At 38.8% G+C, this 288,358-nt stretch overlaps 1 protein-coding gene across 1 annotated transcript; it reads right to left on the reverse strand.

Moving 5' to 3' along the window:
* Window positions 1–2,289: 2,289 nt before the first annotated feature.
* LOC150086020 (N-acetylglucosamine transporter UNC93A-like) lies at window positions 2,290–189,285 on the reverse strand. The gene is made up of 4 exons (XM_090373651.1): window positions 189,188–189,285; window positions 31,643–33,029; window positions 17,368–17,635; window positions 2,290–2,879 (listed from the first exon to the last, which is right to left on the reverse strand). Exons 2-4 carry the CDS (start codon window positions 32,768–32,770, stop codon window positions 2,653–2,655), a joined length of 1,623 nt encoding a protein of 540 aa, XP_090229777.1. The 5' UTR covers window positions 32,771–33,029; window positions 189,188–189,285; the 3' UTR covers window positions 2,290–2,652.
* Between the last annotated feature and the right edge of the window lie 99,073 nt (window positions 189,286–288,358).

A 288,358-nucleotide genomic window follows, 5' to 3' on the forward strand; every position in this document is an offset into this window, starting at 1 on the left:
TAAATATAACAGTAATACAAGAATAGATAAACAGTTTTGTAAAAAGTGGAATGTAAATTATAGTTAAAATATCGATTATGATATGTACATATCATGATTTGAACATAAAATTTGAACAAAAGTATACACAGAAATCAATTCCCGTTGACACAACTGCCAAAGCGTGCAATTACGCAGTTCACCAGTTGGTCTGTAGATTATTTTGTGGGGTAACAGTTTAGGCTTCATCACTAGGAACCGAAGGCAGCCACCCCACACAAGTCGAGCGTCATCAGATTCATCAGATTGGGTAAAGCGGGGATTTGCTCTTCGATACGGCATCCATATGCGGAATGGGTGGCAAATTTATTCATATCTACTCCACCTGATTCCAATATTTGAATTGCCAGTAGTGCCTGCGCCGTTCTGAATCTGTCACTCAGTTTGAGTCTGCGTAATTTTGTCAATAAAGTCGGTTTGAATTGTTTATTTCTTGCAATTGCAAGAAATTGTTTTATTTATTTGTTTTATTTTCTATAGTGGCTAAACTTTCCGGAGAAATAAAAATGTTGACTATAACCAGACTCATATTCACACATTAAATTAAAAATATCTCGCAGAACTTTTGGAAGCTGGATCTAAAACTGCAATTACGTAATAAAACTATAATCTGCGAATATTATTTTTCTTTGAATAAATTTTGTAGCATGAAGTTGTCCATCTATAAAATTATTTTACTTTTCAATATTTAAAATCAGGAGTAAATTTAGTGAATTAACCAATACAGATCTAGTTTTATAAAGAGGTTGATGGGTTTGAGTATATCCGAGCAATCTCCTATAATCTTTTGGCGGTTAAGGCGAAAGTCCTCTTTTCTAGTGATGAACGAGCAGTTGCCACCTAGCGGTAAAATTCATGTATTTATCTCTGGGATCTGTTGAAGATAGATCTCAATCAAACAAACATTTTATATCTAAAACAGCTAAGTAAATGCGTTTGAGAATGTGGAATAGTAGTTGTAGCATGATAAATGTGGCACTTAGTTTCGTATTAAATGTGTTGCACAGGGTGCTGCGCTGTTCTCAGTCAAGATTTCGTGAATAATAACATGCACTGTAGTTGAAGTCGGCCATATGGAGTGCCTCGCCTGGAAGTACTGTATTCCATATTTTTATGACACTTAAATATAATGGTAGGAAGTGTTTCATCCTTGATCACGTCACAAATACGTGAAGGAAACTTTATGGTCAGTTCGTTGAATACACATAAAATGTAAGTTTTGGAATTATATCTTACCTTGGCTGTTTTTCTGAATACCAGTTACAAAACTGCTTTACTCAGAAACCACTGATCCTATATAAAATATGCTTCGGAGAGAAAATTTCTGCGTGATTGAGATCTACAGCATTGCAATTTGGTGCACTATAGCCATAAATGCTGATGCGCCTAAAAAATCCCCAAACAAACAACAGCTTTGATTTTATACTATCTCTGCAGATCCCTACATAGGTTGAAATTATGATTCATCATTAGTAGGTGTTGACTGTCCATCGTTGGAAGGAGCATCCACAATTGTACAAGAATTCATAATTCTTTTACAAAATTATTATTTTCTTTTTAATTTCTGAACTGCGTGGGCGAAATCATATTAGTAAGTTTAACAGGTAATTAAAAGATCTTAATTATAAGATGCATGTTTATGTAAAGTTAAGTGAAAAATATTTAATTTTAGATTAGATAAAAGATTAATTGTATGTTTATATATCGCGTGAAGACTGCCAAAAAGTTTGTTTAATGAAGAAAACTTAAAGCGATTTGAGTATAATTAATAATAAAAAAAAATGTTTCATGTTTATTAATTAAAGAATACAATTTAAATATTTATATATTTTTTCGATATTTATTTATCTTAAACAATGTTCGGACCAGCAGTATGAAAACAAACAATTTTATTGGCTTATTTGGGATGGGTATTACACAAGTTATACGATAGAAAGGATAGCAATATTTTATGATGTGAAGTTAAATGAAACATTTGACTATTTATTTAAAAACACTCTAGAAACATGCATCACAATAAAATTGAAGGTATTTTCAATACACCAAATTTCTTAAAATATGTATATTTTTAAAGAAACTATATTTAGATTTTTTTTTCCCCCTATCATCACAGCTAGTCTAGAGTTGTAGTAATCAAAGTTTCTATCTTGGCACATCACAGTTGCTTGTTCCTGTACATCATTCCATCGCAATTCATCTTGCGAGTGGTCCTCTGTTTTGTAAATTAGAAATGCTTCGAATATTCCACGAACATTTTTTTTTTTTTTATAAAATGTTTTCCCACTGTTGTGTACGCTGCAAGCTCATCGTCGAAAAATCATATCATATCCTGGAAGTTTTGTTTTCAGTAAATGAAAGCAGCAATTCAAATGAAATGGTTGTTTAGTCAACCACTTGGACTTCGAGATTTCGTAAACACAAACACAGGGAGAATTATTCTTCGTATTATTAATCATCGAACCTAAAATTATTTCTGTCAGAAGAGCATCTTTGACTTTCCTATTAGTGAAATGATATTATCCTTTTCCTGACTAGGATGGTGCTTTTTTTTTTTTTTTTACGCTCACATAAACGGGAAGGATGGCAGAAGTGGACGATGTTGGATTTAGCGAATTATAAAATTGCTGTTCTGTCTCTTATAGCATGCTGTTGGTGAAATTTAAACTCTGCTATGGTATATGGAATGATCGCAGCCACAAGCACTCCAGCGAGTATGTAAACTTTGACTTCAGTACACAGATAAAAGCTGTAGCCAAATGATATGGCGAGACCGCAGGATTGAGTTATAAAATATGCAGAGAAAGGAGCCAACCAGTCATCAGCGCATGTTGCTAGAAGAGCTGAAAAAAAGAAAAAAAAAAGCGAATAAGAAAGTGAGAAATAATTAAAGGATAATTTCATGTTTTTGATAGCATATATGAATTAGTATAATGTAAGAATATTCTATTTTATATCAAAAATTCCCGTTCACAATGAGATGCCGTCACAATTATTGGAAGAATTAAATAACGCAAGCTCGAGCTTGTTTGTTTTAAACAGTAACATTTTAATAGCAATTGAAAACCAGTTATTGATTGTTGTTTTAAATAAATAAAATGCAATCACGAAGTAGGAACTTAACCAGAGTTAAATTTATAATAAGAAACTTGAATCACCTCTTCCCTTTAACGACAAATAATGTAGGAAATGTTTCTTAGGCATAAAACTTACATCAAATTAAGAAGAAGAATCTTTATTGAAACACTTAGAATGATAATTTACATAATAGTAGTTGCAACAACCCGTCACGGCACAGTGGCCAGGGATTAACAATGCACTACAAAGACATTAATGCCTCAAAATACATAAATGAATAATAGAATAATAAATACGTGAAATAGAGTACAGGAAAATGGATAAATGACACTAAGTGCTTGTACAACCATTTGTTTCAAAATGCATACAATAGGATATACATTTAAGTGCATTAAGAATATACATTGCCATTAAGAATATTACTTAATGGCAATGTACATTAAGAATAAGGATTAAGAATGTACATTGCCAAGGCTCAGATTATAATAGTGGCCATCCCATTGCTTGAGACTGCAGTACAGAAATATTAATTTATATTACTGTACTGCAATGTTTAATGCAGACTGAGACATAAAAACTCGAAGAACAATAGCTTAGTTTTGTACTACAATAGTTACAGCGCTCTCCCGTTATAATATCCTATTCAGATCCGCATTCATTTCTCTAACAATCCTATCTGTCGCTTTCTTAATATCATGCATGATAACATAGTGTCATTAGTAATGTTCTTCCATTATTTACTTTATTTAATTAAAGCGACACAATATAATCAGCAGGAAAGTTTAAAAATGGTGTTTAAAATGTCTGAGATAAATTTGAGTTTCCGACTTTTGCTTTTCACCTTGGATGAAAATCTTGACAAAATTTCAATGTCTTTCACCAGGTGGCAGCACTGGTTACTCTATTGCTGTTATTTAAACCTTATTAGTATATCCTTGTCAGCTTTATTGTTAAAACTGAACGAATGTGCCACTTTCGACAAATTTAAGCAGGTTTACAGGAATAAATGCTAAGATCACGTGTTTTTGAGATGGCGAGGGTTTGTAGAAGTGAGCTGAACACGGGTTACTTATATTAGTAAAATATTTCAAGTACACATAATGGGAGATGACATGTGGTCGAGATATCCAACTTCCTAAACGGACGAGAATGTTTTTATTCGATATCAAACGGATTAGTTACAAGTTTGTTCCTCCAGAATAAACAACCAAGGAATAATTTTTACCTGGAAATGTTGAAACATTCGAGAAAATATGTTTCACACGTTAGTCTAGGGCAGCGTTTCTCAAACTGTGGTTTAACGGCTCACCAGAAGGTCCGTAGGCGGTTTCAAGGGAAAAATATTAAAAGGATGTTTATCAGGCGCTGAGTGAATGAAAATTATATCAATAGCCAGTCTCTGTTAAAACTGGCATTGTTGTATTCATAGTGGGATCGGAATGTTTCCCCACTTGCCTGCTTTCATGGTTGCACTTCTCTACTAGTTGCTGTTAGGCTGTGTTTGCATCTAGTTCTTGTTTACTAATGTGTTTGCTTCTTATTTTCACGTTATTTGCTTGCTGTTAAATATTCAGTTTTCATTGTTACTGTCGTGTTTCAAATAAAGCACACCCATCACTCTGGAAAACCAATTGAATTTTTCTAGAACAAGCGCAAAATAATATTTTACAACCAGAAATCAATGACTTTTGTCGTTAAGGGCATAGGATACGCCGAACTATAGAAGCATCATTCAAAGTCGGGCTCCTTGTAGTAAAAACAAGTAGAAGTTTCACTGTTGCTGAAGGGGCTTGTAAAGCCAGTCGTAGTTAATGACAAATAGTGTGCCCAGCAGAACGATCTATCGACAAAATTCATTTGTCAAATGACACCGTGAAACGTCGCTTAGAATCAGTAGCATACAGTGTGGAAGAGCAATTATCGCGTATGCATGCTAGAAAATACTTCGTGCTAAAATTGGACGAAGACGCCGATGTTGCAGAGTACAAATCACCTCTTTGTCTATTGTGCGGTACAGCTCGACGACATTTTGTTCTGCTTATTACGGAAAACGACGCTGCAGAGAAGAGATTTTCCATTTAGTTAACGATTATTTTGTGAGGCGTGATGTTGACTAGAAGGGTCGTTGGGGATCAGTTCTGATTTGGCACCGGCTATGTATACATTTAACATTGCAAGTATTAACTGCAATGTATACATTGCAAGCAGCAACACCCCTCCTTACTTCGTAAGAGGTGTTGCTGCTTGCGTAAAAGGAGTTGCACCTGATTGCAAGTCCATACGCTGCTCTCTTCAGAGCAACTTTAGAAAAAACAAAAAAAAAAAAAAAAAAAAAAACTACACTGGATGCCAGTAAAGACCTTTTCCATGATAAGTGTTTCTACTCAGCGATATATTCAGTAACTTGAATAGTTTAAACTTTTCACTTTAGAGCTGATATATCAATGCATTTAATGTACAGGATAAAATATCGGGATTTCTGAAGGGACTGTGGTGCAAATAGCTCGATCGATGAGATTGACTCTTTCCCAACACCTTTCGATTCCCAACATCACTCCTCGGAAGAAGAAATTGATGACGTATTATTTGGACACAATTAAAAAAAAAACACATCCAAATTCTGCAATATAACAAGAAGCAATACTGCTTACTGCTGGATGTAACCAATGAGTGTAAAGTGTGTTTGGGGTCAAACAGCACCAGGGATTTCTCCCATCGCGTAGTTTTCATTGTGATTGATACAGTTCGCTGTAAAGGCCAGAGATTTAAAAGTGTATGGATCTTGAGATGTGTGCCGTTGTTCTTCTGGCTGTTTAGCAGCCAGACCCCTGCTGAGGCCCGACGTTGCCCACACTCCGCCCCGTGGAGGCTGTTATTTGTTATTTAGGAGCATTAGCAACTAAGGCCATATTGCTCCGGGATATGCAGTGGTCATTCCTGACCTTTCCATATTTGGTGGTGACGGGCTCGAACCCCGGTCGAATCAAGAAGCGTGTGTTATGCACTGCTGCTGCTTCCCACCTGGCTACGGAGGCGCCGCCCCGTGGAGGCAGACCAGGTACTCAGTTGTTTGAATTTTACTCTGGCAGGTCCTGCCACTTAGTTTCTTGGGATTTCGGTGGATAGACCAAAGAACACACACACACACACACACACACACACACACACACACACACACACACACACACACACACACACACACACACACACACACACAATTTGTTGATCGATTGCATGGGGAGGAGCGTCTCTTGGATTTGAAAGGTCGAAAGAGTGGGCGAAATCATAATTTGAAAATTTAGATTTAGATGTGTGGGGCATGGGGACTGAAAGACAGGGGAGACCGTCTCCTTCTCCCCCGCAAGGGAGAGTGAAAGAAAAGTGAACCAGGCAAGGTCGCCAATCAGGCTAGTGCAGAAAACTCTGCTGTCACTTTGTCATGTGGAGGTCAATCTTGGGACAGTGTCCCGACCGTAGATTCAAGAAGTTCAGTTTGTTGTGTGGTCGAAAGTAATTCATGGGATAAGTACCGTCCGTGGAATATTCTTGTTTTGCTCCCTTTGCTCTCTCTGTAGTCGGATGGCCTATGTGGCTGCCGTTCAGAGGTTCTGAGTGGCAGATGATGCCATTTTCTGAGAGTCATTTTGTGTGATGGTCATGGCACAGGTCTCATCCGTGGGGTGTACTTGTCTACATTCCTTTATTCTTCCTTGAGTCGAGTAGTCCTCCATAGTCTAACCATGATCTGGGCCTGATGGGTTTTCAGTAGGTGCTGTTGTGGGTGCAGGAAATGTCCGTCTTCTCACGAAGAGGTCTTGTGCGAAATGGGTGAAGGCATTGTAGGTGTCTTTTTTAAATTAGTATTAGGCGCTCCTGGTCATGTAATGTTATTTCTGGGTCGGAAAACTGCTAGCTTGGGGGGAGACAAAGACTAATAGATTAACAGTAGCCACTGGCAGAGGTGAAAGAGATTCTTGCACTGCTTCTATTGGAATGAGCAGAAGCCTGAAAAACAAGAAGCAGGATATTTCAGAGACTGCTGGAAGTCATTGCGGTACAAGTAAACACATGGGTTGTGTTAGGGTAGCTAAGAATAGAAACAGGTGCATGTACACTTGCGTGTACACCAATGCTAGGAGTTTAGTAAATAAATTTGATGAATTTGAGGTATTGCTCAAAACATCAAAAGCAGATATTGTTGGGATTTCAGAGACGTGGTGTCACACAGATATAAGGAATGCAGAACTGGAATTTGGTGAGTACAACGTCTATAGGAAGGGAGGAGGGGTTATGCTATTAGTTAAGAAACACATAAAATCCAAGGAAGTGAAGCCAGTCGACATCGATGGACAGGGCAGTGTCGAGTCAGTTGGTGTGACATAAGCATAGGTAAATCAAAATTGAGAGTAGGAGTGTGCTATAGGCCTAATGACTCTGATGAGTATAATAAGATACTGTACAGGGAAATAGAGTGGGCCAGTAAATCAGAGTCTTATAATGGGGGATTTTAATTTCCCAGATATTGACTGGAATTTGTGGGTTGGTCACTCGCACACTAGCAAGGCTTTTGTGGATTTATTGGATGATTGTTTTCTACACCAGCATGTTCGGGAGGCAACTAGAGGGAGTAATACTCTTGATCTGATTATCAGTAGTGATTCTTCATGCATTAAGAATCTGCAGATAAAGGAACCACTAGGTTGCAGTGATCACAGTGTGCTGAAGTAGGATTTACTCAAGGAGGTAACTACCATCAGAGGTAAAGGGAAGGGTTTTTGCTTTCGTAAAGGCGACTATGATGGTCTGAGACAGTATTTAAATTCTATACAGGGGGACCAACTGATGATGTTACCAACAGCAAATTCAAAATGGGAAGCATTCAAGGAACTAATCTTGGAAGCTACCAGGCTTTACATACCAACCAAGAAATATTGTTCAAGGTTCAGGCCTAAATGGTTGTCAGATGAACTAATGAGATATATGGCAGAGAAGAAAAATGCATGGGATAGATACAAATTAATCGGTGACATGGAAGCCTATGATAGATATAAGTTGGTCTGTAACCAAGTCACAAAGGAGATGAGGCAGGCAAAGGCAGATTATGAGAAATCCTTGGCAAAGAATGCAAAGAAAAACAGAAAAGAGTTCTTTACCTATTTAAACTCAAGAAGGAAAGGGATGAATCAGATTGGTCCACTGGATGTTGATGGTTCAACAGTTGAGGATCCTGCTCAGGTGGCTAACAATCTAAACAAGTATTTTGCATTTACATTCACACATGAGGAGTTATTCAGGAAGGGGAATGTCGTAGGTGACGTAAACATTGGCAGTGAGCTAGATGATTTTCTAATAACTGAGAGGAAAGTGGAGGAGAAATTGTTGAGGATAAACATAAAAAGGCACCCGGGGTGGATGGGATCTATCCAGTTATATTAAAGGAGGCAGCAAAGGAAATAAGCAAACCCCTAGCCATAATTATGAGAGCTTCTTTGGACTCAGGGGAGGTACCCATAGACTGGAGATGTGCAAATGTAACCCCAATTCACAAAGGAGGATCAAAGGCTGACACAAGTAATTATAGACCTGTTAGTTTAACTTCTGTTCCAGGAAAATTAATGGAGGCACTGGTTAAAGACGCACTGTAGGATCATCTAGACAAGAATTCAGTTATAGCTCAGACACAGCATGGTTTTGTTAAGGGCAGGTCTTGTCTGACCAATTTGATTGGATACTATGATGTAGTCACAAAAGAACTGGATGAAGGGAATAACTTTGATATTATATATTTGGATCTTAGAAAGGCTTTTGATACTGCTGCGCATGGAAGACTGCTGCACAAATTGGAGTAGTGTGGCATTGGAGGCAAATTGCTGCTATGGATAAAGGGGTGGTTGAGGGGGAGAAGACAGAGAGTGGTATTCAATGGACACTGCTCATCGTGGACTGATGTTATTAGTGGAGTCCCTCAGGGTTCAGTGTTGGGTCCATTGTTGTTTTCTGTATTTATAAATGATATTGATGAGGGTATATCAAGCTTAATGTCCAAGTTTGCAGACGATACAAAGGTTGGCAGGGTTGTTAAGGACACTACTGATGCTATGCTGCTGCAACAGGATCTGGAAAGGTTGAGCAGATGGGCTGAGAGGTGGCAAATGAAGTTTAACATTGACAAATGTAAAGTACTACATATGGGAAACAGTAACCCCAGATCAAGGCATCAACTCTGTGGTACTACGCTGACAGTGGTAGAGAATGAAAGGGACCTGGGGGTAATTGTGCAGGCAGACATGAAGTTCTCTGAGCAGTGCAGACGAGCTGCAAGAGTAGCTCATGGTGTCTTTTCAATGATATACAGGAATTTTTCTAGCAGGGATAGGGATGTGATTATTCCCTTGTATAAGGCATTGGTCAGGCCACACCTTGAGTACTGTATACAGGTCTGGAGGCCTCATTTCAAGAAGGATGTAGAGCTGCTGGAACGAGTACAGAGAAGGGCAACAAGATTAGTGAATGGAACAAAGGGTTGCTCTTACGAAGAAAGGCTTAAGTTTTGCAAATTACTGAGTCTGGAGACTAGGCATCGGCAAGGTGATCTGATAGAGGTGTATAAGGCTTTGAATGGCTTGAGCATGCTCAGTGCCGATGGGATTCTTCCTCTTGCTCAGAATAATCGCCTGAGAGGGCATAAATTCAAATTGAGGAAGGACGGATGTCGGATAGATGTGTGGAAATTTGCCTTTAGCCAGCGGGCAGTTGGTTTGTGGAATAGACTTCCATCACTTGTTGTTGAAGTTGATAGCCTAAACAAATTTAAGGCTCAGCTGGACAGGTATTTCGAACGAACGGAGGGGTGAAATGGGAGTAGTGGTGGTGTTTTTTTTTTTTTTTTTTTTTTTGGCTGATGCTGAATAAGCTTGCTATCTTGCATCATATGCCTCTACAAATGCTAATGCTAATTTGGGTGGCGGTTATAAATCGACAGCGGAGATCCTCGTACAATTGGGAGTCTTACATCAGATGCCTCCACGTTTCCCGCTGGCCGCACTGACACAAGGAGGTGTCACTTAGTCTAAATCCATGGAGCTTATCTCTTATGGCGCAGTGTCCGGCCAACAGATAGGTGACGAGAAATCCAGGGGAAAGCCAAGATGAGTAGTTTGGGAATACCAGTTTCATGTTAGGAATGAATTTTTTGGTGATTTCACCCTTGCTAGAAGTCTGCCAGCGGTTTTGCCAAATCTGATTGAGATGTGCGGAGAGACGCTAATGAGTGAATTATGAATCTGTCGATTCTTATTTTCCAAGTTAAAACATTCGATCACTGAAAGTAATCTATCCAGAATTATCTAACAGAGTCGCCACACTTGCGACCATTCCCGACTACCTAAAATTCAATAGAAATCAAGGGTAAGAAAGAAACTGACTGGATGTAGAACCTCGCCTACTGCTCAAGATCACCATCGAGCTGGATATAGTTGTTCTACTACAAGGTATCAAACAATATCATTACTCTAATTGATATGAAAAATCACTATTAGATTAACTTTACATCAATTGTATTATATATGAAGGATTATATGACGTGTAATAAATCAGTGTTATGAGTCGACGTGACATGTTTATACTGTACACCGATATATAGAGATCGTGCTAAACTACCGGATTCATTTTGATAGTGTTCTCGCAATCACGGCAATCTGCTGAGGCAATTTTTGGCAGAAAAAGAAATTACTGTTTTGGACCTCTCTCTCTCTCTCTCTCTCTCTCTCTCTCTCTCTCTCTCTCTCTCTCTCTCTCTCTCTCTCTCTCTCTCTCTCTCTCTCTCTCCCCTCTTCGCGAATTTTGATTCATTCCAAAAGGCGTTATTGAAAGCTTCTTCAGTCAAGACTGTAATTAGCTGATAGGAACTTATTTTACATCAGTAACAGCGATATAGAGAGTTTGACTAAGGAGTTGAATGGTCTTTCCGAAAATAGGTTTCAAGGGAACAAATGGCACCAATTTTGGCATGCTCCTTTAGATTACTATATTACTTTGAATGAGACCACGAAATATAGGTTTAATCATTTATCGGCCAACTTGTTGGTCAATGCTAAGTACCGAAATAATCATGGCAACAGAGCACTTAATCTCATCGAATATGGAGATAATATTTTTATACAGAAGGCAGTTTATTTGCAGCAGCTGTGGTATTTGAGGAACAGTTCATTTATTGGAACAATATATACATTAAGACATCCGTAGCCGAATGGTCATGAGCGGGAGTGCAGTAGCACACGCTCATTGAGTAGACCGGGGTTCAACCCATGACTGCTAAATACGGTCGATCTGCCAACCCGCACTGGACCAGCATGGCAGATTATGGTCCATTTCCCCTCATCATGAATTGTTGAGGAGGCTTCCATCCTGCAGTGGGTTGATAATGGCTGCAGCTTACCTTTTGTTTTTGTTGAAAAGAATGTGTTCATTTTGGAAGATGATTATCTTGTATCCAAATCATTTTTGTAATGCTATGAAACATTTGATAATAAATATCTAACCAGGCCTGTACTGAACAAGACTGAAGATAAACGTTCTGAGCTGTAATTCGCGTCATGAATATATTTTTGGAAGAGTTACACCAAACACACTGAAAGAGTGAACTGGCGACCACACAAGCTAGGTGGACACTTCTTTACAATTTTAATCATAATTTTTTGGGTTGTCAACTGGACAACATTGTACTAATGAATAAATAAGTTTATATTGATTTAATCTTTGTTTTTTTTTTTTTTTTTTTTTTTTTTTTTGTGTCAAACGTCGTATGCGTTGAACGATGTCAAACGCTGATAATATCAACTGATCCAGATAATTTCTGATGTGGTGTTTTGTTGATTAAGAACCCGGCATTTATCTTCTGTTTTGTAACAGAAAATCGTGCGGACTGTTACTTCTTATATTAAATGGCCAGTTATTTTTAACAACACCAGTTTCATTCTCTTCATTAACTGGTACTATCCTGAGCAGCAAAACAAAAGAAATCTGCCTGCTTCTTTGGGAAAGCTAGTGATGCCTCTGGTGATTTATACCGAAAAGGTTTATAAAATGCAGCAGGGTTTTCTGCACGCGGCACTCAACCTTATGCAAAAAAATAAAATAAATAAATAAATGCCAATAACGCAGCTACATTGTCAACGTCCACTCTTTCAATAATCCGTCACTGCAATGTGAAGCCCACAGGACTTACACAAGATGGGTTTGGCAGAAAGAGGATTTTATAGAGGTTATAAAATATTCAACCACCTACTTCATTCACCTGCAGCATTTCCTTATAGACATGCGCTTCGCTTGCTATACTCAGTCAACACTGAGGTTCTCTGGACCGTGAACACTGCTTACGGAATGCGCATAAGATAAGCACTGAGTTCCACATCCTCTACTAACAATGATTACACGAGAGACAAAATGAAATATTCATGCTACAGGATTGCTCCACGGTAACCTAACAGCATACTGATTACCCAAGCTCTGTAAGTGAAATCGAGATGGTAGAGGGAAAGGGTTCTTAAGTAGTTTTTGGCATTAAAGAAGACTTCACAGTCCACGTTCTTATTTTCTTCCAATTATTTTCACTGAAATGCTAAGGAGTCTTTATGTAAGCTTTCTGCGTAAACAGCCCTTTATAAATTTGTGAACAATACATTGTGTGTACTAGTTTTCCTCAACCGCTGGGCGTGTCGTCATTTCAGGTATGAGTGGGGAAATTTTGAGATTTGTAAAATGTATAGATTAATATTTCCAACTGTATATGTGCATGCTATTTACAGGTGGAGCCCTAGAAAATTCTATTAGTTTAAATGAGCAGTCTTATTAAAAAGGTTGAGAAACACTTGTCTGCATTATCCACTCAAAAGTATTCTAACACCGATAATGCCTAAGAAAACTGCTATTTTATTTTCTGTATATGTTTATATACAGAAATGCATCGTTTACTTTTAAGAGGATAGTATATAATCTACGCAATCAGCAATTGCAGGAAACGCTTTGAAATGCTGGGAATGGGAAAAATTGGACTCATTCTCATAAATTCTCCAGCAAGGAGTACTGATGAGTCCTGTCACTGATAGAACCAGAGTTAGTTTGTTTTGTTTTGGTTTTTAGGAGCATTAGAAACTAAGGCCATATTGCTCCGGGATATGCGGTGGTCATTCCCTGACCTTTCCGCATCCTCCGTATTTGGTGGTGACTGGCTCGAACCCCGGTCTAATCAAGAAGCGTGTTCTACATACTGCTGCTCCTTCCCACCTGGCTACTGAGGCGCCTACCAGAGTTAGTTCAACATTGGTTTCCTGTATAAAGTCACAGTAGTGTTAATCTTGACACATATGTAATAAATGAGTAAAGCGATATGAAACTCTTAAGCCATTTTTTTCATGTTACACTTGTGGGAACGGGGTTTTCTTATCCCGGCTATGGCTCGACAATTGTGGGGGGAGGAGAATAATATTGATAATTATTCTCTCTCATCTATATATTTATTATATATTTCTTTCCCCCGTTACCTTTGAACCACAAAGGCTGTTGTTTTTATTTCTTTATTCCTTTTAACAGGGGGGGTCCTCACTTCCCTTCCAAGGCCCACATGCTACCTGCTGCATAATATATTATTTCCATTAATTTTATCTTGTGTGTTAATCAGAAGAAGATCCAAGTACTGAGGACTTTATTTTATTATTTTTTCTCTTTATACTAGCTTCCCCAGCTTGGATAGTTCGTACTACTAATTATAGCTCTGAGGTGTCAGTCTATTAAGACGAAACAAGGGGTATAACATAACAAGGATTTATTTACCATTTGTACAATTATTTTTACTTTTAACACATTTCTGTAAGTTTCTACCAATACCACTAATCACTGATGAGCAACACTCACTCACTCTTTTTTTCTCTCTTTCTCTCTCTCTCTCTCTCTCTATATATATATATATATATATATATTTCTATTATATCCTATTCCTATCCTTACAATATAGTAGTCATCACATTACAATACTTCTCAAACTGTCCTGTCCATTTTTTTCTCCCATGGATTTCTTTATAACACAGTTCTCGTTAGTAAAATTCTCTAAACTGACTTACTTGGTCACTTCCCACTCTACCTGGAAGAGTAATGGATTTCTGATCCTTCACAGGTGCTTCCTCTCCGGCTTGGGCTCCAGCTGATCCGCTAGGCTTATGGCTCTTTTCTGCCTCCACGTCGATCTTCCCACGCTCAGGACTTTCTACAGGCGATACTGTTTCGTTTTAGCCTTCCGTTAAAAGCTCGAACTGGCTTTCCTTACGCTGATCATACTGCCTTTCGCTATTACCTTTACCTACTAAACTATCATAGTCGGACTTTCCGTACGCGTTTCCCGCACTCACGCGCCTCTCCCCGCGATTCTCCTCCGGATCCTTTCCTTTCAGGTTTCGGGACTCTGACTCTTGGGGCTCTCGGCATCACCTTTTTGTTTTCCTCACTCCCTTATTTTCGTCCAATCATTTGGTAGTCCTCCATCACTCTTCTTTTTCAATCGTTCTCTACTTATTCCATTGTTTTTAACCGATTCTGGTAGGGCAAACTCCTTTCTTTGTGATGAGAGCATCCAGGCGCTACATCATCACTAGAATTTTATCTGGGATGACGCTACCACTTACCTTTCAGTTACGCTTCCTTTCGAGACACCGCCCCTGAAATTGTTGAGAGTGCCTTCCGTGTCGGCCCGTTTGTACTTTGTTTATCACTTGAACACGGTGTGCTCTCTGATCTGGGGTCTTTCCTTTGGATGGAGTCCGAAACCGTTCTAGGATGTGGGCGTTCTTTTGTCCCTTACTACTGTAAGTTTTTGTCCCTTTTTCTGTAAACAAGAACCGCATCAAAACTGGCCTACCCATTGTATTACCGTTCGGTCAGCCCCCCCTCCTGCTGCTATGCTAATCCGGTCCCTATTGAAATGTACACAGCGCAAGCAAATCTGCTGAGTGCTTGTCTGTTTTTAAACATTAGTTATTTTTAAAAAAATGATAAATTTTAATATCCTAATATATATTTGTAAGAATGGTTCTTACACACTTCTTGGTATTGAAACTAAAGAAATGAAATGCGATTTTTGTATTAACTCAGATCACTCAGAGGCACTGGAATTTGGTGTCTAAGATATAATGTATGGATAGCAGAACTACCGTTCTCTGGATTTTACCAACAAGGTAATTGAGCCTTTGAGGTGCCTCCCTCCAGTGTGATCAGAAGTGCACAGCTGCTATATAGGTTTAAACTTCCCAAATCATGACTTTCACTGTTGACAAGGAGCTCTCTCCCCAAAAGTGTCCAGATACGAATCCATCCATCACTAACTTCTTCGACAGAATGGGAATCATAATGGAATACTATGCAAAACAAACCATTCATCATTTCACTCGTCTCTTTAGACACAACCCAACTCTCTCAACCCAAGGGTGATGACAACGATGCTGCGGCACGAGAGCATACGGAGCAATAGCCCTCACCAAGGTTTTTCAGTTACTTGTTAATGGGACAGGCTGATTACTCGTTGATACAGGATGTTCGGAGTCTGGCTGCACGATATTTGAAATATAGCCCTGAATCTATGCAGTAGCTAATCGATCATCATATTCCATCGTTTGTTTCGTGGATCGGCTCCAGAACTTAGGCGACCGATACGTGAATCCACTTCATGTAATCACTAGTTCCGACATTTTACAGTTTTTGCATTATAGCCCACACGAACATTAATTTTTCATTAGAATCACTGAGATTCAGACAATTCAAAGATGATAAGCGGTCGTATTTTTCTAATTTTATTGAACCAGTTGTCTTGAAAAGACATCTACATGGAACAAATCCATGTAGATTTATTCAAATTTCCGAACAAATCATTCTATTTCTTCTAGTTGGAATGGAATCATTCCTTCTTTCAGAATGACTCTTTTTTGTTTATTGAATTTTCATCTGACCCAACAAGGGGCCCTAATATGAACTCAGCTGAGATACTACGAGACGTGACAACGGCATGTGAAAACTAAAAAATAACCTTTTGTTTGAAACACGTCACGAGGAATGACTGAATGTTAATGTTATATTGTGATTAAAGCAAATAGCTCTAGTATTAATTTGATTAAGGGTTAGTATAAATAACATTAGTTAGTATAAATATTCTATTTATTTAAATTAAAACTAGGTGGTTTACTTAATTTATTTATTTAAATTAAAACCTAGTTTTAATTTAAATAAATAGGATATTTTTAACTTCAGTTTTAAAAATTAATAAAATGTTGAAACAGTAAACAAAGATGGCTTAAGCAAATATTAAATCACTTAAGTTCGTATATCCAGCAGATGCATTTATTTTAAATGTAAGTTATAAAAAATAAGTGAATTGGAGATCTAAAAAAATAATAGAATGTTTTGATGGGAGGGATTTATATTCAATTAGAAATATCGCGTTCTGTTATTATAAGGAAATAAATCTCTTCATAGTTCATAATGGCAAAGTTCTAACGTCCTCCTCTTAATCGGTTATATTATTTCTTTCCAACTGTAACTGCAGTCTTTGAGTTTCATGAAATAGTTAAAACTTGAGACAATAAGCTTAAAAAGAAATACCAACTGCGATTGGAAGGCTTTTTGTTATAGTTTATGAAAAGGCTTTGTATCCAGATAAACATCTTTTCAATGTGAACTGAACTTAATTATAAATCTGCAGAGAACAAATCACGAGAGGGAAAAATGATTGTGGGTACTTGTGATTGAGCGAACGGAGATAAAGGAATAAAAATGCAATTCTTCCGATACAAACACTGAGATTAACATTGGGAAACTTGTTTAACGATTCCGAAAACTTTCATATTTTTGTGAACAAAAATTTTAATTAATTTTTTTCTTCTATTATTTAAAGTTATTCGTTGTCGGTTCTTGAAATCTGTCTGCGTATATATATTTTTTTCTTACTTTCTTCTTTCGCTGCTTCAATTTCCTGTAAATTTGCATGACGATAATAGAATTTTTCTTTAACCATCTTTTCTTACCCTTCTCAACCCCGTTATCATATTTGAGTTTCGGAAATGCATTTTTATTTAACTGTATTACTTGTAATGGGCTCTATTATTTACTTTTTTTTTTTTTTTTTTTTTTTGCCTTCTGGGATTTATATCTTCCCGACTTTACATTGTGAATGTAACCTAAATAAATTTGTTTATTGTTTTAGAAATTACTTACTCATAGTTAGAGTCTCCCATATGGCGTTGCACAATCCCCAGCCGGCAGCAATCACATAAAATACAGCAACGTCATCTTTGACTGGTGTCCACAGCCACAGTACCATGAGCAGTCCTGCGTGGAATATCAATCCTGCGGCCATAATGATTGGTCGTTTGATGTGTTTGGAAAACTGGTGAACTGCTAGCGCCCCCACTGTGTTCATAGCACCCATGCACATCATGGTGTAGCCAACAGACTCCAGTCCCAGGACGCAACTGACATACGACTAAAAGAGACAGTTGGGATTAGTGAAAAGCGAATATTAATAATTTAATAAAATCCAGGCATGTATAGCAAATAAACAATAACCTAGCAGTATAAATTGTTAACTACAGCAGTTAATGTCTCGTAACTATAACTCTAAGTTAGCCCTTATAATCTGAGTAGAACCACAAAGCCACTGATTGTGTCATTCAGGAAACCTGTTACATATATTGTGTGTGTGACGAACCTTATATTTAGCACCACATTTCCCAGTTCCGACATTTTTTTTTTCTGTGAAGAATGCACTCACCTACAAAAGGTGGCTTCAGGCGGTTGTCATGTTTTGTCGCGACTCTGGCCATGTAGTGACCTGAACAGATAGTCGATAACACTTGGACATTTAAATGCACACTCGACAGAGAATATTTAGCAAAAGCAGTTTTTTTTCTGCCGCAAAATGAGATGTATATCAGCTTGGTTTGAGCTAAAGCCTTCTCAGAATCCCGATCTCTTGATTTTTTTTCCCTCTTCATTTTTTTTTCTCTGTAGCCAGATACTGCTAACTTGTAACATATATGCTCAGCATTGATGATTAACACTTGAGCTGTGGCATACTACGTTGCTGTACAAAGGACGGGTGTTTTTATTTGCCCATCTCTTATATGTGTAGTTCGATATTTCATGTTACTGATGGAACAGGCTGTTGGAATTGTGAAATATTTTGTTTATGAATCCCACTTTCCTGTCTTTTAAAGTTTTTCATCTATATAGTAACTTGTCGAGCGATCCATTAGGACGAGCTTATGCCAGCTTTTGAACTCAGCGAGAAAGTAAATCGCTCTCGCAGCAAACCTTTTAACATATATACTCAAGTGTCGCTACAAATCGTTGTAAAAGGCCGGACAGATTTGATGGTATTGGCCTGGCGTTAGGCACTCATCACTAAAGCGCTATGTATGCCGAAGTCCAGTAGGAGTTCCATCCTTATTATTTGTCCATTCGCACGTTGTCTTTTGTGAAAGTGCCAGCGAGGAAGTCGTACATCATCTCTCCTTTTGTTATTACCTTCAAAGGAATTCCAAGGATCGTAGTTAAAATTCTGCGGCCTTCTCGCCGACATTTTAAATCAATCCATCAATAATACAGCCTCATGCGACACATACATGCCTGTTTGTGATTGAATATGTTTACAATAATGACTTCTCCGGAGATGGGAGCAGTGATGGATAATGCTTATCCATTGTATTTTGTTCACGGTGCCATCTAACGATGAATTATCTTCTTAAAAGGATGCGTACGAATGTCCATTTTCTTATTGCTTCTTGTTTCCTATAAATAGAAATTATTTTCTCCAATAAATAGAAATTATTTTCATGATCTCCCTGGATCCGCGCTAGCATAGTGCAGTGCTAGAGTAGGATATACGAGCTGTATTCAACAAGCAAGGAATTAAATGTTAATGACGCTACGGTGTTTGAATAAAGCAGTTGGACTATATTAGAACATTACTTTTTTCTCCGCAAGTTTAATAAATTGGAGTTAATAATGATTGGCGTATAAAACTACATACTATACTGTACCGTTATTTTACAAAAATAAGTACACGCGCAGAATTACTAATCTCAGTGTAATGTTCAGCACATGACTCCTATATGTGGAGTCAAATGGGCTACAAATTTTTACCATAAAGGAGGAAAATTGGTCAGTCCCGATGACTAGCTTGGAAGGCATTTATTTAATTATGATAAACCAGTTGCTCCTAGAGATGACAATAAATAACAGGAAGTTTTGGTATACCGAAAGGAGTACGAACTTAAGCGAATTGTTTAAAGGTCCCCTCGAGCCATCCGTGAAAGGCTTCTTCACCAAGGACTATATTGTGCATCTAGCTGTGATGAATTCTGCCTCTTTTCAGTCTTCCAACAACAGATGCACAGTATGATGTTTTTTTTCCGGCTTGGTTACTCGATCTTTTTTTAAAGGTGTAATAGGGTCTGTAAAGGATTGTGACTGTCACCTTCGAAAGAATTTCTGATTTTTTTTTTTCACGATAGCTTTAGGTCTTGATTGAAGCAATGCGTTTCCTCGATGATAGTTGGATTTTTTTTTATTTGAATGAACAACACTATGAAATCTGATGTTCCATGCCTATATTCAGTTTCTGACCCGTTATGTGGACCATGCGCAAATAAGCAAAGCAAAGATTTGCAAAATACATTTAAGAAGCTTCACCTTAAAATTAAAGTAGACACGTTTGATTATCTTTTTCTCAACTTTCGTTACTGAAAGTAGCCATCGTGGGTAGCACAGTTGATATAATCACCGCCCCCCTCATACCGGGTGGAAAGGACCTGAGTTTGAATTCCATCAATTAAGCAAGGAATTATGGACCTATTTCACAACATGGCTGAATTAGTGGGTAGCTTGTTTTTTTTTTTTTTTTTCCCTCTCCTGGAAACACGAGTTTTTAGTCCAGCAAATCGACCAAGAATATACGCAATATACAGAATGCACCGACGCCTCATATTCTTAGTTTCTTAGGCGCTTAACACACATTACGTTACATTTACAGTTAATTAAAAATAATTACACTGATATTCAAAAGTTGTGGAACAAACACGAACATAAATCAGAATTATTTTATTATATTTTGACAAAATGTTAGTGAGATACTCAATTTAATTTGTGTTTAAAAATACATACAGACTAAAAAAGATGAGGTTTGGAAATGTAATTTTTCAGTCTCATAGAGCAAAAGGCCATTCCATAGAGGCTGTTTTCTCTCTCTCTCTGAAAGTTCACTAAGGGAGGGTTTGTGAAGATACGCATTATAGTCAATTAAACTAAACGAAAGCCTTAGACCAGTTGCTACTGCAAAAGGACGACTACTCCATACTGAGTGGAAAAGATCTGTATTCGAATACCGTCAATGGTGCGAGGAATTTTTATGGGTCTTTTTCACAACGTGGCTGAGTTAGTCGGGTTCAGGGGAGAGTAGTATAGTTTTTTCTCCCGGAAACACGGATTTTTCGTCCAGCAAACAGCAAATCGACCACAGAACACACGGAATTTACAGACATACGGACGAAATATGGTCTAAGCTGCTGATACGCTTAAAATCCTACGACAACAAACAAAAGGATGAGAGTAAGAATATAGGATCTCATCTCGATACCTTACAGCTTTGAGACTTCTTCCTCTCGGTAACATATGGAGGTTATATTCCTCGTTAACTCCAAACGAAAGTACTCTCAGATTAACGACTATCTGTACTCATCAGTGAGGAAAATTATGGCCCTTTTCTCCTGGGTCCAGTCGACCTGCTGTTGGTTCCAATTCAAACGGGTTCTTTTTTATCTATAGAAATCTAGGGAACATAGATGGCTGGAGAATTTTTGTGAAGTCTGGCGCTTCGTAGTCAGGGCCAGTAGTCATCTTGCTTGGTGATAACACGAGAATCGCCTCAGATAGGTTCCTTGTGAGACTGCTGTTTTGGAAGTTGTCCCACAGCGAGTCATAATCAGGCACTTTGTCACTTTTGTGTGACTGCCAGTGGAAGATCTTAGTGTGAAATCGAATGAATGGAATTTCCCGCACTGTCTCCCTCCCGTAGTCTTGTTCTCTGCTCCCGTTGTTTTTCCACCTTCCTTGGCCGAGACACATACAACATGCCATACCTGCCGCAACTAGAAACAGTTTAGTGAACACAGCCAAAAGTACAAACTATTGAGCTTCATTAAAAGGTAAACTTTCCTCTCATATGCAATGCTCAGAGTAATGACAAAAAAAAAAAAAAGAAAAAAAAGAATAAAGGAAAACAGACTTAAAAAAACAAAAGAACCATATTAAAACGTAGTGAGCATAGCCATCCTATGTCCAACAGGGTGGCAAGGATTAACATAATCAGCTACCCGAACTTGGCTCGGGCCCAGTGGTGGAATGAGCTTGACCCTACGTACACTACACCCGCACTCGACTTTAATACCTGTTCAGCAGCGGTTACAAAACACGCGTGTACCGTCAAATATGTGACGCCAAAGAGTAGTGTGCAATACTCAAGCATTGGATTTGTCCTACTTTCGCCTGCCAAGCAAGGGGGGGGGGGTTGTTTTACAGTATTCGAAGGTTGCCAAAATGCTGACCTAATCCCAGTTGTAACTCTCTTTCAGTCAACCCATCGCCCTCCTACGCGGATAGCACAGTGTTTTAATCACTGTCCTGCCGCACCGGGTGTAAATCTTCGGTTGGAATCTGATCTATGACGCGAGGAACTTTTATTGGCTTTTTTCCCCCTTCGTGACTGAATTAGTTCGTCTCATGGGTCGATAGATAGGTTTTACCTCCACTGAAACTGGATTTTTCGTCCAGAAAAACTGTAAAATTGATCGGAGAACACGCAATTTATGAAAATAATACACATGTGCAGAGAGCTCTTGGGTGGCCCTAATATGAGTTAAAAAAAAAAAAATCCATCACTCTTGCGCAGAGATTATTTTATTATTAATATTATTCAAATCCACGGTCCTCTCGGAAGACCAGGTATAGACCTTAAACGCATAGAGTAGATGGCCTACCTCCACGTGCCATGGAACAGGAGCTGGCTAGCGAATTTCCAGGCGATTTTCTGTTGGCAGTGTGCCAAGACGCCGGACACACAACTCAATTCAATACTAAACACAAAATCGCACATTGGAGTGTCGTGTAGTTTAGCGTTTTGTGTGTTTCCTATTGGCTATGCAGAAATACTGCTATACAAATGACATCGGCGAGTCGTAAGAAAATCCTTGACCTAGACAGTGAATGCAAGTCGTATGCCTTCTCCCTGTTGTTCTTTACTAAAAAAAAAAAATCGTTCAGACGATGTCTTTGTGGAATTTTCACAATGATAATCTTGAAATCGATATTGTGGGCGATTAACGCTAGGTACAGAGTTTCCGAATACACTGTTTTTATCTGGTTACCCGATTGGCATGTTGTGAACGACTTTTTAACGACATTAAACAGATTGTTTAGTTTAATAAATGACGAATATTTTTTTTATTTCCGTTTCATTTAAAAATGTATTCGCGTTTTTGTGTTTGTTCCTTAGCGTTCGAGCACCATTGAAATCATTTCGCATACTTTGGGTTGCTAACCCTTCCGATGCAGTATATTATTGACGTACTAACTGCAGGTAGTGATTGCCTAATTTGACTATTGTGACGTATAGCAACCTGCCCGTAAGGACTTCAAGGAGTATCGATGCTTCTAGTTTCTTAGAGTAGGGAATTAAGTTTGTGATAGTTTTGCAATTTTTGCCAATTCGCATTTTTCCTTGATATCGTTTTAACTAGAAACAACCAACATAACACGTCTCTTGGGGACTTGCTGTTGGTGACTCACCTGTGAGTTACGGTCTGTTTCTTGCACAACTATCGTGTGTATGATGAACTGTTGCTAGCTGACGGTGATATATTTCTCTGTTCAAGATGCAGGGCATTCGATTATCTTAAGTCAGAAGTTTATTTACTTAATGGACGAAAACTCTCTGAGACAACGAGTAGTTTTCCTGAAGAATAACAAATCTGAAGGCTTGGAAGTTACTCAAGTGTCCAGTACTAAGCAAAGGAACACTCTACCGAAGGATCGGATGGATCATCGGATGGAGAATACTCTACTTCCAAGCGAGATAATGTTAGTGGGCATTTCGGTTGTTAGGTAAATTGGGAATGTATTCTGTAATCGAGATCGACAGAACAAAATCATGGTACAGAACCGTGGTAACTAACGACTTAAAAAAAAACGAACTGGCGATTTGGTCAAGATTATATAAGGTCATAATGCGGCAGTATAGATCAAGATGTTACTGTCCGCAGTTGTACCCAAACATGATGGGTGGGGCTGTATAATGAAAGCTTTGCGGATTAACTCGAGCCTTGAGAGACTCTGAATGCCTTATGGGAGAGGTTTTTCTCGGCTTGGTCTGCCCTAATTAATAGATAGATTTATTTTGTAAGGATGGAATTCACTTGAACAGGAGAGGCATAAGAGTATTTGCTGTTGCCGCAGAGGAGGCCTTAAGGGGGTCAGAGGAAGTTCTAGTTTGGAAGATAGATAAGTTTCTGGTAAGAGTGGATTAAGGGTTTTGATCAAAGTTACACCTTCCTTAATAGTAATTAAGGGATACTTCGTAATTCTGTATACATGGAAAGACTCGATGAATTAGAACAACCTCTATCAGTTGTATGCCACAAAGAAAGACTTGGTTGAATAATTACAAAAGACATATTAGGGTAGTAACAACCAAAATTATACAAATCGTATCCTCTTTGTATAATAATGCTAGGAGTGTTGTGAATAAAATGAGTGAATTTGAACTCCTAATGAGATCAACTAACGCTGATGATGTAGGGATAATTGAACGTGATACCATCCCGAAATAGGGCATGACGAATTTCATTGCAATGAGTAAAGCTCCTCAAGAGAGGCAGAAATTAGCGATGGGGTGGAGAAATTATGCTGCCTATAAAACTCTGCTTGAAAGCATCAAGACGAATCGCAGAGCTTAATTAAATGCGTGCAGATGTTGAGTCGTTGTAGTGCGAAATTGACTGGTAGTAAAGGAAGGATGATGGCGGTGGCATGTTACAAGCCAAACGATTCCTAAGAGTACAATAACCATAATAGAAAACCAAAATGTGCATAAGGAATCAAAAATGGGAAAAAAAAAAAAAACTGTAGCCATCCATAGCCTACCTACTACGAATGTGATGTTCTCCATTCTTTGGAAAAATAGAAAAAATCTTCAGTAAAAAAAAAATCATCTCCAAAACTGGAGATGACCGCTCTAGACTTCTCTACATGTGCATTTGTAATGTCTTAAAAATTAGTTACTGACTACAGTTTCTTTCGCCGCCAGACATTAGAATTTTGACGCCATTAGTTTACTTGCTTTCCATTGAAAAGCTCAATTTCACTCATTAATTAAATGGGCGGACATTCATTATGTTTCTGGGAACAAAATTAGTCTGTCAGTTAGTCATGGAGTAAAGCGAGTGGGTTTTCAATAATAGTTTACTTGATAGAGTCAGGCATCCGCTTAACATATTCTGTGAGCATATTGTGCTTCTATATTAAGGCTAATTGCATATATTTAAATAAATTATGGAATTTTTCATAACATAGTACAGTTTTAAATCGTTTTGGAGGCTTTTTTATATTATAAACAGAAACTTTTTATTTTATAAACTGAAATGAACTAGATAGTAGAAAATCCTAAAAATATGACGTCCTTTTCAAGATCGAACAGACATCTTTCGATCTTGAAGAAAATTCTTGAGAGACTTCTTTCTACTTGTACTTTTTCCCCCCTGTATTTAATTTGAATTCTGGTTGATGTTGGTCAGGCAAATAGGCCAGTCCAATTTCAGATGTGAAATTAGACACGCGATGCGTATTTTAGATATGATGACAGAGTCCGGGTCTAGAAAAAAGCTTAGTTCTCTACGATTGGATCGATAACGTCTGGATGATAATCTTTGTTTGATCATAATTCGCTTTCAGAATTAAGCTGCAGTATTGTGAACGGACCAAACAAGAAAGAACATTGCCCGTAATCATGTCGGGTTCAACAGAAGATTCGAGTGGCTGTATTCCTGTAGCCAATCAGTATCGGTTTCCTACGGAATTCCCTATAGTGGAACATAAAATCTGCGAGCGATGTGATTCGTTCAAAATTTCTTTCTCTTCCATGTTTTCTAATTTAACCTTTATAGCAATCTTTCACATCCTCTTTTCGAACTCTTCAATCTCTTGATTTTTTTGCTTTCAATTTTCTTTTTTGCGACGTCTTCTCTAAAGATTAAACTAATCCACTGCATGCACATGGTAAGATAAAACTCATTTAGATTCTTAATGTTTCTTTAGCCCTTAGTGATATTTCCCTTCGTTTCGTCCATGATCGGTTAGTTAAGCCAGGTAAACAGTGATGGAGCGAATTCTAATTAATTATCAGGCAGGAAAGTTGTCAAGGTTCGAACAATAAGTTTTATTTATTGAACTAATCTTCGGGACAGCGACTGGACGCGCGTGTTCGATAAAGGATGTGTATTTAAAAGGAATTAGTGGCTTCCTGTGTGTGTGGAAATATGAATCGCTTTGTTGGAGACTGCCACAAACTCGTTGTTTGCGGACTTAAATTAATGAGCTGACTAAAGAGGGTGCTGCTGCAAGAGATAATGAAGAGGGCACAATCACAAAAGGATGTTCGCAGAAAAGGAACTCCATCAATTTCAACAGTTTCTCTTCGTCTGTATCATCTTTCTTCACTTTATTCAGTGGTCTGTTTTCCTTGAAGGACATCCATTATCAGGACCCACTAATTCCACAGCACTCTGACAGGAGAACACATCAGAGAGATCCACGCTTTATTTGCCGGCCTATCAGACGGGGGTAATTCGACGGAGAAATAACACCAAACGAACACGTTATTGCTCTGTCTAGTGGTTGGAGAGAAAGAATAGGACGACAGTATTGGGGAGTAATTTTAACGCTTTTTATATGTGTATGTTGCCATGGTAAAGTTGGAAGACGACTATGATTAATGAGGCGCTTTGTTGTTTATACCGATATTCCCTTAATTCGTTGTCTGCTAAACTCCCCTGTTGGCCAAAGGAGACGGCATTAGTCAAGCAAGGAACCACAAATTGATACATAAAGGGGAACGTATGACGATAATGAGAAACTGAGCGAAAAGGAAGAAGAAAAGGAAATAGAAGAATGAGCAAGAAAACCATTGAAGTTAGTAAAGAGCGGAAAAGAACATTGATATAAATGATCTTTATTTATTTTTTGGCCGCTACTGTACTTGACTTGGTTAATTTCCCTTGATATCGATACATTTTCTGTGAATGTCTGGCCGAATGTCAAGTCTGTCTACTTGACTACATCGTTATTGTTGTGGCCTTGAGCTAAGGAAGATCTAGAAAATTTTAAAAAAAAGATTCATTTTGAAAGAACTTTTCAATATGAACACACACGCACATCTGATGTTGACACATACAGAAAATTAACGCGTCAAGTTGTGGATGCAATTTGAAAAAAAAGAGCACCTTCAATTGAAAGAATAACAGTAACGTGAGTAAATACTTGAATCCGTCTGTGCAATAATTTTTAAACAATAATTTTGAGCTTATTCCGTACACAGGATACAAAACAGCTGACAGATAGTGATTCTGAAAATATTAAAGCCCTTTGGTGGTTTGCCTACGTTTATACTTGCATGGCCATACTTTTATTGCATGAGGAGTATAAACACCGATGCATCGAATACCTTGGCTCACTCTTAGGTCCATTTAAAATAATTTCTCGGATGGAGTGGATAGGTTAATATAAATTTGTCCGTCATCTAGTGATTACTATGGCTATGATTGTTATCAAAATGACTAGCATATGAATAGCTGATCAATTACTTTACGTTGTTAAGTTTGCATGCCATGAATTTTCTTGGAATTGCTGCAGCCCCACAAGTCTTTGATAATCAAAACAGATGCACGCCGTTGATTGGCATGGTGCAAAGACAACATTTGGTATGATTGGGTGTTGATAAAAATTGCAAAACTTTTAAGCTATCTGTACAATCGGAATTTCCTAGCAGGAAGTATATAGGAGCTACAGTATCTTAGCCTGTACGTTTTAGGTGAGACATGATTTGAGTGTAGATCTGTGTCGGCATTTCATTCCTTGTTTTTTTCCCCTCCCTCTCCCCTGAAAAATAGAATTTAAGTGCAAAGCAAGAGCTTCGTGGAAGTTACATGCGAATATTAAGAAATATTCAGAAAAAAAGTGCCCTACATTTCTTCTATTAATTTATTATAAAATTTATTTGAAACAATATTTTTTTTTAGTTTTAATAACTTCTGAAATAACATTGGATTTTAAGAAGAAAATCTTTAAAAATTTGGTGCATACTTTCAGTAGTTAAAACACGTACCAACTTCTTACGTGAACCTATACTGGCTCATCCTCTTATCTCTAGTATTTTCTGAATATTTTCTTACTCCAGGCAGTGTTTCTTATTGTTTGCTGTCATCAAAGGAGGGTCCACATACTTTTGAGAAGATAGCGTAGGTGTAACATCTCGCCACTAAAATTATTTTATCATGAAACAAACAGTTACACTTAATATTAAAAAAATTGTTTTAAAACATTTTTAAGCAACTAAACGTATAGTTGATGGAACAATCCAGATATAATCTTGACTATATTCTCTATTTCACAAAATTAAACTCTAACGTAATAACTCTTTGGTTTTTCAAAGAGTGCCTAATATCTATAAGGCAGAAATGTCGACTTAATTTGGTTTAGAAAGCATCTCATAAAACTCATTGAGTTTAGCCATATTTCTTATAATTATTCTATTAGAGACAGAAGATTGGATGTAGGCAGGGATTGGCATTCTTGCTGCTAGTGTTAGAGGAATTTATTTAAAGCGGAATTAGACCTATATTTTTTGTTTTTAAAATCAGGCGCCTTCATAATTAGGAATTTCCTATCTAAATTCTCCACTATTCTGTGCTTTCTAAATGCTGCAATGCCGAATGAGCTCATTTCTGCGAGCCGAATTACAATTAACCACCATATATTGTGATAATTGCATCTGCCAGGACAATTACAGTCTGTTACTGGAATTAACTAGTTTATTATCAGACTTAAAGCAAACTGCAGCTCTTTGAGATAATTACACTTAACTGTAGCCTACCCTGTGTATAGGGAGGATGAGAAATTGAGATGTCTTATCTTTCCTCTGGCCATGCATTAGAAACGTGTAGCTTTACGGCATCATTGCTCTTGGAAATCAAGATAAGAGTGACCTACCGCCAAGGGGGAAGCTCTACACGGTAGAAATGTTTACTTTGTGAACTTTCCCCAACCCCTGTTTCATAAGAACACCCAGCCTTGTTTTCTTACTTTATTACACCTCAGCAATTCTGTTCTTGTGTGCGACAGAGCGTAGACACTGACCGGAATCATTGGAGAGCCGTAGAACGTCCCTGCTTCTTGGATACCGTGTGTGGACTCTAATAAATTACTTGCCGCTTTTGGCTGTGTGTAATGAGTTAGGGCACCATCATGTAGAGTGGGTGCAGTTCAAACAAGGTTCCTCCATACGGAACTGAATAGCATCCGGTCAAGCATAACGGACAGTACGGAAAAGTAAATATTTGTCTTCTGTGGAAAGCCACACATGGTAGGTGTTCGCCGAGCTCAAGGTTAGCAATAACTGTTCAGGTGTGTGAAACAACGTCCTGCAGATTGTTAAATGAACTATTTACTATAATATCCGAGGTGAAATGGAAGGGATAGTCCCCGACAAGAACTACGAATGCCCGATTTTCAGAGCAAGTGTTTTTAGCAAAATCTTTCAAGTTTTCGATTCATATTGCCACAATACTACAGAGAACCAAATTTTCTAGTCACAAAATTAATAAAGGGGTTCCCAAAAGTGACTATGCTGTTGAATTTCGAAATCAAGGGAAATTAAATGTCTAATGCGTTTAATGGTCTTTTATGACTTGTTTAAAAAAATATTTCCATTAATTCAAAACACTGCTGAACGTGCTTTTCCATATTGTATAAGATCCAATAAATTAATTCATATTTTATGCTGATTATTAATTTGCTGTGATTTAATATTTACGATTAATTATCTAATGATATTTAAATACTCCTTTGAACATTTCAGGATAAATTTATTTTTTGTGTATGTTTTATTCATGGAACAAGAAAGTTTTAGGAATATTTTTATTCTGTCAGAGCAGTATAATTATTCATGAGAATATGCACAGGTCGATCAATGGAAGTTTTATTTTGGGATGATATCGGACCTCTGTTTATAGACTGGAATACAGTTAATTTCTTGCACTTGTGCAATATCCACATCCACGCAATAATGCTTCTGCAACTTTACCGACTTCAGTTATTTCTTTCTCTGTCACAAACAGCTAAATTTAAAATCCGCATCCTTCCGTCCTTCACCGTCCTATTCTTCATTGGTTACTACACTGGATTGGACATTGACTGTTATTATCAAGATTCTAACTTTCTGTTGGTGTGAGCCATAACTATCTTCCTGGTATATTTGACAGGATTTTTATTAACGTTTAGCCGTCTAATAAGCTTTTTATGTAGTATCTGGTGTCTGAAACACCGAATATGGAACCCATTCCTCTCATAAAATTTAAAAAGAATACTCGAAAAGAAAATTTCAAAAGAAACACTTCACGCCTCAGTCTTCAGACATCATTCTAAGAGCATCCTCTACCATTTCAAGCAAAACTCTCAGATATGTCGTGTTTTTGTTCCGTGAAAAAGATCTAGCATCAATATTTAAAACTTTGCAACTCCTAAACCTAACTCCATCCCAATTATTTCATGTTCCAACTGACTTATACAACAGTTAGCGAACTTCAGGCGGAGGTATTAAGTTTTCCCCTTGAGATATTTCGATTTTTCAGCTGCACGAATTGCAAATCCGCTTGCTAAACCAGCTAAGGCCATGAGGTGTCAGTGCATTTTTATTTGTAATTGCATATATTCTGTGGTCGGGTTGCCTGCTGAGCTCGATGAAAATTCCTAATTTCCAGAAAGAAACCCGCACGATATCAGCTAACGCAAGCAAGGTATAAAAGAGCGCATCAAAATTCCTCTCGCCTTGCTAGAACTCCAACATGGATGGACGGTGATCGTAATCAGCGTGCTACCGCTATTATCACATTTGTGCAAACATAATAAATCACACGAACTGGTACACTACGACCAAATTAGTCGGTGCGTAAAAAATTTACAAGGAAATAAATACTATACAGGTATTGCCTTGCTGAAGAGTGTTATCCTCTATAGCATTACTCCGAAGGATAAGAACATTCTTGAAGGCTCCCATAAGCATTTCCCCCCCCCTCCTCGATAAATAAATAAATAAATCTTTATTGTGAAGTAAAGTTACAGCACAATATCCCATCACGGCGACGAGCGCCAGGGGTTCACATATAAGGTGGCTATAGCTAGTTGGTGGCGCTCAGTTTCATTCTTCTCCGGTAATCTTGGAGTTCCAAAGGCCTTATTCCTGGGCCCTGTTGAATCATAATCCTTATTGAAGCTAAGAGGGGGTGGCGAATTAAATTGAGGGAGAATCCCTAAACAGAACAGCGTTACGTTTCACTTCCAAATAGTAACGAATGCAGTTAGAAGAAATTTTTAATAGCATTGATTACAACCACTAGGATTCAGGTGACCATATAGGTTCTCGATTTGATTCGAATCCAGAAATTGAGGAGACCAAAGAAGATGCTGCACATATTCGCAGTGCTCTTAAAACTATCTTCCCACACGCAATCCTTGCCCTGTGTGCAGTGGCTCTGTTATAAAACATCCTATCGTCTTCTGGATATAGTGTCAAATAGTGAACAAAGAAGCTGGCCTGCAACAGTAGTTAAGGATGATGAGAAGATCGGTACTATGTCAATGCATCATCACCAGCGGCCTGTACTGTGTGGATAGGATCTATAAAAGAATACTCTTGTTTTGCTCAAATACGAATGGCTTATGGGATTACTATAGCTGCATGGGACTTATTGCCGTTAACTCCCAACGTGTAATACTAGTACTAGTTTCGAGTGTTCGTGGTTATAAACAGCACTATCTTTCGATTTTTGCTTATCAGGGAAAAGAAGGCATCGTCCCCTATTGTAGAGTTCCTTCTTCTAGTCTACCTTGTTGCTTGTCGCTGCGAATTTTTCCAGTCAGTAGTCACTACTATAAAGCTTTGCCACAAGAACTTGAAAGTGAATTTAACCTGTTGCGGTGTTCTTCCTAGTTACAAAATCTCAATCCAGTTGAGCATCTGTTGGTATGAGGCGGAATGATTGGTGGACGGTAGTTAATTCACCCTTTGTGTGTAATACTTTACAAGAGCGTAATGAGCAATAAATAACGCAGCTTGGCTATTTTCCTAGTAAGACTCTTTGAATAAGATAAATATTGAGAGAATTACCCTGGTGAAGTCTCCCAATGCAAAGCCTTGCTCCATGCCAATGAAGAGGACGATTGGGAAGATGAGGCGCATGTGCGAGTCTACAAACGCCAATCCAATGCTTCTTGCGGACTGCAAACAGAGGGGGCGTTCCAGCGGATCCTGATGAACGAACATGTCGAATTTGTCCAGTAAGATTGTGACCATGGCTACTCCAAGGAACACTAGGCCTAAGTAAACGCACAACACCACGACAGAGATGTTAGCAGGAAGGGCGAAACTGAACGACGAAGAGTTCCTGCCGAAAAACCCATCTTTGTTTTGAACCTCGCTACAGATGGCGGGAGACGGAACGGTCTTGTAATGTACGGACGGAGGTGCCGTAACTCCCCCGGAAATGAGAGAGTTCCCTTTTACGGCGTGGGATCTAGGTGGGGAAACGGAGATGTCGCCACTGTAGTGCAGCAAGAGGGCAGTCACCAAGTTGCCCCATATGCGGCTGGAGTTGAAGAACAAATAGAAAAGACGGAGATACCTCAGCTGAACCTTCTCTCGTATTCCCTCCGTTAGGTAAGTCATACGAGACACCAGATGCATGAGAAACGTGATCTTGGCACAGAAAAGAGGCCCCAGAGAAAATCCTAGCAGAACGGCACCGGGTATGAGAGTGTAGGGTCGAGGGTAGAAGAAGGCTGAGGTGAAAATGGCTACGACAACGAATGCCAAAACGATGGTCCAGTTTGGAGTGAGTTTTTGAACTACCACGGGACCATAAACACATGACGACACAAGCAAGGCGTATGTCACCGTGAGGATCTGCAGCCCTAGCCCACTTTCTGGAAAGAGGGAGCTCTGGAGACTTTGCAAAGCGAAGAAGGCGCTGAACACAAACATAAACGCCATCCCCATGATGACCATATTCTTTAACAGTTGCCTTTCCGTGTATACCGCACTCGCTGGGTCGTGTTCCTCCTCCACTTCCTTCGTACTTGACGGACGGCGTTTTTCTTTCACTGCTTTCAGTTTCGCATCTCCTTCTGTTTTTAGATTTTCGTACGTGACCTCTACTTTCATTTCTTCTGAGGTTACCGGAGGTAGCTGTTCTAGAAGATTTTCTTCGGAGTTTCGCCTTTCTAAAGCAGCTGCCATAATTGTAGGAAACTGTGGATAAAATGTGTTAATTTCTGAATGGCACTAGATGGCGCTGATTGCTTTAGCAGAAGAATCGTACATGACACAAAATGAAATCACTTAAATCGACATAAAGGATATGTTGATGGGATGGATAGTTAACCAGTCTCCAGACAGTGTACTGCATTTGTCTGAACGACATAAGATTGTTTCCTTGGCCACATACTGCTGATTTCTGGTTTTCTTCGTAGCAACTCCAACAAGACTTCGTTGCTATCTGAAAGAAAAGAAAAGCCGATTAGGCCTGAGTACTAAGTTTCTTTATTAACATAATATGTGAAGTTGAGAAAATTGTTGTATTGTGTTAATATTACATATTGTGATAGGTCTACAAATAACATCGTTAAACTACTTGTTATAAGGAAGAGAGAAACCAGAACCTCTACCTCTAGAATCAAAGTACTAATTTGAGATATTAGTGTTTCTTTCCCAAATAAACATGAATATTGCTCTTTCGAGAATGTCCCGACATTCTCGAAATACCATAGTACATAGCAAACGCGTATGATGGTATGAAGTTCTGCCGCTAGGTGGGGAATAGTATATACTTCCATGTGCAATTTGGAGCTGACTCCATTCTCTAACTTTCTTCAGTGTTATTTTTAAGTTACACAGCTTAAAGTCATTTTGAATTTTCCAAGCAACAGAATCTGCGTGAAGTTTATTTACTTGGAAAAAGAGCTACTGAAGCACACGAAATGATAAAGACAACTCTTGTGGAGAGAGAGAGAGAGAGAGAGAGAGAGTGGATAGAATTCAAAACTTTGAGTGGTTTCTGAAATTAAAAAATGGACGGACATTTATTGAAGATGTAGTACGTTTGGAGATGAAAATATTAGAAGAGTTAGTGCACTAATTCATCAAAACAACTGTGTTACCGTCCGTGACTTGGAACAACCGAGACCCTCCTGTGAAATTTTCCAGTGCATTTTGGTGGGAAAACTAAACATCTAGCAGGTCGTGGCGATATTCAGGCCATGTTTTCCGGCTGACCACAAGCAATGATTTTTGCCCAAGAAGAACATTACCCTTCTCCATCCTCCCTTGCTCTTTAGATGGTATTCACCTATGTGTTCTTCGAAAACTGAAATTTAAACAGACTGGTAGGCGATTCGGTGAAATTTTGGAAGCCCAACAAGAATCAGAAGAGGCAGTGGACAAGATAAGTAAAGAGGTTGCAGAAGTATTTCCAATAATGGCTGAATCGCTGGATAAAGTGTACTACCATTTTTTTTTCAAAATTACAATCTTGAAACTTTCACCGTCTTATATTGGTGAAGCACGCTTAAACACAATAGGGATTAAGTTAGTGTTAAGTGAGCTTCCGTTTAAGTGTGAATATTATCTGATAATTAAATGAATTATCATCCAATTAAAGGTTTACAATCAGTGAAGAGTGTCGCGTCATGGGTATTGTAAAATGGAGCGATAATTATTTAATCAGAGCTCATTCTGTTTCATTAGCTTAGTAGACGATTTTCTCCAATATTAATGGAATCGATTTAGAAAACTAATAGCTAAAACAAAAAAATATATAGATTTAACATTTACATTAGTTTTCTTTCCTTCCAAATGTACAGGGTAAGCCAAAAGTTAGGATTGGGTTTCAGTTCTCTGGAAGAGCATAGAAATATTATGATAGAAACTGAACTTCTGTTATTTAAAAACACCAAAAAGTATGGCGTATGGAAATGTATATTACACTTTAAAATATATGAAAGCTTGGAGGCTAAAGTTTTCACTTATGGTATGACGGTTTTTGAAATAGATATGGTCTTTTAAATAGCCCAATTAGAAAAATACCTGCCATTGTTAAATCCGGTGACCACTCGACAGAATTCCTTAGCCCGATCCGATTTTTATGAAATTCCTAAATGTAAAATGACTAAACTTCAAAGGAATAAAATGTAGGCAGAACCACACTGAAAAAGATGTCTTTTTCTTCAATTTTAGGATAAACAAAATCTTGTACACTGAAAAATAGCTGTCTGAAATAACAAAGTAGATAAATCCCCTTCAAACAAATTAATTCCTTTACATTTTGCATATTAGGGTTCATAGTAGTCCAGTAAACACAGCAGTTTTGTCTCATAAAATATCCATTGACCTTAAATTGCCTCATCAGACTACAAGATTTCATTGGGCAAATTTTCATTATTTTCGTACATCTGCAGAAACTTTTCTGCAAATTCAAATTACATCTTCATCAAGTGTGTGAAGCAATTTTGGAATTAAAATCATGCAATACATTTTTATCAATTGCTCTTACCGCAGTATTTTTTGCTCACTTGAATTCTATTCAGAGCTCGCTCAGCATTATCTTCTGTTCGAGTTCAACGATCATTTTCTTCTTGGAAGATTAGCAGTACTTCCCTCTCCTCAAACGCCAAATTATTTGATAGACAACATATTTTGAGGGAGTGGTTAGTCAGAAGGCTTAAGCATTCTCTTCGGATGATCGTAACATTTGGGTTATTATTTCAGCCATGATGCATAAAAAACTTTACGTCTCCCTGAAAAAAAAAGTGCTTCCTAAATATAATATTTTCATATTTATTATTATTTTGTTTTAAATGTGTACCCTGATTTTGGCTGACCCCATGTATAATGGGATTTGTCAGGTCGAGAGGGAGAGATGGATAAGAATACCATCTAAACCTTTTCTATATCCAAGTACTGCATGCAGACCAATAATTATCGGAAACCCTAATTACTTCATGATTACGCAGTGTCCATTGTTTCTATTGCATCCCTTTCATTTCAGTATATATCAGTTCCTTAATTTATGGAGATGTGATGCAACCAAACATTCCATTCTATTCCGTAGTGGCTGGCAAAGATAATACCAAAGGCTTATAATTCTGTTAATTCAGTGTGGACCCAACAACCATCTTTCTAAACGTCAGCATATTTTCGGAAATTATAAACTCGCAAATGAAATTTCCTATTCAACTCACTTGGAATCAGTGTGCTAATATGTGCTAAACAAAGCGTATGAGCCTTGCTTCATTTCCATCGATGGGGAAATTTGCCGATAGGCGGCTCTGGTGTATCACTCATTAAATTTGTCGTTTTGTAGTCCCGAGATAATTGTAGCAGCACGTTGCCATAAATATATTACTACGGAAGTGGAGTCCTCAGGGCTAAAGCTGTTTTATCCTTCGGTTTTGCGGTTTTTCTGGAATGATTGTAATTATTCGCTCTTTTACTGCGAAGTTTATGGCCTCACGGCGACTATTATGGGATTTTAATGTCGCTATGGGCACCTAGTATTGAACACGCTTGGGTGATGACGTGAGCGAAATCCCTTGTTAGGAGGTTATTTCCTTCTAGACCCGTTTCTTCAACGTTCTGCTTGGAAAGCAATTAAAATGGTGGTGATGTTACAAACATACGCTTTGGAAAGCTCCAAAAGATGAAATTATCAATAGAAGAGTAAGAACTTTAAAAATAAACAACGACGAAATATTTGCTACTAAAATGACTTGGCTTCGACCAATAGTCTTTAATATAGACGAACACTTGGGGAAATAGTTGATGAAATATGCCACAGATGTTTAAAAATCAACTGCTTAATCCTGTAATTTCTGCCTCTCTATAAGCAGTAATATTTTTGCTACTAGAAAATGCTTCTCCATACTTAGTGTAATAAAACTAATTGAAGTAAGCACGACAAACTAACACTACCCATTCGAACATCAGCTTTACTCTCACCCAGCATCTGGCCAGGTTTACTTAAGTAGGATTTGAAAGACGAGTGCTTTTATCTGGCGGAATTGAACAACTACTTTTCTTCTCTGCGATTGTCCATTTAGTGGGATTTTTTTCTTAACGTTGCGTTCATTTCCTTTCTTCTAAGACTCATTATTGGATTAGTTGTGTTAAAAGCTTTCTCATTAAGTTCAAGCTGTCCTACTTGTTTGTTATTGGAATTATAGTAGATAAAGGATTGTGGCCCCTTTAGAAAGACTAAGGTAATTATGAAGGCAACGGCAAAAAGGAGATTATCGGACCACGTCTATATTTTTTGTTTTTTCACTCTAAAACTATAGTTTTTTTTTAATCTCTCGGAACTAAAATGAAAAAAAAAAAAAAAAAAAAAAAAAAAAAAACTACCATAGGACCCACTCAATTTACAAACGAACTCAAAGAAATGAGAATTAGATACATTATTAGTATTAGGCAAATGGTCCAAGAAACCCCAAGGCTTTTGCTGCACCATCCAAAAAATATATTAAGTAAAAAAATAATTAATTAAAATACATAAAATAACTGTCTACAAGTTCTCCCCCCTCATGCAGGTAATCATGCCACAGACCTTCGAATTTCCCCCAAGCTGTCGGTCTCAACAATCCACGGAGACGACGTATTCTAGTAATTAACAATTCTCTGGCTAAAATAACTTCCTACAATCCAGTCTAAACCCTTTCCCCCGTAATTTGAATTTGACCCTTAGTTCTGGAATCATAACTGGAAATTTTGCCGTCATTCATTTTACTTTTCCTTCGTAGAGCGTTTATAGACCTCAGTCCAGGTCCTTTTTAACGTGCTTGATTGCGAAGAACACACATATTCTGTCTTTCCTCATACCGGCGTCCTTGTGCAGATCTCAACAAGAGGTGTGTCGTCTTTGGACCCTTCCAAGAAGCCCGATGTCTTTATGCTTTAGGTGCGGTTTCCATACTTGGATGCAGTATTCCCCTCTTGGAGTACTTAGGATTGTGACCTCCCTAGCTCTACAAGAAAATGTTCAATAAAGCATCAGCAGTTCATCATGGCCTTCCTTGCTGCCTTTCTAAACTCATCTGAGAATTTCAAATCCTACCTTATCGTAAATCCCGAATTCCTCTCTTCCTCTACTGTTTTTAATTCAGATTCACCAAGGGTATAAATTATTTTGGGATTGCTATTCCAAAAGTGTCGGACCTCGCATTTTGTTGCATTGAAACAGTTGCTGCTTGACCATCTTTGAAGCTTATCCAAATCATTCTGAAACAACGTTGATAGCGCTCTTTCAGAAAGATTTGGATGAGCTTCAAGGATCATCAGGTAACCGCCTTGCAAATTTTGATACCATTCCCTGTGGTGCATTATGGCCAAAGCTGCCAATGCGCCAAACAAAATAAAATAACCAACCGACCAACCCCGTCTCTTCGTCGATGTCATTGAGAAAATCGGGAACAGTGGTCCCAGTACATAATTCAAAGTAAATATTTACCAACATATAAAGTTAATATTCGTAAATGTAAACTGGAACAGTAAAATTTATATATTTTTTTGTATCTCTTGAAATGAAAGATCATAAAAATAGTTTCATTTTATTAGGACGTAAGGAAATTTTTTTTTAGTCATATCTGTCCACATACGTGTGCACTTAAATTAAAGGGTAGGATGGGGCTGAAAATGGAGGAAAAAATGCCATCTCAGCCGAGAGGCAGCAATTAGAAGCATCAGATGAAACGGGGGAACATAGATAACCTATCGAAGCGAAGCGCAATTTTTCATGAAGTAATGAAAAAGTTGCCTCGTAATTCGACTTTTATCACACGATTTGAAGATTTAACGTTACTTCCACGACGTTGAAAGATAAAAAAAAAAGCTGAAAAAATAGTCCTTTGTGATAAATGAAGTAACGGAAAGTTCATCCGCCACAGAAATCTCTTTCACATTCGGATGTCATTTTGGCCTTCATTCCACTTTACTTCGGGGATAAAAAAAAAAAAAATAAATAAAAAAAAAAAGATCCCCGAGGGTTGAACAACACTAATCTTGCGTCACACTTCTTGGAGTTCTTTTATCGTAGTTGAGTTAGGGCACTGTGATTAGTCCTCACGCTGAAATAATTAAAGTACCAATGCCTTTTGATTAAATCAGAAGTCGTGCGATAGACAGAAAGGCGTGAATTCCAAATATCCCTAACAAGTGGGATCGATTCGGTTTCCACTGATAGTTCCGATAGGATTAATGCGCTCATTTTGTTTGAAGTTAGAATACGTTCATGAACTATTACAAAGGTTATTCAAAGTTTTGACATTTCTTGGCCATGTCTTGTTTTGTTCTTCACGGGATTTTTACTGCATGTGTTTATAAAAATTGTTGTGAACTCCCCCCATTGCTTCTTCTGCCAGCTGTCTAGTTATCTAATGACGAGAAAAGTTTGGAGTTATATAAGAAGAGCGATTTTTTTTCGTAATTTTTTTCTTTAATTTTGCTGAAGCTGCAGTTTCATTTAAAAAAAAAAACAACAAACCTCACTCCTTAACAAAAATCGATTTTTACTTACTAATACTGGGGGGATACAAGGACTAACAGATTAACAGTAGCCACTGGCAGAGGAGAAAGTGATTCTTACACTGCTTCTATTGGAATGAGCAGCAGCCTGGAAAATAAGATGCAGGATATTTCAGAGATTGCTGGGAATCATGGGGGGTACAAGTAAACACATGGGTTGTGTTAAGGTGGCTAAGAGAAAGAGCAGGTGCATGTATACTTGCGTGTACACCAATGCTAGGAGTTTAGTAAATAAATTTGAGGTATTGCTCAAAACATCAAAGGCAGATATTGTTGGGATTTCAGAGACGTGGTGTCACACAGATATAAGGAATGCAGAACTGAAATTTGGGGAGTACAATATCTACAGAAAGGATAGGAAGGGAGGAGGGGTTATGCTATTAGTTAAGAAACACATAAAATCCAAGGAAGTGAAGCCAGTCGACATCGCTGGACAGTGCAGTGTCGAGTCAGTTTGGTGTGATATAAGCATTGGGAGATCAAAATTGAGAGTAGGAGTGTGGTATAGGCCTAATGACTCTGATGAGTATAATAAGGATCTGTACAGAGAAATAGAGTGGGCCAGTAAATCAGAGAGTCTTATAATGGGGGATTTTAATTTCTCAGATATTGACTGGAATTTGGGGGCTGGTCACTCACACACTAGCAAGGCTTTTGTGGATTTATTGGATGATTGTTTTCTACATCAGCATGTTCGGGAGGCAACTAGAGGGAGTAATACTCTTGATTTGACTATCAGTAGTGATTCTTCCTGCATTAAGAATCTGCAGATAAATGAACCACTAGGTGGCAGTGATCACAGTGTGCTGAAGTGGGATTTACTCAAAGAGGTAACTACCATTAGGGGTAAAGGGAAGGGGTATTGCTTTCGTAAAGGCGACTACGATGGACTGAGACAGTATTTAAATTCTATACAGTGGGATCAACTGATGATGTTACCAACAGCAAATTCAAAATGGGAAGCATTCAAAGAACTTATCTTGGAAGCTACTAGGCTTTACATACCAACCAAGAAATATTGTTCAAGGTTCAGGCCTAAATGGATGTCAGATGAACTAATGAGGCATATGGCAGAGAAGAAAAATGCATGGGATACATACAAATTAACACGTGACGCAGAAGCCTATGATAGATACAAGTTGATCTGTAACCAAGTTACAAAGGAGGTTAGGCAGGCGAAGGCAGATTACGAGAAATCCTTGGCAAAGGATGCGAAGAAAAACAGCAAAGAGTTCTTTACTTATGTAAACTCTAGAAGGAAGGGGATGAATCAGATTGGTCCACTTGATATCGATGGGTCAACTGTTGATGATCCTGCTTAGGTAGCTAACAAACTAAATGAATATTTTGCATCGACATTCACACATGAGGAGTTATTCAGCGAGGGGAATGCCAGAGGTGTATTCAACTCTGGCAGTAAGCTAGAGAATCTTATAATAACTGAGAGTAAAGTGGAGGAGAAATTGGTGAAGATAAACACAAGAAAGGCACCCGGGGTGGATGGGATCTATCCAGTTATATTAAAGGAGGCAGCAAAGGAAGTAAGCAAACCCTTTGCCATAATTATGAGAGCTTCCTTGGACTCAGGGGAGGTACCCATGGACTGGAGATGTGCAAATGTGACCCCAATTCACAAAGGAGGATCAAAGGCTGACACAAGTAATTATAGACCTGTGAGTTTAACTTCTGTTCCCGGAAAATTAATGGAGGCACTGGTTAAAGAAGCACTGGAAGATCATCTAGACAAGACTTCAGTTATAGCTCGGACACAGCATGGTTTTGTTAAGGGGAAGTCTTGCCTGACCAGTTTGATTGGATACTATGATGCAGTCACAAAAGAACTGGATGCAGGGAATAACTTTGATATTATATACTTGGATCTTAGAAAGGCTTTTGATACTGTTGCACATGGAAGACTGCTGCACAAATTGGAGTAGTGTGGCATTGGAGGCAAATTGCTGCTATGGATAAAGGGGTGGTTGAGGGGGAGAAGACAGAGAGTGGTATTCAATGGACACTGCTCATCGTGGACTGATGTTATTAGTGGAGTCCCTCAGGGTTCAGTATTGGGTCCTTTATTGTTTTCTGTATTTATAAATGATATTGATGATGGTATATCAAGCTTAATGTCCAAGTTTGCAGACGATTCGAAGGTTGGCAGGGTTGTCAAGGACACTACTGACACTGTGCTCTGCAACAGGATCTGGAAAGGTTGAGCAGGTGGGCTGAGAGGTGGCAAATGAAGTTTAACATTGAAAATGTAAAGTACTACATATGGGAAACAGCAACCCCAGAGCAACGTATCAACTCTGTTGTACTACACTGACAGTGGTAGAGAATGAAAGGGACCTGGGGGTGGTTGTGCAGGCAGATATGAAGTTCTCTGAGCAGTGCAGACGGGCTGCAAAAGTAGCTCATGGTGTATTGTCAATGATATATAGGAATTTTTCTAGCAGGGATAAAGAGGTGATTATTCCCTTATATAAGGCAATGGTCAGGCCACACCTAGAGTACTGTATACAGGCCTGGAGGCCTCATTTCAAGAAGGATGTAGAGCTGCTGGAACGAGTACAGAGAAGGGCAACAAGATTAGTGAATGGAACAAAGGGGTGCTCTTACGAAGAAAGGCTTAAATTTTGCGAATTACAGTGTCTGGAGACTAAGCACCAGCGAGGTGATCTGATAGAGGTGTACAAAGCCTTGAATGGTTTGAACATGCTCAATGCTGATGGGATTCTTCCTCTTGCTCAGAATAATCACCTGAGAGGGCATAAATTCAAATTGAGGAAAGACAGACGTAGGATAGATGTATGGAAATTTGCCTTTAGCCAGCGGGTGGTTGGTAGGTGGAACAGACTTCCATCCCTTGTCGTAGAAGTTGATAGCCTAAATAAGTTTAAAGCTCAGCTGGGCGGGTATTTCGAACGAACAGAGGCGTGAAGTGGAAGTGGTTATTTTTTATTTATTTATTTTACTTTTTTTTTTTTGGCTGATGCTGCATAAGCTTGCTTTCTTGCATCAAATGACTCTACTAATGCTAATGCTTCTATTGTGTAACGACATTCTTACCTTGTTTATAATTTAGGGAACCAAAGTTTCTTGGTCCTTCGGACCAAGAAACAAGATCAGCATTCTTCGATAAGGATTTTAGTGCACTGGGACAAAATACAAAGGGATGTTTTCGTGGTTTGCAGAAAATATGTGGGAACTGTGCTTTGCCCTGTAGTTCTATGGTTGAATGGATCTTGTTCGACATGGATGTCCAAAACGTACTGTAAAACATCACGTGTTGTACATCTACCCATTGATTAGCAGAAGAGGCACCTCATTCCCTTTTATTGGACGTCACTAGGCGGTGGATAGTCTGCGTTCATGAGTCCTGTGACTGATTTTTTCCAAAAGATGGAGCCACTTGGCTAATACTGTACTTGTAAATATACTCGTTTTTTTTTCCCGTGTTGTCACTACTCTTTGAACAACCATAGTATATAAAATGTCCTGTACAAACAAAATAGAATAGTTTCTCCTGTTTTTGAACAAAACCGGAATAAATTCGTAGTCTGTTTAAGATTATAATTAAGCAAGTATTTTCTTAATCTTTTTATTAATCAGGCAGGAATTCCATCACAAAATTCAAGGAATCTATCTTTATTTTTGATTAATTTTCATACAGATTATTGCAAGTACAGCCCGCTTATTACCTTTTCCAGTTGTTAAACGAATAGAAATTGGATTCCTATACAGTAAACTCTTTAAAATCCGGCACCTTTTGAAGATTGAGAGGTATAGCACCGCGACAGCATCGTGAGTCAACGTTAGCTTCTATGGGAGAGATGAAGTTCGATTGTGTTGCTACGTAAGACAATATGGTTATAAGAGTTTTTGTATTTACATCTGCAAACATTTACAATGACTGAAAGGTAGTGCTAGTGGTCGAAATGTAAATAACCGTTCAATTTGTTAAATGTAAAGAAATAAATAGGCATATCAATTGTGTATTGTAATGCCAATTTAACTGCACTCACTCATAAGGAGAGTTTCGGGTGTGAGTTTCGCCACAGACTGGAGGAATTTCAAAACGTTTTCAATTAGAGTTGTAGTTAGCCAATCTTAGGTAGAAGGAGTAGGGGTTTCCTTTAAATTTTTCTGGGTTTTCAGCCGGCACAATGTGCAAATATTTCTCCCCCCCCCCGAACACGCACTTGTACAGCCAATCAGTAATTCGCTGTGTGTGGAATAGATTAACCACTTATTTAATCAAGCATAAAATTTTCCATCTGTGCTCACACTGGGCATTTTTTTTTTTTTTTTTTATCTCTCTTCGTCCTCGTCAAGCTGGCCACCAACTTACACAATCGCGATATCAGCTGTATAGCTGTAATTTGCAGGAGCAGTTCGGGTTCAATTACGAATTTTACTGAATAAACAATAATATTAAAAGCGAGAAATGTCAACCTTCTCTACGGGATTCTAAAAGATAAATGCGAGCGTTAATACATGTGCCGTTTTAAAGAATTCCGAATTGCAAAGTGCCGGATTTTTACAGACGTTCTTGTATTAATTAAAAAAAAAAAAAAAAAAAAACTTATAAAGATATATACTTTTTTTTTTTAAAGATCTTTAATAAGCTTACATCTGCTAACCTCGTCACCGTTTGCAAAATTGAAACAAAACAACGATTGAAACAAAACAAAAACAAATGCATATTGCGAGATAAATTTCTTCAAATATATCAGAATTACCACAAAAGTTCTGAATTATTCAAATATTAATCTTCCATCATCTGATCTGTGTGTTTTCCTAAGAAAATATTCGCTTTTCATTTCCCATACTTTCCATGTGGCATGTTCATCGAATTCTTTGAACACTCATCTTCGCCTGAGGCATGCTTTATAAGTCCTCATACGTTTGACGCTTTTGTATTTCAATATCTGGTTGCTACAGCAACGGATAGGACACTCCAGGCATTTAACTTAATGTTTTCCCAGTGGAACATAGAACACAGTACATACATCAGTACTTTGGTGCGTTCATCCCATGACTGCTGATTCGTATAGACTGAGGTATCACACGCACATTCTGATGGAGTAGAATCTCTCTGGTGTCTTAAACTTGTTTAATAAATGCTAGATATAAACATAGCGGAAAGTCTATGAGACCAGAAAGAAATTGGACTTGGTAGGTATGCAAATTAAAGTATTTCGCATGCAATGTCATTCATTGCAGCTTCATAAACGCGGAAGATACATTCCTGATACAGGGTTGCCTTAGTACGGAATACTTTTCTCTATTAGTCACAGCAAATACTACTTCACTTTTAATATCAAACATCCAATTAAATTGACTGTCTGTGTTGATTATCGAGGGGAAGAGAATTCTGTTTCAGATAAACGCCCTCCTTTCTCATGTACCCCAGAACAATATATATAATAACAACATTTGTGTCCTCAGTTTTGCTTAACGAAATATAGAAGTCTTTCATTTACAAAGACTGTTGCTGATACAGCCAACCGGGAAAGGAAAAATATAGCCGAATCCAGGTCTACTTCTCTATCAGTTACCCCGCTCTCTGGCGTCTCCGTAGCCAGGTGGGAAGGAGCAGCAGTGCGTAGCACACGCTTCTTGATTAGACCGGGGTTCGAGCCCGTCACCACCAAATACGGAGGATGTGGAAAGGTCAGAGAATGACCACCGCATATTCCAGAGCAATATGGCCTTAGTTGCTAATGCTCCTAAAAAAAAAAAAAAAAAAAAAAAAAACCCGCTCTCTAAATCCTTAAATAAAACTCGCCTTATGCTACCTCATTTGCAGGGACTTACGTTTCGCTGGCGATACGACGGCCTGTTCTGTTTTCGCGTTTAAACATGGCTTTCTCATATATTTGCACATAATTACCATTAATTAGTTCAAGCAAGAATTTCTTTTGCATAAAGAAAAATAACGTGTATATTATTATTAATTTATACCCCTTTATAAGTTATATATAACGTATCGTTTTTGATCAAATAACTCAAAGCATAGTACAGCTGGGTGTTTTCTCCATACAGCAGCTCTTCGCTGTAATTCTCCTCTGAAAGGCTGCTGTTATAGAAGAGGTGTTGTAGGTTTATATGTATTCGGACTTCATTAGTGTGTATTCTCTTGTTTATTCTAAATCAAACTTTAAATTATTGCTAAAACGAGGCTAAGACTCTGTGGCAGGGATGCATGGGTGAACCCGGTACTATCCATAACGATGCGCCAGCAGCACGTGTAAACATGATCACGCCTTTCGTTAGGTCTGTGATGTCACATGCCTTTTCCTAGGTACACCTTTAATACCCTCAGAAAAACTGCAGTTCTTATAGGTTGGTCGTTCCACGTGACCTAGAAATTCACGGGCTGTTTCGTTTCAGTAGGTTTAAAAAAAACTAAAATAAACACAACTGTAAAAATTTTCTTACGATAATAATTCAGGCTGATCTCAAAAATAAACAGAAAATAATTCACTAATTTCAACTGAAGTCTTACTGCGCAGTTCACGTATAGGCCATCATCCTCCATGACTTAATCGTGGAAGCTACTAAATGTTTCATACCTATTAAGAAATATTGTTCAAGGTTTAGGCCTAAATGGTTATCTAATGAACTAATGAAACTCGTAATAGAGAAGAAAACTGCATGGGATGCATATAAATTATCAAGCGATTCAGAAGCCTATGGCAGATATAAGCTAGTCTGTAATCAGGTGACAAAGGAGGTTAGGCAGGCGAAGGCAGATTACGAGAAATCCTTGGCAAAAGATGCTAAGAAAAACAGCAAGGATTTCTTTACTTATATAAACACTAAAAGGAAGGGGATGAATCTGATTGGTCCACTTGACATCGATGGTTCGACTGTTGATGATCCTGCTCAGATAGCAAACAAACTGAATGAGTATTTTGCATCTACATTCACACGTGAGGAATTATTAAGGTTTGAAAATGGCAGAAGGCTATCAAATTGTAGCAGGATACTTAATGATTTTGTAATAACTGAAACCAAAGTGGAGGAGAAATTGTTGAAGTTAAACATAAGAAAAGCACCTGGGGGTGGATGGGATCTATCCATTTATATTAAAGGAGGCGGCAAAGCAACTAAGTAAACCCTTAGCCATAATTATGAGAGCGTCCTTGGACTCAGGGGAGGATCCCACGGACTGGAGATGTGCAAATGTATCCCCAATTCATAAAGGGGGATCGAAGGGTGAAACGTGTAATTACAGACCAGTTAGTTTAACTTCTGTTCCGGGTAAAATAATGGAGTCACTGGTTAAAGATGCATTGCAGGATCATATAGACAAGACTGCAGCAATAATTCAGACACAGCATGGGTTTGTTAAGGGAAAGTCTTGTCTGACAAATTTGATGGGATATTATGATGTGGTTACAAAGGAACTGGATGCAAAAAATAATTTTGATATCATATATTTGGATTTCAGGAAAGCCTTTGACACTGTTGCGCATGGAAGACTTGTACTGGAGCAGAATGGTATTAAGGGTAAGTTGCTACAATGGATAAAAGGATGGTTAAGTGGGAGAAGACAGAGGGTGGTAATCAATGGGTGCTGCTCTTCTTGGACTAATGTTATTAGTGGAGTCCCACAGGGTTCGGTGTTAGGTCCACTGTTGTTTTGTATATTTATCAATGATATTGATGAAGGTATATCAGGCTTAATGTCGAAGTTTGCAGATGATACAAAGGTTGGCAGGGTTGTTAATGACAGTAATGGCAGTGTGCTACTGCAACAGGATCTAGATAATTTGGGCAGATGGGCTAAGAAGTGGCAACTGAAGTTTAACCTTGACAAATGCAAAGTACTGCATATGGGTAGAAGTAACCCCAGAGAAACGTACCAGCTGTGTGGTACTACACTTAAGGTGGTAGAAAATGAAAAAGACCTGGGAGTAATTCTGCAGTCAGATATGAAATTTTCTGAGCAATGCTGCCAGGGCAGGTCATGGGGTTTTGTCAATGATATATAGGAATTTTTCTAGCAGGGAAAAGGAGGTGATTATCCCTCTGTATAAGGCAATGGTCAGGCCACGCCTTGAGTACTGCGTACAGGTCTTGAGGCCTCATTTTAGGAAGGATGTAGATTTACTTGAGAAGGGCAACAAGATTTACAGAGAAGGGCAACAAGATTGGTGAGGGGAATGAAGGGATCCTCTTACCAAGAGAGGCTTAAGTTCTGCAAATTGCAGTGGCTGGAGACTAGGCACCTGCGCGGTGATCTGATTGAGGTATATAAGGCCTTGAATGGGTTGAGCACGCTGAATTCTGATGGGATCTTTCCACTTGTTCAGATTACGAACCTCAGGGGGCATAAATTCAAATTAAGAAAAGACAGATGTAGAATAGATGTGCGGAAATTTGCCTTTAGCCAGCGGGTGGTTAATTGCTGGAACAAACTTCCATCTGTCGTTGTGGAAGTTGATAGGTTGAATAAATTTAAGGAGGAACTGGACAGGCATTTGGAGGGAATGGTGTGATTTTTTTTTTATTTTTTATATATGTTTATATATGTTTTTTTTTTTTTGACTGAGCTGCATAAGCTCATACACTTGCTTTCTTGCATGACATGTCACTACTGCTACTACTACTTCAACCTCCACTGCTGGCTGCAAAAAACTCCCCGACACATTTTCCTTCAAAATGTCGGATATGAGCATTGGTAGTATTCATGCCCCTCCCTCACATGGCTACTCAACCCAGTAACGCATCTTCTCGAATTGTTCAGTAATAAAAATAATAAATAAATAAAATTACAATAAACCCTCGATTTAACGGACTAATAGGGGAGAAGAATTGTCCGTTAATGCCGAAAGTATGTTAAATCGAATGTAACCTGGGGGACGACATTTTTTATTGTTCTTAATGTAAAAAAATGCTTTAATACAATATACAATACTGTACAATATAAAATTATTTTAAAGAATATGCAATATTCTGTTGTAAATATAAAATGTTGCAATTTGGCCTTTGATTTACGGATATCAGAAACAGTTTTTTTTTTTTTTTACGCCGTAAATTTCACAAATACGTGCTATTGAGACGCCTTGTTCAAATTTCTGTGCCACATTTAAGTTCACACGCTATATTTTAACTCCTCTATCACGTGATGCCATTTTAAATTGTACTCATTGCAAAATTATTTAATAAATAAAGTCACATTTCAGAAATCACAGAAACACTCTGTATACAACCTGACCGCACGATAAGTGCAAAGTGTGTTTAGGGTCAAACGGCACCAGGGGTTTCCCCATTTCCGCGTTGCTTTCATTGTGGGTGAACAAGTTCGCTGGGAAATGCCAGAGATTTAAAAGTGTATGGATATTGTATATGTGTAGTGCCATGTACCGTTGTTCATCTGGTCGTTTAGCCACTGGACCCCTACTGAGGCCCAACGTTGCCCCACTTTTGCCCCGTGGAGGCAGACCAGGAAACGCCAGTGGACTAAGATCTGGCAGGTCCTGCCGCTTAGTTTCCTGAGATTTCGGCGGCTAGGACCTAAAAAAAAAAAAAAAAAAAAAAAAAAAAGAGAGAGAGAGAAAAAAAAGAGAGGAAAAAAATATATATATATACAGGGTGTTTCAGTTAAACGTTTCAGAACTTCTAAGAGGGGTAGGGTACATCCTGACAACTCGAAATCATATAGCAATGTGGGGTCGGAAATGCTTTCCTGAAGCGGTGTTGTACACAGAAGCACCATAAAGAAAAGAGACCGTAAGTGAGAAATCGTTTTAATAATACATGAAAAGAAGCAAAAGGTACATGGATTAAAGTAAGTGTTCGAAGTTTCTTCCACGGGCTACAATGCACGCCTCACATCTCCGACGCATGGACATCCGAACATTCTGGAATACTCCAGGCGAATTTCGAATTTCTTCGGCAGCTACTGCGATTCTTGCAACCAGCTCCTCAGCATTGTCAACAGGGGTGTCATAAACTAGCGATTTCATATGACCCCAGAAATAAAAATCAAGACATGATAGGTCGGGTGACCGAGCAGGCCAACGCACGGGACCACCACGTCCGATCCACTGTTGACCAAATGTGACATCCAGGTAGTTACGAACATCTCCGCTATAATGGGCAGGGGCTCCATCGTGTTGGAACCACATTGTCTGTTGCGTCGATGCAGAAATCTGTTCATCTCTCAAAAGTTGTGGCAATACTTGCTGCACAAAGATCAAGTAGATAGGTCCGGTTAGACGACACGGTAACAGGTAAGGTCCGATGAGGTGATCTTGCAGGTCAACGCACGGGACGTGGTGGTCCCGTGCGTTGGCCTGCTCGGTCACCCGACCTATCATGTCTTGATTTTTATTTCTGGGGTCATATGAAATCGCTAGTTTATGACACCCCTGTTGACAATGCTGAGGAGCTGGTTGCAAGAATCGCAGTAGCTGCCGAAGAAATTCGAAATTCGCCTGGAGTATTCCAGAATGTTCGGATGTCCATGCGTCGGAGATGTGAGGCGTGCATTGTAGCCCGTGGAAGAAACTTCGAACACTTACTTTAATCCATGTACCTTTTGCTTCTTTTCATGTATTATTAAAACGATTTCTCACTTACGGTCTCTTTTCTTTATGGTGCTTCTGTGTACAACACCGCTTCAGGAAAGCATTTCCGACCCCACATTGCTATATGATTTCGAGTTGTCAGGATGTACCCTATCCCTCTTAGAAGTTCTGAAACGTTTAACTGAAACACCCTGTATATATATTTATTTATTTATTTTTGGTAAATTCGATGAGGAATAACGCTAATTTTTGAAAGGCCGAGTGTATGGGCGAAAAAACGTAATTTTGAGATGATTATCAATTCCGATGTGTAGGGCATTAGCTTGCGTACGTGCAGGTAGAGTGGGTGGGGAGACTGAAGTCTGGGGGGAAAAGACAGAAGTATGGAGTCGAGAGAGGAGGCAACACCAAGTCACAGTGGAGCATGCCCATGCCCCACCAGAAGGGAAAGTGCGAACGGCGAGAAGGGGGAGACAGTAAGACCATTACCCCCACCGGGAATATGGGCATTAAAGATGAAGGTGGCTGGGGTGCCCTCTTCAAGTCGCCAAATGGCGTTTGGCAGCTGTGCTGCGTTAAGTCTCTTTTCTTCAATGTTGAGTGGATTTCAGTCCAGTCGCTCATGGGGTAAGCCCCGTCCTTGTGTTTTTCACTTACTTGTCTCAAGGTTTTTCTCTGTAGTAACTCCATTGGATAGTATTTTATGGTCTTGTACAGTTTAACTTGTGGTGGTCTTTCGTCAGACACGATTTATGGTAATTAGCAGTTTTCTCCTCTCGAAGAGGTCCTGCGCATATTGAGAAAGTGCTCTGTATTCCTCTTCTGTGTCAATGAAGTGGGATTCCATCCTTTCGGAAGGTAGTGTATCTTTGTGATCAGGATGCCTCTGAGATCTTCGTATTCTGGGCAGTCGTAGACCAAGTGATTCCAGTTTTCGATCTCCCCACACGTGCAGTCGGGGTCCTCAACAAGGCCGAACCCAAGCAGCTTCTCCTTAAAGGGACCATGACCAGTAAGGAGCAAGTCAAGTGCTTCCCCGGAAAGTACCAGGCCGGTTGCTTGGAGTAAATTTTGCTGAAGTCGGGGAGGAATTTTCTTGTGATTTCTCCTTTTGTTGTATCGGTCCATCTTTGTTGCCACTCCCGAAGTAGGTAGGCCTGTAATCGGACTTTTTCTGTTTTTGTACTACTCGCTGGGTCAATTATGAAATCCGTGAAGGTGGCAGCAACCACCCTGGCGTGCAGGAAGAGCAAACCAGCTTTTACAGTCTCCAAATCGAGGGGGAGCCCTCCAGCAAGCACCTGCAACGCCGGTGTGCTTACTGTTCTGCATGCTCGTGTGGTTGTTAATAAAATGGTCCTTTGTATCATATCCAGAGTTCTCCTATTGACTGCAAGCGTCGTTTTGCTGTACCACACTGCAGCAGCATAAGTTACCCAGGGATGATGGTTGCCTTATAATACAACATTAGTGTTGTTTTTTTTAATCCCCAATCTTTTCTCGTAACCCTCGCCACCAGTGCCGAGTAACGTCTTATCTTCTTCTGACCGCACGATAGTGTGAGGCAGACTGAGACCGAAACAAAGCGAGTCGGTAGACCTGCAGTTTAGCGTCTAGAGTGACGTTCAGCTCGCAAGTCACCGCCTGCTCTTATCTGTAATTTGGGAAAACAGCTATTTAAACACGTTTTCAGAAAGAATAAAAAGCAATTTCCTGAATTTGATTATAAAAATAAAAGTAGGTAATTATTAAAACAATAATGGGAATAGGTAATTATTATTAATTTTTAATTAATAATAACACTGAAGTTTTGTATAACCTAAAAAAAATAATATGGTCGAGATTAATATGTACATTACTGTAATATTATTTGTCCGGTTCGTTATATCAAGGTCCATTTAAATCGAGGGTTTACTGTACTGTTATATTAGGGACATCCTAGAATTACCTCATCTACCTGTGCGTGTTAAGTCCATAAATTGTGTGTGTTCTGTGTTTCGTTTATAATTTCGTGTCCTGTTTCGCTGGAAGATAAAGCTGTTCCGGGTAGAGGACCTTACTATCCTCACCTGAAATTGCCTAACTCAACCACGGAGTGAAAAAAGCCCATGAAAATTCCTTGCGTCCCAAGCCTTTCCCATCCAGTGTGGGGCAGTATGGTGATTAACCACTGTACCACCCACGAAGACAAAGCTGTATCACATCTGACAACTTCCTGTCGGAAGTGTCTGCACCTAAAATGTACGTTTGCCAGTTCAAGCTGCAAACACTGTTAGGAGAATATACAATCCTAAATACATCAACAAGATTAGTGCCCTAGTTCAGTGGAACATATTCGATAAGCTCAGCATCAGCGAAGCTGCCAAGATGGGTGGACTTCATTGCCATGCCTACAGTATCCAAAGCATGCGTCAATTACTTCACATTTGAAACCGTTGTAGAATGATGTCATGACAGCGGCTTTCAAGAAAAAGCAGACAGCACCTCCTACAAGAAGTTTTCCTCGGAAGACTTGCATGCCGAATTTTCCAAAGCAAGTAGAAATTTTCAGTTTAAACAGCTGTTGACTATTTCATGAACGGACGACGACTCTCCAAGCGTAAACGTCTGTGGTCCACAAGTCATACTGGCAGCCCCTTGTCGATACATGCACAGGAATGGAGTGAGCTTGCGTTTAAAAGAGATGACTTATCCAAGTGGTCAGAAGCGAGAGTGCTGTAGCACACCCCTTTTAGTGGACCGTAGTTCAAGCCCGTGACTGCTAAATACGATTAACAATTGAATTCATGATTTGTTGTAAACTCTTCTGACCCGGAGTATAAACAAGATTTTTTTTTTTTTTTTTATAATTTCGTGTCTGAAATATATCCTTAGTATAAGCACTTAACGGTTCTTCTCCTACTAGTAATATTCGAATAACAACTAATTATAATAACAAATTTCCTACCAAAAAATTCGCCTTGGGAATTGATGCAGTACCTCTTTTCACTCTCAAAATGGCTTCTTATTTCATCAGCAGAGAGCTCGCTCATCTCTACAACAAATTAATCCAGCGTGCACATGGGACTTCAAGCTGGTTGACTTAAAGTAGTGTCAGTTGCAAAAAAGCTTAATCCGAAAACATCTACGGACGCTAAGCCAATATTAATTGCCTCTGCCTTCCTGAAATGCCTCGAAAAGCGCATCTATAATGATATTGTGCTCGAAATTTTTGCGCACAGGCCCGAGCACGCCCATTATATCATGCCAAGTAGATCTACAATAACCTGTCTGCCATATTTATCACAGAAAATACTTCACGCTTGAATGCCAGTGAAGATCTTGCCTTACTCAAGAGTTTCTGTGGGTTTTCGGACAAGCTACTGCAGATCCTCAAAAATCTTTTATCTAGGAGATAAAAGATTTACAGTCTCTAAAATGGTGGATGTGAGAATTCCATAAGGTGGTTCGCTCTGAGCGCTGCTCTTCGCTGCAATGTTTGTTCCACTAAAGGATCAAAATCCCAGCGTTCTTATCGTATGCTGATTACATGTATATTACATGCCATGCAAGGGCTACGTGGGCGATGCAGGCTAGACAGACCTCCTCAGAAATTTTCAACTCTTATTTAAACACTTTCTCTGTTTATGTAAACATTTTCTGTCTCAATAAATTGTCATCTTTACTCCGAGTCGGATGAATTCTGCCGATAATTGCATCATCCCTACATACGGCATTACCAGGAAGAGTGCTTGCTGCACTAACTCTCAAGATTCCTAGGAGTAATTAATCCTCGATGCGAACCTGACCTAGAAACATGTCATATCAAGCCATGTCGAACCTCAATATTCCAAAGCCTTAAAGAGATTTCTGGGATATTAAAATAATTTATGTAAAACTTCAATGAATAAATCATTAGGAAGCGCCTCACAACTTCAGTAGTGTGCTGTCCTATGCCAGTTAAATTTGATCTGCCTTCCGCCTAGCATCCTCAAGAATGCATAGTGTGCATAGCGTTAGGGTCGGGCGCCACCAGTGGTTTGCCACATCTGCGCCATATGTACGCTGTGAAGAAATACAGAACACTGTAAATGCCAGAAAAGTGTGTGTGTGTGTGTGTGTGTGTGTTGAATGCGTAGTATTATGTTGGGTTCTGTTGTGTGTCCTGTTGTGTGTGTGTGGGGGGGGGTTTGGATGTTATTTCATTTTATTATTTTATTAGCTTATTTACCTGCAGTTCTCTTATCTTATTAACTTAACTAAGAATTTGCAATTGTCTTATTAATTTATCTAAATTTGAAATTCGCTGAACACCCGATTGCTGTCTTTATCACCCCCCCGCATACGCAAATCTGACTATAATTTTCAGAAAATTCCAATTTCTAGGGTGTGTAAAGCGGTTGTTAGCGGAACATTAAAGCCACATATTTTGTTTACAAAAATTAACAAACTTTTAATGAGCGTACAACATTTACATAACTACAGCATTTACATAAAAGAAACAAATAATTACATACAAGCATCGCAATTCCCATATACATATGTAAACCATGCTACAATACACTACATTGTCTCTCTATCTCCTCAATTATTCTCGATATACGAATTATTAACATCAGTTTGTATTTTATATAAAATTGACTCCACAATGATTACTCAATCATTCTCTTACCTTACCAATTTTTTCCCTTTCTCTTACATCAATAATATTTACTTCAGCTCTTATTACTCCTTTAGAATATTTGTTCCAGCCTCTTACACCTAAAACGTATTACATTTGGTACCCTCTTATCTCAATAACATTCCTTATAGGTCACCCATTCTACCTTAATTAATATCTTAGACACCCTAGTTATCACCTTAGTCATCCCTCTTTACTCATGAAGTTTTTCTATTAATAAAATTTATTTCTCTTTGCACCTCATCTGATATGTTACCTTGTTTGGCACTTGGCCTAATTTAATAATATAGGTTAATCTTTCCTTACAGTACTACCATTATAAATATAATTTCTTTGCTAATTCTTTTATATTATTACTTTGATTTTACTACTCCTGAACCACCCTTACATTTATTCATAATCATTAACAACAGGAATGTTCCTTTCTGTTACAAGGACTAACACTCAATGGCTTACAGAGCTAGATTATGAGTCCTTGAGTTCAGGATTCAATAGACAAACAAGGAACAGACTTACATTCCGACTTCGCCGCTACTTCCAAAGTCCTTGCTTTCAGGTTTCTTACGTGGCTGACAGGCTTACTTCAGTTTCTTGGGCTCTCCGGTTTTCCTTTGAGGCTGCCAGGCTTACTTCAGATCCTTGGGTAGTCCGGTTTTCTTTCGAGACTGACAGGCATGCTTTCTCTTCTGGGGCACTCTTGACATAGTGCATAGTGTTAAGGTCCGGCGCCACCTGTGGTTTCCCACATCTGCGCCATATGTACACTGCAAAGTCTGCAAAGTAATTTTGTATGTTACTGGCGGTATCCAGGGTTTCCCCTATGTCCGCCGTGTGTTAAGCGTTATCGTTGCCAGCAGTATTTTGAAATTCCTCTAAAGTAGTAAAAAAAAAAAAAAAAAAAAAAAAAAAAAAAGATTAATTTGAATTTAAATTTAAGTGTAGGCTAGTCTTTAATTAATTTAATTTAGTGCTACTTAATTGTGTAGTTTAGTGTGAGTTATGTGTTGTTAATGTTGTTGTGGCTGGCGTCTGGCGTTTAGCAGCGGGGGGCCGAGGGCAAATGTGTCCCAACCCCCCGCTCCCATCCCTAGCCGCGTGGAGGCAGCCAGATCCTACTATTCCCTTTTCTCTCCCCAGCCCAGAGTCCCCCCCCGTCTCGCAGGGCTCAATCCTGTCCAAGAACAGGGGGGTGGGTGCAGTCCACGCAATCCCACCCCAGCGGGGCCCAACCCACCAGGGCAGGCGTGCGGGGAGCAAAGAACAATTAACTTAGCACCAGGCACTATCAGGGATCGTGCGTCTGGTCGCACAGCAAGGGGCCAGGTGAATGCCCAGACATCCAACCTGTCCCCGCCATGCTGTTCTAACAGGGGGATTGTGTATTCCGTATCAAACATACTAAAAATTTACTTTGCCCATACATGTGGGGCAACAGTTTTCAGTCTGGCTGCTCGGCTATGAGCTTACATGCGACTGCCCATGTCTCTGGGAGTTGTTCAATCTGAGGTACATTTAAACATTTAATCTTATGATAACCTATACATATATGTATACCCATTGACCCTATAAATACAGGTACTATTTACCCATTATTATTGTTCAGGTAAGATCCTGTTAGTTTTGTGATGGTTAACATATATAGTAGGTACCATTAACCTTTATAATGATTTGGCCTGTATCATGTTTCAGGTAACCTTGTAATACCTTAGATCCTACTATTCCTTTTCCTCTCCCCAGCCCAGAGTCCCCCTCCCCCCGTCTCGCAGGGCTCATCCTGTCCGAGAACAGGGGGCGTGGGTGCAGTCCACGCAATCCCACCCCCGGCGGGGCCCAACCCACCAGGGCGGGCGTGCGGGGAGCAATGTACAAATTATATGTAACCAGGTACTATCAAGGATCGTGCGTCTGGTCCCACAGCATGGGGCCAGGGGAATGTTCAGACATCCAGCCTGTCCCCGCCATACCATTCTGACAGGGGAATTTTGTATTCCGTATCAATCATGCTATGTATTTTACCATCTCCTTAATACTGCTATTTCTATATTAAATTCAGTACTATTAGTTATTCAATACTATTACAATGTTACAAGATTAATTCTGCATGCTATTGTTAGCATTCTACCGTTTCAATCATGACGTATACTCTCTATATTTTCTAAGTATAGTCTTTATACACACTTTGCCCGTACATGTGGGGCAGCAGTTTCCAATCTGGCTGCTCGGCTATGAGCTTACATGCGACTGCCCATGTCTCTGGGAGTTGTTCAATCTGTGGTACATTTAAACCTTTTGGTCTTATAATTATCAATGCAGTTTTACTCCCCTTAGTCCTGGGGTGCAGGACTATTTATCTGTTGGCTTTGTACAAGTAGCCATTTTATACATTTTCCTAAATAGCCTGCTTGTATCAAGAAATTGGTATTGGCTTACACAGTGGGGTTTCCTGCTTCCCTCTTTTTAGTTACATTACATTTTAGTCTTATGATAATCTAGTCAAATATGTATACACATTGACCCTAAAATTCAGGATCATTTAACCATTATTATTGCTCAGGTAAGATCCTTTTGGTTTTATGGTGGTTAACCATAAAACCAAAAGGATCTTACCTGAGCAATAATAATGGTTAAATGATCCTGTATTTTAGGGTCCTTGAGTTCAGGATTCAATAGACAAACAAGGAACAGACTTACATTCCGACTTCGCCGCTACTTCCAAAGTCCTTGCTTTCAGGTTTCTTACGTGGCTGACAGGCTTACTTCAGTTTCTTGGGCTCTCCGGTTTTCCTTTGAGGCTGCCAGGCTTACTTCAGATCCTTGGGTAGTCCGGTTTTCTTTCGAGACTGACAGGCATGCTTTCTCTTCTGGGGCACTCTTGACATAGTGCATAGTGTTAAGGTCCGGCGCCACCTGTGGTTTCCCACATCTGCGCCATATGTACACTGTGAAGAAATACAGAACACTGTAAATGCCAGAAAATGTGTAGTGTGTTGAATGTGTACTATTGTGTTGTGTTGTGTCCTGGCATTTGGCCGCGGGATCCCTGATGGGACCCCACGTTGCCCGTACACACCACTAGGAGGTAGCCAGGTTGCCCATTATTCTCTGGCAGGTCTCCGTCAGAGTCGCCTGAGCTTCCTGAACGGAGACCAATTAAAAAAAAATAATAATAAAAACAAAAATAATAACAATAGAAAAAAAAATATATAATAATAACAGAAAAAAATATATATAATAATAATAGAAAAAAATATATAATGAAATAAATAAAAAAAGATTAAAATTAAATAAAATTAAATAATAAAATAAAAATATATTAAATAATAAAAAAATAATAAATAATGAAATAAAGAACAATAAAAAATAAATAAAATTAAAAATAAAAACAATAATAATAAAAAAATAAATAAAATTAAATTAAAAATAAAAATAATAATAATAAAAAAATAAAATAAAATAAAATAAAAAATAAGGTAGATGCGGCAGTACAGGGTGTACGGAAGATGATGGGGGATGAAAGTAAGGGTAAGGGGATGTAGGTGAGCGCATCCCCTAAATTGATAGTGGAGCGTATGCCCCACCAGGAGAAAAGGGGGATAACTCCCTTAAGGAGTTATCCTCCCCCCTGAGTGACATAGAAAACCCACTCAGCGAGAGTGCTGAGTGTGACTTATATTTTGCGGTGGAGTGGGCAAGACCACTGGAGCCTACCCAACCATGTGGAAAGTTAGCAGGTAATCCTATCCTGGGTTGTTCCAGGGTTAGCAAGTCGATGCTTGTAAAACGGTCAAGTACAGATTTTTTATTTCAAGTTTGAGCAAGTCCCTTACAGATTTGTATCCCTAGCTTGAGTTAGTTGTAGAGTCCTGCGCCTAGAAAAGAAGTTCTGTGCGTACTCCGTTAATAATTTGTAGTATTGTTCATCAGAACTTGAGGTATGTGTTGGAGTCTGGTGTACAGTGTTCCTCGAAGATCGTCATAAATTGGGCAGTTATAAAGAAGATGGTCCCAATGTTTAATTTCTCCACATGTACAGTAGGGGTTATTGATGATTCCCAAGGTAGTCAACTTATGATTTATAGAGCCGTGTGCAGTTATAATATATGTACAGTAGAAGCCAGGAGAGAACCAAGGCGGCGACTTTGGATAAACAAGTTTGAATTCCGGGATGAATTTCTTAGTTATTATGCCTTTGTCCGTCTCCTCCCATCTTATCTGCCAGATTTGTAGTAGCATGGCAGCTAGTTTCTTCTTTTCTTGCTTACAGTCAGTGCGGGTGTCGATGGTATGTCCAACGATGGTAGCTGGGATTCCCCGCGACAAGCAGTAGTGCAATCCTCGACGGATAACCTCTAAGTCAAGAGGGAGGACTCCCGCAATAACCTGGAGGGCCGGAAAGCTTACTGTGCAGCAAGCTCTGGTAATGGCGAGCAATATACTCCGCTGAATTGTTTCAAGTTTGCGTTTATTGCGAACAATTATTGCTCTATGGTACCAAATCCCGGATCCATATGTAATAACAGGGAGGAATATAGTTTTATACAGGAGTTTGAGTGTTCTCCGGTTCAGTCCCGAGTCACACCTGTTACTCAGACGATTAGGGCTGCATAATTTCTGATTTTTACTTGAAGGTATGAGAAGTGCGGGAAGAAGGAGAGCTTTGAATCCAGGATAATACCCAGGTGTTTTAGGGAGGTTACCAGCTTGATGGTTTTTCATTGTACCTTGATCTGAGGAAGCTTTGATATTTGCAGGGTGCCTTTGAGAACTATGGATTGTGTCTTCTGTGGGGAAATCCGGAGTTTGTGTAGAGTCGCTCAGTCCTGTAAGTTCTCTAGTGCTTGATTGCCAGTGGCCTCGAGAGCTGCTCTGGTGTCCGCTGCGATGGTGATGGTAATCTCATCCGTGAATGCTTGGATAGTAACAGGACCCAGATCCAGGCCAAGTAACTCATCGAGGACGATGTTCCAGTGGAACGGGCCGAGGACCGATCCCTGTGGGCAGCCTCTGTAGATAGACTTGGTGAGCTTCTGGTATGGTGAGGAGATGGTGATTTTCCTGTTAGAAAGGTAACTTTGTATACACTTGTATAAGTTGCCTTGTATGCGTGCCAGTCTTAGCCTGCGAAAAATGCTTGGCCACCAGAGCATGTCAAAGGCCCGGCAAAGTCAATGGTTTTGAGGAGAATTGTACTTGTAATTAGTGTTGACTGCAGCTTGTGTTATTTGGTAGAGAGCGCCCTGGGCGAAATCCATACTGTGAATTGCTTTGTAGGCCAGTTTCTGTATAGTGTGTTAGGAGTCTGGTATGGAGGAGGCGTTCAAGTAACTTGCTCAATGTGGACAGGAGGGTAATGGACCGATACGAGTTAGGCTGTTGTGGAGGCTTCGATGGGTTTTTGAGTATTGACTTTAGTTCAGCTATTTTCCACCCTTCTGGGAGGAACTCTGAGTTAGGCAATTATTGAACAGGTTAAGCAGAAATTGTGGATTTACCTGGGCGGCCTTTTTTAGTATTTCTGGTTCAATGCGATCGGGTCCTGGGGAATTTTTTATCCTTCATTTTGCCAAGAGTTTGCTACAATTCTTCAGTGTTAAATTCTTCCTCCACAGTATCAATGTGGTAATTGTCATTATCTAGACAAATTTGCTGCTGTTGTGATCGGCGTCGCTGATAACTTGATCATAGAAGTTTTTTGGTTCCTCGTCATCTTGTAGTCTTCACGAAGGGTTTCTACTTTATTAGCTGGCCAAGAAGTACGAGCTCTCTGAAAAGCTTTCCTTTTGTTATGAACAGTCCAGCGTAGGCGTTCGAGTTCATGAGACCACCATGGAACAGCACTTAGAAGAGGTTTTTTTTCCTTGGGCATAGATTGATTACAGGAGAGGGTGATTAAGTCAGTGACAAGCTTCTGATGCTGCTGGGATTCAGGGAGAAGATATCAGAAGGGTTACGATCCATGATTGTTGATTGGAGAGAGGAGGTGAACAGCTCCCAATTGGCTTCGCTGATGGCATAACGGTTGATATCGTAGTGCGGACTAGGAGTTGATTCTATATGTCTTGTGAAGCTGTTTGTGATTGCTCTATGGTCAAAGGTGGTCCACGCTTCATTGACCTCACACCTTACTTGAGATTGATCTTGTGGTAATTATTGTCTATTGTAGTCTCCCATATAATACTGGAGAATGTTGGAAGGTTATTGGGTCTGTTTATTATATTAAATGGTCAGGTGACCAGAGAGTCTTCCAAATGCCGCCCCTTATGGCAACCAGGTTTGTCAGCTGCGAGGCTGTACCAAGCAGGTGAACGGTAGTGAACATCCACCCCAGGATGATTTGAGCGTTAGGTAGGGTAGTGGTAACTGTCCTTGGGTAGCTAATAGCTGGGCTGATGTCTTGACCGGGTCTACAATAGAGTGATATTAAATAGAAGGCACCTAAAGGGCCAATTGCATGGGCACACACTGCCCAACGTGCAGAGAGAAGAGATTTCGGTGACCATTATGTTTGGGTTCTGGACGACTATGGCAGCCCAGGGAGTATCTTCATCTGCTTGAATTATTTTATATGTGAAAGGATAACCTCTGACTTTCTTGGAGTGGCTGTATGGTTCTTGCAGTAGTAATATATCAATGTTTTCTTCATCTGCCTTTTTCCTTATTTCCTCCGCTACTGCACGTGTTCGCTGAGCATAAAGTTGTATAAATTTAATAACACTGTTGTTGAATGGTTTAGGACTCGCTGCCATAGTCGATCTTAAGTTGTTGGTTTCGCTTTGCCTTGATGTACATAGGACATTTGCTGTCCCTGATTGAGTGGGATGCATCCATTTTTGCTGCTTTGCAGTTTGCGCACACCGCAGCGGACCCGTAGCCAGGTGGGAAGGAGCAGCAGTGCGTAGCACACGTTTCTTGATTAGACCCAGGTTCGAGCCCGTCACAACCAAATAAGGAGGATTCGGAAAGGTCAGGGAATGACCACCGCATATTCCCGGAGCAATATGGCATTAGTTGCTAATGCTCCTAAAAACTAAACAACAACAACAACACCGCAGCGCTTGATTTGTTCAGGAAACTGCTAAAATGATGCCCTTTTGGGGATTAATGCCCACAGTTGGTTCCATCTGTGTGGACGTGTGGGTGGTGTGCCCAAAACGACAGTATCTGAAGCATTTAGGAACAGCTACATGTTCCTTGAAGCAGGGGCTGCTCCAACCAATAAAAATCCTGTCTTTCAGTTTTAGCTGGCTCCATGCTTGTGGAGAGAGTTCCACTACCCCATTGCAAAGGCTAGGAGACTTGGTGCGGTATTTTGGTTTTATGTGATCCTTGTCTCTGTTTTTTCTTGGGTCGAGTTCTGGTTGTTCCTGTGTAAAACTTTTTCAACGATGCTGTCTGGGGTAATTTGTGGTAGGCTGGGTGCAGAGCAGATAGTCTCACCAGAGCAACACCATATCCAAGACTACATTCTGCTCCAACCGTGGGTACACGCCAACGTACCACCGAGCCCATGTCCAGAAAATAAAGGCATTCCTACAGCTGTGTCCGTCCAAATATGATTACATAAACATTTGGAACACGATGAGGTGGAGGTTACCAGGAAAGTACCTCCACAGTCCACTTCTTTGTGCTCAAAGCCCCATAGGTTATATAGCTTCAATAGACACTTGCCAAATGTGACCCTGGTTGTCAGGGTTGTCAAGGGTCACATCTGGCCCTTGAGGTTGTCACAGACATTCTCTCAGATAAGCCAGACAAGCTGTACTTGCTACCTGGGAGTCTAAAACGCTGATGGAACTGATATTCGGGTGACACTGAAGTCAAGTGAACCCAATTTCGGCGAGGTCCGGACGGTCTGTGACAGTCAAATCCTCTGCTTGCACCTTCACGATGGTGGGACTGTTAGTAATCCTGGGTATAACCTCCATGCACAAGTACATGGTGGGTGACCACCCAGGTGTGAACCAACGTAAGCAGGGGTCGAGTTGTGGCGCCCACGCCACATGGAGGAATGCCGCCCATCTATGTTACCAGGCAGTACTAGATGGTAGATTACTCTCATCAATCGGTGCAATATACGTGGTAGATGACTCTCATCAACCGGTGCAATACCACCACTTTGCTTATTGGAGGATTGAAGTGGTGGAACCCATGTTTAGTCTCTAGAGTTAAGTTCGTTCAACCCTGCCCTATCTCTTCCATCATGCAGTGTGATTGTTAACTTTTGAGGTTATGATGAACATCGTGGCGGGATCCAATATTCTTTACATTTTGAGGGTACAGCTCTAAAACGGTATTCGCAGGCCGGCTGCTAGTTAGTACACCGAACAGAATCTATTGGTAACTCTCTAGGAGGCTTCCGGATCAACTCTGCCAGATAGTGACTGGAGAGAGTCCGAGTAGTGTGCATGCGGGGAGCATTGTCGAGGCCACGTTATGTCAAGGATCTGGGTATATTCTTACCACGTGTACGCCATATCCAAAAATTTCATTACTTCATACAGCATGTCCCACCCACTTTTTCTTACTATTGAATACACCATGAATTGTCAAATTAATAGAGCAAGCTTATCTGCGAAAAGATCTAAACCTCCCAAGCACTTCCTAATTCATTTCACAAATATACGTAGTCTCAATTCTAATCTCAACGATGTCCATTTCTACTTGCAGTCTACCAAACCCCATGTACATTTTCTGACAGAATCTCAGTTATCGGTTGATTCAACTACTGCTCATCTCAGATGCCCAAATTATTCGCTATATGATTCCTTTCGCCTCAAAGCACGGACAAATCACTTGTACATATGTCCGTTCTAATATTCCCTGTCAGAGACTTGGCAATTTGGAATCTCCTCTCTTTGATCTTCTCTGGCTTAAAATCTCTCTACCTCATTGTGTCAAATTCATCTGTTGTCTCTACCGTTCTCCCAACTCCACTAATCACTTGAATCTCTTTGACGTCCTCTCTTTGCAACTTGACTTTCTCCAGTCCAACTTTCCTAAGAGTGAGATAATTTTCCTTGGTGATTTTAATGTTCACAACTCCAGCTGGCTTCCGTTTTCTAGTCACACCGACCCAGCTGGTCGAGAGGCTGAGGCTTTTGCAATTACCAATCACCTTGCACAGATTGTTCATTTACCTACAAGAATACCGGACAATCCTAATCATACAGCCAATACGCTTGATCTTTTTCTCACAAACAAACCTAAGTATACGGTCGAAGTGAGAGGTCCTTTAGGCACCTCAGATCACAACTTGGTGATTGTCTCTTCTCCAATTGAGCCTTTATCTCATGGCTATTCCCAACCTCGTATTGTTTGGCATTACAAGAATGCAAAATGGGATGACCTGAGAGATTTCTTTTCCTTGGTCGGATTACTGTTTCAAAACTTCTGATGTCAACGTTTGCTCAGATCGTGTCAGTGAAATTATTCTTGCAGGAATGGAATCCTTTATCCCACACTCCACTTTAAAATCTCATCCTTTATCTAAACCTTGGTTTTCCAATAAATGTACTAAGGTGTAAGGTGTCTTTAGTGTCAGACGGCACCAGGGGTTTCCCCCATCTCCGCGTAGTTTTCATTGTGGGTGTACCAGTTCACTGGAAATGCCAGAGATTTAAAAGTGTATGGATATTGTATATGTGTAGTGCCGTGTACCGTTGTTCATCTGGTCGTTTAGCCGCTGGACCCCTGCTGAGGCCCAACGTTGCCCCACCTTTACCCCGTGGAGGCAGACCAGGAACCCAGTAGGCTTAAGTTATTCTGGCAGGTTCTGCCACCTAATTTCCTAAGATTTCAGTGGCTAGGATCTAAAAAAAAAAAAAAAAAAAAAAAAATTTATTTCATTTTTATTGCATGCATATATGCGTGCATACAAGCACATATATACACACATGCACATATGTACATCATACATGTGCCAACGTCAATCGTGGGGTTGACGTCACTTGAGTTGGGAGCATATACGTGTGCATACACATACCAACGTCAATCGTGGGGTTGACGTCGCTTGAGTTGGGCCAGAACGTGGGTGAAGATATTTTGGATGTATTAAATTTAGGTGTGTGGGGCTTCGCTAGCGTGAAGATAGAGAGGGGGGGAGGCTGAAGACTGGGGGGAGAAAGACAGAAGTATGGAGCCAATAGGGAAGACAGCCCCAAGTTTCAATGTGGCATACCAATGCCCCACCAGAGTAGAAATGGGGGGGGCGACGAGAGAATCGTCTTCCCGGGGGAGTAGGGTTTAAAGTTGAAGGGGGCTAGGGTGTCCTCTTCAGGCTGCCGTGAGGCTTTGGGAGCTAGGCTGCAGTTTGTTGTCTCTGTCTTGTCCACTTGATTCAGATTGGGACAACAAACTGCAGCCTAGCTCCCAAAGGCAATCCCTGTCTTTTTTTTTTTTCCCGTTGATTCTCTTTTCTTCTTCTTTTTCCATTCTTCTTTTCTTTATTCCTTTCTTTTCCATTCATTTTCTTTTCTTCCACAGTTTTCTTTTCCAGGAGTTGTCTCTGTCTTATGTGATTTATGTTACTGTACTATCAGTCTCGGTGTATGGCAATTAACACCCTTCTCCTTGTGAAGAGGTCCTGTGCATACTGGGAGAGCGCGCGGTACTCCTCTTCCTTGTCAATGAAATGATGTTCAAGTCCTTTGGGGAGGTAATGGATTTTCGTGATTAGAGTGCATCTGAGGTCTTCGTATTGTGGACAGTCGTAAAGTAGGTGGTCCCAGCTTTCGACCTCCCCGCACGTGCAATTTGAGTCATCGACGAGACAGAAGCTGAACAGTTTCTGGTTGAAGGGTCCATCTCCTGTGAGTAACGAGGTCAGGTGCAAGCCCGGGAAGAACCAGCCCGGTTGCCTTGGGTATATTTCGTTCAGTTCTGGAAAAAATTTACGAGTGATCTCGCCCTTTGTCGTCTCTGTCCATCTTTGTTGCCACTCCTGAAGGAGGTATGTCTGTAGCCGTGCTCTTTCCGTTTTTTGACTGCTTGCTGGGTTGATTGTGAAGTCCTGATGATTTGCGGCCACTCCCTTTGAGTGCAAGTAGAGCAGTCCTGCTTTCAGAGCTTCTAAATCCAGGAGTAGCGCTCCAGCAAGCACCTGCAGTGCAGTTGTGCTTACCGTGCGGCAAGCTCGTGTAGTTGTCAATAGGATGGTCCTATGTGTCATATCCAGGATTTTCTTGTTGGTTTCCAGTGATGTTTTGGTGTACCATACTGCAGCTGCGTAGATTATTGCTGGGATGAAGGTTGACTTATAATATAGCATTACGGTTCGTTTTTTCAGTCCCCAATCCTTCCTCGTAATCCTAGCCACTAGGGCTGAGTATCTTCTTATTTTCATTCTTATGTGTTTCAGGTGAGGTATGAAGGATAGGTTATTATCTAAGATAACTCCTAAGTACTTCATTTGCTTGGTGAGTTTGATGGTCAGGCCATTTATTTTTATTTGGGGCGGACGCTGTACCTGAAGAGTTCCTTTCAGGAAGATGGATATGGTTTTCGTCGGTGCAATTTTTAGCTGTTTTTTTGTGGCCCAGTATTGTAATTTCTGCATTGCCTGATTACCGATGTTTTCCAGTTGGACTCTGGAATCTGCCTCAATAGTAACAATGAGATCGTCCGCAAAGGCCTGGGCCTCAGCCAGCCCCAAGTCCTGGCACAGGAAATCGTCCAAGACCATGTTCCAAATGAGAGGACCCAAGACAGACCCCTGCGGACATCCCCTATGTATGTTTCTTATGATTTTTTGATAATTTGTATTTATTTCCACTCTTCTGTCTGAAAGGTAGTCTTCCATTGCTTTGTATAAGTTGATTGGTACTACAGCTTCTCTCAGTCTGTTCAGGACGCTCGGCCACCAAAGTGAGACGAACGCCCCGGCAAAATCGACTGAAATGACCAATAGATATTTTTTCCTGCACTCTTGTGCTTTCCTAAGCAGATCTCCAAGGGCATCCACCGTAGAGGACCCTGGCTTAAAGCCAAACTGATTTTTAGCTGCCAGGCCTGCCCTTTCGTAGTGGTTCTGTATCCGCATTTGGAGCAGCCTCTCGTATAATTTACTGACTACTGAGAGCAGCGCGATGGGTCTGTATGATGATGGACATTCTGAGTTCTTAGTAGGGTTTTTCAGAATCAGCTTGGTGTTTGCAGTTTTCCATGCCGCAGGGAATTTCCCTATTTCCAAACATCTGTTGTAGAGGGTGAGTAGGATTTGCGGGGCAATTTCTACTATTTTTTTCAGTATCTCCGGTTCGATCATATCAAGTCCCAGGCATTTGCGGTTTTTGATCCTGGTAGCAGCCGCGCTGAGTTCCTCATGGGTGAAGGGGGGCTCGAGCGCAGGGGTGATATATTTTTCATTTTCTTCGCAGATCCTATGTTGTTCTTGCAGAGTTAGGGTCGCGGGTTCCTTGAAAATTGTGTCAAGTATATTATCCATTGATTGCACCCAAGTGGTTGTGTAGTCTCCTTGTGAGGTCCTGGTGGTGCTGATCACCTCCCCCCTGGGCAGTTTGTTTGTAGTCACCTTGTAAACTACACCCCAGGGGTCAGTTCTTCCTGTCGTGGACACTAGACGCTCCCAGGAACGCTTCTTGCTTTTCTGTATCGTGTCCGTATAGTGATTTCTGGCTTCTCGATAGCGCTGTCTTAAAGCCTCCACTTCATGTGCGGGCCAGGTCCTACGGGCTCTCTGGAAATCTTTCCTAGCTTTTTGCATCTGGCGTCGAAGCACGGCTATTTCTGGGGTCTACCAAGGAACAGCACCAGGTTTTGGGTTTTTTCTTTTGATTGTTCGATCGCTAATGGTTTGTATTAGGTCTGTGGTCCCCCTCAGCTGGTCATTCTGTGGGTTTATACTGGCTGGGTTGCTTTCTATGGCTGTGATGAGCAGGTTTTTGAATGACATCCAGTCTGCTTTGGCAACTGCATATCTGTTTTTCTGTTGGTTTGTTAGTGTTACTGTTGTCAGTTGTCTGATTATTTTAAAGGTGATTGCACGGTGGTCTGAGGTAGTCCATGCCTCCTCCACCTTCCAGTCAGTCACAGATCCCACCAAGTTCCTAGTGGCTAGGGATACATCAATCATAGCCTCCCAGAGGGTGTTGCAAAAGGTTGGCAAGTGGTGAGGTTGATTTAGCACTGTCAGCTGTGATCCTGCCAATAAATGTACTAGGGCTGTTGAAGAGAAGAACGTTGCATATCGTAATTGGCTTGTTTCGAATTCTTCAGTTTCATTTTCTGCCTACACCAAAGCTCGCAACAATTGTAAAGCAGTTATTAATCAGTACAAACTAGAGTTTGAACAGGCTAAGAGTAGAAAACTTGCTTCTTGCCCTAATGGTAGCCGAGCATTCTGGTCTCTTGCCAAAGCTATTGGCTGCAAATTTTGCCCATCTCTGTTCCCGCCTCTGTCCAAACCATGGTTCTGTTGTCACTTCAGCCAAGGATAAAGCTGACTGGCTAGCATCCCATTTTTGTTCCAACTCGTGTATTAATGATCTTGGTGAAACACCTCCCACCATTCCCAACACGCTCCATTCAATGTCTCCTGTAGTCTTCCGTCAAAAGGATGTCAGAAGGATTTTGACGAATCTTGATGCTAAGAAAGCTCCAGGTCCTGATGGTATTTCTCCACTTGTTCTCAAAACCTGTGCTCCTGAACTTACTCCTATTCACTTGCACCTTTTTTCACTTTCTTATTTCAAAGGTGTTTTTACTTCTGCTTTGAAATTTGCTCACATCTAGCCAGTTCTTAAAAACGGTGACAAATCCCTCCCATCCAATTATCGTCCCATTGCAATTACTTCTACTGTTGGCGCCTCCGTAGCCAGGTGGGCAAGAGCTGCTGTGCTGTGCGTAGCACACGCTTCTTGATTAGACCGGGATTCGAGCATATGAGACACCAAATAGGGAGGATGCGGAAAGGTCAGGGAATGACCACCGCATATCCCCGGAGCAATATGGCCTTATTTTCTAATGCTCCTTAAAACCAAATAACAACAACAACTTCTACTCTTTCTAACGTAATGGAGAAATCAATTAACCGCAAACTCTTAAACTACCTAGAAATCTTCCGTCTGATCAACGATCGCCAGTATTGGTTCCGTCAGTGTCAATCCACTGGTGATATTCTGGCTTATGTTACCCATTTATGGACTAATTCAATGGAAAAGTTCGGTGAAACACAAGTAGTTGCTCTTGACATCTTAAAGGCTATCGTTCGTGTTTGGCATAAATGTCTTCTAAACAAGCTTCCAACTGTTTTTAGTAATTGGTCCAGTTTTCTCTCTGATCGTTCACTGAGGGTAATGGTGGATGGCTCTCTGTCTTCTAACTTCTCCACTAATGCCGGTGTCCTCCAAGGTTCAATTCTTTCCCTCCACTCTTTTCCTATTGTATATTAATGACCTTCTTCCATTGACGAAATCCTATCCATAGTTTTGCTGATGATAGCACATTGCATTCTACTTTCCAATTTTAGATACCTTGCTCTGCTCAATCAGCTTCAACTTCTCGAAAATCTGCTACCAATTCCTTAAATGCCGATCTTCAGGTAATTCTCCAGTGGGGCAAAGACAACTTAGTATCAACTAAGTTGTCTTTGCCCCACTGGAGAATTACCTAGAATTACCTTCTAAAAGTCAGTCTTGTCTTATATCTCGCAAAAAGGATTCTTCTGCTCCTATGCTTATCTTTAGTGACACTCCGATTTCTATGCAAAACGATCTCTCTCTTTTGGGGATTACCCTGACTTCTAATCTCTCTTGGCACAAGCACGTTACAAATATTGCTTCCTCTTCATCTAAAAAACTTGGTTTTCTCTTTCGCTCTCGGCGTTACTTTTCTTCCAAACAACTGCTCACTATGTATAAATCGCAAATCCGCACTGCCATAGAATATTGTTCCCACATCTGGGGTGGTGTCCCCCAAAACCTCCCTGAGGCTTCTTGATTACATTCAGAAGAGGGCAGTTAGGTTAATTAAATTATTCATCTCTAACAGAGTCTCTCCACTTGCTGTCTCATAGACGTACTGTTTCTGCTGCATGCCTCTTCTACAGATACTTCCATGGGCACTGTTCTTCTGAATTGGCTTCTATAATTCCCGCTCTCTCTTTCAAAACAGTCCGAACACGTGCTGCAACTAGCCAACATCCATTTACTGTCCAACTTCAGACCCACAGAACCAACTTTTCATCTTCCTAGTTTATTCATTGAACTGCCATTTTCCGGAACAACCTTCCTTCATACGTATTTCCTGAAAATTACAGTCTGCAGAAGTTCAAGTCCACTGTCAACAAATATCTTCTTTTGTCTTCTCAACCTCGAACCCAAGCACGGTACTAAGTACTATAGGTTCTAATACCTCTCGTGTTTGGGGTTTACATAAAAAAAAAAAAAAAAAAAAAAAAATTGAACTCGCTGAACATTGACCCTGATCTGTGGTCAATTGATGAGTCCTATCACGATGTCATCTCGGACTCTTTCTATATGTAAAGAGCGGCAAAGAAACACAAATAAAATAACGTCAGTCCTAGCCTGACGTTGTTATTTTATTTGTTTGTTTTGAATTTTTATTGTTTTTTGTTTCTGGTTTTGCCTTCAGTTGTTAATTTTATTTTATTATCATTACTTTGACAAATGAATGTAACTGGACGCCTTCCGACTATATTGTTTGATGGGTAGTGGTTAACGTAGCTTACCGTTGTATTTCAAAAACTGTACTAAAATAAGGAGGTATAAAAAGAAAAATAGAAATTAAAGTGGCCATGAACTGATAAATATATTTCCATATTTTAGAGACTGAAACGTGTGTATATTCACATACCGAATATTGAGCTAATAAGCTTCGGGCTTATTAGCTTAACAATATGAGATGTTTGTGGCAAACTTAATCCTAAATTTTTTTTTTCACGTAGAAAAGTGAAAAAAATTTGCAGGATTTATTTTGTCAACTTGAATGAAACTTCCAAGATTTTAACATAAAATTTTTTTTGTCACCATCTTCCCACTGTTTCTGACTGTAACCCGTGCGTCAGACGAAGTGTCAAATGCCAAATCAACTTGACCATAGGAAGTTTAACAGCATTCCCAACTGTCCGAACTTTCAAGCGGACTCTGGCCAGATGGGATTATTTTCAGTGACGCTCGCAAAGAACAGGCGTCTTATTGGTGACAGTGACATCCGCAGTTGTCATGACAACGGGACTGTCTACGTTAGTTTGACAACTTTTGTAGTGAAGATTTCCAGTTGACAGTGAAACAACCTACGTCTAGGGATTTTCTTTCACCCACTCATTATCTTCCCCGTTTTGTTTCAAATTGCATTTAAGGCATTCCTGAAATCCCTTTAGAGATTTAATACACGTTTCAGAAAGCAATTACAACTACGATAGAGCTGCTGGAATATCATCACAGCCGTTCTAGTGAGCAACTGCGACTGAAGACTAAGAAATCTAGAAAATACGTTATACTTGGATCGTTTATAATAATGCTTGATAGCTGTAATCAATTTCTATGGATAATCTTAAATACTTTTATTATTTTTAGTTTTCCAATTGTATTGGAAAATAAAAATGGTGGTCATAAAGTCCTGCACCGGTTTTAAATTTTAATAACTAATGTTATGCAAATGATAGAACCATTTAGTAAAAAATATATGAAAGTTCAAGTCTTAAAAGTGTAATAATTTAATCCATGTAAATCTGATTTTTCTTTTGTTGTATTTATATTTTATCAATTTCTCTTTTATTTGCAGATATTGAATGACCCCAAACGGCGTCAATTGAAGAAAAAGTTAACTGCGTGCTTTGGCTTGCAGAGTTTAAATCAATAACAGCTGTGAAAAGAAAGTTCACTACTCATTATAAAAAAAGATGCACCCCATAAAAAGTAAATAAGTAGATGGATGAAAAAATTTAAAAAAACTGGATCGGTTAATGACAAACCACGATCTGGGAGACCCTGAATCAGTCAACAATGATGGCCGTCATGTTGAAGCGATAATTAAAAACTGCATTAAGAATAAAACTTTTAAGACTTGAACTTTCATATAATTTTTACTAAATAGTTCCATTATTTGTATATCTTTAGTTATTAAAATTTAAAACCGATGCAAGACTTTGATCACCCTGTATAAGGAAAGCGTGTGGACCACGCAAATCAAATGTTCTGATCATAGCGCAGCAGAGCTAACCGATTTCTACAGGAATATTATTGTCGAACATCACATTTCTGGCTTATCTATTCGTGCAATTGCACGAATCGACAAGTCAATCGTCTGGATGACCAGAAAGTTGTCCAGAGCTGGCTCTGATATTATCAGGAAATGGATGCGCGACTACAACTAACACACGGGAAGATCACAGTAGCCCACTGCAGGTGACCACAGGGTAGTACAGAAATCTCGTCAGAAATCACTACAACGCAGCAGCCAGGAGTTTAAGGCATCAACAGGGATTGACGCTGTAAACGCCAAAATGTGCCACAGAGGCCGAGGGCTTAAACACCTAATTCTGGTTTTGTACATATGTTCAGTATGAACATAATGTGTGGACATGTGTGTCTTATGTAAGGCGGCCCCTAAATGTTAGTTCATGCCACGGTTCTCTATGATGATATACAAAACTCTGTACAATGGCCAGAAATGAGTGTAGTGCTATGTTTGCGTAGTGTGCGTTGTTTAGTGTGTAAGTGTTTCTGGTCATTTAGTTACCAGGAAGGCTGCTTCCCAGTACCCGTCCAGACACCAATTCCGTATATATTGTGTATGAACACAATATACAGGAACTTCCCGACTTACGTAAGGGTTGCGTTCCGCGGAACGCTACGTAAGTCAGAATTTTCCCCGTGCTTGTGCAACACTTGCGACTGTGCTCGCTGAATTGATTGAATCAAGAAATGTTCGACAAACATGTAAATAGAATTATTTATAGTATTTATTTAATTTTTTTTATCTCATATGCAGGAAAAATCTCAAACTCTAAAATTAAAAAAATTACAAAAAAAGAGAGAGGACATAGGTATAACGTCAGTCAATTTTACCTGTCCAGCATCGTTGCCAGAATCGACGTCTTCAGCTGATAAGTACTCCGCTGCGGAGGTTGAGGGCTGTGGAGATTTAGAAGGGGTCGGCCGCTCAACCTTAACGAAAGAACATATTAATGCATGACTGGACCGTGGTTTTTTCTTTTCATTGTAGATTTCTTTGTAGCAAGCAAGCAAGCATATCATTCACCCTTCTGTTAACTTTTAATAATCGTTCGCTGTCAGGAACCCTTGCCGATGCAATTTCACGAAATGCTATTGCCATCTGTCTGGTGATGAAGCGTCTCGGCTCCTCATTTGGTTCATCTTGAGCTTCGTCAGCATTTTCTTCCACTATCGCTGCCTGGAAATCAATAAGTTCTTCGTTAGATAATTCCTTCTCTTCTTCCTCTATTAACTCCTCCACGTCTTTGGCATCAACCTCCAACTGAAGTAGCTCTGCAACAATGACAATCTTATCTTCACCTTTGTTTCTGTTCTATGGTGGCCCCAAGACTCTCGTCCAAATTCACCTAGAACTATAATCAAACATGCACTCTATGAATATTACAAGTGGCCTGAACATTATATTCAGGCCACCTCACCACCAGGAAGCAGTCACCCCTGGGCAGCTGCTTCCTGGTGCCCGTCCCAGGCACGTTTTCCATCCTGGGTCTACTAAAACTCTCATTCTGCGAATTGGCACCAATCCCGCACCCACCTGTGGTATTGCTATATAGGTGGGTGCCAACACCCCGCATCCAGGCCGCCCAATCCGAGTGCCAGCAAAAAAAAAAAAAAAAAAAAATATATATATATATATATATATATAAATAAAATAAAAATAAATAAAAATGAATAAAAAATAAAAAAAATAAATAAAAATAATAAAAATAAAAAATAAATAAAAATAATAAAAAAGAATAAAAAAATAATAAATAAATAATTATAAATAAAATAAGAAATAAAAAAAATTAAAATTAAATAAAAATAATTAAACAAACAAAAATCAATTAAAATTTCTCTCCACATAGCCAAAGTAAGCCAGGAAAAAAAAAATAAAATAAACAAACAACCATTTGTGGAAAAACACATTGCAATCCCCCACCAAGTAGTCAATACTAATTATCCTGGTGCCAGCATCCCGCATTCTAGTAAATCACTAGATTGCCAGCAAAAAAAAAAAAAAAAAAAAAAAATATATATATATATATATATTTATAAAATAAGTAAATAACAATAATAAATAAATAAAATAAAATAAAATAAAAATCCTCCCTCTCCACAAGGCCAAATTAAGCCAGGGAGTAAAAAAAAATAAAATAAAATAAGTAAGGATTTATGAACTGTAAGCAACAGAAAAGAGAGTTCTCTTCTTAAAAACTAATCTTGCAAAATTTTGTAAGGCCTGAAAGACTTCTTTATTATCTAAACATACGTACTCTTGTCTTCTGACAAGATCTGGCCCAACAAGCATTAACTCCCTCCTGTAGTCCTCATATATGGGTAAATCAAATAAAATATGATCCCACGATTCTGGCAGTGTGCATGTACAATTAGGATGAGTTTTTAACCCAAAATAAAACAACTTTTGGTTCGAAGACCCATGCCCCGTAATTAAATATGACGTTTCCATATTTGTATAAAACCATTTATTATTTTTGCCATTGTGATTAAACCGCATATTGGGAATAAATAATCTGGTAACTTCTCCCGTTAAACTCTGCTCCCAACGATATTGCCACATCTCTACTAATATACTTCTAATCACTTCCTTTTCTTTTTTAAGTAACATTTATCCCCCAAAAGCTTGTCCTTACCCTTTTTGTCAAAAAATAACAAAACGCTCTATAAATAGCATATACATCTAAAGGCGCATTGCCTTTAGATCAGGAGTGAGCAATAGCCGGCCCGCGGGCCACATCCGGCTCGCGACGATGTTGAATCCGGCCCCCCTCGGTAAATGCATAAATATAGAAAATCCATACCTGACTACACTCGCCGTAAACGTTCGGCTTAATTCGGTTCAATCGGGAATCGCGGCCAGTACAACAGTAACCAAGTGATTCTACGCAGCGTCAAAGAGTTATTTCCTAATTATTATTGTAGCATCGATGGAACGAAGTTCCTTTGGGTTTGACTTCTTATTGAAAAAAATAATATTGGTGCGAGATATTTTATGTTTTATGCCTTTTCTAATTATTACAATTTTTAATTTAATATAATTTATAACCCATAAAATGAGCCAATTAAAAAAAAAAAGAAAAATTGATGCCGAATGCCGCATTTTCAATGATAATTGGACATTCAGATTTTTTTTTTAAAATACATTAATAATTTGGTAATTCAAGTAATATAACATTTTTTAGGTTCTGATTTTTTTTATTAAATCGTTCAATCTATTCCGGCCCGCATCATGATGCAAAAATTTCATTCGGCCCGCTGACGAAAAAAGTTGCCCACCCCTGCTTTAGATGTATATGCTATTTATAGCATATACATCTAAAAATATCCCTCCAATTACCTGTAAAGCATTTGTTGAAACGGTCTTACATTCTCTTATAAAAGCCAATATTATTACTCTCTGTAGGGATAATAACTTTTGTCTAAACTTAACAATATTTACACGCCTAAACCATACAGAGACAGCGTATACTACGATTGGGAGAAATACCGCCTTATGATATAAACTCACGACCCTTTTCCCAAGTCCCCAATCAGTTTTTGTTACTCTAATAATTGCTGATGTAATTTTTTTAAATCTTATTACTTAAATAATCAAGATGCTTTGACAAGATCTCAAAGGCATTATCTTTCCATTAATTATTAATTTCGGTGGCCTTCCGTAATCTTACGTTGCCTTTCAGCAACATCATTACTGTCTTACTATCTGTGATCTTAAGTTTATTTACACCTGTCTACATACTCAGATCTTTTACTACAACTCCCATCGTCTACTCTAATACTAACCTGGATTTACCCTCAGTATATATTACTAAATCACATGCATACATAACCAACTTATAATGCGGAAATTTTTTCTCCAGCCACTGATTTAACACCAAATTCCAAAACACCAGACCGAGCACCGATCCTTGCGGACAGCCTCTATTAATAGATCTACCAAATTTCAAGTGTTGTGAATATACTTGAACTCTCCTACCACTTAAATAACTTCTTAATGTTTGAATCAATATTTGAGGACAATTTAGTTTTCTTAATGAGCATAAAATGCTCTCGTACCACACCTTGTCAAACGCATCTTTAAAATCTACAAATAATGCTACAAAAAATCTGCAACAAGTAAATAAACATATTTACTTGTTGATTGTGAACTATAACTCACTAATGTATTTATAGCATCTTCAGTTGAAAGACCTTTTCTAAATCCAAACTGACCTATAAACTCCATTTTAGACTTAATAAACACATGTTCTAATCTTAAAAGTAACAACTTCTCAAAATTTTTTTCCAAATTTGCCAACAGTGAAATAGGTATATATCCTCTAGGATCACTGACAGGTTTACCAGGTTTATGTATAAACTTTAGAAGGGCAATTTTCCAGAACCCTGGAAAACTACCCTCCAACAAAACTTATTATACATAACTACCAATATCCAGGATAATATTCATTCATCTTAGTTATACAATTATTTTCTATCATATCCATGCCTGGAGTTTTATTTTCATTTAATTTAGAACATATCATTAATAACTCCAGAGCAGTGAACAATTGTATCTCATTATTTCCTCAATAACTAAAATTATCAACTCTAATTTTCCTTTGTTCCTCAGTACCATCATCCATAATATCATACACAAACAGCTCATCTGTAATAGTTTTAATAGTTGAAAGCCAATTACAAGTTTATATATTATTTGAGTTAACCGTATTAATAGCATTATTAATATACAGTTTGTCTCTTGAAAATTTAAACAAAAGTCCCCAGGGATCTGTATTCCCTGTTGTTAGTACAAAATCCCTCCATACAGCTAACTTATGTTCATATATTTCTTTGTGATATTTTTTCATTTTAATTCTGTACAGTTCTTTAAACACTAATGCATCAGCAGAATCTCTACTTCTACACCTTTGATATTTCTTCCTAAGGGTAAATATCTTGAAATTTCTTCCAATAGTTTGATGGTTTTACCTTCGAAAAACCATCAAACTATTGAACCGCCAAGACACATATCTCTTATTTTCTTTTTTCCTTTTAGCAGCTAACAGTAAAGCTCTATACAGAGCATTTTGCATATAAATTGCATATCGAACAGCATTCAAACTGTTTAATTGACTCAAAATATTATCATCAAAAGATATTTCTAAAGAATACTTAATTTTTTTCCAGTTAATCCTTTTATACCCACATCTTACATGATCAAATGCCAAATTACTATCTAAATGGAGATCAGTCAGTAATACATGAAACAATATGGCCCTGTGGTCACTGTTGACGACACCAAGCACCACATCCCAATGACAAACTCTCCTGCTAAGTTGCTGATTTGCAATGGTAACATTAATATTGGAACTTCCATGTAAATTTTAAAATGTGGAGGGTTCACCCTCCACATTGAGAACACTTAAATTATGGTTTAGAATAAATTCTTCCAGAGGTTACAGATACAATCTTATCTGTAACCTCTAATCTTATCATATGATTTGTCATTTTCAAATCCTTCGAAGCCTTTCACGTGCCGTGAGCATATTTTCTTACATTCGCCATTTAAACAACTTTTAGTAATTTCCGCCCAGTCCTTATTAATGTTTAAGATGGCGTGGTAAATATTGTAAGATTTCCAAAAATCTCTTACTGTAAAATTTTTCTCATCGTCTACTGCAGACAATGCCTGAGCAAATGTTGTGCGTAAATAGTATGCTTTTAAATTCGAAATAACACCGAGATCCACATGTTGGATGAGTGAAGTCTTGTTTGGCGGTAGAAATATGACTCTCTCGTTCGAATTGAAATCATCTATATGCGTTGTCTTTACAATATTTTTTAACATCGGGAATGAAGCAGCATTTAAACCAATCCTCAAAGAGAGATATTTGTTATCCGTGCTATCTGATTCGATCTGAAATGCACGGGTAGGGCGGCTTTATTGATGCCCTTAAATGCATGAGGATTTCCAGAATGGTACACAAGCAGTGATTTTAATCTGTAATCTCCCCTGCATTAGCCCCAAGCAAGAGCGTTGCCCTATCTTTTGATGCCTTGAAACCTGGCATTGTCTTTTCCTCTTTGGCAATGTATGTTCGATCCGGCATTTTTTTCCAATACAGACAGTCTCATGAACGTTAAAAATTTGTTGCGTTGAATAGCCGCATTCATCAATTTTTTTCAACACATCACAAAATTTCTTTGCAGCTGCAGAATCGGCACTGGCGACTTCACCGCATACTTTAACTTGTGGAAACCAGCGCGATGCTTGAACCAATTAAACCACCCGTTGCTTACCACGAACTTGGCTTGGGGTTCGCCGTACTTAACCTTAATATCTTCATAAATACTTTTTGCTTTTGCTTGAATGGCCATTGGATTCAGGGACACTTGCTTCTGAATCTGATTTTCCATCCAAATTATTAACAGCTGTTCCATCTTCGATATAGCACATGAATGCTGTTTTGTGATCACTGTTCATCTTAAGTGCGTTGATCCTTTGACATGTTCTTTTATACGCGCAGTGTCCTATAAAATAGCATTCACTGTTCAAGCAGCGAGACCTAATTCCCTTGCAATAGATGAAAAACGTTTTCCCGCTCCATACTCCTTAATCACTTTCATCTTCATTTCTAAATCAGTTTCGTTTCGTTTCGTTTCGTTTCGTGGCACTACCACCACTTGCATTTTTCGTTGTTCGCTTTCCCTTCATCATTGTAATACGTAAATAGGAATGAAGAGAAGTTTATGAAAATTTGTTTTTTATATAATTGAAGATTTCAGTGAAGGGGAACACATTTCATCATAATACCGTAACGTAAAAACCCACACAATTCCAGTTATCGGTATTATCGCAAATGCAATAAAATCGAGTGATAACAGGAAAGCCCAATAAACCGGAAAGTGCAAATTGTTTTTATTGTTTGCTGGTAGTGACCTCCAAAAATGCGTTTTCGAAAAATATCGCAAAGGCGTTCAAAATTGATTCTTATAACGGAACATATGATAACGATGAAAGTGTAGTGCAATTTCCATTATAAAATTGACCTTTTAGAGAGAGAAATAGCTTAGTAATACTATATAGCGAAAATTTCAACTTCCGAGGTCTTGGAACGAATTAACAAAAAAAAAAAAAAAAAAAACACAATGTGTTATTGGGTTCACATTACGATATTTTCACGATACCTCCACTTATTCCTACGGGATGTAAAATACGTTTCCACGATTTTTTTAAGTTTGCACCGGCCGGCAAAAACTTACGTAAAGTCGTATTTCCGTAAGTCGAGTATTACGTAAGTCTGGGTGTTCCTGTATACGGAACTCCACAACGTTGATTTTCAGTGGAGAACGGCGTCTCATAAGTCCGAAATCACCCACCCGCAATTAGAAGTCTCGCCTTGCATGGTGCAACTGATGTCTTTGGTCCATAGGGCAGTGCAAATCGGTTCTATGGAAAGACGAATTTCGTTACACCCTATTCCGATCAGATGCGTGAGTGTGGAGAATGCCTGGAGAGTTTCTGCTGTTGAATGCATTTTGCCATGAATGAAGTTACGAGGAGATTGGGTTATGGAGTGGCGTAGGACCTTCAGTTGTTGTACAGGGGAACCCTGAATGCAGATGGCAACTGTAACCCCTGGCATCACCATGCCGTGACGGGACTAATTGTATGTCTATCATGCTGCAATTAAAGATTCTATGCTGCAATTTTGGACAATTCCGTGTTCCCTACCATGGAGCCGTTCTTTGGTACAGACTGACGTTTATTTCAACAGGGTAATACCCAGTGCCATACCTGTTTGAGAATGGTTCATGGATATGAATGTACAAAATTTGGAATGACTGGTGCAGTGTCTGGTTTGAACCACATGGAACGTGTACGGGATGAACTGACTGAACATTGGGTGGGGACTCTGGCCAGCACGTCACGCATCGGTAGCTCAAGTTTTCACTGTTCTGCAGTAGGAATGGGGAACTATTCCCGCTGCGGTCTGTCGTTCGTGGGTGGAAAGCGTAACCAGGAGGCCGCAGTGTATCGTAGAGGCCAAAGGAACCACCGACACGCAGTGAGTGGCAGTGATATAAATGTGAAATTAGTATCTGTCCGGATACTTTTTGGAGGGTAGCGTGCATAATAATACAACATAATTAAAATTCATAAATTATAATTAAAAATAAGTATCCAAATCACCAAGTGTGTTTTAACTTATTTGAAAAATCACGAATCAAATAATATATAAGTTCTTACCAGTATAAAACGAATTTATTTTATGACATAATTTGCATTAAAACCTTCAGCAAGTCTCCTTCGCGCTTTCTGTTTCCCAACATTCTTGTAATTTTTGAATGTCGTTTAACTGTGCTGAAGTTAAGCTGTCTTATGCGTTGTGTTAACACGTCTGAAGACAGAAATATTTGTCCACGGAACGGCTTCTTAAGCTTTGGGAACAAATCGTAATCTCAAGGACTCATCAGGTTATGGGGGTAGTAGTGCTTCCCACTTGTAATCCGTGAAAGCAAGCTGTACAGACTGATATGAGGGGTTACTTTGTCATGGGGCACGAGCACACTCAGTTTCCAACATTTGTACCTCCCTCTGAGTAATTTTCTGGCGTAATTTCTGACAAAGAAATGCTGCATAGTAGACTCCAGTCACCGATCTTCCAAATGGAACATGATCAGCAGCAATAATGTTCTCATAGCTGTAGGCAGTGATGACCATCTGAGAGGCGTGTTAAAGTTGGATGCTTCCACCGAACTGATTGTCACTTCAGTTCAGGTTCAAATTTGCGGGTCCATGCCTGATCAATGGCAAGAATACATTTTAAAAACTCGCCTTCCTATCGGAAGCGTGCGAGTAATTGCTTTGCCATTTCTTTACGCTTTGCTCGTTATTTGTATGACAGCAAATCGGTGGCGAACTATCGTTTTTGTAACACAATTAAAATTCGGTGAACAGATTATTTCGGTATTCCAGATTCGTTGGTTATTTTTTCACACGTCATAAGTTTGTCTTTCTCCAAAATGGTGGTGATAATGACCCTCCGATGTGTTATCATAAATGTTCTCGATCAACTTGAGTGTTACTTGTCTTTAACGCTGGTCTGACCTTGACGAAACCTTTGATATCAACGTGAAATCGTGCTACGATCTACTATTGACTCTTGCACTTCCGCAACAACTCAGAAATTTGTGTCAGCGTTCGACCACGAAAAGTTTCAATTTTGATAAAAGATCTTTGATCTGAAACTGTATTGAGGTGAGCACCTGTTTCCAAACTAATTAAATAATAATTTAATGTATATATGTGATTATATTTTCCACTTTCAGCTCTAATAATGACTAAATTTTAATAAATAAGGTTGCTTTATATGAAAGGTCAAAGAGTAATACAATATTATATTTAAATTAAACATTTTGCTTCACTTTTTTTAATTCGAAGAAAAGTATCATGGAAGGTTGTATATTAAATCTTTTTCAGCTACCAAAACATTCTGTAATGAAGACTTAATTATTTTGTTATGCACTTATTAATACTGTTTCCTTTTATTTGGTAAAAGCATACTGAATAGCCAAACTCAAGGGTAGGAAGAATGACGTGTAACAAAAAAAAATAAAATAAAAAATTCAATTCGAGAGTCGTTAATCCTTCTAAATCTGCTCACGGGAGGAAAGTTTGTTGTTATTTGGTTTTTAGGATCATTAGCAACTAAGGCCATATTGTTCCGGGGATATGCAGTGGTTATTCCCTGACCTTTCCGCATCCTCCGTATTTGGTGGTCACGGGCTCGAACCCCGGTCTAATCAAGAAGCCTATGCTACGCACTGCTGCTCCAGCCCACCTGGCTATGGAGGCGCCTACGGGAGGAAAGGTAGTTAGTAAGCGTTTGCTGTAACGCGTACCGCAAACGGTTACTACTAAAAATGTGTATCATAAGCTATGCTTTACCTCGATACCACTTTACTCTGTATCTTGTATCTCTTAACACTTCGTGCCTTTTTGTACGAATAGTAGCAGCAACGTGGCCTATCGATCTATCTGAACGGTATTTATTTTATCTGATGTGGTCAAGTTTAATGCAGCTGCTCAGCACAGCTACCAACCCTTCAGTCGCTGCTGCTGTTGTTAATATCATTATGATGGAGTACATGGAAAGGGAATAGGTTTGAAAGCAACTAAAGCCATGAAAGTTTAACATATATCCGTAAATCTTTAATCTGTTGCCAGTTTTGTCTGTTTTATGGGTGATCTTGGCTAGCGAAACATTTGTGGACTTTTTCGTATCGTGGCTGAGTTAGTCAGTCTCGGAAAAGCGTTGCATATCTTCGGAAATTCTGGGATTAGTTTACCACAAAACAGGCAAACGATCAACGAATGCCCCGATGCCTCATAGCCTCAGTTGTTTTGGCGCGAAATCAACCACCATTAACGACTAAACCAAGGCTTGAAAAAATCCAAGACAGTTCTGTTCGCGTTAATGCAGGAAAATTTCTCGAACATATAAAATATATCGAAAAATATTTCAAACACTTTTGTCATACGTGTTGAATGTGGATTATTTATTGGGTTCTTGGGACCCCTATTCTTCTGGGAACGTACTTATTGTAACTTTCCAAACGTTCGCTGCTTTTATTTTTGAATCTCTAGTTACCATAGCAACTATAAAGATATTCCAGGCATTTAGTTCAATATTTTCGGAATTTTCGCAAAAAATATGGCAAACATCGCACCTTGATGCATTTATCTATTGACAGATGATTCATTGAGATTTATCGCGCGCGCGTGTACTCACACACGAAAGTGAAAGAATATTTATAATGTCGGCCTCAGTCTTGCTGTTCGCACACTTTTTTAAAATTTTATTTTATTTCGTCAGAAGTTATTGAGAAAACCGGAAACTTCCCTGAAGAATTATCAGCTGTTTTGGTTACGTGCGTATTATTTTCATGAAAATCCCTTTGTCTCAATGGCTTTATTTTATGGAAACCAACTGTATAGTTTTCTGTTAGTAAAAATGTTATCTTTTCTCTCGAAGGGACTTTTTAACCTCTACAATGAACCATTCCAATCCCTAACTTTCGACAGTGAATAGCAAATTGATGTGATGTGTTCAAACAGTTGGTAATCGGATGGAGCTTTTTTTTTTTTTTCTCGTGCTATATTTCAGTAGAGGAACACTACGCTATAGACTTGCGACTGCTTCTCCGTTCTTCAGACTTGTTTGAGGAAGTACGCTGTCACGTCATCTTTAGGATTTCTCGTTATGGTCGGATTTTCTTTTGTGTGCACTATTGTCAATCTTTTGTGGACGTTTCCCACTTACTCGTTTGCCGGGGTCATAATTACAATTACAGCCCTTTGTCTGGACACTCATTCTCAGTAATTTCTTCACTTCATTGCTGTTGTGATATCTGTTGGAATGTTTCGACTCTCTGCAACTACTGTATAAGCGGCAATTCTACAACGCTTACAAGAAAAAAAAAAGGGCCAGTCTAACCCACATGCAGACCGCTTAAAACTAGATCTGTCTGCCGAAACTATCCTCTGAAAATAAATTGCGACTATATCACGCTCAGTGACTACATAACTGAACACCGAACCACATTTCTATCTGAGAATTTGACATAAAAATGGCGATATGGATTCATTTAATCATTCGACCTCAGCTATTATCATGATTGTGTGTGAGCATCTTGGTTGATTGTCATTATCATGATTGTGTGTGAGCATCTTTCACACACAATCATGATAATGATTGTGTGAAATTCGTACCGTGTTGTTGCATCTCTTATATTGTGTGGATGGCCAGTTGCCTTCAGATCACAGTATACGGCAGCTAAACAGCAACTGTCGCAGTCATGTGTGATGTGTGCTAGAGTCTTCAGAGATTTAACCTTCATCCTTCTGCTTTCAGAGATTTAACAATATCCCATAGGTAAGAATTAAAGAATAGCCGAAAATTTTAATCGGAGTTCATGATATAAAATTGTTCTCGACCATGGCTGATAATCAAGACTGTTTGGTCTACAAAGCGCCGAAGAAAATCTTGCAGAACTGTGGATGCCCAACTTAAGTCTTCAAAAATGCTTTGTTGTGACATGTCTGCAGATATAAGCACAAGCTCGACTACTTCTCTTTCTAGGAGAAAATTTTTCGATTAATGAGCCATTTCATAACACGCCTTAACATTACCGGCTCATCGTGCACAATGATAGGCCTCATTATAGGGACATTCAACACCAAGGAAGGCACCTTTTTTGTACCGTGCTCGTAATTACTAGCCTCCTCACATCGAGTGGAAAAAATCTAAGTTCGAATTCTTCAATGATGCAAGGAACTTTTATGGGCTTTTTTCACAACGCGTCCAAGTTAGTCAGTCTCAGGCGATGGTTGCATGGTGTTTACTTCCGGAAACTTAAGTTTCGTGCAGCTGATATGCAAATCGACCACAGAATACACGCAGTATACAGATACAATATATTAACGTTTCATACTCATAGTTGCTTTAGGAATTAACGACAAAATAAGTGTACTCTTCAGTCACTATAAACATTTTTCTTTCTTGAGGTTTATTTGTTAACCAACATCCTAAAATTTTTCGAAAAATCAAGTTTTCTTCCTTGTAAAACATACAAAATTATATTTTTGTGCCACAAGTACAATCAAATTGTTGGCATATGTAACTATTTACATATTGTGTATATTTTTAAAAATATTATTCTGTTACATATATATTCTCGATTCAGGCGCATACATATATTTGACTCACCGTAGTAATAATAAGTTGACACATCGGAACATGTACATGATCCACGCGAATTCCCTGTCATTGTCATCGCAGTATGGTCGTAATTACTGTATTTAATATTAATAACTAATCATTGAAACAAAGGCCGATGTCAAAGCAAATTGTCGAATATACATATTAAGAAATAAATAGGTTTATGCTTTCTACGATGTCTTTGCTCCTTGTCTGAGATAGTTACCATGTAAAACATGGTGAGTAGTTATTCAATTTTAATATTTTTTTGTTTATACTCTGAACGACCGCACGGTCAGTTAAGTTGATTACAAATATTTTTACCATAATTTATGATTATATGCAGAATGATACTCACTGCTCCGCTCCGATCATGCTTTTTTTGTTTTTTTTAGCTACACTGTAAAAATGTTAGAGGACGTACCTAATACCACACAGGTCTATTTTTAGCAGTGATCTCAGTCGCAGTTCTGCTTGACATAGATTAAGCCATGTTAATCCATAAAGTATTCACAGATGTACTTATGATGTTATTTCATTCCTGTTCGTGAATCACCTTTGGACTCCTTCAGATTCGTTGGTTGTCGAGGCCTATCTGGGATAGGCCTCGACAACCAACATTTGAGATGATTTCACCTTTAGTGACACCGCCAAGGTATTGTAGCTCTTATAGAACTGTCATATTTCATGGGAAATATGACAGTTCGTCACGGACTGTTTAATTTGCCTATTACAGGAGGCGCGAGGACATGAGAATGCTAGATTCTATAATAAATTTGTAATGCAGTGTATATTAGCTTGTGAATGCTATTGCCTAGTACTTGTGAGAATTACAAGGGGAGAAAGCGAGAAAATTAATAAAAATAAATAACAGAAAGGTGGGAATTAATATAAATAAAATTTTCTTGCAATTTGTCATTTAAAAAAAAAAAAAAAAGAAAGAAAGAGGGGGGGGGCGAAAGACTCCTTTTAATGAAACCAAATGAAAGGCTAGCCAGCTTCTGGATGTGAAATAAAAACGAAAATGTGAATTGAATATTATTACAAGAATTTTAATAGTATTCATTTTATACTGTACTTATAAAGTTCTTTCCCACTTTTAAAAATTAACTCGAAAACTATAGATCGTATCAAAAAACGATTATTCTGCATTATAAATCAATATGTGTTGGAGTTTTGTAAAACAATAAAAATAGTTCAAAATTTATCACCAGGAGCTAAGCGCTCTATTCACTCCAATAAAGAAATTAGCTTTTTCGTTCGTTATAAAAAGGAACGACTTCGGAATCGGAGAATTCGGGTGTTTGCTGGTTGTGGTTTTATTCTTCACTGTCAAGATAAAAAAAAATCTTGAAGCTGTAGCCCTAACTTAAGTAACGGAGTATCAACTTTGTGTTAAAATGTTGAGTAAAGATAAAGCACTTTTAATTAAACTTTATTGCAGCCCCTCAGAGCGTATCAAAAACAGAAAAATTTCTCAAGGCCTCTTTGTTCTAGAGGAACCGTATTAAACATTGTAAGGCGTTTCGAAGTAGGCTGCCTAACTCCTAATCCTAGAAGTGGGCGTCTGTCAGCATCAGAAGTGATTTAGAGAATTGATGAATGCAACAACTTTGATTTTTAAGGCAGATGTGGAGAAACAATTACCCGTCTTGATTGCTTATTAGAAAATATTGGTGGATACGTGGAAATTTGATCGCCAAAGATTTATAAAAAAGTTACCTTTGTGCAATTTTTCAAAATTAATCAATTTGCGCCGTCCCCTAGTGGACATTTGAACTATTTTTGTTTAAAAGGTTTCCACATATACCGATTACAATGCAGAAAGCAGCTTTTCAATACGACTATACTTTATGAGTTGTTAATTTTTGAAAGTAGGGAAGGACTTCTTAACTACCTGTATATTTTGATTGATATTAGTGTCGACTTCATTATTTGACTCAACGCATAAGAATACGCAGTATAAAAGCACGGTGTACTTTTTCACTTCCATCAGATGTCTACTTCAATCAGCTGTTGCCTTAAATTTTTTTTATATTATTTTATTTCTCTCTTTATTTTATTATTATTAATAATAATAATAATTCTTATTATTTTATTTTTATTTTTTGGAAGAGACTACTTAAATAAAGAAATTTTAAATTTCATCATTCTTACCTACAGGTTATTTAGAAGCTGTTCGAAAGAGACTTACATGCAATTTGTCTTAATACAGAAGTTTTCAAACTGTCGGCCGTGACCCCTTTTCCGATGGGAAAAACTTAGAGGGTCGCAATTTTTTCTTTTAAATTTTGCATCAGGTTTTAAAGTTGATTGCCTTTTTATTTCCAGTGAAATGGTCTTATTTTTTAAACTTGTTAGGTTCTGTAGTTTGATTTGATAATATAAATTAAAATTTAATTTATTAAAAGTAAGTTACATATTTATTTCTTGTCGAACTCTAACCCAAATGAAATCATTAGTTTGTTTTATTCGTGTGAGAGTCTCAAAGATTCATTTGATAATTTTAGAGAGTTGCACAAATTCATTATCAATTTTAGGGGTTTGCTATATCGCCAAGGTTGAGAACCCTGCCTTAATCGGATAGACGTGAACGTTTTGTTTTATTACTAGATTTCCTAAAAAATAACTTAGGTGCATATATCCTGGATTTTTATTATTATTATTTTTTTTGTGTTTTCTGGGTATATGAGCATGCGATTCAAAATACAAATTTTGAATCGCGTGCTTTATACATCGAGAATAGATATTTAAAATGTTTTTTTAAATATTTAAATAGATATAATAAATTAATATCAATTGCATAAAATATAAATAAAATAATTAATGTATAAAATAAAAATGTGTATTACGATCTATGAATATTTCTGTGGTTATTTAGAATTTAGAAGCTTAAACGTTAATGACCAAGCTGGCGTGATGAAAGTTGCATTTGATAATAGAGATGGAACGTCGTGCGAAAGATCTGATGTAACCCTAACCTCTGATAACGGATGCTGATTTGCCCAATTAAGAGGAACACAGACGGTGCATTCTAGGTAGCCAGAAAATTAAATTAACTATTAAAAAAATAAGCAGTTTCTTTGAACCTAGGTGATACGTAACAAATAGAGAGAGAGGATAAATTAAAATGGTGCGGGGAGGGGAAACATCGGCATCACGAAGTTCTAGTGAGATAGTAGAAGGATAATTACATTAAAGCTCAGTCGTGCCCTTTGCGCTACTTCGAGCTTGTTAAAATCAACAGAACTTGTTGAAAATGAAAAGCACAATTTATCCGAATGTTAGAGTTTGTCCTCATTCCTTCCAGTTGGCTTTTGCTCTTTACTAGCGTTATTTTCCAAGAAGTCACTTACTTGGCGGAAAATTAAAAATTCAAATTTACGAGTAAAAATGCCACTACCATTTCGAATTACTTTAAATAAAAAAATTAATAGAATGAATCTCTGTTCAGTTCAATTTAACTTATTGCATGAGCCAAATTTTAATATGGCATGTTAACCTCTACAGCCAGTACCGACGAATTATTAAAATATCGTGCAATATTTATTTTCAATGGAGTGATATCTGGTGGATAAAAAATAGCTTCTGATATAGTGGGGGGGGGGAAATATATATATATATACACACACACACACACACACACAGGGTGATTCACTACCAGTGCGACAAACTTGCAGGAGGTGTAGGGGCCACAAAGACGAATCGGAATCACATAGCATTGCAGGGTCCGAAATGCCTTTTTTTCGCGCGAACAGCGGAGGTTGCGTGAACAGCGATCCCGCTGAAAGTCGGCATTTGCGAACCGTTTCTGTTAAGAAACCAAGTAGCAAAAGTCCGCCGGAGCGGATAATCCGCAGGCTCCAATGATTGGACGCTGTTTTTTGTAATTTTAGGAGCATTAGCAACTAAGGCCATATTGCTCCGGGATATGAGGTGGTCATTCCCTGACCTTTCCGCATCCTCCGTATTTGGTGGTGACGGGCTCGAACTCTAGTCTAATCAAGAAGCGTGTGCTACGCACTACTGCTCCTTCCCACCTGGCTACGGAGGCGCCTGATTGGACGCGTTGCAGATGGTATGAACTCATTTGGTTTGTTGACAGTATCTTCCATACAGTGGATTGGGAAATACCCAATCGTTGGCCTATCGCTCGAGTACTCGTACTCGGATTGCCTTCTGCAAGACGTAGGACATTCTCCTCATTGTCTGGCGTCCTCGTCGTTCGCTCTCGATTCATGGTACCTCTCGTGAAACAACCAGTTTCACGTAACCTTCTGTGCACACATGCGAAAATCGTATGATGAGGAGCACGCCTTTGCGGTAAACGTTATGGTACAAACGCAGAGCGGCGCGCCCGTTACAGTCCGCATCTCCATACGCGAGGTGCATGTCGGCCAGTTCAACGTTTGAATACTCGTCCATCCTACTGCCTCGGGATCCGGTTCGCAAATACTGACTTCCAGCGGGATTGCTGTTCACGCGACCTCCCGTTCAACGTCCTCTATCGCATGACGAAGGCATTTCGGACCCTACAATGCTATGTGATTCCGATTCGTCTTTGTGCCCCCTACACCTCCTGCAAGTTTGTCGCACTGGTAGTGAATCACCCTGTACACACACACACACACACACACACACACACACACACACACACACACACACAAGTACATACATTTCAGGTGTCAGTGGCTCGTAGTGCAACTTGCGTAACTGTTGAATATGCTTAACGGTTGTATTAACTGTCGAAATGATTAATTGTAAACTGCTCTGACCTACTCTTCGTGCCGGGGTATTAATAGAACAATATACAGTTACTGACCAAATATTCTATTGACTTGCAATCGGCGTCCATAAATAATTGTTGTTGTAGGGTTTTTTAGGTGCATCACCCACTTCGACCATAATACGCCTTATGTATATTATGTCTGTCAATCGTATGTGTTCTGCGGTCGTTTTCCCTGTTTTGCCGGACGAAAACCCAGAGTTCATGGTGGAAAAACCATGCTACTTTCGCCTGAGACCAACTAGCATTTGTAGAGGCATATGATGCAAAAAAAATTCACACATCCATTCCCTCTAAACCTTTGTCCAGTTCCTCCTTGAACTTATTTTAGCTATCAATTTCCACAATGACAGATGGAAGTTTGTTCCAGAAATTAACAACCCGCTGACTAAAGGCAAATTCCCGCACATCTATAACTCTTTCCTCAATTTGAATTTATTCTCTCTCAGGTTCGTAATTTGAGCAAGAGGAAGAATCCCATCAAAATTGCGCCTGCTCAACCCATTCAATGCCTTATACACCCCAATTAGATCACCTCGCAGGTGCCAAGTCTCCAGACGCTGCAATTTGCAGAACTAAAGCCTGTTTTTTGGTAAGACCACCCTTTCGTTTCCCTCATCAATCTTGTTGCCTTTCTCTGTACTCGCTCAAGCAACTCTATATTCTTCATAAAATGTGGCCTCCAGGCATGTACGCAGCACTCAAGGCTTGACCTGACCATTGCCATATACAAAGGGATAATTACCTCCTTTATCTATGCAAATGTGTCCAAGCAAGGGAGAACAGTGCAATAGATGTTAAATGTACGGTATGAGAATGTAAATTATCAAATGGTGTGTAAATTGTCGAATGTAAATTATCAATCGTCAAATAAATACTGTACGCTTTTCTAAGCCTTCTTAGCCGATCTGATCATGCGAAAAGGTGATCTTTCCGATTTTCAGAAAGTTGTTATTGTTGGAGCACTTTTATCAGGAGCTTCAATTGTGGAAATAAAGGAAATTGCTGACGTATCGAAAGCAGCCATCTAAAAAGTATACAGTGGGTGTAAGACAAAAGGAGATTCTGCAGCTCTAAAAGTAAGAAATGCGGCAGAAATTCGGTACTATAAGAACGGAACCGCAGGAATTTAAAGCAAATTGTGCGTCATAATAAAAGGTTCAGTGTGTAGCTGTAGCAGATGACTGAAAAATTCAATTTAGGCAAAGAAGACCCATTTCCAGTGATATATAGGGACATGTGTAAAGGGCGGCACTTGGAATGGCTGTTCAACTCCGCCTCGTGTCGTTGTGAAGAATAGAATCAACTGTAAAAGGGTCAGAAATGTGATTGGTGTAGGTTTGTGTGAGTAGTGTGCATGTTCTGTTTTGTGTACCATAAGTATCAGTCACCTGGAGAGATGATTCTGAGTACTCGTCTACACCATGGGAATGTGGGCCAGTCCCGCTAGATCACGTACTGTCTCAAAAGAGACTGGCCCACATAGTGTTGCCAGAAGATGGGCCAGGATGCCCTGGGGCACCCATTCCAGAGGGGGGAAAAACACTCGTGGTTTAGGTTATGAGAAGAAAAAAGCGCCGAGAGTTGAAGAATCTGGTTTAGTAGTCGTGTGCCTGTACAAAAACTACTTCTTTCTGTAAAAAATAGGAAAATTGGGCTGTGTAATGCCGTCAACGCCAAGACTGGATTGTGGAACAGTGGAAAAAGATCATGTGGCCTGACAAGTCTCGATTTACACTTTTAACTCGAATGGTACGGTGAAAGTGTAGCGTGAACCTCAAGAACCCCTGCATACAGCGGACTATCTCGTGTCCAGTACTCAAGCTGCTGGAAGTGGTATCTTTTGGTAAGGAGTGGTCCGCTCATACCATTAGAAGGTTGTGTTACCTCCACCGCATATCTTTCTGTCGTAACCGAGAAGGTTGTATTACCTCCACTGAATATCTCTCTGTCATAATCGAGCAGTTTCACTCTGCAGTGCTTTATTTTTATCCGGATTGCGATGGATTATTTCAAGATGACAGTGCAACTACCCACCGTAAAAAAATTGACTCTCTCAAACACTTATCGAGATCCATACCACGACGTGTACAGGCTTTAATTCAGGCAAAAGGCGTTCCTGCTAGATGTTGAATAAAAGTTTATAATTTTTTTTGGTCAGTGAGTTTATATATCAACACCGCAGGGAGCATTTGTAGGCTCTTTTTCAGAATAATATAGGATGATCATTTTAAATAAGACAATCATTTTACTTGAAATTATTTTACGCGAATAACTTCAGGTAAAAGAGTGCTAGAGATATGAATGGTGATCAGTTTCAACATTTTTGTAACCAGACGAAGATTAAAGAATGTTACTGTTAACTTTCCTATCTCAAGCACTGTTTAAGTCGCATCGTCTTTGATATAGACCCACAAAAAGAAGTCTAATAGTGACAAATTTAATGAGCGTGGTGGCCATATTCCTTTTGAAATTATGCGATCCCGAAGAAGAAGACACAATCGAAATGCGGTTTGTTGCGCTATCTTGCTGAAACTAGGCTTTAACGATCTTCTCGGTAAAGGATCCCAGCAATTCGTGGACTATATGTACTGATTAGACGCTGTAATTTCTGTGAAGAAGATGGGCCCAACAATCCTATGGTAGGTCATTGCACATCACACTACAGGCATTACAGAATGTAGGGAAATTTCATATGCCGCGTTGGTATTTTCCATATGCCATATAGACGAGCATTCTGAGCAAACTAGATTACAGTTTATGTAATCCAGTCAGATAAAATTAGGACTCGTCGGAGAAGCAGTCTGTCTGACTTCTGGATCATTCTCTTTTTCCAATAACCATCCGAAGTAATCGCTTTGTTTTACACAGTCTGGTGGCAAAATTTGCTACGTGACATGCACTTTGTACGGTTTGTTTGTTTGGTTGGTTGGGGATTTGTTAGGCGAATCGGCATCTGTGGCCATAGTGAGCAACCCCTTTGTACGGGTTTTAATGTTCTCAACGCTGTTCCTCACCTTTTCGAATAGCATAGTAGTTATGACGATGTCCTGCACAGGTGAAAAAAGGCCGAGGGCGAATCCCATCAAAAACACGACGAAATTTTATGGGTTTTTTTTTTTCACAATGTGTTAAGTGAGTTGATCTGAGGTGGGAATTACTAGTTTTTTTTTTTTCCCCCTTCCGGAAATCCGGGTTCAGAAAACCTACCGAAGGATACGCGCAATTGCAGACACAATATACTGACCCTCATAGTCTCAGGTATTTGCTTTGGTGTTTATCATATCAAGCCTAACCTCTACATGATACTTTTGTTGTGCAAGCCTCCGTAGTGACTTATGTGGACCATGGTTTGCCTTATCTCTGCTTAACGCTTAGTCACAATAGTCGATATGCGAATACGATTCACAACGTTCATATTTCTCAGTTTCCATATAGAAAATTTTGGTGGCACTTTACAACACCTGAATTGCCTACAGAACTCATGCTTAGTAGATTTAGACGACTAAGTGTTGAGGTAATGTTTCACTTTACACACACTTCTGTTCTAAATACCGTATTCATTTACTGTTTGTACTTAGCATGCGAATTCGTAGTTTTACAGGTTGTCGACAGATAGGCACACTGTGCACGTAATGAAGAATGTTGCTTGTAAATGTCACGTCTGCAGTCCTGTTTTTTACGTAGTTCACATTTTCATGGGTTCTTTTTATAGTGATCATCCTGTACTAAAATATATATATTTTAGATATAATGTAAATAAAGTACTTCTTCATTGACATAACATTACTATTTGTAACGTAAGTCATAATCGCGTGTTTCGAAAGAATGTAAGTGATCTGAGGACGAGAAAGATAAATATTAAGTGGTTTGACAAATAGAAACCAATAAAGTATGTTCCAGAAATGTGGGTGGCCACGACTCATGCTCCCTTCTAGGATATTTCTTTTGATTAATCATATGCTTCTAGGTGCATATTTTTGAGGTTTTTCCCCCCTTTATATTTTCTCCTTGCTCCCATGTTGCTAAAGTCTGGAAATAACATGAATATTTCTTGAATTTTTAAATTGAAGTTCCTTGTACTTTCTTTAGCTGCAGCTGTGAATATTTCCCTTGATAGCTAACGTGAGGAACAGAAATAGTGTATTGCTTGCTTCGTGAGCGTGATGAAAGCCGACAATATCACTTGTCTCAGTGAATAAATGTTGACCTTATAAGGCATCAGCAATGCCTAAATTTCGAGTTTGAAATCATGATTTTACCCCTATAAGGCGCATTTCTTTTACCTTGTTCTAACATACCGAGCATCGTTAGTTGCAGTGATTTATATGGAAGGGAGAAAAGGATTACGATTAAATTAGAATGGGACAATGCCGGATTGACTCGTGGTTATTATGATTACTACTTTCACGTAGGTCACAACGGCTCTGTAGGTTTTCGCGTGGCACAGCGAACGCCATCATTTTGAAATAGGCAAATAAAAGAATAAAAGTCCATTTGGAAATCTCCAAACCGTAATTTGCAGAAGTCGTACAGCACGTGCACGGCTGCTTCACTTTGCAGAAATTAGCTACCATGCATCAGACCTACGCAACCTTTTCCTTGGTGCTCAGTTTAATTGACGACGTGCATTTTACTTCCGGCACGATTTCAGGCATGTGTGTGGGCAACGGTCATGAAGCTTGTCTTCAATGAAAGTCATTAAGAGGGTTGTCTAATCTTCTTCCTCGTTCAGAGAGAATGGGGTGTTGATAAACACCGTGTTCGGTCCGTTGGTGAGTCTGTCATCAGAGATGATTACGAAAGGACATTTGGGAATATCAGTCTCACTGGGGTTCCGGTAAAAGCAACTTCTCATTTAGCATGAGAGAACTCACTTCCTTCTATAGGGAAAAAAATCCACCTTTTATTTTTTGTTATTAAAGAGCTGAAGAAATTTCCCACTAAAGCCGTCCTTTAGAATTAGTAACCTTGTTATAGCTTCAGCTCTTTTTATTGGATAGGAATCGGTAACGGCCTAATCACCCAACGTTTGTTGGTCTCGTGTGAGTGGTTACGTTCCTTACATTTCTTCCTTCTTGCAATTCCAGATGGACATAACTGTTCTAACTGTTGATCTGGTTTTTCCTATTTTGTCTGACCGGATTGTTTCTGTAGAATCCATAAAGAACCATTTAATTTAGAAAGAATTCTTTCGGTATGCCGTTCATTAATAAATTCGTTTTGGAATTATTATTTCATTTTATTATTATTATTTATTTATTATTATTTTTTTTTTGCCCGATGTAACATGAGTAGTTATCAGATCTACGAAAATCAATTATTCTACACTAACATACAAATTCTACAATTACTTATCCTAAACTACATATCCTGCTACTTATTTCAGATTTTGGAGATATTAACGTCTTTACCATAGCGGAAGGGATGTGTGCGTTAAGCGCTAAAGATGCTAATGCTGTGAGGCGTCAGTGTATTTTTCCTATTAAATTTCACATCCGATTAAAACTCACAATGCACAAATTTAAATTCTATCAGGATTTATAGAACTCTTTATTGTATACAGAACTCTGTTATATTCATAAAGAAAGAGCATCAACGTTATCTAGTAACCATTCTTCCATAATTTTTTCAGCATGGTAGTGTGATCATCTTGACAGTATGAAATCACAGTATAAAAATGAAAAGCGACATAAATTAAATCTTCTTTTTTTGGATATATAATTACAGTATAAGCTTTGTTATTTTACTCCATAAAAAGTACATTGGCTAGATTTCTTCGCCAGGCAAAAAGATGTGTACAAAAAAAAAGACCTAAAAATGAATGATTTTTCTAGAATGAAGAATTAATATTTCATGAAGTGTAGAAAACTTGCTAGTTGGATAATTCAGATGTTAAGTTGGTGAGGATGAGGTTAATTTGTTTTTTTTTTTAACCTCAACGGTATGTTTTTTTCAGAATTCGCCCTTCAATTAGCCACTTCAAAGTTTCTAAATAATAAGCCTAATTAGCAAACAGTTATTAGGCTTATTATGTAGAAAATTTGAATTGCTTAATAAATTTCCGTCTCATATTGTAAACACACAGTTATTTATTTATTTTTTGTGTTAAGCGACCAGTAAAAGATCGTTGATCAATTAAATTGGTTACTATGACGCCGTAGTCTCCGAAAAACAGTCCCATAATGTGCTGTCACTAACTTTTTATGCTGCTGTGCATGTTCCCTTTCAAAACCGAGCCCACTGTGTTACAGAAATGCATGCTATCTATTGCTAACAATGAAGTGTGAGTTTTTTCCCCATCTTTTCAGGTTTCAGTTGTGAATTGCTGATGTTATCAGCAATAAAAAAAAAACTCATTAAGAATTTTCCATCGATGTATTTTTTTAGAACGATACATTTAAAGGATCTCCGTTCTCTTTTTTTGGTTGAACAAGCGATCAACGAACCGAAGCTCGAGATTAAAGAAACCTTATCTGTCTTGTTTATCATTTTAAATGTAGTTTTCCCAGGGGTTGGTGTTAACACAGATTTCCAAAAAAAAAAAGAAAAAAAAGTGCAGTGGAATTCGATTAAAGTACGGCCTTGTAGCACGTAATTCTGCATTCTAACAAGATTTCCGATTAATAATTCACGAAGGTATTCGCTAGTATGAACTTTTCGAGGGAGGAACGGAAGGTTACAGGATGGATATGGGAGATACGAAGGCTGTAGAAGAATGATTTACAAGCGACATACAAAAAACGGACGCGAAATAAATCCAGTGCGAACTAAAACAGCTACTAGTCACATTTAAGTCTCCTGTAATAACTGAGAGGCGGGGAGAATATGATAAAATTAAACCTCCTTACCCACCCAGAACCTATATTTGAGTTAGAAAAAAAAGGATACATCTGCCGGCGAAATATTGTAAACAAAATTCTGTTGAACTGGCTCACACTCACAGCTGGTCTGTTTGCTGTGCGTCCCGCTAGGTGAACGCCGTTTCAGTAAATGACAGCCATGATCTCCTACTAAGTATCGCTCTAATGCAACTTCCATCGATCTTCTCTTTTCGACCTTGATTCCTTCAAGATTGTTTGCCTTCTTCACAAAGTCTCGAGGCTTTGCAATAAACCTCAAGTGATTTAAATATCAATATACGATGGCTGTAGTCCATTCTGTGTTCCGTAATGTGAACACGACAAATCAATATTAGGAAGTTGTGTAGATGAAGTCGTTAAGTGACTCTCTTCGACTTCCCATTTGCAGTTTTCATGAAACATTTATGGCCCGCTTTGATTTTTAATCTATACGAACACATGAATCGATAATGGAGAGTGATATCTCAGTAAAATTCGCATTATCGGCTGGGGAGAATTTGAATCCTATTAGATTTTCAGATGAGACATGCACCGAGAGGAGAATGTTCGATTGGAAATTTTTTGACCTCTGAACTCTGTCTTGATGGTTCTTGTATTTATAAATGGGAGCATTTTTCTTGCAGCTAGATCATAGCTAGAATTTTGGAGTGGTACCGCAATCTCAATACAATACCTTGTTGTAAATGCCATCTAGTTTATATTAATTTATTTTTAGTAAAAGCTGAAATTGAATAATAACGCATTTAAGTAGCATAACGAGACCTTGTATCATAAATACGTCGTATGAGTTAAATATGGGGACATTGATCAAATGTGCCTCCTGTTTGTTTCCATGGTAACGCGCTCTGATTACTGCGCCATAGCGAAATTATCATTGTCTTATCAAAATAAAAGAGAAAATATTGATTTTTTTATCATCTTATCGAGATATATTCAAATGTATCGTGGCAGGAAAACATTGATACGTCTCCTTAAAAATATTTTCAGATGATCTCCCTTAGATACTTCCGGTAAAAAAAAAAGCTATGCAAATATTGAAATGCAGGCGCTACAATGTTGCAAATTAACTTTAGCGTGAAAGAAGGTATGTACAGAATCTTATGTCTAAGAAGAAGAGTGAGACCCCAGCTGGCCTAAGATGGCAAGTTAATGTTCATAGATGATCTGCTTTTGTTATGCGCATATTTATTTTCTCAGGTGCTTGCGCCGTTCTGTTTAAGACTTAGGGGATCTTCCGCCCAACTGCTTTCGTGATCGGCTACAATGTCAGAGACGGAGCTCCGAGTTCTGAAGTAATTTAAATATCAATACGGTCCGATTGTTACGGTAAACACAGGCAGCAGTTGTTGATTGTGTACAGACCGCAAATCAATACACGCTGCTTTTCACGCAGAGTCGTCAGCTGAATCTAATGTCCCTGTTACGCTCAATGCACGAACCTCTAACGTGTTTGACCAACACATAATCAACGTCTTGTTCGAGGTAGGGAGGGCTGCCAACCCACCCTCCATGCAGCTGTGCTGGTAAATGAATGCCGAAGGCAGGGTATTTGATCCCTTGTCTGTTATACCTGGCAAAATGTTTTAATCATGAAGAAGCCAAGGAAATCCAGAATGTTCGAATATTCTTTAATTAGTAGAGAAAAGTATTAACATTCTTTAACTAACACTTTACCTTCTCATCTCAAGTTTGTTCCATATGAGTAGGACCATAAAAGTCCTGGCAGGTAATACATTGATTAAGATCACTGTCCTTTGGCAGCAAGTGGAAAATCCTAAGTTCAAGGTATAAGACATTGTTTTACAGGCGCTATTTTTGTATAGGAGGAAGAAAGTGAAAGATTTATTATTATTATGTACATATACTTCTATAATGAATTTTACATTAAGGATAATTATACAGGAAGGATTTAGAAGGGAAAAAAAAACGACCGAACAGAAGCCGCTAGTTAAACTTTAAAATATCAACATATAGAATTGTGTAGAGAACAGAAAAGAATGCTCTAGAATCACTTTAAAATTCTATTAGGACAGCTAGATACAGCCCTCCTAAGTAATACGTGTAAGCCGACAAGTGAAAAATCTAGAACATAGGATATCGCAACAGTGTTCTAATAGGCTTTAGTGCGATGAATGAAGACCCCAGTCCAGAGTCAGGTAGCTGACATGACATTGTTCAGCTAGAGGAATTGGAACCGTAGGTGAATAAGGAGTATTCTAATGACAGGTCTAGATGTAGCAGAAAGAATCATTCATAAAATAATCTTAAATAATTTTAAGATTATTAAATCTTGAAATCATAAACTAAAATAATAAACATTTTCACATTATTAAAATATCTCAGCAGCTGATATATATAATTAGAGAAGGTAGAAGAAGTTGATTGAATGAGAGATGCCATCATGAATCATAGATATTATGAATGACAGGTTTATGAATTTGTAGGTATTGTGTAAGATAGATGAATTATGATTGATTGTACAGTATGATGTTAGGTTGCGTCCTTAAATCTTGCCAATATAAAACGCTTTTTATTGACAGAAAGCATTTTATATTGGCAAGATTTTACAGTATGGTTTTTTAGGAATACCACAAACTCGAAAAGTATTAGAGCCGTTAGTACCGTGCATGGGTAAAAGGCCCAGAAGACGAGGATACTTTTTCACATAATTTATATAGACTGCAATTTTTAGGAAATGCATGTGAAGGAAGGATTGTTTCTGAGATTAGAAGGGGTGAATGAGGAAAAGTTGGTTCTATGGATTTGAGATTAGACATTGAATGGATGCTGACTGGCTGGGAAGAAATTGGTGGAATTACAGATGCCAATTCAGAAGAAGAGTGCCAATGGCAATACCTATAGAAACGGCATGCAACTGTAACTGAACGTCTATAAGACAGAGAGCGGAGAGACGCTATAAGAGATGGGTCATAAATACCTTGACTGCCCTCTTTTGACTAGAATCTAGATGCCTGAGAGAGGTTTGGGGTTACCAACCCAGATGTGGGAACAATATTCCACACTAAGGTGGATTTGTGTTAGAAAAACAAAAGTAACGCAGTGAGCGACAAAGAAACTCCTGTTTTTTGATGCAGAGAAAGCAATATTTGTGATGTGTTTATGCCAAGAGGGATTAGAGGTTGGGGTAACCCCAAATATAGATATAAGATCTTGTCAAGAAATCTGTGTCATTGAAGGTGAGCACAGGAGCAGTAGACTCTTTCTTGCTGGAAATAAGACGGGACTGTAAGTACGCGCTTTAAGATTTCTTAAACTAAAAGTGAAATGTAGCGTGCTATCATCAGTAAAATTGGATAGGATTTCCAGTTAGAGGAAGAATTTTATTAATATACAAAAGAAGAAAAGGGTAAAAGAAAGAACTGAACCTTGAGCATTAGTGGAGAAGTTAGAAGACAGAGAGCCATCTACCGTCAGACGCAATGAGCGGTCAGAGAGAAAAATGGATATACAATTGCAAAAATTTGTTAGAAATTCTTAAGGTTTGGAGTCTGCTTAGAAGACTTATGTTAATTACAAACAAAATGAAAGTGGGAGCTGAATATTATTTCTCTCAGCGTTTTAGATCCCCAAGTAGCAATTGTTAACTGTCATACCTGGAATAATGTCTGTGGACTCATGGACCGTGTTATACTGTTAAATTTGAAATATATCGATTGTAATGATAATTGTGTTCATTAAGAATTATACGTATTGTGACGTGCCAGTCCATGAAAGCTTGAATGATAGGTATTAATGCTATAGATATGGTTGAATTCAGCATCTTTGATTAAGAGGTAATTTGTGTATTGAATTTAAGGTAAGACAAGCGAATTTTGAGAATACTAACTGTGGTTTTCATGTAATCAATGGACATTGCACTTTTTTGTTGATAAAGAGAATTTTAAATGAATAAAAAAAGAAAGTGAAAAAATAACAGATTGGAAATATAAATGGAGGAAAGTGATAAAGTTGTAATACTTATACGAAGGTAAAGGCTGTAGAACAAATGAAAATAACAAATATAGAGAGGTATAACGAAATTTCATACTTCAACCTATACCCCACCCCATAGAACCCCGTTTTGAGGGAAGAATCTTTTATGCACTTGTTTCACTCTGTGACCGAATTAGTTAGTCTTGGGAAATACTGTGTTCAATGGAAAATGAGTATATTTTCATTGGAAATACGAGTGCTGTTTGTAAAGTAAGCTGAGAACGACGAAACCACACATAAATGATAGCACATTCGTGCATTACTATTTGACATAATCACCCACCATAATGAGGCACTCAATGCATCGTGTCACAAGTGCAGCCATACTTCTTTCGTAAATTCAGGGACATTTCTCTTCATCCATTTTTCAACTCACCACTTAAATTCGTCACCAAATTGGTTTCCTCCAAGATGACTTTTCTATGATCTGAAAGATGAAAATCAGAACTGAAGAGGTCAGAACCTTGTGTGTTGGGTGAAAAGCGCGCGCCTTTTGATTTATCCTCATTTCAAATAGGGCAGACATTTTGGTTTTGCCACTTAATGTCAACGGTAGTGTACAGCGTCCTCTAACAAGAAAAAAAAGAAGGGTTACATAAGAGTACGTGACTTTGTTCATGCGATGATTCCCTGTTAAGGAAGTAACACTTTCTCCCTCAAAACATTTTACCTTATATTTCAAACATCCCGTCCATACCTTTAAATATACCCACTTAATAGGTATCAACAAATGAACAAGCATCTACTAAAACAACTAGAGATAAATATCACAGCTTCTCTGAAACTAAAGGGTATTAACTTCTTTAATTACTTCACTGCACAAGCATAGTTTGCATTAGTTGTATTAATGATTAAAACGTGTATTTGCAGATCAGGTTTTAAAAATTACTGCAATTGTTGAATTAAAATGGAAAAAATCCTAGTTACAACTAGTTAATTTTTTTTCAGAGTTAAGAAATGATGTGTTTTTTTTTTATAAGTGATTTCTCAAGGATACTTAAGAGCTCACTATATGACGGTTGTTATGGTTAATATCTGCTAACGGGAATGACATATGGCCCCCATTGGTGATCAGCTAGTTCTGTGAACGGGAGGTATCAGTATTATGAGGCAAGGGTGATTATTTGCGTTTAAGTAGTTCATAGGAGTTCTGTAACTATTTTTTTATTCTGAATCATGGAGGCCTTAAGTGCCTTGGTAAATTCATGGGTTCAATAAAATCTATTGGCTCTGTTCATATGAACGCAAGGAATCGAGAAGCCAATGGGGAACAGTAACGCCTTAAACTACTCCTCCCATCGAAGTGTAAAGCTGAAGTTAGCCAGAGAGACGGACCAATAAATTTACTCATCTTCTCGAAAGTTTGAGCTGTACGCTAGGCGGATAAGAATAATATTCTTCATACTTTTGTCTCCAGCTGTGGATTGAATCATTGCGTTTCTATGGCAACATTGGACTCAGAAACCCGGAAACAAGCCAGCGTCTCTCACTTGACGACATCTACTGAACCGCGATCGTACATCACTCGAAAGATATTGTGCCCTGAACATTTGGTAGAGGGAAAGAAAAAATAAAGTATTTTATAAAAACTCTGTCCCAGTATCGTCGGTTTGGTATAAAGCAAAGCGGATGCTACCCAAAAAATGTTCATTTTCTTTGTTTCGCGTGGGAACATATTCCAATATTATTTTAATTTTGAGGTGGAAAACATGGTAGAACTATAAACGTTTTTTTTTATATATTAGGCTGTATTCTCGAGTAAATTGATGAAATTATCAATTGTGAGCCGCTTGGATACTATCGAGCTAATAGACAAAGTGAATATTTGTACGCATGCTTGCATCAATGTTATTTTCATTTAACATTTTTTCCTAAAAATAAAATAATTTTTAGTTATAATTATTTTCATTTATAATAATATATTATAAATGAGAAACGAGGAAAATCTTTTTTGTGTTTAATTTAAATGGCAGTGCGAACATTTGATCGATTTTAATTCTACTAAAATTCTTTGCCATCCACCTATTTGATTAATACAGTTTTCTGGTAATTTCAGACTATTCTTCAGTAGTTCTCTTGAGATTACTTAGCGAATGCGTCTGGTCCAGCAGTTGCTCTTACTCCCATTTTTTGAATTAAACTTCAGTAATTAAAATTTCATTGCAGTGGAAATAACTTAAGACGATTTCACAGTTACAGCCATGTATGAACCCACAAAAGCCCACAAAGGTCTTGAGAAAAACCAACCTATAATTTCCCGTTGAACAGGTATGCTCACTTTCTGGTTTTGTCATTAAAGGTCATAAATGATAAATATCGATGATTAAAGATATTTATCGATATTATTTTTATAAATGACTTCAACGAAAGGATAGAGACTAATGTAGAAATTTGCAGACACTAAGAGTCGTTAACGATCACTGCCAAGCAGTACTCCTTCAGGATGACTTGAACAGATTTCAAGAATGGTAAGAAAAGCTATGTTTTAATGCAGAAAAATGTTGGTGTTATAGTAGGATTTTAGGAGCATTAGCAACTAAGGCCATGTTGCTCCTTATATATTATCTGTAAATTGCATGTGTTCCGAGATCAATTTATGTTTGTTGGGCGAAAAACCAAAGTTTCCCGTAGGAAAACCATTCTACCCTCGCCTGAGACCGACTAACTCAGCCACGTTGTGAAAAAGGCCCGTAAAATTCCTCATGTTATCGACAGGACTCGAACTCAGGTCTTTCCTACCAGTTGTGAGGAGGATGGCGAGCCTACTGACTGTGCTACCCATGAGGGCGCAGAAGAATGAAGGTCTTACACATTTGGAACAGCAACTCCAAAATAACTTAAACACTAATGGAGTTTAATTAAAAACAGTAGAGGAAGAAAGGCATCTGGGAGTTACGATACACTATGCTAATTTATCGAACAGTAGCCTGTAGAGATATGGAGATACCTCCATATCTCTACACCTTATACAGTGGAGGTGTCCACTGTACTGTAGAAGGCAATTTTAAGACCGCATTTGGAATATTCTCTCCAAGCATGGGACATCAGAAAAAAAGAGATGAGCTTCTTGACAGGGTCTGAAGCCTGGCAACTCGCATGGTGAGATTGGCGAAGGAAAGACTGTGGGTTACAGAGCTTGGCAACCAGGCACTTTAGGAGGACCTGGTTCAGGTTTATAAGGCTTTGAGGTGGGTTAGTAAAATGAATGAAGGCGAAATTTTCACTGTTATAAAGAATTCTAAATTTAAATAGCACGGGAAGAGATTGACTAGATTGTAGGAAGCTTTCTTTCAACCAGCGAGTTGTTGATTACTGGAACACGTTGTGTCCCCAGTTACTTGACACTGACAGTTTGAAGAAATTCACAGATCAACTGAATAGTTACCTACGCGAGGAGAGAAACTCTTAATTTGTATTTTCTTAATTACTTTTTTTGGCCGGTGCATCCTGTGGCTTCCTTGCATTGTATGCTAATACACACACACACTGGCCAAAATATATACTAATCTTTGTATTGACAGTCACAAACACAAGATATGCAAATAGATGCAAAGAAAATTATGATGGGGATGATGATGTATTGCCTCGTCGAGTATAAAGATTGCACAGGCTGCTTAACTGCAGTAATGTGAAGCCAGAATAGAGAAAACGCATGATCTATCAGACTCTGAAAAAGTTCTTATCGTGGGTGTGGGTGCACGTTTAGCACGAGCCACGATTCGAGAAACGAAAGACATAACTGGTTTCTCAAAATAATCCATATCAAAGATTTTTAATGACTGGAAAGCAAGCTCTTCTTCCACATCTCAAATGCGTAAATGTAGCAGAAAAACAATATTTAAAGAGCGAAGGCGTCGCACTCTAAGGAGAACTGTACGGAAAAATAGAACATCCACTGTGCAGCAAATAACATCTGAATTCAACCAAGTCGAGAACTTCCCTATTTAAACCCGTACCATGCGCAGGGAATTGAGGAAATTGGATATTGGCGATCGCCTGCCTATTCGGAAGCCACTAGTTTCAGAGGAAAATCAGAAAAATCCGTTTTCACTAGTGGCGAGAACGTCGTGATTGAACAGTGGAAGAAAGTCATATGGTCTGGCGAATCGCGATACACTTTGTTTTGCACTGAGTATGCAGAGAGTGTGGTGAGAATCTCACGAAGCGATGGATCCCGCTTGTCTTGTTAAGGCAACCCAATCATCTGGAGGGGGGTATCATGGTATGGGGGAATGTTTTGTTGGTACGTAATGGGTTCATTGATACCAGTCGAAGGTCGTCTAGGGGGCATCTGAATTTTGTATCAGATGTACTGCATCCTGCAGTATTATACTTTAGTCCCGAAGGTGATGGCCACTTTATGGATGACAGTACAACAGCCCATCACCAGAACCGTGCCAGAATGATTCGGAGAAAATGACACAGATTTCTACCATCTTTCCTGGCCCCCAATATTAATCTGATCTCAATCCAGTTGAGATTATGCGGGATATGCTGGAGAGAGCTATTCGGTAACGAAGTCCTCTTCCTTCAGATTTGTTGCAGCTACGCGATAATTTGCTTGAACAATGATTGCAGTTCGAGGGTTTACTGTCAGACAACGATAACTGCAAAATCACTTTGTTTTTGTAATTAACCAAGAAAAAGTCATTTGACATTTTCTTGGTTTAGCGGAAATGTGCTTATAGCCCAAGCTAACTTGTCAACTAGAGAAATACATTTCTATACATGGTATGCATTGTTTATTTGTATAAAGTTAAACTAAAGTTGTCTCAAAACAAAAATGCAATTTTGTAGTTAACGATGTTTGACCCATTATGACGACTGAGATTGTTACCAGCAATCTCAGGTTTTGTAGGTAGATGTAAAAATAAAAAAATAAATAAATTATTATTATTATTATCTGTTTATTTATCTTTCGAGACACCCATAGACAGCACGTGGCTAGATGGTGTGGTTACATTATATCAGTATTTACAAGCATATTTACATGAACTTATTTACAATATTTGGAGATGAAAAAACAGAGTATGTGGTTAATGAAGTAATTGTTAAGTTGGTTTAATTAATTGCGAATGGTTGTTAAATGCTAAATATTATTATATAAATTATTAAATTAGTCTTCTTATTAAATTTGTACCTGCCGGTACACATTACCAAAGATCTGTGTCTTATACATTTTGTCTGTACATAGTTTCTCTGGATCTATATTTAAATTATTAAAATAATTTACAGTATTTGCTGGGAAAAATCTCCCCAGAGAGTCCAACTGAGTCATTTGGCACTTGAGACTTGGTTCTTCCCTGTTTATTCTCGGTCTTATCATCCGAGGGCGATTTTCTGTTTATACTCCGGGACGACCACACGGTTAGAGAAGTTTACAAGAAACAGACCACTCGACTACGGCGACCTCTACATACAAGCTTTCGTTTTAAAATGTACTTGTGCCGAATATCAGAATTCATATTAAAAAGACAATAAATAAATAAAAATGAAATATCACTTGACAGAATCAAAAATATGAAGTAACCGTGTTTTCCAGTGAAGAAATGAATAAGTGTCGGTGAAGGATTTTTCTTCCAGTAGCTCGAATTTTTATTCCCTATATGCATTACCAACTTAATCCTGTTTGCTGACATCTGTTAAAAACCCCAGTTTCTGGGGGAAAACCTTGCTATCTACGCCTGGGATCGACTAATTCTGCCACGGAATGAAAAAAGCCCATTAAAGTTCCTCGCATCATCGACGGGATTCGACCCGGGCCTTTTCCACCCGGTGTGGAGAGGACGGTGACGATACCACTGTGCTACCCGCGCAGACTAAACCTGGTATGTATTGTGGAATGCAAAGTTCAGGAGTTGAGAGGAAGGTGATTTAGATCAGACATCCCTGGTGATGTGTTCAGTTAGAAGCTTCTTGAACCAGTTTAGTGAAATGGCATTTTTGATATTTTCAGGAAGATTATTCCAAATTTTTGCGCCTCTGTATTTTATCTCAGGTATGTAGGTCTAGGACCATGTGGCCAGAGTAGTCGATAGGCCAAGAAGCTTCCAACAACAACAGCACCTGTAGTTTGATTTGTATTGGGTTCTTTGTTCAGAGGAAATGGGCATTTAAAGGTTTTAAGCAACTTTTGGAGCACCTTATGCATTATTCGGGTATAGAGTATACACTGATACCTTAAAATATTTATTTTAAGGTATCAGTGTATACTCATAATATTTATGAGTATACACTGGTATCAGTGTGTAATATTTATTTGGAAATCCTCCCAGACGTATATAAAATCTGTCTGAAATATTAATAAGAGACAAGCAAACAAATATTTCTTGTAGCTTAGGTAAGCTTATTGGTATTTTAACGCAGCAAAACGTAAGGCTTATTTATTTTGGCCATGTGCCAACAGAAAAGTCTTTTTAACACCCTGTAAATCCGCTTTCCCCGGAGAACATTGCACCAAACCATTAGAAATACATTTACAGGGGAAGCCTACATTTCGTTCTCTAAAACTACAATAGCAGTAAAGATATAGAATGGCGTTAGTCGAACTTCGGAGCCTTATAAAGAGCCATCAATCTCAGTGCTAGAGAGGGTGGGAAATAAAAGCGAGGATATGAGTAAGGATATAAGAGGTATTATGGGAATTTCGTGTACTAAATTTATATTTCCTAAATCTATACGTGAAGGGAATTGCTTTATGGCCAATAAATATTTTCACGTTTTATGTATCGTTAGTTTCCGTCACCATTAGATACTAAAAGTTCTAACTAAATGTAAGTCGAGTTTAAGAACAATATTCCTGCTTATTGATGATGATAAAATAAAGCGCACAATGAAATCTTTGTGGTCACTAGAAACTATTTTGTAACTGCTTAATTTTAAAATAAATGTTCTTATTAATATAATTTATATTTTAAATCAAATACACCCAACAATAGGCGTTATATATCATATATAAATTGCAACTAGCCGTTTTTTCAGTTTACGTGCTGTAAGAGAGCATCTCTTGGTTATCTTCAGTGTTCTATCTCTGCTCAGAAATTTTGCCGTTGCTTGAGTAGGTTTTTCCGAAAAAGATTACAATTTATCACCGGGATGGACATGACAGATTGACAGTCGCCTGTGCAGCGAAGTACGTTTTCCTCTCTGTAGTTGATTACAATATGTGTTCGTGTTTCATTTTTCCGTGCAGGTAACTTAGTTTGTAAGATCTTATCTAACGTAGCTAAGACACATACTTTGCGTGTGGGTGTTTGCCAAGTGTCGTAGTTATCAAACTTTCTGCACTATACTATAGTTACACTTCTGACGTACATCGTGAAGAAGGGATTACCAATCTCACCTGGAGAAAATCTTCACTTCTGTTTTTAAGTAATTGGAAATAACGGCCTTGTACGTTATCAGAAAATATTCTGAGAACTCAGTTTTTTTCCTCAAGAATAAGCAACCCGACCATAGAATACATGCGGATTATCTAAATATACACCGATGACCCAAAACATTGACCACTTACCTAATATGATGTTGGTCCTCCACGTGTAGCCAAAACAGCTCGTACCCAACGAGGCATGGACACAAGATTTCTAAATGTGTCTTGTGGTATCTGGTACCAACACGTAACCAGCAGATCCTTTTAACTCCTGTAAGGTCCGTGGTTGAGACGCCGCAAATCGGAGTGGCTGTTCCAACACAAATCACAGATGCTCGATGGGACTGGTGTCTGGGGAATTTGCAGGCCAGGGCAATACCTGGAAGTCTTCCTCATGTTCCGCGAACCAGTCTAACAATCCGGGCGGTGTGGCATGGCGCATTATCCTTCTGAAAGACGGCATGGCCAGAGGGGAAGACCATTGCCATGAAAGGGTGTACCTTGTGTGCAATGATGTTTAGGTAAAGTATTTAGGGTCAAACGGCACCAGGGATTTCCCCCATCTCCGTAGTTTACATTGTGTGGTGATACAGTTCACTGTAAAGACTAGAGATTTAAAAGTGTATCGATATTGGGGTGTGTGGTGTCGTGTACCATTGTTGTTCTGGCCATTTAGCCGCCAGACCCCTGCTGAGGCCCGACGTTGCCCCACTTTCTCCCCGTGGAGGCAGGCCAGATATCTAGTAGTTTGCATTTACCCTGGCAGGTCCTGCCACCTAATTTCCTGAGATTTAAGTGGCGAGGACCTATAAAAAAAAGAAAAGTTTATATATCACCCCCGTTGGTACGTTGAACACATACATATTGTATTTTACCGGTTAGATGGGGGTGCATTGCAGATTTAGTGGCCGTAGAGTTGGCGAAAATAGTTTAGAGAAGTTAAAATTTTGGTGTAGGTCGTGTGCTGGCGTGCAGTTGGAGGGGGAAGACTGAAGACTCGGGGGAGAAAGGTAGGAAGAACTGGGGTCAATAGAGAAGACGACCCAGGCAAATTGTCAGTGGGGTATGCCCATGCCCCACCAGAAGGAAAAGAGGAGGTGGCGAAGGAGAGACAGGAAGGCCGTTGTCCCCCTCGCCCGCCAAGGGAGCCGGCTCAGATTGCCAGTAAGGCTCTGCAGCAGTGATGTATAGGTATATTTGGGTCTAACGGCTCCTGGGATTTCTCCCATCATCGCGTACGTACACTGTATCTGATAAGCCAGGGATTTAAAAGTATATGGGTCATGTGGTATGCAGCACGTTGTGCTCTTGTTCATCCGGCCTGGGACCCGACGTTACCATACCTTGCCACGGGGAGGCCGGCTGGGTGTTACCTATATAGTACTCTGGCGGGCCCTGCCATCTACTTTCCTGGGATTTTAGTGGCTAGAACCTTAAAAACAAAACAAAAAAACGTGCTCGCGGTTAGTTATTAGCTTTGTTAGAATAATTTAGAAGCTTGCGAGGGGCTATACGTTGAAATAATATTTTCTATATGCCTAAATGGGTCGAGCAAGAAATTGATGCAGTTAAATTTGGACGCGTAGGCCTGAAAATGCTGCGAAAGTCAACAGTAAAGGGGGTTGGGAGACTAAAGACTGGAGGGAAGAAAAGGAAGTAAGGAGCCGATAGAGAGGATGGCCCGCGATTGCAGAGGAGCAGGCTCGTTCCCCACGAGAGGGAAGAGATTTGGGGAAGGGGAGGAGTTGGGGGGCAAAGCCTCCTCTCCCCCACGGGAAGGGAAAGAAAGCACTGTTCAAGAGAGAAACAGTGTATGATGAGTCATATGACCACCCTGGATGTCATTTAGTCCAGGTGCCCAACAAGGCAAGATGAAGTTCTTCTGTGGTATCTCTGACCTAGTTGAGTCACAGTTACTGTCAAAGTGGAGGATACTGATATGTCCTACCTCCAGTCTTTATTAGTGGGTTTTCTTTGTCTGTGGAAAGAAAGTCTCTTCCATGTTTTGGTCCAGTCATGTCTTAGCAGTTTGTTGTCGCTTATAAGGTCAACCATAATGCATCCAGTTGCCTCTCAGTTTGGGTATCCATTCATGTTGTCATTCGCTTACGAGGTCAAGAGGGAGACCAACTGCCTGATCTTTATCAATGAGTTTATTTTCAAAATTAGTGCACTAGTCTCATCCCTGTTTTGTACCATGTAGGTCGTATAAGATTTGTTGTTAACAAGATGGACCAACCAGTTCCTGGTTGCCTCACAAGTTGGGGGGTCCGTTCCAGTGATCCTGTGAGGTGTGTAGTTTTTCCTGGGTCAGTTCTTGATCCCGTGCGAAATATCCGGAGTATATTTCGGGCATTATTTCTGTTGTTCCTTAGAAAGGGGTTCTATGAATTTAGTCAAGTCTTAGTTGTGTTTCCATTACTCTGGGCCATTGAGGGATGGCTGCTGTCTCGTGATTGATATTGTCCTATTCGTGTATTTGTGAACTTTTGGGATATCTCCACTCAAGGGGAGGGTAGGGTCCCTTGTCTTGTGAACACACTTTTTTCGCAAAAAGTGTGAAGACTTTGCAGGTCTCTTCCTCTTGCAGAACGATGTCCTCCTGGTTTTGAAGAAGCGAAGTGAATCTTGGTGTATAGTTGACATCAGAGATCCTCGTAGTGGTTACACTCGTAGACCAAGTGCTCCCAGGACCCCTCCTGTTCACAGGAGCACCGGGAAGTAGCTGAGATTCCAAAGTAATATAGCTTCTTTCTAAATGAGCCATGTCCAGTCAGTAGGTAGGTGATTTGGAGTCCGGGCGAAAACGAGGCCGGGAAGTGTGGATAAACTTGTCCGACATCCGGTATAAACCTCTTAGTAATGGAGTTTTGTGTTAGTGAGGTTCCAGCGATTTTGCCATAGTGATTTCACGTGTTGTAAAATCCGTCTGTTCTCCACGGTTTTGGAGTTTGCTGGGTCTGTGGTGAATCCTATATGGGAGACTATTTTACCTCTGGAACGTTGGTACAGCAACCCCCCAGCATGTAATCTCCAAATCCAGGGAAGGCATGCCGCCAGCACCTGGAGCGCGTGGATGCTCACAGTGCAGCAAACTCTTATCGCTGTGTCATCTCCAGTTTTTTCTTGTTGACAGCTGTGCTAGTCTTTGCGTACCAGGCCCCATCTGCATAGGTTAGTGCTGGGATAAAGAATGCCTTATAGAGGACGCCAAGGGCCCTCTTCTTCAGACCCCAGTCTTTCCTAGTGACTCGGGCAATTAGGCTCGCATATCTTTTTATTTTTGTTCTCAGGTAGCAGAGATGTGGCGTGAAGCTAAAGTTTCTGTCAAGTATCACTCCGAGGTATTTTATTTCTGTTAGCAACTATGGTTTTCCCGTTTATCTGCGGAGGTCTTCTAGGGTCAAGAATTCTTTGAGAAGTATTGAACTTGTTTTATCTGAGGAGATAGTAAGGAGATTTGCACTAGCCCAATTTTGCAAGTCGCTAGTGGCCCGGTTTGCTATGGTCTCCAGTGGTGCCCGGCTGTCAGCCTGCAGCATCAGAACTAGGTCATCTGCATATGACTGTGTTTTAACATTTGGAATGTCCAAATTAAGGAAATCGTCAAGGACCAGTTTGCACAAGAGCAGCCCCAGGACAGAACCCCGAGGGCAGCCCCTGTGGACCAGCCTAGAAACAGAGACGTATGTAGTGGTAACAGTGATTTGCCTGTTTTCAAGATAGGATTTGAGGCATCGATATGTCTCCCTTCTGGAGCCTGGCCAGAACAGCAGGCCACCAGAGAGAATCAAAGGCTCCTGCGAAGTCAATCGATATTAGGAGGAAGTGTTTTGTGTTGCAGTTTTTAGCTGTTTCAATAATATTTTTAAGAGCCTCTACAGCCGAGCGCCCCTTCCTAAAGCCATATTTATTAGGCGACATGAGGTTTGATTCTTGGAAGTGGTTCTCGATTCTCTGGTAGAGAAGGCGCTCGAAGAGCTTGCTGAAGATTGACAGCAAGGCGATTGGCCTATACGACCATGACATTCCTTGTGGTTTCGTCGGATTTTTTAAGATCGGTTTTATTCGTGCCGTTTTCCACGAGTCTGGGAAGTGGCCCACCGAGAGACATCGGTTGAGGAGGTCCCAATATTGTGTTCGGTATAGTTTCTACCACCATCTTGATCATCTCGGGCTCAATTTGATCTATACCAGGGGTCTTTCTATTTTTCATCCCCGCTGCCGCTGTGCTGAGCTCCATTGCTGAGAAGGCAGGTTCAACAGCTGTGGTTGTGTATGAGTTATTGTCCTCACATTGTTTTCTTTGTTCGTGGGTTTGAGGCTCGGTTGCAGGAAGGGAGATATGGTCCAAGATATTGTCTATAAAGGATTTCCATGTTCTGGTATAGATTTCCTGAGCTGTCTCGGTTGCCATTACGACTTCCTCTCTGGGTAGTTTCTTTGTGGTGACCCGATACACCACTCCCCAGGGGTCAGCATTTCTTTCTATATTTACTAGGTTTTCCCATGAGGCTTTATTTCTTTTCTCTACTTTAGCTGTGTAGTGATTTCTGACCTCACGGTACTGTTGATGTAGTACATCGACCTCTGTCTGTGGCCTGAATCTAAGCGCTCTCTGAAATGCTTACGGGCACTATTTACCCTTTTCCGGAGATTTTTGAGCTCTGGCGCCCACCAAGGAACGGCTGTGAAGGAAGGCATCTTCTTCTTGATGGTCCTTGAGGTTGTCTCAGATATGCCAGACAAGTTGTACTTGCTACCAGGGAATCCAAAACGCTGATGGAACTGATATTCAGGTGACACTCAAGTCAAATGGACCCAATTTCGGCGAAGTCCGGACGGTCTGTGACAGCCAAATCCTCTGCTTGCACGTTCACGATGGCGGGACTGTTAGTAATCCTCGGTATAACTTCCATGCACAAGCACATGGTGGGTGACCACCCACGTGTGAACCAACGTAAGCAAGGGTCGAGGTGTGGCGCCCAAACCACATGGAGGAATGCCGTTCCTCTGTGTTACCAGAGGAACGGCATTCCTCTGGTAACGCAGATGAGAGTCATCTACTAGGTGGTAGATGACTCTCATCAACCGGTGCAATACCACCACTTTGCCTATTGGAGGCTTGAAGGGGTGGAACCCATGTTTAGTCTCCAGAGCTAAGTTCCAGTCAAACCTCCCCCAAACCTTCCAGTCAAACCTCCCCCAAACCTTCCAGTCAAACCTCTTCCATCATGCAGTATAATTGATGACTGTTGAGGTTACGATGAACAACGTGGCGAGATCCAATCTTCCTTACATTTCGAGGGTACAGCTCTAAAACGGTGTACTAACTAGCGGCCTCCTAGATTCGGACCGAATCTAGGAGGCTTCCGGATCAGCTAGTGTATCATCTTGCTACCTCTACTCTGCCAGATAGTGGTTGGTTGGTTGTTGGGTTTTATTGGCGCATTAGCAACTAAGGCTATAATGCGCCAAAACCAGGTGCCCAGATAGTAACTGCAGGGAGTCCGAGTAGTGTGTATGCGGGGGGGGGGGGCAATGTCGAGGCCACGTTATGTCAAGGATATGAGTATATTGTTACCATGTGTACGCCATATCCAAAAATTTCATTACTTCATACAGCATGTCCCACCAACATTTTCTTACTATTGAATACACCATGATTTGTCAAACTAATAGAGTAAGCTTATCTGCGGAAAGATCTAAACCTCCCAAGCACTTCCTAATTCATTTCACAAATATACGTGGTTTCAATTCTAATCTCAATGATGTCCATTTCCACTTGCAGTCTGCCAAACCCCATGTAATATTTCTGACAGAATCTCACTTTTCGTTTGATTCAACTACTGCTCATAGCAGATGCCCAAATTATTCGCTGTATGATTCCTTTCGCCTCAAAGGTGGTACTTGTACATATGTCCGTTCTGATATTCCCTGTCAGAGACTTGGTAATTTGGAATCTCCTCTCTTTGATCTTCTCTGGCTTAAAATCTCTCTACCTCATTGTTTCAAATATATCTGTTGTCTCTACCGTTCTCAAAACTCCATTGATCGCTTCCTCTCTTTGCAACTTCACTTTCTCCAGTCCAACTTTCCTAACAGTGAGGTAATTTTCCTTGGTGATTTTAATGTTCACAACTCCAGCTGGATTCCGTTTTCTAGTCACACCGACCCGGCTGGTCGAGATGCTGAGGCTTTTGCAATTACTAACGACCTTGCACAGATTGTTCATTTACCTTCAAGAATACCGGACAATCTTAACCATACAGCCAACACACTTGATCTTTTTTTCACAAACAATCCTTCTAAGTACACGGTAGAAGTTAGAGGTCCTTTAGGCACCTCAGATCACAACTTGGTGATTGTCTCTTCTTCAATTGAGCTTTTATCTCATGGCTATTCCGAACCTCGTATTTGGCATTACAGGAATGCAAAATGGGATGACTTCCGAGATTTCTTTTCTCCTTTTCCTTTGAAGAAAAATGGGATGCTAGCAGGTCAGCTTTATCCTTGGCTGAAGTGACAACAGAACCATCTGGTTTGGACAAAGATAGGAACATAGATGGGCAAAAGTAGCGGTCCATAACTTTGGCACAAAACTTCTGATGTCAACGTTTGCTCAGATCGTGTCGGTGAAATTATTCTTGCAGGAATGGAATCCTTTATCCCAAACTCCACTTTAAAATCTCGTCCTTTATCTAAACTTTGGTTTTCCAATAAATGTGCTAAGGCTGTTAAAGACAAGAACGTTGCATATCGTAATTGGCTTGTTTCTAATTCTTCAGTGTCATTTTCTGCCTGCACGAAAGCTCGCAACAATTGTAAAGCAGTTATTAATCAGTCCAAACTAGAGTTTGAACAGGCTAAGAGTAGAAAACTTGCTTCTTGGGCTAATGGTGGCCGAGAATTCAGGTTTCTTGCCAAAGTTATTGACCGCAACTTTTTCCCATCTCAGCCCCCACCTTTGTCCAAACCAGATGGTTCTGTTGTCACTTCAGCCAAGTATAAAGCTGACCTGCTAGCATCCCATTTTTCTTCCAACTCATGTATTAATGATCTTGGTAAAACACCTCCCACCATTCCCAACACACTCTATTCAATGCCCCCTGTGGTCTTCCGTCGAAAGGATGTCAGAAGGATTTTAACGAATCTTGATGCTGAGAAAGCTCCAGGTCCCGTTGGTATTTCTCCACTTGTTCTCAAAATCTTTGCTCCTGAACTTACTCTTGTTCTTTGCCGCCTTTTTTCACTTTCTTATTCCAAAGGTGTTTTTCCTTCTGCTTGGAAATTTGCTCATATCCAGCCAGTTCCTAAAAAGGGGAACAAATCCCTCCCATCCAATAATCGTCCCATTGCAATTCCTTCTACTCTTTCTAAATTGATGGAGAAATCAATTAATCGCCAACTCATAAACTGCCTAGAAACCTTCCATCTGATCAAAGATCGCTAGTATGTATTTCGTCAGTGTCGATCCACTGGTGATATTCTGGCTTATGTTACCCATTTATGGACTAATTCAATGGAAAAGTTTGGTGAAACACAAGTAGTTGCTCTTGACATCTCAAAGGCTTTTGATCGTGTTTGGCATAAAGGTCTTCTAAACAAGCTTCCATCTTATGGTTTGCCAACTGTTTTTAGTAATTGGTTATCCAGTTTTCTCTCCGCTCACTGAGGGTGATGGTAGATGGCTTTCTGTCTTCTAACTTCTACACTAATGCCGGTGTCCCACAAGGTTCAGTTCTTTCCCCCACTCTCTTCCTCTTGTATATTAATGACCTTCTTCCATTGACTGGAAATCCCATCCGTAGTTTTGGCGATGATAGCACATTGCATTCCACTTTCCATTTTGAGAAACCTTGCCCTGCTCAATCAGCTTGAATTTTTCGAAAATCTGCTACCAATTCCTTAAATGCCGATCTTCAGGTAATTCTCCAGTGGGGCAAAGACAACTTAGTTCATTTCAACCCTTCTAAAACTCAGTCTTGTCTTATATCTCACAAAAAGGATTCTTCTGCTCCTATGCTTATCTTTAGTGACACTCCGATTTCTAGGCAAAATTATATATTTCTTTTGGCGATTTCTCTGACTTCTAATCTCTCTTGGCACAAGCACATTACAAATATTGCTTCCTCTGCATCTAAAAAACTTGGTTTTCTCTTTCACTCTCGGCGTTACGTTTCTTCCAAACAGATTTTCACTCTGTACAATTTGCAAGTCCGCCCTACCGTGGAATATTGTTCCCACCTCTGGGGTGTTGCCCCCAAAACCTCTCTGTCTTCTTGATTCCGTTCAGAAGAGGGTATTTAGGTTAATTAATGATTCATCTCTAACAGAGTCTCTCCACTCGCTGTCTCATAGATGTACTGTTTCTGCTGCATGCGTTTTCTGCAGATATTTCCATGGGCACTGTTCTTCTGAATTAGCTTCTATAATTCCCGCTCCCTCTTTCAAAACAGCCTGAACACGTGCCGCCACCAGCCAACATCCATTTCCTGTCCAACTTCAAATCACAGAACCAACTTCTCATCTTCTTCGTTTATTCGTTCAACTGCCGTTTTCTTGACCAAACTTCCTTCATACGTATTTCCTGAAAATTACGGTCTACAGAAGTTGAAGTCCAATGTCAACAAATATCTTATTTCATCTTCTCAACCTCCAACCCAAGCACGGTACTAAGTACTATAGGTTCTAATACCTCTCGTGTTTGGGGTTTACATAAAAAAAAAAAAAAAAAAAAAAGGTTGAATTCAATGGAGTGAAAGTTTTCTGCTTTCTCCGTCAGCAGTTGCTTCAAATGTTTTCAATCCGCCTTTGATATGGCGTATCTTGGTAATAGAAGTCTTGTGACATGTTGCGTTTGAAGTGATCTGCGGAGGTTGTAAGTTAACACTCTGTGATCTGAAGTGATCCAGTGTTGTTGTACCGCCCAAGGAGAGAGGTGTCCTGCTATGGAATGACTTGCACGGGTTAGGTCGATATTCGCTTCCCACATAGTGCTTGAGAAGGTGTGGGGCAGGTTTAGTCTGTTTAGAATGGATAGGTCGCTGCTTGATATGTACTGTAGATGCTGACCGTTGTTTGGTCCTCTCCATTCTGGTGTCTCACTGTGCCAGGCAGGTGATCTGCAGTTTGCATCAAGGCCTAATGTCAGAGTTCCCGGCACATGGATGACTGGACCCAGGGTATCCCAGAAGAACATTGCCCAAAGCACGACACCGCTGCCCCCGACTTGTTTTCGTCCCACGGTGCATCCAGAGGCCATCACTTCCCCAGGTAAACGACGTACACGTACCCGGCGGTCCACATGTTGAAACAGGAAACGTGATTCTTCGGACCAGACGACCTTTTTCTAATCAATCATGGTCCAGTTTTGATGCTCTCGTGCCCATTGTTAGACGCTATCGCCGGTGAACCGTGGTTAGCATGGGTTCTCTCGGAACGGCCTGCGGTTACGCAGCCTAATTTTCAGCAGGGTTCGATGTACTGTGTGTTGTGACACATTGTTTTACTCCCGTCAGTAGCATTACCATTACCGGCGAGCTGCGCCACATGGTAATGGAAGGGAGTTCAGTATCAGGTGTTTTTTTTACCGTGTCCCCGCACGCGTCGTAGTTCACTGCAGTTGCTTCAATTTACATAACTACTCGCTGGTCATAATGTTTTGGCTCATTGGTGTATACTGGTGTGCATTATTTCCTTAGTTATTTATGCTCAGGTTCAAAACAACAGTATGTTTTAACACGACAAACTGCAGGGTATTTTTACACTACAGTTGAAAGCATTTGTTACCAGCAATATCAGGTTTTGTAGGTAGATGTAAAAATGAAATATCACTCTTCACAATTAAAAAAAATATATGGCCGGCAGCAACATATGAAGTAACTGCGTTCTCCAGTGGAGAAATGAATTAGTGTAGGAGTTCGGAAATACTGAAAAATAAAAAGTTTGTATCCTGTTTTTGGTTTGTCTGAGGATAATTGGAGTACCTAGATAAAACTGATCACCGACTTTTCTTTCCATTTTGAAACCTGAGTATGTTTCACTAATTATGTCACGTGACTCCACGCAGTAATTATCATTAGGCAGCGGTGATCGTACAACGCTCTTAATTGTTCTAACTCTTGTAACATCACCTCTTACGTGTCCTAACTTCTCCCAAAAGCTTCATCGTGATGCGCTAATTAACCTTCACTTTAATATGTACTTCACATACATTCATGTGACCTTTGGAAAACAACAGAATCCCCCTCCCCCCACACACACACAAGTATTAAATGAAGCCAAAAGTTAGCAAAGAATTCAGTTGACCTTAAAAAATAACTTTCTACCTTAAAATTCCCTGATTCTGATTTAAAAAAAAAAAAAACCTAGTCACGTACAGGGGTTCTTCATCTCCACATGTATTTTTAAACATAATAAAAGTTGTATAGCAGAGTAATTCGGTTTTTTTAAAAGGTAAAATTTCTTTTGGTCATTAAGACGGACCGAGAGATTTTTGTACCGTTTCTATGGTAACGGAGAACAGATTCAAAGCATTCTAGGTTAGATAAAGAATTTAGAAATATTCCAGTAGTCGGGGAATGCCAACAGTCATTTGGAGAGAGAGAGAGAGAGAGAGAGAGAATAATGACGTAAAAGCAAGAGACACGTGGCTCTTTTGATATCGCATCTCCTCAGTAATGTAAGTACTGGCTTAAAAGCTACCGGACTACAAAGAAAGAAGGTTGAGGGGAAAAGGAGATGATTGAGAGCTGGTCCCAGCAGGTAACTCAATAAGATAAGATTAAAGGAAAATATGAATTGTCGGGAACTTAAGAAGAAAAATTTTCATCTGAAGAAAACATCTGTATTTTAATCAGATGAGTTTTAATGGCTTTCTGTATCTTCAGAAAAAATCAAACGACTTTCGTTTCGAGGATGAGAGCGATGCCGCTTGGAAGGGCGTTTTGTTTTTCTGATATTCCCTGATAGGACACACGAAGATCTTATCCGAAACCAAAGGGACTCACCTGAGAAATAAACTTCCTTCCTCGAAGGAAAATATCCTGATTAAGAAGAGTTTTATCTTCTGCTTTCAGGCGGCCTTTTCTGTTTTGATTTTTATTTCATCTGACGTTATTGATGCACAGGAAAATCGCTAGTCACACCTTTTAGTACTGAGGGTACAATTTATTGAGGTAGAAGTATAAAAGTAGGTGGTGACAGTAAAAATTGCATTAAGACACGACACACACACAGCCGGTTTCTTTCTCAAATTACCGAAAAAAAATTGTAATTATCTTAACCTCGTTGCTAAGCAACGGATGGCCGAAGGAAATTATTGGGATCTGATGGAAAGGTCATATTGTTTAAAGCTTTATTCCTGCTTGTGTTATGAATCTGGGTTACAATTTGGGTTTTTTTTTCAGAGAGAGAGAGAGAGAATAAATCGAGGTGAAAAATTGGCATAAAAATATTAATATATAAAAATAAAGTGAGTCAATCATATTTCGAATTACAGTATTCAAACAAAGATGCCAAAACTGAAAGGATTAAAGGTCTTGAGCATTCAATTTTCACAATAAAAGTAGCCAGTTTTTATGGTAATGAAAACATAGATAATGAGGATGGGAGTAACCATTATTACAGAGGTAGCTGCTACTTTTTACTGCAGGTAATTACTCTCGTATCCGCCATTGATTATGTAATTATCTTTTGTTTATAACATTTTCTGCTTTTTCCTGCTTGCTAAGTTATTCTACTGGATAGTACTCATGTAATCCGAGCGCAAGGCCACTAACACATACTTCGCTAAAATATTAAATACAATGGCAAAGAGCACTCAGTGGTATTAAGAACTGTGTTCCGGTAGAATATAATGGAAGGAAGCTGTTCGTTGCATCATCAATTATCAGCCTTCGGTCACTGTAGAAACGCCCAGTAAAAGCACTCCAATTTGAACAAGTTGGGATAGAATACTCTGTTCTGTAATTCTAATGCGGTTTGTTTCGTATTCGTTATTATAACTACAACAGAATGTCGCTGATACATAGACTGATTATTTAATTGGCTGAATGGCAGCGCCACATTACAGCAACTGAAATTTCTGCGAATTGCCGGTAGATGGCAGAATAGTATGTATAAGAATATGATGCACAATTTAAAGTTCTGACATGTTGTGTCTGGTAGCTGCAAAGTGATCTTAAGTTACGTGCTATAAGTGTGGACCGTTGTTGTGAGCTGCATAATGGAAGATTTGAAGACTAACCAACATTTTGTTATACGCTGTTGTGTTCGGCGTGGTATGAGCGTCCACTCTTCAGATATTCTATTATGCAATTAACGAAACGGTTCAAACTCGCAGCACGTAACTTAGGGTCACGTAACTTTGTAACTACCAGACATGTCAGATACTCTCCTGTCATCTACCAAACAAACTAACCAAACTATTATATTTAGGCCACCCGAATAATTAAATTCATCTGCCGGGCTGTGTCTTATGTTTGTTAATTGCGTGTGTTATATGGTCGATTTGTCTGTTTGCTGGACGAAAGGTTTTTTCCCCAGTTTCTGGGGAAAAAACCTTGATATCTACGCTTGAGACCGACTAACTCTGCCACGGATTGAAAAAAACCCCTTAAAGTTCCTCACGTCATTGACGGGATTCGAACCCGGGCCTTTTCCACCCGGTGTGGGGAGGACGGTGACGATACCACTGTGCTACCGGCAAACCGCCGGTAGATGACAGGAGAGTGGTTCTACAATGACTCTCTCATTGTATTGTAGATTATATACTAGATTGACTATTAACTTATTGATATAGAAGAAATAATTGAAAGAAAAAAGAAATTATCTTATAGAAAGAGGGATTGAAATTCTGTGGAAGAATATGGATTCGGGAGAAACTGGTTGAATTTTCAGGAGAAATAAACTGGGGTGACGAATATATATATGGTTTAAGAATCATAAATGGAGGTGTTAGAGTTGGGAAAGGTCGTGGTGGGTGTGGAAAGATACCAACTGGATTATTGAAAACAAATGCATATCCAGAACCTGGCAGTGATAGCGAACACAACACAGTAATTACAATATAAAAGGGCGTCTCCCTAGCCAGGTGGAAAGGAGCAGTAGTGCGTAGCACACGCTTCTTGATTAGACCGGGGTTCGAGCCCGTCACCACCAAATACGGAGGATGCGGAAAGATCACGGAATGACCACCGCATATCCCCGGAGCAATATGGCCTTAGTTGCTAATGATCCTAAAAACCAAATAACAAACAAACAATATAAAGGTTAATTTCGAGAGAATTGTAGGGGAGGTAAAGATAGGTACGTATGGTATAAGGAAAGGATAAGGGCGTAAGTAAAAATTCGTGAGGAAGACTTGAAGAGAGATTGAGAGATAAAATGAATATGTGGATAAGAACTGGATTGAAATAAGTAATAAGTTATAAATAGAGCTTAACCAATGGAAAATAATAAGAGAAATAGATGAAAAAAGATGATTTAAGAACGTGTAACCCCAGCGGAGAAAAAAGGAAATGTAGGCAGTGTGATCATAGGTAGAGAAAAAGAACAGATCGAGGGAGAGAAGAATGGCTGAAGGAGCAGTGTAGGGAAATAGGGTGGAAAATAAGGGAAAGTGTGATTTTATGCTTGAAATAGCGAAGATTTTAAATTATGAATTTAAGAATGGTACGAGGCCGCGTGAATGGAAAGTAAGGGAAAGGCGTTTGTGATCTAAAAGCTGCCGATGAAAGCACTTTAAATGATGGGAAATGAGAGATAAGGAAAGTAACAAAAATATGTTGACAGGTATACGAGAAGAGAAAATGGTCAGGGGATTTATGACTACTGTTATGTGATTCCAACAGAGAACAAAAGGAATGCAATAAAATGTAAGGATTTCAGAACCATTACTTTGATATCGCATGCAGTAAAGATGATGCAGAGGATAATGAACAGAAGGTTGAAGGAAGAATAGAGGAAACGATAGAAGAGAAACAATATGGGTTCCAGAAAGGAAGAAAAACGAGGAGCGTGATAGTAATAATGAGAATTTTGATGGAAAGAAATATAGCGATGAATAAGAATGTTTGTTTAGTGGATTTGGAGAAGGCATTTCACAGAAAGAATTGTAAAATGCAGGTGATACTGAAGGATGCGGGAATTGATTGGAGATAGAGGAGCTATACTGGGAAGACCAAAGGGTTACTTTGGGAACGGGTGTGAATAATACGTGAAAAATATAAATAGACAGAGGGGCTAGACAAGTTCTCTACCCTATATTATCCAGTGTATAGGGTGCTTTTGAAAGGTTCTTAAAACTTGGGAAGCGTGTTCTACTGAGCATAGGAACCGAAAAAAAGTTCTTATGGACAGGGTCTGGTAACGCTTCCCTTCTGAGTTATATCCTGGTTTTTTTTTTTTTTTTTTTTTTTTTTTTGTCTCTCCCATAGAGTAAAGGTCAGGATATCCGGTGGCGTTAATTGATTTTTTTTTTTTTTTTGTCTCTCCCATAGAGTAAAGGTAAGGATATCCGGTGGCGTTAATTGTTTTTTTTTTTTTTTTTTGTCTCTCCCATAGAGTAAAGGTAAGGATATCCGGTGGCGTTAATTGTTTTTTTTTTTTTTTTTTTTTTTTTCGTATTGAAGTAATTAATGCATACTGTAAGTGGATCGATGAGAACTTTCGTCTATGTATACATTAGGGCAAGTGTTCGAAATGGTCTCTTTGAATGGCAATACACTGTTCAAAGAATCGTCTCGTAAATTTTTGAGCACGTTCAAAAATCCCCGGAGTGTTCCCAATCGTTTCATAACAATCATCTATGAACCATATTTGATTGCATGTTTCCAATGGAACTTCTTCCAATAATGCAGGCAGTTCCTCTTCCAAGAAATGCCTTTAAATTTGGCCATTCATTGCAGAAAATATGGACCAGTCAGGCAGTGTTCGGAAAGTTTAAGTTCTTGTTCTTCCGCAATCAGCGATAACACGCAAAAAGGTTCTTGTTCCTTGCAGTTGCCGAATGATAGCTTCAAAAGTATCCTTGGCTGGACATCTTCGTTGCAGAAAAGCTTCCTACTAGAGACGCTGGGATTCATTGCTATTCCAGTTCTCTCGTCCATAAATGAAACTAATGTCTGCTGTTTTAGCGTTCTAGCTTTATTTATTCACGGTCAAGTTAAAAGATAACACGTGAATTGAAAATAATGACAGGAATACTAATTTATTTACTGGCAATTTCAGGAAAGCTGATTAACAGAACGACCGACGACTCAATTCATCTACTTCTGGTTGAGGCAACCAGGAGTAGATGAATTCGTTCCAAAATTTGTATGCATGTACAGTGATCTCTCTCTCCCTCTATATATATATATATATATATATATATATATATATATATATATAAAGAGAGAGAGAGAGAGCGATGAGGATGGAAGTAAAGTATTATGTGATTTGCGTGGGGGCGATAAAATATAAAATTGTATGGCCAGTGAGGTTATTGGATGGCATGGCTTTGGTATCTGATATAATAGAGGTTACAGATTTTCTGTTTAAACTCCGGGACGACCAAATAAGGTCAGAGGAGTTCACGAGATAAAGAGAATACAAGAATACCACCGGATTTAGTGAGCCCACGAGTTTTAACCACAGTAATTCGAAGCGTGTCTACTTCTGTACCCGCGTACTTGACTACTCAGCTACGGCTGAAGAATATGAGATGAGAAAAGGTTGTGATAAAACTGAAGTTGCGATGGTTTTTTTTTTTTTTTTTTTATGAACGCCCCAAACACGAAAGGTATAAACCTCTAGTTCTTAGTACCGTGCATGTATTGAAGGAGAAGGGGGGGGGAGGAAGGGGGGGGATGCCGTAAACGTAGCTCTGGTGACTAAACATGGGTGGGGGAAGGGTTGAAAAAGAAATAACTGTTAAAGTGAATGATAAGAAGATATTACAAATGGATAAATAGATGTATTGGCAGTCTGTTAACGTGTGGTGGGAGGAGTGTTCAGGAAATTAGAACAAGAACTACAGCGGATAAATTATATATACACGATAAGTGCCAAAGCAGCTGCCATGAGGCGTCAGTGTATTGTCTGTAAATTGCATGTATTACCAGTCAATTTTGCTTGTTTGCCGGACAGAAACCCGAGCTTCCAGTAGATAAAGCAATGCATCCCTCGCCTGAGACCGACCAACTCGGCTACGTTGTGGGGGAAAAAAATAGCCTGTAAAAATTTCACTCGTCATTGACGGAATTTGAACCCAGGCCCATTTTCACCCGGCGTGGGCAGGACAATGATTTCATCCACTTTGCTTACCGCGAAGACTATTGAAAATATCGCCTTAATGTATCACTTTTTGTTTCGTCTTAGAGGATCTTTATCAACCTGTGATTGGGCAAAAACAAGGGAGAAAATATATTAGAACAAAAGATGTAAATTATCTATAGAAATAACAGCGGCATTGCCCAATTTTGGTATGAATGCTTAAAAACAGTAAATAAATAATAAAAAATTTAGATGGGAACTGTATTGTACTATGATAAAGGCTGTCAGGAAAAGCAAGAAAAACTGGAGCATGAGGAGCTTTTTAAAACGTAACAGAAAGAAAAGTGACGGGAATGAGACCTAGAGGCTGGTTGATGTCATGAGCTAAAGAAGAAGGTAGTGACAGGGAGAAATGGAGATTGAATTCTGCTTTTCAAGGACCTGCCATGTAGCGGAGAATAGATGATGGGTGTCATATGCTGCTATTTAGTGGTGGTCATATGTTGTATATAATGTCCTTCCAAGTTGTACAGAAAAAACATTAGTTTCTACAGCTTCTCATGCTAACTAATTTAAAAATCTTAATAGTATTCAAAAGCACAAGTCGAGGAAGCAATTAAAAGGACAGAAATATGTCGAAAACCAATATAAATAGTTATAAAAATGTAAAAGGTCCTAGTGCATTTTACGACGTTCAAAGTTCGTTACTTATAGCGAACCATAAGGTTAACGCTCTCTATTTATTACGTATAAATGATCAAATTTCTGTGGCCTACATTCGGTACTTTAGCCTGTTTTTAAAGTAGCCATTGAAATGTTTAATTAATTTATGTGTTAATGATTTCATTTATAAAAATATTCACGAAAAGAAATAGAAAATTACTTTTAAAACTGTTTCGAACACATTACACGAAACCCTCGAGTTCAACTTCCCTCAGCATCAAGCAAAAATAGAAAATAACTTATAACAGCTGGCGTCATTTACTCAGTTTGCACAATTCTGGTGGGAACATTATTTTGCGAATTTATCTGAACCGCACCTACTTCTTACGACCTTCCTCAAATAATAAAAAAATAAATCTTAGTTAACTGTCATGAACTTCACGATGTTAGGTGAAACTCAGTCCTTGTTTCGCCCATACATATCTTCAGTGATATTTTGATACGAAAACTGGACATGATTTCTGTATTTAGAAATCTGATCTCACATCTTTAGTGGTTTTTCTAATATCGGCAGTTAGGTTAACCAGCAATACCCCTCTCACAAATTCACTTCATATCCTGCCACACAAACATTAAATTTTTACCGCACGACTTTCTACAGGTCTTCTACAAGTGCTGACTTCTCTTCTTCACGAGCAGTAGCCAGGCGATATTCTTTTGTTGTTGAGATTTAAATTCGCCTAATTTTTCTTCGTTTTTTCCATCTGCTTTCTATTCTTTGGAACAATCTTCCTTCGTACATATTCCCAGAAAATTACAACCAACAGAAATTCAATTTTAAAGTTAATAGCATAGTTTTTTTCTCGGACCCCTTCCTATCCATGGTGCCGAAACTACTACGGGATCATTAAGTTTCGTGTTTGTGAACACGATAAAAAATAATAGAGTTTCTTCCATCGTACTTAATGTTTTTTAACACACGTTTCAACCATAAACTTTTTTCTGTTATACATAAGTTAGTATTTTTTCTTGTTACGTGCATTAACTTTGCACATTTTCAACGACTAACTCAGTTTTTTTTTTTTTTTTTTTGGTGCATTGAAAACAAATTAAAAGCTACTTTCACACGACTACAGTATCGGCATGAAAGTATTGGTGGTGTGATTGAATGAAATACAACAATGTACGGACATCATAATCGTTCTGGAACACCAGGGCCTATATATCAGATAGATTTTCGATCACGTATGTGTATCTATTTGAGAATGGTCCATTAAAGCGAGGTAGAAAACCCGTGTCACATTTGCATTCGAATTCATGTTACGTGAATTTCAAATTGTTTATAGGGATTCATTTATTCGTTTTGACATCACCTCGGAGGTGTCCTTTCGTCATCTGTCATTGCTTTGGTTTTCCTTTTTGCCACTTTCTCTGGACGTAAGAAACTCAAGTCAGCAGGGCACTTATAGAACCTTCATTAGCGATGTCAGAAATGATTTTGGTGTTTCGAACATCCACGTTGGTGAGTAGTACGGTCATTAGACGTCGTGTTGCGCCATAGCAACTGACGGCTTCATTTGTAAGTGCCCTTTGGCAGTCAGGGAAACTTGCGGATTTCAAACTTTTTTTGTCTATTCTCGAGCTGCTCTTCGACAATAGTTTTCTGATGTACCCAGAGCAACATGGCTTTAGTTGTTAATGCTCCTAAAAACCAAATAACAAACAAACATCTTATGTACCGAGTAGACCTAATTGCACTTTTTATGAGAATCGGGACATTTGGTTTAACACATCGGTAAACCTGTCTTACAAACAGCAGCTACGTTAATATTTTGTCCAAAAATATAAATATAAACGGTAAATGACTTTCTGTGGAACAATTGTGGCATTGGGAACAAATTACTGCTACGGATAAAGAGATGGTTGAGTGGTAGCAGACAGAAAGTAGTTATAAAAGGCTACTGCTATTCATGGATTGATGTTATTATTGGAGTACCACAGGTTTCGGTGTCGGGCCCCCTACGGTTTTTAATATTTATTAACGATATTGATGCATATAAAATTTGGTAATGATACAAAGGATGGCAGAGTGTCTAATGACGGTGATCAGCATGCTACTTCAAGAAGGCCTAGACAAATTAGACTGATGGACAACGTTGATAAATGCAAAGTACAAACATTTGTACTACATTTGGATAATAGATAGTAATCCCAGAATAACATTCTGGGATTTAGGTAGCACCAAACTATGTAGCTAATAAAAAATATCTGAGTGCGGAGGTAATTGTATAGTCCGACTTGGTGTTCTCTGAGCTGGCAGGCAGTTATTCCTTCTTGCTCTGCTTGCCAGCAGAGCAAGAAGGAATATCCTGTTTTATAATGGAATAGTTAGGCCACATTTTGAACATTGCATACAGATTTGGAAACTCCATTTTAATTTGAGTAAAGAAGAACGAATCCAGATAATTCTTCTCGTAGGAAACCGAAGTCCGAGGGAGAGGTCGCCACAGAATTCAACAGATTGCATCCAGACCGTGAGCCAGTAACACACGTGTTAGCAAATTTGTTGAAAAGTTTAGGGAAACAGGATTTACGGAGGATAAACCACGTAGTGGACCTTCGAGAAGGGCCACCAACGATGACACAGCCACTGCCATTCTCGCTCATTTATGCAAAAGTTCGAAGATTGTCTGTTCTCTGAGACAGGATATCGAAAAGTATCATTCACCGCATCCTTCCTTAAGTCTCACAAATGGCATCCATACAAACTTCAGATCTTTCAGAAATTAAGCGAAAATAATCCAGGGTGACGGATGGAATTTTGTGAATGGGCTAGAGAACAGTATGCTCAAAACGAAAATTTCCTGTCCATAATTCTGTTTCAAATGATGAGGCTGTGTTTTATGGAAACGGTGAGGTAAATCGATAGAACACTCGCTACTGATCTCAAAACAACCCTCACTGGTATCCTCCTTCGAGGGAACAAGGTGCTATCGAAAAGCATCATTCACCTTGTAATTATATGGTGGACATGTGGAAAAACCACATTATAAGCCCCTTCTTTTTTCAAGGAAATGTCACTGAACACGTCTATTTACATATGCTCACCAAGGAAGCATTCCACAGTGTCTTGAACGAGGATGGAGATTTTCCAACATGGTTCCAGCAAGATGATGATCCTGCACATTACAGCATCTACGTAAGAGAGTTTCTACACCAACAGTTTCATGGTAATTGGATAAGACGTCGAGGGCCTGTGGAATGGCCAGTGAGAAGTCTAGATCTCACAGCGTTAGATTTTTTTTCTCCAGGGTCACTTGAACCCTGGTCTACGCGGAGAAAATTCAGTGTTGAACATTTGCGGTTGAAAATTGACACATGCAACACCCTTTGCCGTGTACTTTCTGACTGGGTATCTCATCTGGAGTTGGCGATCAGGAACAATGGTAGGAACATTGAGCACGTTCTGTGACTAAAAGTGTTGTTTGTATTGCAATTTTTTCCCCTATGATTCTAGACTTATGGAGCCCAGACAAGCGTAAATGCACAATTACACAGCTCGTCAATAATGCTGTAAACAAGGCTATCAAAAAGAAGAGATTCACATCTGGTGCTGACCCCGGGTGGTCTCATGAACTCCAGGCTTTTAGACGCGGTCATTTACCGACGAAAACGCTATCAACGTGCAAGGAGAACATGGCCTCCAGAAGAAACAGAGGCTTTACTGCAGCAATATCGAGTGACCAGGAACCAGTACACCACAACAATTAAACAGCGCAAAAGGCGCTCATGGGAAGGCCTGGTAACCATTGAAGGGAATGCCGATCCCTGGGGGGGTGTCATGTACAAGGTGACCACTAACAATCTCACCAGAGGCGAGGTCGTATCAACCACAAAATTACCGAACGGACTTTACACCAGATCGTGGCAAGACACAATCAGCAATATTCTAGACGCTACATTCCAGCAGCCTGTTGACCTACACACAACGGAACAGCTACAGCTCTGCACGGAGAATGAAACATCTGACAACTGCAATTTAAGAACCCTTCACTCCAACCGAGCTCAACCTAGCTACATCTAGAATCAGAAAGAAGGCTGCTCCGGGCAGAGATATGCTCGATCCAGAAATCGTCCAGAAAGACATTGAACCTATTCTCACTATCATACTCAGCCTGTTAAACCAGTCTCCACCATGGGCCCCGGTACCATTTTGGCGGTCTGGGTGCACAACAGTGTTCTTATTGCTTTGATCTAGCGTTTATTATAGTGATCTTAGTGTTTCCAATAAGTGACTTCTTATTACTGTGCCCTGGCAACCTCAACATTAACTGTACTAAACTTACCCAACAATCTGCCTACATTCTGCAACACATTATGGGAGGCCACTATAGACGTCACCATGGCAACGAGGAATGCTGCCAACAACATTTCCAATTGGACCGTCCGTGAGGCCTGGACAACATCTGATCATCGCGCCATTACGTTCAGTCTAAACAAATCACTGGCCACAGTACCTGTGAACAGACAAACCGCCCATAGATATGCCATAGCAAAGGCAGACTGGGAACTCTTCCAGACCACCCTACGGAATAGCATACAACAACGACAGAGAGAACTCCAACGTATCGAGGACCCAAGAATCCTCCAAATTAAAACTACTGAAATCATAAAACAAGCCAGCGACACAGCCATCAGGAAGAAAAATCCAACACCAGGGAAAGTGCCCTGGTGGAATCAAAACCTCCAGCGACTCAGGAAGGAGGCACAGGAAAGAAGAAAGGCCTTCCAGCGAGCCAGACGCTCCTGGCCGATGGCAGAAATTGAAACCCTACGACAGAGCTACAAAGAGGCGAGAAACGCCTATACAGCACAAATTAGAGAAAGCAAAAACCAATCCTGGGAGCGCCTGGTCTCCACCACTGGAAACAAGGACCCTTGGGGACTTGTATACAAGCTCATCACCAACAAACTTCCCAGAGGGGAAGTAGTTGAAGCCACTAAAACACCTGAAGGATACTTGACTATCACTTGGGAACGCACCATCAACAATATCCTTGACGCTGCCTTTCATCCAGAGATACAAACAATGACAACAGAACAGAGCCGAGTTTGCCAGGCCAACGAGACTCATCAAACGGCAACAAAAGAGCACCCTTTAACCATGGAAGAGATCAGCAATGCATCAGACCAAATAAAGGGAAATAGATGCCCTGGACTGGACCTTCTGGAACCCGAAATTATCAAAAAAAAAAACGGTAGAGTACGCTCCGAACTTACTACTAAACCTATATAACCTCTGTCTCAGAGAAGGTACCTTCCCGAATTCCTGGAAGATAGCAAACGTTAAACTCATCCTAAAGAATCCAACAAAGCCACCACACCTTCCAGACTCCTACCGGCCCATTGCACTTTTGACAGTTATCAGTAAGCTATTTGAACGACTACTTTACACACGGATCCAACATTACTATGATGAGGCAGGCCTGGCCTCAGCAAACCAATTCGGCTTCAGACGGGGAACCTCCGCCGTGGACGCCTTAACTCACTTCCTGACCAAAGTAAACAGATATAATACAAAGTACTTCGTAGTGATAGCCGTGGACTTCGCTGGGGCGTTCGACTCACTTTGGTGGCCAAGCGTCCTGGCGAAGCTGGGCGAAGCCAACATGCCGGAAAACCTCTAACACCATCAAAAGTTACCTAAGCAACAGAACCATCAAAGTCACCGCCCCCTATAGCACACTCTCCAGGCATGTCCATCGGGGCTGCCCTCAAGGTTCGGTCCTTGGCCCACTACTGTGGAATATTGTCTTGGACACCTTTCTTACATCGATCTCAATGAAGTACAATCTCAGACATTCGCGGACGACCTCATTCTGACGATACAGGCAAACTCAAGAGCCGCGTTAGAGGTCCTCGCAAATCGGGCCCTGACCACTCTCCAAGAATGGGCAAACCGAAATCAACTCAAAATATCCCCCACAAAAACAAACTCCATCCTACTAAAGGGACGCCTTGATCTTAGGCGGCCTCCGCAAATAAAAATTGGACAGGAAACAATCAAATTCTCCAACCAACTGAAATACCTAGGCGTGATACTGGACCAAAACCTGTCATTTCAGGACCATCTGAAATATCTCCGTAAAAAAATAAGACGCTAAGCAGCCATGGAATGGCTGCATAGCGTAAAGAATGGGGCTTGAAAAAGCGAGTCCTCAAACTGTTCTACAAAGCTACCTTCACTGCGATCATCACCTACGCATCCGGCGCATGGTTTCAAAAAACTACAGCAGCAGTAAACAGACGTATCACGGACCAAATTCACAGATCCATCCTCCTAACCATCACTCGCGCTTGCCGTACGGTGAGCACCCACGCCCTGCAAGTGCTCGCAGGCACTCTCCCGCTGGACTTAGAAATCATACAACGCTTCCTATTATACTACCTAGACAAAGGCACCCCACAGACTTTTCTGTGGTTCACTATTGACCTAACCAGCAACAGAAATGTGGAAAAGAAGAGGATACAAACTCACTTGCAGCAGGCATGGCAGGAAACGTGGTGCAACTCTCAAAAGGGAGAGATCACAAAGAAATTTCTACCAATATTGAACAAAACTACCCAACCTCACCCAACTGGTTCTCCCCAGGTCTACAAGCAACGTACCTCTTAACTGGACACGGAGCGATTAATGCCAAACTGTCTCTACTTGGGATTCAGGTTGATCCAACTTGCACTTGCGGGGGGCTGGAGAGCTGGCAGCACCTAATGTATGACTGCAGGCTCTATGAAGACCTACGTGGTGTTTTACTCACCAGAATCCACTACTTACAACAGGGACAAGAACATCACCTCCTAGACACGAAGGAGGAGTATCAAGTCTTCTCGGTTTACGCACAGGCACTGTTCACGAGGAGGTTTGTCTGTTTGTTTGTATGTCTTGTTTTTTTAGGAGCATTAGCAACTAAGGCCATATTGCTCCAGGATATGCGGTGGTCATTCCCTGACCTTTCCACTTCCTCCGTATTTGGTGGTGACGGGCTCGAACCCCGGTCTAATCAAGAAGCGTGTGCTACGCACTGCTGCTCCTTCCCACCTCGCTACTGAGGCGCCTGTTCACGAGGAGGAGGACGAGGAGAAACCAAATGGCCACAACCCACTACCATTATAACCAAAGAACATCTGTTCTTCAGCTCACTGGGCTCCCTTGCCTGGTGCCTTTCCACCCCCTCCCCTGCGCCGGTGGTGGGACGGTCCCCCCTGGCGCCCCCTACTTTCTCCTGGTGAGGCATGGGCATGCCTCACTGACTTCTGAGGTTACCTACTCTATCATCCCCATATTTCTGCCTTAACCCCCCCAGCCTTCAGTCTCCCACCCACTCTATCTTTATGCTAGCGAATGTTCCACACACAAAAACTTAATTATGTCAAAATTCCCGTTCGCCCATTCTTTCGGCCTTTATTATGCAAGCATTATCACCCACACCTAACGATCATCAAACCGACGATGATGGATATATGTATCTGTCTGTACGTACGTGCATATAAGAGCGCGCGCGTTTTTTTTTTTTTTTTTTTTTTTTTTAGATCCTAGCCTCTGAAATCTCAGGAAATTAGGTGGCAGGACCTGCCAGAGTGAAACTAAAACTACTGGGTTCCTGGTCTGCCTCCACCGGGCGAAGGTGGGGCAACGTTGGGCCTCAGCAGGGGTCCAGCGGCTAAACGACCAGATGAACAACGGTACACGACATCATACAGATACAAAGCCCACACACTTTTAAATCTCTGGCATTTCCCAATGAACTGGTACACCCACAATGAAAGCAATACGCAGATGGGGGAAACCCCTGGTGCCGTCTGACACTAAATACACCTTACACCTTACTGTGCAGTGACTACTGCTGACTGGTTTGGCCTCACTTCCACGCAGTCCGGGGTGGGCGACCAGGGGACTCCTGGTCGGCTCAGTAGGTCTTGATCGACGGACTGTTGTCGGTCAAAAGTGTTGTGTAGTGTGTGACTATCTTGGATTCGAACATTGTGTTTCCATATAAGCCATATAAATCAATAAAAAGTGTTGTTGCAAAATTGTCTGTATTATACAACCATGTCCACAAAGAATAAGTTGTCTTTGAAGACATGACATTGGACAATGAGGCTATGGACGTTGCTAGTCCTGGCGGTTCTAGCTCTGCGGACGGTAGGGCTGGTACTGTTCCGTCAGACTCAGCACAAGTTATGCTTGAGAGACTGGCCACTGACCTGGTGGATACTATGGATGGAGATACCTCCAGTGACTCGACGGTTGTTGAGTCAGTTCAGAGAACTGCCTATCTGTTCAGATAGGACTCCGACGAAGACGAAGGAGATCCGCAAGAAAACTTCAAAGACATGAAAGTTGTGCGCCAGATACTCCATGACTTTATGTTTAATGACTCAAATAAGGTCAACAGAGCGGATATGTACGCCATTCTTGGAATGTGGGATCAGCTGGAAGCAAAGGCTATCAGATAATGGAGTAGTGCTGGAGGTTTCCAGTCAAGAAGATGCCCAAAAGGTACTTATCATCTATGATGTAGATGCTGATGTCGAAAAAGATTTTCTTTATGATCTCTTTGAGCGAAATCTTAGTTCTCACAGTAAGAGTAGATCTGTGTTCCAGACGAGTACCATAGTTAGGTCAGTGGCTAAAGTCACGAATAAGGACACTAAGAACTGGATCATCGAGGTTCCCACAGAGTTGCGGAATATCTTGATCAGCAAGGCAGAGTGTTCCTGCACTGATCGTCTTACAAAGTCCGAGATATATATTTCACAGTGAAGCGTTTCAAATGTCTAGCCTTCGGGCACCAAGCAAAGAACTGTAAATTCAGGGCTGTGTGTGGCCATTGTGCTGGGGAGGGCCACTTTCTTAAGGAGTGCCCAAAGCAGGCCGAGAAGCCTACCTGTGTGTACTGCTTGAAGCGCGGTAGTGCCTCTGACCATTCTGTTTGTAGTAGGGATTGCCATATCTACAAGAACTATCTTAAGCAGATAAAAAGTAAAGTTGTTTATGGATAGTTTTCCATGGCAACTGCTCAATAAGTTCAGCTTCCTTTTGGTCAGTGCTCTTCCTGCTGCTCAGCAGACAGGGTGGTGCTCTTTTCGAGTGTTAGTTTCTCCTTTGTGCTGGCCGTTCATGGTGGTTGAAAGGCTCAAGTTATCATATATGGTTGTATAAATGTATAGAAATGTAAATATGTGTGTTGTGCTTGGCACACTTTTGTAAGTTTATTAGCGGATGTTAGCATTGTTTTGCAACTGCTTGTCGTTGCTTTTAATATATTGATGTGTAAATATGGTGCAAATAACTTAATCGATGTACATAGTAGTTGACTTCTAAACTGATTATAAATTTCTGATTGTGGGTTTGATCAAAGCAATCCGATCTTTATTTAAATTGTGTATAAAGTGTGAAATTTAAAGGGGTAGTAGCGACCTGCCTCCACGGGGCTAGGGATGGTAAACTTCCCTGCTGGTTTCCAGCAAGGAAGGCTTAAATAGGTCGATGTAAATAGCTAAATTGCGTTGTTGAGCTTACTGCTCGGGAAACGCCCAAATGAGTGTACATATGGTGATGTCTCCACCAAGGATTTTTCCCACACAGTGGAGGACTGCAGCCGTTAGACTTATATTGAAGAATGCAACTGAGCCACGTGATCTACCACAATCTTACCGGCCCATTGCACTGTTTCCAGTCTTTAGCAAACTTCTCGAACGGATCATCTCCCATAGAATAGAAACCCACTACAATGACGCTGGTCTCTGCTCGCTTAACCAGTACGGTTTCGGGAAAGGACAATCCACGGTAGATGCACTGGAAACAATCATTGAAGCTGGTACCAACTGCAACTCCAAATACTTTTTACTAATCTCCCATCGACTTCGCTGGTGCCCAGCTTTCTGAGCAGGCTCCGGAGGGTGCAAGTCCCAGAAAACCTATATATGTGCATCCAGACCTACCTCCAGGACCGGCGAGTTGTGTCTGCCTCCCGCTGCAATCTCTCCAAACCAGTCTTCAGGGGTTTGTCCTGGGGCCTCTCCTCTGGAATCTGGTGCTGGACGATTTCTTGAACACCAATCTCAACAACGTACAGATCCAGGCCTATGCGAATGACCTGGTCATGCTTTTTTTTTTCTGCCGATAACAGAGCCCAACTGGAAGCGACTGCCAACCAGGCCATCTCTACCCTTCAAACTTGGGTAGAGCATAACAACCTAAAGATCTCTCCGGAGAAAACCAATTTGATCCTACTAAAAGGTACCCTTGATCCAAGAAGACCACCCCAAATCAAGGTCAACGGTGTTACAGTCAAACTATAAACAGAGCTTAGATATCTAGGTTTGATCTTAGATAAAAACCTTTCCTTCACCCCTCATCTAGACCAACTCAGGATTAAGATCAGGAAGTATGCTGCCCAAGTCTCAAAAGTTGGCCGGAAGGACTGAGGCTTGAAGAAGAGAACGCTCTCCCTCTTCTATAAGGCAGTTTTCAACCCAATTATCGCCTATGCTTCTGGAATCTGGTACAAGAAGGCCAATACAGTTATAAACAGAACGCGCCTAGGAACTATCCAGCGCTCTCTTCGCCTCCTGTCCTCGCGTGCCTGTCGCACTGTCAGCACCCATGCGCTCCAAGTCGTCACTGGATCCCTTCCCCTGGACCCGGAGATTGTACTTCATGGGTTCCTCTATCAATTGGTCAAAGGAAGAGCAGTTACCTGCCCCGGTTTCACCACTGACCCAGCAAATAATAGAAACACTGAAATGAAGAGACTTAATGAACACCTAACAGACACTTGGCAAGAAATATGGCAGACCTCAACTAAAGGCGCTGTTACCAAAAGATTCCTCCCGGATGTTAGGGCCTCTTACCCCCTCACACATGGATGGTTTTGACCGAGACTATGCTACCTATCTCCTCACTGGACATGGCTCCTTCCAGAAAAAACTACATGACTTCGGAACTACAGACTCACCCCGCTGCCACTGTGGAGAGGATCAGACGTGGGAGCACCTTGCCCACAGCTGTAAAATCTACGAGGACTTGAGGATCCTAATGACGAAACTACACTTCAACTACCAAAACTAAGAACACCTCACCTTACAGAATGAAGAAACTTACCGAGCCCTCACTCAATTTGCACTGGACCTATTCACCAGGCAGAAAGCGCTACCACCACCGTAGTATTCGAATCAATAGATCAAAACAACTATGGTTGCCAGTTTTTGCTGCGCATCGCTGAGCTTTGGATGCTAACGCCTTGGACCAAACTTACACAAGACTTGACCAACAAACCATCCGGAGCACAGAACTCAACTTGATCCCTCACATTTCGAGCAGTCGAAATGTGAGGGATCAAGTTCTCCCCCACTGGACGTGATACATCTCATCAAGAATAGACCTAACATCGGTTCCTGGCGCCTCCGTGGCCAGGTGGGAAGGAGCAGCAGTGCGCAGCACACGCTTCTTGATTAGACCGGCGTTCGAGCCCGTCACCACCAAATACGGAGGATGCGGAAAGGTCATTCTGGGAATGACTACCGCATATCCCGGAGCAATATGGCCTTAGTTGCTAATGCTCCTAAAAAAACCAAACAACAACATCGGTTCCTGGACTTGAGCATCCTATCTTGGACTCCCAGTTTTTACCTCTCCACTATTCATTATCATGGACTACTGGACAAGCCTTCAGTCTGGATGAGACACAGACTCACCGAATGGAGTCCCAATCACGACACCTGGACTAGACCTTCCAGAACATGGCTCATCCACTATAGCAGCACTCGTGCCACTGTGGCCTCCACTGTGATTTCCACTAAGCTGTCGGCTCCTATTTACTGGCCGTGCTAGTCGTACCTACCCTGCACTTGCAAGGTGTCTCTTTTTTTTTTTGCATGAGGTGGTGTTTTTTTGTCCCCCGCCACCCCCCACTCTTCCCTCTGGCGAGAAATTGGGCATGCCACACTGTTTGTGGGGGCCATCTTCCCAGTCGTCCTCTTCCTTCTGTTTCCTACCCTCCAGTCTTCTGCCTCCCCCCCTTACTTTTCTCTTACACAGCGCTTTTTTTTTTTTTTCATGCCCCATAGGTCTAAATCTGAATACATCAAAATTATTGCCCGACCTTATTTGGCCATAGAACAAGTTATCAGTGAACAACCCTACGCTCTGTTAAAATTACAACCGTTGCTCAAGAAACAGCGATCATCTCATTCTAAAATCTGGTTCTAGCCACTGAAATCCCAGGAAAGTAGATCTCAGGACCCGCCAGAGTATTCTAGCATCAGTGGTACACCCAATCAGCCTCCCCGTGGCACGGTGTGGTAACGTCTTGTCTCACTAGGGGCTTGGCGGCTAATAGACCGGAAGGACAAAGAGCACAACACAATATACTGCACAAGACCCCACACACACCTTCAAATCTCTGGCCCGATACAATGTACACCCTCGGAGATGGGAAAAATCCCAGGAGCCGTTAGACACTATACCTTACTTATAGGACACTCTGCAGATCTATTGAAACAGGTGCAGAGAAGAGAAGAGAAACAAGATTACTCGAAAACAAAAGAGTACTCTCACCAAGAAAAGCTTGAGTTCTGTAATTACAGCATCTGGAAATTATACATCTTCGAGATGATCTGACTGAAGTGTTTAAGGTTTTAAATGAATTGAGTAAACAGTGCTAATGGCGTCCATACCCTTTCTCAGATGACGCACGATGGGACATAAATTGGAAAAAAAAAGGATGCTCTCAGATTAATGTGCAGAAATTTGATTTGAATTCACGTGTTATCTTTTAACTTGTGGTTGGGAGGGGGGGGTCTGCACTCTTCCCTTGTATTAGTTGTCATCTCCTTACCCAAGTCGTCTTACGTATTTTCTTTTACTAGTTATCAAATAGGTAAAAAAAAAGGATCTGCTTACGTACTTGTATATTTTTCTGTTTGCTATTTGTTATGATAATCTGCTAGAATATCTGCAATCAAACAAGCAGACTTTGTGTAAACACCAATTTTTGAACACAAACAATGAAATCGCTCTTCTCGTATGGTGCAAATAAACCACAAAGTAAGTGAACTTATTTTACAATGTTGTTTGCACCTGAATATTTTGTTAAAAACAACTGATTATTATAATTATTTTTAATAGGATTCACAGCCAGTTGTAAGACTTTTCTGTGGTTTACGACATGCTAAAGTTTTCCTACTCGTGAATTAATGAATGCTTATTTATTATTTAAATGCAATGCGATGTCTGAAATTCCACCTCCCATCCACTAGCTACTTTGACTGAGAGAAGAAGCTTAACTACCAACTAAATATAAATTAATTATCAGCTCTTAGAGATAAGGGTGAAGGAGTGTTATCAGTGGGCGCAGCGATGGGGAGAACGGGAGGAGTTTTATGGGGTTCTCATTGGAGAGATGAGGCTAATGATGGCCCTGTCGTGATAGCTGACATTAAGGCGCTAATGGAAATGTTCCTAAACTTGAAAAATTGTAATTATGCTAATTGAAAAGCCTGTGGAATTCCAAAATAGATTAACAAAAAATAAACAAACCCGAAGGACTTACATTAACTATCACTAACGGCATCATTAATATTTGACTTGCTAGATGGTTTTTACATGGCCAACATGACGGAGAGCAAGAACGCTTGTCGGCTGGCGGAATTAGCGATGTTATCTGTCAAGCATGAACAGCACTTGGGACCGAACACCGACACTCGGATGTTGGATGCGATATACTCCGCACTTTCCAGTCTCCATTAAGATTATCACACCCGCCACCGATGCGTGGAAGTATGCACAGCTTCATGGCATTCCCTGTAGTCATCACCTAATAGTTACAGAACTGAATTTCCACGCATATCACCCCGAACTTCTCGGAAGTGACTTTTTCTTCCACATCCGACAACCGTTTGCCATTTAACCTTTCTCGTCTTATTTTCAGAATGTTTATCGCTTATTTCTTTTTCCTGGAATGCCCTCAAACAATTCTCAGAAACTCCATCCCCACCTTCAAAGTAATAATTACACTTGTTTAAATTGGTCACAACGTAGGAGCGCTCCAATGTTGGGTATGTTGGAGAAGAGCCAGATTTTTGTGTAATGAATCAGTCCAACCTCTCGCTATCGTCTTGGTCAGCTTTAATCTCTGGCAAAGACATTGCTATTAATTGCATCTTCCCGCCTTCCGCCCACTCGTATGACATTGAAGTAGCACATTTTGGAATGAGAAAGAAGAAAAGACAAGAGGAATGAGAGAGAGAGAGAGAGAGAGAGAGAGAGAGAGAGAGAGAGAGAGAGAGAGAGAGCACATACGATAGAGAGGGAAATCGTGCAGCCCAGTTGGATCTAAATTGCATCTTTAATAAGGGAGTACAGTAGAGTGATCTTAGTCTTTCAATGATATCCGGTGTCGAACAAAAACTCCAAGCTGTCACGTGACTATAGCTATGCCAGATGGCGGCCTTTTTCTTTCGCTCGTTTTTTTTAGTAACGAGCATTCCTTTGTACCGCTACCCAATGTTTGCTTATTTATGTTCCTCCGGGTCTCCTAACTTCCCTGCTGTGCATTGTGGTTCATCTCTGATGTTTTATGCCCCCACTCCTCTTAACACGATAAAATATTCATCCATTGCGTAAAACCAGATGGCTGTGAAGCAGTCTCATCGATCTCGGTGTATCTTGTTTCATCAGAAGTAAAATTCTGTTTGGCCATCCGTTTAAAGCATGTTCGTATGCTGTTGCCTGTCTTTGTGACCTCAATAATTGTTTTCCATTTTTGCAAGCTATTCAGCTGGGTTATATTAGATAGCTGTCATACGAGTGGTAAGGAGTCGGGGGAGGGGGGGGTATTTTTTTCCAAATTATATCGTACCGTACTCTTTCTAGGAGCGGAAAATTTCTGTTTGTGGAAAGCGACTTCCTAGTTCGAACCTGTTGCCATGGCTACCGATCCTAAGCACCGTTCACTCTTACATTACCAACAGAGAGATTTAATCTGGCATTCCAGTGTTGTTTATTGTTGACAATGTTCTCAGTTTTTGTGCTAAATATGAACGCATTGGCTCCTTTTGAAAATATTCGCTCAAGGATGCTTTGCCCTACGGCACAATTTTTATTGAATTCCATTGTCAAGTACGCTGCCTTGCAAATATTCACTATAAAAGGGAAAAAATAAGCTGACAGTTTTTTCCGTTTGTTTTCGAACTGAGTTGCCATAGAAACGCATCGGTGATGAATCTGTTCATCATCACATAGCCCTTGTGAATAGCACAGTTGATAGGATCACCATTGTCCCCACACAAGGGCGAAAAATTTCTGAATTCTAGACGGGAGGAATTTTTATGGACTTTTTCACAATGTGGCTGAGTTAGGCGGTCTCAGGCGAGAGTAACATGGTTTTTCTCCCAGAAAACGACCTCAAAACACATGCAATTTACAGACAGTATACACCGAGCAATATGGCCCTTGTCGCTGATGCTCCTAAATTCCCTACAACAAGAACAGCTACATCATCGTCACGTTTCAATCTCTTGGCTATAGAAGCATCCACGGCAGGTATTGCAATGTAATTCTTTCCTGCAGACAGACGCATTCCAGCGCAAGCAGCTCACCAGTCACCCGTTTCTGCCGACAAGGCACAAACGGGCGACTGGAAGGTACGGCTGTTTAGAGAGAGGACGAACTGGATCAGTAAAATAAACATGGCTTGTCACAGCACATGGCAATACATATTAAAGGAAACTGGTGGGGTTGACATGTGTACGGAGGAAGGAATCTGCAGATGTAGACAGAAACTCGAGAGATTTATTTCTAGAATGGGTTTTGGGGTGATGTTTTTCTTCTAACTCGTAAATCAACAGATTATCCTACGTGATCCTTTGTGAAGACCTTTCGCTTACGTTCTTTCCGCGTTTCATTGTTTTTTTTTTTTTTTTTTTTTTTGTTCCGCCCACGGTTCTGTCATCCTTCATCCGTAACCAAACTGTCAGAACTTATTTTCCAAATTCTAGTAATAGTAATTTGAGCTATTCAAATACTTGTAATTCCACTCATATATATATAAAAATATTTTAAGTATAAAATATTGTAGGTAGAACATGTTAACGAGCTTTATGTATAAAATTAAAACTGATGAATATACAGTATACCCTGGGAGCGATATATGTTGTGAAAGAAAGGGGGGAGGGAGAATGAACAGGAAAATAAAACGGTAAGATTTGCAAGGATTGAAACAATGCCAAATAAATTTTGAAAAAAATCGAAAAAACGACCAATGTGGAAATAACATTGCAGTGTCTTTCATAATTTTTGTGTCATCATCAGAGGTCATCCACCAAAATAATGAAAAAGACAGCAATACTCCTACTTCTGTTTCCAACATGTTCTGTATGCATAGGTGAAAAAAGTAAAGCCAAAAATAAGGAAAATCAGTATATACCGTAAGACAGGGACTTACCATTACTAACCAAACTGAACAAAAGACTGATTTGGCGGGTTTCCAGTATATTTATGTGTGGATACGCTAGCGCCTCCTAGCTTAAAAAAATATCGTGCATGTTTTTGATTGAAATGAAATGGGCGGTGATGATGCGCTAGGTTAAATGCGTGATGTCCAAACTGTCCAGGATAGTTAAGAAATATAATAGCTGACAAAGTAGCGGTAGAAGGCAGCTAAACTTTGTTAGGGCGAAAAATAGATTGGGTAAAGCTAGAAAATAGAGTCCCGCTGTTGCGTTCGGTATACTAATGGCTCACAGGACATATCAAGTAGAGTCTAGTAAAGTAGAAAGATGGTTATGGTAGAGATAAGTAGTAGGGCTCGGGTGGTTCGGGGTTACAAACCCGTTCCTCTAGTTAGGACCCTAAACGAATTTCTGGGAGTGAGTGCATCATGTATTTAAGGTCAGTTGTGTATGAGTGGTATAATTAAATAAAGTTAAGCTTGAATATAATTAAATAAAGTTAAGCTTGAATATAATTACAAGATTAATACACTGTGATAGGCCAATTGGTGGGTACGAGTTTTCCAGACTGTAAGAGACCACAGAGGTCTAGTGTATTGTATTTACACTATATACATACTTGATGCGTATGGGAATAATTATTTGCCGATAATGCTATTTATATTAATATCTTTTAGTTTTTTGTGCCTGTTAAGGGCTTTACTAATGTGATGGCGAAGATATGCTTTAGGAAAATAGTTGTTTATAAGTTTTTTGTATAATATCCTGATGTTATCAATAGCTGTTTCATTATTACTGCAAATAGTTGCTATCATGATGCTTTGCGCTAGAATAACGTTGGCATGTACTCCTTTGGAAATATTTGAATTCCATTGTGTGAGGTTGACTATATTAAAGTTGAATGCATCACGTTTGTTGTACAGGTTGATGGAGGCTATGTTGTTCTTTAACTTAATATCCAGATCTAGGAAATGGGCTGTAGTATCAATGTTATTAGTTTTTTCCAGTATGAGTTCATTGGGGTATAAGTGTCCATAATCCTTGATGAAATTAGGGCAGTTGAATACTATGAGATCATCTATATATCTGTAGAGATTAAGGTCCTGTGGAAATGAGATTTCTGACCAATATAGATATAAGTTAGCTATTATGCATGAGGCAGGGCTGCCCATAGGTGTTCCATTGGTTTGTTGATACACTGTTTTACCGTCGTATACAAAATTATTGGGCGCCTCCGTAGCCAGGTGGGAAGGAGCAGCAATGCGTAGCACACGCTTCTTCATCAGACAGGGGTTCGAGCCCGTCACCACCAAATACGGAGGATGCGGAAAGGTCAGGGAATGACCACCGCTTAATCACGGAGCAATATGGCCTTAGTTGCTAATGCTCCTAAAAACCAAATAACAACAACAACAAAATTATTGGAGATACACAAGTTCAGTAGGTTGTTCCAGTAATAGGTATTGCAGGTTATATAATCTTTATATTTAGCATAAATATCTTTGAGTACTGTTTTTAGTTTGGTTTGTTTGATACTTGTAAATAGGCTGTGGAAGTCAAAGGTTTGTATATTGGTAACATTATTATTCTGCAAGAAATTTAATACTGGTAGGTTGTTGCCTATGATTCTGCTGTTATGTATTTTATTTAACAGTGGTTGCAGTAGTTGTTCAAGTGTTTTTCGAGGTTTGTGCACATAACTGTTTTTGCAGGAGGTAATGAATCTGAAACCTGTGGATTTTTTGTGAAATTTTGGAATGATATATATATAAAGTAAGCTGTAATTGTTCATATTCAGCTTTAGTTTTTTATTTAAGGCTATGAGTTTTTTTTTGTAATGATATTGCAGGCACTGGATATAGGCTTGTATGTATTGCTGGAGTTAAGTTCAGTTATCAAGGTATGTGCATAAAAAGATTTGCAAATAAATTCATAATTGTTTGCTGCTTTATCTAAAGGTGTGATGATGAAGTCTTTGTGTATTTCCAGCAGTTTTTGTTTTAATTTAGCTAAGTTATGGTATTTGTGCTGGTTATATATATTTGAACTAGGTAATGCATATTTTTGTTTTAATAGAGTGAATGTATGCCTCTATAGGTGTGTTATGTTTGTAAGCTTGTTGAAAGCAGAAGTTTAACAAGTCTTGATATAGTTGTTTATTGAAAGTGGTTAGATTTATTTTGGTACATGGCCTGAATTTAAATCCTTGTGATAGTATATATCTGAGCAATGGGTCTGTAACTATGTTTAAATTACCAGTGATGATGTATCCATGGTCTGGATCAATATATTGTTGCATGTTACTATGCTCGCATATGCAGTTGTTGATGTCTGTATTATAGGATATTAAATTGGGTGCTATGGATTTGTAGTTACAGGCTAATATTCCAAAATGTTTCTTATATTTATATCTAACTTTTATATAGCTTTGGCTGGTATTAGGAAGCAGATAATTATGATGATTTATAAGCTTCAGTTGCCTTACACCTTGCACCAAGGTGTAAGGCAACTGAAGCTTGATGATTTCTTCAAGACCACTTCATCAACTGGATCTGTTTCACCAGAACCCTTTACCAGCAAGGAATTAACACCTCTCCTTCCATATGACAGTTGTTTCTGACTCTGAAAATTGTGATTCTTTCAATTAAGTTAATATTAAATATTATGTATCTTTTTTAACGTTTTTTTGTGTGTTTTTTATTCAATGGAGTTAAAGAATTTTAAAGTATTTTTTCCCTCCAAAATTAAATGAAAAAACTAATGTTCACATTGAAAACAATTTTGTGTGAGCTTTAAGGAAAAAAATAACAAAAAGTGGTGGAAACACTCCATTAGTTACATTGTATAGTTTTTGACGTGTTTAACTCAGTGTACATTATAATAACATTTTAAGTTCGTTATTAATATATGTTTTTAAAATACATTCGATTTAACGGACTTTCGGCAATAGCGGACAACCCTTCCCCCAATTAGTCCGTTAAATCGAGGGTCTACTGCACACACACACACACACACACACACACACACACACACACACACTGAGTGGTCACTTTATTATATACATCTATGCCTTTTTTTTTATGAAATGAAGCGCTTCTTCAACAGTATTTATGTGTTCTCACCATGCAAATATGAAGCAGGTTTGATAGAGATGTATGGCGACACCGGAACGTCAGTTCATCTCTGTTTTATAATCCGTGGCCATGCAAACTGTGAAAAAAAGGCCAGATATATGAATTAATGTAGTTTGTGTAGTAAGTATAATGTATCGTTGATGTGCTATTCTGGTCATCACTGAGCTATCAGAAAGCAGCGATTACCAGGAAAGCTGCTTCTCCAATACTCCTCCCTGCCACGAGGAGGCCGTCCTCTACCGAACACTAATGGTCCTAATAAGGAGAGAATGCCGCATTCAAAATTAGTGGTGGTGGTTACAAACATTTAGATGCCTCAAATTATCTGTAAATTGTTTCTGACGAGGTCCATTCGGTCATGGCTATATTGTATCCATCAGAGAATGGTTTTTTCCCAACAATAATGCACCATGTCAGGCCAGGACTGTACAGAACTAGTTCCAAGAACATGGGGGTAAAGTTAGCAAACTGCGGTGTCTGTCCGGGTCTCCAGATCTCAAGCTAACTGGGCGCTTGCAATAATCCAGTTTGCAGAAACTATGGGAAGCAGTTAAGTCAGCATGAACCATCATTTCTGTGACACGTTTTCGAAATATCATTGGATTCATGACACGACGAATCCAGGCTGTTCTGAAGGCAAAGGGAATCTACTCGCTATTTTTAGGTTCCTGTTTAAAACTCACTGCTTTTATATAGCAATTATTATCTCAAATGTGCTATTAATAGCTGAACAAAAATGGTGAGATAAATTTAAAACTATTAAATTTAAATATTATCATTCGAATGTTCTTTTGTCTTTTATAAATCATAAACTATAGATTCGATGTGGAGATTTTATTTTGTTAAAAACTTTGTCCCCTTTACCTTTATTTGTCGTTATTGTTCATTATGTGCTTTCCCATTTGTAAGTTATACATCATCTATTCCTCAACTATTCGAACAGCTTCCAGAAATTGGAATAAGTGAAGCGATGATAGTTATAAAACTGCCATGCCCTTCAATTTTATTTTTGATGTTTGAAAGCTCTGTACTGGTTCAACGGCACAGTTTCGTATATGGAGGTGTACCGGATCGACTAATCTTAGAGTAATCGTGGAAGATATCTGTCAGCGGGGCGAGGATGTCAGTTCAAGGTCACCTCCTTTTGTATCAGATATCAAGTTACAAGTGCTGCAGAAAGAGAAAGCAGCTAGCCAACAGGCATCAGCGACGTTTGGCTCATTGCATGACATTTATACACTTCCATTTAAACTGAAAATCAGGCCATGTAATGCTGATTTTGAGTAAATATTGTTAAATTTATACATTTATTTACCAACAAAATATCATACTCGTGAACTGGCAAACGGCCGATATGTTCAACATGACGATAAAGAAGACAGTTATTGTACGTTTTGATTTTCTTTTACAAACAAAACTTAATGATATTTCGGAATGAATGCCATTAGCAAGGAAATGTTTAGTACAGAAAAAATAATTCACAATTATTAACTTATATAACTTTTATACACTAAAATAAATAACTTTCGCTGGCTGTTAGGGGGTTTGATAATTCACTGCACTTTGTCTGGTGTAAAAGAAAGGACGCTGGATTTCAAGGAATCTCGGAAAAATGTTATCTCTTAGTAATTCCAAACTCATAGCTAGCATCTGTCATCGTGTAAGTCGTCTTTTTAAGTGTGCATATTATCGCTGATTTATCGTTGTTTCCTTAAGAATAATAGTTAATGTTCTATGTGTCCTTTTTCCAGTTCTGGCCTTTCCAACCAGGTGCTGTATTAGAAAGGAAAAACAATCTGTGATAGAGATCTCTCCTACCAATCACTCACCATCTTCAAAACGACCTGCCTTGGTATTGTGCTACTTGAAATAAACATCATTTCCCTATAGGCATTGATATACTTTTTTTTATTTAAATACGATCCGCGTACCAATCGCCTTTATATTGCAGTGCTTCACGTAATCAGCAATTCCAAATAAACAGAAGCGCTGGTTATTCGAATACAGAGAGCTCTCCTTCCTCTGAGTGTCACTTTGAAGTACTAAGGACCAGGATAACTTATCATTGCTGTTTTCAGTATTTATTAATGATAATGATGAAAGGCATATCGGACTTCATGTCTGAGTTTTTAGTGGTATAGAGGTTGGTATGCTACTGCAACAAGATCTGGAAAAATTAAGTATAGTTGAGCTAAGAAGTAGCAGTTGAAATTTATCATTGGCAAATGCTAGGTACTGCATATGGTTAGCAGTAATCCCAGAATAACATACCAACTGTTTGGTAACACACTCAGGGTAGTTGAAATTAAGAACACTTGGGGATAATTGTACAGTCAGGCATGAAGTTTTCTGAGCAGTGCAGAAAACTTATATACGTATTATACAGTATACAGGAATTCTGCCATGGACACGGAGGTGATTATTCCTGTGTATTAGGCCAATGGTAAGGCCACATCTTGAGTATTGCATACAGGTCTGGAAGCCTCATTTTACGAAGGATGTGGATATGTTGGAACGAGTGCAGAGGAAAACAAACAGATTAGATGGGAACAAAAGTGTACCTTACCAAGAAAGACTTCAGTTCTACAAATTGCAGGTATGAAAACTGGGCACATTGCGAGCTGATGTGATTGAGCTGTTAAAGGCTCTGAATTGAGTAAGACTGCAGAAATGATGCAGTTGCACTAACTTGTACGCGGAGAATAAATCGCAGGAAGAATCAGACAAATTATTAAAGGCGATGAACAAATGAGATAGGTAGTGTTTTTTTTTTTTTTTTTGTTTGATTCTGTATAAGCTTGCTTCCTTGCATAATTTTCCAATAATAAATCGTTCATTTAAAGTAGTGCAATACCGAGGCAACTTGTTGCAGGTGTGAGGCTCTGAGTTCAGGAACAACTTAAGCTGTACTGGTAAAATTAATAACATTGATGCTACCAGTACAGCGAACTACGGGGACTACTGTTGACAAAGACTATAAGAACCGATAAAACACCAAATCATTTTTACTTAAATTCTATTGATTAAACAACTGTGGCATCACAGTTTGTCACATTCCTGTCTTTACATATGCTGGATAGGATATATCTGCCATATACTAATATCAAGTTTTATAATGATTCTCTGCTTAGGCTCTACAGCTTGCGATTGTTACATTGCCACATTTTTATTTTTTTTAAATAGTCTAACGTAAGGCATGGATGAATTTACAAAAGGAGCGTGTCAATATAATTTTACATATCAAATAAAATTAAATAAATGAAATAATAACTTTTATATGCAGTGTCAAGTTATTACATGCCTTTGGAAGGGATTTCCAAATACTTTTTTCGGGGATAATGCACACACACCTGTTGTGGTCATTTATCATTCGAGCCTCAGAGTCAATGGCATTCGGAATTGATAAGAAATGGTCGAGCAAATCAAATGATTCGCTTGTTTTTTTTTTTTTTTTCTTTGTTAGTTGTTGGCGCTGTGGCCATAATGCACCTCCCAAAGTTTTTGCAGTTCTCTGATCCAAGCCCAAGGCGGGATTCGAACCCGCGGCCTTTGGGTTGCCCGGCAGGCACTTTACCCACTGGGCTAGTCCGGTCAGCGATTCGCTTGCGTGATGTGATTTGTTTGATTCACCTTAAGGAATCAATTCTGCTGAAGTTGCATATCAGTTTTCAAAGCCACTGCAGTCTGGAACGGTCTGCAGGTGAACCTAATAATGTGGCACCGTACTGCATCACATTTCAGATTGATCCACACAGCAGACGAGAAAATAAATCGAGCTTCTCTTGCGCAGAGGAAATAAAAGAGATTCTCTTGCAACACGTTCATGCTATTCCTCAGTGACCACGAAACTGTGAGCGACAAGTCTATTAACTTTCTGAAGGGAATCGAAGTTTATGAGGCGTTGGACTACGGTGTCCGTTGACGCTACAGAACTCATTCATGTTAAATATAATACAAATTACCAGATCTGGTGGCCGCCACATAGAGAGGCCTTGCGGCAATCCGGAACGCTGCTATGGCAACCGTGCAAACAATAATGATATGGCTGCATTACCCCTGCTCTTCCTTTTAATATGCATCTTCCACTAATGTCTTCCGGTGTATCTCTTCTAGGCTTTCGTGACTGCGTTTGCCAAGAGAACTTTTAAAAATTCTCCTCGGAGATTCTTTTTCACCGACAAAAAGAAATTCTTAAAACTCTAACCTCCTACTAGTGTGGTTGCGTCCAGATAATCTCTTATTTTTAATGGAGTGTCCTGTCGGACTTAAAGGCATTCAGTTACAGCGTAAAAGTGGAGATACTGAAGCAGATAAGAATTATTGTCGAGGATGTTTTGTATATAAATGAGTCAGGTTTGCACGTTGCAGTTATTAGAGGTTGTTCATTAAAAGAGATGGTTGTGTTGTGTGTGTGTACACCTTCAGACAGGTCTAAGATCCAAGTGATGAATATCGCGATATAGAAAAATGAGCCAGACTTTTTTATGAGTAGCTCATTTTAAAAGTTATATGCGTAGTTTCTATTCAATTACTGCGCAGACTTTCTTATAATGCGCACAGTGAAACACTGTGCTGCATACGAGGAAGCATGACTGGAAAGAATGATGCATTTAATCTCGAATACGTGAGATTGAATTTTCATGGCTAATGTGTGGTACGTGAAATGTTGAGAAAATACACTTATCGAAATAATTAGTATGGGAAAATGACGTTTGTGTAAATATGATACAGCTATCTTATCAAAACGCATTACTGGAGCATGGCACACCATGTACAAAGTAGTGTAAGCAGCTACAAACTGTTTTTGTCACCATTGTGGATGGCATGTTTATGGAAACGAATTTAGTATAGTGCATGGTCTCCAGCAACGGCCACACGTTTCGCGACTGCGATACATCGACAACATGAAGGTATTGATGAGTTAAGTAATTAGTCGTCACTCTTATGTAACTGATGTTTCCAGCTTATTACGTGTCACTGGCCTTACTAGTGCATCCCAGACATGCTTAATATGATTCAGGTCGGATGCACAGCTGGCCAACATATTGTTGACTAGCTGCACTATGAGGTTGAGTGTTGTAGTCCATCAGAACGAATTCGTCCACATTACCAGCATAGGAAAGACTGGGCCGCAGAATCTGCATGCACTCATGCTCTATTTCCTGATGAGGAGATTTGTTGTTGTTGTCTTAGGGCTTAGGCGCATCAGCGATATAGACTATATTGCACCATTGTGAACCCTCATGGGTAGCACAGTTGGCATAATCACCGTCCTCCCCACACCGGGTGAGAAAGATCTGAGTTCGAATTCCGTCAATGGCGTAATGAATTTTTATGGGTGTTTTCCATAACGTGGCTGAGTTATTCCGTCTCAGGTAGAAAAAAAAGTTGAAGAGTAAAAGGTGGAAGGAAAACTAAAACCTGGAACTCGGTTTTTCTTTCACCCAACACAGAACAACAAAATTTACAGGCATAATATAAACTGGTGTTCAAAGAAAGTGCATCACCCCTTAAAATTACAATTGCCGTCCGAATAACGTAAGTATATGGCAATATTTCTTACAGATTGCATCAGATAAGATTGACATGCGTAGGTGATGACGTAATATTGCATCAGCTTTTACTTTCAGCTTTATAAGCACGCTCTGCAAGGGTCGCCATCCTGACACAAGCAAGTCTTTCCTTGCTTGTGTCAGGATGGCGAGTTACGTGCAGTTGACGCCACGAAGAAAGAGTGATATTGTTGCTTTACGTGAGGAAGGATGTTCTTCCGATCATATTGCTTATAGAATTTCTTGTAATCAGTCGACAGTGAGTAAATTTCTTTCCAACTTGAAGAATACTGGTTCTGCTGATAGGAAAAAAGAACCGGACGCAAACGAGTCTCTACGCCAAAACAGGACCGTATTTTGAAGCGCTTATGCCTTAAAAACCGTAAAGCTTCATCTTCTGAGCTGAAAAGAGAACGGGAAGAACATACAGGAGTGGTAGCAAGTGCACTAACAGTCAGAAGATGTCTCTTCAAAAAATGGACTTGTAGCCCGTCGTCCTAAGAAGAAGCCCCTCCTCACAAAAAAAATGAAAAAAACCCGATTAATTTAGTGTAAAGAGCATGTCAAATGGATCCCCGAGCAGTGGATCCATTTTCTAGGATGAGAAGAAATTCAACCTACATGGCTCTGATGGGAGACAAACGATTCGCCGTAGACTTGATGAAGAATACCATTCAGACTGTATGGTGTCTACAGTGAAATTCCCTACCAGCCAAATGATATTGGGGGTGCATTTCGATCGCGGAGTAGGTCACCTGCAGTTTATAAAAGGTTCTGTAAATGCCAATGGATACCTGGCAATATTGGAAGACAAATTGCTGCCAACCATTAGAGACCATTTCAACCTGCCAAGTAACTGCATCTTTCAGGACGACTCTGCTCCTTGTCATCGGGCGAAAAGTGTAAGTAGGCACTTCTGTAGTTACTTTAGCTTCATTTCTGCATTAGAGGTTCGACAGTAAATGTGTTTCATTTGTTACAGGTGAAAAAATTGTTGGAAGAACGGTCAATTACAACTTTTAGCTGGCCAGGAACAGCCCGGACCTGAATCCTATAGAGAACTGTTGACATCATGTGGACTCTTCAGTTGCCAGAAAGAAAATAAAGACCCTTTGTGAACTTCAGAAAGCCATAATTCGTGTTTGGGACCACGATCTATCCAGTTGATTATCTTCAGAAATTGATCTTGTCAATGCCTGGACGGTGTGCTGCTGTCATCAGGGGCGCCTTCGTAGCCAGGTGGGAAGGAGCAGCAGTGCGTAGCACACGCTTCTTGATTAGACCGGTGTTCGAGCCCGTCACCACCAAATACGGAGGATGCGGAAAGGTCAAGGGAATGACCACCGCATATTCCCGGAGCAATATGGCCTTAGTTGCTAATGCTTCTAAAAACCAAATAACAAACAACAGCTGTCATCAGGGCCAGAGGCGGTTCAAGTTTCAACTAAATATTAGTTTGAACCTGGTGAACTTTTCATTTAAAATGATAAACTGAAGCAAACTGAGGACTTTTGATAACATTTCAGCCATAATTGTCGTGTTTACCAAAACTGTTGTATAAAGGTTGCAAATGCTCATTTTGGAATATTTTGAGAGCACCTGTCAAATATTACTTAGCTTTGCCTTAAATATTAATAAACATCTTTTGTTTATATTTCTATTTGTGATGCTAGTCATTAAGGTAACATATCATCGTGATAAAGGGTTAGAAATGTGAAATTCCTAGGTGACACTTTCTTTGAACACCAGTGTTTACACACATATACGGTGCACTATGGTCGAAGTTGGTGATGCGCCTAAAAGCCTACAACAACCAGTCAACTAGCACCATTGCGTATTATGTCTGTACAAGTGTGCATTCATGGGCCGATTTTCATGTTGTATGGGCTAAAAAATCCGGAATAACTCATGGCAAAAAACCTTATTCCTTCCCCCCGCTTGAGCTTGCCTACCTACAGTCTCGATTAAAAAGGACTTTAGAAATTCCTCCAATCTACGGCAAGAATCGAACCTGGACCTCCCCAGCTAGTGATAAGAAGCGAAACCACTATACTGTTCACGGAGGTCATTAGTAATTTGTATGACCATAGTCACTAATGCCATCCTATATTAGCAATCCACCTCCATCCAGCTTACTACTTTCCTGCACGTACACAAGTTTTTTCGGGCTCCTTTTTCACCCCGCACTAGGTTCGTAGACGAGAATCCGACTAAAGTCTCCCTGGACTAGTGTGAAGGGCAGAAGACGCAGTTTAAATACGATGTTCGAGGCCCACATTCTTTTGATCCTGTAGTGTCTGGAACTCACATATCTTTTCGCTTAAAGTCCATGTTTGTGCAGATGATTTTTGATTATGGATTGACACGCGTGTCTCTTTCAGGTGATGGGTTAGCTTTCAAGCGTTGATTGTTATGGGCAGGAAGTGGGGGAAATCTTACCTCGATGTTGTTGATGGTCTTCAGCCCTGACGTCTCTAAATTGTCTGCGTTTCTTTGAACCGATTCCACAACTTCACGATGACACTTTAAGACACATCAAGCCATGCCTCAACTTGGCGTTGCGATTATCCCACCTTCCGATGACAATCTCCAAGTGGTAGACTCGGGTACATCCGTCTAAGGTGGCATTTCCGAATACTTCACTACAATAATCGAATACCGATGAACTACAGCTATAGAAAACAACAACCCTAGTTGTGTTGTTTTCTGCAGCTGTAGTTCACGAATAAGATGTATCTGAGACGTAGTCAAGTATTTAATGAAACAATTGCACTTCTTAATTTGCATATTCTCAGCCTGTATTTGTTGGCGAACTTAGCATTTACATCTGCACATCAGTCCGTGAATGTTTTTTTGGCATTTCGATCACGAGATGGTTATTGGTACGATAGTTTGTCCAGTGGGTTGTGGCGCCTCCATAGCCAGGTGGGCAGGAGCAGCAGTGCGTAGAACACGCTTCTTGATTAGACCGGGGTTCGAGCCCGTGACCACCAAATATGGAGGATGCGGAAAGGTCAGGGAATGACCACTGCATATCTCCGGAGAAATATGGCCTTAGTTGCTAATGCTCCTAAAAAAAAAAAAAAAAAAAACAGTGGATTGTGCAATGATGTCCTAATTGTTTGGACCAGCGTAGTTCTGTGGATATATGAAATTAGGACTCCACAACAAACTGTTTTTTTTCTCTAACGTAATTTGATATGTAAGAATAATTTTCTAAGCCACAGTTTCGTTTAAACTTTCCATTCTCCGACCATTTAGGTTTGTCGGTAAACTTGAGTTAGAGAATGTTTTTGAGCAGCGAAATTGTTTCAGTAAATTGCTTTTTTTGTCCATGTCATACATGCTCCAAGAGTTGTCATTTGAAATGAAATATGTTGAAGGGTACAGTCGGGTAAAACAGTGAAACTGTATTCCGTAGTTTCTTGTTTATCGTTTATTCACTCCTGTTTCTACTGTGTGTATGTGTGTCACTTTAACTTTCGTATCGCACATTTTACGAATGACGATACCCAGAAGCCATCTTCGCTGTTTATTTTACAGAAAAAGGTCGGTATTTATGGAAATATTTTGGTGTCTAAGGTCGTTTAGCATGGCAGGTCATTTAATGTGCTTTGTGGGAAATTTGTGCTTTGCATCAAATTACCAGCCAGTGTAACGTCCATCGTTGCTTGCGTCTTTATTAGATGGTGTTTTTTGTTTTGTTCTTCTAAAGTCTTGCGGCATCAGTGCTTGTGCCTTTAAATTTCTTGTATGCTGTGTGGTCGGTTTGCTTATTTTGGGGAAAGTGTACAAAGCTGCAAAATTGTTTTCTAGTTGCGTATGCGAATCACTTATTCCTTTTCTTGTTTTACTTTGAAAGAACTTATAAATGCTTTATTAATAGGCATAAGTAGTCCGGAATAAGATTTTTTCCGAATGAAAGGGGTAAGTTTTCAGAAATTTTTCGTGTGATAAACCTTGCTTATTTAAGACATCATACATAAATTTTAACATGATCTAGTTTCATTTACAAAAATGGAACTAGATCATCCTCCTCATTATATGATGAAGACAATCTTTCTAAACTCGCTTTTCGTGTTTTCGAAATCGTCCAGCCCCTTGCTGAAATTTTTATTCAGAACTTCGTCTCAGTCAATGAATTCTTAGTCGAATTCATCGCTGTATTCGCCAAATACCGAAAAATAAGAATTGTCTTTCCAGAGTTGAATACACTTTGACTCTAGAAATGACAGCGTATACCTACAAACAATTTCTGTGAGAAATAGTTTGGTATCATGGATGGTTTGATTTGATTAAAATCTGTGTTTTATCCGTCCAAAATATAATCAAGTCTGCTTAACGGAAAACAACCCAACCCAACCCAGTCCTAACTTCATCCCAACCACTGCCAGTTTCTCATGATTATTATTACCTTTCTTAAAGTCAGATTTACGAGAAGCCTTTTTAATATGCCAACGGGAGAAAACATTTTCTCCCGTTGTATCCGCCATCCTTGCGAAGTGCATTTGAAAACGCTTTAAGGGTTGCTGAATTCTTGTCAACGTTTCTGACTCTATCCAATGAAATAATGTTTAAATTCTTTAAACATGTTTTAAATTCTATTAGGCGATCTAATATTACTATGAGTCAAATTTATAATATACCTAGGAGGCTTAAGGCATATTCGGTGATATTCCTGTTTTAAATATTGCACACGTTTATTTTACAACTAAGATCTTTCTCCTCGGTAACCAAATTTAATCTGGAAAAAAAAAATCACAACCTGCTACAACCGCTCTCTGTGATCTCTTACATAACTAGAAGAAATTTTTAAGGCCCTAAGTAAGCCAGTTGCTTCGTATGTTATTGTTAAATCATTATTGAAAATATAGTTTAAGAAAAGTCACTGTTATTTAAAGCAAGCATAGGAGGGAGCGAAAAACATGGAGCTTTATTCAACGCAGATAATACAAGTAACAGAGATTTGCTTAAATTGGATTCATTCATGCTTCAGGAAGTTGAGATATCCTAATGGAAAGAAGCTGTGCAGCAGCAGCACATGGGAAGGTTAACTGTATTTGCTCTAGAGGCTTATTAATGTAGAAATGAAAAAAAAAGTAAGTTACTACGAGAGGAGCTGAATAAAAATTATTTAAGAAGCGAACTCATTTCAATTAGGGTAGGTCACTTTTCACATGGCATTTCGGAAACATTAAACAGTGGTTTTTCTACGAGACAAAATACAATCAGAACGAAACCTCACTTAGTATTATACAGGAAAAATAGATTGAGTGACCACTTTATTAGGTTCACCTGCCTATTAGCGAGTAGGTTCTCCTTTAGTCCTGAAAACAGCCTAGATTCGTCGTGGTATGGATGCACCGAGGTGGAGAAAGGTGCCCCCAGGGATGCTGCCCCGGTTCGACTCATTTCTTCCGACAATTTTTAAAATTGGATGTTGAGGATCTCTATTCAGAAGAGCCCATTCCACCACAGGTGCTCAGTTAGACTGAGATCTCGTGACTGGGGAAGCCACCGCAGTAGGTTGAATTCACTTTCATGTTCCTAGAACCAGTTATATACAATTCTCTTCTTGTGTCATGACTCATTATCCTGTTATAATCCATTCATAAATGGATACATTACATTGCAGCCATGAAAGGATGTGTCTAGTTTGTAAATAATTTACAGACAACTTGTTTCATACAAATATTGCTCCAGTGGTATCATGGGGGTCCAATGTGCACCACGAAAACACTCCTCCACTGTAACGACTAGCTTGCATTTTTTACACCTGGCAAGATGGGTCCATGGACTCATGCTGTTTTCGTCATATTCATGTCCTCTCATCAACTTGAAATAGCGGGGACCGGGATTCGGCAGACCAGGCAACGTGTTTCCAATCCTCTGCTGTCCACTGTTAGTGTTTCTGAGCGCAATGTAACTGTACCGTCTTGTTTTTTTTTTTTTTTTTTTTCTGAGAAAGAGTGGAAACCGGTTCGATTTTTGGCTGCTATACACCATAAGCGACAAGTTATACGTTCTGAAATACTTCTTTGGTCACAACTGTTGTACGGGGTTGTTATTTGACTGACTGTAGCCTTTCTGTTACTCTGCACAAGTCTCCCGACACCGGGTGGAAAAGACTTGAGTTCGAATACCGTCAGTGATGTGAAGAATTTTTATTGGCATTTTACACAACATGGCTGAGTTTTTTTATCAGCTACAAAACACATGTAATTTACAAACATTTTATATATGGTGCAATATGGCCTAAGTTGCTGATGCGCCTAAAACCCTACAACAATTTTGTCAGCCTCCATTGGCCTCTCGCTTGAACGGGCTGATTCCGATCACAGGCTCCCTATTGGCTATATATTTTTTGGAAATTGAACCAATTTCGATTCACCCGATAAATCCCAGCAGTTTTCGAGATACCGTGGTAGTCTGGCGCTGATTACCATGCAACGTTCAGAGTCACTAAATCTTTCATCTTGTCTATTCTTCCAATGACCACACATGCAGCATCCCTGCGTATCTGCCCACCTGTTGTATATCGATGGTACGCATATGTGTTGTTAGTGAAATAGCTGTTCCTTTCCTGGAAAGGGTAGATCTGTCTAATAAATTGGCCACTCAGTGTAGTTTCGATATACATTTCAGATTTTATATTAATTATTTACGTTATTAATTTGTCCGTTCCATTAAGGTTGCTTTGCCACTTGTCGCTCATTAGGAGAGATCTGGGTTCAAATCTTGGTGAGACCAGAAAAATTCTCAAAGGCTTTTTCAGTCTGGCCCTAAGTAGCTTATGCACCCAAAGATAACCATTCAGTTTTTAAGAATGCTACATGATGTACGGAAATCAAGATTAAAAAGAGATTAATTTATTTGTATTCTGTGTACCTTTAATTTAACATTATTTTGTTGAAAGTTTGGAACGAGCAGTCACTTCAGTATGTATTATTCCACGTCGAGGAATTTATTGTAGCTTAAACACAGAGCGTACAGATAAAGCAGAAATATATGAGCTTTCGGCTATATGGTAGCCTTCATCAGAATTAAAATACATGAATGGCAGTTGGAATGAAGATGTGCACTGCCAGGTGCGTGAGACGCGAGGTTTAATTGTTTGTTGACGTCTGTGGCTGTGACGCATGATGACGTGGCCAGCGCTTGTCCAATGACAGAACTACTGACTCTGTGATCGGGTTGACTTGGCAACCACTGTTCCTGTTTAAGGATTTATCCGAAGATTTTATATTTAACGATTCCAACCAGGTACGCTTTAGGTAATGGTGGGATCTGTCTACCACCACGACATCGCGGTGTGGGTCGATGTCGTGGTGGGTTGTCCAGACATGTTCGGCGATAGCTGAGTGTTCTATATCCGCTAAACGGATCGCTCTTTTGTGCTCCGAGAGACGTTTCTCGAGTCGACGTCCAGTCTCTCCGAAGTAGCAGCTAGTGCAGTCACGGCAAGAGATGCGGTAGACTAAACCGCTCTGCAGAAGGGTGGGGACAGGTGTTTTCACGTTGGAAATGAAAGAACGCAGTTTCCTGCCTGGGAGCTGGATGCACTTTATTCCGTGCGTTCTCAGGATTCTACCGATCTGTTGTGACAGGTTGGGGTAGTATGGGATGAATGCCCTTGTGGATGGCTCGTCACTGTTGGTGTTGTAGCTGGTCGTCACGATGTCACGTGTCTGTAGATCACACCTGTCGAGGACGTCAATGGGGTAGCCACACCTCGTAAGGTCTACTTTGACCCTAGTGACCTCTTTGCGTCTTTCATCAGCGGAGCTGGAGTGTGTCCAGGCGCGAGTAAGCAAGGTTCGGGCCGTGGAGAGGAGGTGGCCTCGCGCGTGTGCTGACCGGAAGTTGGTAAACTGGCCAGCACACATGGGCTTACGATAAACTGTAGTCCTCAGGTATGTGCCTTCACGTCGGACAAGTGTGTCTAAGTGTGGTAAAGAGTTGTTCGACTCCAGCTCAATCGTGAATTTTATGAAGGGCGATAGTGAGTTGAGGTATGATTGAGCTGGAGTCGAACAACTCTTTACCACACTTAGACACACTTGTCCGACGTGAAGGCACATACCTGAGGACTACAGTTTATCGTAAGCCCATGTGTGCTGGCCAGTTTACCAACTTCCGGTCAGCACACGCGCGAGGCCACCTCCTCTCCACGGCCCGAACCTTGCTTACTCGCGCCTGGACACACTCCAGCTCCGCTGATGAAAGACGCAAAGAGGTCACTAGGGTCAAAGTAGACCTTACGAGGTGTGGCTACCCCATTGACGTCCTCGACAGGTGTGATCTACAGACACGTGACATCGTGACGACCAGCTACAACACCAACAGTGACGAGCCATCCACAAGGGCATTCATCCCATACTACCCCAACCTGTCACAACAGATCGGTAGAATCCTGAGAACGCACGGAATAAAGTGCATCCAGCTCCCAGGCAGGAAACTGCGTTCTTTCATTTCCAACGTGAAAACACCTGTCCCCACCCTTCTGCAGAGCGGTTTAGTCTACCGCATCTCTTGCCGTGACTGCACTAGCTGCTACTTCGGAGAGACTGGACGTCGACTCGAGAAACGTCTCTCGGAGCACAAAAGAGCGATCCGTTTAGCGGATATAGAACACTCAGCTATCGCCGAACATGTCTGGACAACCCACCACGACATCGACCCACACCGCGATGTCGTGGTGGTAGACAGATCCCACCATTACCTAAAGCGTACCTGGTTGGAATCGTTAAATATAAAATCTTCGGATAAATCCTTAAACAGGAACAGTGGTTACAAGTCAACCCGATCACAGAGTCAGTAGTTCTGTCATTGGACAAGCGCTGGCCACGTCATCATGCGTCACAGCCACAGACGTCAACAAACAATTAAACCTCGCGTCTCACGCACCTGGCAGTGCACATCTTCATTCCAACTGCCATTCATGTATTTTAATTCTGATGAAGGCTACCATATAGCCGAAAGCTCATATATTTCTGCTTTATCTGTACGCTCTGTGTTTAAGCTACAATAAATTCCTCAATGAATCCAGAGCGCGTAGGCCTGTTTCGTTATTATTCCACGTCATTTTTCGGTCAAACCGATAATGAAAGATGAATTGCTGTCTGCTGTTCACGCCTTTTTAGCAAATTTAAAAATATATTAAATTAAATGTAGACTAAGTATGAAATCCTTTTTTGAATTGTAACTTTCCTTCCCCTTAATTCATCCTCTCCATTTCAATTTATCAAACAGCATTCTTTCGTATTTTCCGAAAATCAAAACTTTTAGATATTCAAATCCAGTGTTAATAAGTTTGTGCTCACATCACAATCCTCAACCAATCCCCATTACATGAGTAACTTCAACAGCCAGACTTTCATGTTCTGAACTGCCATAAAAATACTAGATACGCGATATCGGTTATTTCCCTTAATTACATCTAGGAGAGAAGCAACTTTTTCAATAAGTTGGTTGTTCATTTTTCATCGTAATGCATATGCGAATAAGTCTTTTTAATGAGATCTTCCTTTAATGATAGTGTTTTCAAAATACGATGTTGCCCTTGTTTAGTTAGAGCAACGGCTTCAGTGCATCTTAGTTTAATACGGTGGATGTTTCTTTTACTTTTATCTGGGAACTCGCAATTTATACTGTCTGAAAACTCGCCTAGAAGAAAAGGACAAAATGTATGACTAGCAAATACACTTTCTGTTATGTTTGAATATATTTTATTTCCAGTCATCTTGCGAGATTAGGTCTAAGCTTTATATTTTTTATTATTAATCAGTAAAAAGTGGAATAAAAAAATTAATATTGGTAATTAAAATGGCTAAATGATGCAAGGAATCTGACTTTTCTCGCATCTGCATACTGAAAGGTGAATCGGTATCTAATTTTTTTTTCCTTTTAGTAACTGTGAAGAACTTAAGAAAACAAATGTTATACTACTTAGATACAAACAGCTTAATTACTTCAAACTTTTTATAGATATAAAAAAAAATTTAAAGCGAAAGAGTTTATTAAAAACGAAAAAATTATTAAAATGTCGAACGGAAGTGACTAGTACGAGAAGAGGTTTGTTTATGAGTTATTTTTATTGCTAAAATTTCCAGATATGAAAATTAGTTTATTTATACTCTTAACTAGCGTCGCCTTGATTTTAATTTTTAATTAAGACAGTGTTCATTATAATCTGAATTAATGCTGCATTGCCGGATATGAGTTTGAGGCATAAATGAGCAATCTAAAAATGATGTACATCAACACAGCTGCTGTTTTTATTTTGTTTTCTCTACAAAAAATGAGAGAATTCGTTGAGATTTTTACAGAGAAAATGCTTTCTTGACGGTCCTCAGGAACATATTCTCTTAATTACCATAAAATACATTTCTCGAAGAAGTAATAAACAACTATATGGGAGACATGCGTGTGTTACAATAATATTAAGCATATTTCAGCACATTTTGTGGTCCAGTGCATTTTAATAACCACCTATTGGAGGGGCAACGTTGGCTGGCAATTCCTGGATTCGCACAGGTTTATATTATGTAAATTTCGCCAGTATTGCGTTTTCAGTGTAGCTTGAAGAAGAGAGTGTTCCCCCCCCCCTTTTTTTAAAGGTACATTTGCACATACACACAGTGGATGGAGGCAGGAAGGAACTGGATGCAAATGTACCCGTTCGGTTCTGCAAATTTTATGATACTGTTGCGCATAAAAATTGCAGCAATGTGGCATTATGGGCAAGTTTCTGCTATGGATAAAGGGACAGTTGAGGTGGAAAATACAGAGAGTGGTTATCAATGAGCATTGCTCTTCGTGGATTAATGCTATTAGTGGAGTCCTCCAGGGTTGGGTTGGGCCCATTATTGTTTTCATTATTTAAGTTTGCAGATGATACAAAGGTTGGCAGGGTAGTTAAAGACAATAATAAGGATGACGTATTGCAGCATAATCTAGGAAAATTAGATCGATGGGCTGAGAAATGACAGTTGAAGTTTAACTTTGACAAATGCCAGGTATTGCATATGGGTAGCAGTAATCTGAGGGTAACTTATCAACTATGTTGGAACTACAATCAGGTAAGTAGAAAATGAAAAAGACCTGGGGATAATTTTGCAGTCAGATATGAAGTTCTCTGAGCAGTGCAAAGAGAGTGCCAGGACAGTTCTGGGGTTTTGTCAATGGTATACAGAAACGTTTGCTAGCAGGGATAAAGGAGGTGATTAACTACTTGTACAAGGCCATGGTTAAGCAGCATGTTGAATACAGTATAAAGATCTGGAGGCCTCATTTGAGGAAGGATGTAGATATGCTGGAACGGGTGCAGAGAAGGGCAACCATATTTTTGAAAGGTACAAAAGGGTGCTCTTATCTAGAAAGGCCTTCGGTTCTGCAAATTGCATCGTCGAGACTAGGCATCTACGGGAAGATCTGATTGAGGTGTTTAAAGCTGATTGTTGATGGTATTCTTCCACTTGCTTGAGACAACACACATGAGGGGGCATAAATTCAAGTTGAGGAAGGATGGTTTCAGGATAGATGTGTGGAAGTTTGCCTTCAGCCAGCGGTGGTTGATTGTTGAAACAGGTTTTCATCTGTTGTAAAAGTGGGTGGTTTGAATAAATTCAAGGAGAAACTAGAAAAATTCTTGGAGGGTATGGAACGATGAAGTGTATAGGTTTTTTTTTCTTTTGGCTGATGATTTATAAGGCTTGCTTTCTTGCGTAATTTACTAATACAGTACTAATATGTAAATATGCGCTTATTGTCTTAATCCTGTCCGTCCGAATGCAAAGAGACTCCCAGCGGATGGATTTTCATGAAAATTTGTATTCGGACTTGTTAAAAACATTTATAGAGACAAACCAAATTTCACTAAAATAGGAAAAGTATAATATCCGAAAATTATTATTTCTATTTTCCATGCAGTTTGTATGGGTAAAAATTATATAGATTAAATGTAGTTTTAATGCTGTATTGTTAGCTTTAGATAGTCCTTGCACACTTTGCGCGTATTGTTGAGTAAGACTTGTGAACGAACACGCACACACATAGAGAGAGAGAGAGAGAGAGAGAGAGAGAGAGAGAGAGAGAGAGAGAGAGAGAGAGAGAGAGAGAGAGAGAGAGAGAGAGAGAGAATGTGACATAAAAAAATTGCGTATACAGGAGGAGAGTAAGAAATTTGACTTTGACGCCATCAACGTGTCGGCGCTCCTCCGCTTACTGGAAGACCCCTATCTAATCCAAGGTAATATTCTCTGGTTCATAGCATCACTCCTCGATAACAGGATACTACAAATCGATGCCTATAGACAATCACACAAGAAGGCGATTTCTGCTGGTGTTCCGCAAGGAGGAGTCCTATCTGGCTTATTATTTACAGCTATCATTGCGCCTCTTGTCCGTAACAATGAGAAAATCATCACCTATGCAGATGATATAAAAATTCTAACGCTTATTGCTTCCAACAATCACCTTGAAACTACAGCAAGCATTAATGATAGTCTCATAAATGTCGTCTCTTACCTCAAACAGTATGGACTCTCGATCAACCCACAAAACACGAAGCTAATGGTGTTCTCTCTCAGACCAACCCCTAAAATAATAGCCCCAACACTCGATGGAATTGTAATATCTGCCACTCCTACACATACGGATTTGGAAATAGTATTTGACCCAAAACTCCGGTTTCATGCTCATGTAGACAAGCTCACTTCCAAAGCAGCCTCTCTCCGATGGCTAGCTAAACAACAACTAATTTATGTTAAGGAGCCTCGTTTAATTAAGAAATTCATCAGAACAGTAATCTATTCTCCACTCCTCTATGCTGCTGAAGTGTGGGCATCAGCAGCTACTACAACGAAGAAACCAATCTTCGCTGCAGAATTCTGGCTACTTAAATGGGCTAACCGGAAAGCTTGTCTCCCACTACAAGACAGAACTACAGCGTTAGCTACCTCACTGGGGGATGCAGCGACTGCCTGATATCATCGAAATACGACGACTGATAGCTACAGTTAAAATGATCACGGGTCAGATCTCAACACCATCCATTTGGCATTCGTGTTATTGGCGAATACCCAAGCCAGAACTTCGATCAACCCCGATGCTCTGCTTGAGGAATCGGAGGCTTCATACCTCAGACCACTTCCTCCCAAACCAAATGCTACCGGGAAGTACAGCACCTCGACGCTGACTTGCATAGGTTTTGCAGCAATAAAACCTACAGGAAAGAAGTGTTAGCAGCTCGCTCCAATCTCAGAATCGAATAAGTTCGTGTGCCCTCCACACCATCTGCCAAGCTCTCCTGTGCCACGACAAAATTCCTTTGACAGAGAAGTGCCATTCATGTATATTAGATATTTTTATTGTAAATAAAATTTTTAAATAATAAAATTGTAGATAAGATATTTTTATTGTAAATATAACCGTATGATGTAACTTGTAAATATAGTTAATACTGCGTAATATGAGCAAGTTTAATGACATGTTTACATATTTAATTTTACAGTGTGCACCATTATCTGTTGTAATGTGAGCATTATCTATTAACTAATTATTTATTCTGATGTGAGACGTTGGCCGTGACGGGACAATTGCAACTTCACTTAAATCTATAGATGTACATTGTATTCACTTAGTTGCAATAAAGATTCTCTCTCTCTAAATATTACAAATTATACAGTTGTAATTAAAATGAACAACTAAGTTTAGAGAACCTAAAACCATAAAGATTTATTAAGTATTCTATAAAGTTATAATATTAGTAATTGATAAGAAGATAAGTATGCGAGGGGCGTTTGAAAAGTTCGTGGCCTGAATATGAAAGGGTAGTGATACAGTTTTAAAAAATTCTTTACTAATGTATAACAGTCTAAATAGTAACCCATCAAGTTTCATGCATTTACAAAAACTTCTTTTTTAAAATAGGTCCTGAAGTCAACGAAGTTGCGTGAACGAGGAAAGATGGAAAACATCAGTCTCCCAATATTTGAGAAAAAAGGGACTAATCTCAAAAGCGATTCATGAGAATAGAGTTACAACATTGGAGGAAGGATGCCCCTTCTTATTTCATGGTTAAGAAGTGGGCAGCAGAATTTAAACGAGGAAAGGATAGCCTCCAGGCTGTCCCTGCCAATGACCCATTCTGTGGAAGACCTGCAAGGTCCATTACTCCAGATGTTTTTGACGGTCTGCATAATTGATGATGAGCGATCGACGAGTAACAGTTCGGTACATTGCCGGCATCTCATCTGAACTTGTATACACATTAACAAGGGTTCTCGCTGTGAAAAAGGTGTCCGTACGATGGGTCCCAAAAATTTTAACAGCAGATCAAAAACGCACAACAGTCGAAGTCAAGTGAACAATTGTATCGATTTCAAGCAGATCCAGAAAATTTCGTTGCAAATTTTGCGGCACTGGATGTCAAGTGGGTCCATCACTTTCAGTCAACTACAAAGGAGCTGTCCAAACAGTGGAAACATCCCCCCCCCCTCCAAAGAAGCTCAAGTCGATTCCTTCTGCTGGCAGGGTGGTGGCATCTGTTTTTTTTGGGGGGTCTTGATGGAGCGTTGCTAGTGGATTACCTTCAAAAAGGGACATATTACGCAGATCTTGTTGAGGCGTCTGTGTTAAAAAATCAAATACAAATACCAAGGAAATGTTAGCCGTGGAATCTCGTTCCACGAAAATAACGTATCTCTCACAACTCCGTCATTGTTATGGCTGCACTGCATGAGTGCGACTTTGAAATCTTCATCAGATCTAACACCATCGGGCTTTCACTTGTTTCCTAATTTGGAAAATACCTGGCTAGCATCCGCTTTCCCCCTGACAATACATCATTGCTATAGTGAATGCATTCCTGGAGGCCGAAGAGAAAACGTTCTCCGCATCTGTAATCAACGCATTGTATCATCGGTGGCAAAAGTGTATTGTCTCCAAAGGAGACTATGTTGAAAAGTAACGTTACCAGACTTTTCAAATAAACCCTTCATACTCAGGCCACAAACTTTTCAAAGTCCCCTCGTATTTACTTTCCCCTTCTGTTAATCTCAGAGAAAGAAAAAAAAATCATTTAATTTAAGAAACAAATCGAAAGCACCTGAAATCAAATGAACTGAGTACGTTAACTTTTTTTCAATCTGATAAAACAATCGTCCTGTTCATATGTTTAAAATTGGATTATGTTAATTTGTATATAAGGCCATGAAGCAAATCGTATCTGTAAATTAAATGTATTCTACAGTCCGTTTGCCTTCTAGCTGGATGAAAAGCTCGAGATACTTTGACAAAAAAGGAAAAAAATATTCAACCTTCACCTGATACCGACTATATTTGTCAATAAGTTCCACTCAGTATTGGAATTCGTGCCTTAAAAATGAATGTAGTAAAGTAGTACAAGTTATTTTTTATTTAATGAAGCCTTTTTGGTATATCATAGTACACTGAGTGCAACTCAACTGATTTGAAAATTTTAATGCTTTTAGAATAAATATTGTTTTGGGCAATACAAAGATGGAAACTGTATTTCTAAGGTTGTTTTCTGCGACTGCTACAGTTGGGGTTACAATGTAAAATCAAAACGTATTACAATTTCTGGCCCTTATAGGTAGCAAAGTTGGTAGAATCGCCGCCCTGCCCCACACAAGGTGGAAAAGATTTGAGTTCGAGTCCCATCGATGACGTGAGGGATTTTTCACAACGTAGCTGAGTTAGTCGGTCTCAGGTGAGGGTAGCATGGTTTTTTCCCGGAAATTCGGGTTTTTCGTCCAGCAAACAGAAAATCGATCGCAGAACACACGCAATTTACAGACAGTATACGCGGAGCAATATGGCCTTAGTCGATAATGCTCCTAAACCCTACCACTACAATAACGACGACAACAACAATTTCTGTTTAAATAATATAGCGTGTATTTAATTTATTGAACTAATTAATGGTGGGAATTAGTATTAATTAACATAATCCTTTCTAAAGACAAGGACTGCTTTATTCTTTCCTCGCAAATGTATTACTGGTTATTATTAAAATAAGGAAAAGTTTGTCTGCGTTAAAGCCTGTGTAAGCAAGTGGGATAGTTAATTAATATGCTGTTATAATTAATGTTGGTTATTTAATTTGTGCAATTACTTATGAGTAAAGATCCATCTCTCGGAGAAGGAGAACTTGGGTTACCTCTAGATGGGTTCGTAAGGCTAGTTTTGTTACTTTATTTCAGAGAGGTTCAAGAATATCATATTAATATTTTAGCATGCATATAGCATTAAAATGGTGGTTCTCCACTTTCTTTGGAAGTTCTAGTAAAAATTTGTTGGGAGTATTCTGCATGATGCAATTATATCTAGAGCGACACTCAGGTGCATTTGCCTCGTCTGTTTTCCACTTCCAGTTATGGTATCTGATTTCCAGGATAATAAACAGCAAGAGTTTCTTCTGTAGAGTTAAGGTGTGACACATGTTCAGATGTAGTATTCCCCTTTTGTAATAATTTTCAAGTTGAATTCCTGCCTTGTCAATCATTTCCGCACTTCTTTGTTGACGTGGGAATAGAACAGATGATCTTAGTTTCTTCTCTCTGCAAGAAGAAGGAACACGTGTTGTATGCTGAATCGCTCCATTTGTACAATTTGGCTCTGACTGGAAGCCTTTAAAATGCTTCTATATGAAGCTACTTCTCGAAAGGAGGGGGGGGGGAATTCAAGTGTCATTTGAATTCATGTTGTTTTATAATTTGTGGTTGGTGTGTTGACCTGTGAACTTTCATCCAGCTAAAAAATTTCGAAACAGACTTCGATTTCTTCTGTTAGGCATGTCTGTATGTTTTTCTTAATTCAGTCAAAATCAGTTGGTGATACAAGTTTGAGCGTTCTAGCTTGGCTTCTGATTTTGAGATGGGCGCTTAGTGCGGATAATCCCCCCCCCCACCCATAGCCCGCACTGAATATCAATTTCTACTTGATCTAGATTTAATAGAAATTCTCTTTTAATGTTATCCTTTCTTCTTTTATTCTAGTTTGGATGCAGGATATTTTGCACCCCTCCTTTTTTTTTTTTTAGATGTTTCCATGGCTACTTCCTTTATTTGATGATTCTAAAAAAATTGTAAATGTTTAAATTAAAAAAAAAAAATGTTGTGTTTAAACCCTGACACGATCAAAGGTCAAAGTAATTTTAAAGTAGTTATTTGACATAAATGCTATTATTAAGCGGCCACTTCTGGTCTCGCGCTTCTGTTCTTTAATAGTGAGAACATTGATATATTTAATAAAGTTGCTAAGACAATGTTTAATAGAAGGAAATTTTTGGATTTGAGTAGAGCTGGATGTTAAGTATCGTAAGTGAGGAATAACTTGTGATGTTGAAAAGCTGGATAGTAGGATCCACCTCCTGGTTTGGCAGGATCAGAAACCAGGGTGAATGAGCATTAAGTTAAAGGTTCGAATTGCACTGTTATGTTCAACTTAATTTCATTCACTCACCTAGGACTAAGTGGTCAATAGCACATATGTGTATATATAGGAAGACGTGTATGTGGGAAGATTGTACCAGGAAGCACCTATGTCTAATTATGTACTAATAATGAAATAAAGAAACCCCGGTCTTATATTTTTTCTGTAGGTTCAGTCATTCGTCCTGCCCGTATTCCAACTGTTTGTTCCAGAAATAATTTGACAGATTCATTTGACCCTTATATTTTTAGACTGCTCGGACATCAGTTTTCAGAGCCATTTAATATATCTGCGTTTTATTCCTATGGCAGTTGTACTTTAATCTAGAAAATGCAGGGTGTTTATCCGATTAAAATGTTTAAAGGACTATTTTTGTGTTATCGTTTTTGTCGCGCGATATCACTCTTCAAATTCATGCAGTCTTTATCGTGAAGGACGTAACTGCTTATTAATTATCCAAATTTCGGTTTGCTGCTGGAATAGGGTTATTAAGTGAGATGTCCGGAAAATAACTCATGACCGCTCCACAGAGCTCTCGATATCAGAGGGTTTTTCTTAAGCTTCCACTGTTCCCTTTGAGAGCCAACACTTCTGGGAATGTTTCCATTCTGTTAGGGAAGTGAGCTGGATGTGTTTCTCGCTGAAGGAGTTCCTTCCTTCCTTCTTATTCAGTTGTACGTTGTGAACATTTAAAGTTTATTTATGACAATTTAATGAATATTTACGACATAAATTATCTACAAATGTTAGTGTAATTATGCGCGATGTATTAATAAAAATGGTGTTTGAATAAGTTTGAAAAAAAGGAAAATTAATAAACCATTTTACTGCCCTGCACTAGTCATTTAATTTAATTTCCCCAGGCTGTCAGCCTGAACCACCCACGGAGGCAACTTATTCCAAGCTACTAATAAGCTACTAACTTAAAGAATTCATGCTTTTTATGTAAAAAAAATATTGCATGACTAAAGCAGTATATCTTATTAAAAAGAAAATTGTTTTACAGATAACATCCTTGTAAGGCTCGAGTGGTCTGTCGCGAGAGTCGAACGTGGTTCAATCCCGCATGACTACTAAATACGGTCAATTATTGTATCCATTGTCAAAATAAACTCCTTCGACGTTGTGGACATGCTGGACTATGAAAAAGAACGTAAGTATTATAATATTATACTAATTTCACAAATTCACAAAACAGGCGGTTTGTGTACAAATAATTTGTACAAAGTATGTTGTACTTACATAAAATTGCTAAAGTACAGATTTAGAGTTTTGCTCAATTCAATTCATAAATATTTGTGCTCATAAGCTGTAAGTAATGCTGGAGATAACAGCATATAATATTACGTAATCTAGTTGTAATTGTGACGTAAAAATTTCCCGTTTTTAGCTAAATACTTGCTTTCACATATTCTCTCTTATCATAACAAATAAATACATTTTGATTAATTTTAGTCAAGAGTATTTTCTTATTTACACAAGTATTGTATGCACTTACATTTATTCCTACAGCATAAATTAGAAAAGCTTGGATTGAATTAATATAAATCTTCAGATTAAGTTCATTTATCAGAAAGAAGTTTTGAGAGATTTTCAGAAGCTCCTGCGAAGAATAAATTATTTAAGAATTTTACTGTCGGTACTAGAAAAATGATGTAAGTAAAAAAAAAAAACCATAATCTGACCTAAAAAATTCCTCACTCCTTATAACTAAGTAATGTATCCACTTTTCGTTTTTATTAGGCAATCCCTGGAATTTACATAAGGTTTCCAGCTACACAAGATTATTTATGTAAATAAATACCTTATTACTTTTTTTCTTAGCATCTATTCTAAGATTGTTCTTTAATTTATATCCCTAAGTTCGTGTCCTGACATAGAAAAGATTTCCCTCGGTGTTCAATATATCTGTTGTATAACGTCACAGTTCTTTATAAGAGATGTACTACATTTCGCTGAGATTGTCCAATCGCAGAATTTGGAATCAGTAAGTTTTTTGTGGGTTCAGCAAGATAAGACTTGTGTGCAGCAGGATCACCCTTAGACAGAACCCACATACACTAGTTTACTATGAATTTTATCAGATCTAACATCTTTAGCCAACAGAAATTGAGCAAAACTCTAAATCTCTACTCGCATACACGCTCTGTTGCTTTGCTAATTTCAAATAGCTCTCTCTCATACACTCAACCGGAACGTGATCAGCGCTGATTATGTAGTGCGCACCCATAATCTACAATTCACGATTAATTTGTTCGGTCCTTTGTCATACATTTCTCCAGGGAAGTAGAGGATTAATAGTGTAAAATACATAAGGAGCTAACTATTCGAGTCGATACCATCAAATTGACTTTCCAAAAAATAGTCAAAAATACATAGTAAATAAATTTAGGAATTGTTATTGGAAGTGGGGAAGGATCTGAAGTTCTTATTTGATCTGCGAGTTTTGATTTTAATTTGTTGTTAGGCTTTAGGCGCATCAGCGACTTAGACCGTACTGAATTATTGTAATGTCTGTACAAGTGTGTTCACGGGCTGATTTGCTTTTTGTGCAGGCTGAAAAATCCCTGGAATAACTTATGTAAAAACCGAACTCTCTCCGCCCGACATCGGCTAGCCACAGTCTGGATTGAAGAGTCCTTTAGAAATTCCTCCGGTCATCAATAAGACTCGAACCCAGACTACTCCAAACGAGTGACTAGTGGCGAAACTACTGTACTACCATGGAGGGCTATTTTAATTTCTTAAATAGAAGAGACCATTGTTCTGGTTCTGGCCAGTGAACAAATCTAAACATCTACTCGTTAACCTATCTGAGATATTTAAGGATTAAAATGGCTGAGTAAAGTACATGTTGCCACTACCCAGACGGCACAATTCTCGAACTGTCTGAGTGCTAACCCCTCTCCACTGATAAGGGAACAGTAATTCCGGAAACAGTGCCCTTCTTTTGTGGCACTCAAAAGTGAGAATAAATAACAGTAGTCATCTCTACTGGGGAAGCATTCTTTATTCGAAAGTTCATGGCTAGGTTAGAAAGATTTGAGAAAGATAGTTGAGAAAGATTTCACACTGAGATGTTATAATAATGATTCCGTTTTTGCAAACTGTGTTTGCATTCCTTGCGAATTTATGGCATATTAAAAAGATGCTTTTGCAGTACGTGTTATTAAATCTCACAGTACGGGGCTTCGAATGCAATAAACTGCTTCAGTTAATTGAGTTTTAAAATAAATGTGCTTCCACTTATATGAATGATTATAATGAGGTCATGAGCACCCAAAGCTGAAGACCAGTCCTGCATAATTCAGACATTTGATGAGGAGAGAGAAATATGATCACCATTGACAGCCGTGAAACTCAACGAGTTTTCAAGCTGTTTTACAAGGCTGATAAAGGCCTTGTGGCATCCGAGACATTTCTTAGTCTGATTCAGATCTGAAGATTTGGATGACGCCTCTAAAAACCTTCATATAAGATTCAGCAATCTCGCCTCTATGCCTTTGAGCAGTCAAGGTACCTCCCCCAAACGTGTGGAGATCAATGCGGCGCTTCAACGTGATGCCTCCGTACGGAGTGTCAGAGAAAGGGACAGTGTCGTGGAGAACAGCGTCCCTTTCTCTGATTTTAGAGGAATGAATTCGTGTTACATTTCGAGAATCAATTTCAAGATTAAATCTCAGCGCATATGTAAAATTTTGGAACATTGGCCCATTGAGCTATGCCAAAAGAGCGTTGTCTGTCCCAAGTATTAGGTAGCCAAAAACGTTTGCGCGATTTTTAGGCCATTGTAGATGGCAATTTTCTTCCGATACACTTCGAAAGTGAAAAAAAAGTGAGTCAGTTGATGCTCAGTAAGCATGAAGTGTGGTTCGGTAAAATAGTGACAAGTAACGAAAAGATCGTTGCGTCGATCACAGTTATTCCAGTAGTCGTAAGATATGCATAGCATTTGGAGAAGATACAATGAGTGAGCACACTTCCTAAAAATGGTTCAGGAAATTTAATCAGCTGATAAATTACTTGCTGACGCACCCTGTGAGGGATGCCGACCGCTGTTAATGATGAGCTGTTGGCCAACCTTGAACTTGCCTTCGAGGTACATCTCCTGTCTCTTTAGGTTGTGCTCGCGGGTAAACATTAAGTTTAAACACTTGGTGGAAAAGGCCCGAGTTCAGATCCCATCAGTGGTGCGATTAATTGTTGCGTGCCTTTTCACAATGTGGCTGAGTTAATCGGTCTTAGGGAGGGCCGCCGCAAGAGGGTAGGCGAGGTAAGCGTCGTTTACGGACGGTAGTTCTTAATTCGTGCTACTAAGCACAAATTAAGAGCCATAGCATGTTACTGGGGGATGTCACGTGACATCACAATATGTCGGAGCTGAAATGAAGAAAAAGAAACGGGAAAACGGCATTTTTTTTTTTTTTTTAAACAGCTGACAAAATTAACACCACATACAACCATTGATTCTTCTCGCCCATACAGTACTAGCCGATTTCGTGTGAATTAACAATGAAAATTGGTCATGCATCAACAGAAATGTTCCTTTTCTTTCTTTTCTTATTTTTTTTCTTATTATTGTTTTATTTTGGGGGCTTCTCCCCCACACCCTGCTAATATAAAGAGAATCTGATACTAACAACTCATACAGTTACTGAAAAACACATCAAATCGTTAAGAAACAACTTTAAAACAAACAAAAAAACTTCACCTCATCAGTCCTCGCATGCCGGCTGCGGCTGGTACACTTCACCCAACATCCACACTTGTATTAGTGTTTTTGAAGCTATCAGATTCACACTCATACACCATTCAATTACACTCTTACATCCATCCTTTTGCAAACGAAATAACACGTAATAACCGAGGCAGCACGAGACGACTAACAGCACGTAATTTCGCATTTGACGCCAAAATCAGAAGCGGATTTGTATCCAATCAAGCAATCAGAAACTCAAAATGAGGTAAATTACTCATTGTCAATCACAGAAACTCGACCGGACGATCACTCCGTTCTTGGGCCACGCCCGCAACGGAGATACCATGTTCTGTAGTTCAGCCAGAATAAGATATATTTTACTATTTTTAGCAAGGCAATGTACAGCGTTCAGGGAATCTTCAAAAGAATTATATGAAAATGGCAATGGTAACTTTTTAAAACTTACTGAAACAATTGCTAAATTTGATTCAGTTATGGCAGAACATATTCACTGTATTCAGAAAATCTGAATGGAAAAATATCGTGCATTATTTGGATGATCAAATACAAAATAAAATTATAGAAATAATTTTACAAAATATTGAAGATAAAATACTAGAAATGACTAGAGAAGCTAAATATTTTGCTATGATTTTATTATAATCACCGAAGACGAAAATAAAGATATGGATATAAGGAATAGTTCGAAATCAATGGTCTTAAAAATAACATCTCATAAGTTTCTTTGTTCAATTATAATTTGGCATGATATTTTAAATAAAATTAATCCGGTAAGTAAAAATGCTCAAAAAAAAAATAAAAAAGGATTGTGATACACACGAAGTTCTGGAATTTTAATGCCTACAAAATAAGAGGAAGCAGTCCAAAAAATTCTCGATTCTACTAATAATATGGCTACTATCATTGGCATTGAAGTTTTTTCCAGAAGTAAGCACTCTAAGGAAAGGATTGAAAAACGTCATTTCGTTTATGAAAGTAGAGATGAAGCTATTCAGGATCCGCTATAAAATTTTAAAATTAATTTTTTCTTTCAAATTATGGACACAACAATTTTCTCGTTAATTGAAAGGTTTACAAATATGAAAGAACGTGTAGGAAGATTTAAAATGTTTTATAACATTTTAAATCTTTTTTTGAATTAAAAAAAAAGTGGCCCTGGTCTCAGGCAAGGGTTGTATGGTTTTTCCTCCCGGAAATTCGCGTTTTTCGTCCAGAAAACCCACCGAAGAACACACACACACACAGTTACAGACAATACACTGATTTCCCATAGCCTTAATTTCTTTGGCACTTAACACATCCATCCATAACCTGAACGTTATTGATGTTCTTTTCATGTTTAATTATCTGGCTATCTCAACTTAGTACCATCTTTCCGTCCTACGTTTAGCTGTCTACTTCCCCGAAACTTTCAGTCTGCATTGCTTTCTATAGAAAGAGAAAACCAATGGAATGAGCGCCACTAATTTTGTGCTTATACTTTATATCCCTAGTGATTTGTATATTACTGAGGCTGTAATAGTATTCTGACATCATTTTTGGATTTGTCATCTTGTTAAATTACTTCGAGATTCGAAACTTCTTTAAAATTTTTAAATGCAGTTATATCTTTAAAAAAAAAAACGTGGTTGTAACTTAACTTATGATTACTGGTATACATTATATTGTGATTATTTGCATATAATAATTATTATTCACATCAAACGTTGCCAAATATTAAATTACTTTGAAAACTTTAATTTAGTTTTATTATATAAAATATTTCAGAATTTTTGCTGAGTATTAAGACACCTTTCTATTATCAAAGGCTACGATTTTTCAATTCTGGAGATATTTCTACTTTTTTGTTATAATGGCAAATGTTCGACCATGTTACTTATAGATTTATTCTATATATTGATAGTAGTAAACGTTCCTTTTTTATATTTTTAATATATTACTAGATTAATTGATTACAAATTAAGACTCTTATTGACAATATATATATTTTATTCCATATAACTCTTATTTCTCATATGTGCTCAATACTTTTGATAGAACTTTCGTATTATAATCAAGGTTACTATATTGGAATAAAGCATTTAAATAACAAAAAAAATTCTACTTCAGTGTATCGTGGGTAATCAATTCTAAATTCACCTAAAGGGCCTTTCAAGCAAGATCTAGTTAACTGAATTCATTCCATAGAAACTGAAAAAGATGCCACCGTTCAATTTATATCCATATGCTAACTGTAACACCCTGTGTAGTTTAGACTAATCTACGTTTTACAGTTATTATTCAATGGTTTCCTCAATACTTTTGATAACATAGCGAATGCTGTACATTTGCTGTTAGACCATATAAAAGTAGAATGTTAGTATAATTAATGAAAAGGAAGACCGTTTCAAACTGAAGGTTTTGTAATATTTAAAGCAGTTTAAATATTAACTTTTGCAGTCAATCAACCGTCAGGGAATGATGTCGTCGCTCCAGCGACGGTGACTTGTTCTTTAGAAACGACTACAAATGTCCACGTAGTCGCATAAAGCAACTTATGTCGCTCTTAATCGGATAACAGCGCCCATTAGGCGAATCAGTTATCCCTTAAAAACTAGGGACTGGTTTCACTGTTTGACACAAGGTTGCCGGGATATCTGCTGTCTGATGATTGAGACCAGTAAGTTCCGAAACCGGCCACAACAGTCTCCAGTTTTGATTGAAAAACAGATACGCCTAATGGGCGATATTATCCGATTAAAAACGATATTAGTTACTTTTAAGTCAAGTACATTGGCATTTGTAGTCGTTTCTAAATGCTTAATTCTCAGCACTGTCACTGCAGCGTCCCCTTGATGGTTGCCTGCAAAAGTTAACTCAGAGAATAGTTATATTTAAGTTTTTTTCAAAAATAGAATTACTTATCAGATACCTTGTAAAACAACTGATTGTTTTATTCGCCAGAAAAGATCCAGTCGTTATAGTAATTTTATCTGGTTGGAGAATTTATATTTTACTTTAAATGGAAAAGTTCAGTAAAATTTTTAAAACATTTGAAGTGTAGAATTGCGTCTGTTCTTTGATTCATTGAATAAATACCAGAAGATCAATTCTGTGGATTAGTTTCCACTGACATTTGTTAATTAAATCAAACAGAAAGAAGAGTAGATCGATACTTGGCAATTTACTTAATTGCGAGTTTGTGTTGAAATTCTTCCACAAAATAAACTTCTGACTGTAAGACCTTTAAAATAAAACATTTTACTTTGGCTGTCTTGCAGATGTAAAGATAGTGGGATGCCTACGTGAGTGTTGAGCCGTTGCCAGGTGTATGGGTACAATTTTGGCATTGATCTTGTGTTCTTACTGTTCGCGAATAGGTCATGTGTTATAGGGGAAAGGTGACCGATGAATTGCTTGTGAAAGTTAAATTGTTACGAGTTAGAGGTTATTTTATTAGGAAATAGTTAAGTTCAGGCTTGACAGCCATATTTGTAGAGCTGCATTTTATTACTTTGGCGTTCATCAGACTCCTGATTTGAAAAGTTATCATTATCATAAAATTTATCATTTAACAAAGGTATAATGCGAGTAGGAGTAATCTACAGACCAGGTGATTGTGAAGATTATGACGAAAGCCTCTACATGCAAATGGATTGGGCAAGTAAGCGTCAATGTCTTATTATGGGTGATTTCAATTTGCCTCTAATTGATTGGAGTAAATGGGAAGGAAACTCGACATGGGGAACAAAATTTTTAAATCAACTAGATGACTGTTATTTGTATCAACATGTCAGGGAAAGTACTAGAGAAAAGAATATCCTAGACCTCATCATCACCCATGAATCAGATGACATTACAGGGCTGACAGTAGAGGAACCAGTAGCGGGAAGTGAACACAGAGTTCTAAAGTGGATGATGAAGATAAAGAGGTAGCAGTAGTAAAAGGCAAAGGAATGGGTTATAATTTCAGAAAAGGAAATTACGATGCCTTAAGGTGCTACATGGCCTCTATTACCTGAGTAGATATCGCACAGAGAACGAACACAATTGAACTGTGGTATGCTTTTAAAACATTAATCACAGACGCCTTGAATGCGTATATACCATTAAAGAAATACTCCACGAGAAGGGTTCCAAGTTGGATGAATAGTGAAGTTTCCACATTACTTGAGCAGAAAAAGGTGGCATGGAAACAGTTACAGAGCAATAAAAAGCACTGAAGCCTATAACAGCTACAAGATGATCTGTAATAGAGCCACAGAAAAGGTTCGACAGGCAAAGGCAGTTTATGGGAAATCGCTAGCAAAAAGGGGGGGGGGATAAGGAATTCATCACATATATAAACGCTAAGAACAGCAGGACAAACCAGATCGGGCCTTTACGTAAGGGAAAGGGGACAGTATTAAATATACCAGCTGCCGTTGCAGATGAACTCAACAGTTATTTTGCGTCGATATTTACAGAAGAAAAAAGTTTTGTGGCAATGGGAAATTGCGGGATCGAAGTTGAAAAATATGTAATTAATGATATTGAAATTACACAAGATTATTTAATGAAAAAACTTTCGAGCCTACAGGCCAGTAAGGCTCCTGGAGTTGATGGAATATATCCTATAATCTTAAGGGAGGTGGCAAGTGAGTGCATTGAACCATTGAGGCTAATTATGCGAGCATTACTAGACTCTGGGGAGATTCCGTTGGATTGGAAAAGTGCCAATGTATCTCCCATACTTAAGGGTAGTGCTAAGAGTGAAGTGGGAAATTATTGACCTGTCAGTCTGACTTTAGTGGTAGGGAAAATCATGGAGGCAATGATCAAGGGTGGAATTCAGGATCATTTGGATAGAACTGAAATTCTCAAGGATACTCAGCATGGTTTTGTAAAGGGAAAATCATGTTTAACAAATTTGGTTCGCTATTTTGAAAGGGTCACTCAAGAGCTGGATTTAGGGAATAATTTCGACATTGTTTATTTAGATTTCAGCAAAGCTTTTGACTCAGTCCCACATGAGCGGTTGCTTTATAAGCTGGAACAGGTTGGAATCACTGGCTGGGAAAATCCTTAGTTGGATAGCAGAATGGCTTCAGGCCAGGAGGCAGAGGGTTGTGATAAATGGCTATTCCTCAGATTTGGTTGATGTAAGAAGTGGGATTCCCCAAGGATCAGTATTAGGACCACTGTTGTTTTTAATTTTCATAAACGACATCGATGAAGGGATAGAGGGCGTGATGTCTAAATTTGCAGATGAAGTTAAAATTGGTAGAGTAGTTAATGATCACTGTCAAGCTGAGCTTCTTCAGAGAGACCTAGATTGATTTCAAGAATGGTTAGAAAAATGGTAGCTATGCTTTACACCTGGGAAACAGTAATCCCAAAATAACTTATTTACTTGATGGAGTTCAACTAAACCCAGTACTGGAGGAAAGGGACTTGGTTGTTACGATACGGTCAGACATGAAATTCTCGGAGCATTGTCCCTATCTCTACTTGCAAAAGTTCGATGATCTATCGAACTTTTGCAAGTAGAGATAGAGACGTGATAATCCCATTATATAAGGCTTTTGTTAGACCATACTTGGAATACTGTGTTCAAGTATGGAGACCGCACCTAAAGAAAGACATCGAGCTTCTTGAAAGGGTGCAAAGACTGGTAACTCGCCTGGTGAGATCGGCAAAAGGGCGTCCTTATGAAGAAAGACTTCGAATATGTGGGTTGCAGAGTTTGGAAACTAGACACCTTAGAGGAGATTTTATTCAGGTGTTTAAGGCTCTGAGAGGCATCAGTAAAATGAATGAGGACGAAATTTTCAAGATTATAAATGATGCTAGAACTAGGGGACATAAATTCAAGTTAAAGCATCTGAAAACATCTCGGGATATGTCCCAATCTAACCGTCTCCCAATCGGATATGTCCGATTGGGAGACGGGAAGGGGAACAATCACAACGCCAAGTTTAGGCTTGGATGAGTGTGTCACAGTGCCATAAGCATGTTATGGAATCGGTTCTAAGAAACCCAACCGTTCGTAAACATACAGATTTGTATTGCAGACCATGAACAACGATGAGGCGAGAATGCTGTCTCTTCTTACTGTCGCAATCGATGATTGATTGTACTCGGACTCTTTGTATTAGGGTTAGGAAACAGGTGTGAACCAAAACCATCCGAAATCGTCTGCATATACATGAATATTATGCTGGAAGACTGGTGGTGCTTCACTGAATGCCCAAAATCGTATGGCAGAAGATCGTGGACAATCGAACATCGCTATTGGGCTGACGAGGGATGACGCTGTGTGCGCTTCACGGATGATCCCAAGTACAGCCTGAATTCAATTCGAATTCTCTTCGGATACTGTGTAGTGTGAAAGAGGAACCGGAAAGAATTCGGTGGAAGAATCCACATCCACCGAACTATATTCCTGTACATACAGGAACATAGTTCGGTGGAAGTGGATCTTGGTGTGGAGCAGCATTAGTATCTGTGGTCTTAAAAATCTACACATCATCAGGAATGGGACTCTGACTGAACGCACGTGTGTAGAGAGATTCTGCTATTCATGCTACTGCCCTACGCTGGCGCTCTAGGTGAGTAGTTCCTTCTGATGGATTACAAGATTTAACCTCATAGCGCACAGCTGGTTAACAGTATGCTGGAAGATGAGTTTATCATCCTTATGGATTGGACTGCCTGCTCTCCCGACCTGAAGCCCATCGACCACTTCTGAGACGCCCAAGTGGAAACATCGCAGTTTGTCAGATTTCCAGTGAAACTTAATCAGGTGGATTGCCGATTAAGTTTCATTGCAGATTCCGGACAATGCTGTTGTTATTTGGTTTTGAGGAGCATTAGCAACTAAGGCCATATTGCTCCGAGGGGATATGCGGTGGTCATTCCCTGACCTTTCTGCATTCTCCGTATTTGGTGGTCACGGGCTCGAACTCCGGTCTAATCAAGAAGCGTGTGCACGCACTGCTGCTCCTGCCCACCTGGCTACGGAGGCGCCCCGGACAATGCTTCAAAATCAATCTTCCTTCGAGTTTGAAGCGGAAGTCAGATTCTTTGGGAAATATTATTCTTTTAAATCTTAAGGCTAAAGAAAGGGTATTAATCGCTTTACGTACGGTCAAAATTTCGTCTGTATTTAAATGTCGTGGAAAGTGAATGTTCATTTCTAATTATTCTTCTGTTTTTAAAAAACTTTGTGCAAATGCATTTAAACTCATACTTAAGTTGATAGAGGGACATATTAAGTAACTGTCTGTTGACAACTCACTGTGCGCGCACACACACACACACACACACACACAACTAGTATAAATGCTTTCATTTTTTGTGCCAGAGTTGATCTATGTTTACTATGTAAAGTTACAAAGGATAGTTGGGTATAACTAAAGAAAACGGCCGCCATATTATTTGCCATACCGTAAGTCATAATTAAATTAAACAAACAAAAGAAGTAATTAGTACTCGCTCTCTGCAGGCCCACTAACAGACAGATATTTCCAAAGGTTACTAATGAAGTAATAACGCTTTGAGAACTTCAGACAGTGACGGGACTGCAGAATCGCAAAGTACAGTAATTGGAAATAGCGCCCCCACAGTGAAAACGGAACAACCCAACTCCATTAATTTATCGTACTAGATCAAACTTGATTAAATATTTACAGTTTTGTATGTTGAAAGACGTAATATTTTATTTGTGTAACATGCACTATAAGAACTACAGTTTGACCTGGCCTTCAGATTCCTGTTATTTTGAATCAATAAGGAATAATTTTCTCGGGTTACTGCATCAGCGGGTCGAGTTGTTGATGTTATTTCGTAATAGGAAATTTGACCCTCTGCAAATTGGAAACATTGAACGCTCACAGCCAAAATGAAAAATAGTCTAAACATATTGAGACAATTTTTTGCGAAAACTGATGACTCGCGACTTTTTATTCGGCGATTAACTTGACGTTTAAGCAAACCAAGCCGTTTGCATGTGCTCTGTACATCACGTGACCGTGAAAATCGAATCTGACGACTAATGTCACAATTTCGTGTCACCATCACAGGCTGAAAGAGATTCATTGTAAATCCTGTCTCTGTTTCTGCCGCTTCTAAGGCACGCGAAACATCCACACAAGCACACCCCGTCATGGAAATAAACGACGAACGACAGAGAAAGGAAGGATGGAAGAATGAAGTTTACGTATGCTGACTGCGACTCACAATGATACGTCAGTTCCGTTTGATGAATTAGAAGCAGCGAAAGAGCAGGAAAAGTCGAGAAAGAAAATGGATGGACAGAAAAAGAAGGTAATCAAAGAACGGCGTTATCTCATCAGAGGAATGTCCGCTTGTGTGGCTTCGTCAACTTGATACACTGCCGGTCAAAAATATCTTGAAAAACACGTCTCTGTAAAAACCTACTTGAGCATTATAAATGAATTCAGCTGATTCTTTCCGATACGGAGTACAAGTATAATTCTTGATGTAGCCTGGAAGTTGTCTTTGCGTAAGTGGCTGTCACCCGAGCTTCCCTTATCTCATTTCATTATTAACCAATTAGCTTCCGATGCAGTCCCTTCTCTAAGGAAATTAGGTCACAGTAGCTTCGTCACCTCTTCGTTGCTGGATACACCCTCTGCACGTACGACCACCTTCCAAGGATTAATTAGGCATCCCTGTCAAGCATCTCTCTCACTCACTCACTCGTGGCGTATGCATTGGTCACGTCCATTGCAGCGAACAAAAGTACTGTTAACTGAGGAGAAATTCGATAGTCAGAATTGGGTACAACCCCAACATAAGCAGGTTTACATTTTAAGGAAAGGAATCCGCTATTACACATTAATTTTTTTCTTTCATTATGTTCTTAGTGTTCTCTATTAAATGGACTTTTTTTTCATTCCAAAATTAAAGCACGAAGTGATAGTCGTCTCGTGTTTGGAATTAAATAATAGTATGTTTGCTTCTTTTAACAAAATATATTCAAAGCATAAAGGTCTGTTTGAAACAGAGGGAGAAAGAATAATTTTTTAAACAGAATTTTTTAAATAACAAAACTGTGTTGGTAAAAACATTTTAAAAATATAAAATAAATATTCTCCTGTGGTATTTTGAGACCAGCTATCTTTTGATACTTTACACACAAACACACACACAACAAATTGTCGTGATTTCAGTTGTTTCTCTATATTGATCAGTAAGCCGCTGATCAGTATAAAGAAACGCCACTATGTTGACACTATAAAATACTGAGGTAATCCTTTCCCATGTGCGTCTGTTCCAAGGTGCCATTGGCCCCGAGTTCGTGTTTATGGATGATAACGCCACACCCCATCGCACTGCAGCTGTTGATATGCTTTTAAAAAGTGAGGACATTGTTTGTATGGATTGGCCTTCCTCGTCCTGCCGATCTAAATCCCATCGAACACATATGGGACGCTCTGGTGAGACGCCTAGCGGCACGTCCACACCTACCAGAAAATGTTCACCAGCTGAAGATGGCGCCACAGAGGAATGGACGATGTTACCGAAAGAACTTATCAACAACATTGTTCTTAAGTATGGACAGGCGGTGCAAAGCCTGCATCGACATTAGGGGTGGCCACATCTCCTACTGAGAACCACCTCTTCCCTTTGTTCCATCTTTGGGAGTGATGCATCTGTATGGCAGCCAGTGCTGTGTTGCCATTTTTGAATAAAATGGCAACATACCGTTTGTACTGTTTTGTTTCCGTTGTTGTGTCGGTGTTGTTTCCTTCATTTCTGTACCTCACGAGGTTCCTTTGGTATTTTTTTCCCATATCCAGGCCACTCCTATGAGAAGCTACTGAAAACCTGACTGGTCCTTAAATTTTGCACACAAGTGTATCTAACGCTGTTATGAAAATCACTTATTGTTTGTTTGTTTTAGTTAAAAGCTGTAACGCACAAAAAATTTGTGCCCAGATTCAGAATTAACATAATGGAATTAATTTTAAAAACTTTGCTTTCCTTTTATGTAAATAAAAAACCTTGTTGGCCGCTCTAAACCTCTTTTATGTTAATTAACGCATAAAAGTAAATTAAGAAGTTAATTTAAATTAAAAAAGTAAGCCATTCGTTCAGTTAATTTAATGAATCGAAGTAATAATAAATCTTAATAAATGGAACGTGTAATCTTTTTTTTTTAAATGAAGGACAACTAAACCTGCTGGCGGGTATCACTTGTGTAAAACTTTAGTACCAAGGCGATTCGTGCTTAGTCAAGTTCGTTCTGCTGTGAGAATTAAAGCCATTATATATACTAGGCATTTTAAATCTGTCGGCCCCAAAAACTCAGGAGAGAGAAATCCTACCCTTCATAAGAATCGGAATCTTCTTCCTGTAAAATTCGATGATTTTAACGTCTTCAGGGATCAACCGACGAAACCAGAGGAAAGACAGCAAGAAATAAGGCCTTTGTTTCTGACGGTTTACCCTTGAAGAAGACGTTAAAATAATCGGATTTACAGCATTAAGTACTTCTTTTAATGTATTAATTTTATTTTTCAGGTACCTACGGATTTTTTCCCTAGTTTCATCAGCAAAAAAAAAAAAAAAAAAAAAAAAAGAATGAAAACGCAATTCACAGGGCATAATACTCACTACACAATATGGTCTGATTTGCCGATGCGGCCGACCGGGCTAGCCGGGTGGGTAAAGTACCTGCTTGGCAACCCAAAGGTCGCGGGTTCGATTCCCGCCTCGGGCATGGATCAAAGTACTACAAAAACCTTGGGAGGTGCATTATGGCCACAGAAGCCTACGCGCCAACAACTACCAAAAAAAAAAAAAAAAAAATTTGCCGATGCGACTAAAACAACATTGTGCGATTTAGTGTGAACATCCACAAGGCATATGCTTCCTTAATTTTTTAGAATAACAGGAAATATTATTCATTTTTGACTACCTACGATGAAAAACAGTAATCTACATCTGTTAAGAAGAAATATCACGTGAGTATTCGTCAGATATTTGCAAATTTTTTTACCAAAAATAAGACGAATTATTTATTCTCTTCGAGAATGCAGCAGACAAAAAGATATATGCAAGGTAGCTTAATGAACATTTTTTTTTTTAAAAAGAAGGCAAGACTCTAAGTGCACCATTAACATTCGTAACGAAATGTAGCTGAGTGCTGCTCGGTTACAAGAAGGAAAGAGCCAAAATGCAGACTGCAATCTTGCTCAACATGAGAATTCCGAAGACGGACATGTATTCCAATACTTTTGGTGCCAGTATAATTAGTTTTTCTACTGGACTGCAAATCGTATCGAATTCGGAAGGCACTAATTAGCACGGAAAGGTAGAGAGAGAAAACGCTCAAGGCTGTAATTAGCCCTTTCTTGCACACCTTGCTGTGATTAATGATTAGTAGAATTTGATTTTTCAGCAAGAGGAGGAAAGGATATTTGTTTCGTCGGTGGTAATTACACATTGCCTACTCGTGCGTCTCTTCTTTTAGAGACTCTTTGGAAGGGTTGCAGAAATCTTGGTTTTTCTGACTTCAACAGTAATGAATCTAAAGCAATTCATTTATTTGAGACTTTAAAAATTTCTCGACTTGACACTTCATTCTAGTGGTTTGTTCCTTCTCTAAGTACACACTCTCTCTCTCTCTCTCTCTCTCTCTCTCTCTCTCTCTCTCTCTCTCTCTCTCTCCTGTTGGCGTGTGAGAACGCATATGCGTAGAAGAAAGAGCGATAGAGAGAGCTAGGTTCTGTAAGTTTGCAAAGATCGGATCAGATCAGATACCAAAGATGTTACCTAATGAATTAAATATCTTATTCCATAGTCCAGATGTGCTGTACGGTTAAATAGTCCATCTCATTTTTGTGACAAAACTTAGGAAATATCTGACAGGCTCATACATTTGGTCCCTATAATTTGGAAGCATTTCTCTAATCATAGGTCAAATATAACAACTTCCTTCTTATTTTCCAAATTAGTGAATAGTCGCCTTGAGCATTTGTACACCTCATGGCATGATGAAAACAGTAGATAGATTACTATATCTTATTATAAAAATTGTAACAACTCGCAGTTACATAAATACTTTCCCATCATGCAATTCGAAAAAACTCGTAAAAAAGTGCGTATTTAAGTTATGGTTAACTAAAGAAGGATATTAAAATGTTTGCATCATTTTCAACGAATTGTACTACACTGTTTTATATCAAAGAATATCATGGCTGCTTTGGTTACAATAGTTTGGATTTAATTAGAAATTATTACATTAAAAAACAATAAGGGGGATTAAACTTCTGCAATGGAGCCTGGAGTCATCCAGTAAGGTTTTACAAAAACTTTCACAATGTCTTAATTCCCGCTTGATTACACAATGTAACAGACAGAAAGGTTTATTTATATTTAACGGTTTCTTACGTGTATTTTGTGTAATGAATCCCACGGTGTCATTAGTTTTTCTTTAGTCAATATTTTAGCAACAGTTGAAGGTTTTATGTTCTTCACGATATTTATATGTACTTTATAACTGTGTACGATATTGTTATATAAGCGCCTGCAGTATTCGTATAATTTTTTTTACGTGAATACTATAGTCACTTAGATACGAAGCAGATGAAATATAACATCGTTGGTGACATCACGTTTTGGAGTGCTTATGAGACTGAATTTGGGTGATCAAAAAAAGTTGAGCACTTCATGTTTGCCGGATAGTTACAGGTCAACATTAGAGGGGATGGTTTCGTGGCAGTCTAACGGGTACAGTCTTACCTCTTACTGTACCTCGAATACCACGAGAACCATCATGACAACTGTTGCTTTTGTATGGCGAATATATCAAAGTTTAAAAAGTCTACAAATGAAAACACTGTAATATATCTGGACATGGCATTCTCTGTTGCTCGAGTGCCACACAATGAAGATCTGTCAATTCCCAATCCACGTCCTAGAGAAGTCTTCAGAGTTGGATGATGAAGCTGGTGAACATGATAATTGGGATCACACCTCAAAGACTATTTAAGTGGAAGGTTATATTTCCCTAATCAGCAAGAATTGAATGACTTAATGGGTGACTTGGATCTAACCAAATGCAATGAAGAACTCTCGAAATCTCGTTTAAAAGAATGGTATCTACTGGACTTCAGCTTCAAAATTGTTACATACAGAAAGACCTGTCAGTTATTCACTTTTGTACACTGTTTCAGAATCGGTGTGTGGGGGGGGGGTAGTAACAGGGTTTTAGGTGCACATTAAATTTCGTGTGCTCTGTGGTCGATTATTTCTGAGAGAAAAACAATGCTACCCTCGCCTGAGACCGATTAACTCAACCACATTGTGAAAAAGGCCTATAAAAATTCCTCTCGTCATTGACGGGATTGGAATCAGGCCTTTTCCGCCCGGTGTGGGGAGGACGGTAATTATACCAACTCGTAGCCGAGTGGTCAGGAGTTAGTATGCAGTAGCACACGCCCTTTGAGTGAACTGGGGTTCAAGTCCGTGACAGCTAAATACGGTTAATGTTTGTATTGATAATTTATTGTAAACTTCTCTGACCTGGTGGTCGTGCCGGAGTATAAACAAGAAACTGTGCTACTCACGAAGGTGTGTGCGCAGTGCTATTGTTTTGATTTGATTGGTCTTTGTGAACAAATTGACATTAGTCACAACCTAGAAGGGTGGTGCGTTTTCATACACTGTTCTTTAAAATTTGAAAGCTGTGTTACTTCAAAATGGGAATATATATACTCATCGATTCCTGTTGCATACTGAGTTCATATTAAAGAAAACTACGGAAATGTGAAATATGCGTTAGAAAATATCAAGTAGGAATACTATAAATGGGATTTCAAGACGTTTTGGTTCATTCTGGGTTTGCAAGATGGTTTCATTAACTTACCTTTGCTGTCTCTGCCTCTGGGACATCAGGCAATAGATCAGCACTACAGGAGAGGAGAAAGATCTGACAGAATTGAGTTGCAGCCTGGCGCACGCACATAAGTGTAGCAAATAATCCTTTGGTTCGAAGAAACGGTCTTGCTTCCGTCACTCCTTATCAATCCTGAACTGTTCAAACAATTTTTTTAGAATATTGACTCGTCAAAGTGACATCTTCAAGTGTATACAATACCTGTTTCCAAAATTGTCTGATGCATAAAGTGGAAGGCGAAGGGCATATTGATTGGTGCGAACTAAGCAGATTTGGGCTTCACGAGAATTGGAAAGCAAACTGACTGATACTAAGCGAAGTGTCTGGCAGTCGTTTCGTTTTGTAGTGAATGGCTTTCTTGGTAACATTAAAAATGAAAATTTATAAGTAACTAGTTCACAAGTTAATTGAAAATTATGGAAAGATGGGATGCAAAATGTCAGTCAAACTCATTTACTCGTAGTCTCGCTTGGATTTATTTCAGACCAAATCTGAGCAATATTCGTGAAGTCAATGGGACAAGATTTCCCCAGGATATATATATATCCAATGGAGAAAAAGTGCCAGGAACGTGGGATGAAGAGACTATATCTGGTTCTTGGTTCGGAATGATCACGCTGACCATAAAAAACAAAGGCTTTCAAATGTACTTTTTAAAGAACTTTTTTATTAACCTGAAGAAGATTTGTACTTTTTAATTTGATTTTTGAGCTTGTTGTTTACTTTCAGCAAAGATTATTACTGTATTAATTCTGTATTACTGTACTGTATTCTGGGCAAGCCATTGATACAAAAGCAAAGGTTATGTTCGGAATCAGTATGCCTAAATTCTAAAAGAAATACCAAGAAATGGAAATAAACAGAACTTTTTGAACATTTGTTACATAGATTTAATGAAAGACCAGAATAATGCGTCATTGATGACGTCATCCGTATTTGAAGACTAGGAATTTGAGTAATTCTTGAGATATTTGAAATATCAACAGTTAACTGCTGTGCTATGAAGACAGTGAGAAACTTAATGAAAATCATTTTCTTCCAAGAGAATTTAATGGCGTTACAATATAAATATTATAATATTTAATTCAGTAGGCAGCATACCCTTTCCTTTCTAATATATATGTGTAAGTGAAATACTTTGAAGCGTTTATTTGAAGTTACTTTTAATGATAAGTATCTATTTTTCAATATTCTTCATTTGCGTTAATGGACACCTTTTCCATTATAAGTAATGGAAATGCTGAATATTTACTTTGATGACTTCGTATTAGTTACGATAACGTATACTTTGCTGAACGTTAGTAATTTGAGTTTTTCATTCTGACATGTTGAACGCTATAATTTTGCTAAGAAAACGGACTTAAGGATAAAAAAGCAATTTAAGAGACTCGTTGTGGCAATTGGTTGTTTTCCAGCTGTATAAAATTGATTGTCTTATTCATTTAAATGGACTAACAAAAACTAAAGGAATTTAAAATTCACCAAAACTGATAAGTAACAGTATAAAGGGAAATAAAGAAAGTAGTTGCTTATCTCTCTCTCTCTCTCTCAGATCTTATATCCCAGAATATAATGACTGTCTAGAAAAACAGAATTTTTATTGTGCCCTAACCGACTTGTAATACACCAACAGCTGCTCAGAATTGATTGCTTGATAATGGACTATTACAAGTATGATTAATTACGGTCCTATTGAATGATGAGATGTGGCCGTTTCTCTGAATGTATTGAGTGAAACAACGTATCTGATTGATACAAAAGTAATAGATATTCCTTAAAAATAGCAGTGAAAACAGTTGTTTCTCTTGCTTTTCTTAAATTCTGTGCATTTCTCGTTCCTGTAAATTTTTTTGACAAAATGTAGTCCGCATTTCTGAAAGTAAAAGAAAAAAAATTCAGTCGTTATTTGCATAAGTGTAGCCCCGGGACCTAAAATTTGTACAGTCGAGAATGAAGTATAGTATATTTTGTTTAATATGGCACTTTCCAGTTTTTGATGCTTTTCTCGTATTTATTAACATTCTCTCTCACACACACATAATTTCAGTTAGCACAATGGAGGAGGAAAGTCATTTTCGTATTCCACAGTGTTTTTTATCATCGTTTTATCATTTCTATCGAGGTGAAGCTTCATTATTTGAATCCAACTGTAGCAGCAGCATCCTAAAATGCAAGACTGAATTCATCCCACGGGAAATCTTGTCAACAAATATGAGGCGCAGGAAAAACACCGTGGTGTTGGGGTAAGTGTCAGAAGGTGACAGCATACATATTAAAGTGTTTCTGTTTAAAAATAGTTTCTTTCTTTACGAACTATTTGGCATGTTGTGCTCACTACTTGAAGTGAAGAGATAAATAGGAAGTGACAACTAGAGAAGGATGCACGCAAACAGAGGATCGTAGCCTGGCGAAGATGGTTCATACAAAAAGTCAAAAGGTTTATACAGATTTTTAAAAAATATAGAATTGGACCAATGGAGAAAGAAAGAAAATGTGGGGTTAGTTGTAGCTGCCAACTCATTGTCTACCCATTAGTTGCACGTGTCGAATTGATGATTTGGTGTGTGTTGCGTAATGAAATCACTGCGGGGTCCCATTGGAGAGAGAGAGAGAGATCCTCTGGCGCATCGTTCCTAACTGAGAGTAATAATGAAGTTCCACACTAAATGCGCAAAATGTTATCAGCAGAGCGAAGAGGCGTATTGGTGTCTGTTGGGGATTAGTATTTCCGCTGCGAAACGTTAGCTGATTAGGCAGAAGGGGGGGGGATTAGCCAGGTAATTTACGATCGCACTACATGGATTCAAAATAACTACTTTTAATTCGGTTTCTAATTATTATAAGAGAAGCTATAGATAATTATTTCAGGAATTACACTCCAAAACTTCGATCTAATGAGATGAGATGCGCTGACGGTATCCGTATAACCGTGTTATTTTTGACGTCTCCATGACAACGATATCCAGCTTATCGTCTATTTGGTGAATATTGGCCGGAATAAACTCAGCGATGTATTAGGCAGGAAATTAACGTGGCAAATTTCAATTAAATCCTAAATTTAGGACGCTTGAAAACAAACGGTTTCAGTTCCTCAAAGGGGTCGCTTTGGATGAGGGTGATCTGATAGATCAGATGTCATCAACGAATGCCCAATTTTCATCGAATGCCAGAGTTTGATTCAGTGGAATCGCCTTTAGACGTTGTTCCTAATTAATATTCTCATCTAAGTTGTTCCTTAGATGAGAATAACAGATTTTCATAAGGTTTGCGTATAAATAAATCTGGCATTCTTCGAAGTTGAAATTCAACTTTCTAAGATTAATAGATCCTCAATAAGTTTCACTTTTATTACGAAATCGACCAATTATTTAGCTCCTTTACAATTATCGACTGTTTTCTCCACTACTCTGTCCAAAATAAAACTTTCATAAGTTTTCATATAAAATTCGTGTCCAATCTGGAATCGTTTTCAGTGGAGTTAACGCATGAAAAAGTTTATTATAAAAGTTGCAACAAAAAGGTTTCACTAGCTCTTTCCGTTGACGTTTTATCAAACTCATCAGCATAACTTTTTAATGTAATTAAACATAAAAATACCAAACATACGCAAGTTCGCTACAGTTTTTATATCCAAACCTCGGAAAGATTGCGTAGATCTGTTAATTGCCAAAATTAGTGAGGAATGATCATTTGTTGTTCATTAAACTTAATTTTGTCTTACCTTTCGCAAAAGATCTTTCGGTCTCCGTTCCAGTTCTTTGACATCCCTATAGTACAGTCTCGGTGCGAGTTTGAAGAGAAAATCACTCCACACTGAACTATAGCGGAAACGACTCTCTCTCTTCAGCAGACGACATCGCTACGCGCATGCTCAGTGAACGGCAATGGGTGTGGCGTTTCGAGGAGTGAATGGAGACTCCGTACATAACTTCTAATGGGAGAGTAATATTTTGTTTCTTCTTAATGCTTCGTTTTGGCGAAGAGGCTTCTTCTGATGATTACTTGGAACCTATGTGTTACACGGAGTTCGGGGTTAGGTTCAAGTACGCCAGAAGGAAATACCACCAAAGCGAGGAAAACGTTCTCGAGACTTCTTAGAATGATATGGAGGCGGTAAAGATTTTCTAGTCAGGAATCAGTTACTGGAAAACTCATCCAGTGAAGAGCGTGTATATCTCGGTTACAGAAACAGGAAAAATGGAAGCTTGTTCATCATTGGTTGTTGTAGGGTCAGTTGTGAACTCTGAACTGGTTCAAGGGCAAGGTTCCGGTGTACTGATCGATAATATTTGTCTATTCTCCCTTCTTGAGACAGCAGAATTGTAAACCTCCATGATGTATTGAATGTGTGTTGTGATTATTTTTTTAAAATTGTTCTTTATCTCAGCCAACTGTTGATCCGCTGTTTTCACCGCAAATTTACTTGCGTTATCTCTTAAAATATAAGTAGTTATAATTTATTAACTCTAAATTAATAGCATTAAATGCAAATGATGTATTTTCTTTGGAAGTTATGCTTCTTTAAAGGGTTTTTCTAAGCCTTATATGTTTGTATAATCGTTGTGGATGGATTGCACTGACTTATACACTGCCCTACCAATTTATTAGAGAATCTGGCGTTCCGATATTCGCCCGCCTCCCGTTGTAGGCAATTAAATAGCCGGTGACATGCTGCATCATACAGTATAAGGCAGATCTATAAGAACTACCCGGACGGTGGAAGCATTAAATGTGTGGCATGGGAAAGAAAGGCAACACAGCCACCTCACAAGGGGATATGATGATTGTTTGCTTGTGAAAACAATAATTGTATTGGTTACCATAAACACGTAATATTTTCACTTGAAGCAAGGTTCATATTGTTTAGCACTGAAAAGCAGCATCTGTTATGGTCTACACTCAGTGCTAAGTAATGTGTTGTCTTCTTATATTTTGGTAGGGCAGTGTGTATTGCGTATAACGAGTGCTTGAAGTGTGAGAATCAAGGAAGGTCTCCTTGAAAAACGTGAAATGAAAATTCTGCCTTGTCACTTGATACTCCCAGTACTGTACTGTATTAGTAATATTGCATGAATTATTTGCTATTTGGGCATAGATCTTTCTCATTGTAAAAGATATTTCTTTGAAAATGGAAAAACAAAAAAAAATTACATAACTTCTATATGAATATAGACATTTACAAAAATATAGGACTGTCATATTTATATGAAAGTTTATAGATTTGTAAATCTGCAGTTTCCATAGAAACTTATAGAAACACTTGAAAATGGCTTCCGGTGCGCTCTGATAGATTTCAGATGATAATATTTGTTCTGATGTTAACGTATTGCTTGTGATGTTGTGAAGTGACATCTGCAACCCGAACTCCCCGCGTTGGCCGGAATTACTGTGGAATCCGACCTGTCGGAAGGTCCGTTTATCAAGAGAAAATTTGAAAGGAATGGCAGCTTACATTTGAAGGAAATAGCTGCACCAGGAGAATAGATAGGATTTAACAGCCGACGTGTCTGTGGTCGGAGCATGGGCTATGAATAACATCAACTCCAATCGCCATTCAGGAATCAATTCGGTCGGTTCTATGGCATTCCTTTACTCCGCCAAGGAAATAGCGGCTGATAACAATATGTCGGGATAATTGACGATTTCCTTTCGTTTCAGCGTTCCCCGTGAGGGATGGGCCTCACTTTGTGTGGAAAATGCCCAGCGTAACCTGACTGATGGAATTGGTAAAAAAAGTGTTCCTATTGTGTTGCCTCAATCATCTGCACTGTCCGGAACTTTAATGTCAGCAGGGATGAAGCCGATAACAAGAAATCGAATACAGAATGCCGGTCAGATTAATACCTGCCTATTGTATTTAAACATGTTCTCTACGTTCTCTTGATAGCTGTGCAGTTAATGTCCCCATTGCCCTGCAAAGTATTAGGAACGTGTTCATATCTGCGCTTCTGCCAATCCAATCTGGAGATAACAGTTATTTTGCATCGATATTTACAAATGAAAAACCTTTTGTGGCAATGGGAAATTGTGGGAGCGAAGTTAAAAAATATGTAATTAATGATATTGAAATTTCGCAATATTATTTAATGAAAAACCTTTCGAGCCTACAGCCAGTAAGGCTCCTGGAGTTGATGGAATATATCCTATAATCTTACGGGAGGCGGCAAGCGAGTGCATTGAACCATTGAGGCTAATTATGCGAGCATCACTAGACTCTGGGGAGATTCTCTTGGATTGGAAAAGTGCAAATGTATCTCCCATACATAAGGGTGGCTCTAAAAGTGAAGTTGGAAATTATCGACCTGTCAGTCTGACTTCAGTAGTAGGGAAAATCATGGAGGCAATGATCAAGGGTGGAATTCAGGATCATTTGGATCGAATTGAAATTCTCAAGGATGCTCAGCATGGTTTTGTAAAGGGAAAATCATGTTTAACAAATTTGGTTCGCTATTTTGAAAGGGTCACTCAAGAGCTGGATTTAGGGAATAATTTCGACATTGTTTATTTAGATTTCAGCAAAGCTTTTGACTCAGCTTCACATGAGCGGTTGCTTTATAAGCTGGAACAGGTTGGAATCACTGGCTGGGAAAATCCTTAGTTGGATAGCAGAATGGCTTCAGGCCAGGAGGCAGAGGGTTGTGATAAATGGCTATTCCTCAGATTGGGTTGATGGGGTTCCCCAAGGATCAGTATTAGCACCACTGTTGTTTTTAATTTTCATAAACGACATTGATGAAGGGATAGAGGGCGTGATGTCTAAATATGCAGATGATGTTAAAATTGGTAGAGTAGTTAATGATCACTGTCAAGCTGAGCTTCTTCAGAGAGACCTAGATAGACTTCAGGAATGGTCAGAAAAATGGCAGCTATGCTTTAATCCAACAAAGTGTAACGTATTACACCTGGGAAACAGTAATCCCACAATAACTTATTCACTTGGTGGAGTTCAACTAAACCCAGTACTGGAGGAAAGGGACTTGGGTGTTACGATAAGGTCAGACATGAAATTCTCTGAGCATTGTAAACATGTTGCAAGGAAGGCCCATGGTTTCCTATCGATGATCCATCGAACTTTTGCAAGTAAAGATAGGGACGTGATAATCCCATTATATAAGGCTTATGTTAGACCACACTTGGAATACTGTGTTCAAGTATGGAGACCGCACCTAAAGAAAGACATCGAGCTTCTTGAAAATGTGCAAAGACGGGTAACTCGCCTGGTGAGATCGGCAAAAGGACGTCCTTATGAAGAAAGACTTCGAATATGTGGGTTGCAGAGTTTGGAAACTAGACACCTTAGAGGAGATTTGATTGAGGTGTTTAAGGCTCTGAGAGGCATCAGTAAAATGAATGAGGACAAAATTTTCAAGATTATAAATGATGCTAGAACTAGGGGACATAAATTCAAGTTACGGGAGGAAATGTTTAGATTGGACTGCAGGAAGTTTTATTTTAGCCAGCGAGTTATAAATTACTGGAATAAGTTGCCTTCATGGGTGGTAGAGGCCGACAGTTTGGGGAAATTCAAAGGTTATCTGAATAGTACTTTCGGGTAAGGGAAGCGCATAGGATGATAGGTTTAATTTCCTTTTTTTTATTAATTATTATTTTTTTTTTTTGTTTGTTTTTATCATTGTTTTGTTCGGATTTTTTTTTTTTTTTTTTTTTTTGGCTGGTGCAGCATAAGCCATAGGCTTTCTTGCACCATGCGGCCATTACTAATACTAATACCAGCGTGGAATACTTGGTCAATGATATTTTAAAATATAGACCTGGATTTTTTTCATTACTGTTGTTTTGATTTATATTTTAAAAAATAATAATTGTGTTAGCAAAATCAAAATCCTTGTGAAGCTCTTTGCCTATATATTACTGCTTTTCACTGTTGGTTTATATTTATCGCAGATGCCCATTAAAATAATTCACTGCCGTTTTTCAGGCTACTTTCTGAGACAGGGCTTATGGCTCTCGCTGGCTATTGTATCATATAGATATTTCAAGGAACCTGAACAAGCAAGCTCGAATATTAACTCTCGTATTGAAATTACATTATTTATCTTCTATAAACCTCCGCTTGAACCATAGTAAAGTATAAATACGATACAGAGGCTATGCAAATGAACAAGGCCAATAATGAATTTGTGCATTAGTAAGTGACCGGCAGTTTCAGATATTTTGGTAAGGCAGTGCAGACGATTTATTAATATAAACATCGCGTGAGGAAATGAAATGCAGGTTTTTTTTTTATTTACTGTTCAGTTTTTCTTAAAAAAAAAATCAACTTTTTAACGTTTCGTAAAAATTTCTGACTGATCGAAGGGGAAAAAATGTCACGAAAGATACTTAAGGAAATGAATGATGATACAGTGAAACTACCATGCACGTTAATAATTCGTAAACTGAAAAATTTTCGCTTTTTTTCTGTACAGGGGCCAGCAAACGAATGATCGGAATAAGAAAGTACCCTTTTCGTGTAACTAATTTTATAGAACTTTCTCAGGTTCGCAATCGTTCGGTTTGGTGGATTTGTATTCGGAAATAAACCTATAAAAACATTCCCGCAAGTAACAGCAATAAAAGCACATGGCCCGTCAATAAGATCTTTCTAAAGATTCCCATCTGGTCGCGTTGTATCGGAAGCTACATACATGAAGCGGTTATTCGTTGGACCCAGATGTGCAGCCCCTCATACTGTCCACTCTTTGCCATTGTTAAAATTGGATTTAAGACGGTAGCACGTGCCTGTATCTGCGAAAGAAAGAAACAAAGAAAGAGTAGAACGGAAGATAAAAATCCCCAACGCTGAGATTAATCTGAAATGAGGTCATGCTTTCGTTTGTTGTGTGTTCCTTCCCAATGGCTGAGATGAAAAAAAAAAAAAAGAAAACAAGACCGATAGAAAGCAATGTCTTGTAAGCCTCAACTTGTACGTAACCTGGCCCATTCTAGGGTCCTGCTAAGTGGATTATATTATCATACTCTTAAAGAATAGCAAACGTCTAACAATCTGCCAACTACCTTCCTGCTATTTGGAGCTAATCATAATGTGTAGGAAAGGGGATAGGCATGGATGTATATGTAAGGATGTTGCCCCATTTTTGTTGGGCTGGGTACACAGTATTATAGAAATGGATAACAGCCTTGCATTCCCTCCATAAAAACGAATTGGAAACCCCACCTTCCTTACAGTAATCATTCTACTTTTGTCTATTGCTGTGATTATACGATGGATAAAGTAAAATTGATTGAAAATATCTTCAAATAGAATGTCATAGGTGAGCCGGTAAGGTGATCGCCCTCTAGCGGATGCAAAATATGAATTCGAGAATATGCGAGCAGATTTAATTGAAAATGTCATTTACAAGATTTTTATTCCTGTATTTTCATCCTACAAAGCAGCTGTTTATTTCGCTTTAATTTTAATCCAATCTTACGCTCAGTTTTTGTTCTTTAGACTGCCTGAAGCTGCTCTTGACATTTCATATTTTACGCTTCCTTTGCTCTCCCCCCTCCCAACCATAACTCCAGGCTTTATTGCCATCGTTACCATAGCAACATGAGACTTGTTCACACAGTGGTAAAACATTAAAGCCAGTTTGAAGGAAGGCGCTGCTAATTTCCCAGCTGCTTCAACCAATTTCGCATCTAACCATTACCTTCGTATTTTATAGCGAATCGTCGATTTGCGGACTACCAGGTTCTTTCATATAACGGTTTCAAGTAAAATCGCCATTACTATCACCCCCAGGTGCAGGTTTCAGTTTCGGTTATTGATGGGAGCCACTGTAATATTTCTATCTGCTTCGAAATCGTTCTAGACATCACGCCATCCGTTTATGCGCATCCAGCATGTGTCAGGATGCTCATAACATAATTAGTCTTTCTAGATCTCCGTACTTTGACTGAAGTACATAAAACTGAAAGGAAATAATAACTAGTAATAGATTATAATTGTACTTCACTTTGTAGCATCGGTCTAACTTCAAATTCCAGTTGATGTGTTTCTATCCGGCCTTTTCCTCTGAATTCTGCTCATAATACGATGCACTGAAACTAATAATTAATGTTGCTATGGAGAGGTCCCAGTGGGTTATCGCTATTGAGAGATATCGATTGCAGCTTCCCCCCCCCAGCTCTGAAACTTTATCATTTAGTTTCAAAACAACGTTAATTTCCGAGCTTTTGGGGGCTATTGTGAAGTTTCTGTAGAGCGTAATCCCATTGTTCAGTCCTTGTATTGCTGCTTGTCTATGAAGTCTGATAATGATTACTGATAAACACGATATATTGCGTTTTACAATGCATAAATTCGTCTTTGATAACACCAACATCACGTTGCCATGGCTACCGTTGGGAATCTATACACTTAGAGGAAATATCGTATTTCTAACTCTTCCTTATAAAGAGATGGCTTGTAAATTGCATTTTAATATCATTTTCGGCTAGCATGTTGTTCTCAGTACAGATAAACTGTCATTAAGAGATTTATAAACAAAACCGTATAGAGCAACTGTGGTACGTCAAGATACTCTTACACGACCTAATTAGAGGAATATTGAAACATGATAGGCCGAGTAACGAGATGTGTGCTTCAAAATGAAATTTAATGATAGCTTTTCAGAACGACAGTATACAGGAGGGCTATAATTAGTGTTCATATGCTGCAGAACATCTGCAGAGAAAGCTAACTGATATTGGCAAGGTATACTATGGAGACACCATTCTGCTAAAGAGAATTTCACAAAATAGTTCCAAAACTCACCATTAGAGTGTGCACTTAATCTTTATACTACGGCATCTCATTTATTTTAGTGTTATTGATAGTACTGCAGTAGCTAAATGATGAAAGGAAAAATTATCATTTTTAGGCCACCCAAATAATTAAATTCATCTGCCATGCATTGTGTATTATGTCCGTAAATTGCGTGTGTTCTATGGTCGATTTGCCTGTTTTGCTGGACGAAAAACCCGAGTTGTCTGCTGCCAGTGAAAAAAACCTTGATATTTACACCTGAGACCGACTAACTCAGCCACGGAGTGAAAGAAGCCCATTAAAGTTACTCGCGTCATCAACGTGATTCGAACCCGGTATAGGGAGGGCGGTGACGATACCACCCTTTTCCATCCGATATGGGGAGAACGGTGACGATACCATTGTGCTACCGGCGCAGCATGATGAAAGGAAGCGAACATTTTCTGAATCTGCCAAAAAACAGGAAAAAAAATTCTATTTTTTTTCTCCCCTTTTACCTTCTCGGTCGCCGAAAAGAGATCGTCCAATTCCTCTTTGAACTTTGTTAAACTTTCCGCCGCAACCACCATGGCAGGCAGTTTATTCACAATCTTCAACACGTTGCCCGGAGCGTGCGTCTGTTACTCCCCAGAATTTTATATTTGTGCGTCCTAGTTCTGTCTTCTGCCAGTGAAAATATACCTCCTCGCTCATCTTACTGATTCCCTTCAGGGCCTTAAACACCTCAATCAAGCACCGCCCCCTGTTTAGTTGTTAAATTTTGTAGTCCGCACTTTCTAAGCCATTCTTCTTATCATTATCATTGATTAACTCTCCTTCACTGATCTTAGCAACCAGATTAGTGAGGGAGAGCTAATTGCTTGCAGAATAGAACCAGAACTGAAAAACCTGCAAATCCAAAACACAATATTCTAAATACGACCTGAACCTCACCATCGTCGTATATAAAGTGATAATGACGTCTTTTCCCTACTTTCGAAGGTCCTAGATAGCATTGACTGGACACCATGTGCCTTCCTGGCCATCTGTTTACATGGTAGAAAGTTTCATGTCTGACGGAATCGTAATTTCCAAGTAATTTTCGTTCTGGACCACTTTTAACTCCCCCCCCCCCCCACTAGCTTATAAATAACTCCTGGATTTCGGTTCTCCATATGTAAAACCTCACATTTAGAAGCGTTAAAGTTTCAAGATCATTTATCAACCGATCTAAGTCATTTTGAAGCAAAATGACCTAGTTCTGGTCGTTGCAACCTTTAAATCATCAATAAACTTTGTCCAGTTTACCCTGCACCCTCTCAACAGAGTCATTAAGAAAGATGAGAAATAGACTTCTCACTCCTGACCCCAGAACGACTCCACTTGCTGCACTGGTCTGTCCTAGGAATGTCAATATATTCCTGTTATCTCCAATTTTTCAACCAGCCTTTGATCCAAAGAAGGATCTTACCAGTATAATCCCAGTTTGCTCTAGTTTATATTTGTATGTGTTGACCTCCGCTCCTGATGATCATTATGGAAGTAATTTTTACAGGATTCTGCTACATAGTGTGTTTATCAAATATGAACTCTTTCTTCAATCAGTTTCTCTGCAGATATATTGCACTAAAGAAAATTGTACAAAATAGTTCCACAACTTGCCACTAGGGAGTTTGCGCTACTCTTTATACCAGCGTATCTTATTGTACACATCGAATACCTGGGTCCCCCCTGGCGCTGACTTTTGGAGCTACATTTTTGTAGCATTCTCCTCTCCATAGAGTGCCTATCAAATATGAACGCTTTCGACCAATCAGTTTTTCTCTGAAGATTTGTCGGGCTATGCGAACTTTAATTATAACCACTCTTGTACTTTAAATCGGAATAGCTTCGCTTTCTGAGTTAGTTGCGTTATTGATTGTACGTCTTGGATGGAGAGAGAGAAGGAAAAACGACTTTATTCAAGCAGCTCTCTTGTCTGTGATGATTGTCTTAGAACGTTTGACTGAATGAGAACCTGAGAGTCAGAATTTTTATAAAGATGTGCTTTCCCTTCGAAGTTATTGGACAGACCGAAGTAATTTATTCAGTAATATTCAGGTTTCTCTGAGTGTGAGAATGTGACAGACAGAAATAGAAAAGTTCAGCTATTTGCTATTAATCTAAAAACACGCGTGTCAAGTCCACGTGGAAGGAGTTAGGCAAATCAGAATGCCTGTGGTCAGGTTCTTCGCTTACCGCAGCGAGCTTTTTTCAACTAGATAAACCTGATCAATAGCAATACGAGCAGCACATTTTTCGAAGAATCCTTTCGGTGCTGATGTTTGAATAAAAGCAGAGAAACCTGAAATGAGCCGCATACAAAAGTAAATGATTTTGCGTAAGAGAAGAGAGAATTTCTTAGAAAAGATTTTTTTGTCCCAGGAATAGTTTCTTAAGAATAAGAAATATTGCTTGGTGTGCAACTAAAACGCCTTGTCTGGATGTTGCGTTTTTATTCTGTTTTTCCAATGCGAGCATTCAGAGGATGCTATCGCCTGACAATATTGTAGCCTCACCGTTATCCGCAGTCGAAAATAGCAATTGCGGAAAGTTTATCCCAAGGGAGGAGATGACTAGAAGTAGGAAGAGCGAGAAATTTTTAAATTCCTTCTATCCTACGACACGAATTCGGTGGAGAATGTTTCATTGTCAGGCTCAAGGATGACATCTCTTTATTGGCATCACTGGATTACTTGTTTCTGAGTGAAGTTTCCCTGTTGTCGTAAAGGCCTTAATGGATTTTCCAGCAGCAGGATTATCGTAGTCGACGGAAAATCTCTTTTGAAGCCGTCCTTGTGCTTCGATTTCTGCCCTTTTGGAAACAATAAAAGTGTTTTTCTTAGTACCACAATATGAGTAGGTCCGTTCTTAGAACTCATTCTTATCAAGAGACTGTTTGGTCTTCTGTATAATCTTTTACTTTAGTGAATTTAAAAGAAACGGAAAAATTCTTTAAAAACAGGCACTATCGGTGTAATGTTTGCATTTATTTATCCTTGAACATGGACAGAGGACATATATTATTGAGTTACTTTTTGTCAAGCCATAAACCTATAGCCCACGGGAAAATCCATATCCAATAAAGCTGAACAACAAAGAGAAAACATTTTCTTTTTTAGGAAATATGGGCAATTCTAACAGTCTCTAATGTATTGAATTTAACTCCAAGCATAAAATTTTAATATTCATTACTTCAAGAGACAGAAAATAAAAGATTTGCGTCTATATATGAGTAGAATGTTATTGCAATTAATAATATAGTAAATTAAATACAAAATATTTTTGTTCCCTCCCTTTGTATTGACATCTGAAGCTTCTCTGATGAGCTGTAGTCAGCCATCACTGAACCTTCCCTCACTCTTACTTATCAGATATCTCTTGATGAAATCTTTCGCTGTATTCATCTCAGTGAGCATCCAGTTCTACAGGGAAAATTTTAAATGAAAATACTGGAATTGTACTTTTACGCGGACGTATTGCAGCTTTCATAAATTCTTTAACACCATTTCAAAAATACTGACGATAGGAATCTTAGGCAGAGCGGACCACATAAAGTTTGACTAATTTTCCCTCTCCTGCATATTGTGAGAGGAATATTTTTTCTGAATGAAAATAATATTTACAAAGTTATTTGTTCTTCAACTGACAGCGATGAACTCCAGTTCTGTCTTGATTCCATCTCACTCTGGCCCAATAAAAATAATTTGTTTCCAAACCTGTTAAAATGTAAATTATGTCGCTTTCGCCCGAATCGTGTAGTTAGACCCACCGTCCATACTGATTATTATATTGGAAACTCTTTAATTGCAAGTATTGATACGTGCAAGGACTTAGGTGTCCTATTTCGATCTCACCTTCTTCCCACGTTGATCACGTAATATCTCATACTTCTAAACTTCTTGGATTAATCAAGCGTTCTTCCTCTGTTTTCAAGAGTTAAAGTTATAATTCTTCTCTACAAGCAGCTTGTACATCCCATTTTTGATTATTATGATATTAATTTGATCTCCACAACAGGAATATCTTTCTCACAGACTTGAGATAATTCAAATTAAATTCATTAAATTCTTATGTTATCGAAATCGCATTGCCTTTCACCGTCGAAATTATAAAGCTCTTTGTGGTCGCTTCAGAATCAACTCTTCACTCTAGATGGCAACTCCATGAGTCCTTTTGTCTACAATATCATAAACTCTGTTATCGAGTCGCCATTTCTTCTTGAACAAATACCTTTCACTATACCCCGTTTGAATTCTCGTTATAAAATTAATTGCTCACTGTCTGTTCCTCGTACTCATCACCTACGTGTGGTAGTCCTTTGTTTCGTTGCCTTCAGGTATTGAATAATTACAATATTGATTTTACACTTAATCAATCTATTTACAATAATTTGCTCCTTACTCTCTTTTCTTAACGTAATTTTTTATATATTTTAACTCAAGTTTTGTATTGATTATTACTGTTTTGTATTTTCTGTAACTCCTAGCATTCTCACCTTTATTTAGCGTTTGCGCCCCATGTGTGTGAGAAATGAGTATATATAAATAAATAAATAAATAATAAATTTATTTAGTAAACATATGCAATTAATGAAAATGGGATTCTTGTGAAAACCTCTTTTTATTGGATTATAGAATTCATCCGAATTATTCGCTTTACCCAACACTAAGTTCAAAGTGAGTAGCTTTTTCGTAGTTCATTGCAACGTGATATGGAATAGATAACTTTATAATATCCTTCCTCTTTTTCCGTAGCAAAGATTGCTTAAAACAACCAAATGAATTCTCCCAAATATGAAATAATTATATGATACAAAGCAAAAAGGAATAATCAACTATAATGCTAAATTAAGGAAAAATATTAGTAAAAAAAAACAAGAATATAAATTTAACTATTAAGCTGTAGTCTCCAATAATTTTTAAAACATGAATATTTGAAATCCTTTATATAATGCACAATTATTTGCTTTACCTCAACCACGGAAATTTTCAAATTTATTAGCGAATTAAGCTAAACGTGAAAAAGCAGGTATAAATCAAGCGAGAAAATAGCACTTTAAATTACCAAAGTCATTACTGTCTATTTAAATTTTTTGAATAATTTAACATTATATAACTTTTTATTTAACGAATATGCGCAAATAGGTTCCACTGTAAATTACTAACAATAGTAAGGACAAATAATCAAAAATATGTTGGATTACCAATCGGTTGTCTAACTGCATACTTAAGACAGATATCCAGTGTTAAGTAAATTGGAGTATTCGCTTTGTCCCTGATCCTCTTTGCTACAGCATCCCTTACCTTACTCGTAGCGAAAAACGAAGTAAGATCTTTCTGGAGTTTGCGAAACAAAGCTACTTTGGTACGGTTTTCTAAAAGGTTTAGCCCTTTCAATATGAACTTTAGAGTGCAGCGGTTGAACCGAATGCTATTTGTCGAATAGTAGACAGCAAGTTCGAAAATTGTAAAGAATACTGTGTTGTAACTTGATATCTCATACAGTACCGATTGTTGCAATCTGTTATTTGGATGCTGTATAGAATGTTTCGACTTTGAAGAAAATCGAAATATATAAATCAAACAGAAATGACAAACCTTTCGGATCTCTCTCTCTTTCTCTCCCCCCCCCCCACTATCCTCTCAACCACCTAGCACATCACTAAACTGCGCGCTTTATACTGATCTCCAACCGTGTATCCGAAGTATAATAAATTCGCTTTCTGAATCAGTGGAGCAAAATTCTCTCACACATAACAAAATTGATCATGATTATCAACATCCTTTCGAAACATTATGCGCAATATAAAATATTTATACAACGCACCAAAGAGCAATAAATAGATCAACACTGATATACATAAAACAGACAGTAATAAAGTTGGAATGACATGCAAGTTTGTCGACTGTTTACCACATGATACTACAGTCTCCTGGCCAATCGTTAAATGAAATTTGCTTTTATACTCTCCAAGTTGAATCTTTGTGAGTTGTGACATTTTTGCCGTTTTTCAGAGAAATCACAAATGATCAGGTATTTTGACTCTAATAGTGCAATTCACCCAATAAGAAATTGAAAACTGGTAAGTAAACACAATTGACAAACTACAGAAAGTTCAAGATCTGCACTGTAGGTACATATGATAATTATTTATACTGCATTTTGTTTCCCCATATGCAGTATGACACAAACGTTAATTGACAAATTACAAAAACCAACTTGCCTAAAATTATTTAATTTTGAACGGACTTAACTCGTTGTTTAGGTGTGAACATGGTTAGAATGCTTTCTTTAAGCGTATTGGCAATTTCTTTCTTTAATGTTTTCTTTCTCAAATGCTTTCTTTAAGCGAATTGGCAATTGTGAAACGAAATTAATAACTTTAATAATTTTCTAACACTTTTGTGACGCTTCTTGATAATAGGTAAAACAAAATCTCATATGAAGAATCTTTGAAAGCGATAGACCGGATTCTTGTGATATTTCTCCAATAATAAACTTTGGATTCTTATTACTGTATTAATATAAACCATATCTACAGTCGCATCGTGTGCAAACATTTATAAAGCTCTCCATTGTATTATAAATTAATCACCCGACCACAAAGAATCAGAAATGGGTAAAACCATGAAGTCAGAAAAAAACCGTCATCAGATTGCTTATAGCAGTTGTGGGTAAAGTGCAAACATCCGACAAGGTGTTCACAAGAATGCAGAGGCTCCTTCGACAAAGGGAATCTAATAACAAAACCCTAATACCAGCACTAGTAACATGCGAGTATCGCAACTTCTTTTGTTCTTTTGTCAGTGCAAAAGAAACCACCTTGTTCAAATTAGGAATCACCTTCGGAGATGACATTAATCTTGTCGTCCTACAAGTCAACGTCTCTTGTTCACCGGATTTTGAATCGCCAATCCAAACCAATTTAATCCATTTATCATAACCTTTGTAAGAGACAAATATGAGCAATTCTGAGCTAGGCGTAACTTAAGATCTTCGAATTTTCCCTTCAAACGAGACTGGCTATGGTATGATTGAGTAAAAAATAAGGCTTTCGCTAAACATGTGATGACAGATGGGCAATTTTCTTCTCTCAAACACGCTCGTTAATCCTCCCCGTCGTAACTTCATCTTCTCTGTATGACATGTTTGCTATACAGAAACACAAAGGATCGTACTCGCTTAAATTACTCGGTAGTTGGCCACTGTAAAAAATCGTGATTGAGCCCGGAAAGCTTCGACAAAAGATGTATTATTTTAACTTGTTTGTGTTAAAATCAATAAAGATACGGAAAGTGCTAAAAAGAGATGGCTTTGAGCAAGTGGAAGAATCCCATCAGAATTCAGCGTGCTCAACCCATTCAAGGCCTTATACACCTCAATCAGATTACCTCGCTGGTTCCTAGTCTCCAGCCGCTGCAATTTGCAGTACTTAAGCCTCTCTTGGTAAGAGGATACCTCCATTCCCCTCACCAATCTTGTTGCCCTTCTCTGTACAGGCTCAAGCAAATCTACATCCTTCCTAAAATGAGACCTCCAGACCTGTACGCAGTACTCAAGGTGTGGCCTGACCAATGCCTTATACAAAAGGATAGTCACCTCCTTTTCCCTGCTAGGAAAATTCCTCTATAGCATTGACAAAACCCCATGACCTGCTCTTGCAGCCTTTCTGCATTGCTCAGAAAACTTCATATCTGACTGCACAATTACTCCCAGGTCTTTTTCATTTTCTACCACTCTAAGTGTAGTACCACACAGTTGGTACTACACTTAGGGTGGTAGAACTGCATATGGGTTACTTCTACCCATTTGCAGTACTTTGCATTTGTCAATGTTAAACTTCAGTTGCTACATCCCAGCCCATCTGCCCAAATTTTCTAGATTCTGTTGCAGTAGCACACTGCCATTACTGTCATTAACAACCCTGCCAACCTTTGTATCATCTGCAAACTTCGACACACACTAAGCCTTGATATACCTTCATCAATATCATTGATAAATATACAAAACAACAGTGGGCTCAACACCGAACCCTGTGAAACTCCGCTAATAACATTAGTCCACGAAGAGCAGCGCCCATTGATTACCACCCTCTGCCTTCTCCCACTCAACCACCCTTTTATCCATTCTAGCAACTTACCCTTAATACCATACTGCTCCAATTTGTACAGTAGTCTTCCGTGAGCAACAGTGTCAAAGCTTTAATGAAATCCAAGTATATGATATCAAAATTATTTTTTGCATCCAGTTCCTTTGTTACCACATCATCAGATCGCTGAGAAAAATGAGGCAAGAAGATCTTTGGTATATTAAATGAGGAGACCTTGCGATGCATAGTTTCAATTTCAATTGAATGTTGTTTCAGTAATTTTTTTACTGATACATCTTACATTTGTTGTTATCCGTATTGCACAGAAAGGAAGAGAATGCCCGGATTTTGAGAATGAAATTACTCCGGGGAGTAGAATTTCCTGCAGTCAGTATTGTAATTTAGCTTATGCCTCCGAAGCTAGAGAAATCCTGCTCTTCAGCTACGATCTGTGAATAATACATTCAAATAATCAGTCCAGAAAACCAAAAATCAAAAATCCGTTAAAAATGAAAGCCCCACAATGACGTCACATGTGATGCCACCTGGTGACATCTTTGTGCAATTATGCATGCACAATTTGTTCAATAGAAATTTCATCTCATTCACTTTACATATTGTAGCGAGTGGCTAAGAAAATTAATTTTCAAAATATAAAAAATAAAAATGAATAAAATAAACCGAATTAAGACTTTGGACAGTAAAAGTCGAATGACACGCGGATGAAATCTGGCATAGTGACTGCTGATTCGAAAAGTCACTGTTAGTGCCAGTATTTCTATTATATCACAGAAATTGCATGTACTTCTTAAAACATCCAGTAATTATACATTGTATTGCCAAATGTATCCATCCCCCCTTCCCCCGTATTTGGGAAAAATTAACTATGCCTTATATCCACGTTTTAGAAATAGGTATGAAAAGCAACTGCGTTCACGCTAGAAGTAAACAGATCAACAAAATAGAGTAGATGGGTTAAGGCGTTCAGCTCAGCACCTTCTAAAGGGGAGTCATCACAAAATACCATATTAGCAATATGTTCGTGCCATTGCAGCATAATTGTAGCATCCCATATTAACATTGGCTGTCGTAATCATCAAATGGAAACGCCATGGTGCTACTGCAGCAACAAAACTTTCGAACAGACTGCAGAAATTGACGGATCAAGAGTAGAGGACGTTCGGAAGAGTGGTATATACATTTCATCAGTCCTTATCAAATACTGTCATCCAAGGGTGACCACAGGAAATGATATTAGTTCAAGAATGATACTTAGAAAGATATGCGCACAGCATCAAATTTTAAGGAAAGTTGCAACACACAAACTAAACATACTTGTAACGCGCAATGCGCAGATTCGATTTATTTGGTGCACAGAACCTATCGTAATAGGTTCCTGAGACGTTGGAAAGCAGTGCTATGGTTTGAAGTTATATGAACGTGCAAAAGCTTCACTGGCCTGCCCATATTCACAACCCTAGCCTCATTGAACAGCATTGAGATTAATTAGAATGTTAGTTTCGGGCCAGGTCCACACATCTGCAGTCAGTATCTAAATTAATCGCTATGCTCAAGGAATAATGGATCAATTACAACCTTCCTGTTATCAAAAATTTATTTGGAGTTTACCTATGAGGATACAGTATGTAATTAAGGTCAAACACGTTATTAAATTATTGTATCAATGAAACGTTACTTTTGACTGTATTATGAGTAGTTATATCGGTTAAAAATAAAAATTTGCCCTATATGTAATCCATGCTTGCCCGTTCTTCTTAGCCAATAGCCAGTCCAGTTTCTTATGTTATCGTAAAGTTTCTCAACGAAAGAAGAACATCACCCCAGAGAATTTGCACGGAGAAATGGCCCAAGTGCTACAGTCTGTGACAGGGTAACAAATTATACATGCTGTCATAGCTGCAAAAAATCAGCGCGTCGACTAAAGCGTAATTTATAACCCTTTTGTTTAAGCTTTCACCATGGAGACAAACCCCTTAAGTGCGCGTTAAACTGCTGGAAATATGTCAGGAAGATGTTAGCCAGCCATTGTCTTCCGGCTCCCTTATTCACTTCTCTTCGTAATTGGTGACTGCAGCCAATTAATATAATGAAGGCACAATGATGCTATGCGGGGGAACTTTCTTCAGTATTTATGACTTGCAACGACGACATCGTTCATATTTAATGGTAAACGTACACTTCTCTTCACTCCCATTAGAAAGAAACAGAAATTAGTTAGGGTGTGATGAAATATTCAAGAGAAAAGAGACCATGAGACGAAAAAATTGATTAACTGCGTACATTAGAAATTATTTTCCGCAGCTCTTAGCTGTTATTAGGTGACTTACCTCTCAGCTGTTTGTACATTACGTAAACATACCTCGGTGAAGGTAGTGCTTTCACTTATTTTTCTCCAGGAAGGTGAATTTTAGGTCCTTAATCGTACTAACACAATAAATAATATCTGATAAACAGCCTGTTCCAGACCTACTTAAATCTATTCCTACCGAGACTCAGCTAAATGTAGCTGTGTGAATTGAAATCAAGTTTAAAACAAATTTTTAGGAGCTTTTCTAATGCGTAAAGCGTTTACTGTCTTCATGAAACAACTTGACTCCTAGCAGACGGATTTTGATGGCATTAAAATCCAGCCAATAAAAATTTGGCAATTTTTTTTCTTCGTAAAATTTCGAGTAATCTCTACACAAGACATGTGTAGAGTTAGCCAAATTGCCACCAGATTTTCAGCTGTTTTCTCTTATTCTGTCGGAAGGTTCAAGCATTACTTAGAGAAACAAAAGTGGATCGACGCTAAATTTTTGGCATGTTCCATGGGTCCCTGAAAGCTTTTAAGATCAATTACGATTCTATAGCTGTTCACCACTCCCCCACATACAAAAATCTTATATTGGGCCTTTCAGAAAGATTTGTCGAGCCATCTCAAATGTCATTAAAATCGGACCAATAGAAATTTTACGAAATGTTTCCCGTAAAATTTCGAGTTATCTCTGTCCATAAATGAATCATGTTTAAGATGTTCAACCGTTACATGTTTCAGGCATTACTTCAGAAGGAAAAGTCGGATAGACACTAAGGTCTCCTTCCCCTACAGAAACGTTACAATAAATCTGGTAAAGCATCTCTAACCCTTTTCCAAATTACAGCACTTATTTAGAGTATTCTCATAGACCTTCGAAGCAAATATCGTCAATAGGTTAACCTACGTTCTCTGTGCGCCCGTCCCTCCCTTCTCTCCCCTCCCATAATTCCCACAGCTACCCAGTACAGTATAAAAGCTTTTGATAATCGAATTCGCCTAAAATGCAACGCAATGCTTACATTTCCTAACTTGTTTAAATTCTCTTTTGCGATCTAAACATATTGAAACCGGACAACCCAATAATTATCGATTTTAAAAATCAACCAAACTTGATTAGCAACTTCAAAAAAAAAATTATTACTCACTTAGGAATTGAATTTTGAGTCGATCGAAAAGTGGAGATAACGAAAGCAAACCGATTAGCTGAATTAATCTTTGAAGTAATCAGTATACATCAGCATATCATTTGTTACATTAAATTTGCTCGTATTCTGCTTGCAAAGGAAACAAAAAAGTATAAAAGCATGCCACGAAAGAAAACTTTGAAACTTTCCAAAAGAATCAGGTGGGGGGGATACGAAATAGGATTTTGCTGGAAAGGGATGTTGAAAGGTGGGGGATTATTTCGAAGAAAAACAAACGGACACATTACGGCGAGTCTCCCTACAGTCATAAAGAATTCAGCAGCGTTCTCTTAATGGAGGAAATCCCTCGCCATGCTAATTTAGTGTGGACAACTCTTTGGCGTTATTGTTTGTTTTTTTTCCTGGTTATCTGACTTCTCCCGTTGATTTTCTCACCTCACCAAACAGAAATTATACCGAGAACTCGACTGATCAATAGAAACCCACTTACGTCTCTTCTCTTTCATTTTAAACTTTACTCCAATAAAGCTTCGCTAATTTTAAGGCTCGATATTTCTCTCAGGATTTCTGATTAAACTAACTTGGGAAAATGGACTTCTTTATGAGATAAACACGCAAGAATGGGTGTAAACTTTAACAGCTTCCAAATGCTAGGCTTTAGTTGGTTTAATTGAATCTAGAAATCTTCCAGCACATCTGTAGAAATCTTCCAGTTCATTTCTTCACGATTCTTAGCTAAAGTTAAAAATTACGGAAGAAAATAAATGCATTTTTTTCGGTGAAAATAAATAAATAAAAACAGAAAACACGATGTACTGCGGACATAATGATGTAATCGGAGATCTGACAGAACTGGAGATGCTTCCTTGCTTAGACAGCAGCTATTCTGTTGACAATGGATGCTGGGGAAGGTACAGGATTGTCAATAGTTCCTTCACTTTGTCATGCACCGCCCTATTTCTAGATACACAACCTTTGTTAACCTTTACTCACTCACGCCCTAAATTGTAACAGGGACACTCCTCTGGCGTCTATTCAACCCCTCCCCCCATATTTTGTTTTAATTATTAAAAAAAAAAAAAAATTTTTTTTTTTTTTTTTGGTTATTTACTGAATTGAAAACTGTGATCTATTAATTATGATTTACTAAACTCAGTTAAATATCCGAAGAAAATAAATGAGAGAAACGATAATAATAATAAAATTATCGTATTTTTTTAGAATTTAAGGTCACTGACCTCAGACGCTCGCTTGGCGTCTGGTAGACGCAACGTGAGCGTCACTATTTTTTCAGCTGTTCGCGTTTAACCGACAAAATCAAGCATTACGACAAGATTGGACATCTATCTCTGGGCGTCTAATAGAAGCCACTTGGGAGTTGTATGGAAGAAAGGTAGTTTTTTTTTTTTTTTTTAACTGGCGTCTGCTAAGCGCCAAACAAAAAAGTAATGTCTCGTAATTCATAATATACCAAAATGAAATCAGAAAATACAGTATTACCGGAGGATATCGGTGGACAAAGATACACGAGATGATTTTATTTTTTCCAGATTTAAAAAAATAATTAGAAAATATTTTAAAAAGTGGCGTCTGCCAGACGCCATATTTGCATGTGAAGGTTAAAATCGAGAGTTCCTATTTCTCCATAAAAGTTAGATGGAATAAATGCAAAGCAAAAATAGTCGTTGCCTACATCACAATGAATAAACACCTTGTGGGGGTCGGGGTGGGTTTTATTTGTGGGGGGGGTATTATTGTTTTTCTTGGTTGCCCTAAATTTCTTTATATTTTAATTATTATAATTTATCCCCTTTTTTATATGTATATCCCCGTAGTCCAATCCTCCCACTTTAGCATCTGACTTGTTTGTTCTCAGAAGATTACCTGACTCGTAGGGGACCTTAATTATTTTAAGTATTTCTCCACAGGATTGGCTGAGTTTCGGAATGACAGACTCCAACACATGAATGTAAAATAAAACAATGTTTATTAACATATCATACAGAAATTAGCAATAGTATTTGGTCAAACTATATTTGGCTGGTGACTTGTTAATTCATTAACCTTTATATGTGTAAATATCTTGTTCAAACTCAATTGTTTCATCATCTGATATCCTATTCTAATACACATTATTATTCATTATGACATGGTGTCTCTTCATGTTCTTTACAGGGACTTCAATAGGTCGTGTCATACACTTTACATAGATTCTTCCCCCTCTTCTTCTGAACAGTCTGTATAATAAACCAACAACTACCAGCCAATGAACTGGCTCACAAAAACCTTCAGAGTTCGTGTCTCAATTTGTAAGAAAATTGCATTTATTCAATCAGACACCCTTTCTGCAATCAGGTCAACAGGAAATATTAATCAATTCAATTTAACATTACCCTTTAGAACAGATAATCCTCTATACCTTTATATATCACTTATTAATGAGCCCCTACTCAAATCAGAAATACTCTCCACCAATCAACTCATAATAAATTGAAATTTCAACCTTCAATTTCATACATATTATAAAAACCTTTCCCAACCTTAAACAATTCTCAGTTATCTATTATACCCTCTCCTTCCAGCAAGCATTTATATGAGGAGCTTCACTCCAAATTATAGGCTGCGTCCGTCTTAAATACATTACCCGTTTATTCATATATTCATTACTTAAATATACACATTTTTCTCCTAAAGTCCTCTCCTTAATAAATTAAGTACACCTATTTCGGTAAACTCTCTAGCACTTACGTGTTTGGCCTGGAACTTCCCTCTCTGCTCGGCTTCCTTTCATATCGGTCATTCAGGTACTGGAATGCGGGGGCGCTCATTTGGGGATCTCGGTGATTTATGGTGTTTCCCTACCGGGTACTGCACGGCTGGAATCAATCAGTGTTGCATACTCTTTACAGGTCAGCATTTCTTCTTCCGTGGATAGAGGGGTTTTCGAGTAGGTCAATGGTTCGACCACTCATTCGACTGGCTTTGCCTATATGATTCTCAGGGCGTGATTCTACCTTCTTCCTCACTACGGCTTCCATGTTTACAGGTGAACATTCCTATGGGCTGTCGGGATATGCAGAATTTCTATCACTGCTTCCATCTATCTCAGGTCTGCAGCTATCACCCAAATTAGACTACTGCTCTGCTTAGTATCGTTCTCCAACTCCTTCAATTCATTCTCCAGACCGCTCCGTGAACTTCTTCAGCCTCCTCCGAAAACTTCTTCCGATTGCCACGAAAACTTTTCCAGAATGCCACGAACTTCTTCAGAATCTCCCTCTCAAAATTCCCTCTCCTTTCTTCCTGGCCAATAGGAGATCTGCACATCCCTTTTCCTATGTTCTCATTTGTCTCCTCTCCTCTTCCGTGGGCGGGTCTTCTTTACTCTTTGTGCCTCAACTTCCGTGAACCTCGAACATACGAGAACAATCTAGAAAGAGAGGCGGAAGTTCCGGTCAGCTGAGAAGCGTCACAGCTCCTCCCGTGACCTCACGCGCGCACACCTGGTGACGTCGCCCACCTCTAATAGCGTTTCACCGTGAAATTTTTTTAAAAGGGCCAGCTTAAGCACTCTTGGCCCTTTCTATGGTGCATCTGCCTCTGTCTTAATGGGGGATTTGTCATGGTATATTACTTTCACTCACTCGTCAAAGAACTTCTATACAAACAAGCTACTACTAAACAGAGAGTGACTGGAAGGTATTTTTGAATTCCAGTGTTTCTTAATCCATGTTGTTTGTACCAGAAAACCACTATTCGTACTACAGTTAAATTCTCATAATATTTAACAATTTTTATTAATTAATGTAAGGACGGGTCCTTACAACCTAACACAGAAAAGTCTACCACTTGAGGAAATAATTTTCTTCCGGGAAGGACATGATGGAAAATAGGAAGGTAATCGTGATATCCAAGAAGTTAATAATAAAAGCAAAAAATATATTAAAGTATTATTTTTTGCATATTATTTAATGCGTAATATATATATATATATATATATATTTTTTTTTTTTTTTTTTTTAGCTTTGACGAATTGGTGATTAATCTTGAAAAACTTTCCAGAAAAGAGACGTAACTTGTGATCCGTAGGAGGACAGATAGGCGGAGTCGAATAAATAACAGACGCACAGTGCGGTTAATAGAAAACAGCTGCCGTGAATAAGGGGTAATCTCTTCTTGGGCTGGGCATTGACCTTCTAATGAACTACTGTAGAACATGCCACCGAGCGCACTCTCCCGTTGGATAAACTATAGAAGCCATCCTAAGCTCAAGCTGGCCCGCAGCCAAATTACCAAATATTTCTGAATCCCTAGCATTTTTGCATCTTTTAAATCTGAGATATCCAAAACTCTTAATTTTATTTGTGGTTCCATATTCATTTTAATAATACAGTTATGTTGGCAGATGCCTGATGTAGCGTAAAATGATTTAATATTGTTCCCCCATAATTTTCAGAAGTACTAAAAAAACGTAATTTCTTTTATTATTATTATTATTGCAGCTCAGATTCGCACGGCTGTAGAATAGTAAAGATGCTAATGTATTATTACTAAGAGCTGTGGTATTTATCTTGGTAATAGCCTTCCTAAAAACGCCTGTGCTTATTCAATACAACCACTGATAAAGGCTAAACACAAAAGAAGTCTTTTTTTTTATTCTGTTATTTTGATACGTTCGCTTCCCTACGACCTATGTAGCGGGTTCGTGCAAGCGTTCCACATGATCGTAATCACGTTGCGTGTCTAATTAGTCATGTAACGAAGGAAGCGTTTGGTTTCTTTGAGGTGCCAGAACAACCGTAGGAAGAATTAATCAAATAATTAGTGAGAAACAAACCAAGCGAGACTTTGAGGGCAGTTGCCGTCCCCTGCCCTACCCCTAGTAGTAAATGAACTGTCACATCTTCATCTCATTCTGTGTGTGTGTGTTTTGTTGGTGAAATAGCATATTTTTTCTTGTTTATATTGCAGTCGCTTGCTTCGGATTGGGTGGGGGATACGCCCTTCCCTCTGTTCATTGAGAAAAGTGATTCTGACAAGACGTTTAGGCGGTCCTTCCATTAGTGTCCTCAAGAAAATTAATGACGCAACTGAGGAAGTTTGTAAACAACATAATTAATGGTGCTCACTGCCAAACGAAGTTATCTGAAAGTTTGTTAATGATGACGTCATAGTTTCTGATATCGCTGCCAAATGCGTTACCAGTATCATTCACTTCTTTCTTTTACACACAAAACAGGTAGGACTACACTAGGATGATCATTATCACGGTCACCAAAGTTCGAGATTAGTTGACAATTTGTTTTTATTGATACTTCTCTAGTTTGAAAAATGACCTTTGGGCCACTAAAGGTTAGAGATTTGAAAGCTTTATTGCTCTCAAAAAATAAAATAAAACATTTTTATGTCGGCTGCTGAAACGTGCTTCCGTGATTGATCATCTTCTCTTGCCAGCCTCCCTCTCCCTTTCTAAATTCCATGTAGTTTCTTTCCTTCTCTCTTTTCCTTGTAAAAGTTTCATGGTGTCACTTTACTCACTTGGCCAATCAATCAAGAAACATTCCCGGCTGATGCAAAGGTCTCATAATATGAAGCCTTTTATCCCTCCTCGTGGGAATTCGGACTGGCTATTAGATCTAGCACGAACAAATTACTGACCAAGTTCCCTAATGCAGAAGTAACTGAAGATATTGGATTTCTAACATGGAAAGGTTCAGAATTAGTTTTTGCGCCATTTTCTCTTCTGATATTTGATTTCTCTCCCTCTAGTCTGTTCTATGGAATCTGGTCTCGATTATCCCATCTTATAAAGTGAAATCTCAGGAGTTTAAGTCCACCCTACTATTCCGCATTAGTTTTTTACATCTGTTCTGTTGAAAATAAGTTAGACCTGTTCTCAAGTATGCTTCTCGTGTCTGATGTTTCTCAAATAACGCAAATAAGTTTCATAACAAAGCCTTGCGTTACTTTTATTATCGTAGAGGTACTGATTTTAAATATTAAAATACAAAAAAAGCTTATCTAAAGTTCTTCAAAAAATTAATAAATTACAAAACAAGCAGTTCCTATATAGAATCAACTTGATTGCTCTTGAATAAGCCTAAAAAAACTCTTGCTACTGTAATATAACTGTACGCGTTACCACTGAATACATTTGATTATACTGAATACTTCAAAGTAATATTTAAACCAGTTAAAATAGGAATTTTAACCTTCAGACACCCCTCAAGAATAATAAACTATACCTAAATGCAATCCGTATTGCATTTGTACAAAACATTTACAAGCAATTTGGCTGTTTTTAGACTAATAAAGATTCAGATATTAAATGGAACATTCCTCTGATAACTGCTTATCGTGTTTCTGCAGAGATCTTTGTATCCTTTGGTATTTTTCTATCCATTTGGTTCACTTTATTTTTCCATCAACACTGACGTTTCTTTTATGCAGCATCATGAAGAGAAACATGATCTTTGTGTGTTTGTGGCTAGTTGTTGGCGTTTTGCCAGAGTTTAAGTTCTTGGTCACCGTCTGAGAACTTCAACATTTGCGACTTTCTGCCTTCTTTCTTTCGCTATTCTTTTTCTACGAATAAGGTTTTTCTGTTTTCTGGCAGTAGTCATCTGCATAAATAATGTTACACGTATATGGATGGTATTGTGATAAAACTCCCACGGATTCCCAGATAAAGATTACTTTTGTACTTTTGAACTCAGATAAATTTATCTGAGTTCAAAAATCTTCGTCCTTGCTGTATTACACATTGTTTTCAACCTGTTATGCAAACAACTTAGTCACATAGGTGAAGCTTTTATCTTACAGTAGGGTTCTTAAACTTTGGCTGTAATGCATTCCTCTAAAATAAGTGAATTTGTGCTACCTCTTTCTCCCCAATAAATAAAATTAATGATTTTTGGGTTACAGTTGACAAGAAATTTATATACTACTTACTGTTAATTATTTTAATCTATATATCTAGTAAGAGAATGATAGAACCTTATAAATTTATAAATAATGAGAAAATTTTTTTTTAAAATTGTTATCCCTATTTTAGTTCCTCGCGACCCCTTCTCCGGAGCGTAGTGACCCAGTTTTAGAATCCTGTCTTATAGTATTTAATAAAAGGTGTCTGAAAAAATAAAAAATGTCTTAATAATATTTAATTATATTAACTATCTAATTTAATATAAGAACTACTTAAATTAAAAATAATAATAATAACATTTTATTGGGTTTATTTCGATTTTTTTTTTTAAATTTAGTTGTATGGTATTAGTGTTTAACATATTCAAATAAAAAGTAAGGTTTGTTAATTTGTATTCATACTTGCAGATTATGAATGCTGCTGCTTATTATTGCCGAAGACAGTTTTTTCCGAGTGTTTATAAAGTAAGGTTTTATTTGTATTTTTTCTCTTTAGACTCATAAATTTGTATATTTTCTCTTCGAACTCATAACTTTCATCTTTGGTTTCTTTATTAAATTTTTACAAATACATTAACCAGTACAGTACTGAATAAACTTTGACATTTTGGTTCCAAATGAAATATTGCATTATTTAAACCTGTCCAATTTGAAACTAAACATTTTTCGTCTTTAAGCTAATTGATATCAAGCCACATCGACTTTCATTTAAGTAGAAAAATTAGAAACCTGACTTTTTTTGCATACCGATTTCTAGTAGTTGTCAATAGGAAAACGAATCAAATGAGAACGAGACTTATTGGTACTTTCCTTTAAAAAAATTGACCACAGTTTAGGCATTTATATTATCGATACATGAGGATTTTTTATACCATGCTTTTTATTGCTGCTGGTACCATTCTTTGACGGCTTCCTTCTCTTCCCTTGTCTTCGTAACTTTTTTGCCACATAATTTTTCCATCTTCCAAAAACATGAAAATCGCAAGGCAAGTTCGAATTGTATAACGGATGCTCATTCAAACATCAGGATTTGTGATGTTTGAGTGAGCGCGTCCTAGATCAGTTTTGAGGATTCGTGAGTAAAGTTTCATCTCTACCCATGAGATAGATAATCTTCCCCGTTGTTGGTGAAGATCTGTATTTTCACTGTATGTTGCCCCTCTTGTTCTCTCTTTCAACAATGTCCAATTTTCGTGTGGTGTAGAACAGTCTACACTGGCACAATATGGCATACGATTCTGATGCGCCGTAAAAAAAAAAAAAGTGGACAGTCTTTCTTTCAAAGCGCTTGCACCATGCCTCATCCACGATTCAAGCGCTTTGAAAGTTGCTGATGTGATCCAAGTCATTTCCGGTAAATTTTTCTACTAGAATAACTGAAAGATGTGATCTTTTCCATAAAGTGAATAGCACTACGTTGTTCTGGTTTTAACACGCCCGTCAGTGTGAACGCCATATTATCTTTGCTGTTGTGAATCTCCCCCGCCAAAGTAGGGCAGTCTGCAATGTCCAAATTTCGTGGGGTGTAGAACAGTCTACGCTGGCACAATGTGGCCTGCAATTGATGCGCCGTTAAAAAAAAAACAAAAAAAAAAACATTCAATGTACCTTAAATCTCGTGTCGATATCTGGCCCTTAAGAAGTACTGCTACACAAATCTCATCTCTACTCATCACGTGATGAGGTTTGGTAAACTCTTCTTCACTGTAGAAGTATCCCCGGGTGCCAAGCGAATTGTGACCAGGCGATTATCTTGCGATCTTTCAGTAAGTGATATTCATAAAGCGACTAGTAGTTCTTTTTAAGTTCCAGCGTTTTCAAAAACTGTTTGTTTCATAGAAGCTCTTCTACCAAAAGGTTTTTGTAGAGTCGGGAAGGAAATCCACCTTTCTTTTATATTTTTCTTTCCTAAGTACTAATCCTTACTAACCTCTGCTTGGTCACACCAGGCACTCCTCCTGCCTCCCCGTGGCGGGGCCAGAAACCTTGGCAGAAAAATTTAACTGCCAAGGGCTAAAAGGAGCAAATATGGAGCAAAATGTGTTTCCACCTTTAGAGCCGACAAGTTCTCGGCCACAAACTGAAACTGATTATGACATATCACAATCCAAGAGGTTGAAAACAAATTCTCCAACAACAGAATTTCCTGCATTTCTAATTTTGTATTCACTTTCAGAACAACCTCTCGGTAAATTATCTCCTTTCCTCGTCCAGAAACACCTGAAGAGTATTGAAGGATCTCCTAAGACTGTGAAGAGGCTGCAATCTAGAGACCTACTATTAGAAACAGCAAACCCTAGACATTCTGAGAAACTCTTAATAATTTCAAACTTTGCTGGGATACCAGTTAAAGTATCTCCCCCTGCTACCCTAAATACATCTAAGGGTGTTATATCCAGATGGGATCTGTTGAACGTGACGGAGGAAGAAATAACTCAAGAGCTCCAAGATCAAAATGTTATTGCAGTAGAAAAGAATCATGATTAAAAAAGACGATAACCTTACACCTACCAAGAATATTATCCTTACGTTTAATTCCCCAAACCTACCGCCATCAGTAAAAGATGGTGTTCGTCCTTATGTACCCAATCCCTTGAGATGTTACAAGTGCCAAAAGTATGGCCACTCTCAGACGACATGCAGAGGAAACCCAGTATGTGGATCTTCTGATCCAACCCAATTAGAACGTTTGACGACAGAAAAAACTTGTCCCAACTGCAAAAGCAGCCACCCTGTTTATTCCAAAACGTGTGATAGATAGAAAATTGAGAAAACAATTGTTAAATATATAAGGTTGAGAACAAGGCAAGCTATCAAGAAGCCAGGAAAATAATTGCTCCTATACCCAAACGTACCTATGCCAGTATTACACAAAAACAACAAACAGTGTCCACCCAAACTGATGTTACCGACCACTGAAACATATCAATCTCCGACTGGGCTCGAGCTGTGCTCTCTCAGCAACAGTCCAATATCCCTAAGCACTCAAAACAGGCATGTAACACTCCTCTTACAATACCAGTGACATCTCCTTCCCCACCAGTGATTGCTACTGCATCACATAGTAAAAGTTCCAATTCAAAAAAAAATATCCAAGACTCTTCCATGGATACTAATTACTCTTCCAACCAAGAAGACCCGATTTTAGAAATATATGTGGAGGAAGAAATGGACACTGGTCGGCCTATATTTCAAAAAAAAAAAAAAAAAAAAAAAGACAAACCGAAGTCTGACCGATATAAAACTGCCATACTGAAAAGGCAGTCAGATTCAGTTTCTTGTACTCATCTCAAGCAACGCCTTACATTTTACAGTGGAATTGTAGGGGACTTCGCAGCAATATCGACGATATCCATGACCGTATTCATCGCTACTCTCCAATGGGTTTCTGCTTGCAAGAAACCTATTTAACTTCCAAAATTTCCGCCTCCATAAAGAAGTACTCTTTATATCGCAATACATCAAATACTGCCCATGGTGGTGTGGCCATCTTGATCAACTCGCAGATCCCAGCGAAGCAAATTGTTCTTCAAACAGAAATTGAAGCTTTTGCTGTACGTTTCATTACTCAGATTGCAATAACACTAGTTTCAATCTATCTTCCACCAAATCAACCTTCTCTTACCAAGATCTGGAAAGCAGTTGCCTTCTCCTTTCTGTCTGTCTGTCTGTCTGTTGGGGGATTTAAATGTTTACCACCCTTTATGGGGATCTTCTAAATTAGATGCACATGGACGACTGATTGAAACCATTCTGGATAGGCAAAATCTTACCATTCTTAATCCAGGTGAACCTACGCACATACAGCTGCCAACTGGACAAACTTCTGCAATTGACTTCTCAGTATGTTCCCTGGTACTGTTTTCAGTCATGGAATGGTCTGTTATGAATGATCCCATGGGCAGCGATCATTTCTCAATTATTTGTAATATGCTCACTGCACAACCACCGTTAGCCGAACCCTGCCGGAAATGGAAATTCTCTCGTGCCAACTGGGTGAAATTTTAGTCAGCTATCACCCTGTATTAGGAAACTATACGATTACAGCCCATTGATGAAGTAACGGAATATCGCATCCCACTTGTTATCCGCAGCTAAAAACTCTATTCCATTAACGAATCGCCTACGGCCTGGCGCTATTTTAACTACTGGTGGAATGCAGAATTCACGAAAGCAAAGAAGGGAAAAAACAAAGCGTGGAATTTATTTCGACGATCACCAACAACAGTTAATCTCATTAACTATAAGAAACTAAGGGCAAGAGCGCCTCATTCAAAAACAAGCCAAGAAGGATTCCTGGACTCGGTTTGCATCCACTGTAAATAGAAACACTAACTGCAAAGCCGACCGGGCTAGCCAGGTGGGTAAAGTGCCTGCCTGGCAACCCAAAGGTCGCGGGTTCGAATCCCGCCTCGGGCTTGGATCAAAGTACTGCCACACTACTATGGCCACAGAAGCCGATGCGCCAACAACTACAAAAAAAAAAAAAAAAAAAAAACTGCAAATTAATATGGAAGAAAATTAGACAGCTTTCTGGAAAGTTTCCGACCATCCCTTCTATAATCCTTTCCTGGAATCGGCAAGAACTCTATTCCTCTGACTATAGCAAATGCCTTGGACAAAACCTTTGCTCAAGTCTCAGCAGCATCAAGCTATTCCCCGGAATTCCAGAAAATCAAGAACATCTCTGAATAGCGATCCATAAACTTTCGCACCTCTCTACTCTTACAATATAACCAGCCTCTTCAGTATTTGGAACTTCTACAAGCCGTTACATCATGTTACAGCGCCTTGATGACAAACAATTGCTGCTGCTGTTATTTTATAATCGAATATTTCTGGAAAACATCTATCCTACGTCTAGGCACCATGCCACAGTTTTGGCCTTTTTGAAACCCAGTAAAGATACCTCCAGTCCTTTTAGTTACCGGCCAATATCTCTTTCCAGTTGCCTCGGGAAAATCCTTAAGAAAATGATCCACAGACGACTCGTTTGTAGATCATTTTCTTAAGGATTTCTCACAAAGGCATTGTCGAGTCCGCAATGCCTTTGTGAGAAATTGAACACCTTGTTATGATCTCCATCGACATAGAGAAGGCATTTAATACTACCTGGCGTCACGGCATTCTTATAGAGCTGCATGCCCTTGGTCTACGAGGCAACCTGCCTATATTCATTAAGAACTTTTTAGGGAGTCATTCTTATCAAGTACGATATTTTAACTCCCTTTCTACGACATTCTTGCAGGAAGAAGGAGTTCCTCGAGGGTCTGTGCTGAGTGCAACCCTTTTTGCCCTTAGAATTGACTCCATTACAAAACAAATTCCAAATACTGTTGAGGCTTATCTTTATTCTGACGATCTCTCTCTTTCTTGCCATTCTCAGAACATAAGATCTATTGAACGTCAATTGCAGATATCACTAAATAAAATACAAAAGTGGGCAGTGCTCAATGACTATCGTCTTTCACAACAGAAAGCTGTCGCTATACACTTTTGCAATCAACACGAATTACATACAGATCCCGAACTTCACATGTCAGACTTTACCATTCCGATTGCCAACAACATCAGATTCTTGGGATTAACCCTTGACAAGAAGTTACACTTCCTTGAACATATTAAATTTGTACGTAATACCTGTATCAAAAAGCTCAACATACTAAGAGCTTTAGCCGCCCTGTCTTGGGGAGCAGATAGTACCTCGTTGCTTCGACTATATAGAACATTGATTAGATCCCGTTTGGATTATGGTGCTCCAGTCTACGATTCTGCCCGAAAGAGTGTACTACGCTGCCTGAATCCTATACAACACAGTGCATTACGGATTGCACTTGGAGCCTTCAGGACATCTCCAGCTCATAGTCAATATATTGAAGCTCACGAACCCCCTTTGCACCTCCGCAGAAAATGTTACTACTGAAGTATGCAGCCAAAATAAAAAGTTTCTGTTTGCATCCTATTCGCCCATACCTCTTCAACCCTCAACTACTTAATCTCTACAGAAATAAACCTAATAAAATAAGGTCAGCAGGCCTACGGCTTTTTGAAATATCACAGAGTTGGAAAGTTCTTCTTCACAATATTCAACAGATAATGAATTACTTTCATCCAACATGGACTCTCCCTACTCAACTGAACTTTGATACTTATTTTCTTTAATGGGGTTAGAATCTTCTACCGACTCTCAACCTGAAACAACTCCATACAAGTCATATTCAGAGCTATGTTGATTTCCTGCAAATATGTACCGATGTGTCCAAATCTCAATCAGCCGTTGGAGCAGCAGCAGTGTTTCCCTCCGCTATTATTTCAGCTTCCCTTCCACCTGAGTATAGCAAGTTTTCTGCAGAACTACATGGAATAAAATTTGCTCTAGAAAATTTGAATCTTTATCCATCTTCAAAATATTTAATTTACACAGACTCTCTCAGCTCAATGAGAGCAATGCAAAATCCCTCCTATACGAATCACCCTGTTTTAAACCAAATTAGGAAGTTGCTTTTGAAAATTGAACAACGTCAACAATTAGTGAACTTTTGTTGAATTCCAGCACATTCAGGGATAAAGGGGAATGAACTGGCGGATATATCGGCAAAAAATCCCTCCACATTAATTTGACCTCTGTTCATATTCCAGCCTCTGACCATGATATCATAAAAGCAGCATGCCTTGAACAGTGGAAAGAGCTATGGCACACCCAGTTTTCCAGTTGAAAGAGGAACCAAAATGTTGACACTCAAGCATCCAAACAACTAGAAGGGAAGAAGTGGTACTTGCATGGGCAAGAATAGGACATACTCATGTGACCCACCTGAAGAGGTGATGATCCTCCTCTGTACATCTAACAGTCAAGCATATTCTTATTGACTGCCTTCAGTATTACCAGAACATCAGTCCTGCTTTCGCTGACTAAACTGCAAGAACCAATATCACTGGAGCATATTATTGGTGACCGGGCAAACATTAATGAACTTTTCTGCTTTCTGAAAAAAAATCGGAATATATCATCGATTCTGAGTAGTTTCTAAAATGAAATTGAAATGCCTTCAATTCTGAATTATTTCCTAAAACATCTCTATGGACAGGCGCACTATAGCCAGTGTAGCTTATGCCCCATTAAACACCCATGACACACACACACACACACACAAGCCATGCAGCCCAAATCACACATACTTTGCAACAAATTTTAGATGACAGGCCTGTCATTGATGCAGTTTTCACTTTTCTAAAAATATAAAATGCTACGACAGAATATAGTGTTTAATTCCTACGAATTACACATCTCACTTTTAATGACCCCTGGTAACTCCTACCATTATTTGGCGCATAATAGCCTTTGGCTCCGTTGCGCCGTAAAACCTACAGCAACAACTATAGAAGTTTTTAGCCTGAGATACTTTTCTCAATAATCTAATGCCCCCGAAACTAATGTACACTCCATAACCCAGTGTGTACATTAACAAACGTTTTGCCTTTTTGGTACAGGTAGTTTCTCTTTTAACCCGAAGGACTGTCCTCCAAAACATAGTTCGAATTAAACAATGCATGTTTTTTCTGTAATTTTGTTTCGATTTTTTTGTTGTTTGTTGTCTTTTAAATTTTAGTTTCAATGAGAATAAAAGCGTCTCATTGCCATAGTCTCCGTGTTCTTTTAAGTATTAAATTTCTAAGGTACACACACATGGCATCGGTAGTAGTTGAAGACAGATTAAAGCTAATGAATGGTTTCATAATTTTTTTTATAATTTTTACTGCAAAATATTATACCAGGGAGTTGACTAATTTATTGTTTAAAGAAGAATTACGCACATGTATTTTAATGCATATTAATAAATACTGAGTGGCTGAGTTTTTAGATACCCCTTACGAGTAGGTCCTCCCTCTTTAGCCCTCAGAACCACCTGGCATGGCATGAACTCAACGAGGTGTTTAAAACGTGCCACTGCAAGTTTGGTCAGTATTTCTTTTGGTTTAACAGCGTAAGGGCAGCTAAGCCATAATGCGCCTAATCTCAGGTGAAAAATGACACAGTTTACTGAAAGATTTTGTTTTTCCTTAATATTTATAGCGCTTTATGAGATCTAATGCATTTGAGATAGGTAAAAATTCTGGCTACATCCAGTGTATCTGCTAACAGACTAAAGTAAGAGGTGTACTTATGGTAGTAAACAGGCCAAAGGCAGCTTGTCTGTCTCTCTTGTGTAAGGTAGTAGTTTAATCTTATATAAGTAGATGTTCATCTGTGTATTACACAGCTCACAGTTCAACATCAAAGTTCAAATCACAGTTCAAAAGAGTTAGGTGGGCGTGTCCTATCCCTAATCTAGCGAGTATAACTCCTTTTGTCTGTTATTTTTGATACTGGATTTCCATGCTTTCAGGTCTTTCTTTATATGGAATAACTTGTCAGTATTAACTCATTTGTTTCCACAGTTGTTGCAAATTGAATGGTTGCAGATCTCTTCTCCGTAGAGTTCGTTCCACCTCATCCCACAGATTTTCAGTTGGAATGAGATCTGGTTACTGGACAAGCCACCGCAATACGCTGAATTCGCTCATGTTCCTGGAACCGGTTCTGTACAATTCTGATGCATTTTCCTGTTGGAAGAACCCATTTGCGGGGGAAGGGTTTCTCTGGTCGGAAACAATTCACAGATAACCTGTGGCAACTAAACGTTGCTCCACTGGTATCAGTGGGTAAAATATGCACCACGAAAATACTCTCCACATTATTACACCGCCACCACCAGCCTTCGTGATTGATGCCTAGCAAGGATGGGTCCAAGGATTCGTAGTGTTTCCTCTATTGTTTTTTGCTGACAGCAGTGGAAGCCCGGTTCGGTCGTCGGCTGCGATACCCCACCTGTGACAAGGTATGACGAGTTGCACGTTTCGGTATACCTATTTGGTTACTACTGTTACACTGGGTTGTTATTTGACTGATTGTAGCCTTTCTGTTCCTGCACAGATCTTGTCAGTCTCCGTTGACCTCTCGAAACAGCGAGCTGTTATCCAACCGCAGGACTGTCGTTTGGATGTTATTTAGTTTTCGGGCCAATCTCGATGCAACCCAAAGGTCGCGGGTTCGAATCCCGCCTCGGGCTTGGATCAAAAGTACTGCAAAAACCTTGGGAGGTGCATTATGGCCACAGAAGCCGATGCGCCAACAACTACCAAAAAAAAAAAAAAAAAAAAAAAAAATCTCGATGCACCGGAGACTCAGCACTACTTGAAAACCCCAGCAGGATTGCAGTTTCCTCGTACAGGCACGTATGGTGCCGACTGCCATACCACGTTCAAAATTACTTAAATCTTTTGTGTTGCTCATTCTCGTACTCAATTGCACATAAGATCTTTGCATATCTGCATTTCTTTCTTTTTTCTTTCCTCCCTTCCTTTTTTATATCGCATGGTACAAACTCGTGATGCTGTTAGTGAAAGAGCACTCCATTATATGAAAAGGATAGGGGTACGTGGCCACTTAGTCTATGTTAATGTATTAGTACTGATTTTCTCTGTCCGTCTGTCTGGGATCTGTTTATCGAGAAAAAAACTTTTTGCCCATTTTTCTTAACTAAACGTTTCTTTCCAAAGTAAATGTGGTATTTTTTTTTTTCATAGCGACTAGTTAATCGTGTCTGTGGTGCTTCTCTAGTAGAAGCAAAACCTTAAATTGGAAAAGAATCTTACGAAAAGCATCCGTTTTATGGTACTTCGAAGCTGTTTGCAGCAGCCTGTTACACTTGAGGACATTACTCTCATTACAAACTTCTGCAAAGTACACTCTGCCTCTTTCTTAAAGCTAAGAATGCGGGAATAGTTGCCGAGCCTTTTTTATTGTTGTTGTTCTTATTCTAGGGAGGAACTCCTTTACTGCCAGCTGCATCTAATCTCCAGGGGGCATTTGGTTCGCCGTAAAGAGATCCGAACATCGTAGAAACGCATCGTTCGGTCCATTTCTGTGGCAAGCACGTCCAGTATCAGGTAGTCGACGTTCCAAGGGATGCATTTAACCGCGTTCCGTTCCTTTTTTTATCTGATGGATGTTGACGGTAACGAGATGCGCCACCTGGTGAGTTGGATTAGCTCACCGTGCAGCTGCAGACTATCAGCAGTAGTCCCTTTACCTCATAGATCGGACAAGAAAAAGAACAGTTTCTGATTTTCTTGTAATAGAGTATCTATATAGTCACATATGATAAAATAGTTGAGGTCAAAGTGACACTCGTGGTTCGGATTCGTTTATTCAAGCAAAGGTTTTGTATGTCAAAGGCCAAAGTATTTCTTTCACTAAGTTATCTTCCAACGTCCATTTCATTTCAGCCTGTTTCCTGCTGTAAGGTGTTGTTGTTCTCTGTAGGCAGGGGAGATACTTCGCATCATTCACAGGCTTCCGGAATTTTAAAGAAAACGTGAAAACAAGCTAAATATTCATGAACTAAGAAATTTTCCTGACACATACTAATTGAACAAATGAGCTGATAGAACAGAAAGATTGTTCACTGTAAGATTATTTACCAAGTAAAAAAAAAAAAAGAGTTTTTTTTTTATATATTCTACCCTCCAAAAAGTATCCGGACCCCTGTTTTCATAGTCCGTTTCTCTATCCCGGATAAACGACTCACACAGGTATATAAGAAATAAGTATGGGCCACACAAATTGGTTCTTCTCTCCTTGGTACTACCAGCCAAGCTAACTGATTTCGAGAGGAATATTATTGTCAGATATTATATTGCTGGCTTAGTAATTCGGGCAACTGCTGATACTCTCCACCATCCAGAATCGCCCGTCTGTGATGTTATCAAGAAATGGAAGCGTGACAGCATCACCGCTGCCGAGCTACGGAGAGAAAGACTATGGAGCTAACTCCAAGTGATCGGGGGGTGCTCGGAAGTCTGGTAACACAATCTCGTCAGACATCCCTGCGAAACATCAATCAGGCATTTAGGACATCAACAGAGGTTGAGATCTGTACGAAATCACTTAATATATTTTAACATCATACATTCTAATACATCATTTTCGTTAAGGCTAAAGCGTTAGCCCAATGTAGTAGTAGTAGTAGTAGTAGTAGTAGTAGTGGCACATGATGCAAGAAAGCAAGTGTAGGAGCTTATGCAGCATCAGCCAAAAAAAAAAAAAAAAAAAAAAAAAAAAAAATCACACCATTCCCTCCAAATGCCTGTCCAGTTCCTCCTTAAATTTATTTAACCTATCGACTTCCACAACGACAGATGGAAGTTTGTTCCAGCAATTAACCACCCGCTGGCTAAAGGCAAATTTCCGCACATCTGTTCTACATCTGTCCTTTCTTAATTTGAACTTATGCCCCCGTAGGTTGGTAATCTGAACAAGTGGAAGGATCCCATCAGAATTCAGCGTGCTCAACCCATTCAAGGCCTTATATACCTCAATCAGATCACCGCGCAGGTGCCTAGTCTCCAGCCACTGCAATTTGCAGAACTTAAGCCTCTCTTGGTAAGAGAATCCCTTCATTCCCCTCACCAATCGTGTTGCTCTTCTCTGTACACGCTCAAGCAAATCTACATCCTTCATAAAATGAGGCCTCCAGACCTGTACGCAGTACTCAAGGCGTGGCCTGACCATTGCCTTATACAGAGGGACAATCACCTCCTTTTCCCTGCTAGCAAAATTCCTATATATCATTGACAAAACCCCATGACCCGCTCTAGCATCCTGTCTGCACTGCTCAGAAAACGTCATATCTGACTGCACAATTACTCCCAGGTCTTTTTCATTTTCTACCACCTTAAGTGTAGTACCACACAGTTGGTACGTTTCTCTGGGGTTACTTTTATCCATATGCAGTACTTTGCATTTGTCAAGGTTGAACTTCAGTTGCCACTTCTTAGCCCATCTGCCCAAATTATCTAGATCCTGTTGCAGTAGCACACTGCCATTACTGTCATTAACAACCCTGCCAACCTTTGTGTCATCTGCAAACTTCGACATTAAGCCTGATATACCTTCATCAATATCATTGATAAATACACAAAACAACAGTGGACCCAACACCGAACCCTGTGGGACTCCACTAATAACATTAGTCCACGAAGAGCAGCACCCATTGATTACCACCCTCTGTCTTCTCCCACTTAACCATCCTTTTATCCATTGTAGCAACTTACCCTTAATACCATTCTGCTCCAATTTGTACAGTAGTCTTCCATGCGCAACAGTGTCAAAAGCTTTCCTGAAATCCAAGTATATGATATCAAAATTATTTTTTGCATCCAGTTCCTTTGTGACCACATCATAATAACCAATCAAATTTGTCAGACAAGACTTTCCCTTAACAAACCCATGCTGTGTTTGAATTATTGCTGCAGTCTTGTCTAGATGATCCTGCAATGCGTCTTTAACCAGCGACTCCATTATTTTACCCGGAACAGAAGTTAAACTAACTGGTCTGTAATTACTCGTGTCACCCTTCGATCCACCTTTGTGAATTGGGGACACATTTGCACATCTCTAGTCCGTGGGAACCTCCCCTGAGTCCAAGGATGCTCTCATAATTATGGCTAAGGGTTTGCTTAGTTGCTTTGCCGCCTCCTTTAAAATAACTGGATAGATCCCATCCACTCCAGGTGCCTTTCTTATGTTTAACTTCAACAATTTCTCCTCCACTTTGCTCTCAGTTATTACAAAATAATTAAGCACACTGCTACAATTTGATAACCTTCTTCCATTTTCAAATTGTAATAATTCCTCACGTGTGAATGTAGATGCAAAATACTCATGTATTAGGCGCTTGCCCACTCTGCAGACCAGCGTTTGAGATCAGCAGAAAAGATTTTATTAAAAAAATTGTGGTGCCCCTTGGGGACGATTTTGGATCCGGGAAATTCCTCAAGCATCGTAGAAATCAAAATCAGTACGAACTATGGTGCGATAGTCACTTGACATCTTCGCCGTTGAAGTCAAAGAACAGTGGCACCATCCAATCAGGAAACTCAATCAATTGATCAGGTATTCTACTAATACCATCAGTCTACAAAATCTTTTATTTTTTCATGTCAAAGCGTTTAGTTTGCAAATCTGGTATAGCAAAATGAGATCATTCCTATTATTGTTAAATGTTATGCTTTTTCATAGGCAAAATATTTGTAAACGCGTATATTTCAAATACTGTACTTCTATTACCATCTGTCATCTCTTATACGTATTAGACATAATATCTATTAGTACGTTAATTTTTAACATTTTAATAATTTACTCTAATGAAAAATAAAGCAATTATATGTACAATCCTAACGTCACACCAATGCTAGACTTTTTATTAAATGCAAACTTTGATTTGTAAATTTAGTAACGTAGAATAAGGACGCATATTTTTCTATTCGTGATTTGTTTTTCCGTAACATAAGCGCTGGGGTATATGGGGAGGGGTTAAATCTGTTGAAATGAAAAGACTAATAACAGTGGATATAAATTTTATGAGAACCTTCAGCGATGCGTAAAAAAGTTCATTCAAAAAAGAATAAAATCTTGAAAACCTGAAACGTTCTTGCAATAACACCAAGAAATACGAGCCAGGGGTTACAAAGGATTTTAGTGGTGCCAGTGAACTCTGGAGCTGGCACCTGGTTGTTATTCAAATCGGTGCTTTAGCTATTCGCAAAAAGAAAGAAAGAGCCGTTATGAAAGAGAGCAAAAAACGCTGTTTCCAGCGCAGGCATTCACGTGACTTCTACTCTAAGGATGGAAGTCCATAGTTTTTAATTTAAGGTGTGTGAAAGGAAGCGTGCAGGTCGCTTTGGAAGGTAATCCTTGGTAGCAGGTAAGTTCACTCCCTATTAGAATATCGATTTCTTCGGCTATTATAGCTTTTATTTCAAAGTACAATAAAAGGCCCATTTCTAGGACCTTTTACGCATCACTCGGTGAAATAACCGTAAACTTTATCTTCTTTTCTTTGCCATTTGATAGTTTCCTTACTAACTTGATGATTTCCCCTGGCTTGCTCATATTCAGGCAATATTTTCAAAGAAGCTTGCAGTTAACTCGAAACAGAGGGAAAAAAAGGAGGAAAAAACATAAGTACCACATGCAAACTGTACATATGAGAAATAGGTCATAAACACTCAAAAGAATCGCGCAATCTAAAAACAACCTCTATTGATGAATTTCTTATGATGCCAACACGTTATTTGGCTTCGAAGTTCGTGTGATTGTGTTTTTCCCTTATAAATTTATAAAATAGAGCCACTGCTACATTTATGTGATGATTTCAATAAAATGGCTTTGAATAATAAAATTAATCTTGTTTTTACTTCAGCTTATTCGTTACTGAACGTAAATTTTATAATACGCCATTTCTTTTTTTTTTTTTTTTTTTTCTAAATGTAAAATGAGATAGAAATGAAGTATTCATGTGAAAGATGGTAGTCTGTGGCTGGGAGTTAATATGATCACGTAATAGGCTGTAAGGGAGAATCCATTTTATCTTGAAACTGTATAAACTGATATTTTTCTCGTTTAAAAGTTATTGAAACTGAAACTTTATATTATTTAGTTTTTGACTCACTGAAGAAATGTGGAAAATGATGTCCAAATCAAGACTATTATTGGATCGAAAGCAAGACACAACACAAGTAAAGTCGTTCAAAGATAATCCTGAAATATCTTCACAAAAAAAAATCTCAAAGTGCAACTGAAATTGCGGGCAACAGGGATGTTATCAAGCCTGGTAGTCATTATTTGACATATCACGGCGTGCAGTTTTAATCCTCGCCATTTTCGAACAAATAAAACCAGAAACTTGCCGATCATCAATTCCTTCCTTTTCTTCTTTTGACTGGAGATTATCTTTATGGCTTCTAAGAAACGATGCCTTAACAGTGATACTTTAATCACACGTGTGATTCGATGGGAAAGAGGGCTGGCAGCGTTCCACCAACTTTCTAAAGGGAAAAAGTTGAAAAGGACTTAAAAAATGAACATTTCTTGCAAGATAAATGATAATAATGTGGCTGACACGCCTTTCAAAGATGAGAGATAAAATTCTTTATTTTACCCCTTAGGGCTAGAGAAACTACTTAAATGAAAACCCCCAAGAGGTGGAAAAGTGACAAGGGAGTATTACTTTGTGATATTCCCTTGAAATTTTTCCCCCCCTCGAGGCATCAACTTTGAAAAGAGTAATCAACTCTAAACAACACGACTAGGATATACAAGTCCGTAGATTAAAAAAAAGGAAGCAGAACTGTATTGGTATTTTTGGTCGTGCACGAGCGGGAAACGTGCACATGATCGTTTAGATGCTCAATTGAACTGCCTTCCGGTTGTAGGTCAACTGATCAACACACTTTCCATGATGAAGCTTCGCAGCCATCGATTGATGGCCTAGATATTTTTTTCAATTTCAAGAACTTCTCATAGAAAAAATCAATTCAGTGTCAGGGTTTTAAAAACACTCCAGGTGATTTTCCGCGTAATACATGCAATTTTTTCCATGTATATTTTCCATAAATAACTTATTTTCTTAAAGAAGGAAACAGCTCAAAATTACCATCCATAAATGTGTTTATTAGTTTCCATGGAAACTGTTTACGGCTTTTGGATTCTGTAAATTGTACATGTTTGCTTGGCACCTTTCCAGGCTGTAATGTGTTATTTGTAGTTCGGAGCAACTTGCAGAGCTGGTACTGGTTAACTGCCTCGTGTTCCTATGAAGAGTAAATTACAATAAAAGGGTTTAGCAGGTTACACGCCTTCTTTATGATAGTCCTTAAGCCAAGCGGTTACTTTAAATGCTATCAATTTTAATTAGAGATACGACAGTGTGTGGCCCTATTTAAGCGAGGATGGACGACCGTGAATTCTTGAGTAGTTTTCGAGGTTTGTTCGCTGCATATTTACTAACATTCTTAATTTGTTAAAGTATGTCCTAGTTACATATGTTTAAAAACTATCATTTTCACGTCTCGCCACATTTCTGCCGAACAACAGCAGCCCATAAAGTGACGTATACGACTGGGCGGATGGAATTTTCATTTCCATGCCTGTCACAAGCTCGCAATAATGGGAGATGAGAGCTTAACTCAACTAGACAGACGGATAACAGTCCAATTTACTTCGGGAAAAAGAAGTTACGGTGACTTTCGCATGATTGGAATGCCTAAAGGTTTACCACATTACGATGACTTCGATAAACCTCAGTTGCAAACGGATTAGAAGAGAATGCAGTAATCAACTGTGCAAGCACATCCTTACGGGAACCAATTACCTGGCACAGGGATTAAAGTAGTTGAACGCAGGTAAAAATGCAACAGTGAATTAAAGAAAATTGAAGGATGCATAATCCTTTCTCTGACTGCAGTATTGTATCGGTAAGCACGTCATGAAGTCGCCTGAGAAATGTATCTTTCCCAGTAAACAAGACCCACTTCAGAATACCTCAATGCAGCGTCCCTGCGTACTGGGAATTTCAGCGTCTTGTTACACCAGTTCTTATGAATAATAAAAAGTGTGATGCTTCATCTAGAAGATTTTAGTGAAGGTTAGTCTCCTTAGATATTTCCAACATATATTCCAAGTTTGTGTTGATTTGGCTTTATTTCAATTTTCCTTCAGCAGCTTTTACCAGGAATTACTTTTAAAAATGTTTGAAGGCTTGGAACTTAGTCCCAGATGAAGTCATTTCCTTTGCCCCTATCTCACTGTAACATAGCTAGATCCCCGCGTCAGTGGGAGGAATGAAATATTCTCGGAAATTTGTTGAACAGAGAGTAGAATCTCTAGGGCAATTATGGGACCTGTTTTCTTCATTTAAATAAATTATTTGTACCAACTGTCTCCTGAGAACACGCTGCTTGAAGATAACATCGCTTCGTGATTTCAGGGCTAATATAAAACTATTGTATCTCAAGACCTTTTAATATGGAGGAAGGAATTCAACTGCTAAAGTGAACTCAATGTGCAATTTAAAAATACTGTGAAGGCCGAGCTCTTAATAGGGAACCATTGCACTTATCAGCCACATCGAAAAGCATCCGAGCACTATCTAAATCAGAGATAGCAAATGGTTGATCTGATCAACTGGTCGACGAAGCATAAAGCAAAAACTAGCAACACTTTTTTTAAATGAAAACTCCAAACACGAGAGATATTAGAACCTATAGTACTTAGTACTATGCATGGGTTAAAGTCTATTTCTATTTCCAGTTTTTCTAAATATTCGGGAGGTGTGTGTACTTTCTGCCTTTTAATACAATCTAACCCTTTTATTATGAAGTCGTTTATAGCGAAATTATGGATTAACGACTTCCCTAGATTTATTAATGGTACTTATGGCTACAGTGAAGAACATTGGTAGCCGTTTCCCGCTTATAAAAATGCTGTTATCATGGAAGATTGTATATATTTTTACGAGATACTAGGCGGCGTCATGTTTTACAACATATAATATAAAAAAAAATTCTGAAACCGTTCATACACGTCTCTAAAATGTAAAAGCAGAAATAATCGTAAAATATTATAGGGTCCAGAAGCTTGATGTACAAAAGAATACGGAATCCCGCCTAGCTTCTTATCAGCAATAATTTAAAACACAACTCAAAATTTTCTTGACCTAGCCAGATCTAAAAAGGCTACAAAGAGAAATAAGATGGCGACTTGGTAAGCCTCATATTAAAAAATGCTGAAATCGCCCCTGAAGTTCTAGAACGGAAAAAAAATCCTACATATGATAAGAAAGCGATTTAATACAAGTCTTAAAAACCGGTGTTTTGGCTACAAATACTGTTTGATGTTTAGATGCTGTTTAAAGCGATTTGGTATCGCGAAACATGCACTGGGACAATTTGCTCTCGCTTTTTATTTACGCTTTCACGTCGATTTGTTTTCCATAATCTGCGCTATATTTCATTCGTCCTATTTGAAGTTACTTGAAGTTACTTTTATAACGAATTTACGGATATAATGAAGGTTTATGGACCACCCTTCGTTTGACTGTACAATCCCGCATCCTACCTACCCAAATATCTTTATTTTAAAACATCAAAAATAAATCTAAAAAAGCTTAAACATTAATAACATAATACGAACTTTAACCTAAAACAAAGTAAATGGATTTATAATAAAAAGCTAAAAAATATGTAAAATAATATTATTATAATCCTTAACATATCAAGCAGTTGCTATTAGAACAAAGTTAATATTTGTATTATAATTGCTAAATTATGTTAGCAATTATGTAGTTAAACAAGGCTTGGGTTTGAATCTCCTCAAGCCGGGATTTTTTTTTTATATAGGTATTTTGCATATTGTGGTTGAGTTTTTCGATCTTGGGAAAAGTGCGCGGTTTTCATCCAGTAAAAACAAACGTGTGACCATATAATACCCAATTCAGAGATACATAAATTACTGACATGTCATAGCCTAAATTGCTTTAGTTCTCAGAAACAAACAGCTGCTCATTATGCATTTGTATTTTACTGTCTCGAATCGGGACTGAAAAATTGAGAACCTTGTTGACAGTCAGACAGGTAATACAGCTTTGCCGAAGTGAGTTTCTAGGAGTGCATTTCATAACTTTCGTGTAAATATTCATGATCGTTTGCATAACTGATTGTTTGGAATTTTATGTGGCGATGAATAATTGAACCGGGAGAACCACTCCAAGACGTGGACTTTGAAATTTCGATTTAAGCCCGCGACATCTTTCTTTCCGCGTTATCTGAGAACCATTTCCAGCTTTTCTCCATCTCTGCTTTTCCGAGTCAATCGCTGGAAATGATGTTGGCAGAGAATCCCGCACTCGGAACTTGTGATAGCACAGGGAACTGTGAAATGACCTTGGACAGGGGCTTGGCTGTTGCACCCTATTTTTTCCCTTGGAAGTGTTGTGGTAGGAAATGCATCTGCCGAACAAAAATGAAACGCATTTCACACACACTCCGTGTCTTTTGGGAACATCAGCCTTTGTAATAGTCTTCCGTAATATTGAGGGTTGAAAAATGTTACGCGCTATTCCCAGGAACAACGTTAATCTCATGTCCATGCTTCTGACTGTAGCGCCACCTGATGTGGTAAAATGTACATTCGTTTGAAATGCCACTAATTCCCTTCCCAGTTACAAAACTTTCTCTCGAGAATTAACTGTAACCCTCCCCTTTCTGTCTCTTGTACTGCCTTCGGTCTTCATCATTTCTGTTCCACTTTAAATACGATACTAACCTGTTTATATACCACATCGATCCGTCTTATAGAATAAAGCTGCCTACACGAGTATGTATTTTGCCCGGCCACTTTATTAGAACCCTGCAGGTCCTGGCTGTGTGCAAAACTATGTAGATCGAAGAGATTACATGGTGAGTGACATGTGACTGCACATACAAGTAAAGTACATAATAGTACTTTTATAATGCTATAAAAGTACTATAAAGTCGTTTGGCACGACGGATGACCAGATCAGTTCACCAGCAATAGAGAACGTACAGGATATTTACTCATATCCAGAGCCATGATTGTTGGTGTGCATTTAAGCAGGTGCTGCAACAGACTTATTAGTTCATGGCCCTAATAAAGTGGTAAGGCTGTGTAGTACCATACGCACTGGCACATAATGACTAAAAAGTCTGACATGTACATAAACCTCTGTAAATAATTGGAAAAAGTACCTCGTTAGATTTAACATGATGTGGATAATAATAACCCCTCCTTTAGCACGAATCACGTCACTAATTCTCGTTCGTAGGGATTCAACTAAAACTTTCAAAGAGTTTATATCAATACGTATTAGGCCCGTAATTCATTCAGGTTTCGTGGATGCTATTGTTATGTTTTCAGTTTCCTTCAACGTAGTCCCATACGTTCTCTAGAGGATTTAAGTCTGGTGACAGCCGTGCAATATGATTTGGCAATAACTGGTAACTTGGATAACCAATGTAAATGCCCTACCATTCTCTCGTGTTCCTCGTGCCAGTTTCAAAGAGTAGAGATCCTGTGACCCGGACAGTTGTCATCCTGGCATACAAGAGTATCGAAATCATGACTGCCCCTTAGATGTTCAGCAAAAGGCACAACCTGATCATCCAGAATATTTTTATAGCCAGCCTGGTTTTTATTTCAAGTGGAGAACTCACTTCATAACAGCGAAAATATTCCCAAAGCATCACTGACCCATCACCAGCTTGTACGACACCTTGCACATAGTATACCTCATTGCTTCCCTTGAGAACTCGGTGCCTGGCTAATGCCAGACACGCTAATGATTTAAAGCATATATTTTTTATTTCTTCAAGAAGACAGTCCCTGGACGACTATGGCAACCCACCGTGTGCATGCGAAGATAATGTATCAGTAAGGCCCACCAGTACAGTGGTGAGTACGTTCGCGTAATGTAGTGTTGGGTTATGCTGTTTGTGTTGAGTGATCTGCCTCGTAGCCCATTGAGGAGCAGAATATACAACTCACTAATTTCCATCCCTGTCCCATTTAAGCAGGCCATCTACTACTATCGTTCCAAATACTTGTTACTGATTACACAGTCACAGTAAAACACTTGGCACCTAGTGTTTCACTGTGACAGGATTAGAAAAAAGAATCCATTCAGTTCGTTCGAAGAATAGATGGTAATGTCCACAAACAATTCGTGTTAAGAACCTAGATATACAAAATTATGATCTGTCTCTGGTGATTGGATTGCTCCTCCGTGTGTGTCGGATGTCAAAGTCAAGACTTGCGTAGTTCTTAGTCATCTTAACATTATATCTTCTCAGCTGAATCATTGCCCACCAACTGCTGCAATAAGGCGGAGACCACGTTTAGCCATAAACCTAAGAACTCAGTTCCTAAAGGACAGACGAATTGCTACAACTCATCCACCGCCATCGATTAATAGGAAGCACCATTCGCAAGGAGAGAAATAAGAAGAAACAATATGACGCAACAAGCCATGCAGGTTCTGTTCAATGACGTTCAGTAACATAAGAGCATCCTAGGTTTTGAGGCAAAATCAGGAAAATCTGCTCGACGTAAGGAAACGCCTCCGTAGCCAGGTGGAAAGGAGCAGCAGTGCGTAGCACACGCTTCTTGGTTAGACCAGGGTTCGAGCCAGTCACCACCAAATACGGAGGATGCGGAAAGGTCAGGGAATGACCACCGTATATCCCGGAGCAATATGGCCTTAGTTGCTAATGCTCCTAAAAACCAAATAACAAACAAACAAGCGCGACGTAAGGAGCCACACCGATTCCATTCAGCCATGTGATTGCCACAACAGGTACTGTTTAATCGGATTCAGTAACATGAATATACAGCATAACATGATGAGCAATTATGGTTTTAAGCGAGTATGGTAGTGTTCATTTGAAGAAGCTCAGGCAGCGAGAGCTAAGTTTACTAAAGAAGTTGATCTCAATTATTTCTTGTATTCATAGTCTAAGGTTGGTATCATTCAGTCACAGTCAACTTGAATTACGAATAGAAAATATTACTTGATTCTAGAGTCTTGTATCTGAAGTCCAACATGTTATTAGGTTCTAAGTTCCACGGACTATACATTGTCTAAACTCATGGCTCGCCGTGGCGACCTTATTCACAACAGGAGACCCCCCAATTTTTTTTAAAAAGGCGAGCCTCGGCCGATTGGCAGTGACCACACAACAATCAAAAAACAAAAGATCCCTTTAGATAAATTGGACTCATTAATCTAGGAAACCTATAATTCTCTTTCACAAAACAAGCACCCACCATATTACTAGAACGAAGTACGTCACATCCATGCCTGCTCTGCCATATTAAAAAAATTCTTCTGATGAGCATAGGCAAAATAGTTATGCCTTTTAACCCATTATTAGCCTAGCTTTTTATGTGCAGCTGTTAAAATTGGTCTTTATCGGAGAACTATTTCAGATATCCGTGTTTTGCAATTCTCTTCGCAGCGTGCTCTCAGAAATCGGTTGATAGAGTTCTTGGTTTTCTGTTTGGAGCAGTTTTTGCCTTATTTGAAATCGTTTTTCGTTTACTAGATGCGATATTTATCGCCGATCATGACCACTTAGCACAGACTTTCAACCTAAATTCTCCAATGATTTCTGATTGATTTCGATTCACTGTTGCAGAAAATTCACTGTTCCAAAAAAAAACTCCTTTAGACTTGCCAAATATTATCATTCTTTTTTGCTACTCACTAACATCTTATTCTGTTCCCGATCTTTCCTAGTGGAAACCCTTGCTTCTTCGGTCACAGCTGGTATACCTGTAAATAGAGAAAACGGGTTAACCCTAACTCTAATTTCAGTTCCGTAAGCAACATAGCTACACCCGTTCAATCTTGTTATATGTCTTAAATACCAGAGGTGAGTAATTTTTTGTGCAATGTCCTTTTCCTTGAGTTTAGAATAACGTACCATCCAACAATATAACTTTTCATTGTCCTCAAAGACAAAGAACTCCGACAAAGGAAATTTAAGAAATCTGTATTTAAAAGACCAACAAAGAAAAAGATAGCAAGCCACCTAAGAAGAAAACAGGCAAGTGTGAAGAAAAATCGATTTCATTTATGTAATAGCTTTAAGTAAATATTTTTTATTCATCTTATTAAGATTCTCGTGCGTAAACATTCTTGCCTTAGATTTTCGTTGAAGTATCGGATCTTTATGGTCGACTTGCTGCAAAAAAAAAAACGATTGAGATAGGAGTTTCATAACAACATTCATCAATGTGATTCTCTCTGACGGCAGAGACAAACCCCAGAAATAAACATTACATCGTGGGCATCTTTGTCCCTTCTTCCACCACAAAAAAAAAATCACTTGTTAGCAAATCCCGATCGCCTGAAAGTCGACAGAGAAAGAAAAACTACTGTTTCCAAGGCAACACGTTAATAAAGAATGAGGGATGAGGCGGAAAGAAAAATTAACGTTTTTAATGTTTCGTTCATCCGTCATTTTACCGAATAAGTCTACGTCTGTACATCTTCGAAGGTTGCTACGATGAAAAGCAGTTTGCCCTGCGCAATCTGTCATCTCTAACGACACTGACTGTTATTAAAGAAGAAGAAAAGGGAAAAACAGTGACAGAAATACGTGCTGGAGAGCGAACCAAAGGAGAAAGTCCAGCGCTAGCTTTTAATCCCTTCACGTCATCACTGTCTTAACCCATACGTGAGAAATTTTAAGAAATTGATCAGTGGTTAAGAACGTCCTCTTATTTATAGCGTAACCAGTCCTTCCTATCTTTCTCACATCCGATTTCGAGTTTGTTTTTTTTTTTTTTTGTCTTCCGTCAATTACGAGCGGCAGGGAGCCTCTGTTTCTTGCACATGTACGAGTGAAAAGCGAGTTCAAATGGGATTCTGTCTTTCTCTCGCCTCGGTGGCTACGGCAAGTGACTCAGAATGGATTGTCTTTACCAATCCAGCGGAAAGGGGAGCATTATTCCACCCCCGCTAATCGTTCGCAACCTACTTTTGCTGGCAACGTACCGAAAATGGAAGGCGAACACACGCGAATGTCAAGTGTATCCACCCGGAATGAACAAACGAAAAGTTTAAATTGGAACGCTGCCTTCGTTGGTGATATGGTGTTGTGACGTAGAGAACAGCGTTTTCTACTTAGTGACGTCACTAAGTTTGATCGTGAAGAGCTGCTGCTGTTAAGTGAGGCAGGGATTGGGAGTTGAAGTTTGACAGCTTTTGACTCGTCTTGGTTCCTGAGATAGAACTTGAGCTGTTATCAGAAAATACAATCAGGTAAACAATACGTTTTCCCAGTGCGCTCAGAAGCTTCAGAAGAATTTAAAAAAGCAGTTCCTGCGGTCAAAAATAATGAAAATTCTAAACAGTGGTTTTTAATTCCCACCAGGATGTGGTTGTTCACTATTTTAGCAATAAAGAGTTCTTCAGTTTACGGTGTAAATAACCAACAAAATGCGCTGGTATTGTTAACGGATTTTTCTCTTCCGGACGACCCATGCCGCGATGTCGTGTTCCTTCCGGTTTAAAGAAGAAGAAAAAAAATCAGGAAAAGAAAAAACGCGCAAACCTCAAAATCGATTTTTATCCCGGATTATTTCAAAGTCATGAGTATTGATCCTCATTCATCCTGTGAGTGAAGAGATATGGATGAATGCCAGTTGGGAGGACAGCTTGCTTTCCTGCCTGTCATAAGCATAACCCACTTGACGAGAAGTAGGGCCAGTTTTAAAAAAATAATACAAATTTAAAAGAAATTTACGAATATAGATTCCTTATCTCCATCTTTATTCTGCGATCAGCAGCTCTTTTGTGAGAAAATAAAGGACGTCCTCTATTCTCCAATAGGAGCTTTTTTAAACCCATTTAGACCCGCAGTTACGGCAGAAAAATACAAGCAGCGGCAGGAGTGCAGATAACTGATGTACTCGTAAATCTACCGAACGGGTTGTTACGTAGGAGAGATTTCCGAACTCATTCCTCTTTCCTAATAGAAGAAAAATATTTCCTACAGATCATCAGGTATCCTTGAAACTGCTTGCAGTGAAATTTAATTGAAAGTGGGTGACGGCTACTTATTTGGGACGAATCTGGAACCAGTTGATTAATCGTGCGAGATGGCGATTATGCTAATAGTGGTCGTTGGTTGGTGGTTTATGGCGGCACATTCTTCGCAAGGAAAATGGCAAACGGAAAAAGAATAAAGCATTTAGTTCCCGTAATGGAATGTTAGATTAGGTTAAGTTACGTTTATTACCTAAAGTTATTTATTGTTAGGGTTATGTTAGATTTTTCGTTGAAAAAAACGATAATATTCAGGTTCGAAAATGCGACAAGGAAACGTAAAGGCTGGGATACGAGGCATCAGTATATTGTGCCTGTGATGGCGTGCATTCTTCGGAACCTCTCCGAAAAAGACTAACTCACCCACGTGAAAAGCTCATAAAAATTCCTTGAGTCTGACGGGATTCAAACCCAGTCCATTTCTACCCAGCATTGGAGAACTGTGATTATAACCACTGTGCTACCAGCGAGGACACCCCCCCCCCCTCCTACGGGATTAGCGAGATAAAAAGACAGGATAGATTTACTTCCCTGCACAGCTTTCGGCTACTGCGAAGCTACAGAAACTCAGAGTGCCATCTACGGTCAACAAATTAACCAGATGGCGCTCTTCAGAGACCGGAACCGGTCGTACTTTTCAGCTGCGGTAAAAGGTATTGAGTTTTTGCAGAATTTTTATGGTTGGTTTCTTTCATTAATTTGTGGTATAAATTTTATTTCATCTTATAGGTTTTATCTCGCTGATCACGTAGGTGGGATGCCCTCGCTGATAAGATCGGGAGATAGAAGTCTGGGAAATAGGATAGTGACGGATTGGTCTCTATTCTTCAAATGCGAAAAAGAAAAGAACATACGTGGTGTCTTTAAACAAATTCAATCCAACTAATTACTCTTAAACCACTTGTAGGGAAAACACTTAATTAATAAACCAAAGCAATGAAAACCTATTTTCGTCATGGGAAGAGCCCCTCAGAGCCCTTCACAAAGGGCTGAGGCTCTGTCTTTGGTTTTGGTTTCGGCAGAGCCAAAACCAAAGACTAAAGCAGATTCCAAAATATGAAATAGAAAGAATTAAAAGAAAGAAAGAATTCAGGTGTCACAGGCGTGATTTCTTCAGGCGAGCGCTCACACGTGTTGATACTCAAAACGTATTTTCATAGTGAACTGCTGAAAGGCAATTCACTGTGACATTTAGTTCACTAGCGTTCCTTACTTATATATAATATTTAATATGGTAACAGCATTAATTACCGAAGCATGTAATGTAGTGTGGTTTCAGCATTATTTATTTCACATGGTTTAAGAGTGATTACTGCAGCTGAACTGTTTGTTTATTTGGTCTGTATTCTATTTTCCATTCCTGTGATCGTACTCTTAGTCATTTTTGAACTTTCAGCAGGTAAGCTGCATCCCATCTGGGATGCAGATTAGGGTAAGATGAGGTACAACTGGTTACCTGTATATAGGATAAGACGGGATGCAGCTTGTAGCAGGATAATCAAATTAGTAATGATGGATACATTGAGGTCTCGATTTTTGACAGAGTATTTGTTTAACTCGACAAGCCAACCTTTCAAATATAGCAGGAAGGGCACTTATTTGTAATTCTGAAGTGCCTGACATTCACCATCAGGTAACATATTACCAGATTTTGGTAATACGAAAATTTACAGAAAAATAAGGCCATAAACCGATCTTGGCTTAGCCCATAAATCTACTGGAGTTTTGCAAATTTCTCCTGGTTCCTCGTACATTGCAGAAGTCGATGATAGATGTACATTCATAATGGCCGTACTTAGTCAAATTTTGAAATTAACTACGTGACATGTCGAGGTCCACCTGGTGTATCTAGCGCCATCTATAAAACTAATGGATGCTCGCTACCTGATTGTAGCTATTAACCATATCTTTTGTTTACCTGATTTTAAAGCAGATTTTTACGTTGGATGGATGCCAGCAGCGAACCATGAAATTGGGGAAACAAATCATCCACCTGTCCATATCCATCTTCTGTCTCATCAGCGTTGTTGAAGGAAATCGCACACAAATTCAAGTTTGTTTTTACTTACAGTTAATATAGAGCTGATGATGCACTTAAGTTTAATTTACAATATAGCTTGGAGTGAGGCACGGTTAATCTTATCTTAATATAGCTTATCTGTACAATATAATTTTAATCCATTAATCAAATATTACGGAAAACAGACCTGGTCAAATACAATGCGCAGGATGTGTTTTGAATGATAGTGATGACTAAATTTTGAAATCACTGGTGGATAAAATATTTCAGAATACAAGAGTGGAGCAGGCTAACAAATAGAAATAAACACGGTACTAGTAAATTCAGGATATTTCACAACATGTGGACCGAACTTTCAGATTGATTCAGGAGCTGAAAACATATGAAATTCCTCCTGAATATCAAGATTTTCAACTAAAACAGCTGTATGCTGATAAACACTAGCGATATGTTCAATTTTGGCACAGTTTTACTGAATCTTGAGAAATGTAAATTCTCTTGGCTGTGCAATACGCTCATAATTCGAAAGTAGAAGTATCATATATAACTTTCCTAATGCTGAATCTGTGTGCGTGCTGTCAACCCTAGTTTGCCCACCATATGTATAACTGGTCACTCTTTGAAAGAAGTCGGACGATTGGGACAATTTCATTTTATGATAGAGGACTTTACTGTACCTGAAATACAAGGAACTGTTCGGATTGTTACTTAACTAGTGGTTACTCCCAGATACCAGCGGCTTGGGAAAGGGGGTAATTTCTTTAATACCAGAAATTGCTTTCATTGTCATTTTTGTCGACTTTTATCGATCTTAGGTAACAGACAACACCTTCTATTCTCAAGTCCTTTCTCAATCTTCACCAAGAAAGAGTCACTGTGCGCTTCAACCTCTTTTCAGCTGACATTAGCTGTGCTTTTCAAAGTCGCCCGACTTTTAACAAAAGCCAGAGACATGGAGCCATCTGGAATTGTATTTTCTCTTTGTGAAGCTTGAGGCGTTCTTCATCTTTTCAACTTTCTGAGAACGCATAAAGGGAATATTTTCCGGAATATAAATTGGAATATAAAAATTTCAGAGTAAACACTTCGCTTGTTTGATAACTATTTAATATTATTAACGTTAAAGTTTGATAATTATTTAGAGTAAATATGCATTTGTATATTTTTTAAAAATATTTCCACCTCTGCTTATATCTTCCTGTAATATAGTTAGAATTTTTGATGGCTTCGTGAAATCTTTTTGAATTGCTACCCGCTGTCAAATATTTTGAGAAAGTTCTGATTTTAAAATATTTTTAGACTTTGAATATGGTTTTTTTAATAGAACATACAAAGATTTTTTAAAAATGAATAACCCTGGATGGGAATAAATTACTAATATTTAAAATTAATATTGGCAAAAACTGGAACAACATCATGGAGAAAAAAAAATTACGTAAGTGGTTGCGAGTATTCTTGGCCAGTCAGTGAATTGTGTGTGTTTTTTTAACTTAATGTCTATCAAAAAAAAATTTCATTTTCTTGAAATAAATGTCCTTCTGCAGACGGCTTGCTATATGCATGTCTTGGCAATGTCTTGAACTGTTTCCTTAGCATTATTGATCTTGATGCGTGTCAGTGCTGCTTAGTATCAAACTCTTGGAGCTTCCCTAGGTTATCTGGTGAGCTGCACGTCAGCTGCCCTGGCTTCTGAACTGATATGACACAGGAATATATTCACGACATAGAAGCGAATGAAAAGGATATAAAATGAAATGTTTTTCATTTTCCTTAAAGGACGTGATTGGTCAAAAACGTAATTAATATAAGGGTTTCGAATACGATTTCGCCTGGGATACTTCTCCCTAGGTCTCCACGTAATTGGTCTATATTTAATATATTTCAGTTTATACGATGTATACACAACTGAAAAATGAGGTTGCGCTTTAAGGAGTGACGTCGTGTACATCTCTTTAAAAAGATAAATAGGCAGTGCACTTTCCAATTTCTTTCAACCTCTATAATAAGATTCTTCATCTTCGATAACCTTCAAATAAGCAATAGAATTTTGCAAAAAAAATCCATTTACGACATACCTCTCGACCTTTTCTAATCCAATAAAATTTTCCAGGCAGTGGGAGAGTTTAAATCAGCGAAGAATAGTTTGGAATTTACATTTAAATCGTTTTAATGCCGCATCGATGAAAGGTAAGATGCAAACTGACTGAGGCTGCCAGCAATTTACTGGCTTCCATTTTTAAAGACGAGAGTGCTGAATTTTACGCTTTAGTTATTTGGATACAATAAGATGAATTTAGGATTACTTTTTTTTTCCGTCTGTTATCAGCACGTGAATAATATCAACTAATGCTCTTACATAGGGCACTTAGGATGCTGATACCAGAAATAATGTACTTATAAAAGGATTGAACGATCTTAAAGATTTCCTTTGTTCGCATTTTGCTGCTTTTTTTTTACTCGAGGTTTCTGGGGAGGGCTCAAACAACAGTGTTTTTTTAAGAAGACGGAGTAAAGTAAAAGTCGTAGATTCAGGATGTTCTGTGCACTAACTCGGGATTGTCAGGGCAGGTAACGGGATATTCATTCTTCAGTTGCTTATTGATCAATACAAACACTTATAGGAAAATTAGGCAAAACTCCATGACAAATGCGCCTGCTTTTTGTCTGTTGTAAGGATTTGAATCTGAAGCATTTATTTCTAGGAATTTTTTAATAAGACAAGACGAAAAGACACATCACACATCTCTATGTGAGTAAGGGATACAGACAGCATGTGCAAATTTCTTGAAAATATGTAATTACTTATTAAAAATCATTTAGATGTAGTAGTAGTAGTAGTAGTGGCATGTGATGCAAGAAAGCAAGTGTATGAGCTTATGCAGCATCAGCCAAAAAAAAAAAAAAAATTCACACCATTCCCTCCAAATGCCTGTCCAATTCCTCCTTAAATTTATTTAACCTATCAACTTCCACAACGACAGATGGAAGTTTGTTCCAGCAACTAACCACCCGCTGGCTAAACGCAAATTTTCGCACATCTATTCTACAAATGTCTTTTCTTAATTTGAATTTATGCCCCCTTAGGTTCGTAATCTGAACAAGTGGAAGGATCCCATCAGAATTCAGCGTGCTCAACCTATTCAAGGCCTTATACACCTCAATCAGCTCACCGCACAGATACCTAGTCTCCAGCCACTGCAATTTGCAGAACTTAAGCCTCTCTTGGTAAGAGGATCCCTTCATTTCCCTCGCCAATCTTGTTGCCCTTCTCTGTACACGCTCAAGTAAATCTACATCCTTCCTAAAATGAGGCCTCCAGACCTGTACGCAGTAGTCAAGGCGTGGCCTGACCATTGCCTTATACAGAGGGACAATCACCTCATTTTCCCTGCTAGCAAAATTCCTATGTATCATTGACAAAACCACATGACCTGCCCTGGCAGCCTGTCTGCATTGCTCAGAAAACTTCATATCTGACTGCACAATTACTCCCAGGTCTTTTTCGTTTTCTACCACCTTAAGTGTAGTACCACACAGTTGGTACTTTTCTCTCGGGTTACTTCTACCCATATGCAGTACTTTGTATTTGTAAAGGTTAAACTTCTTAGCCCATCTGCCCAAATTATCTAGATCCTGTTGCAGTAGCACACTGCCATTACTGTCATTAACAACCCTGCCAACCTTTGTATCATCTGCAAACTTCGACACTAAGCCTGATATACCTTCATCAATATTATTGATAAATATACAAAACAACAGTGGACCGAACACAGAACCCTGTGGGACTCCACTAATAACATTAGTCCACGAAGAGCAGCACCCATTGATTACCACCCTCTGTCTTCTCCCACTTAACCATCCTTTTATCCATTGTAGCAACTTACCCTTAATACCATTCTGTTGTTGTTGTTATTCATCCTTTTTAGGCGCGTTGATTTTGCATAAAGTGGCTGTCATCTTCACAGTGTCTCTCCATCGGTGCCGACGGGCTAGCCGAGTGGGTAAAGTACCTGCCCGGCAACCCAAAGGTCGCGGGTTCGATTCTCGCCTCGGGCTTGGATCAAAGTACTGCAAAAACCTTGGGAGGTGCAATATGGCCACAGAAGCCGATGCGCCAACAACTACCAAATCAAAAAAAAAAAAAAAAAAAAAAAATCTCCATCGGTCTGCATGTAATAACTCGATTCCCAGTGGACGAATTTTCATGCAGTTTAAATTTGAATCTTCTTACAGAGATTTGTCGAGCCATCATAAATTTCATTAAAAGTGACTATTTTTCACCATAGAAATTTATGAGAAAAAATAGCTTTTCATAGAATGTCGATTATATATATATATATATATATATATTCTTTTATCATGTTCTTTTACTGTCTAATCAGGTTCCAGGATCTATTCCGATTCGACACCCCCCCCAATTCCTCCTCTTCTCCCTGCTGAAATATACATTAGTTTCGAAATGGAAAGTGTGACCAGCACCTCAGCGTATGATTTCTTGGTCCCTGGGAAGGTTTAGGGTCAATTGTGATTCCCTCACTTCCCCTCCTCCACGAAAGTTTATGTAAGTAAATGAAAATGTAAAATTGAGTAAGTTTTCATTTACTTATATTTTTACTTACTCAAAAAGGAAAATTGGGTCGACACCTAATTTTTACAGCATGTTTTGTTAGTCGCTTGGGAAAGATTTTAAATCCAATTCCGTAGCCCTCAGGTATATCTTTCCTCAAGAGAAACGCTGCTAGAAATTTGGAACAGCAGCTCCAGTCCTCTTCATAGTTTTAAAATTAATTTAGAATATTCTTTTGGCCCTCTATATCAAATTTCATATCAATAAGAACTGCTACAAATCCACCTTCAGCTACCCATAATATGACTATCCGTGTGGTTTAGGTAAACACTCATGTACAGTATAGATGTTTTTCCTTCGAGGTATGTTTGATAAACGAACGCGCATAACTTGTTTATTTTTAAATATGTCCAGTCTGTATTTTTAGAATAGCCAAACGGCCACTGTTAAAGAGTCGATACTAGCTAGACTGGTACCTCGTGGTCTTAGTTTCCTTGCGGAAAAATCGAGCATTAACTTTCAATGACACAGTATACCCTTGATTCGGTGAACGGCTGAATGAAATCAGGGAAAGATGAATAGATTTCACATAGTGAATCAATTGACAAATAACTTCATAACATAACACAATGCAACAAAATTTGAAAAACTATTTGAGAGAATAATTTTTAGCTTAAAAGAATGGATACTTTTAGAAAAAATATGACAAAAGTAACGGATTTTCTTAGCTCCTGTGTATATTAATATCACGTTGAATTAAAAACCAGAATTAGTGAAATAGCTTGCATGTGACAATGTCTCACAAATATTTGCTTAATTAATAACATTTTACGGTCAAAATACTATTTATAGCTTCATACTATAGTTTGTAATTTAAACAGAGAACCTGGTGTTAATGTGTGTAAAGAATTCTGTGTAAAATTAAATCTTTTCACCCTTTTAAATTCGGGTTAGTTCCATCAATTTCGAAACTCTAATTTTAAAGGAACTTTGAACTGTTTACTCTCCTTTTATATCCCTGTTAATTGCACACAGAGATTTAGCTGATATTGTGATACGGAACCACAGTTTCATACCAGTGTACTTCCAATAATATAGAACTGCGATGTATTTCCTGATAGACTCTCTAACCATTCACAGAGCAGTTATTTAATACTTAAGTTCAATATTTTCTTACCCTGCAGAAAGAAACGAGTCGTCCAATTGGAACACAGCAGCAGAGACGTTGAGGTAAATATTCTCGGGCCCCGCAGGTGTCAAACTGCGCGGTTATTTTGCCTGTCTTCACCATATGCTTACACAAACTTTACAATAGGCAGCTTGTCTTGGGGGTTTATACTTATTGCCTACACAGTCTGTTCTTGCCCGATGGCATGTCTTCTCGAAGGCTTGCAAAGTAAATTTTCTCGCACCCTTCGGCGCTTGGAAATAACTATTTCTTAAGAACCACTCGAGCTTCGAACTCCACTGTCAGAGAACAAAGTGCCCCAAGGCTCCATGGGGCGCAGCGAATTCACCTGTTAAAGACGCTTTCATCTGGAGGCACAAGTTAAGCAAACATCCGAGTATTGTACCTTTGTCTTGGTTGGAGCAATAGTCCTGTCAGAATGGATGAAAGGAAAACATCCAATCTAAAGTAACCCTTTGCTGACTCAGATGACAGAGGTTTAGTTGAGGCAAACAAGATTGCAAATGAAAAATTAAAGGCGGAATAATTTAAACCGCAAGTTGTGCGTTATGTTAACTCTATTGCGAGTAATATAATAAGCAACACCGATATGCTAATTTGAATAGTAAATTTTACACTTCTCGAAAATGTTTCCATGACATCATCATGCAATTCAGTTGGTACAAACATCGCTCCAATAATTATTATACGATGACTTTAATAAAAACGTTTAAATAAGGACATTTGAGTCTGCATTCTTAAAATTTATTACAAACTTCCTTCATTTGAATAATTAATAAATGAAAATTCATTATCTTTCATCATGGGCATAATCCAATGATTAGTAATCGAGAGATTTCCGTAATTGAACGAATCATTCGATGATTTGTCATGATTGGATGAATCATGTGAATGATTTGTCTTAATCGAATTATTTTTTCCATAATCGAATGTATCATTCGAATGATATGACTTTAATCGAAATAATCGATTGTGATCTCCCGTTTATTCCCATCACTACTTTTTCTTGGTTTCTAAGTGTAAGAGGTGTGACGATTTAATCAAGTGACCTCCAGAACTCAATGGTCATAAGTTTAATATTGCACTGTCTGAATGGCTGCCTCATTTTGTTAGCTGGGGTAAAGCATAATATATGATATGCAACATTTCTTACAAGAAATGATTTTTTTATCTACGTTGCTATTGGGAAAATAAAAATACAAACAGAGCAGGCTTGGTTACCCCAAGAAAACGGTTAGATTATTTTACAACCCATCTGTGGCCGTTTTATTGTCCGATAACCAGAAAAACGATGAGACATTAATGCTTCCGGGGTCTTGAACAATGGAAGTGTTTAGTCAGGGCTTACGTCAGCACTTTCCATCAGCTGAACACACACACACACACACACCTACCTCAGACCGTTACCACAACTGCCGATCCGGCAGAATAATGAATTTTAATCTCCGACACAGCCTCGGGATAGCGTGCGTGATTTATTATTGAAAGCCATATTACAAGATCTCGGGACTCTTGAGAAGAACTTTCCCGAGTCAGCGTTTTACTCAATGTAGGCTCGCTTTAGCCACCGTAATGACCCGCTTAGCCGTAACATAGACACCACCTCAAGACTAATGCTGGAAAGCTTGGATAAGGAGATATTTATCGTCACTTGGTAACGCGTCCATGGAGTGCTGTTACGACTGTGATACGAAAAGTCATTCTTTCTGAAGTCGAATCTGCCACTACTTTGTCTTTGCATTAAACCCTAATTTTTTAAATGTATTTTTAAAATTTTCTATCAGCAGTTCTGTATCTGCATTGGTACTGAAATTAATTATCTGCCCGTAGAGTCTAGTCGAATCTGCTGATGCAAGTGAAGACAAATAAAAAATAAATAAATAAAACAAAAATTAATTAATTAATTAATTGCGAGTGGAATCTCGAAGTTTTTGTTAGTTGTTACACGTGACCACTAGATCGAGCCAAAACTTTTTCATTAGAAAACAACCAAAATTCTAACGTTACGGTTATCTAAGGGTACCTTGAAGCGTCAATCGAATTAAAATCAACTTACGTATATTTATTGCATCAGCAGAAATCAATAAACATTCTAAGTGGTTTGGGAAGATAATAAACCAGTTGTGATAAGAATCTACGTCTTGTTTACACTTGACTAGCGGCTGTAATTGTGTTCTCACTAAAAAGTGGATGCAAGTCTTGGTAGCCAAGAATGTAATTAAACGTCTTGCGAGAAGAAAATGAAGACACGAACCCTCAGGCACAAACGAAAGGGCCTATTCTTGTGTATCTTACAATCCACGGAACTCATCATGCAGAAGCCTCCTCCCGTGATCACAAAATTAATTAATTCAATATGCTCTACACGCAACCAGAGGGGATTCGGGTATGGTGGTGGAAAATTTCTGGCTCTCTGCCAATGCTTACTAGAGTTCGTCTATCCCTTCGTGACATTATTTTCTGCCAGACTGTGGCCTTGCGATGAAGGTCAAGCTTAAGAGTTATGCTGGCAACTTCCGTCCTTCCTTTGTCCAGTCGACTTCTGCAGCTGGCCGTAAAAGCTTTCTCCATTAACAGTACTGAAGTGGTAATGGCCTGATAATGCAAGCCCATTAGTCATCGAATTCCACACTGTATTTCTCCATCCTTTCAAGTGTTCCAATTTTCCAGTGTCTTAGCACATCGCTTTCTTTCCTCGGTAACTTAGTCCTGTTTACATCCGTGCGCTGTTCATTTTCTCTACGAAGTTTGCCTTTCACTTAAACTTCAAAAGTTCTTTGCACACCGCACTTTATGTTAGCATGCTTTTTTTTCCTATTCAATGCTCCTCTTGTAGGAAATTTAATGGGGAGAGAAAGAAAAAGTATATGTAAAAAACGTCCAATGCGACAACCAACTGCATGACACTGCTGTACTGCAGCGAAACGACATCTAAAGGGGCAGTAACGGTACCTATAAATTGCAGTTAAACAGCTTGTTTGCTCAGAGCACGCTTTTCAATTCTATCCTTCCTCAATATCTTGGTCAATAAACAAATACGTTTATTGTTTCTACCGTTTATTGACTTTCTTATTTAACTCGATCGTTAATGCAATTCCCTACTAGATACGATCAACAGCAATAATGACATACTGTCATCTAGCGATATCCACAACCCCCTCTCTTTCTTAATGTTGGTACCATATCTTTGACTGTTAATGAAGTGTCTTTTCTTCCGTAGTCTGTTGCAGCAAACCACAGTGATGTACGATATTCGATGCAATGCAAGAATGATTATTTTCACATTTTCTGCATGACAGATATTGTCTCAAAGCATTCATCATCTCTGTCAAGTGGAAGCAATTTCCCGTAAGTGGGCAAGGCTCTACCCGTATCTTATGACAGCTGAGAATCTAAACGGCTGGGGAATGTTTAATCACAGGAATTATTTGAATTTCGTGATAACATGTAAAAATAAGCTGCTTCTTCTCTGTAAATATTGACTCGGATTTGCCTGTGATGAGAGAAATAAACATGGACATTTTTATCTTCTCCAAATATGCAACTCTCTGCCTCAACGAAATGCTAAAGGTTATCGTTATGCGCAATCGAAAAACTGTACAGTTTATTTCTCGGCAGCGACTCGGAACAGAAAAAAAAAATCTACAAACTTGTAAACACCTAAAAAATTTATCTTTCTTCATTTAAACGCAAGCAAGCTTTTCGTAATTTAGAGGAACAGGAGCTGGGATTATTTTAAGTATTAATGAATAATTACGATAGGTATTTCTGGAAAGAGACTGCAGCAAAGATTGCTGTAGTTATCCGCTGGTAATTAAGACTTTTTTTCAGCCTGCTTTGCCAATTTCACAATGCGATTTCCGGTTAATACATCGGAGAACGGTAAAGGATTTTTCAGCAATCTTCTAGGAATATTTAAGATGTGCTGACCTAAATAGTTCGCAGTGACTTAGCGATGTTTTCTTTAGCTGTCGTTATCTGCTACGGCGCACAGTAACCTTTGTGACATAGAGTTTATGAGTGCTGGAAACGGGATTCTACTTGAAAGTGGAGCAGGTGTCTGCAGTGTTGTTCCAGGATAGAGTAATTGAGGATGGGATAAAGAGATTGAGAGAGAGAGAGAAGATTAGCGTGCTTGTCATGCTCTCGAAAATGGGATCTCTTCGGACATGATGTGTTTGCGTAGTCGATCTTCACAATCACTTTGCCTGCAGGAAACGCCTACTGCATTGGAACTCCGACAAAGATTTGGCCGTGGGCGGAGAATACGCGCAAATGCTTAGCAGGACGTTAGTAGTGAAATTGTTTTCCTGGAAGCGGTCCAAGCCATGACATCACTGATTCTTTCTTTAAATTTTCCTTTGCGTCTTAGGGACAAAGCGTAGATGTAATTCTTCTGCTTGAGTTCTGTACGATTTGTTACGGTGGTTGTATTCGAGAGAAAGTTTTGCCAATAGAGTATTCAGGCATCAATCATTTCTTTATGAATGGTAGGATCCTTGAATTAGAGCGAGCGCTTAATAAGAGGTTGAACGGAGAGTAATTACTCGGAGATATTATTACAGCCATATTTATCCCTTAAATATGGAAGTAAGACTGCAATTACAAGTAGTGTCCACGAAAAAAAAAAGCTCTTACATCAATAATAGAGTGGTTAATATGACTAAATTACATCCAGAAGCTCTTGTTGTTGTAACTGAGGGAGAGAGTTTTGTTACCTAGTTAATTATTTGTAAGGAGAACTAGGAGAAAAACGCGAGCCATGCAAGGAAAGTAGTCAGATGAAATATGTAGGTGGACAGCCTAATGTTTGTGTTGTCACGATGCAAGTCTCTCTGAGCTAATATCGTAACTGGAATAAACAGATAAAAGCAAGTAAATTTTAATCAAAGAAAAGGGTCTTCTCTTTTGTTCCTTCTATCTTTCCCTTTTTCGTACTTTTATTTCTTTTGTCTCTTATTCTTTCTCTCACATTTCCTTTATTTCCTATTTATTCTAATTTTCTTTCCTTTATCTGTCTCTGTGGAAAGGGAGTGGAAACTTGTATATACTATTTATACAAAGGGTACTAGGAAAGTTTTGCAATACAGCTTTGTTTATTTAATTTTTTCAAAGTAATTTCCTCTGCACTCAATACACCTCTCCATCCTCCGAAACCAATCTTTAAACCAGTTCTGCCAAGTTTCACTAGGGAGTAAAGCACACTCGTTGTCCCAAGCCCGTAGAAGGTCCTCATCACTGGAAAACCGCCTCCCTTTTAGCTCCATTTTCACATGCGGGAACAGTGCAAAGTCGCAGGGAGCAAGGTCTGGACTGTAGGGAGGGTGCTCGAGAAGTTTCAGTCCTGTCGTGGTCAAATATTCGGTGCAGGCTTTGGCGCGGTGAGCTGGAGCATTTTCGTGATGGAGGTACCAGGTGTCCATTCTTGACTTTGGCCGCAGGTTCTTCATAGATCCAATGACTTTAGGCAGGCATTGTTCAGTATACCACTTAGCTGTGACTGTCTTCTGCGTGTCCAAAACGACACGTTCCACAATTCCACTCGATTTGAAAAATACAGCTATCATTTTCTTCTTTACAGATCGGGATTTTCTGACAATTACGGGTGTGTTGTCATCATCAAAGACCCAAACTTTGTTTTGAGCCTTGGTCGGCAGATCGTAATAGTACAGCCAAGTCTCGTCACCTGTCACGATGTTGTTCACATACCGAGATTGTCCCTTATCAAACTTTTTTAACATCTCCCGGCACCAAGTCACACGTCGTGTCATCTGCTCTTCAGTCAGTTGATGCGGCACCCAGAGAGAACAAAGTTTCTTCACGTGCAAATGATCTTGCAGAATCGAACGAATTGCTGGTGCATTTAGGCCCAAAGTATCCTCTATCTGTTGGTAGGTCACTCGCCTGTTTTCGTCAAGCATTTTCCTCACAGCAGTAACGTTTTCCTTCGTAACTGAACGTTCGTGGCCTTCCCGGCCTCTCAGAATCCTCCAGAGTGAAATTTCCCCTTTGGAATTCTCTATACCACCTGAATATCGTTGTACGATGTGGACAATCATCATCTAGTGCAAGAGTCATTTCTTCTAAGCACTGGTCTATGGTTAAACCACGCACGAAATTATACCCCAAAACTGTCCTTATCTCATTTCGTGACCACGATGCCATCGCAAGCACTTTACACTCTCACTACTAATGAATAACTGAGCCCATCGACTTGGCGCGGCGGCTACTATGTACGTATGAACATGTCTCAACATGCAGCAACAAGCAGCTTCCTGTGATTCATTGTTGCGTCATATTGCAAAACTTTCCTAGTTCCCTTTGTATATATATATACAGTGGCGGACAGAAAAACTGCATCACTTGCAAATAATGTTTTGCGCTGCATTGTGGATTGTAGAAATGTTCGAAATGCATTTTTTAGATGAGATATATATCTCTGTGGATGAAATCCAATAAAAAGACTCCACCTCATATACCTATTACCATAAATATCTTCCCAAATGGTAAAATGCGTATTTAATGGAAATATGAGATATCATGCAAATGACAACCAAACATACATTTTATTGCATTTACGTGTACAAACTGAAATGACAAGTTAACGTAATAGTATTACGTACTATAAATCAGCAAAATAGGTCCTGAATATATTGTTCCTCCTCTAGCTGCAATTACAGCCTTGCAACGATCTAGCATAGAGTTAATCAACTTCTGTATATAAGGTTGCCCAATTTCGTGGTATCCCACCCTTAAAATGCTCTCCTGCAGCTGAATCTTACTTGTTGGCTTCTTCTGAGCAATTTTAGAGGACATTATGTACCAGATTTTCAGTAGGGTTCAAATCTGAATTGTTTCCGGGCCAGTCCAACACTGTAATGCCAGCATTCTGAGGTATCACTGCACCTTAAGGGAGGAAAACGAGGGAAAACATTGGTGTATGTTTTAAGCTTTATGTGAGACAAAGTCATAATCATTGTTAAATCTAAATAGCATAAAACTTACCAATTTTGCTGTGTGGCAAGGTGCCGAGTCCTGTTCAAAAATGCAGTTTTGGACGTCTGTGGTTGATCTCTAATAACGGGTTTCAGGCACTCCTCCAAGATAGCAGTGTAGATTTCTGCATTCACCGTTTCGCTAATAAACTTAATTCGCCCCACCCATTTTCTTGTTATGCATCCCCAGACCATCTGACCTGCGGGGAACTTGATGGAACTTGATAGTCGGTGTTATGCAGTCAGGATGGTATGCCTCTGATTTTCATCTTCTGACATATCGCTTCCCATCCGAGCCATGTAGGTTGAATTTCGATTCGTCAAAAAAGATGAAGGTGTCCCATTGCTCTTTTGTCCATGAAACATGCCTTTTAGCCCAAGCAAGTCGCTTCGTTCTCATTTGTTGGGTCAACAAAAGCTTCTTCTTGGGCTGATAGGCATGCAGACCGCATTCCGAAAGCCGTCTTTGGCTAGTTCGTGCACTTGTTTCAACACCAGAGGCCATCTCAAAGTCCAGTTTTAGATCAGGAGCACTAGCGTAGCGATTACAAAGGTATAGCCGTTTCAACAAGAAACGGCTATACCTTTGTATAGCCGTTTCTTGTTGGGAAGGCATAGTCACTCTCTTACGGCCTGATCCAGGTCTTCTCTTCACATCACCGTTTCACACTTTAATTTCAGCACCTGGGAGAGACAGCTACACTTTTTTTTCTTGGTGTCAACTGAACATATGGAGCCATGCTTACACCTCCGCAAAACAAGATACTAATGAGCGTGTATACCCTTCCAATGCCGTATTTATAGAAACGGCTGATGCAACACCTTGCAATTACTGTCTGATGCAATAGAAGCGTTATCTGACGAAATACCTTTGCTTTGCGACAAACAAAACGACTGTAATCAAACAATATCTTATATTTCACTACAAATATTACTTTTTTAAGGTGATGCAGTTTTTTTTTTTTTGTCCTCCGCTGTATTACTGGGTTGCAGGCATTCAGCTATTTTTATTTCTCATCATTTGATTGGAAATCTGACTCCTGTAGGCTTCAGAGTTGAGTAACTTCTTGAAATCAATTTTGTGATAATTTAAGAGGTGACGGGATGCATTGGTGAACATTCTGTCCATTTTTTTGAGGCTGGAGAGTTTGGATTTGAATTGTTGTTGGTTTCTTGAATTTTCTCTATTGGGAGGAGCTTTATGTTGGCTAGATTTGGTGAATCGCTTGCGGAGGTAATTAATTTTGCAAGAAGCATGATTCCAGACTCGTTTATCATCTGCTGCAGAGGCTTTGTTTATAAGTTTTCATAAAGCTGTTGCCTGGATATTGTATGAGGAAATACCAAGTTTACTATTCAGCCATCTAAGAATCCAATACGCTAGGGCATGGAATTTCTTGACGGTAACTTGAGGAGCACCAGACCAGATTTCGGAGGCATAAGCCAGAATGGGAAAGATGCATCTCTGAACATGATTTATGACTTTTTTTTGTCTTGAATCTCTGCTGTTTCTTGCTTTATTAGCCATTTTGCTTTTTGAATTTTTTAGCAACATATAAATAGTGAGAATTAAAGGAAAGATTTTTGTCAAAAACAACTCCTAGGTCTTTGTGACCAGATACATTTGAAATTGAAATTCCTCCAATTTTAATTTCTGTGTGGTATTTGTTTGTTTGGTTGTTTCTGTAAGGAGTAAGTTATTCGAGCAGATTTGTTTGCATTTATAGTCATATTGAGATTCTTCAGATACTTGATGATTCCAGACATCTGTAAATTCGCATCATGACTAACCTTGCAAATGTCATCACGGCTTTGGAAATAATAAAAGAAACTTTAAATCATCGGCATAAACCAGCAGATTTGGATTTTCTTGTAGAAGTGGTTGTAGAGATGCTGAAAATGTAGTACTGGAGAGCACAACTCCTCGAAGAATATCTGTTGTGGTTGTGACGAGAATAGTATCGGTATTAATGGGGAAGAGATGTCTGTGATTTAGGCTGTACTGTAGGTAGGATATAACCAATGTGTCAATGAGGAAATGATTTTTTAGTATTTCAATGGCTTTTTTGTGATCAGTGTTGTCGAAAGCACCTTCGATGTCTATGGTACCATGGTACAGTTTGTTTCAACGATTAATTTTCTTGTCAGTAAATTTCTGCATGTTACGCAACCCTTTCATTACGCGCATGCGCCGCATCCTGTTTGATTGAAAAGTGATAAAAAAGAACGAATCCTAGCAGAGATGAGTTATGTTCCAACAGTTAAGAGGTGATTAAGCCAGTATTCGATTTCTTTTCATACAGATGCGATCACAGCACATCCTCCTTTCGCCATCTCTAATAAACAGCTTATCGGAGCCTTTATTAGGTCCTTTATTACTCAGGAGATGCGCTTAATTATCTGGCTCCTACCACCCTCTTATGTAGCGATGGTCATGTGACTGTATTTTAATTGAAATTTAATTCTCCATCACGCGACACTGCCTTTTAAGTATATCCTTACGAACGTCTTGCTTACATTCGTCTGTTGCTCTTCTCAACACATGATTTATGGTGGAACATGTGGAGATTTTAATGAAGATTTAGCATCCCTGTTTAGGCAGGATAATTTGATGGCACGCGAGTACCCAGAAGAGTTGGGCTCGTGTCTGCTCTCGCTATTTATTTGCATTTACACGGAAAACCATTTTGTAGTAACCATAAATGAGTCACTCACAATTTTCTTCATTCTATGATTAATAAGAGGTTGCAGTAATTAAAAAGAGGAGGCTGTCATTCTTGTGACTAGAACACCATAAATCGTGTTTTTTTTAGCAGCGTGTTATCGTAGATTTAAAAAAAAAACAACGCAACTTTGTTTAACAGTACGAAATATTACATAGTTTGGGCGCAATGCGCTATATTTCAGGCGCATTAAATTTTTATTTATTAAATTAATTATTTTTACTTTTTCTGTGATTAATAGAAGTGAAAAGTAATAACTAGTTATCTTGTTACTAATTAATTGATTATTAATAGATATAAGTAATTGTTTTCACTTCACTGTAGAAATGCGTCACAGTAATATTCACAACGTTTTGTAATAGATATTTCCTCCTGAATTAAAAAAAAAAAAAAATTGAAATGCAATACTTATTTCGCGGATATTCTGTGATTTATTAAAATAAACAAATACCAAACGCAGAAGATCATAGTATGCAGTCAACATTTTTGTGATATACTTTACTTATTTCCTCCTGGATTTTAATAGCAGTTGAAAGGTAACATATTTCTTGTTTCTGATGTGATTAGCGTAATAAGCAAATAGTGATAATTCGTGATTTATATATTTAGTAAAATGATAACAATATCCGAGATCCTCAAAAGTCTCTCCTCGATGTAGGTACGTATACGTGGTTAGAGAGACTTCCTAGTGATGCTTTTGGTATTCGAGATATTAGCATCATTGGAATCTATTGCTTTTAGTCTAGGTTCTGAAAGAGACTACAGGAATCTGGCATGTTTTCCATGCGATGTGACTTGCGGAAATTCGGTTGAGGGCCCATTACCTTGGCCTCTGTTTCAACAAGATGAAAGATACTGGGATGACTCGCCCAGAATCAATCTGCTGGTGGGTTCACCTCTGAGGGTCAACACATATCCCTACTCTTCCGCTCGGTAGCCCTGAAGTCCCTTTTGATTCCGTTATGGGTGAGAAGCCCGGGAACGAAAGCAAATATAAACTTAAAGACCATGATAATATAAATTTTGGGATCCAAAAAATTTCCTACCAGAACATTATGCCCACGACTCAGAAAGTGGCACCTCAGCAAAGCGACCTGGAACCAAAGACGTATAAGTTCCAACACCTCGATTCACATGACTCAGTCAAAAGGCTTCGTTCTGGAGACAGTTGTAGAGACAAAAAGTGACGTATATTTATAACAGCAATTTCGAGTGACATCTATTGGAGGAGTGCTAATTACAGTAATACCCCAAAATACACTAAAATCATCTAGAAGCCTCATCGCAGAATGGGATCTTCTTGAAGTGTCTGAAAGGGAAATCTGTTTTAAATTAAAAACTGTAGGAGTGACAACCCATAGCTTTGAGAATGTAGCATCCACTAGAAATCTCATCTTTACTTTGAGTACACCAGTCTCATAATTCAATCATACTTGCACTGCCCAGTGAAGCCATATAAACCAATCCATTAAAGTGCTTTAAGTGCAGAAATACAGACGCCGCAGATTGCCTGTCGTGGTGCCATTGAATACGCCTGGTGTGGTGCAAAGGATTACAAAGTTGCAGTATGTCGATCAAAGTCTACATGTATTGATTGCCAAGGAGAAGCACTCTGCATACTTTCGAGCATGCCAGTGGCGGAAAGGAGAAAAAGAATGCAATATACTAGGAAACGAGAAAAGCAGTAAATAGCAATACGCCAATATAGGCTGGGAAGTATTCCATCAGAAAATAAACAGATACGACTATTCTAACGAAAGAATGACTCACTCCCATTTCCCGCCTGCTATTTACTGAGCTCTCCAAAACCTGCGCAGCTTAGTCAGCTGACACTCCGTGGTGGAGCATTACCTCATAAGGCTCCACCACTACCAAAATCCAGTGGTAAAGATAAATCTTCAACAATCCGTCAACTACATACAAAGTGCACGAGAGGTGTCAACATCCTCTGTGCTCTCTCCTCTGCGTCTTAGGGTGCACATCAGCACACCTTACTTTATCGTGCACTTATGCAATGTGTACGCCTTTATCGTGCACTTATTCAATATAAACTCAGGTATATGCATCTGCCAGAAACATCGTACTCGATGGCTGGATTCCATTAACCATCACACCACTCGTAATTGCTACTGTAGCATTTCGAGCATCTGTCCAGAATATCTATGTAGAAGAAGCAAATGAGCCATCGTTTTCACCGATGGAAGCAATACTCCACAGTATGCAAAAGTGAAATCCACTTCAGACCGTTCCATAGAAATTGTTTTTCAAACCGCGCTGGGAAATTCTTTTTTCAACACGTCAGACTGCCACCCGTCCATTTGGTATTCGTATCCAAGGCAACACCTTACACCGTACTATGCTCACGTATATATCAAGAATAGCGATGGTGTGCTTATAAATAGCAGAGAAGGCATAATTCAAATAGCAGAAGACTACTATAGAGAATTATACAAGGAGCAAGGGAATGATGCCAGCAGTGGGGAAGATGGATTGCAAATTAGTAACATATACACATACCTGATATCCTTCCTGATGAGGTAGAACATGCGTTGAAGAAAATGAAGAACAAGAAAGCCCCGGAGGAAGATGAAGTTACTGTAGAGTTGTTAAAATTGGGAGGAAGCGACATGACATAAAAACTGGCAAGACTCTTCACAAAATGCATTAGAAAAGGTGTGATGCCTAAGGAGTGGAATAATGCAATCATAGTTTTTCTGCATAAGAAAGGAGATAAATCAGAAATTGGAAATTTTAACCAATTAGCTTGTTGTCCCACATCTACAAGTTGTTCATACGGGTCATTACTAACATATTAGAAAGAATACGTGATGAGAATCAACCGAAAGAGCAAGTTGGCTTTAGGACAGGATTCTCAACTATGGATCACCTTCACGTAATGTCACAGCTAATGGAGAAAGCAAATGAATATAAAACACCATTATGCCTGGCATTTGACTCCATACAGCATAAGGCAATGTTTCGGGCACTAGAAAGACAAGGCGTAGATTCCCCACATATTATGATTTTGAAGAAAATATGAGAACACTACCTCCTTTATTAGACTAGACAAAGACAGTAGCAAATTTAAAATTGAGAAAGGAGTTCGACAAGGAGACACAATATCTCCGAAGTTGTTTACTGCTGCCCTTGAAGAAGCTTTCAGAAGATTAGACTGGTCGCAGAAAGGAGTCAATGTGAATGGAGAGTACCTAAACCATTTACGATTTGCAGATGACATTGTGGTCATAAGCCACGATCCCAAAGAATTAGAGAAAATCTTAATCAGTTATGCACAGTTAGTAAGGATTTTGGGCTAAAGATGAATATGGCTAAAACAAAAGTAATGAGGAACAAGTATGCAACAGAAAGGGATTATATAATGATTGAAGGAGCAGTAATTGAAAAGGTGGAGTCATATACTTACCTGGGACAAGTTATTAGCTGTAATAATGATAAATGGCTGAAAGTCAAGAGAAGAATAAATTTTGGATGGATAGCATTCAGAAATACAGTATAGTCACATACTGAGGAGCAATATCACAATTTGTCTGAAACGTAAAATAATGAACCAATGTTTACTCCCCACCATGACTTATGGAAGTGAATCGTGGGCACTCACCAAAAGAATGGAAGAGAAGCTAAGAACCACACAGCGAAGAATGGAACGAATTATATTGGGAATCGGACTGTTAGATAAGAAGATAAACACATGGATTAGGCACCAAACTCAAGTAAAGGACATTCTTATCAAAACTAAAGCGGTCTTGGGCAGGACACATAGCTCGAAGACATGATGACAGATGGACTAAGACAATAACAGAATGGTACCCAAGAGGAGCTAAAAGAAAACCTGGAAGACAATAATGGAGATGGACAGATGAAATTCATGAGTTTGTGGGTAGTAAATGGATGGCCATTGCACAAAACAGAAGGAACTGGAAAGTTGCTGGAGAGGCCTTCATCCTGTAGTGGATTGAAAATGGCTGATGATGCTCACGTACCAACATGCGATTTCTCCCTTAAGAAGTGGAGAAAGTAAGTCTGTTACTGGAATTCTATTCAGCATATTGAGCGGAACATCCAGACCTTGCCAGTTTATACAGATGGCTCGAGGTCAGAACTGTCACTGGGATCTGCCGCTGTCTCCATACATTACGATACCCGTGCGGATTCCCTTGAGTACAAAATGTACATTGCAGAGTTGCACGCTATAGAGCTTATCCTTGGATTACATAGAAACATTCCACCACCAGAAATGTATTTTATAAGTTCGCTGTCGGCCTTATCAACGATGAGATATAATCCTCATCCAGTCCTCTCACAAGTACAGCAGCGGATACATTATCTTTCGAAATCTGATTCTGATATTAGCTCCTGCTGGATTTTCTGCCACATTCGGATCAGGGGAAGTGATTTGGCCGACGTGTCAACCAAATCGGAAGTGATCCTTTATACGAACTACTGCCAAGTAATGCAAAAGAAACTACTCTCTCGGAAACATTCGTAGCATGGACAGACTTCAAATAAATTATACGAGTTTAAGCCTGTAATAAAATTATGGCAGACTAGTCTGCGTAGGAACCGTAGAGATCAAGTTCTTGTTCTGCCCTACGTAGGACATACATTTTTTTCCTGATGAGGGCTGATGATCCTCCGTGTGAGCAATGTGACACTATTATCATGTTTTTAATGAATGTCGAAATTTTAATTGCGCATACTGTTCATGTTTTAGCACTTTGTCAGAAATCTTTCAATTTTTACGAACTATAAAAATATGTATAAATACATTTTTTAATATTTTGAAGTGACAGGTAATTCCACTGTTATCCATATGAGCTGGACTTTGAAAAATCTTACAGTATAAGCTAGCAGAAAACTCAAAGTAATTAAAAGTTACAAATGATATATTTTATATCTCAGTTGATTTACTAAATTAGCTTTCATTGTCCAGAATGTTTTCTAATAAATCAAAGTTGAAAGCAGAAAGCTTTATGAGTAATACCTCGATCTATTTACATTTTATGTCCGTTTTATTTTAAATTTGGATCGCATTTTTCATTTAGCAGACATCTGATTCACTCTATATTTCAGGATAGATCATGACAACAAAACGTCTTCTGTATTTAGCAGCTAGAGCTAACAATGTGAGACATACACAACCCCTACCACCAAAACTGTGTCCTTTTAATGAAATACAGAAGAGGAAGGCGAAGAAAATTTGAACTCCGACAAACTTTGAGATCTTTAAGAATGAAAGTAGACTGGAGAAAGATGGGAATTCCATTACCTTTTTAAGTGAGTTGTAAAAGCATTTTCTAATGGCTGATGGTGTTTTCGCACTAATGGCTTTATAATATCTGGGAGAAGACGCAAGAGAACCAACATTTGATGGAGAGGTTAAAGTTCGAGCTGCTTCTCCATGCATCACTGGAGACTACGGAGACACCTTTCGTATCCGTAAGTAATAAACGTCAGAGTTGTTAGCGAGACTCAAGTCGACAGCCTCTTAAGTACAAAGAAGCTGGCAGAATGATGACAGAAATGTCTCTCTGTATTTGAAATCAGGGAGGAAATACAGTAAGTCTTCTACTTGGATGCTAATTAACTACTAGAGAAACTGGAAAAGTCCTTTTTCCATACGTAATGGAGTGGTAAAGTTTCTACGCACATCAATCGTTACGTATAAGGATGGACTACGATAGCTTTACTGTGACATCCTTCAGAGAAAAATGTCCTGCAACATTTGAGCTTATACAGCGAGTCTTTCAGTCAGTGAGACAGAAGAGTGACAGCTACACTCCATCATGCCATTAGGGATGCGGTCACTCATCTATTCTTCATTGCGTTGTATTCTTACGTTAACACAGATGTTGGAATATTAGATCCCAAAGTAATGAATTAGAGCGTAATCAGTATTGCAGAAATTAACGAAAAGGACAAAGTCGTCCTTTTGTTGATTTGAGATTAAAAATAAGTAGTTTCTTAGAATTTTATAAAAATCTGTTTAATATTTAGTTTCTTCATCCCCGCATCCAAATTTCGTCCAGTTATAACGTGTCGCCATCTATCGACTAAAGTTAACACCTAGTTAAAATATGGAGTTTGAATCAGAGGCACCAAGGCCCTGAGACGTAACTGTATTGTGACATTAAATTAGGAATATAGTTATAGTTGACCATAGTGTTCTGTGAACAATTTGTTTGTTTTATGGGCGAAAAAGTTAGTTTCTTTCATAGAGTTCTTTAGTTTTGGGAATAAGAAAAAGTTGCGTGAAAATTCAGGGATTATGGTGGTTGTTTCATCGCTTGTTTGACAAAAATTTCTTTTCCAACAGAGCTGTGCAGCAATGTGCACTGTCATCATAGGTGCAGGATTTAGTGCATTAAGGACAGTACATGTATAGTTATGGCCCGCCTCCTCATGACGTGGACAGGAACTAGGAAGCAGCCTTCCTAGTGGCAAAGTGGACAGAAACAACATAATACACTATACTCACTTCTGGCCATTTTACCGAGTTCTGTATCATCACAGGGTACCAGGAGGGGTTGAACTAACATTCAGGAGCCGCCATAAGTAAGGCAAAAAACATGTCCACACATGTCATGATGATCTAAATTAACTTATTTCCCCAAAAGCTCCTGTAAATGTTCCAGAACTTGAAGGTGAAGGGCTTAGTTGATTGTTATGGAAGAAGAAACTTATAAGGAATAATTTCCTTGTTGTAGAACAGGGAGATCACCAAGTTTTGATGTCCGATTTTAACATGTATTTATTTATTTTTTTTTTGTGCCGGAAGACCCTGGACTTTGACCTTTTATTTGTGGATCATACTGGAATACCCAAATCTCGTCAGCAGTTACAAGTTTTTTCAGTGTCTATACAGTTTATCGCCCAGTTTTCTGACAAGGAGCAAAATCAAAATAGTGCTTCAATAAAACTGCTACTACAAAACAAACTGAATGATGCAGTAACGTATTCCAACAAAATTATTTTACTCTGCTTTACTGTTAGACCTTGTTTAAATATTTTAATTGTTCATATTGGTGTCATTTGCTGTGAAGTTGGACTATGGATCAACGTTTAGTAAACTTAAACTGCTTGTTTTATAATACACGCAATAGGATTCTTACACCCTGTTGTGTGTACGCTACTTTCGAATCTGGAGTACTTAAAACTAACTTTCCGCGTTTGATATTCCGTGTAAGAGCACACGTTCCTGGAACCATAAGGAGCATTAAAATATACGTGACTGATATTGAAAGACCTTTCCTATCTAACCCTGTTAAGTGCAGAGTTTGGAATCAATATTATCGGTTGATGTCTGCTCAGAAGGAGATCAGCCAGCAAGTTTGCCCTTTAGAAATAATGTCTAAGCCATAAAGGAGGAGAAATATTGGATTTTCATATCGGATTTCCTGGTGTATCGGATTTTCAATGACGTCATCGGTATTGTATGTTCGATTTCAAGCAAAAGGGGTCCACATATGTCGGAAAGATTTTGCTTCGCACTTCAGAAGCACTTTAGATTGTTCATCAATAGAGAATCAGGCAAAGTCAGACAAAAATGATCCACCCTTCATTTATCTAAGGATTCAGCCATTTCGCGATAATGGCAAAGATTCCAAATGTTGGTAAAGATTCTTAAGAATGTTTTACGTCAAATAAAATAATTAAAATAATAAAAATAATTGGTTGTTATCCATTGCTCGTATAATCAATCGGAATGTTGTACCACGTCTGTGTTTACTGACTCTCCTTCGTTTTACTGACTCCTCCATTGGTACCAGATTCGGCTATAGTGGAATCTGGTACCAATGGAGAGTCAGTAAAACGAGCAACCAAGTTTATTTGGAGATGTATTTCTTGAGTCGATGAAAAGGGTTGTAAGTCTGTGACATCCGCGGAATAATCCTAGCAATCATTTTATTAATTTTTTTACAGTTAAGAAGAAATCGCAGTGGTTAATTATCTATAGTGGTGGTCCTAGTTATTTCTCTGAGGTAAAAATACAACAAAAGCGATATTAGTATTACTGTGCCCCAAATGGAAGTTTAAATTTCGGTAAAATTGACTCAAGATTTTAATAATAAACGTCCTATAATGCACCATTGTTGAAATTTAGTGTATACATACAGGACAGAATTTAAATGTATGTTAATATAATGGAGTTTTTATACATTATGACAGTCTTAGCTACAGTATTAACCGAAGTTTCTTCTACAAATTAAAAATGAATGATCCAGAGTTATTTTTGTAAGTTGGAAAGTTTAAATACAACAGCGCCTTTTACCAGTATTCAAAAACATTTTCTAGACTGCTCTCGAGATGCTATACATTTATCCGAATTCTCATTTCTCAATTCAAGAATTTCCTACAAAATCATTTTTCACGTTTTCTGAAGTGACACGTGTGGATACCATATGTTGTACAATATGATTTTATGTGTGAAATTGAACATGCCCGTATATTCTTTATTATTAAACTGTACATCTTTTCTCCAATTTACAGTCGAGATTATTCTCTTGTGTCTTTTACAAAGATATTTTTTTTTTTTTTTTTTGAAATCCTTTGAAACTCCTAGGCCAAACTTGATGATTTTCATTTTTGTGCGTTTTGGAATATTTTTTTTCTTTCTTTTTATTTAGAAGAGACTTGTTACTTCATTCGGAGTTGAACCGTTGATTGTAGTGTCTAGAACTATCAATGCCTTGTCACATACATCATGAACAATTCTGCGGTGCACACACTCTGGAAGTTCTGTAGAAATGTCCACCTCCTATGTTCCAGAATTATGATCTTCCCTGAGAGTTTATATTTGTGACCCTGTCTCTTCTGTGTTCTTGTCTTACCTACGAGGGAGAACAGACCTCCTCATTCATTTATGTAACCCTTTCAACGCCTCAACCAGAGCTCCCAGTGGATGTCTAGTTATCAAACTGCATTTCACAGTTTTTTTTCAGCCATTGTTCAGCTGTGCCTCGCTTTACACTCGTCATCATTCTGATCACCCTTCCTGAATCCTCTCCAGAAGTTCTATGTCTCTCCCTAGGTGCTGTCTCCAGACCTGAATACAATACTTCAAATTCTGTATAACCATCGTCTTGTATAGAGTCACAGTGACATCCTTCTCCCTACTAGGGAAGGTCCTATAAATTATAGACAGGACACCATGTACCTTTCAAGCTGTCTATTTACACTGTCTGGAAATTTTTATGTCAAATTGAATCACAATACATAAGTCTTTTTCGTCTTGAACCAGGATTTCTGTTTTCTAAGTTGCCTAATCTTACATTTGCAAATACTGCAATGCCGCTTCCCGATTTTTGTGTACATAACGAGTCAAACATCTTTATTACCTGGTTGCGAAGTGTCTTCTTCTGTCCAAACTTGTTCTGCTGTTTACTGGTTTTCTCTCTCACAGTAATCATCGACTAAACACCACAGAGATTGTGTGAACTCCACTATTGCCCGTAACGATGCACGAGTACTTATTATCATACCTCGTGCAGTAGCTAATGCCGTCTAAAATTACACCTGTAATGACTTCACAGAGGTACTTCATAGTACCTCTGTGAAGTCAATACTTATAGTTCTGTCGTACCACGTGACCCATAACATCACGGCTATTTTATTGCCTATGATAGGAGGTATGCGGATACTGGATTCTCTAATAAATTAATGAAGTGTGTTAGACATTGGATAGCGTCTCTGCTTTCTCACGCATGTTGAAAGATTTGAGTTCAGTTCCCGTCGTGAGCCACATAAAATTTAGCTATATACTTCCCAAAGGGAAGTATATAGCTTTTTTTTTTTTTTTTTTTTTTTTTTTGATAGAATCCAATCGTGTTTCCAAAATCCCAAGATTAGTTTGAGACTACAGTTTATCTCAGTTTATCCCTTATCTTACTGTACACTAATAGAATAGAATTTTATCTTGACTGCTTACGTATGGAACAGGCTGAATTCCACCCACACTAGGTGTAAAAGACCTGAGTTCGAATCGTTCAATGAAGCGAGGAATTGTTACGGGACTTTTTCAGAACGTGGCTGAGTTAGTTGGCTTCAGGCGTGGGTTTTTCGTTCATAAAATCGAACATAGAACACACGCAGTTTACAGATATATTATAAGCGGCACAGTATGGCCTAATTGCTGATGCACCTCAACCTCTAAAAAAAAAAAAAACTGAATTCAGCATTCTGCATCGTATTTCTTAAAAAAAAGTGCACTTTAAATGAACCCCGTCATGCAATGTGGGATTATCCATCGTCCACTACCAGGTGGTTGTTGGAAGATGTTGACTAGTCGTATTTTACCTCGTGTTTTTTCTCAGTCCGGCTTATTTCGCAACCTTGTAAACTTCGTACATCCATTAAAGGATCAAAAAACCTTTCAAGTTCTTTTCGGCTGACTGGTTCACAAGAAAATGTAATTATCTCTGCGTTTATAACTTGCTCCCACTCACGAAGTCATTTAAAGCGAGTAGAAAGAGAGCACTTAAGGAAGTGTAGCCCATGACCTTCAGTGGAGACGTGCTTAGTTTGAGTCAATCTGGCATGAAGACGTACTGTTTTCTCACTTCCATTGTATTGCTATGAAAATGCCATAGGATATCAATAAAAGCATGAACTGTAGTAAATAAATAAATTTTCTGTTTATACTCCGGGATGACCAAACGGTCAGAGGTACAAGATATTATTTCGATTAACAAATTATCATTTGTTATCATTCAAGTGGCTGTATTAGTTTCTGTGGATGAATATACGGGGTTGTTAAAATTAAAGTATCCCTATGTAGAGTGCTTTGGAGCGAGTTATAAGGCTTGTACTGAAGAGAAATTTGGACAACAGGTACAATAAAGAATGCGCTCGCCATTTATTGGAAAAAAAATTAGTTACAAAATTTGTCACTATGTGGCGCTGTGGCAATACAAATCACTTGAACAGCGCTACAATTGTTCAATGTGTCCTCCATTTTAGTCAACAACAGTTTCCATTCGAATAACAGTATTTTCTAGAGCAAAACGTAACATGTCAACTGGAATAGCTAGCACATGACGTCTAATGCTGTTCTTCAGATCTGCCAGAGTTTGGCATGCTTCCCGATACACCTGGTTCTTTAAAAATCCCAACAACCAGAAGTCGCATGGGGTGAGGTCCGGTGATCGGGGTGGCCAAGATGTCTGGAAACAACGGCTGATGACCCATTCGTCTGTAAAATATTGCCTTAGCAATCTTTGGACACAACGGTAGATGTGGGGTGGCGCACTATCTTGCATGAAAATGGTATCCTGAAGGCACCCACGTTGTTGCAGCTCTGGTATTGCGAAATTTTCCAACATTTCATAATATCGCTGTCTCTCTAAAATACTGGTGTACCTGGTCTGCCTCCACGAGGTATAGTGTGGGCAATGGTGGGTCTCATTTGAGACCCAACGGCTAAAAGACCAGATGAACAACGGTACAAAACATTACACACCACAACCATACACTTTTAAACCTCTGGCCTCTACAGTGTTCTGTACACACCACAATGTATACTACGAGGAGATGGGGGAAACCCCTGGTGCCGTTAGACCCTAAACACACTATACACAATATCGCTGTCCAGTGACAGAACAGGTGCGGGATCCAGTCGGTGTCACCTGTTCAAAAAATATGGTCCAATCATCAATGTGGCCGTAAATCCACACCACACTGTCACTTTTGGAGAATGCAACGGGACGTCTTGGATAACTCGAGGGTTTTCTGTTGCCCAAATGCGACAGTTGTGCGTATTCACTTGTCCATTTAAGCAGAAATGGGCTTCATCACTCCAAAGGATGTTCCATGGCCAAGCGATATCCACTGTCATTCGCGCCAGAAACTGAAGTACGTATGTGAAACGAATATCTGCATCACCATGCTTTAGCTGCTCTTGCATGTGCATCTTGTAAGAACAGTACCGCAACACCTGACCCATTACTAGCCTTACAGTGGAATATGGCGTGTCCACTTCACGAGAAATAGCTGGCACACATGCATTACCACATGGAGATTGACTTGATAAATCCACGACAGCCATAGCCACATCTTCGACACGAGAGGAGTCCACTCGTTTTCGACCTCTACCTGGTTGAACACCAAGATGTCCTGTCGCTTCTAATTTAGCAATCATTTTGCGGGCCGCACAAACAGTCACAGGTCCACGCCTTCTGACGCCGGAATTCTCTGATAGCTGCATCTGCAACGGTGCTGTTCTGATAGTACAGCTTCACTAACTGCAATTGAAGAACCCTTCACCACAACCGAGCTCAACTTAGCTGCATCTAGAATCAGAAACAAGAAGGCTCCGGGCAGAGACATGCTCGATCCAGAAATCGTCCAGAAGGCCATTGAACTTATTCCCACTACAATACTCAACCTGTTAAACCACTGTCTCCACCAAAGATTCTTCCCCACACAATGGAGGACTGCAATCCTTAGACTTATATTGAAGAATGCAACCAAACCACATGATCTGCCACAATCTTACCGGCCCATTGCACTGCTGCCAGTCTTCAGCAAACTTCTCGAACGGATGATCTCCCATAGAATAGAAGCCCACTACAATGACGCTGGTCTCTCCTCACCTAAGCAGTACGGTTTCCGGAAAGGACGCTCCACGATTGATGCACTGGAAACAATCATTGAAGCTGCTACCAACTGCAACTCCAAATACTTTCTACTAATCTCCTTTGACTTTGCTGGTGCCTTCGATTCCCTCTGGTGGCCCAGCGTCCTGAGCAGGCTCCGAAGAGCGCATGTCCCAGAAAACTTATATAGATGCATCAAGACCTATCTCCAGGACCGGCGAGTTGTCGTGTCTGCTCCCCACTGCAGTGTCTCCAGACCAGTCTTCAGGGGATGCCCTCAGGGATCTGTCCTGGGGCCTCTCCTCTGGAATCTGGTGCTGGATGATTTCCTGAACACCAAACTCAACAATGTACAAACCCAGGCCTATGCAGATGACCTGGTCATGCTCTTTTCTGCCAATAACAGAACCCAACTAGAAGCAACTGCCAACCAGGCCATCTCTACCCTTCAAGCTTGGGCAGAGCATAACAACCTAAAGATCTCCCCAGAGAAAACCAATTCGATCCTACTAAAAGGCACCCTTGATTTGAGAAGACCACCCCAAATCAAGGTCAATAGTGTTACAGTAAAACTAAAAACAGAGCTTAAATATCTAGGTTTGATCTTAGACAAAAACCTTTCTTTCACTCCTCATCTAGACCAACTCAGGATTAAGATCAGGAAGTATGCTGCCCAAGTCTCAAGAGTTGCCCGGAAGGACTGGGGCTTAAAGAAGAGAACGCTGTCACTCTTGTATAAGGCAGTTTTCATCCCGGTTATCACCTATGCTTCTGGAGTCTGGTACAAGAAGGCCAATACCGTAGTAAACAGATCGCGCCTAGGAACTATCCAGCACTCTCTTCTCCTTCTGTCCTCGCGTGCCTGTCGCACTGTCAGCACCCATGCGCTCCAGGTCCTCACTGGATCTCTTCCACTGGACCTGGAGATTGTTCGTCATGGGTTGCTCTACCAAATAGCCAAAGGAAGAGCAGTTACTTGTGCAGGTTTCACCACTGACCCAGCAAATAATAGAAACGCTGAAAAGAAGAGACTTAATGAACATCTAACAGACACCTGGCAAGAAAGATGGCAGGTATCAACTAAAGGCGCTGTCACCAAAAGATTCCTCCCTGATGTCAGGGCCTCCTACCCCCTCACACCTGTCTGGTTTTCACCAGGACTCTATGCTACCTACCTCCTCACTGGACATGGCTCCTTCCAGAAAAAACTACATGACTTCAGAATTTCAGACTCACCCCGCTGCCACTGTGGAGAGGATCAGACGTGGGAGCACCTTGCCCACAGCTGTGAAATCTACGAGGACTTCAGGAGGATCCTAATAACAAAACTACGCTTCAACTACCAAAATCAAGAACACCTCACCCTACAGAATGAAGAAACTTACCGAGCTCTGACTCAATTTGCAATGGACTTATTTACCAGGCAGAAAGCGCTACCACCACCTTAGTATCCGAATCAATAGGTCATAACAACCATGACTGCCAATTGTTGCTACGCATCATTGAGCCATGGATGCTAACGCCTTGGACCAACTTGCACAAGACTTGACCAGCAGTGCAATAAAAGACAGGGTCCGCACATACCTTGACAAATTCCTCATCATTGATTTCTGGACAAACTTCTCTCGACCAGATGTGACACATTTCATCAAGAAGAGGCCTAGCATCGATCCCTGGACTTGACCATCAATCTTGGACTCCCGGTTTTGACCACCCCCACTGTTCGTTCTGATGGACTACTGGACCAGCCTTCAGTCTGGATGCGACACAGACTCACCAAATGGAGCCCCAATGTCGGCACCTGAACTAGACCTTACTGAACATGACCCATCCACCATAGCGGCACTCACACTGCTGGATTTCCAGCAAGTTGTCGGCTCCAACTGACTGGCCGTGCTAGCTGTACCTACCCTGAACTTGCGGAGTATATCTCTCTCTCATTTTTTATTTTATTTTTTTTTCGGCTTCTTTCTTCTGTTTCCTGCCATCCGTTCTTTTACTCCCCTCCCCCCTATTTTTCTCTTACAGAATGATATTTTTTTTTTTTTTTTTTTTTGTGGGGTGGTGGTTTTCGTCCACCCGCCACCCCACTCCTCTCTCTGGTGAGGCACTGGGCATGCCACACTGTCATCAGGGGCCATCTTCCCTTTTGACCCCTTTCTTCTGTTTCCTACCCTCCAGTCTTCTGCCTTCCTCCCTTACTTTTCTCTTGCACAACGTTTTTTTTTTTTTTTTTTTTTATTTAGTTTATATATATATATATGTGTGCGTGTGTGTGTATATACATATATTTATATATACACACACACGCATTCCCCACAGGTCTAAATCTAAAAACATCAAAATTACTGCCCGACCTATTTGGCCCTAGAACAAGTTATCAGCGAACAACCCTACGCTCTGTTAAAATTACAACCGTTGCTCAAGAAACAGCGATCATCTCATTCTCAAATCTGGTCCTAGCCACTGAAATCCCAGGAAAGTAGGTGGCAGGACCCGCCAGAGTACTCTAGCTACAGTGGTACACCCGGTCAGCCTCCCCGTGGCATGGTGTGGTAACGTCGGGTCCCACTAGGGGCTCGGCGGCTAATAGACCGGAGGAACAAAGGGCACAACACAATATACAGCACATGACCCCCACACACTTCAAATCTCTGGCCACGATACAATGTACACCCGCGGAGATGGGAGAAATCCCAGGAGCCGTTAAACACTAACATATCTTATACCTTATACAGCTTCACTAATAGCGCCTTTTCCTGCAACGTTGTTGGCATTGCTGCTATAGTGCAGGCAAATATTCTACTGTATGATTTTGAAGAGACTGCTTTGCTTTTATACAGTACAGTAGAGCTGAGTAGTGGCGCTGTGGCAATAACTTACGATTATGCAAATAACGTAAGTTATTTGCATAATCGTAACTAAGATAGTTACTTGCCATACAGTGACACATTTTGTAACTATTTTTTTTTTTTTTTTTTTCCAATAAATGGCGAGCGCATTCTTTATCGTACCTGTTGTCCAAATTGCTCTTCAGTACGAGCCTTAGAACTCGCTCCAGACCCCTCTACAATTTAACTTTACTTTAATTTTAACAACCCTGTAGATGGTATATTTAAATGACGTAGGAACGCATTACATAATGTATAATTCAAACTATTTACTTTTCATATTTAAAATTCCTTTAGATTGTCAAATGCTTTTAATTGCTTTTGTAATTTTAGAATGTGGCAAAATTATATTAGGTCAGTTTATTTTTACTAGTGTGACCTGGATCACAAAAATATGTTTGATTTCCATTCAAGTACAGAAATAATATTCAAAACAATTCTGCTAGGGAATATATAAATAGAAATAATATACATCAATTTTATTAAACTATTAACGAATATTGATAATATATTTATTTAATTAATGAACATAGTCATTTTAGTAAATGCGATATAATTATTATTGTATCTTATTTTAGCCACTGTCAACTATGTAATTAAATTTTATTAACACGAGATATTATTTTGCATATTGAACCATCATTAGAGCCTCAATTTTTCAAACCCATGAATGATATTGGTCGGACAATGTTTAAAAAGCTATAAAAAAAAAAAAAAAAAAAAAAAAAAATAGGAGTTTTGATTTAGTTAGTAAATATGTCCAGAGATGGCGTTGGCTGACGAAAAGAACGTTAGATTCTGTGTTCATATAGAGAAAACTAAAAACTTACTCTATGAACATTATTCCTCCCCATTTTTTTTTTTTTTTTTTTTTTTTTTTTTTTAACATTGAGTTGTAGATTAAGCAGGTTAGTAGCGGCTCTCATATTCTTCTGGAGTTGAAATTTTTGAATTTGATATTAAAATTTGACGAAGTATAAGCGTTTAGATTTTCCGATTCTAAATTTAAATTTTGTCTAATTAATTGCCTTTTTTTTTCCCTCAGTGGGAAAGTTGTTCCCCATCCTCGGTTTATTCTAAAAACGTCATAGATACGCTTCTAAAACGATTGTAAACCGATATTATTTAAAGAAAAGAAAAAAAATTAAAGCGTGTGTACCCTGTACACACGAAAGATATTTTATGTGAAAACATCCTTGGCTTGGAAGAGGTTAACGAAATCCATTTGTAGAATAGTATAACGTCACAATCATAAGGAAGGAAGGAGTAGGTATGGCGGAATCATATACTGCGCAATTTCGCCTAAGTTAGTGATGCGCCTAAAACTACGATAACAACTAGCTGCTACAACTATAGTGTTTGTAAACCGGTTTACTTTCGTTTCAGAAGCACATCGATGACGTTTTTAAGCTAAACCGAGGACTGGGAACAATTTTCCATTGAGAAAAACTAGTTCATTAGACAAAATTTTAATTTAGAAAGCGTAAATGTAAACGCTAATACCTAGTCAAATTTTAAATCAAATTCTAAAATTTCAGCGCAGATATGACAAAAAAAGGTTCAAATGACAAGTAACATAAACCTAAAAATAAACAAAATAGGCCTCGCTGCCTTTTTGAGAGACTGTATGAACTTCTCTTGTAGCCGTGTTTTTTTTTTTTTTTTTTTTTTTTTACTGCAGTATTTTGAATCACGCCCATCTGGTTCAGTGCATTACACTGTTGAGTAATTTGAGTATCACATGATTTTCTTTATAATTTTACTATTTTCATGGTTGTTTTCCAAAGCTGAGGTGGGTATAGAATAATAATATTGCAACCAATGTCGGTGAATCGGCTTCAATACGGTTAGTGTTTGTAAGGTAGTTGTATATGTCAGCTTCTGAGACCATGCGATTACCATATACATGGTGGTTATAATTAGTGTATTCATCTTTGAATTCTCTAGAAAGAAAATGAATTCACATTTGCATGCTCCACGGATGCCTGCACCATTTTCTTGGGGAATTTGGTCACTAGCCTTTCTGTACTCATCCTTAGGTATAGTAGAGATTAAATACAACCTAAGTATACTATGTCTTTGAATTTTCTGAGACAAAAGTCACGTGGTTTGAGATCCAGCGAGCAAGCGGACCAAGGATCCGGAATGAGCATATATTGACACGGTCAGTACGAAAGATCTTTGTAACAGCTGCTGGGTAACTGGGCGAGCGACAGGGAGTGGTGCTCTCTATTGCTCGCCGTACTTTGACTTCTATATGATTCTTCAAAAGCTTTGTCGAGTCCTCCCAAATTTCCTTAAAATTGGGCCAATAGAAATACGGCAATTATTATTTTTTTCCCCCACATATATCACACAGAATACCCTTATACTGTATATTGTAGCTGAAGTAATTGATATTTTTTTAGCAAAGCAATCGACTCTGTCCGTCATGAGAGGTTACTGTATAGCTGTTTGCTGGGTTGCTGCAGTGCAGAAGGCAGAGGGTTGGGATTAATGGATATTCTTCAGAGACGTGTAACGTCAGGAGTGAGATCCCTCTAGGACTGGTTCTTGGACCACCGTTATTTCTCATTTTCATAAATGACATCGACGAAGGAATAAAAGGCGTGATGTAAAAATTTGCAGATGACATGAAGATTGGCAGTCGTTAATGAACAGTTCCATGCAGCGCTCCTGCAGGATGACTTAAAAAAACTTTAAAGATGGTCAGTGAAGTGGCAGCTATCTTTTAATGCTGCTAAATGCAAGGTCACTTTGGGGAATAGCAAGGTCACTTGGGGAATAGCAATTCCCAAATAAATTAACACTTGGTGGGGTTGAATTAAAAACAGTGGAGGAGGAAAGGGATCTGGGACTTACAATACGGACAGATATGAAGTTGTTGTTTTTTTTCCCGAATAGTGTAAACAGGCAGCCAGGAAAGCCCATGGTGTCATATTGATGAGTTATCGAACGTTAAATATCATTTGGAATACTTTTGAAGTATGGAGATCTCATCTGAAAAAAGACATTGAGTTTCTTGAAAGGGTAAAAAGACGGGCAACTGGTATGGTGAGATCGGCAGAAGGGCGACCGTATGAGGAAAGACTCCTATTATGTGGGCTACAGAGCTTGGCAACCAGGCAACTCAGAGGTGACCTGATTCAGGTTTACAAGGTAAACCTCAATTAGGTCACCTCTGAGAATGAATTCCACCTTCATTCCTTTACTAATCCCTCTTAGAGCATTACCACTAATTGTTATTTGGATGTCTGCTGGGTTCCATCCGAGATTACCTAGAGCATTTCTATTGGCTTAATTATCAAAATTCTCTTTACCATTCCTAAGAATGTGGTTATTTTATCTACCAAAGCAACTAAGACTGTGTGGCATCAGGGTACCTTGTCTGTAAATGGGGTATTTTTCTGTTGTCGTTTTTGCGAGATTGAAAACCGCAGTTTCCGGGTACGGGAATCATTCAACCCTCATCCAAAACCGACTAACTTGCCTATGATGTGGAAAGAAAAAGCGCGTAAAAACTCCTCCCTGCCTGACGGCATTTGAATGGTGTGGCAGGACCGTTACCAGTGTGTGTTAACCACAAGGGTGTACTTATATGTGGTTTGAGTTCAACTGTGAAATGGTCATTACTGGGTGGATGGCAGAAAGTAAAGTGTATTTTGTGTCAAACAGCACCAGGGTTTCTCCCCATCTCTGCGTTGTTTCATTGTGGGTCTACCAGTTCGCTGGGAAGGCCAGAGGTTTAAAAGTGTATGGATTTTGTAAGTGTGGTTAGGTTAGGTTGATGGCAGAATGTTTAGTTAACAGACAGTTAAAGGAAGAATGCCTGCAACTAATTCGCATATTGCGGGCCCATTTTTTTCTGTCGCAGTTCGCCGCCACCATATTTGTCTGTCGTGGTTGCGTGCGCCTTAATTTTCCGAATCTTAATATGGGTATCTTCATTGCTGGATTGTTAGATCTGTTTACCCTCATCTTAATGATGATTTATTTATCCATGATGGATAATAAAGTTTGCTTTTCTTAACCAAAATTCTTTTTTTTTCTGTGTGATGAACTATAAAGTGTGAAGATTATGCACACTGATTTGCACACTAATCGAGTCATCTGGCGGTCCGGACCAGATATCAGCAATGACCAATATCTAATCCTGACTGCTGAACAACATAAGAAGCTTGACTCGAAATTTATCTCCCCATGGACAATTTAGAACCATCATCCCCTCCAGAACCTTATGAGGTACTACTCTTTGCCACCGTGTCCCCCTAAGAATGCACTTCAATACCACCAGGGCTTTTTGAGTTTCATTAGCAGCGCTGAGACCTGTTGTGAATGTTTCGTGGTTGTCAGAGTTAATGTATTTCCTGCTAAAGCCATTTACTGATGTAGTAGGTTATTGAGTACTTTACAGATAATTTTATTTCTACTTTCTGTCTCCACATTGTTAAGAATTTCATTCTGTAGTTATTTAAATATGATTATGATAGTGACATACTCCACCAGTCAGCAAAAGATAGTTTAAGATTGTAATTGAACTTTTTTTCCCCAGTTTTATCAATAACTGCAGTGGAATTCGAGTTCAACACAAGACATCCAAATTCCAGAATGGGAAAAATTAAGGCTATGAAATGAGTTCTGCTAAGCTATAGAGAGGAGCAGAAAAACTGAATCAAGTTTCACATAGACTTTTCTTAATAATAGTATTTACAAGTTTAACGAAAGAAAGATAGTACGTAAATATAATATCGAAAATTTATTGGTATTAATAAAACATATTTTCCTCAGCCTATTGGCAAAATAAAGAAAGCATTTTCTTTTCTGGAGGTTAATAGAATGCAGATTGTTCTTAACATTTAAAAAAAATTATATCGTGGTCATAAATTATTATCTTTGTTTGGGAAAACGAAGATACTCGTATATTACGTCATTAGTGTAAAGATTGAATAATCACAATAATGGACCCAGGGAAGAATTTGGGCATCACCAGACTGAAAAGCAATACTATGAGAAGTAACACTGTTATAAATTATTTTATAGGATCAATGAAATGCGCAATCCGCAGACACATAAGCTGTACATTGATTCCACATAAAGAGCTCCCAACATTTCGGAAGCTAATAAAAATGCTGTACGTGATACCGGCATAGAAGACGTTATGTTAAAGAGGAACATCTCGATATGGACTTCCAACTGGTCACTATTGTATAATCAGTGACTTCTGTGAAGATCACCATAGTTTCAGGAACAGTTTTGGAATCAGCTGGTGAAATGTCTCCTGTGATGAGCTCGCTATGAACACATATTTCTTTAGATCCACTATGTTTCATCTTGTGGATCGAGAAGTGTGCGTTGTCCCCTTAACTTATACTAAATTCGAATGCCATCCCATCACAACTAGTCATTGCAAGACTCATTAGCCGCATCTTGGTGAAACTTTTTATAAAGGAACGATTAGGAACTTCAAGTTGAGTGTAGCACACCATCACAGCCGATACGGTCCACGTCCGCCTCTGGCCAGCGGTTCCTTTATCATTCTAAGAAATAGTTGCCCCGATTTCTTCCGCACCGCTGCACTGTATACTCGATACGCCCATTAGAGAACAAATCGCTTTGAGTCCTTTTTTGCTTTTTTTTGCTAAGTAACGCTTAAGAAAATGCAATTATTATCGCTTCGGTAATCTTCTTTCTCTTTCCAATCATCATTTAAAATCAGAAAAAAGAAAACAAAAAAAAAAAAGGGTCACTTAGCCGTGTAAAGAAAGCTAGTGACAGATAGATCGACTGACCTCCTACTGCGACCCGCTCTCTGATATTTAAGATGACAAAATTTTCTCTTTATACTCCAAGATACAGAGCAAGAGAACTTATGTTGACAAAATGTGTGTGTAAATTTTATATTATAAAAACAAAATTTTATTTTATTAAAAGTGCTCAGTAGTCAGTCTATTATAAACGCTGTTAGAAAATTTCCATACTGTGAAAAAATATATATGAAACAATTCACGGAATAGTTTATATGGTTAAGGATAGATGTCAGCACTAACTAAATTATGCTTGTATTTCATGAATTGATATCTGCCTGTGTTTTAATTTTAAATACGCTTCACATCTGTTAATAGATTACGATAACTATTTGTTTCAAATATTAAAATTCCTTTAATAATACTTTTACGAAACACGGAACATTTACTGCACCTAAGAGTAATTGTGCGGACAGGCTTCCAGAGCAGCTCATGGGGTTTTGTCAATGATATACAGGAATTTTGCTAGTATGGAAAAGGAGATGATTATCCCTTTGTATAAGGCAATGGTCAGGACACACATTTTAGGAAAGATGTAGAGTTGTTTGAGCGAGTACAGAGAAGGGCAACAAGATTGGAAGGGAACGAAAGACAAGGTCTGCAAATCGCAGCGTCTGGAGACTAGGCATCTGATTGAGGTGTATAAGACCTTGAATGGGTTGAGCTGGATTAATTCTGATGGGATTCTTTCTCTTGCTCAGATTAAGACTCTGAGGAGACATAAATTCAAATTGAGGAAACAATTATAGAATAGATTGTGCCGAAATTTGCCTTTAGCCAGCGGGTAGTTGATTGTTGGGACAAACTTTTAGAGGGAATGGATGTGTGAAATGATATATATATTTTTTTTCTTATCCCATTTGTCATGCGTTTTTAGTGAACGTTTTATCTTATTAACACATCATGTTTACACCATTATATCCATGGATAAGTCGCTTCCGGTTTACGAACTTTCGCTTTACCATCTGCTTTTTAGGAACGCATGGTGTTCATAAATAGGAGGTTAGTGTAATCATTTTGAAAAATGTACAGTATCAAAATTATGTTAATTTGAAAATACTTCACGGGTTCTTCCAACTTATTTTAATTTGTTTAGTCTGTAGTAGATGGCAGCACTTTACCAACTGGAAATGAAATCTTGAAAATCAATAAACAAACTTAAGACTTACAAACAATAAGTAGCAAAATGAAACTTTCACACTTTTGTTATATCGTATCTGACCCTCAGAGAAGATTACCCTAACGATAGAAATTCACCTTTATATTCTCTTGACTGTTTTATTTAATAATGAATTATTACACTTTAGTTGTATATATATATATATATTTATACTTATATATAAATAATTATTACACTTTAGTTGTATTTAGTTGTATATATTATACTTACTAGTATAATCTTTACTATATAGTATGTACTTTCTAGTATAATCTATAAACTGGTAAATTTTTACTAATTCACAGAGTGAGTCTATAATGTAACATAATACTGTATAATCGTTTGCTTTTATCATTTCACTTTTATTCCGAAAAATAAATAAATAAAACGAGCTCTTTTACTCTTCTTCTGGTGCGTCCATCTAGAGGCGAATGCATATTCTAATAACATTTCTGATAAATTAATGATCTGTTCTTCACCGAGTGGAGAGTGTGTGTGTGTGCTCGTGTGCGCGCGCCTGCATACCCTGTGTATGAGCCACGAAAAGTTGAGGCTGTAATCCTCTAAAATCTCTAACTACATGAAGGGACTAATTTTCTGTGACTGACCTGCCAACACGATTGTATCTCGCTTCGTTTCCAGAAAATTGTTGAAGACATGGCTCCTTGAAAGCGCCTATGGAATTTCATATCCGCATTAGCCGCATAACTCACATCCTGAAAGCTAACTTAACTGTCTGAAGAATAGATAGCGTCTTTTATCTCTTCTTAAGGTCACATTACTTGACGTACCAAAGAGGTCGAATAAAGAAAGATGTAAGGGAGAGAGCACAGCATTTTTTACGTAATTGTACGCACGCTCAAGTCTTCATTATCCGAGGTAATTATATTGTTCAGTGGAACCAACGGAGCGGAAATAGAGAGAAGAGAATAGCGGAGATTTAAGGCACTTGCGATTGGCTAATGGTTTTACTCCTGTGAATAGAAAAGAAAAAATTCTGATTCGAAATTTCTTTACAGTGAATGTGCATGTCAATCAAAATCTCTTTCTCTCCCTTCCTCCCTCCCCAATGAATAGATCCGAAAATTCCATGAGATTGTTAATAACTACAACTGCTAGCCAAAATTGAGGGCCGCAATCTTGGAAAGGTTAAGATATTAATAATAAAAAATTAAAAGAATTGCTGATAATTTCTCAGAAACTGCGTCTTTAGTTTCTTAATAATTTTTTCCCCTTCATTTCTCAGATTTAAGAAATGTTAGGTATTAACTATCAGACTAGCCGTGGTCCTGTGGTTAATTAGTTAGCATGATCACAAGTAAGAAAGATATAGATTCGAACCTGTACTTTTCTACAAAAAATGCACTGTAAATTAGGAACTGTGGCATCAATGAAATTTTAACAGTTCCTAATTCACCACGTAAATAGTCATAACAAATTGAATGCACATCTGACATCGAGAATAAACGGAAATTTATTTATCTTCTATCTTGTAATTTAAATTTCAAATGCTTTAAGACTATTATGGAAAAAGGAACACGAAAATGATGAAAATTTCCGTTTTCGGGAAGTCGTGCGTGATACTGATGAAAATTCTTAACTATGTATTAAATTAATCTTTACTTGGATTGAAACTGGTTAATTTTTTATATTATTTTTCTAAGTAACGTTAAATGTTTAAGTAGTCATTTGAGCTGTAATACATTTTACTAAAGAATTTATTTTTTACAATACTATAGAGCGTAAGGGTATATTATTATTTGATTTATGTTTATTTCATTTATTGTATTTCTCTTTATATTAATTTGTTTTATATTTTATTTGAATTATCTTTTACTAACACACTCTGCTCTCCGCAGATTGCAGAGGTTACATTTAACGGATGATTTGTGTTGCAGCTCGAGAGAAAGGCTAGCGAGTAGCAGGAAGACTTGTACAAAAGTTCCAGAACACCAAAACGGGTCTCTAGAGCAGCAAGACGAAAGATTGTCTTCAGGTCTTCTCAAAATATAAGGTATGTAATGATTCCATTGTTCATAATGACAGAGGGTCTTTATTATTCATCTCCACTACGCTCCCAAAGTTTTGTAGGAATGTTATGACATTCTGTATCTAATTACGTGTGTTGTATCTAATTTTTGTGACTTTCGCAGGGTTATTTTTCCACAATAGTCTTAAAGCGTTTTAAAGTTAAAATATTAATTTTTATTTTTCATGAACAGTTAAACAAATCTGTTTGCTCAAAATATTTTTGCCATAGATAGGGATTTCCTCGAAATTGGGCGCTCTGATGTTAATCTTTAACTGGCTTAGTTTTCTTGTATGTCTAAAATGGACTGCAGAAAAAAATATTTTTATAACTGTAAGACAAATTGATAGCCGGTGGCTCCGAAATTTAAAGTTGTAATGGCACAGAAGTTTTGATTCGCTATTATGCGGTTCTCCTGCAGCAAGAAGCAAAAGGATGGGGGATCAGAACTTTCTGATCGAACTGTTACAGCGCATGTACAGTTATATGTATTCCGACATCAAAACCTAATTGTAATAACATATCAATGAAATGATGCATTAAACTTCGCTGCAGAATTTTAAAGAAAAATATTCAGGTGTTAACTACGGGATATTAATGAAATTTAACAGCCAAAGCAAAAAACAGTTCTGTATTAACAGTTCAAAGCATAAGTCAGCATTCTGAATCAAGGGGGACTAGAAACCAGTGTTCACTATAGCCGGAAAGAAATGACGTTTCTTTTTTTAAAAAAATTATTTTATGTAACATTAAATAATTCGGGCCAAGTTGATTTCTTCCTTTTGTTTTGATAGAAACTGTTTTGCTTATGCAGAAATAAAAAAAAGATATGACTATATTTTAAATAAATAGAATAAGATAAAAAGAAAACTTTCTTTTTATGAAAATTATGAGGACTCTCTCTTTCTCTGTTGTGGTTTTTACGGCCAGCATGGTTTAAAATACCTAGTAAATGTCTAAATGCTCAATAAAGTGAACTTTCCCTTCACCACGAATTTCCGTGGTATTTCCCCTAATTTTAAACAAATTGCATCGCCGAAATATTAAACTACCATTTATTTGAAGTGTTTGAGACATTGCTATAGACTGATGATCACCTGCTATCAAATGAGGAACCAATATTTCCCTGAACAGTATTAGCATTGTCCATCTTTCAAAAAAAAAAAAAAAAAAAACACTGAAATTTTAACCTTTGGTCGATGTGATTTGTTTAAAAGTAGCGCCAACATCAAGGCAACTCGTGGTAAAGGCGATGTCCGTTCTTAAGAGCAATACATTTACTAGGTAGTGTTTATCATATATAGATGCTAATCTACAAAACAGAAAACGTACATATTTTTGCTAATTGAATTATATGTGTTCCATCATCATTAATAGGCACGAATGAAAGACAAAGATATCAGATGACTGAATTATTAATTAGCATAACATAATTCTTCCTTGTCCGCTCTTGACTATTATGTGTTACTTGTAATTATATCATATTCATCTTTCTCCAAAGAAATGTAGAAATCGAAATCAATATGGCCAAGTACAGAAATCAGTGTGGCAATTGATCTTTAATCACCCTGGTTCTCGATTCTAGCCATAAAAATGAATTTAGAGGTCTGCAATCTCTACTGTGATCAAATAAGACCAAATAAATACTTTGTTCATCGAATAATTTTTATCCTTTTTAAATGGGCCTACCATTCAACAGCTAAAAGCTTCTGGAGTAGTTTCAGGAGCATTAGTATTAATAAAGTCAAGCCGATGCAAGGAAACCAGGCTTATTCAGCATCTACCTAGAGGTAATATTATGCCATACGTTTTCGGCACGATTAAATTGCATAAACCACGGCATCCGTTACGTCCAGTAGTACTTTACAAACATTCAGCTTTCGCAATTTCCTCTTCAAAATTGTTTGCCACTCATGACATATATCTTAATAAAGATACACGAATTACTTATGCAGAATAGTACTTTAATCCAGCGCACAACCCTTAATGTATATTAAAATTAACTTTTTTTTCATTCAGGCCTTTTAGGCTTGGTTAGGACATAATCTATTGTTTCAATATAGTATCAATATTATAATATATTGTATCAAATTTCTAAATCTTGATATTTTTATGTATATCATATAAAATATCAAAGTAGTCCCTCCGTGTCATAGTCCACTAGGCCATCGACTTAAAAGCATTTTTCTGGGATAAATTATTATTCCGATTTTTTCCTCATGCAATAAACTTAGCGCACACTTTAATAGCTATAAATACACGTTTGGGTATTCAGATTAGATTAAATAAGCACTAATAATATAGCTTATTTAATCTAATTCCAGCAAAATTGTGACTCTTGGTATATTGGCAGCACCACTGTTAAATATGGATCAACCACAATGTCGAATACCAAAGTTTACTATCACCGGGTCAGTTTTCACACGAATTATTTCAACATTGGACCCAGCGGGCACCCATATTCCTTTTCCCTCAGTCGAATCTGCTAAGATACTGATAAAAATTCAATTGAAGTACAGGTTGAGGCTTTGCCCATTGATTGGTTTAGATGGAATTTGCATTTTTATGTTCTTAATATTAAGTTAACCTATCACCTTCTCGAAAATATAGCATTTTAATAATATTAGGTTTCCGATTCGTCGCTTCATGTGCATCGTGGGAACTGGATTCACTTTAAATAGCTTCCTTTCACTCGTACCATTTGAACGAACTAACGACGCTCAACAAAGGTCCGCTGTTAGGAGTCTTGGTTCTTTTCGCATTTCCATGTCTTTTAATGTAGTTTTAGTTACCCAATGATAAGCCACTGGGGAGAAGTGCACATTTTCTCCCGGGTATTCAGACTTTTTTTTTTTTTTTTTTACTTCGTGTAGTTTTAATTTTCTGTGATCTAGAGGTAAGATTCGTAATAGATAAGCTACGCATACCTTAAAAGTCATGTTGCTCCATCCAGATATCCTGACTTTCAAACCCTTCCTTAAATTTACATACAGAGAGAGAGAGAGAGAGAGAGAGAGCCCACCCGCGTTTAATACGGTGGATATGTGAACATGGACATGTGTATATGTAATGGGTGGCACTTAGAACGTCTGTTCAACTCCGCCTCGTATCTCTGTGAAGAACAGTATCACTACAAATGGGCCAGATGTGTGTGACGTATGTTTGTGTTCTGTTGTTGTGTCTGGCCGCTTGGCTACCCAGAAGCATCAGTCACCTGGACAGATGATTCTGGGTACTCGTCCACACCACGGGAAATGTGGGCCAGTCCCAGTAAAACACGTACTGTCTCAAAAGAGACGCTGATCCACCCAGTGTTGCCAGAAGGTGGGCCAGGATCCTCTGGGGGGAAAGGGAGAAAAAAAGAAATTGAAGGGGGGAGAAAAAAAAGAATTTTTTTGGGGGGGGGAAGGGAGAAAAAAAGATTTTTTGGGGGGGAGGGAGAAAAAAGAAATTGGGGGGGGGGGAAGAAAAGAAAAACCACTCGTGGTGCAGGTTATGAAAAAAAAAAAAAATATATATATATATATATATATATAATATAAAGATATATATATATAAAGAATAAATAAATTAAATTAATAAAAAACGTTAATAACAAAATAAAAATAACAATAAATAAATAAAAGGTAAAATAAAAGAAAGATAAAAAATAATAATACAATAGATAGATTAAAAAAAATAGTGATACTGATTAAGAAAAAAAAGTAATTAATAAAAATAAATAGACAATAAATTTCAATAAGGCCATATCTAAATTAAATGGCAAATTAAGCAGAAAAAAAATAATAAAAATTATTTGGTGCATTTGAGGAAAAAAAAAAAAACAGCTGCGACGAAAAAAAAAAAAAATAAAATACGGTGGATATAATAACCATCGTCCTCACACCGGGTGATAAATGATCTCAATGACACTTTACAAACACAATATATTGTCGCCTCATAGCCTTAGTTGCTTTGGCACTTAAAACACACACATTCAGAGAGAGAATACCAGAACATTGCCATATTTAGCAGTTATGCGGGCTTGGACCAGGGTTAATTCAAACGCGTGTAATAATAGCATACGTAGTAGCATATGATGCAAGAAAGCAAGCTTATACAGCATCAGCCAAAATTTAAAAAAAAATTTCACCTATCCATCCCCTCTAATAGTTTGTCTAGATCTTCCTTGAATTTATTCAAATTATCAACTTCCACAACAACAACAGATGGAAGTTTGTTCCAGCAATCAACCACTCGCTTGCTAAAGGCAAGCTTCTGCACATCTATTCTGCAACCGTCCTTCCTCAATTTGAATTTATGCCCCCTCGTGTGCATAGTGTGAGCCAGAGGAAGAATCCCATCAGCATTGAGTGTGGTGAATGCATTCAAACTTAAAGACCTCAATCATATCGCCTTCCAGATGTCCTAGTTTACATATGCTGCAATTTGCAGAACTGAAGCTTTTCTTGGTAAGAGCACTCCTTTGTTCTCCTCACTAATTTCGTTGTCCTTCTTTCTCTCTCATCCTTCCTAAATTGAGGCCTCCATATCTGTATGCAGTACTCAATATGTAGCCTGACCATTGCCTTGTACAATGTAATAATCACCTATCTCTCTCTTGCAAAACTTCTGTATATCATTGACAAAACCCAATGAGCCCTCCTGGCAGCCTTTCTGCACCGGTTAAAGAGAACTTCATATCTGACTGCATAATTACCCCGGGTATTTTTCATTTTCCACTGCCCTGAGTGTACAGTTGGTACGTTACTCTGGGGTTACTTCTACCCATATGCAGTACTTCGCATTTGTCAATGTTGAACTTCGGTTGCCGTTTCTCAGCCAATCTGCCCAACTCTCCTAGATCTGTTTCAGTAGCATATTGTCATTAAACACCTTGCCAACATTTGTATCGTCTGCAAACATGGACGTTCAGCCTGATATGCCTTCATCAATATCATTGATAAATATAGAAAACAACAATCGGCCGAACCCTAGAGAACTCCACTAATAATATTAGACCACGAGGAGCAGTGTCCATTGGTTACCACTCTCTGTTCTCTCACTCAACCATTCCTTTATCCATAGCAGCAATATGCCCTTAATGCCATACTGCTCCAATTTGCACAGTAGTCTTCCATGCGCAACAGTATCAAAAGCTTTCCTGAAATCTAAGTATAAAATATCAAAATTATTTTTTGTAACCAGTTCCTTTTTGACCACATTGTAGTGTCCAATCAAATTGGTCAGACAAGGCTTCCCCTTAACAAACCCATGCCGTGTCTGAAGTATAACTGCAGTCTTGTCTAGCTGCATTACCTCTTTAACCAGTGACTCCATTATTTTCCCTGGAACAGAAGCTAAACTAACAGGTCTGTAATTACTCGTGTCACCCTTTAATCTCCACATTCGCACATCCTCTGAGTCCAAGGATGCTCTCATAATTATGACTAAGGTTTGCTTAATTACTTCCTTCGCTGCCTCCCTTAATAAAATTGGATAGATCCCATCCACCTCAGGCGCCTTTCTGAATAATGTTTCACTTCAACAATTTCTCTTCCACTTTCCTCTCAGTTAGTACAAAAATGTAATCAGTTATTTGATCAATGGGTTATGCCCGCAATTACGTGTTAATTATTGTAGCAGTTAACCGTTGGTTAAAAGAATTTTCTTATGTCTAGTCTGCAAATATCTTAACTCCAGTTCTTTTTGGTGTTTGTGGGGGGGGTTAGTTTAATAATAGTTATTGTTATTTTAACGACTACCAAGTGTAACCTATAGCCTTATAAGTACATTATGTGTGTAGAAGTGTGTGTGTTTACGGACCAAATAGGTCCGTAAACACACACTTCAGTACGGAATAGCTAACCGTACTCCCTCCGCCTGAGAGCGGCTAACTACAGCCTCGATTGGAGCGGACTTAAGAAATTCCTCCAGATGAGAATGGAACTCAGACCTTTCCAAGCGAATGAAAAGTGGTAACCCACTATACTGTCACAGAGTACCAACCTGTGGTGGGGGAGTATGCACATTGTTTAATTTATCCAAGCCTTACTATGCCGATCAAGTCCCTCACAGATGTCTGGTCTCATCTCATCCAACCTTTCGAACGGATCCATATCCCTCGTGGATGACGATTCCAAATTTAGCATTAGCTTTAGTAGACGCGTATGATTTAAGAAAGCGAGCTTGTATAGCATCACCCACAAAAAAAATCCATTTCACCCATACATTCACTCCAAATGTTTGTCTAGTTCTGCCTTGAACTTATTTAAATTGTTCACCTACACTACGAGAGATGGAAGTTTATTCCAACTATCAACCACCCATGGCTAAAGGCGAATTTCTGCACATCTATTCTACAATTGTCTTTCCTCAATTTGAATTTATGTCCCCTCAGGTGAGTAATCTGAGCAAGAGGTAGAATCCATTAGCATTGATCTTTCTCAAACCATTCAAGGCCTTAATTCATCTAACTTAGATCACCTCGCAGATGCCTAGTCTCCAGAAGCTGCAATTTGCAGAATTTAAGCCTTTTAACCCTTTGTTCAACTCACAATCTCGTTGCCCTTCTCTTTCAGCAGCTCTACATCTTTCCTAAAATGAGGCCTCCAGACCTGTATACAGTACTCAAGGTGTGGCCTGACAATGTGTACCACAGTATCAAAAGCTTTCCTAAAATCCAAGTTTATGATATCAAAATTATTTGTTGCATCCAGTTCCTTTGTGACCACATCATAGTATCCAATCAGATTTGTCAGATGACTTCTCCTTAACAAACTCATGCTGTGTCTGAACTATAACTGCAGTCTTGTTTAGATGATCCTGCATCGCTTCCTTAACCAGTGACTCCATTATTTTCCCTGGAACATAAGTTAGACTAACAGGTCTGTAATTACTCGTATCACCCTTTGTGAATTGGGGACACATTTGCACATTTCCAGTTCACGGGGGCATCCCCCAAGTCCAAGGAAGCTTTCGTAATTATGGCTAAGGGTGTGTTTACTTTGCTGCTTTCTTCAATATAACTGGATAGATCCCATCCAGCCCAGGCGCCTTTCTTATGTTCAATTGCAACAATTTTCCTCCACTCTACTCTCAGTTATTACAAAATCATTTAGCCCCCCTCTCAGAGTTTGATAAGCTTCTGGCCTCCACTTC

This window comes from Mastigoproctus giganteus, chromosome 5 (assembly GCF_048544385.1).
Source record: "Mastigoproctus giganteus isolate SK-2022 chromosome 5, ASM4854438v1, whole genome shotgun sequence".
NCBI classification, from domain to species: domain Eukaryota; kingdom Metazoa; phylum Arthropoda; class Arachnida; order Uropygi; family Thelyphonidae; genus Mastigoproctus; species Mastigoproctus giganteus.

Coding starts and splice junctions, on each gene's coding strand:
- LOC150086020 (XM_090373651.1), bottom strand. CDS start 32,770: ATGGCAGCTGCTTTAGAAAGGCGAAACTCCGAAGAAAATCTTCTAGAA. Junction 17,636..31,642: donor CATTGGGAGACTTCACCAGG/GTAATTCTCTCA, acceptor TGTCTCTTTTAG/TCGTATGTCAGTTGCGTCCT. Junction 2,880..17,367: donor ATGGGAGACTCTAACTATGA/GTAAGTAATTTC, acceptor TCTTTTTTTCAG/CTCTTCTAGCAACATGCGCT.